The 288,358-nt window shown below is 39.5% G+C and overlaps 1 protein-coding gene across 4 annotated transcripts; it reads left to right on the forward strand.

Annotated features, from left to right (window-relative positions):
• Nucleotides 1-74,818: 74,818 nt before the first annotated feature.
• Nucleotides 74,819-205,976, forward strand: Adgrg6 (adhesion G protein-coupled receptor G6). Of its 4 annotated transcripts, XM_048424971.3 has the most exons (26): nt 74,820-75,034; nt 83,973-84,073; nt 142,875-143,216; nt 144,682-145,305; nt 154,396-154,464; nt 156,629-156,712; nt 162,024-162,109; nt 163,719-163,771; nt 164,918-164,980; nt 168,524-168,666; nt 171,272-171,386; nt 172,376-172,431; nt 172,992-173,202; nt 174,484-174,655; nt 175,989-176,129; nt 178,866-178,985; nt 180,502-180,547; nt 181,819-181,925; nt 185,276-185,403; nt 186,544-186,812; nt 187,914-188,010; nt 189,975-190,258; nt 199,199-199,300; nt 199,924-200,076; nt 200,823-200,868; nt 203,132-203,267. In XM_048424971.3, coding segments are annotated over exons 1-25 (3,582 nt in total). In that variant the 5' UTR covers nt 74,820-75,032; the 3' UTR covers nt 200,837-200,868; nt 203,132-203,267. The 4 variants fall into 4 exon arrangements, with proteins under 4 accessions (XP_048280929.3, XP_048280928.3, XP_048280926.3 ...); XM_048424972.3 differs by lacking the exons at nt 200,823-200,868; nt 203,132-203,267 and adding an exon at nt 200,981-201,193 and having other exon boundaries at nt 74,819-75,034; XM_048424969.3 differs by lacking the exon at nt 200,823-200,868 and having other exon boundaries at nt 203,132-205,976.
• Nucleotides 205,977-288,358: the final 82,382 nt, after the last annotated feature.

Consider the following 288,358-nt stretch of genomic DNA (forward strand, 5'->3'; position numbering starts at 1 on the left):
CAGGTTAACCTGAAAGCTTGCAGAGAAATAAGGAATAGACAAAGAGAAAGGCTGTGAATAGAGAAAAAGAGTGGGGAATTAATTATTTGGTGGTATTATGCAGAGGCCAGGAGCTGGAAATGTTGCAGGAATAGTAAAGTGTTAGGGTTCCACTTGCATCTCTTCAAAATTCATCATTGGAAGGCCTAACTCCCAGTATAACTATTTGGAGATATCGCTTTTAGGAGAATAATTGGCGTTGTCCAAGACCCTAATCCTGTGGAGTTGGTGTCCTCAGAAAAGGTACGACCAGCAGAGCCCACTCTGCACAAGGACAGAGCAGCTGTTTGAGGAAACAGTGCTACTCTTAGCTGCAGCAGTCGCCTGCCTGATTAGTAACTAGAGGAATTTTATTCAGGTCACAACCTTGCCATTTGTATAGGTATGAGGAACATTCACTGTCCCTTGAGAAAGAAAAGGACATTGACTTTCTCTCTTGCGCTGTGTGTGTATTGTTTTCTACATCCAGCAAGGATCCTTTAACAGTAACTTGGAAAAATTACTACGACTTCTTAGCTGCACAGAAACTGAACATTATTTATGTTTATCCTTATATCACATGACAAGCCTCTTAATGTTCCAAGCTGTTTTCACATGTGTGATCATTAGTAACCCACATGTAAACTGGTGCATGAGTATTTCAAGCATGAATGACTGAAAGAATTATACAGAAATCATCAAATAAAAATGAATTTTCTAAAGCCTATGCTCATTAGTATCACATTATGAGGCAAAATTATAGTGATAATTGCATCTTACATATGTACCTGGGCTGGATATGTTCAGTGTCAAAGCACTTTCTTAGCATGTACAAGGGTGTGGCTCTAATCCCCAGCTCTGGTGATATGGGATTCCCCTCTGTATGCTGTAAATACCATTGGTTAATAAAGAAACTGGCTTGGCCTGATAGGGTAGAACAGAGCTAGGTGGGGAAAACTAAACAGTGCTGGGAGGAAGAACGCAGGGTGAGGAGAAGCCATGTAGCCCCGAAGGAGACAGACACCAGAACTTTAGCTGGTAAGCCACAGCCACGTGGTATTCATAGCATACAGAGGGAAATCCCACATCAGAAACTAGGCCATCATTTAGGTTTTATTTGTATATCCATCTTTAAATGATCAGAAGCGTCTAATTGGAATCCTGTGTCTTATTCTTAACACATTATAACTTCTTAAACAAATCCTGGTGATCTGAAGTTGACTAAATAGCCATGACAACTCAAACATCATTCATCAGAAATGCCCTTACCTTTGCCAGTCACTTCTCTGGGCAGCATGACAAGAACACAGGAACAAAACATATATATCTGAAGCTCCTGGGCGACTGGTAAAGAGAAGTCCCCAGACTATCTTGATACAAAGTATACAGCTTCAATAAACAGAAGTAAGACTTACAACAGCTTACACCAGAATGTCAGGATGCAGGAGCCAGGCGAAAAGAGCTAGCGGAGCGCGCTTACTAGGTTTATGGGCAGGCTTTTGCCTGAGGGCGGCACGCCCCGAAAACAGAATATGATTGGCTGAACTCCCCTATCATATATCTCTGATTTTAGCAGATGGGAGTAAGAGAGCAAATAAATTGCTCATTGTTTTTCTATTGGATTACAGTGTTTTTCAACACATTATACTCTCATCTTTGTATTTATTTTCTGACATGCATAGTGACATATGCACTTATGGAAACATTAACAGGGCACTGATTTTCTACCTATAATAATATGATTTTTTCTCATAAATGATACCAGAAAATAATGAAAATTATATCAAAGCATAATGAAGAGTCTTGAAACTTGTTATAGTTACTTGCAATAAATTTCTCTTTCAAAGCAGCTAGATAGTTTTTCAGATATACTTAAAATCAGGGATGTTAATTAAAAACTACTTTGAGAGGGCTGAGAACTGTAAGCTCCACAAGTATATGTATGTGTTTGTAAATAACTTGACATATTATGTTTCAAGTTCATGGCTATTTACAATCTTTGCTCATGTAAAAATCTACAGCTAAGAGAAAAAAATCATCATACTATCAGATACAAAAGTCACATGAAAGAAGGGAGAAGCCCACTGTAAGCAACAAGCGATGGTTGGTTTTCTGTTTCCTAAGTATAGGGTACTACTACGGTAGATATTTTCTAATTGTCCTGCATCTATTGAAATGATTTTGAAAAAATCTCCCTCTCCTTGAACTTTTGAGCAGAGGTTGGGCATTTGTTATCTGAGATACTTGGGACCAAATATGCTTTCAGAATTTGGTATACCTACAGACTTCACTGGTCGAACATTTCTAACATGAAAAATTCAACCTAAACTACTCCAAAATATAAAACTTATTGAGGGTTATATAGGTAACCCGACCTAAACGTTTGACTTTAGGTATCCTGTCAACAGCGATGTTCAAGCTGAATAGTATTTGCTTTCCATATTTTGAAACTCTTGGAAAGAACAAAGGGATTATGTTCCTTTGATTAATTTGATTGATTAACCATGCAATCATTATGAATAAAATAACTATTTATCCCTGGTATTTATTTATTTATTCAGTTTTGGCTCTGGCAGAGAAGCCTCCCTGCCACACAAATAGCACATTTTTGACTGTTACTACTATGATTTCAATTTTCCTCAAGGGCATTTATTGACTGAATTCTTGGCATATTATCATTACAATGTTCAAGACTTTTTACTTACTCCCTAGAGCTGATGCCAGGATTTAGGTTTTCAGAACATGCTATGTTTCAGGTTACAATGAGACGTGGTTCAAGGGCCACAGCCTCATCTGAGTGTCGTCAGTTGAAGCCCAAGTATTTGCACTTGAATTTCAGATCTTCCAGCGGTGCTCTCCATCTGACTTGGCAAGAGCATTTTATATGTGGGAAAGCTAATGCGAAACTAGCATAGGAAGGTCAGAAGGGCAAATCTAAATCTTCCTGTGTTTTGATTCCTCCTGAATCTAAGCTGCATGTTTTAATGCTGTGTATCTTATAAAATGAGCAGGAATCCAATAAGGGAAGTTTGGTGGCTGTTAAAAGTTGGGCAGTGGTGTCACATGCCTTTAATCCCAGCATTTGGGAGGCAAAGGCAGGTGGATCTCTGTGAGGCAAGCCTGGTCTACAAGAGCAAATTCCACGACAGGCTCCAAAGCTACAGAGAAACCTTGTGTTGAAAAACCAAAACATGAAAAAAAGAATGTAAGAGGAAAATGAAATTATGAGAATTTGAACAGTAAACTGTTCATTCAGTCCTGAGGCAAAACTTCCTAGTAAAATAGGGTACAATGGGTCACACTGTTCCCAGTGAGGCAGGTGGCAAGCTAATCTCAGTGTCCTGCTTAGTTTATGGATCTGTTCAATATATCACTGAATAACTTTCTGAAGGAAAACCCCTTACATTCAGCATGGCTTACCCGTTCACCTACTGCCTTGACGTAGACTCTACAGGCTGACACATCAGAGTGATTAACTGCAGTAGGAATGGCAATAGCTCTGGATATGGGGAAGTCTAAGACCAAACAAGCAGCACATTCAGTGTCTCGTAAGGGCCCGTTCTCTTGCCGTATCTTCCCAAGGAAAGGAAGTAACAAACTTCATGGGGTCTGCTTGAAAAAAGCCCTAATCCTGAAGGCCCCTGTCTCAGTACCACTGCCCTAGGGATCCATTTAATGTACAACCTGGAGAAATATGGACTTTCAGACCATAACATGATTATAACATGCTTTCTCTACATAAATATGAATTCTTTGAAGATCAGGTAATACTGTGTCTGTCTCCATAGCTATAATTTCTCTTGTGTCAAGAAAAATGAATATTGCACTTAGGAATAGGTACACGGCAAAATGTTCTTATGGGAAGCCTCACCCTTTCTGAGGAGTGGATGGGGAGTGGGGGGTGGATGAACTGGGAGGAGGGGAGAGAACTGCGATTGGTCTGTAAGATTTCAATTTAATAATAATAAAAAAAGGAAAGACAAAAGAAAACAACATAAAATAACAAAATATATACATTCAGCTCTATCCATATTCCTCCCGGAGCTGAGCTGTTATTCCAATATCGTGCCGGCTCTGGCCTCCTTGTGACCTCCACCCTGCCTGGTTTATGTCTCCCCGTCATCTCAGCTGTCAAAGCGAGCACAGGGTTCCCCCGAAGGCAGGGCCTGTGAAGCAGACAGAAGAGTTTGGGAGAGGGAGAAAGGTGAAATACTTACGCAGGCAGGACTGTAGAGGACAAAAGGCAGTGTGCAGTTCAGGCTCCATGGTCTCCAAAAAAGGAAGTCCTGCTAAGAGTGTGTTGTTCAGTAAGGGTTTAGGGACCTAAAGTGCTGCAAAGTTCTTAAGAGAAGAAGTCCACGGCGTTCATTTCTTTAAAAATCGTGGGCTGGAGACATGGCTCGGTGGTTAAGAGCACTTGCTACTCTAGCAGTGAACCTGGGTTTCTTTCCCAGCACCCACATTGTAGCTCATAAGTCTGGATCAGGGGGATCTGACACCCTCTTCTGGCCTCAAGGACTAGGCACGCAAGCAGAGCACATACATATATTTAGGTTTTTTTTGTACTTATGTGTAGACACATAAAAAGAAATCTTCAAAAGAAATCCCAAGGACTTCCCCAAATCACCAAGCTTTTTACGTTGTTGGAATCAATGTAGACATAGAATATCATTCCAGATGAGGTTTTTGACAACAATAAATGTATATTTCATTATTTTTTCTGCCAGGTTGGTTGCTTGTTTATTTTTTGAGATAGAGTCTTGTTCTTTATCCCAAGCTGGTCTTGATCGTAGAATCTTCCTGTGAGCAACCACAGGCCTGTGCCACCAAAACTCAAACAAAGGGGATGAATCTTAACAGAGGTGTGTTTGATATAGTAACAAATAACCTCAGAAATTTCCTAGTGGTTAAGCACTTCCATTATTAAATTACTTGGAGTAGTTCAGTAATCCAGGAAAATTTACTTCAGTCCTAATGAAGTGTTACAGTGGTGTTGACACTGATTCACAAATGCTTCAGGATTGAGCGACTTTAGAAATTAATTGATTAAAGATTTGTTTAATAAGGAATGGAACTGATACAGTTACTAGCTGCATATCACAGAGCTGTTGAGGAGGGAGGGGGAGAGAGGATAAGGTCATACCCCTGACACATGAAACCACGACAAATGGTGGTACTTCGCTGTAATCCCAACACTATCTGGATATAGAGGCAACAGGGTTAGGAGTTCAAGGCCAGCATATCATTAATATGTAGTCTGAGACCAGCTTGGACTAAATGAGGCACTATTTAAAAAAAATGATAAGACAGTAAAGTCTTAAAATTTGCTGTAGTTACCAACATATGTATATAAACTCAATGAAGGTCTTTAATTGCTTAAGTTTTTAATCACTTCATGAATAGTTACTCTCTATCTTAAAGTGTCCTCAACTATGGGAAATATAAAGGGTATATCAAATATCACTACTGCTTTCAAATCTTCCGACCTTATTAGGAAAGGAAGAACTCACATAAACAGGTACCTCTCGTTCCCAGACAGTAGAATAAAAAGCAGAGCTTGAGGTCACTATCCTCCCTTACACATGCTCATGGTAGCAAAAACCAGGGCTTGGATGTAATTGGATTTTTCTGGGATAATGGAAATTCACTCACTTGCTGTCAGGAGGACATTGCTGTGGCATCTCTTGATGCAGCCTTTGAGCATAAGAGCAGAGCCCTATGTGGAAGTCTCAGGTATTAGATGAGGACAAACATTAATCATTAATGTTTTAAATCTTTACCAGAAGCAGAAATTCCTATAACTATCAATAATATCCAAGTGTTATCAGTCACATCTCTGTCATCATCAAATTGCCGTCTTATAGTCAACTTAGCAATTGCTACTATAGTCTGATTCTCCTGCCTCCACTCCCAACTGCAAGGATGAGAGCCTTGTTGGCTAAACATAAGCATTCTAAAAAGCAGAGAACTTTTCCCAGACTTGAGAAAAGTGGGCGATGTAAAAGGACTGATCTGCCTTTGTAGACTTTGAAGATGGAAAAGAAAACAGACAGCCAAGAAATATGGGTGGCCGCAGGAAGCTGGGAACCACAAGGAAACAGCGTCAATCATACATCTTCCAAGAAAAAAAAAAAAAAAAAAAAAAAAAAAAAAAAAAAAAAAAAAAAACCTTGCTGCGCTTTAGTATTAGTCCCCTGAGACTTCTAGCAGACTCTGGCCTCCAGAACTGTCAGGTAATAAATCTGGTCTGATTAATCCACTAAATCTTCAGGACCTTGTTTCAGCGGCAACAGAAAACTAGTATGCTATTCATTTTATTGTATTCTGAAGAACTTCAAAGTTGTTAAAGCAAACGTTATTTTAAAAAAATTTATTTGAAGCTACAGTTAAAAGTAAATTTGTACTAGTCTGATATTAACATAAGGGAATATACAGTGCTAGGTAAAAGTGTGTGTGGGTGTGTGTGTGTGTGTTTGTCTGTGTCTGTCTGTCGGTCTGTGTGTCTGTGTGTCTGTGTCTGTGTGTGTATTCACAATTATCCAAATGTTTTGGATAAAACTTCTGTAGTAAAATCTCAAGTATAATTTTCTTTCAAGTCTGACCTTCCACTCTACTTTCTCAATGATTCACATTTTTTTTGGCTTCCATCATTTCTGTATTTGGATTGCATTTACATGTGCAATTCATTCATATGGTATTGAGGGCCAAGGGAAGAATGATTGTAACTCTTTTAGTCGGCATTATCACTTTATTAGCTTCCAAAGGAGCCCCTCAGCGTTTACAGTACTATTCTGGGTAATTTCTGTAGGAGGATGGAAACCCAACGAAGACGATGTGTGTCAAGGGACGATGTATCCCAGTAGTGACAGGGCTGCTGGACATTTCCTGATTGGAATTCTTGGGACCATCCTTATCCTGTTCTACTCCTGTCAAAATAAACTTTTAAAATATTTCTGTACTTCTGTAAGTGTAAATAGCACCTTTTGAAGGATTTGGCTGATTAAAATTAGCAGCCATCCTTGAGTTCTTTAAATTTCCCAGGAATTATTTGGGTAATTTAATACAATGTTTTCCTTCTGAAGTTATTTTTTATTTTTAAACCGTTTTATTTCTGTTGAAGTTTAGATTTTGAATATATAAAACATGTTTATCTTTCTAATACAACAAAACATAACCCATTTTAAAAATGAGAATATAGATCAGTCATAAAGAGCTTGCTTGGAATGTGTAAGGCCATAGTTTTCCTTCCCAGTGCTAAAACAATAAAAGATAGAAAGAAAGAAAGAAAGAAAGAAAGAAAGAAAGAAAGAAAGAAAGAAAGAAAGAAAGAAAGAGGAAAAGGAAGGAAGGAAGGAAGGAAGGAAGGAAGGAAGGAAGGAAGGAAGGAAGGAAGGAAGGAACTTGAGTCGCCATTCCTCAAAGCAAGGAAAAGCTTATGGCAGATACTCATCATGGGAATCAAGTCTGGGAGTGGATTCTTGCAATCCAAAGGAAGTGTTTTTCCTTACAAAATCTACTACACAATAGTCATTCTCCCTGTCCGCTGTTAGGCCCTACCCAGAGCACCTGTTCTGGTAATCACCTTGTAGAAAGCAGGCACATGATCATTAGAAATCAAAAAAGACAAAATTAAAACTGGCAAGTCAAATACTGTAAATATAAAGACTATTGGTCAAGTTTCTTTTGAAACTTTGTGTAAGGGAATATAGTTTTTCTTTCCAAGAAGTCCTAAGGGAAGGCAAGCATGCTGCAGTTGTCTGTAGCCAAGTCAAGAATATGCAGCATAAGATAAAGTGTGATATCTGGCCCTTGTACCAAAGAGAATCCCAACAGGAATGTTGCCAGATTTCCACCAAGAAAAAAAATAATTAAGCAGAAAGGTCTCCTTTCCATACTTCAGGAAGCTAAATGTCTTAGCGGGCATTGAAAACTAATAGTTCTCATTACTTTGGTCATGATCACATTTTTTTTTTGTTAATTCATACATGAGATACTTTCAGAATGTCACACAGAAAGTTTTTTTTTAAAGATAAAAGTGGTGCTTATAATTCAGTTTGAAAATCTTCAAAGCATAAAGTTGTTTTTCATAGAGTTTTCAAATACTGTTTTGCCAAAGCAGTTGTCTACGCCAGTACCTAAGGGTGGAAATCTCATGCTTCGGCTATCACCCTCAATTAAAATGACCTGTTTGGTTTTGCTGGCTGTGGATCAGTTCAGATCCTGGAATACACTCAGCAAGTTTGCTGTCACCAGACTAGCTCTCCAACTTTTACTGTCTTTCATTTTAACTAAAATACTTGCTGCAAGTATGTGTACTACAGTGGTAAAAAAAATATTTTTAAAAAAGAGATTATATTTGTTGGTGACAGAAACAGTTTACAAAAGTACATGAGTTTTAATTCTCTGTAGACTAATAAAGAATATACAGACTATTAGAGAAAATCTTCAGGAGTTCATCTTTGCAAGGCTGGATTATGTTACTAGGGTGTACATACGTGCATCAGAATGCACACCAGCACAAAGGTATCATCAGGATTGTTTCCTCTGAATCTGAAGATCCAGAATAGCATATCTGTTTAGAAGGTATCTCTTTTATGAATGCAATGGTCAAAGCCAGGTTTTCTAGATTGCAGTTCTACCACCACCTGAAGGATTTTTATCATCTCCATGTGATTGGGAGAAGATGAAAGAGACTTCCAAAGGGCATCTACATATCCTTAAAGCTTTTGTCCAGTAGAGTTGATCGTGTCCCCTCAAGTCTCATTAAAATTATCACATGCTACAGTTAACTGCAAAGAACATGAGAAACATCACAGCCATTCTTATAAGCAACATATAAAGTTGAGTCATTTTTTAAGTCCATCTAGTCAGTCCATGACTGTCTCATGGGACCAAGAGTATGAAACAGGATCTCACTATATGACATTGGCTAGCCCGGAGTCCATGATCTTTTACATGGCATAACTGTAAGGCCTGGGATAAAAGGAATCATTTTTGAGTGAGTTCTAACTAGTATTGACATTATTTTTGGTTGATCTTCCTGGTTATAAGATATATATCTTATAAAAATAATTCACTCACAGTGAGAAGAAAAATATCTATAGCAAGCGGTTCTCAACCTGTGAGTTGTAACCCCTTTGGGGGTCGAACAAATAGCTTAAGACCCTCCTGCTGTTTGTATAATGATTCATAGTAGTACCCAAATTACAGTTACAAAGTAGCAAAATATGAGTTTTCCAATTTCTTCCTGACTTTTTCATAACCCATTATTTATACATGAGTAAGTAGTTTACTTTTCATGATTTTCAGTTTTGATTGTTTTTCTTATTGATTTCTAGTTTTATATTATTATGGTTAAGAAAGATACCTACTGTGTTGAAGGAGGCGGCTTGTTGGTTACCAGCTGCTGAGACCCGAAATAACCACACTGAAACTATATTATTTAAATTACTGCTTAGCCCATTAACCCTAGCTTCTCATTGACTAACTCTTACATCTTATTTTAACCCATCTCCATTAATCTGTGTATTGCCACGTGGCTGTGGCTTACCAGATAAAGTTCCGGCATTTATCTCCAGTAGGCCTACATGGGTTTTCTCTAACTCTGCCTTCCTTTCTCCCAGCATTCAGTATATTTTTCCCCGCCTAGCTCTGTTCTACCCTATCACAGGCCCCAAACAGCTTCTTTATTATCCAATGGTATTCATAGCCTACAGAGGGGAATCCCACATCACTAATGTGTTTTCAATTTTAATTTTAATTTGTTAAGGACTATTTCATGATCTATCATACAATCTATCCTAGAGAATGTTCCATGTTCAGGTGAGGAGAATGTGTATCCTGAAATCATTTGCTAAAATGTTTTGTAAATATTTGTAGACCCATTTGTTCTAGATCACAATTTAACTCTATTTCTTTGTCAGTTTTCTTCTAGATAACCTTCCCATTGCTAAAAGTAGAATATTAAATATCTTTAATTTTATTGTATTATAATCTATTTTTCCTCCCATTCTCCAGAAATATTTCATATATTAGGTATTAGGGATCCTACATATAAGTGTTATTTCTTCTTATTGATAGATCCTCCAATCATTATATAATGACTTCTATCTTGTTTTTCTATCCCTGTGATAAAACATCATGACCAAAAAAGAAAAAGTATTCATTTGGTTTACAGTTTAAAAGGGTTAGAGTCCATGATGTCTGCACAGAATGAATAGTTGAAAGCTAAAATCTTGACCCACAACCATGAGGGAGAGAGAGAAGTGAGCAGAGAAAGAGAGAAAGAGAGAGAGACAGAAAGAGAGAGAGAGAACATTGGAAATCAGACTAGTCTTTTGAAACCTCAAAGTTTGTCCCCACTGACACATGTCCTCCAACAATGTCACACTTCATAATCCTTCCCAAACAGTTCCACCAACTGTGGATCAAGTATTCAAATATGTGTGTTATAAGAGGTTCTTCTGTCTATTTGGTGCTTTCATTGGTTGAATAAAGAAACTGTCTTGGCCTTGGTATGGCAGCATTTAGGTAGTCAGGGAGACAGAACTGAATTCTGGGAGGAAGAAAGGAGAGTGAGTCAGAGAAAAAGCCGCCATGGTGCCACCAGGTCAGACACACTAAATCTTTCCTGGTAAACCAGGACCTCGTGGTGACATACAGATTATTAGAAATGGGTTAAATCAAGGTGTGAGAGTTAGCCAATAAGAGGCTAGAAACAATGGGCCAGGCAGTGTTTAAATGAATACATTTTCTGTGTGGTTATTTCAAGTGTAAGCTAGCTGGGTGGCTGGGAAGAACAAGCAGCCCACTCATTCCTACTACATATGTGAGCCTATGGGGCCCATTCTCATTCCAACCACTGCAATGACTTTTTTGTCTCTTTTTGTTGCTTTTGATGTAACACCTATTTTAGTTGAGAGTGGCTACTCCTATATTCTTACAGATTCCATTTTCATGGAGCATCTTTTTCCTTTATTTTTAGTCTCCATGTGGCCTTAGAGGTGCGATGAATTTCTTGTAAGCAATATGTATATGAATTATATTTTTTAAAAATTAATGCAGTTTCTCTCAGTCTTTTTTGTGGGGGCACAGGGTTGAAACTATGTAGCATACACAGGACCATAGTTCATGATCCTCCTTCTTAGTCTTCTGTTTGCTGGAATTACACATGTGCAGTGCTCTGCCTGGTCCACTACATATCTTTTGCTTGGAGAGTGAATCCACTGACATTCAAGGTATGTATTGATAGATAAAAATTTATATTAACCATTCTGTAACTTGTTTTCAGTTTTATCATGCTTCTTTTTTTCTTAGTCTCTCATAGCTTGACTTGTGGTTACTTAATGAACCCTAAGTGCATTTTTTAAAAAGATTTTTCTTGGTGGTTACCAGGAAGTTAAGATAATGATCTTCTGAAATAAGGACATTAAAATTCTCATAAGGGCAAGAAACAAAACCAAAAGGAAATAGAAAATATATTCATGAAATACTAATACTCACACTTCCTTTCCTCCTTGTCCCATTTAATTTTTCTATATTGTTTAACCACCAAACTACTCATATAGTCAGTATTATTTTAATTATTTGTATTTTTAGTCTTCATACAAAAGAAATGAATGGCTTCTATAGCATGTCCTCAACATGACACCATTCTGAATTCATCTGCATAGCTAGCTACTACCAATTGTCTTCTTATCCATTAACACCTCATTTTTTTTTCAACAGGAAGCACCCCTCTCACAGTGTTAGTATAAAATTTCTGTTGGACTTGATATACCATGATTTGTTGACTCCCATGGGAGGCCTTACCCCTTCTGAATGGAGACAAGAGGAGTGGATGGGGAGAAGAAGGGAGGTCAGGGGAGGGAACAGGAGGAGAGGATGGAAGGGAAACTGTGGTATGTATGTCCAATAAAAAAGGGGGGTTTTGATGAGAAATTCTTTGCTTTCCATATTCCAATCTTCCTTACTTTTAACCCTAGACATTGAAGTATTGCATTGCATACTAAATGTATTTTATTTAACCATACCTTGCAAATAGAAATCCTTTGATTTTAGTCTTGGAGTTATCTGAACAACTGCTAAAGAGATGTTTCAAGAGTATTTGTGATTTTTTTACCACCTGTTACAGTAAAATTAATACTGTATTATAAAATTAGGATTGACAGAGTATTTGTTTAGGAAGGCTTTCTTCTTTCAGTGATAAATTGATAAGGGCTGGTTTTGTCACTAGCAATGGCAAAGCAATACTGAGCAATGGTACCATCAGGAAGAAGTTTCAGGATTCTGCATGACATATCAGACATAGGAAACTATGATTGATGAACTAAAACTGACCTAGCCCCAATTTTCTTCAATAAAGCTTTGTTGAAATGCAACCATACATTTTCACCAATGTATAGTCTGTTGTCCTTTTAGACTACAATGTGAGCAGCTGTATAGTCAGGACAGTGACAGTATCATCTACAAGGGCTAAGGGAGATACTTTCTACCCCTATTAAGAAAATTATTTCTGATCCATATCATAAAATGGCAAAGACTTTAGCATAGAGAGGCCAATATTAGGCTGTCCCTGCAATCCTGAGAAACCTTCAGTATGGATTCTTTAGAATATCTGCTTTTAACTGCATTGTAGTCTGCATTCTGTCAGGGCTCATCTGCAGAATCTATGAAACTAAGAAAAGTGATTGATTTATCTGAAGGTGACTCTGAAGAACAATGAAGACTGATTTTTCTGAAGGTGACTCTGAAGAACAATACCTACCTCCATTGAGTTGATATACTGATACTTAGTTCAATAAATGGAGCCAAGTCATGAGGTTTCATTCATTCAGTCTGTCAGTTGGTCAGTTGCTCACTTTCTCATTTGGTAAATAAGTTGACATTGAGACAAAGTGAAAAGTTAATAGAATAACACTGTTGGCATACAGTTAGTAAACATATATCTAAAAATGTAGATTCCATTGTACACTAGCACTATTAGCCCACAACAGTCTAGACAAATTGTTTATTATGATACAAAACAATAAGGCTCTTTTTTTTCACTAGAATAAGTGAGTATATAGGTCTGAGAGTTCCTGGGCTTTCATTATGTGAAAAAAATCAGAGCATCAGATAGCAGTAGAACATAAAGAATAATAAACTGAAGCTTAAGTCACAGAGGAATCAAATTTTCTGTCCATAACTTCAACTTCAACTTCTCCTTCCCTTCTTCCCCCTTTTCCTCTTCCTCCTCCTCTTCTTTCTCCTTCTTCTTCTTTACTATTCATAACTTCTAAGCAGCTCACCTCTAAGGGGAATAAAACAGTAAGTATGCAGAATCCCAGTGTGTTTGTTAAAGAAAAACCCAATGAATGTAGCTTCTAGGAATATGCTCATACATCTTATGAATAATGTATTCACATAATGGAATGCTTGCTAGCTGCAGGAAGTATCCTAATAAAAGTCAACAATTTCATCTGCAAGATGAGCTGAGGGACCTGATAAATAAACGTAATATAGAACCCTATGTAGGACAGAAAAGGATGCCTGGTTAAAAATAAAGAAGCTGAGTGAGCAGTAGATCTTAGCAAGTAATAAGACATCAATACTGATTCATTTGTTGTGACAAGCATGCTGCACAAACCCAACAGGAACTTGCTGTGTTACATGACTCTTTTTCCTTCCACTTATTATTATTCTGATACTAATTTTTTTTAATCTGAATTTTCATTTTGGCTCCCAGCATTTTTCTTCTCTTTCCTTCCCTGTTTTTTTTTATGTAATTACAACAGGATATTGTCCTGGGTATGTATATTCACAAAGCACACAGATTTTAGTAAGTTACATTAAATGAATATTGAAATCCAATATCAGAGTTTAGCTGCAAGAACAAATAGTTAAAGGAAGGAGCTTCTGGGACCGTCACTATAAAGGATATGGAACAACCTAGGGATGTCCAAAGACATCCTCGAGCACTCTGACACGGAACCCTATAAATGTTATTTTCCTATACTTCAGTCGACCATGTCACGAAAATCAACCCAAAGAGTTTCTCATATTTCCACATGCCACCTTAAGGCTATCACAGTCTTCCCAATTCAAACACTGCACCACTTCCCTGGTTAAGAAACTACCTTTTGAATACCTGCTCATCCTTTTCATCTTCTCCTTCCCATTTCTTTTATTAGATGTAATCTGATGCCTCAAGTACATTATGTGCCCAGTCACATGGAGGGAAATTACAATATAGTCTGCCACCCTCCCTGCCTAAGGTGCATTTGATGTGGTCCAGGTTTGCCCACTGATCTCTAGTCCTGAGATGGGACTTGCATAGCTGGATGTATCCTGGTCCCTCAGCATCCACATATCCAGTGCTGATATCTTGGCAAGTCCCCTCACCCAGCTTCTGCATCTTGGTCTCTGACTTTTCCAGTTCTCTCACACTTCCACCGCATGTCCAGGAAGGATATGCAGAAAGATTTGGATTACTTGCACTGCATACCCAAGGACTAGAACTGAGGAATGCAATTTCAGACCACGTACCTTACTCCCTTTGTCGTTTTGGTAAAACGGTTAAGTTCCCTGCCATATTCCAAAGGGGCCTTTTTTTTTCCCAAGAATTATGCTGAGTGAAGTCTTCTTGGAAGGGAAAAAGAAACAAATCATTGGGCTTTGGTATTATTCTAAAGTGATTGGGGATTCTTACCCTTATGCCCATCACTAATCCCTTTCTCTTTTTTTTCACTTTTCGTGGGTGGCAATAGATTGTGAACTAGACTTTCAAATTGACTCAGTTCTTGATGTATTTAGTTTAATAGTGGTGACATACTCTCTTAATATTTCTTACCCTCATCCAATCTGGTTTGTATGTGTGCATGTGAGCACTTGCACAAATGCTGTATATGCATTTGTGGGCTGTGCTTTCCCATAATGCCACATGTAGAGACCACAGGACAATGTTGAATGCCTTCTTCAAATCACTCTTGACCTTATGTTTTGAGATGTGTCTCATGGAACCTGGAGCTTATTAATTCCCTAGACTGATTAGCCAGGAAACTCCAGGAATCCTCCTGTCTCCAACTTCGTGGTATTGGATTACAAGTACATGCCATCAGCACCCAGGTTTTTACGTGGGTGCCAGGAATCCAGAGTGAGATATTCATACTTGCATGGCAAGAATTTTAGCAACCAAGTTGTCTCTCCAGCCTCCTCCTCAATAACTTTCATTTCCTTTTTCTTCCTAGTGGAAACTTCTGCTGTCACTGTTTCTTCCTAGATCAATGTCAAAACTTTATTATGGCAATCTGTGTATGATTCAAGATTCAAAGCTGAGATTTGCAATTTTGATAAAACCTCTTTATAGCTCCCTTTAATCAAGTATCTTCCAAATTAAAAAAAACACTATTTCAGACTAGTAATATAACACAGACTCCAAGAATCCCTATTTTGAGATTTAAAGTAAAGCATTAATTTCTATCGTCTAGGTGATGTCTGCCCTCTGATGCCCTTGGGCAATATGATTAAGCTTAGTTCTAGGTTTTAAGGCAAAAGGACTCTAAGGACAAAATTCAGTCACTCATGGGGAAAAATACAATAAACCACACTTAAAGTATTAGCCCCAAGTATGTCTGTACCTCTGCTTGGCTCAGATTCCAAAAATGAAGCCATGGCCACTGGGGACTGTAGCATTCTTCGGACTTCTTTCTCTGCCTTCCCGTCAAAGAAATACCAAGTATGGCCAGTTCTCTCACTATGATACTTATACCGTATGTGCTTCCTTCCAACTCCCATTTATTCACCTCCCAACTCCCATTCATTTACCCTCCCAGCTCCCATTCGTTCACAATTCCAACAACTCCCACTCATTCACCCCTACACTCTACCTGGATTATTTCTGCAAACTCCCACCATGCTTCACTACGTGAAGCCTCTCCTCTCTGAGTTTCTATTCAACATATTTCTTTGCCTTGATTGAATACATGAACTTTGGGATGATGTAAACCTGAAACCCATGCAGAGTCTTTCCATGGGCTTTGACTGCTGCATTGGTTATTATTGTAATCGACAGTCTAAAATGTTTCACATAGCCCATGGTGACATATGGAATTCCAGGACAGCCTTGCCTCAGGTATGATGGTTAGCAATGACTGTCAACCTGTTGGGATCTAGACTCGCCGAAGAAACAATATTAGCTAGGTATGCTTGTGGGAGATTATTTCACCCAAGTGGGGAGACTCACTCTGAATATGGATGGCATTCCATGGGCTAAGATCTAGGACAGAATGAAAAGGAGAACCCAGTCCGAGCAAAAGCATCCATCACTCTTAGGTTCCTGCCTGCTGATACAAGGTTTCCAACTTTCTCAAACTCATTATCATTGTTTCCCCACTAGGTCGACTGTAAACCATGAGCTCAAATAAACCTTTCTTCTCTTAAGTTGCTTTTTCCAGGATATTTTATCATTGCAACAACAATAACAACAACAACAACAAAAACCGAAGCTAATGCAGTGGAAGAGCCCCAGAGCATGTGGCAGAGAAAATAAAATGATTTTAAGAACCTCTGTGGATACTGAAGCACAGAGATGCAAGTAATTAGAACAGGGCAGGGCTTCTAGAGAGATGGGGAGAGAAATCTTGGAGATATGGGTCACAGAAGGTCAGTGACTAAGTTCTGTGAATAAGAACATATATTTTTATTTCTTCCAGAAAGGTTGTGTATGAGAGGGAAAGTCATGTTTATTCAAACAGAAAACTAGACAGTTCCAAGAACGAAATGAATGGCAACACTAAACACATCTATATTTTCTGAGTGTTTCATTTTTAAGGTAAGTCCTTCTTTATGAATGAAGTTTAGTATCATAATCTTCCCCGCTCCATCTGTTGACCAAATATCTGTTGAATTTATACATAGGGACTCTCAAATATTTTGATATTTTTAAAACCTTACTTTTAACTTTATAGAAGGACTCTTCTGTATTTATTCTGTGCAAAGAACGAAAGAAATCAAGAGAGAAGTCCCCTGAGAACTGAGACAATAATAAAAACAATGCCAGTGGAATAAGATCTAGAAAAGCCCACTGGCAAAACTCAAAAGATATAGGTCACTGACAGATATGGACTTGAGCAAAATGGCAAGAAGCAAACTCATATACTAATTGGTCACTCTTCTCATCCCCAGTGCAAAATACCAGGCAGAAGCAGTCTAAGTGAGGAAGAGATAGGTTGACTTAGTTTCAGAGGTTCAGTCTGTCATGGTTGGGAGGGTATGACAGAACACAATTCTTCACTTCCCAGCAGCCAAGAGGCAGGGATCCTAGTGAGCCTTCTTGCCCATTCCACTCTGGCAGGCCCTTAGCAGATCGACTGGTGGTGTCACTCAAATTCAGAGCTTCTTCCTCATCCAGCTAATTAGTCCTCTCAGAAAATGCCATTGTAGATACACCCACAAGGATGCTTCATTAGATGACTCTAAATCAAGTTGGGCTGACTGACAGGGAGCACTAACCAACACATGTAAAACCTAGGACTGCCTCTCTTCAACAAAGAACCTGGAAAGAGAAGATGAAGATACTTGATTGCTGGGGGAGGCTGTTTCTTCATTTCCTGGCCACCCTGACTCAAAATAATCACACAGAAACTATATTATTTAAATCACTGCTTGGCCAATCACTTAAGTGTATTGCTAGCTAGTTCTTATATCTTAAATTAACACCTTTCTATTATTTTATATTTTACCATGAGGTTTGTTACTTACTGGAAAAGTTCCAGCTAGTGGCTCACATCTTTCTCCTCTGGTGGTTACATGGCCTCTCTGACTCCACCTACTCTCTCTATATATATCTCTTTCAGTCTGGCTTTACTCTGTTAAGCCATTGGCTGAAAGTAGCTTTTTTCATTAGCCAATAAAAGCAAAACATAGACAGAAGGACTTCCCACACCACTTGATTAGGCAAATAAGTCGACTGCATTTTATCTTTCGAAGCAAAAGGCTCCACGTAGACATACAACATTGACGAGCAGGTTGGGAAGAACTCCGGGCCCCAATCTTTAGGTATCCAGTTGCCAAGCGCTTAGCAGGAAGAAATTCAGCTTCACTTTCTTGATCAGTTTCAATTCATATGTAATTAACCCTTAATAAACTTTCTCAATTGACCCAGCCCAAATACCTGTGGGTTGGAAACTCTTGTTGCATAATTGAACTAACTTCTCAGTGGTCATCAAGTCTTCCCGGAGGCTAAATGATGTGTATCTGATACACCTGGTTGAGCCAAATTCTACAAAATTTTACATTCTGCGTGTAGAAATTTTATGGGCTTTTCCTACCATTATGAGCCTTCTGATCCATAAGACTTTTTTAAATATCAAGTATCTAACTGTTTCTAGTTCCCTGCTGGATTATTAGGACTTGTACAGAACGGTCCAGTACCCAGGTCACCAGGTTGTCTCAAACAACAAGAGTCATAAAGAATTCTGTTAATCGCTATTCTTTCTTAAAATACTTTTATGAAGTTGGGCATGCTGGCAAATGCTTTTAATCCTAGCAGTCCTAGGGCAAAGACAGGAGGATCTCTGTGATCCTCCTAGTCCAAAGCCAGCCTAGTCTACATATGAAATCCAAAACAGCCAGAGCTCCATTGAGAGTCCTTGCCTCAAGACTGAAAAAGATTATCAAGTGCTCGGAAGAGTCTTCCAAATTACTAGTGACAACATTAGTCATTTGAGAAAGGTGAAAGGGCAAGCATTCTGAATAGGTGAATTAATAAAGAGTAAAGCAAACAGTGCTTTATACCCAAACCCGTGTCTTTTAAGTCTTTCACAACCCATTTCAGTGTAAAAAAAAAAAAAAAACAAAAAACTAGAAACATAATTCCTAAGGGATGGATGAGCATTCTCTAAACCTTTATGCTACACTTGAATTACAGCTATTAATAGTGAGATCACGGAAGCGTGAGTAAGACATTCCAACTTGTTAATGTTCTCCCAGTTGGTGAATTCACAGCCTGAAGTTCCTGGATACACTATAACTTTCCATTAATAGCGAAGAAAAAGGTCCTTTAAAAAAAAATTTCTAGGAAGTAGGGTCTTGAAATACTTTAACCCTAACAGAGGTCAGTTCCGTTGTTACTAATTACCCTGCCTCTCTTCCCCTTTTCATCTCTGGTTCTCTGAGCAAGAAGTCAAATACTGTCCTCTATTTCTCCACATCTCTAGGGCCGGATGTGGCTTGGTGGAGATTATGCCAGGGATTCAAAAAGCATAAAAAAATGTAGAAGTCATTACTGCTTCTAATTTTTGTTTGTTTTTTTTTTAATTGTATCACTGACCACCATTTCTCATGCTAACTTTCTATTGAGAGTTAGTGGCTTCACCCTGTTCACAATTTCATTCCCTCTCTCCTTGCCCATTAATGAGTCATAGAAGTTCCCTTGAACTTAGTGGAAAGCAGAAAGGAAACAGTAAAAGGATAAGAGGAGTAGGGGCTGGAGAGATGGTTCAGCAGGTAAAAGGACTTGCTCCACAAACATGGGTACCTGACTTTAGATCCCCAGAAAGCACGTGCACATGCTCACACAAGTGTTTCATCACCTACCTGCACCAAGAACCTCAAGGTAGATATTTAGCTATTCCGTTACAAAGAAATTACTGATCACCTGAATCTTTATAAACCAAGTCTTCTAAAAGGCAGTCACAAACTTTTATTCAATTTTAAATCTGAAATTGTTTTCTCAACGAAAGAAGTGGTTTTAAAGATAATCTATGTTTAAACTTAAAAAATTATTCATCTGTTCATCCCATGAGGAATCTCTAGTTCAAACTTAAAAACAAAACAAAACAAAACAAAAACAAACAAACAAAAATGTATTTTTTCAGAGTTACATTGAGACTGGTACTGAGGTGAACTGAGACAGTGACAGACTAGAAGGCAGAACTTTCCCATTTCACTTGTGCTCCAGTTCCCAATGAATTGAGTCACAGTGCAACATGAAAGCGGGGGGCAAGCAGATTGGCCACTGTGGAGGCTAAAAGAATCCTACAAAGGAACAGAATGAAAAAGGCTAAACCCAACCTATGTGTCTTCCATAAGTTACTCACCATAACTCTTACATATACTCATATAAAACTTCAATGGGACCACCATAAACAATCCAATCACGAAAGTTTTCCAGTGGTAAGACATAATTTATTTATTAAAAATAAACCAAAAGAGGCATTTTTTTTCATGGTGGGAACATTGCAAGCAACTTGAAAGCTGGCAAGAATTAAAAGTGTATTCTGAGAACAGTAGACCAGAGTTGAAAACTACCTACAATGCATGATTTCCAAGGGAAATTTAAATTATTATGAGAAGGTAGACAAAAGACAAAGATGGCTTGAGTTCCAATGGTCAGGCTTTCTTGTCTCTCTATCGGATTTAGCTAAGAAAAAGAACTGCTCTGTAACATCGTATGCTTTACAGTAGTTAGAAAATTTACAAAATTTACAAGAGTTCCTCTATGAGGTAACAAAGAGTCTCATCCTTCTCCTCCTCCTCCTGCTCCTGCTCCTCCTCCTCCTCCTTCTTTTAATACACAGTCTCTCACTGACCTGGAACCTACCAAGTAGTCTAGGGTAACTGACTAACAAATTCTAGGGATCCTCTAATCTTCGTGACCTCAGTGCTAGGATTATAAATCCTTGGCACCATGCCCAGCTGCTTGCTTGTTTGTTTGTCTGTTTCATTTACAATCATTCCAATATTTATGCTTGCAGGAGAAGTGCTCTGCCAAATTACCAGTAAGTTATGCTCCCAGACCAGGAACCTTATTTAAAAAGGAAAGAGTTGCATATACTTCTTCCTCTTTTTCTATCTACCATGGTTGATATTTCTACATCTTGAAAACCACAGCAACGGGGTTTACAAGTGAAGCGAGGTGGTGGTAATAAATGCCAGTTCTTTAGGAGAAACAAGTATTCAAGTTGTTTAACTGATCTGATTGCATTCTAACGGCTCTGGAAGTTTCTATGTCAAACAAGAGCTTGTCCTTCTGATCAGTGAAGCTACTTGAGGAGAGATGGAAGAGACGTGGGGAACGTGCCATATCCTTTGTGCAGGAGGAGAAGTGTGCTGACTAGAGTTAGCTTGACACGAGATGGAGTCATTTAGAAAGAAGTCTCAATTGAGACAACGCTTCTTTAAGATCAAACTGTAGGCACGTCTGTACCGCACTTTCTTAGTGAATAGTGAGGGAAGACTCAGGCTATTGTGAATACATTGTGCTACTCCCGGGCTGGTCTTCCTGGTGCTATAAAAACGCAGGCTGAGCAAGCCAGTAAGCAGCACTCCTCCCTGTCCTTTTCCTCAATTCCTGACTTCAGATTCCTGCCTTTAGTGCTTATACTGACTTGTTTGGATGATAATAGACTTTGACTCAAGACACAGAAGATAAAGCAAACCCATTCATCCCCAAGTTCCTTTTGTTATTGGTATTTTATCAAAGCAATAGAAACCCCAACTATGCCAGGAGGTGGAGAGAAAAGTTTTGCATTGGTTACTTTTTAATTGCTGTGGTAAAATGCCATGACCAAAGAAACATAGAGAAGAAAAGTTCATTTGAGCTTATAGTTCTAGAGGAATAAGAACCCAGAAGGAGTGAAGCATGGCAACGGAAGCAGGAAGCATTGGGTTTACATCTGGAACCGTAAGCTCAAGGCAGAAAGGGCATGAGACTTTGAAATCTCAAAGCCAACCCCCCCAGCATTACACTTTCTCCAACAACATCATGATTTCATAATTCCTGGACTTCTCCAACCTGTGCCACCAGTGGAGAACCAAGTGCTCAAATGCCAGGGTCTATGAGGGACATTCTCATTCAAACCATCAAAAACTCCAGCGGAGAGTTCACTTCACTTATAATCTGGGATATCTGACCTGAAAATTGAAAAAAGAAAAACCATACCTCATAAACACTAAAAGGACGAAATGAACCATGATGAAAGACTTAAAAGTAAGATTCTAGGCAACTGTATCAATATACTTCTAAAATTAAGACTTTTAAGTATACTAAGAATCTCTACCAGGAATTTAAATATGTGAACCGATTCTCTCAGCAACGCTATAAAATGGATACTGTTATTTTTCTGTTTTGCAAATGAGAACATGGGACCAAAATACTAGTAATATGTACAAAGTTGCATAGTTAATTTTGAACCCAGACAATAGGCTATGAGCAGAGGATTAAATTTGAAGCTGATATAGCTTATATAAGGAGATCTCATTTCCACGAACTGTTCAAAGTCTTAAGTGGGACACTAATAATATCCTTACATGTTCAAGTGTTTTTGTAAAACCTGCAAAACAGTCTTAACCAAATGATTTAAGACTATTTTCCCTCCTTCTGATCCCTCATTTTCCAACTTCATTTCTCATTACCCAACTTCAAATCTCTCATATTTACATTGCCATTAGAGTTAGAGAAGTCTTGTCATTTCTAAAATATAGAAAAGAATAGGTTGAGTTGATGGTGTCCTTAGTTTGGGCTTATTGAGATCCAGCCCTGTGGTTTACAGTCAATCTCCTACTTGGCCTAGTAATTACCGAAGAGATTGTACAGGATCCTGGAGGTAGGGACTGGACCCAAACATTTGTCCACTTGTGATGCTACATTGCTTTTCATATACTTAGCTGTCCATAAACAAGTCATTAATTCCTTGATTTAAAACCTCTGAAAACAATTGATATGATTGTGTAAGTCCTACATTGTTCTTGTAAATCATTCTAGTTCTCACAGTCACTCCATCTCTTTCCATCCCCAGAGCTCTTTAGATGTGTGCCTTCTCCTTAAGTAACTGCTCAGCATTTAGGGAAATGCAAATCAAAACAACTCTGAGATACCATCTTATACCTGTCAGATATACTAACATAGAAAACACTAATTGCAGCTTATGTTGGAGAAGGTGTGGAGTAAGTTGAACACACTTCCATTGCTGGTGGGAATGAAAACTTTTGCAGTCACTTTGGAAATTAGTGTGTCGGTTTCTCAGACTCAACCCACCTCAAGGCCCAGCAATACCGCCCTTGGGTATATACCTGTTGATAGAAGTTTCTGTTTCACCTAGTCCCTCAGCCATTCAGTCCCAAAGAAACACACAGAAGTTTGCATTCGTTATAAACTGGTTGGCCTATTACCTCAGGCTTCTTATTAACTTTTATAACTTACAATAGTCCATAATTCTCATCTGTGTTAGCCATGTGGCTTGGTACCTTTTATCAGTGAGGCATTCTCACCTTGCTTCTTCTGTGTCTGGGTGAAGACTGTAGACTTTCCTCTTCCCAGAATTCTCCTGTTCTGGTTGCCCTGCCTATGCTGCCTGCCTGGCTACTGGCCAATCAGCATTCTATTAAACCAGTCAATTGACAAATCTTTACAGGGAACAAGACCATTGTTTCACAGAACCCCCCACCCACACACCTTTTTTTCCAAAACAAGAACTCTGAATCTAATCTTCTTTGTTTAGCTTTCTTTCTGACCATTGTCCATAATGACTTATAACCAACACTCTGAACTAAGAAAAATATCCATAATTCATTTTTTTGGAAATGTGGGTTTAGTTTTCCAGGCTGATTGGGGACACTGATAATCTTATGGGAACTTAAAGAAAATTTAGGATTATGGTCAAGTCCTGACTAGAATATTCTGTGAGGCTCGATCATTTCAGCCAGAAATCTTGAGGCTATTCTGGATATAGAACTCAGAGGAAACTCCAACAGAAATCCTCTAAAATGTTGGATCATCGATGCCATCCGTTCCCACTGGAGATTTTAAAGGGAGTCTTCCTTGATCAAACCTGATTTTTCTTAACCCAGAATAAATCCACAACCCCTCATTTCCTGTGGAAACAAAAGCAAAGCCTCTTCTCCAAAGTAGCATATCTTTTGACTTAAATTTTGAAGTCAAGACACTTTCAAAATATATATGTTGGATTAATCCATCAGTATTTATCATCAAATATCTTAATGTAGCTGTTGCTCTTTTCCTGAGCCATCAAACAATTCAAAGACAACACAATAATATACAGTGTCCAGATTCTCTGTGTATTTTTCATCTTTATATGGTTTCATTTAAAACTCTATTTCTTTTATTTTTATTTTTAATTTTTGTTTTTTTTTCTTTTGAGGCAGGGTTTCTCTGTGTATTTTTGGCTGTCCTGAAACTCACTCTGTAAACCAGGCTGTACTTGCACTCACAGAGCTCCACCTACCTCTGCCTCCCAAGTGCTGAGATTAAAGTTGTGTGCCACCACACCCAACTACTCTCTTTCTTTCTTTTTTTTTTAAGGACTTTCCCCAATCAGCAGGAAGTATCCTGGAAAACTACACCCACATTTCCAAAGAAATGGATTGTGGATATTTTTCTTTGTTTAGAGTATTGGTTATAAGTGGTTATGGATAATAGTTAGGAAGAAAGCTAAACAAAAAAGATTAGATTCAGAGTTCTTGTTTCAAAAATACAAAGTTGGGGGGGAGGAGTGCTGTAGAACAATGGTCTTGTTCCCTATAAAGATTTGTCAGTTGTACTGGTTTAATAAAATGCTGATTGGCCAGTAGCCAGGCAGGCAGCATAGGCAGGACAAGCAGAACAGGAGAATTCTGGGAGAAGGAAAGACTCAGTCTGCAGTCTTCACCCAGACACAGAGGAAGCAAGGTGAGAATGCCTCACTGATAAAAGGTACCAAGCCATGTGGCAAACATAGATAAGAATTATGGATTAATGTAAATATATAAGAGTTTATAAGAAACCTGAGGTAATAGGCCAACCAGTTTATAATGAATGTAAACCTCTGTGTGTTTCTTTGGGATTGAATGGCTGTAGGATTAGGCAGGACAGAAACCTCTGTCAACATATACCCAAGGGGTGCACACTTATCCTACATGGACATTTGTTCAACTATGTTGTAAGGAGGGTGCTTGTTCATTTTCTTGGCTACCCAGACTCCCAAAATAATCACCCAGAAACTATATTATTTAAATTGCTGCTTGGCCTATTAGCTCTAGCTTCTTATTGGCTTACACTTACACCTTAATTTAACCCATTCTAGTAATCTATGTATTGCCACATGGCTGTGAATCACCAGGTAAAGTTCCCAGCATCTGCCTCTGGTGGAAATGCATGGCTTCTCCTTAATTCTACCTACTTTCCCCAGCATTCAGTTTAGTTCTCCCCACCTATTTACCCTATCAGGGCAAGACAGTTTCCTTATTAACCAAAGGTACTTACAGCATACAGAAGGGAATCCCACATCACAACTATGCTCACAGCAGTATTATTCACAATTTTCAGAACCTGGAAAGAATGTAGATGCCTCTCAACCAAAGAATGAATAAAGAAAATGTGATATATTCACATAATGGAGTACTACACAGCAGAAGAAAAAAACAAAAAAACAAAAAGAGCGGCATCTAGAAATTTGCAGGCAAACAGATGGATCTAGAAAAAGAAAACATTCTAGGTGAGGTAACCCAGATACAGAAAGACAAACACCATATGGACTCACTCATAAGGGGATATCAGGTATAAAGCAAAGGATAATCAGCCTGTAGTTCACAACCCCAGAGAAGACAGGAAACAAAGAGAACACTAAAAGAGACATACATGAATCCCCTCAGGAAGGGGAAGTAGATAAGATCTCCTTAGTAAATTGTCAGTATCAGCATTGGGGGAGGAAGGAGGTTGGGAGGAATGTGAGGAGGAAAGAAGGGAAGGAAAGAGGAGAATGTGAGGGATTGGGAAGTTTGAGTTGGGTGAAGCAAGGAAAGAGATACCTTGAAAGAGGGAGCCATTATAGGGTTAGCAAGAAACCAGGCATTAGGGAAATTCCCAGAAATTCACAAGGATGATCCCAGCTAAGATTCTAAGCAGTAGTGGAGAGGGTACCTTAACTGCCCTTCCCCTGTAATCAGATTGATGATTACCTTAATTGTCATCATAGAATCTTCATCCAGATGGAAGCAGTTGCAAAGATACACAGTTTAGCACTGGACTGAATTCCTGAAGTTCAGTCATAGAAAGAGAGGCATTGTAGGAGTCCATTTGTTTGTTCCTAGCTACTCAGCCCTGAAATAATTACACAAAAGCTATATTATTTGCAATACTGTTTGGCTAATAGCTTAAGTGTATTTCTGGCTAACACATATCTTAAAATAACCCATCTCTATTAATTTGTGTATTGCCATGAGGCTGTGGCTTACCTGGTAAAAAGTTCCAGTGCCTGTCTCCGGTGGGGCTACATGGCTTCTCCTCCACTCTGCCTCCTTTTTTTCAGCATTCAGTTTAGTTTTACTTACCTAGCTAGCCCTGCTCTACTTTATCACAGGCCTAAGGCAGTTTCTTTATTAACCAATGGTATTCACAGCATATAGAGGGGAATTCCACATCAGAGAAGAGCAATATTATGAGCAAAGAACCCAAGACCATGATGGGTTAACCCACAGAAACAGCTGACCCAAACAAGCTCACTGACTTTGGACTGACAGTGGGAAAACATGCATAAGACCAAACTAGGCCCTCTGAATGTGGGTGACAGTTGTGTGGTTTGGGCAGTCTGTGGGACCACTAGCAATGGAACCAGCATTTGTCCCTAGTACATAAACTGGGTCTTTGGAATCCATTCCCTTTGGAGGTATACCTTGCTCAGCCTAGATGGGGGGGAGGGCTTGATCCTGCCTCAAGTGATGTGATAGACTCTGTTCATTCCCCATGGAAGGCCTTACACTCCCTGAGAAGTAGATGGGGGGTAAAGTGGGGAAAAGGTTGGGGGAGCAGGAGGATGGGAATGAGAGGGAACTAGGATTGGTATATAAAATAATACTGTTTTAAATATAAAAAAGAAAATAAATAAAAGTATATCATCTGGAAAAAAAAAGAAGTGTACCTTCCTGGGGTGATCAAACTAAGGATGATGGGAAGGAGAAGGTCAGAATCATGAGTTGCCAGCCAGATGCAGAGGGAGCGGGAGATGAACATGCCATGTGGCAGAGAGTAAATAAGGAACATGGGTTAACTAAGAGCTAGTTAATAATTAGTCTTGGCTATTGGCTGAGCATTTATAATTCATATTTTAAAAAGAAAAGCAGTGTGCCTTCCTTTACTGCGCCACACCCTTGGCTCATGCATAGGCTCTTATTAATTAATTGCTAAGTGGACACAGAAGTCTAACATGAGTTCAGGTAAGAAATTTCTAATAGACCTCCATGTGTATCAATTACAAACTGTTAGTGGGTTTTGGCAATTCAAGGATTATTTAAAATAACTACCTAGACAATAACACTTTTAATGCTGGGAACCCTAAAGATTATATGTTTTTAATAAGGAAATGATGGTTCCCTGGACCTTCCAAGAGTGCTAAAAATGCATAGGAAATGACCAAAAGTCTTGAAGCTGAAAGTTTCTAAATTGTCAATAAATAAGATTATCAGCTCATAATTTGAATCCACCCCGATGTGGAAAGCCTGAAACTTCTTTCCATTCTTGGTTTTATGAAATGCATCGTATATAAAAAGGGGGTAAACTGTACATAATAAGTTTTTATGATTTAACTATGGAATTTCTCCCTTGGGTTTATGTAGGAGGGCTCAGCTGCCATCTGATGGACTGTGGGAAAGGAACGGAAGCAAGAGCTCTGGGTTTATGGTCAGATTACCCCATTGATGGAATTAAAATCTGAGCTGACTCCTCAGAGATGGCTGACCTGCAGACAATGGAAATTTGTTAAAAGAACTGGATCCCTGGGGCTGTCCCTGAAGAATATATCTTACCTCTGCAATGTAGCCATTGTTATTCCTTTGTGGTGCCTTTAAGGACTAACCACAGCCACTCCCCCAGCCACTTCTGACCTCCCTGGTCGCCATCTTCCCTTCTCTCTCTTTGTTTTGTCTCTTGGTGTGTGTACATGTGTCTCTGTCTCTCTCTCTCTATGTCTGTCTCCATGTCTCTCTGTCTCCCTCTTTTTAAGTAATAAATGTCTCCCTCTTCTTTAAGTAATAAATATTCAGCTTCATGTATAGCCTTATGTCCATTTACTCTGTCGTCTACCGCATCCAGCCACCTGACTCTGCCGCTTACCTGGGGAACCTGCACTGCTCTGGCAGCAGCTTCTGCCTGGCTCGCAGGCTGCTCGGGGCATCCCATCATATCTTTTTAAAGAACAATATCCATGATGCCTTTTCTTGGCTGTTTCTCTGCCACTCGGTTGAGCAGTTCTCTCCTTCCCTCCATGATGTCTCTGCCTTGCCCTGGACCTGAAAGTAATGGATCAAACCTACTGTAGACTGGAAACCTCTGAAACCCTGACCTGGAACTGCTAATGGCTGTCTACACACGCCTAGAGGCTGTCTACTAAATCAACAAGCCTCTGATAAGAGTGGTCAGGAATAAACATTATGTTCAGGTCTCCTTCCAGGAATGTTTGCAGACCACGTGGGCGCAGAAATTCTTGGAATTGCAATGCCAGGAAAACCCGTCTTATCTGTCAGTACCAGAAAAATTAGGGACCGTTGCAGCTGATTGGCACAATTTAATTTTGACATGGGAAGGTTTTATCACTGCAGATAGTATTAGTTTGAAAATAAGACTATTAAATAAAGAAAAGATCAAATTAGAAAGCAGTAGTCAAGTTTCCAATAAAAAAGAAGAAAACATATATCCAGAATCCAAAAATATACTTTGGAGGACATGGGGTCTGCTAGCAGTTTTACTAAAACACAAGTGGAAATAGAAACGGTGTCTTCAACTATGAAGGAAATTTGTGACCTAGGAAATCACTGTGATTAGGAAGCAAATAAGCGATCCTTTTTGTCTCTCAGCATGTAGAGCTAGGGCATCTTGGAGATGACGACTTCATCCTCATCCATTTGTCCTTGTCCACTGGGCTGCTCGGATCTTCAGTGAACAGGGACAGCGAGGTGCTCCTGAAAAACATACCACTCAAAAGGGACACCAAGCCCTGAAACTCCCCACAATCCCTGGCCTCTGGCAGCCTCTGGACTCTGGAACATAGCCTTCTCCCCTGACCTTCAGATGGACAGTCCCCTGGGTATGTCCTGGTGCCGTTCTTCAGATCCAGAGTCTTTGATCTGGGACAGTCCCAGGGGCATTGTACTCCTGCCTGTCTGTGATTCGTCCCCTCAGAGTCATGGAATAAATGTAATTTGTAGAAAGACTGAGGGACATAATTTTTTTAAATTTGTGCAAACAGTCTAGAGATATGTGTGTGTGTGTGTGTGTGTGTGTGTGTGTGTGTGTGCATGCGTGTGTGTGAGTGGTGCTTTCCAGACAATCTTTTTAAGTGTTGAATCATAGCCCCACTCCTAAACTTAAACTTTTTAATGAGAAGTCAGCTTTCTATTTATGACTAATGCTTAAAATCCAATAAAATCAACTGTCCCTGTTTATGTGAGGAAGATGTGACAGGTCAGACTCAGCATTGTAGACTGCGTACATTCTATGGGCTGTGGATAATGTGACCATAAATAAACAATAGACATTAAACGTAACTACTATGAAAAGGGGCTCGATAATGTTAATGAGACATTTTTAAAAAATAGAGACAGCAGAATAATTTTATGTTTGGTAAATTTGAGCCTTTTAATAAAGTAAACAATTTTCTAGAAAAACATGGGCTGCTTTTATTAAATCAATGTTATATGTCTAAATCTTATTTTATTAACAAGGAAAATGTGACAAAATTTCACTTGGTAAATTATGAAAACCCTCTAGTTTGTGACTTTCTCTGGGAGGACAAGAACAAATGTTACTGATCTCAGGTAGGGCACTGGTGGTGAAGCAAGTAAAGGATCCACTCAATTCTTGGTTGGTGAAGCGATGAGATCTTTGGGGCTGCCAACAGGAGCAGGAGCATGGATGGATCAAAGGGAACTGATCACTGAAAAGCTATCTAGCATCAGTGAGAACTTAAGAAAATCAGCAAAGAACCATAAACAACCTGGAGGCAGCCCCGCCATAGTCTCTCTTAACCAACAATTGTTTACTTAGAAAACCATGGTGGAGTGAGGAAGTATTTCGTTCTTACAAGTTTCTTGAATCTTTTAAGATCTTTTAAAAAATTCTTCCTGAATACTAGAGTGAACATACCAATCTAGAGAAAACAGCCACAGAACCTTCCACCCTTTCCTCTTGATTCTTACTCCATTCCTTCTTCCATTCCTCTCTTCTTTCAAATTTTCTGAGTTTTTGAGGAGGTGATAAAGATATGTTATCATTTTCTTACATTTATGCCTGAGCATTGGGTCTGTATATCATCGCTACATCCTTTTATTCTCAGCAGACAATTGCCAGAATATGAGTCTCCATAGTAACCACTGCCTCCTGCCAAAACGAATTTTTCCATAACCCAGACTGACAGTTGCAATAATCTAAGGCATAAACACAACAGCTTTAGAAGGCAATTGTTTGATAGTCACATCACATTCATTTAACAGACAATAACAGTGACCTCCGCACTGATTAAATCCCAGTTATAGGTCTTTTCCCAGGCTTATCTTAGAAACATGAGTTCCCTCCTTGGGTTAAAGCTTTTCATTTATTCAGAAAGCAGTTGGTTACACCCACAACTATGCCACTACTTGGGTGGAATGTTTGTAATGTAGCACACATTATTCATAACTGAGCAGGGCTATTGGTGACAATTCTCCCATGGAGCTTACACAATGCCTGCTAGCACTACAAAAGCCATCCAGCTGGGAGGAACTTCTTGCTTAATCAGTCCAAACCTGATTTCTTCATGTCCTACTATCAAATTCAGTGTCTTTAGAAAGTACACTTCACCTTCTGGCTCTGGCATGCAAACAGCAGCATTGGCAAGATACCCTGTGGTTTGAGAACTCTTAAGAGGTCACCATGGCCAACAATTATTTAAAAAGCAACCTACTCCAAGCACTAGAATTTTCCAGAAACCATGTGGGTCTTGATACTGCCTTCTATACCCGTGCAGGGTGATTTCATTTAAAAGTTTGATTTTTGTTTTTATCATTCTTCCAGCTGTTATTCCATAGCTGTAAGACACCCTGTGGTTAGCACTGTGTAATGAAATCTTTTACAGGAGATGGGCACTGTCGCTGAATGTCTCACGGTTTTCCATTTCAACCAAATGCCAATTGACCTTAGATTTAGCTGCCAAGGGAATAATCCCTTTAAAATTACTAAGGTACAAAGTGGTGTAAAAATATTCTACCACTTGCATCAACTTCTTCATCAAAAGAGCAATGTTGGGTCCAGCTGTCTGAGTGAGGAATACTGTGCTCATGTATCCCTCCCTAATCCACAGTCATTTTCTGAGAGCCATCTGGTCTCTTCCTGCATCTGCAGCTACTGATATAGGGGCTGTTGAGTAGTTCTTCATTCCCAATAAATGCTACTAGGTGTGCTTGAGGCCCAAATGGGAGATGGGTTGTGTTCTCACCTAAAACATGCTCTATTTCAACCAGTTCTCAGGGTCTTGTATTCTACTTTAGGGTCATGGCCACCATCCTTTTGTCACCTATACCTGGCTATAGAGAAGACTCCAAGCTGGTTAAACATCAATCTCTTGTATATTTTCTTCCTGGGAGAAATATGTACAGCATATACTCTGGGTACATAACTGCTCACGTCAAAGACAAGCTTAATCTTTTCACCTGTACTACTCTGTCTCCCCCCTTTCTTTGGTTTTGTTCCCATGGTGAACTGCCATTCAGGTTTTAAGACTGACAACTTCCAGGCACCTGCTAGCTTCTAGAGCGACATTTGGCTTTCTTTTAAATGTATCCCACCCACCCACAACTCTAGATTGATGCAAACCTTGCCACATTTGCTTTTGAATGACCAGGACAGACCCTGTTATCTGTTTTCTCCATTTTCATCTCTCCCTTAATACTTTAGCTCTTCCCAAAACCAGTTTATATTCCAGTTTAATCATTCAAAACCACCAGAGCATCTTCTACCTCATAAAGACTGCATTCCTTGTGGGTCTCAGCAAAGCCTCTAAAGCCACATGCCAGTCCCCAAATATCTGCTGAATCAATATTTTCCTTTACTCTCTTGTAAACACAGTTCTAGTGGGCCCGATGAAGACCTTCTTTCATTTCCAATTCTCTCTGCAATGGTCGATTTTCTTCCAGTTTCTGATAGTCATGGAGACCTCATCCAGGGAACACCAAATGTCTCTAATGGCTCCATAAAGATCAGATTTCTCTTGTGTTGCCTCAGGTTATGGAGACTTTGAATTGAGGAGAAATTGCTCACCTTCTTGGTCTTCATACCAACCACACTGATCCCCACATAACCCTTACCACACAGCTTCTAAGACAGGCTATGGCAGAATCTTCATTTCTTATTTAAAAATCTTCTCTTGCCAGTCATGGTGGCACATGCCTTTAATCCAAGAAGATGGGAAGGAGAAGCAGGCAGATCTCTCTGAGTTCAAGGTCAGCTTTGTCTACCTAGCAACGTCCAGGACAGCCAGCATTATGCAGAGACCCTTTTTCAAAAATCAAACAAACAAAACCAGCCATGCAATTGAAACCACATGCTGTTACCCATTGCATCTAATACATGTGCTACTTACAGGGACTACAATATATTCTCTAGCTGATCATTCATTTGTGGGTCTCCATACCTATCGGGCAAACCCCATTTAGAAAGGAAGTGTGCCACCTCATTCTATTAGGAAATACACTCCCTAAGGCTTCCTTCCAAAGATCCAGTACTTTCAGACAGCTCAGCCTTGATCAAAAGTTATAGCCATAACAGGCAACATGGAACAACCACTATAGTGGTTGTACATCATACCAAACCACATAAGGAAAGTGTCTTGGCATTGTTTTATTGCTGTGTAGAGACACTAATGCCATGGAAACTCTTGTAAAGAACAGCATTTATTCTGGGGATTGCTTACAGCTTCAGAGAGTTAGTTCATTATCATCATGTCAGCGAGACAGGCAGGAGACAGGCAGGCTGGCAAGGTGCTGGAGAAGTAGCCAAGAACTATATTCTTATCCAGAGGAGAGAGAAATATAGTGAAACACTGGGCCTGGGGTGGGCTTTTGAAAGCCTCAAGGCCTACTCCTGGTAACCCCTTTCCTCTACCAAGCCTTCTAATCCTGAGTTCCACTTCTATATTCAAATACATGGGATCCATTCTTATTTAAACCACTACAGCAAGGCAGCCCTATCTGGACTGCCCCCATAGATATCCTGCCCTCAGATGTATTATATGTCTGTCACTTACAGCAGCACACATGCGATTGCTCCTCTCAAACTCATTTTTTTGTTCTATCTGTCCCCATTTAGGAGACAATTAGATTTTGTGTTTTTCCCTGAGAAGACACTAACAAACACATATTCACTTTGGGCAGGGTAGTAAGAACTGGCCAAATAAATGGGTCTATCCAAGTCTAGCTTGGTGAACCAACAAGTTCATCAGGGTTCTGTGCAGGAACATGGCTAGCTCAAAGGCCATGCCACTGAAGGGGCTGGAGCAGCATGGGCAGCCACACGGGAAAGTGGCGGTGCTGGTGATTGTCACATAACTAATAGGTAACTCCACTAAAGAAAACTCTGTTCCCACTAACTGCTTACTGCTTTTGTGACCTCGGAGTGTGGCCTTGTGGGCATGATAATATTCTCAGCTTCCTGTACCTTGTAAATTTCATTAGCTTCCTAAATCTTTTGAGTTTCCTTCCTTCCTTTAGCCGTGAATGCTTCCATCTAGAGGAAAGAGCTACACAGCATCCTCAAGTGACATGTAACATCTATATGACAAACAATTATTCCTAGCAATCAAAATATGCTAAAATTTGCCAACTGATAGAGTGCACAAGGTGGAAGTCGTGGGGAAGGAGTGGAAGAAGCCAAGCATTTCAATGCTTTCTTGGACATAGGAAGGAAAGTTAAGAAGAAAACGATAGTGTATTTTGATGTTCTTGTGATACTGGGATGGAAGAAACACCCAGGAAAAAAGAATGTGTTAGAAGTTAACATGACAGGAGACAATGGGCATGGTGAAAGGACTATTCTGGAAGGTGGGGACAAAGAAGACACACACGACATAAGACAGGGGGTTAAGAACAGATATGAGAGTCCAAGAGGGAACAGAGGGGTGGTGAAAGAGAACATGGATAAATTTTGTTTGAAAATGTCTTTATGAAGCCCATTACTGACTTTAAAGTCTGAAACTATATAAATATTCGAAAAATGAAGCTTCCCCCGAATTCAGTGGGCACTTGTTTGACTTAGTTGTGAATGATTATGTAAACAAAGAAACCTAAGTCAGCCACTGTAAAGTAAAAGCACAGTAGAAATCCCCAAACAGGTCTTTATAACATAAAATGAACAAAAACTTGATCAACCTGCATATGTAATAAGAGGTGGAAAAAGAAATTAAAATACCCTTAAAAATGGAAGGCATAAATTAAGTATGGCTGCCCCCTCACTAAAATAAATAGACTACATTCCACCCTTTAGTTAAAGAGGAAATCTCAAGTATTGGATTCTATGAAATCTAAAGACGTAGGAGAAAAATACAACTGTTTTAACACCAACTTTACTTTACTTTCAAAAATGTCTCCAATATGCCTCACAATATGGCAGGTACATTTTTCTAGCAAGCATCTAGATATAAAGCATTTTAGTTTTGAGTATGAATGTCTGCATTCTGGAAATACAAGAAAATTATGTACTTTTACAGTTTCAAAGTAACAACTGAAACCTATAGTTACACACAAAATTTCACACACACACAAATGTAAAAGGGAACAACATAAAGAGTGGGGATAATGATCTTAGTTCACACTGGAAGCTCAAATGTCTGACAATTTCAAAATTGAATGCTTTCCTACGACAAAATATTGTAAAGCTGAGAAGTAATAATGCTAGGAAATGTTTGCAGTGTGGATGGTGAAGCTTTAATACTGATGCCAAGCAGAGGGCTTTCCAAAACCTGAGAGCATTTCCAACACCAGAGTGTAGGAATAAATAAAATCATAGAGAACTTAGTCTGCATGGGAAAGAAGCGTTCGGAAGAAATGAGCATTTGAAGAAGTATGCCAAAACAGTCAAAGGTAGCACGTTGTATCCATCAGGCTAATAAAATTTAACAATGAGCTCTAACTCTTAGACAGTTGGCTGAATGAAAGGAAAGATTACTTTCAGTATTTTCAGTGGAAATGTGAGCAGAGGATTTCTTGGAAAACTGTCTGGCAAGATCCACCACACTTAGAAACAAACAGCTAATTCCACCCAGTTTTCTTCAAAAAGTCCACCCCAGCAGGGTAGAGGTGCTGCAGTGCCAACTCAAATGTGAGAATTGTTTGTTGTAAATATACCGCCTGGTTACACATTAGGATAAGCGGAATGTTGATAACCACAGCAAAGAGTGGCTGAAAGAACTATGTAAACTTTTTAAGGCTACTGTAGTAGTTCTATTTGGAAGCTTCCGAGGAACTTTGTAATGTTTTCACTGAATGTATTGTCGCGTCAGCACCAGAAATATACAGAGGTAGTGCTTCCTTTCCCTCCTCTTCAATATTGTACAAGCATTTTTAATAACAGCCATCCCAAGAACGTTGTTTCATTGTGATACATATTACTCTGATGATTTGTGGTGCTGATCATTTTTCAGATACATTTTCCATATGCATTTCATATGTATTTTCCATGTCCAGGACCTTGCACATACTAAACACACAGCAGTTTGCATCATTTTCAATGGGATGTTTGTTTTCTTAAGACTAAATCGCTGGAGTCAAGCTTTCAGATAGTAGCTATAAGCAGAAGTATTAGCTACAGATATTTTCTGCCATCCTATATCTTTTCTTTATGTTCCATTGACCATTTCCTTGGCTATGTAGGAAACTATAAGCATAATACAATCCTTATTTGTATATCCTTCCTTCTACTGTCTATACTGTGGGGAATCACATCTTAAACGAGAAAAAGGGAGTGGGGAGAGAAATTCTTCACACTGACGTCATGAAGGTTCCTCTGTGTTTTCTTCCAGTGACTTTAGAGCTTCAGTCTTACATTTATCACTGTGGTCTGTTTGAGTTGATTTTGCCTTGTGAGATAAGGGCCCAAATGAGTACCTCTGTGTACTACATGGAGTTTCCCAACTCCATTTTACTGCCCTGTCTCTTTGTTTTTCCTTTTGAATGTTTGACTGTCAACGTGTCAATTAATTTTTAGACTCTCTAATTATGTATTCAAACGCAATGGAATACTGTTAACCTTAACATAGAAAAATTCTGCATTTGTATGATATAGACAAACCTAGAGGACACTGCTGTAAGTAAAACAGGACCGGAATAGGAAGACAAACATGCATGATCACCCACATGGAACCCAAATATTTAAAACTCCGGAAAACAGAATAATAAAGTGTGTCATCAGTCAGGAGCTGGAAGGAATTGAGATGTTGGTCAAACAATGCATGAAGAGTAATTCTACACCTCTAATACCAACACAGTAATTACATTTAATAACAAAGTATTACACATTGTACTTTTGATTTGCTATGTAGATCTTATTTTTTTCACCATACACAGATAAACACGAGAACTGATGGATGTGTTAGTAGTGTCGTTATAGACATTATTTTGCAATGAATACACACATCAAGCCTTACATTATATACTGAATATATGTAATTTTTATTTGCCATTTCTTGCAGCTGGAAAACTTGCATGAAAGCATCCAACTTAGAGAGTGTGGTTACTTTAGAAAAACATGCTAGGGACTAAACAGAAAGAGGAAAATATTTGTTTAGAAATCTGAAACAAGTATAAACAAAATGTTAATGCTGGTTCCACCACTGACTACAAGTGCACTTAACTATTTCCTATTGTCTTCCTTCTTCCTTAGGAAATTAAATTAACTGAAAATGTATTTATTTTGAATGTCATAACACGCATGATGTACACTGAATGCCCAGTCCTAGTTTAAGTTATAGGATAGAAACTTACCAGTAGAATCAACTATTCTGATAATAGGCATTCCAGCAAAGTGGAAAAATAAAATTTGGGGTTATCTTCCCACCAGACAGAGAGGTGAACTGGCCATTTTTTCAAAATAATGCAGTTAAAGTATAGACATTCAAGTGACCATTGAATTAATTATTGATTAAATTCCTGAATCCTATTTTCATTCCAAATCCCTATCAGGATATATATCTCTATAGCAGTGTTTCTCAATCTTTGGGTCTCAACTTGCTTGGACAACCATTTCACAAGGATCACATATTAGATATCTTTCATATCAGATATTTACATTATAGTTCATAGCAGTAACCAAATTGCAGTTGTGAAGTAGCAACAAAATAATTTTATACTGGAGATCACCACAACATGAGGAACTGTATTAAAGGGTCACAGCATTGGGAAGTTCAAACCCAGCCCTTATGTACAGGCAGGTCGTCTCCTGTTGTTCTCTGCTAATTCAGACTGGAGGGTATCTTTGCTGAATGCCACCCTGTTCACCTTCTCTAGCAACTTATCATGTCTTATCCTATCTCCAAACACGAGTCCTTTCTGTCTTCCAAGGAAGCTATCAAGATCTGTCACATGCTAGTTCTTGGGTAACAGGAGCATGTCAGTTTTAGATCTCTGAGAAACAGATACTGAAAGAGGATTAGGCGCACAAGAGAGAATGGGAGAAATGTTTCACAGGATCAGTAGGGACAATGGAGAAGAAGCCCTCAGGCTGTAGGACAAGTCTGACTCTTGTGAAGTGAGCCTGGGTAGGGAAAGGCTCTGGGAAAAGCATACAGTTCTCTTAGTCTTTGAGACAAAGTTACCCTTCAAGGAAGCGTAGTCACTCTGGCTGTGGATCCTTCATGGTGTTCAGCCATGTGAAGAGTGACTTTGAAGGAACCTTGGGATGAACACAGAGGGGTGGGGTACGTGTAAAACCCAAAGGCCCTCCAACAGCAAGATTTGAGATCATTTTCATATCTGCCACGGGGAAAGAATTTATAAATGTTCCTTTAGTGTTCCTCAAGTGTTCTTTGGAAACGAGACTCTGCTCTTGTTTACCCTTGTGCCTCCCAGGCCTTTCCTTGTCTTGGCACACGTAAGAGATGATAGTATATCAGCAGTGTTCTGCAGTAATCAGGAGGGGCTGTTAATGACTCAGGACCCAAGCTACTAAGAGGAATGAGGATGAAAGCAGATGACTCAAGGCTCTTCACCCATTTCCAGCACTTGATAAAGTCGGGATCTAATGCATTTGTTACTCTAGAAGTACTTTATTGGTTTGTCTACAAAGTTATTTCATATCCAACTGAACATTAGAAGAATTTCCAAATTATTGCTTTGGCCCCCAGTCAGACAATTCAAATTTTTCACAGTGGACTTTCCATATTGGTATTGAGATTTGCATTAGTCAGGGTTCTCTAGTTCTATAGAATGAATCTCTATGTGTTAGTCAAAGTTCTCCAGAGTAGCAGGACTTATAGATCTCTCTTTATTTATAGAAAGGGGATTTATGTGAATGACTTACAGGCTGCTTTTCAGTCAGTCTCACAATGACTGCCTATGAATGGAAGGTCTGAGACTCTGGAAGCTGTTCAGTCCTTGAGACTGTATGTCTCAGCTGGACATCAGCTGGAATCCTAAAGAAGTGAGTTCTAGCACCAGTGAAGATATGGACTTGCTAGGAAGGGTGAGTTGAGGAAAAAGAGGCAAAGTGACAGAGAGAGAGAGAGAGAGAGAGAGAGAGAGAGAGAGAGAGAGAGAGAGAGAGAGGGAGGAAGAGAGAGAGAGAGAGAGAGAGAGAGAGAGAGAGAGAATTTCCTTCTTCCATGTCCTTTAAATAGGCTGCCAGCAGAAGGTGTGGTCCAGATCAAAGGTGGATCTTCCCACATCAAAAGACCTGGATTATAGGTTTATTTTCCCACCTCAAAGAAGATCCAGATTAGAAGTGGGTCTTCCCATTTCAAACGATTTATTTAAGAAAATATCCCTCACAGGTGTGCTCAGTCATTTGGGCTTTAGTGAGTTCCAGATACAGTCAAATTGAGAACTTAGAATCGTCATTACACTTCTTACGTGTCAAGTGGACAGTTAGTGTTCTGGTGTCCTCTATAATGGTAGGAAAATGGGAAAGGGCACATAGATAGGTCTTTAAAACTCATAACTTTCATCTCAGGTAGAAGTAGCCCTATCAAGGATGTTGTTATAATGATGGATACGAGGAGAGTCCTAGTCTTCACCATCCTTTCTTCCTATTTTGCCTGTTTTTATAGGCTGTGTATGGTGTATCCAGGCTTGGTTCCATAATGGGACCACTGCAGCTGACTTCTGCCTAGTATTTCAGTATGAGTTTATGTGGAATGATACAGAACCAGAGTGGTTAACAAATTTCTGAAAACATCTTGTAGTAGTATAAGTTTGCATTACACCTTGGAAATTGTCAAATAGTAAAAACTGTGCCTTTTAAAACCTCCTAATTTAATGAGCTTCCTATTCTGTCAATTTCTAAATTCAAATTCTAATTTCTAAATTCCTCCTACTTGCTTTCTTGTAGTTTTATTAATTTTACTATTATATTTACTTATTTACTAATCATTTTTGCTCTTTGAGAGTTTCATACAGAATACAATATATTCTGTTTAATCTCACTTCCACCTTCCCCTTAAAACCGTTTTTACATACAATATATTTGGAGATGTCTTCAATTCCTTCCGCATCTTCCCTACCTACCCAATTTTGTTTTCTTTTCTCCCCCTAAATGATACAAAAAACAAAGATCAAAACAAGCAAAAAACAAATAGGGCAAAAACAAAAATAAAGTTCACAATAAAGCATACAATATGTTTTGTGTTGGCAGCTACTCTTGAGCATGGGGAGTGATCTGGAATGTAACTGATTTACCCGGTGACTCCACTAACACAAACTGATTTTCTCTTTCTCAGAAGGGATCAATCATAAGTAGCTTCTTGATTAGCAGTGGGACTTAGTGTCTCCACTTCTCTGTGCTGCAATTTTGTGTGGTTTGAACTTGTGCAGGTCTCGACCCTATTTTCTATTATCTCCCTCCAACCCCTGTCAATTCTCCCCCTTCCCTGTGCACCCCTCTCCTACATTCATGTCTTTCTTATGTTCTTGAATCTGCAGTTTATTTGTGCCAAGTAGTTTTTTTTTGCCCATTATATTATAACATGGTGTGGTTTTAATAGTTATTTCCCATGAGGAGGAATTAAATTAGTGGCTCTCATTTTCTTTGTGATTTATCAATTCATTAAGGGTTCCTGATTCAATATTCCTTGTTAACAAGGCTGGGGCACTTCCATAAGAAAACATTACCGTTATCTACAGCGTGCTTTTTTAGGGGTACTGTCTTACAGAAAAGGGAAATGAGAGCTTAATTATTTCCTTCAATTAACAGTTCTCAACACAATCAGTTCTATAGCATCCTCCCTAATGGAACCAGGCTCAGTGGTGCCTTCACATTACTAGAGCTTGTGGACATGCGCATGTTCGGAAGTGTCTCCATCCACTGCAGCTATCTTTGTGGAATCCCCTTGACACAATTCTCGTCCTTGATAGGTTCATTGCCAACTCGAGGGTACACATTCCAAGTCCATCTTGTACATTGCTCCCCTTGGACCTTTCAATCACTCCAGGATACAATCCTTTTACTGAGAAGTATTATTTAAAACCCATAATCTGGGCTGTGAGGTATTAATTTACTTCTGTTTACTTTTAGGCATTTTCAGTGACTAGAGACACAGAATATAGATTAATTCTGATAAGTTCAGTGCAAATTCAGAACTGTATTATTCACAAATACTCAACTCCCTATGGTTACAGGGGTTTTCACTTTTCTCCACCACCAAGAGTTCTTCTTTCCCAAGACACTGTTGACACACTGTTAATATAAACATTAACTAATTATTCTTCTCATTTGGTCCACTTGTCTCACAGAACACTATTACATATAATTACTGTAAACAAACTAAAATACTTAATAGGCTCCTTTTGTCTCTCTGTGCTTACTAGAACTATATTAACCACTGTATTTCTAACTTATTCCAATATATTCTAGTTGATATTATCGTACCACCAATTGGTACATTTTAAAAACTACCTTTGACATAGAAAGTTTTAATTTTATTTTGTGATCATGTTGAATAACATACATATATAGTTCTAAAAGCCAACCCACAAATAGATAATATAATCAAAGAAATCTACCTCCTAACTCTGTCCTGTGTTTTCCAGTCCATTTAGTATTAAGGTTGTAAAGTAATTAATTAAGATTTATTATTCTATTTCCTCTTAAAAGTATTAAGCATGCCCTCATGATTATTCTATTTTCCTCTTAAAAATATTAGGCATGCCTTCATGGACGCATATTCTCTTATAATAAACAATAGCATTCTAGTATCCATTAGTCTACTTTGGTTTTTGCATGTAAGTCTGTAGATCATCCATAGGTTCGAAATACAATCCATTCCCTTTTGCATTTATGTAATAACTATATTGTGGTTTTTGGCACAGTCCTTTTGATATAACTCTAAGGTACTTCCAGTCTTCTCCTGGAAGAATGACTCTGAAAGAAACACATGTTTTTCTTGTACCATAGACAGTGTGATGCCATAATGCTGAGTCATAAAATTGCAAATTTCGAGGCTGTGGCATTGACAAATTCACTTACACACCAATTATTTCACTCACACCAAAGAATGGAAGACTAAATACTGATATGGCCATTCTAGACACCCAGGCAGATTGCTAGTGTGATTTCCAGTGTATCTCTGTACAACTTTAATATCCGCATCTCTTTTAAAGCATCTTGTTTCTCTTTTTATGTAAGAAAGAACCACATCTATCTTTCTCTTGTATGACCTGCGGTTTGACTAACCCAGTATTCTTCAGAGTCTCTCTTCCTTATTTTTCTATAAGGAGGATGTATTTTTAAACCTTTTTTTCTTGCATAAATGAAACACCATAGGTCAAAAAGATACAAGAAAATAAGATCCCGGTTATATGTTTGGCTAATGGTGATTAGTGATGCCCACAGTATCTTTACCAATGGCATTGTAGAGCTCCACCAGACCACCTTTTCAACATTAATGAAATAATACACACTTATTTCAATACAGTAGCATGTGAAGTTTGCTGAAGTCCTAGGGAAGAGAGATTCGTTGATGATTCTTCACTTAAGAGATCCGAGATGCAAAATTGCTATTCATACTCTTCAAATTTTCAGTATTACTGAAAGTTACACATTTGATCTCCTGAATACAGATATTTGCTAGCTGAGAATTATACCGTGAATGTGCCACTTTCAAACCGTTTTCCAAATCATGATGGAGGTAGAATATTATAACTTGAGTATAACATACTAACTAGGTATAAGTGATTTGGGTTCATTTATGTAGGATTGCTGATGTTACCGTTATATCAACATAAAAACATTGGAGATAAATGTGCCTTATACTTTGTGTTCATCTGTGAGATTAAAAATTTCAAATGGAAACTTAAGTTTTCTCTTGTGAATGTTACTGTTGAAGGTAAGTTTGAAACAGCATAATAGAATGCCAAACCTTCCCCAGAGATAACTTTGTCCATTTAGTGAAGTGACTCAGCTATTCAGAACTATTATAACCACATAGAAATTTCTACCTGAAATTAGGCAGAATAAGGCTTTCACTTCCATTGGTAACCATAATATGAAGTGTCCTATAATTTTTGGATATACTACTACGGAGACACCATTGGTGCTGCTGTAACAAATTGATCCAGCCAAGCTTCCTTGGGCAGTTAACATTGGCCTGCAGATATGAGCTCCACCAAAGGTTGAGTGTTGGCTTCTCTGAGATCAATTGCTGGAGACATTGTCTAGAGGGTAGATTGCAAAATTAGCTTCACTAGCTATGTTACCAAGAATCTGTGAGTGCTAGAAAGAAGTGCTGGAAGTGACTTATCACCCTTTCCCTTTCTGGGGTAGAAAATGACATCTTTGAACCCTATGCCACTAGCTGTGAGTTGAGAACATTGGTCAGAACAACTCATTAATGTCTCATGCTATGTTGATAGCTTAAGGGCACACTCTTGATAAGAGTTGTGTCCTGGGAATTAAATGCATTGAGGGAAGATTCAGTGGCTGTGATTAGCATCCCAGATGCCCAAAAAGCTGAAGTAAGACTACTGCTTAAACTTAGGAATATGAGAGCAGCTTGGTCAACATAGTAAGATGCCATTTCGGGATTTAGGCTTCAAGAGTAGATCGCCCATTCTTCCTTGGAGGAGGGCATTAATTTGACAAGGACTCAGAGCTCTCTTTGTTGCTTAAATGATAAATCCTTCACCACTCTCTTGACTTTGTTGTGTTTATTTTGGATCTGCACTAAGCAAGTTGTGAACCCGTTGCATTCAGTCACATAAAAACTAAAGAGGAATTACAAAAAACATGAGATGACCACATCTGAGTCAGTCTCTTTCACAAGAGAGGTGTAAGATCGTCCAGGATGCTACAGTGTCTGCAGAGGGAACTACGTGGAGTCACCCTTTAAATGTGTATAGAAAACTAGATGGCTCACATACATCCAAAACTTTAGATATTTATAGAAAACGTGAAATTTAATTTCTTGGGTCTTTAAGCAGGTCTAAAAAATAATGTAATGCCACCTCCCCCCTTCTTGGGGGTGTGGCTTATGTGCATTATGAGAGAGTTGGCAAGTAAGCAAACAGAGGAAAAGTAGTGAAGACCATGTGGAGTAACAGCAAGGGAATAGACTGAATCAAGTAAAAAGTGGAGTTCACAGAAGCATGTGGCTACAACTACAGGCCATCACTACAGAAACAGAAGTAAAAGCTTATAAATTTTTATTCAATTTCATAAAAATTGAACAAGTGTCTATTGTACTAGGACCCGTGATGCAGAACTAAGCAAAACTAAGCAAAATCCCTCCTATTCGTAATCCATGTCCTAGAATAGTGGTTCTTAAACTGTGGGTCATGACTTCTTTTGCAAACCTCATGTACATTACGATTCATAACAATAGTAGAATTACAGTTATGAAGTATCAATGAAAACAGTTTTATGGTTGGCAGTCACTGAAACATGATGAACTATATTAAAGTGTCACAGCCATTTGAAAGGTTAAGAACCACTGTTCTGGAAGAATCTATGTAGCTGTCAAAATTAGAGAGTAGTTACCTCATGACATGGTCAGAGAAAGCCTTATTATAGTCTTTTGAGTGGAATGAGACACATTTTATATTTTTTCTTTTTTAAAATTGTATTTATAATTAACAATATTTTTATTTATTGGTGGAGTAGAATATATTTTGTTATAGATGTACATTGTAGAAGAAATAAAACAAGCCTATTATAATATCAACTTTCCTTTTTATGAAGAGAGCACATAAAATCCACTCTCAGCAGATTTCAACTCTAGACTGTATTATTACTGACTATCATAACATGTGGTATAATAATGTCAATGACATATTTTCACTTGTATAACTAAACCTTTTTTTTGCCTTCCCTGCCACTACCTCCCCATCTCTGGTAACCATCACTCTGCTGTCTGTTTCTGTAAATTCGGTTTATTTTTGGATTGCACTTGTAAGAGGGACCATGCTGTATTCAGATTGTCATGCCCGGTTTATTTCACGTAGCATGTCATTCTGGCCCATCCTGCTGTTTGAAGTTACATGACTTCTTAGGGCCAAATGTATTCTGTTGTGTATATGTAACACAACTGTTCAACCACAGTGATGATTCAACCATCTTAGGCTGATTCCATGTTTTGTGAATCATGCTGTAAGCAGAGGGTTACAGACATCTTTTCAATTTAGTCAAGGTTTTCTGTGATGCTGAGAATTGAACTCAGGGCTCCATGCATTCTAGGCGCAAGCTTTACCACTCAGCTACATGCCTAGCATCCCATGCAAAGATTTCAGTTCATTCGACTATGTGCCCAGAAGTGTTATTACTACACCATAGAGCATCTGTGTTTAGCGTTTTGAGGCACCTCTATCATGATCAGACCAAGTCACATGTTTGGCAGCAGTGGACAAGGGTACCTTCCTCCCACACCCTCTGAGCACTTGTCAGCATCTTTGTTTATGATGATAATCATCCTATTAAGTGTGCGAGTGTACATTTTGTCTTTTGTCATTTCAATTTGCATTTCTAAGATGATGACTGTGAAGTGTGCTGAAGTTTTATTTTATTTCCAATCTTGAGAAATGTATGAAGAATGAACTAGCATCTGCCTATCCCAATTTAAAAATTCACAGTGATTTTTTTTTTTTTTTTATCCTGAGGATTGAACCCTGAGCCTTGCATATACAAGGCAAGGCACATGCTCTACTGCTGAGCTACCACTCAGCCCATGGTGATGTTGAAAAGCATAAAACAGAAAAAACTGCTTTATAAAGCAAAATTCACGTCTTCATTACTATTTTCCCCTCTCATTTTCAAGAGGCATTTTGTGAGTTCTGTGCTTTCATGGAGCCCATCCCCAATCCTAACATGTGGAATTTCTTCTTCAATTATAAAACTATACACAAATGGACAGGATGAATTTTGTCTCCCACTAATTCTTGAGAAACTTCCCCTGGGCTCTCCTAAGCCTCACTCATACCAAGGTGGGCTACACTGAAGGCTATGGCCTTGTTCAATAGTTAGTGGAGTAACAAGCTAGGGGTCTTGTTGGGTAACAATAACAAAGAGCTGTAGGAACTATGAAAGACAAGTCAGAAGTTTGTCCTGGAGGTCTTTCTTCTTCTAGGATTTCTTCTTCTAGGAAGCACCAGTTTCTGCCAGTTCCTAATATGCACAGAACTAGAGAGCACTTCGCTTTTCATCTATTCTTCATCAAAGAAAAACCACATGGGCCTGTGCAGTTGTTAGTTAACCTGGAGGAACTAATGTGCGATAGAGAAAGACCAGGAAACCCAAAGCCCATACAAATGAACCAAGTCATACCATGAACCTGTCCTCCTAGACACTCGGACCATAGTTAAAGGACTTCACAATTTCTATTATGGCTGTTGCTGCGGCTGTTGCAGCGGAATCAGAACCTAAGCACACCCCTCTCCCCCACACCTCCACGTTATCAGGCCCCATCCTCCAGATTCACAACCAGTGTCTCCATACTTCGCTGTAAAATGCAATGAGGGTCAACACGGATGCCACATAGCAACACTGATGACACATCCCCAAGCCTGTAGGGAAAAGAACAGGGCACTACAAAGTTATGCTGGCTGTTTTTAGCACGACCCTTGTGTTTAGTCCCACATTCAAATCAGAGAGAGACTGTAAGCTGCTGAGAGCTGCACAGCAACTGCTCAGGGAAGGAGAATAAAATAAGGGAATAAGTGCTACATGTTAGTTTGATTTTTCTCATTAATCTTAATAATGATGGTGTGTATCATTTTTTTATAAATAATAGTGTATAGAGGAGCAAATGAAAACTCAGAAACATGAGTTATGTCTCATTTGATAATAAGTGGGAAAGCAGAATCCACATCTAAGTGGACCTGGGGCCAAAGAATATGTATGTATGCTTCTTTTTCAGGGGCTTTTGTAACTTGTTTGTAAAAGTATGTGTTTGATGTTGGACAATGTGTTTTAAAAAAACTGGTTGCTCAGGCTGGTCAGATGGATCAGTGTATAAACATTTGCCCGGGAAGTGTGAGGACCTGAGTTCAAAGCCCCAGAAGCCACACACACACACACACACACACACACACACACACACACACCAAAACAAGCATGGGAACACACATCTGTAATCTTCGTGCTCCTTTGGTGAAATAGTAGGGGGGAAGGAGAAGCCCCAAGAGTTTGCAGGCCAGCAGGCCTAACTGAGCAAACCGGAAGTAGCAAACAAGGTAGGAGGCAAGATTGATATATGACTTCCACATGAACAGTCTCTCTCTCTCTCTCTCTCTCTCTCTCTCTCTCTCTCTCACACACACACACACACACACACACACACACACACACACGTACATGTATACAGTCTAAAATAACAACTTACTTCATTTATTTGTGGGATAGTACTAGAGTGTATTATTTTGTGAATCATCTTTTCATTTCACCCAGGGGGTCCTGGTCCTGGGCAATATGACTCAGGTCGGCAGCCTTGGCATCAAGCACCTTTACCCAGTGAATCACTTCTCTGGTCCCTGATTTTTTTTTAAAGCAGGCTTTGTCATTTTCCAGTAAGTGATTATAGAGTAAATATTCTCAGCTCTCCCATGGAGATAACAGGAACACCTACTCATGGGATCAGTGTTAGGATGAATAAAATACAATGCCTGCAAATCAGGGCACTGGGATCATCACAGCAGGGTGATTCTAGCTCAAACAGTGCATGCCTGGGGTGGGTGGGGGGCAAATCATTGCTATTTAACTTTTCATGGTCAAGCATACTCATTCTGATTTTTAAAATATGAGCCCATATTACTCCTCTGTTTGAAAGGTCACAATTTCCCTATGGATAATCCTTTCTCTTCTGAAAAACACAGTCTTCTTCATAAATAACAGAACCGCATAGACTCAGTTCTAATCTTAGCCATACCAAACAATGACACAAAATGCGCATTTGTCAATGGTGATGACAGCCCTTAAATCTCTCTATTCCATGGTGAGCTTGTTTGATCCGTTTCTTCTACAGTCAGGGTATCCAAAACAAAAGTTCTTAGCTAGGATATTTCTGGGCCAGAGAGATGACTTTTGGGGAGTTAAGAACACTCTCTGTTCCTGGGCTTAGTATTCAGCCTTCATGTCAGATGGCTCACAAACATCTGTAACTTCAATTCTTCAATTCTAGAATCTCTCTCTCTCTCTCTCTCTCTCTCTCTCTCTCTCTCTCTTTCCCTCTCGTGGCTTTTACACACATGTAGTGCATATACATATATCCAGCATACAAAACACACATGAAAAGTAATTAAATCTTTTAAAAATTTAAAATATATTTCTGAAAACAACAACAAAACATAATTCCATTCTGAAAGCTAAAGCATGTGAAGAACTCAATTTTAAAGCAGGATAGAACTTTCGACAAATTGTGAAGTAAGCTGCATTTTTTTTTCAGCATTTTGGTAAGCTTGAATGTATTTGCATGTACTTTCATTTAGCAAGGGCTTTCAATTACATTTCAAAGTTCATCACCTGAAAAGTCTTCCTTGGTGAGAAACCAAGGCACAGGCTTTGGTATTTCTATTAGATCTTCATAGTTATGGGGAAGTGTGAAGATTTACGAGACCTTTGGACATGGCAACATAACATTGTTTTCTAGAAAGTTCAGACTCAAGAATCATGCAATTGAGTTACAGAAAGAAAAATCTAAGTAATTGTGATTCTGTGTTAGGCTTTGTCCATAGCTATCTTGGGGTACACATGTCTGCAGCAATCACTAAGACTTACCTTCTGGGGATTTCCACTCCAGTCAAACTGAAATTATTCCGGAATTTCAAGATCCATTCTTTAAAAATCCAAGTTAATGCCTGCTGCCAAGTCAAATAGGTTTAGAATTTTGGATGAGAAAGCATGGGCATAAGAAATTAATAGGTGGGTAGGGGAGGTGGCTCAGAGGGTAAATTGCTTATTGTGCAAACATGGGAACTGATTGTGGACCCCCAGAACTTACAGAAAAGCTAGGTATAGCTTCATGAGTCTTCAGTCCCTATACTGGTGAGTACAGACAGGTAGGTCCCAGGATCTTTATGCTTGTGTAGTCTAACCCAAAACCATGAGTCCCAGATTCAGTGTGCAGTCTTATCTAAACGTAACAACAACAACAGTAATAAATAAGTTAAAGACTTGAGAGATGGCTCAGTGGTTACTAGCGTGTACTGCTCTTCCAAAGGCCCCACATTCTGCTCCCAGGACCCATGTCAGGAAACTCAAAACTGATGTGATTCCACTTCCATGTGGAACCTGCACTCACTTACACATACCCACACAGATGTACATGTGTACATAATTAAAAAGGAGAAAAGAAACAAATCCAAAACCACAGTAAAATTAGGGAGTGATTTAAACACCAGATCTCTGTTTTCTGTGTGAGTCTGCACGTACAAGTATAACTTCACATACAAATGTAGGCATGCATACACACACACATACACCATGCACACATACATACATGCACACCTGTATACACACCACACACACATACACACACACACACACACACACACACACACATAAACATACACACTTGGATGGGTGATTTATTCACATAGATCAGACCAGACCTGGGCTTTCACACCATTTTGCCTTAATATAATTAAGTGATTAGCTAAGATAACCCAAAAATTTAAAGGCAAATGATATTACATCACAGCAACACTGGAAAGGAAGACTAAGTAAGAGCATGGCCAAGGGTTGGTTTTTACTGTAACTCAGGATGTATCTGAGGTGACGTAACAAAATGAAGTAATAATCTAATCACGTGGAAAGATTAAAGCTTGAAATCTATTATTTATTTTATATATTGTACTTTCTAATGCACTAGAGAAAGTCAAAAGACCTCCCACAAACTGATTGCTTCTACTTGATCTAAACTTTCATTAGTTATCTCAATATATGTGAGATAATATAATACACTCTCCCTCCTTACTTCTTCTCCCATACTTTTTTGTGTGTATATAGTCATATACACATTTACATACACACATCCATATATAAATCATGCATGATACACATTTCACTTTTTAAAATATACTAGCCCGTGTTCTAGAAGACTCCAAAAAAAAAAAAAAAACCCTGATAGAGTAGTTAGAATCTTTCTTTGACAAGCAATGTAAACAGATTCTGAACCATGTATGGGGAAAGTGAGCTTTTTGTAGGTTTCTCATGACACCAGAGTTGAAGGGGAAGCCCTGGACCCTAGCAAAGAAAGTTTAGGAAGTTGTTAACTCTGGAGGTTTCTTTGCAACAAATGATTCCATTGACATCATCATAGAGTTATCAGGACTAAAGAGTATGAATTCTCACTGTCTTTTCCGACTTTAGAGTCGAGATCCCAGCAGAGAAAGCTGACTCGTGTGTCTTACCTTTGTACTCACCTCCTGACAGGCTGAGGGAAGGCAGCGTGCTCTTTGCTCTGTCAAGACTGCACTAAGGGAAGATGGAGACTGTCTTAGTTACTGTCCTATAGCTCTCCTAAGACACCATAGCAAAGACAATTTACAGAAGGATTTATGGGGTTGGGGGTGCTTACAGTTTCAGAGGGTTAGTCCATGACCATCGTGGTGGCGAAGATTATGGGCAGCAGGCCGGCAGGGATGGTGCAGAACCAGTAGCTGAGAGCTCCTTATGGTGGGAACCCATTTGACAAGTTTCTGAGGAAGGTTGGCTTTTATCAGTACCTTCCTTGTGGGATCTCAGAGGCAGGAAAATCACAATTCAGACCCTTTTAAAGTGGGGACATGGATCACGACTTTTCAGGTTTCTAATAGAAATATATTGTACCAGATATTTGTCCTTATTTTAAAAACACGTGTATTATTCTGCTTCCTTCAGGAATTCGCTGCTACAACTAAGCTGAGTGGTTTTCACCCTTTCTCCAGTCACTTTCTGCTGATGTGGTTCATAGTTCAACCAAACCAGAATGCTGTCTTAAGGTGCCATTAAAGGGCTCTCTTTGCTACATAGAAGCTCTCTGCCCAACCCAAGTCTTTTCATAATGTTATCTCCAGACATGCATGCTGTGCTTTCCACAGTGTTTTCTCAAGTTGCTCTGGTTCCTATTGTAACCACCGCGTTGCCCTGACCACCCACCAGTTCCTCTTTTTCAGGCAGAATCCATGTCTCAGCCCGCATTGCTGGTGAAACCTTCTACCTCCTGGGGAGGAAACTGGATATTTTTGCATTTTTAAACTGGCAATTATGCAAAGGCATTTCAATGGAAGCAGAGAAGCAAGGGCACCAATGAGGTCCAGGTGCCCAAAGACGAGTTTCCTGTAAACAGGGAAAAGGAGAACAAAACAACACCGGGTAAAACATCATCGACTGAGGGAGGGGTTTGCAGGGCATACGCTTATATCCTTAAGCACAGAGAGAGCACGGGAACATTTTAAAGAAATTCTGGGCATTCTCAAAATATTCTGCTCCCTGAACCAAAAAGCTGGAATAGAGGAATCTTCATCACATCTTGGCAATGACTTGTGTTATTTAGGGTTCCCAGTTTATAGTACTCAGCTCTCACAACAATTCGGACATCAAGGGATTGCAATTTACCATCTGAACACCTAGGAGATCCACAAATAAGGATTTTCTCTTGGTAGCGTTTCTTTGTGAGCAACGGTGTCCAGTCTTTCTAAATCCACACCCTCTAAGAGTTTTCTTTAGTTCTGTCCTGATATTGATATGTTGCACAGTAATTAGCTACTTTTATTTTGAACACCAATCTCCTGAAAGACCACATACCAGTGAATTTGAATTTGAATTTGGCCAGGGATTGGGGATAATATCACATCCACAGGCAGAACTAATTTTTCAGATGTTGCCAAGGGCCTTCCAAAAATCTCCTTCTAAAGTCGCCAAATTCCCTGGATATTTACCGATTTTTCTCTTCATGCCTCTTACTACAAATACCCAAAGAAGACAGCTGGAATCGTCCTAACTTTTACCTTAATGATTTAGTGGGCAACATCTTTTGATGGCAGGAGGGAGAAAAAGAGAAACACTAGGAAGAAGGCTGCCACTGTGGGGCTGGGGTAAACACATCCTACTAAGCAGAGAAGAGAGAAAAGGGGATGTCCTAACTAGGATTATTATTACTGTGATGAAACACTATGACCAAAAGCAAGTTGGGGAGGATTTATTTGGCTTATACTTCCACATCATTGAAGGAAAGTCAGGACAGGAATTCAAACAGGACAGGTACCTGGAGGCAGGAGCTGATGCAGAGGCCATGGAGGGGTGCTGCTTAGTTGCTTGCTCCTCGTGGCTTGCTCAGTTTGCTTTCTTATAGACCCAGTACCGCCAGCCTATGGATAGCATCACCTACAGTGATCTGACCCCTGGACCCATCAATCACTAATTAAAAAAATGCTCTACTGGCTTACCTATATCCCAGTCCTGTGGAGGCATTTTCTCAAGTGGGGTTCCCTTCTCTCAGATGACTCTGACCTGTGTCAAGCTGACATAAAGTTAGCCAGCTCAGGGCTGAAAGGGTTTAAGGTAGTTAGGTCTGATAAATTTAATTAATGAAAAAGAGGTCATGAGTTTGAAAGAGAACAAAGAGAGTATATGATGGGATTTGGAGGAAAGAAAGCAAAGAAGGAAAATGATAGAATTAATTATGATCTTGAAGGAAGGAGAAAGAGAGAGAGAAAGGAAGGAAGAAAGAAAGAAAGAAAGAAAGAAAGAAAGAAAGAAAGAAAGAAAGAAAGAAAGAACTAAAAATTAAAAAGAAAAAAGAACCAGATTAATTCCACTTTCTTCCTATAGTGTTTCAGTGTGGCCCAGTCAGCAGCAAGGACAATGTCTTCCTATTCTCCACCCTAGTAAGATTTCAAATTAACGTTAAAATAGTTCCAAATGCTACCTTGCTTATGGTAATTTTTTTAAAACAAACTTTTAGACTTTTGCTTTGTTTATAATTATGTTCTACATTTTTTTTCTGGTATTTTTATTTTCTCAATGTGAGGAAAGCCATTTATAGAGCAGTGGATTCTGGAACAAGGAGGTGAGATAGGAGAACAAAGTTCATTCTGAAAACAAATGATTCAAGCTTAGAGAACATATGAGCTGCCTTTGCTATAGGAAAAGAGTGCTGTAAACCAGAGAGTAGCCTCAACTAAGCAAATAATCCATGACCAGCACACGTGTGGTTTGAATAACAACAATAAGAATCATATTTGCATAGGAAAGGTCTTTATCCTCACTGCAAGCCAGGGATTCTGTGTTGATGTCAGGATTTGGTTAATCTCTAGTTCAAACACACACACTGTGTGCGCACGCACACACACAAACACACACACCACACCACACCTACACCATACCACTCCACACCACACCACACCACACCACACCACACCACACCACACCACACCACACCACACCACAGACTTTTCTCTTTCAAATACAGGCATGTTATCTAAAGCTAAAATTAGGGATAACAAAAACAAACAAACCAAAAACAACAGAAAAACAACCCAAGCCTTCCCTAAGGAACAGTTCTAGGGCATGCTGAGAATGTCAATCTCAGGAAGGGGCTGATTACTCACTACACTGCAATATAAAAAAGTAGAATAGAATAAAATGCCTTCCTGGTCCCTTTTAAGAAAAGAATGCCTGCAATGCCTTCAGCATCTCACGTGGTTCATCTAACTCCAAACCTGAGAAAATATATTTCCTGTTTCCGTCTCAGAATCCAAGTTCCCTGAATTTTACTTAGACAGCATCCAAAACATTCCTTTAGATTCAGGAGCTTGAGAAATGCAAAGCAAGTCAAAGCAGAAGAGGCACATCACAGACCTGCCTTCCAAGCCTTAGGCTATGTCCTTCCTGGTAACTCCCTCACCTTCGAGCTCCATCCCAGACAGGACAGTTTTCGACATTTAATTTGCACATGAACTGCTAAAACACATGGAACTGTCGTTATGAGGATTATTAATCTACAGTTTTGTTATCTGTAAAGTTTGTGGTTTGCTGTATGCTGATGATTGTACTAGGGTGAATTAGCTTCGTAAAGTGAGTTGGGAAATTATTTCCTGCCCCTGGTTTTCAGGTAGAATTTATGTAGGATTAACATTATTTTAAAATGTTTGACAGAACATACCCGTCAAAGCCACATAAGCCAAGGATTTTTCCTTTCAGAAAACATCTTGTTATAGCAACATCATTTTGAATTATTGTCAACTATTCAGATCTCCTGTTTCTTCAAAAATCACTTTTGCCACCCCCCTTTGACTTTATTTTAATTTTTATTTATTTTTCTTTTTTTTTTTTGCTTTTGTTTTGTTTGGGACAGGATATTACTATGTAGATTAGGTTAGTCTAGAATTCATTGAAAGAAGCCTGACTCTGCTTCCCAAATCCTGGGTTTAAAGGTATGTGTCACCACACAGGACTTCTGTAGTTGTTTTGCTTTGTTTGTTTGTTTGTTTATACCTTTGATGGTTTTAAAAACTGTGTCCATTTGTTCTGACAGTGGAAGGTCTTCTGTTACAGCCCCTTTTGATATATTCACTGATCTCTACCCTTTTGTTCCTTTTATTCTGTTTAGATGGGAATTAATTTTAGCTTTTTTATGACCTAAATTAGAACTAGACAAAGTCAATTCTGGCTTCTTGTAAGTGTTGAATGGTGGCGCACACCTTTAATCCCAGCACTTGAGAGGCAGAGGCTAGCAGATCTCTGTGAGTTCAAGGCCAGCCTGACTTACAAAACAAGTTCCAGGACAGACAAGACTGTTACATACAGAAATCCTACTTGGAATAATCAAGAAATAAATAAAAAAAATGATTAAATACCACAAGTTTTTCATGAACTACTTAATTTTGTTACAGAAATTTTCATATAAAATACGTTCATTATCAATCATCTCAAATATTTTAAAATGATTTTTTTTTGACTAACGAGTTAAAATCATGTTATTTAGCTTCCAAATACTTGGGTAATTTCCAGGTATGTTTCTGTTTTAAATTTAAGATTAATGGTTCTGTTGGGGACCACATTTTGTATGATTTCAATCCTTTTCTATTTCAATCACTGTTTTTAAAACCAGTGCTGTGGCCTGCCGTCTCTGTAGGTGTGCCCTCCACACAGGTCTGAAAAGATTGTTCCTGATACCACTCTGTAGCATCTTCAACACTTGCCAACTGACCAATAGTTTTCAAACTCTTCACACTTTTCATGATGTTATTTTCTCTATAAAATACTAAGAGGGATATAAAAAAAATTCTTAAATGACTTCAAGTGCTCCTATATCTCCTTTTAATTCTGTTAATTTGGGGAGTTTGTCATCAGGGAGATGTATATTTAAAATTGTTTTTGTATTAACTTATATATTGTTTTGAAATACTTTGTGTTTTTCTGTAGGATTTCCAATACTGATACCTTTTAATTTTTTAAAAATTACATTAATTTGATTTGGGGTGTGTGTGTGTTATAAATGCAAATATGTCTTGCTTTGTCTGATGCAATTTGACCCTTGCAGCTCTCTTGATCTCTAAAAACTGTTCCACCCTCTGTTGTGTCCCTGGGTTGAAACACTGATGTCATGTTTTCACATTGTCTCACCCAGCACTTCCTCCTCACGTAAGCTCACATGCTTCAGGACGATCCAGTCAACTCCAAGCTGGGGCTTCCAAACAACAACACACTGATTTCTGTATTTGGGCTCACTGTTTACTTTGAAGAACTCAGCATTTGGCCAGTATTGCCTGAGGACTCTGCATTCTCTTGCAGTGCTTGTGAGCACCCTGTACACGGGTACCTCTATTATGTCTCAACAATATAAACGTTTCGATGCTCCCATCAAATGGAGGATCTTTTCAGCCCTTCCATCTTAAAATCAGAAAAGAAATAAGCTGACCTTCTAAGGAAGAAAGTGAGAGGAAGAATTTGTAAAAAACAGTGGAATAAATTAATTCATTTGATAGCAGGCACTTATTGGTGATTATTTAAAAAGAATAAAAGACTACGGTGGAAATTAATTCTAGTCCTTTTATTAGCAGTAATGATCACTATAATTTCTTTACCATCTATCTCTACCAGACCGCATAGTTAGCAGGTGCTTTAGCTACATCAACACTTTCAATTACAGTTAAAAAGGAAATTTTGCTTAACTTTCCAAAAGCTGATTAGTAAATAAATAAATGTAGATAAAAGCAAGTAAGTAAATAAGTAAGTAAGTAAATAAAGCGAATGGCTTTAAATATGAGCACACAGACAAAACCAGTATTTCACTCACAGATTTTTCATGCTGTCTTAGATAAAACATCGCCAAATACCACTTACAAGTTCTGTATGCTTTAGAACTCAGGAAATTTTAGCTCGCTGATAACTATAAATTAAAATTCCCAATTTATCCCTCAATCTATCTCCGAAAGCTATACACAAAACAGCACAATTAAAAACATTTCTTATTCTTTACAGTGGTCCACTGAAAGAAAACGTCTCCTTGAAGAGACAATAACAGTATCATGTATATTGGAAGAGTAAATTTAGTCCTGCAATATGGCTTTGCGTTGTGTCAGCATGAGGAGACTGACCTCCTCATAAGGCCTACCAGCAGGGAACAATGGTCCCCTTGAGATCTCCTGGGATCAGTTCCTCATCCAGCAATGGCCTAGGTCTCGGTTATAACAGTAGAACTTTGTTGAGTGTAGCTGAAATGGGAAAGTGAAATCTGTGATTCATATTCACTTAGGGAAACTATAAAAACACAACTACATGTTCGCAGATATGACCATTATTAATCCTGGCAGCAGTTTTCACCTAACTCAATGACCAGATAAAAGGGAGAAAATACGAGAACAGTACAATTCCAAAAGCTGAAAAGGGTTTTTAGATGTTTACAGTCAACTTTAGTAGATTTCACACCATGGTCTGTGTGCATGCTAACAAAGTAAAACAAAAATTGATTTGCAATAAGAATATTTTCCTTGATGCTGATCATATTTTTAGAGAGTGATAAGAAATTGATAGCAATGCTTATTAATACAACATAATTTAATTCACAAAAGTCGGCATGGGCACAGTTTAATTTCATAGTAAATCATACCATTTTAATGATACACATTTCAAAAACCACTTCATTGGTTCGTTAGAAACAGTTGCTCATGTCTAAATCCATTAGCATTTTTCCATGTAAAAAATTTTGTTTCTGACATCATTAGTGCTTCCCATGTGAGACTCACAGGAAGATTGCTTTATTTGCTCAAAGGTTGTATATAAAATATATACATACATACACACACACACACACACACACACACATTTGACAGGGTTTATCTGTGTGGCTCTAGCTGTCCTTAATGTCCTGGAACTTTATCTGTAGACCAGACTGCTCTCAAACTCACAGAAATTCTCCTGACTCTCCCTCCCAAGTACTGGGATTAAAGGCTAAAGGAATGCCCCACGGCCACACGACAGATTAATGATATGTTATATCTTGAAACAAGTTTTAGTTATGGATTTAATGGCAGGCACCCCTTCTTGTCTTCTCTTACACTATGCACTTTAGAAACATAACTGTTCATTGTGTGTAATATTTAAGTACACTATAAAGCCAAAGCTTTCACTAGGAATAAGGTGTTGCTTCTAATTCTGTAGAATTCTGCCTTTCTTTTTTATTTACCAGGTAGTATTGCAATCACCCCAATAATTTTTCATTTTTGCTGAAATATTTAATGCTAGCAAATGAAAAAGCACAGTAAGGATAAGAGATGGAAATTTGTGTGTTTTCTGTGTTCATTTCATTAAGAATGTATGTTTATATGTGTGTAATAACCTTCAAAAGATGTTTCTCATAAATCTTTAAAGAGGATGAGAGTCTAGTAGAAGTTATAACACAGATGAACTAATAAAATAACCAGACATAAACAGCCAATCATTGTATAATTTCAGAATATGAGCTTCAGGAACAGATAAAGGAATGGGGATAGAATACAGAATACACATCACCAGGGGTTGGAAGAGAGAAAGCAGAGTTTATAGTTTTAGTTTGATTAATTAATAGGTTCAGGAGATGGATAATGGTGTTGGCTGATATCAATGTGAACACCATTAGAATTAACACTGAAGATGGTTAATATAAATAGCCTTATGCTATTTGTATTTTACTATAATAAAAAGGGGAGCAAAATGCTAATATATGACTTTAACTTATTTGAAAAGATATTTTGAAATGCTTCAATAAAAACAAAAAAACTATAAAATAACTGTGTGCTACATAGGCAGCTAATAGACAAAGAAAGCTGGAGAAATCATAAACAAGACTTGTATGATTTATCCTAAAATATGAAGGCAGTTTGTATAGAACCCAGAAAACACAGGTTATGAAGATGGAGGTAAGTTCAGATGTACAGAACACCCACTTCATCTAGCTCTGTGTTTGTTTGATGAATGTGGAAACTTGACCAACTAACTCTATTGTCTCCGTAGAGATTGCAGCACACATCCAAAATCCAAGTAGTATATCCTTATTTCAGTGTGGGTCGGCCAAACCATGAAAATTTGAGATGGTGAAATCTTTTATACCACAATTTTAGGAATGCAAACAACCAACCATTTCCGTGGTGAGGATATAAAGACCCAAAACAGAATCACAAAATTCAGCTATGACTTAGTAAGTAATTTTGCCTGTTTATACTGTTAATGAGCTTTTGCTTTCTTCACTCAGGGGATCTGAGGTATTTTTCTGTTTGTTTGTTTTTCTTCCTATAGAAAACCTGATTCATTTTGAAATTGCTAAAGATCATTCCTATTATTTTTAAACTTCTGTCTTGCCCCATATTTTACTAACATTAAAACACAACAATTAACAAGGCTGAGTAGCTTTTATTTCAGCCTACACATATGGAGCTAGACCAAGTAGGTAGAATCTTCACTTAGTGAATACCACAACTTGTGTTACATCTGTGTTCCTGTAACTCTCAAGTGATGCCTTCCTTATAGGGCTCTCAGTTCTACTGGAGCCCCAAATTCTTTACTCATTCTACTAGTTTTAGGTCTCAGAACCTCTTGGTTTCTTACTTTTTGACACATCTATTACATTTCATAAGCAGCTACTCTTTGTGAACCAATTCAAGCAAAATTGATTCCACATAGCTTTTACTAACCATTCTCATCTCTCATTTAATAGTCAAGTCTCATGTTTTCAATCACATTTCTTGGCCTGGGATTGTGCTTTCTGATTCCAATTGTTCTGTCCCTGGCAGGCAATTTAAACAATAAAATTAGCTTCTTCAAGACTAGCAGAGAGAAGATGTGATTAAAACCATTATTAAAGAAATGAAAATGATCAAATTCTGGCCACAGCATGATAAATGGTAAATGGATAATCAAAGATGTAGTTAGAAGTTAAGTATGCATGAACTTTTAGGAAAGAAATATTCAAAGATCTTTGACATATGAATCTTCAAAATTTTTCTAAATTTCCGTGATGTAATTTTTTTTTCTGAGAAAAAGAAAGAAAAGAGAAAAAAAGCGGGGATTTTGTCTTTCTTTTTAAATTTTTATGCTTATGTGTCTGTGTAAGGGTATGATTGTCCTTACCTTAGCCAGAGAGCAAGTCAGAATACCCTAGAGATGTGATTACATGTGGACTTCTTGAATAGAGTACAGGGAAATAAAACAGAGTCCTCTACACAAGCAGGAGTAATCTTTGCTTGAGCCATCCCTCAATTTTGTCATTTGTTTTTTTCTTTTTTTAAAAGCCAGCAAAGACTATGTAGACTCATGCTGTGGGATGTCCTTCTGTATGTGTGTTGTGTTTATTGGTTGATGAATAAAGCTGTTTCAGCCAATGGATTCGCAGAGTAAATCCAGGCAGGAATTCTGAACAGAGATATAAAGGAAGAGTCAAGGAGAGTTGAGGAGGTGTCATGTTCCAACTAGCTAGGAAAACATCAGAACTATTGGCCAAACAGTATTGCAATTAATATAGTTTCTGTGTGATTATTCAAGTCTGAATGGCTGGGAAATGAAAAAACAGTCTCCAGCTACAAAATCACACTTACATGGGCAACTACATCCACATAAAACCTGAGAGAGCTTGGGAAGAAATTCTAGATGCAAAAGAAGAGAGTTTGGCTTCTTGGTAGCAACATTTTCTCAGGTGGGCTCTGTTTGCTAGAGGTATGGCTCCTTTTAGAGAAGGCTTCCTGACTCAGCATTAACAGCAATAACTGTATAGCTTCTTTAAGAGACAGCTTTCTAGTTCATGCTGGCAACACTAACTCTGGCTATTTTGGGAGGTCCTGCACTTAAATGGGGTTTGTGAACAGCATGCTACTTGATGCATAGTGGCAACATAGACCTGCTGCAACCCTAGAGCTGGGGTGGTGAGCAGGGCTCACAGAGACACTGAACATACCTCCACCATGTTGGACTGGGTGGAGCAAATAGGCAGGGCTGTGGAATTGTTCTTAGCTATGCCCATTTAGTATTTTTTTTAAAAGCACTCCTGGTCAGAAAATGATTACAGATACACAATAAAGACAGATTCAGACAGAAATAAACCTTGGGACAGGTCATAGTATATTTTAAAAATGTTTGTAGCCTTGGGAGAGAGAAGAAAAAGAGTATAGAGAGTTATGAAAAGAAATAAACAGTTTTAAAAATAAAACAAAGTCTTTAAAGAGATAGTAAAAGTAATATAAAAGAGTATAGACAGTAATAGATTAAAGGAGTAAAGAAAAATAAGCCACATAAAGATGGAATATGCAGAGAGTCTGGATTATGTATATTATTGTGTTTTCTTTGAATTTTTGACTGCAAAGAGACATTTGATTTTGTGGGCTGCTAAAGTAAACCAACATAAAGGCATTTTGACTTCAAAATTTGACTCTAAGGATATGTTACTTTGGAAAAGAGGTTCTGCTTTTGTTTCCACAGAAGATGGGAACCTGTGGATTTCTTCCAAGCTAATGTGGTTTAATGGAACAAGACCCCCCACAAGTCTCCATAACCCCTAAAAATACTTCACCCAAAAAACATTAGAAAGCAGTTTGGAGAAAACTAGGCTCAAATTCCCAAAATGATTGTTTATAAATGTTTGTTTTTATTTAAAGGGGTATGTGATACAGAAATGAATACTTAGCATTGTTTTGCATCTTTTGATAAAATTTAAGGTCAATTTTGTTATATGTATATTTCTACTCTTGCTTAAAGTATTATGTTTATATAGCTCATTTAAAAATGTAATACATAATTAAAAATTGCAGATTAATAGTCATTTATAATAGTCAAACTTGTAGTCATATTATTCAAGTTTCTAGATATACAGAGATATATTTCAGTTAGATAGATAATCTTTAACACTTCAAAGGCCTACAGAACATAGTGTTTAAAAGGCTTGAAGAGCCAGGCAGTGGTGTCACATGCTTTTAATCCCAGTACTTGGGAGGCAGAGGCAAGCGGATCTCTGTGAGTTTGTGGACAGTCTGCTCTATAAAAGCTATTTCCAGGACAGGCCCTCAAGCTACAGAGGAACCCTGTCTCAAAATTAAGAGGTTTTAAGAACTTATATATATATATATTTGACAGTGAGAACTGTTTGCTTCTTGTAGCATCGATTACTTCAGAGAGGTTAATAGACATTGAAGAATCTCATTATAGGGTTTGCTTTCAATGCAACAAAGTTAGGCATTTGGCTAAGAAACTGGTCTTGCCTTGACTGCTTGATGGTGTGCTATATGAACTGGACATGCAGGACCCACAGAAAAGTGCCTGTTGAACTTTCCAAAAGACAGGATGGTCCTTCAGGGTTCCTGCTTCACAAGAGAAAGTGCCAGACATTCTTCAGGATACAGAAGAAAGAAACTGATGGATTTTGCCAGTGCAAGGGAAAAGAGATCTTCAGATTCATGCTTCATAAAAATGTCTGCCAGATACTATGGGCCTGTAGGCTGAAGATGGATGCTCCAAAGTTACAGCAGAACTTTGGATGACTGTCCAGGTAGTGAGATGTCTCTGTCAATTCTAGAGTTTTGGAAGTTGCTTATAATTCACTTCCTGTTTACTTAGGTAATATTATATCCTTCTGGAGTCTTTAATGGAATTGAAGAATAGATGGTTATAATTATAGCTTTCCTTAGTTATGACAAAAGATAAAATTGATATAAAACTTTGAACTTACAAAAATAGGATAGATGATAGAGTATTTTTCTTAATTTGCCAAACAGTAAATGGTCTAAATAATATAACTATAATTCTTGCTTGTTAATTGTTTTGTATATGTAATCTCACTATGTTAAAATTAAAATATTTCTTTTTATTTAGACAGAAAAGGAGAGAATATGTGGGATGTTCTTCTGTATATATATTGCTTTTATTGGTTAATGAATAAAATTGTTTTTTCCAAGGTTTAGCAGAATAAAGCCTGGCAGTAAATCTGAACACACACACACACACACACACACACACACACACACACACACACACACAGAGAGAGAGAGAGAGAGAGAGAGAGAGAGAGAGAATGAGAGTGAGAGAAAGAGTAGGCAGAGTCATGGAGATGCCATGTAGCTGACAAAGAAGACAGATACCAGAACCTTACCTAGTAAGCCACAGCCTAGTAAGATACACAAAATAAGAGAAATGGGTTAAATTAAGATTAAAGAGCTAGCTAGGAGTATGCCTGAGTCATTGGTTAAACAATGTTGTGATTAATATAATTTCTGTATGATTATTCAGGTCTGGATGTCCGGGAAACAAGGAAGCAGTCTCCACTTACAAACTCTGAACTTTGGTGAGTTTTTTCTCTAAATGCTAATAGAATTTTATAAACTATACACATTTTTGTGGTATTTGCAAGGTTTTTAGAAATAACAAGCAATTCAACAGCTTTGATTTGTCTTTATTTTATGTTTTATGACAGAAAACTTGGCACAACACCTGCTTATTTCAGGATCAGTTAACAGCATTGCAGTGAGATGTAAAAGAAGAGGGCTGTGGTGATGCTGCCCTGTAATGTCAACTCTCAGGAAGCTGCAGAGGAAGTCCAAACAAAGACAGGGATATCTCTTTGGGATATCTCCTTCATCCTGTCTTTTCACCCCAGAGTCTTGAAATCTTGTATCTTTCTTGGAAGAGCAAAATGTGTCTAATGTTTCATTGGTTGTTTTCCATGTTAGAACTAAGTTTGCTCTAAAAATTAATTATAGCAAATTTTCTATCTTCTTTCATGTACATTTGTCTTAATTGAAAAATAATAATTGTTTATATATGTGGGGTATAATGTAATATTTTTATGTCTATAACTACTGAAGGTCATTGCATCAAGAAAATTACAATATCCATCACCTTGTGAACTTCTTTTTCTTTTTTGGTAGGAACAAACTTTAAATTCCTTTTTCAATTTGTGTATTTGTTTATGTGCATGCAAGTGTTTGTGTATGAAGGCCATAGATCAATCTTAGTGGTATTCCTTAGGAGACCTCCACCTAATTTTTATGATGGAGTCTCTCATTGGCATCTGGAACTTGACAACTAGGGTAGTCTTGCTGGCTCACAAGTCCCAGAGACCCCTCCCGTCTCTGTCTCCCAAGAACTGAGTCCACAACTATTCGCCACTCTGCCTGCTTTTCACACAAACACTGGGTGCTGAAGCCTAGGTCCTCTGACTAGGATGCCTCCACAGCCATGCTCTGCTTTAAAATCACCTTGAAATAAGCAAATATTATTATTATAACTGTCACATTGTACAACAAACCTCAAAAACATAATAATAATCCTAACAGATTCTTCCTGATTATCTGAAACTCGTGAGTATTGATGGGTGTCTCCTCTCTTTACCACATCTGGCCCCACTTTATCTTGGGTGAGAGTTTTGTGGGTTTGACTGTTTATAACCTTTTTGTATATGTGGAATTATGTACTTTTCTAAAGGAAGAGAAAAGAATCTTAACAGCACTGAATTTGGAAGACACTGTGTAAAAGGATAGTATCCCAGCTCATTATCTCATGCGACTCTATCATGGTTTCTGGCTCCATCATGCCACTCTACTTCTGTTGGAGTTACTTGGGAGCTCTCCGTGTTCATATCTAAGGCCTTACCTAGAACTGCTATCAATGTCAAGTCCTTCTTCCTTCCTGACATGTCTTCTACAGTCTAACTCCTACTTTCCTATGACTTCACTAGGCCTTCCTTCTCAGTCTCCTGTGCCACCCCTTGGGAGCACTTTTTTTGTTCCATGACACAGCTTCAATGCCTTTATCTTCTTTATCTGTTCTTATAGATAGAGGGTGACTCATTCTTGGCCCATGAAATGTCACCTGTATGTTGATGACTCCGCTTAAACGCCAGACAGATGTGCCAATGGTCTCTGTGATTTCTTCAGACATCAAGCAACCTACTTTCGGCACATCCCCAGTCTTCCAAATTGCTCTTCCTGCTGTGTGAACATTCAGCTTATCTGTGGAGATGTTCTAATCTAGAACCCGAGTGTTCTTCTTGGTCCCTCTCTTTCCTTCAGGCTCCTGCATACAAATCATCATGAATCTGATCATCCTACCTTTGCAATGCATCCTGAATTACTATCCATCATTGCCATCCACCAACATTACAGTAGCACCTACCAAAGTGATCATTTTGTTTATTAGTCTGCGCTTTCCTGAGAAACAGGACTGATAAGATAGGGAGAGGGAAGAACGGGAAGGAGAGATCAAGAGTAAGGAGCAATAGCAAGAAAGTTGGGGTGGATATGGAGGAGTGGGTGGAAAGGAGATTAGAGGAGAGGGAATGGGGGAAAGAGAGAGTGAAAGAGTTAGAGTCTTTGTTTTGGTTCATGAGTCTTTGGAGTCTGTCTAGAAGGCTGGAGACACAGAAGAGCCATGTTTCAATTGGCCTCTGAAGGTGTCTGTCATAAATGTAGGGAGATCTGGTGTTGTAGATTCCTCTGTCAGTCATGGTACTCCACACAGCGACACATATACACCCACACACCCTGCATTCAGTTGATTAGAGGAAAAATCAGTTTAATAGAGGACAATCTGCTGTAAGTTCATTGATTTCAATGTTAATCTAACAAAAAAATACCTTATTAAAAACATCCAGAAAAAGTCTGGCCAAACAGTTGGGTCATCTGTGAATCTATTAAACTGACAGGTAAAATAAGCTGTCACATCATGTTTTGAATTATTGACCTTTTCTAATCTATCCTCAACTTAGTACTCAAAGGTCAAGTCCCTGATAAACCCCTTTGTAGCACACCACAGCAGTGTAAGTAAAATTTACAGTGCTTTCTGCCGTATGTATTTTCTGTAAGTAACAAGGAGGGCTTGACCCTAAGTTGAAGCCCAAAGGATTCTGCTTCATGCAGAGACCTAACCTCCTTTCCCACTCTGTTTTCTGTAGGCATGTCATTAAATTATCACCCTTCATTCTCAAAATGTATTTTTTCTCTTATTTTAAACACAAGCTACTTAGTTTAGTCTAACTAATTCTGCAAGTTCCAAATACATTCCTTTTTTAAGAAAAATAATAGAAAACGTGTGCCAATATTTCTAAACCTAAAGTTGGTTCATTCACATCTATAAATATAATGTAGCCTGCACTGTTCTAGATAAAATGTCACGGAATTCTTTGCATTAAAGAGTGCACCTATTCTTTTAAATTTTATTAATTTCTCCAGGTGGGGAAAAGTATCTCTGATATGAAATTCTCTACCAGGAAGTTTCAAGCAGAAGACATTTGCATTGGTTTCACAGTTGTAGATTCAACTCTGATATTGCCTGTCTCCTGTGGGAAATTTGATCTCTCCCTTCCTCTTTTTGTTGTTATTCTCCCCATTCACCTGACACATGCTTCCTATTTCCTGGGTTTCTTAAAAACTACTTCATTTTAATTAAAAAAAAAACTTGTATAAAATCAAATCAACAAAGCCAAACATAATATAAACTAGTATTCATGCCCATGCTTGTCCTTTGTTGAATATTATCATATTCCAGTGGTATCATATTCCAGTTGCTCAATACATCAGAAATAATAAAAGTGCCGTTTTCATATAAATTATAAAATAAATATTTTGAATTATTTTAATACCTTGGTAATCGATTATATGTTGCTTTATTCTTTTTTTACATTTTAGCTTAATTTATTCTCTACATCATAGTTCTTGCATGAGATAAAACAGTTTAATTATATCCTGATACCACGCAAGCCCAAATCATAGTGACAAATGGCATCCAATCATATGTGTGGCTTGTACAGTTTCCTCTGCCAGCTGGCTGGAGTACCTGCTACGTTTACCCTCCACTCTGGAATCCAGGCGGATGGTATCTTCGCCATTTACAGTAGTGCCATATTTTAAGACAGAAGCAAAAGAAGAGAATGAATTTCACTCTTCAAAGTTCTGGCCTACAATGATGTGTGATGATCACATTCTTTTTGCTAAAGCAACTAACTGTCATGTCGAAGGAGCCAAAGAAGAAGAAGAAAAAGAAGACAAATCCTGCCATTTGCAGAGAAGAGATAACAAACTCCAATCCTCCCCCGCCCGCCGCCCCGGGAAAATATCCCTTATAATTCTCACAGTTATAACATTTGAATAGGAAAGGTTTGTGTGCGATTCCATAAATGGATAGGAATCTGCTAACTCTACCTTGTTTACGTGATCTCAGGCGTAAAAGGTTCTCATACCTGCCCTACAGGGATAGACAAAAACCATGACTCCTCGAGCTCACCTTTCCTCCTCATACATCGCTGACCTCATAGTTTGTGATAGTTAATCTTCACTGTCAGCTTGACTGAATTTAGAATTTCCATGGAGACACAGCTCTGGGTGCGTCAATGACGCCGTTTCCAAAAGGCTGTTACCAAGGAGGGAAGCCCCACCCTGACCGTGGGTAACATGTGGACTCGGGCCCTTGTGAATTAGAAGGAGAAAGGCAAGCTGTACATCAGCATTCATTGTTCTTTGCTTCCTGCTGGCTGATGTAATCTGACCAACTGCCTCACGCTCCTGTTACCATGGCTTCTCTCCCATAACGTCCTGCATCCCTTCTTACATAGCGTGTTAACAAACACCTTCTTCCCTTATGTCACTTCTTGCCGCGTGTTTGCTCGGAGCCACAGGAACACTAACAGGCATTTCCAATGGCGTCCCATTATTATCGTCCTACCTACATTTCATAGCAGCTCTTTATCCCCTTCTTTTGCAAAGGTCTTCTCTAACACCATCCATCCTGATTAACCACTGTAACATTCCTTGACTATGTGGCTTTCTTAACTTAATAAAAGTCTAGATACAAATATCTGAACATAAGTATGCCTGGTTCAGTGATTACCATAGCATTAAGACAAACTTCTATCTTTAGGCTAAACAACTTCCACCTTCTAATACCATCAACCTCTGAAACCTCCATCTGCAGCCTGAGTATTTGCTAAGTTTCTGGGAAAATATTTTCCTATTTTTTATTTTCTCCTCCACTGTGGCTAAAGTTGTTTTAGTGTTCCTGATTTTTACTGTCAGTCTAAAAATCTTAGTTCACCATGAAAGTTCATTCTGTAAACAACCAGCCAGGAACTTGACGTTGATTTCAGACAAACCATTATAATGAAATGTTTGCTCAGTTAACAGTTACCTAAAGTTTAGGTAGTATGTAGTTGCATATGTTAAACTGATAGAGATCCTGAACTTAACAAGTTTATCTTGAGTTTTTAGGTTTTTTGCTAAATACATTCCTCACTAAATACTCCATATTTGCCAAGTTGCATGAATATAAACCACGAATTGCATTCCTTTCTTTATATTTGATATGTGATTTTGAGAAATGCCTTCAAAATACCCTGAATTAAACCACTTCCATTTCTACATCCCTGGTTAATTGCATCCATTGTTGTCTTTTATCTGGATTGCGCAATGGCCAGCTAAGACGCCTTCCTGCTCCCAATTTTTGAACTACTTTGTGTCTATCTCTCATAAATGTAGTATTGTTCTTGCCTATTTAAAATCACCCAAAGACTTCTACAGGGAGGAACAGCCAGCCGCTCCTTTTACAACAAATAAAACCTTCCATCTCCCTTATAAGTTCTGTGTCTCAGTTCCCTGCATTGGACTTTAATAATAAAGGTTAATGAAAACAACAATATATGCCTCAGGACTTATTTGTTCATGCATTGAGCACATGCGCAGAGGGATAACCCAAAGCTTAGAATTTGGAACTTATATACTATTTCACAAAGGGTGATACATTTGTTCAGATTTGAAGAGCAAAGGAAAAGATGTTTGCATTCTTAGACACAGTGAATTGTGGGAAGGCCAATGTCGGCAGGAAAACTGACGTAAAACTATTGTGGTGAAATTTGTGCAGGTGTGTGTCAAGATGCTTACTCTGTCTCCAGGGGAAAGAGCTGTTTCGCTCCTTCTGATATAAAGGAAGGAAGGGGGAAATGTGTGTAAAAAATTATGATCTGCCACTGGGTAAATAGATGGAGGACAAAGAATTATTTTTGTGTTTCTGCTTCCTAATTGTGTTTGCTTCAATGTAATCTTTTTGCAGGGTTGGCATTGGGGGGCAGCATATTCCCATCCTCTTTGCTAACTGCTTTTGCAATAAACCTGCTGACTGGTCTATTGGGCACAAGTTTGTTCCCTGGCTCTTTCCATTCTTAAATCTCATTTGCCCTTTCTCCCTCAGGCCAGTTTTTCACTTCATTCTCCTTGTTTGAAACATTATTACTCCACCTAATGATGTCTCTTCCCCACTAATTCAAGTGTCTTTGTTAATGACATCAACTGGAGAAATCGTTTCCCCAAACATTTCATTTCAACTGTCATTCTTAATTTTCTCCAACCCACATTTCTCACCTAATCATAAAGACTAGAATTGCAACATATGTTATGACAACCTTAACATAATATATAAGTTGTTCTTTTCTTTTTAATAGGAAAGAAGAATCATGGAAACAAAAACCAAAAAATAAAAATAAAGAATAAAAACACCATTCTGTTTTTGGAATATTTGAAGATTGAGAAATGAACGAGAATTATCAGGTATGCACAAAGAACAATGGACAATTCCTGATCCCAAGCTCATGTTCTGGCTGGATAAATAAAGGTTTATATAATAGATAAGGGATATAAAATAGAACCCTTTGGTTTATGTAATTGCCTGTGATAATTTGGGGCTTCATTTGTGAAGATGTAGGACAAAATAGATTAACAAGAGACTGAAGAAGTGTGGCCTCTAACATTGATTAACTACAGCTAATTTGTGATCAGCATCACCTAGAAGGCAGCTTCTCTTTGTTCCTCAATGGGACAACACTGTTACTTGACCGAAATAAAAAAAATAGCACCACTAAATTTTTATGTAATAAAGTAACTGCAAATGCTGCTATAGTTGATGGAGGAATCAATTTTCAAACTGATTGCTCCAAACTGATATGTTAGGTCAAATAAAGCAAAACAAAACAGGCTAGGCTCCTCATATAAGGATTCAGATAATTTACAGAATTCCCCGAGGTTTCTGACAGTTACATCAAAACACTTGGAGCTACAGTGATGAACGGACACAAAGTTAAAGTGTTATTAAAGTCATCCAGCACTTAGCCTACCTCCCTTCTGTGCTTCTACTAATTAGTTTTAAATGCATACCTGTTACAACTTAGAATCAACTAAGTAGAGAACCTGGTTTAATGGATTGCCTGTATCAGGTTAATCTATGGAAATTGTCTTGATTATTAATTGATATGAGAGGTTCCAGCCCATTGTGGGCAACACCATTCCTTATATAGGTGATCCTGAACTATACAAGAAAGCCAAAGGAGAAGAAATCTCATGCCCATGCATAAAACAGTCTTTTCCACAGAACTTCACTCATCCTTCATTCTGTACTTCTTTGGTTGTGAAGTAAGTTCCTTACTCAGGGACAATGCCATTTGTAACAGTAAGCTGTCTACAAGATTCTGCCTTGAGTTCCTTCACTGATGGACCATGGCCTGGAAATGTAAGTCACTGTCTATCCTAAGCTACTCTTGGCTAGAGTGGTCTACAACAACAAAAATGAAGGTGCAGCAGGTATATTGACCCATTTTTAACTTTAATTTTCTATTTTCAAATTGGGAGTACTAATTGCTTACAGAAAATTTGATTTTGTGAATTTATATTTTTTTCCTGAGAGATCAAGTCTCCTCACACATTTATTTTCTTTTCTTTTTCATCAGTCAGTATTATAGCTGGTGCATACTAAAAGGGAGAGAGGAAGGAAGGAAAGAGTAAAGGAGGAAGGAAGAATGAAGAAGGAAAGAAGGAAGGAGAAAAGATGGAAGGAAGAAAGAAGGAAGGAAATAAGAAGGAGGGAAGAAAGGAGAAAAGAAAGGAAAAAGGGAAGAAGGAAGAAAGGAAGGAAGAAATAAAAAAGGAAAGATGGAAGGAAAAAGGATAGAAGAAATGAAAGAAGAAAGGAAGGAAGAAGGAAGGAATAAAAAAAAAGTGGTTGGAGAGGCAATTTGTAAGATGTGAGATCTGAGTGGCTCCCAACAGTCTTGAACCTGCTTTCCTGCCTCAGAGAGAGACCCACTGATGAGTGAACGGTTTTGAGGGACTAGGCTGATGAAGACAGCCATGGACCATCAGGAAATTGAGAGAAAACTTAAAGAGTCTCACTGGCCATACTGGACCAATTACTAGGGACTGGTCAGGTTAATATCCATTGTTGTAAGATATTATTTTAAGATGTGTTACATTTATTTATGCTGTGGAATATTTGTTTAATGATGCAAGGACATATTGCATTCTTTTATGTTGCTTTCACTTAACTCTATGAAGCTGTGTTACATTGCCTGTCTAAAACACCTGATTGGTCTAATAATGAGCTGAATGACCAATAGCAAGGCAGGAAAGAAGATAGGCGGAGCTGGCAAGCAGAAAGAGTAAATAGGAGGAGAAATATGGGAGGAGAAGATCTAGGAGCAAGAGAAGGAGGAGGACTCCAGGGGCCAGCCACTCAGCTACACAGCAAGCCGTGGAGTAAGAAGTAATACGTATGATAAAGATAAAAGCTCAGATGCAAAAAGAAGATGGGCTAATTTAAGGTAAGAAAAGCTAACTAGAAACAAGCCAAGCTAAGGCTGGGCATTCATAAAAAGGAAAAAACCTCCATGTATGTGATCGATTTGACAGCTGGGTTACAGGCCTATGATGGCCAAAAGAGCAAAGAGCCAAAAAAGTAAAACAGAAAAAAAAAAAAAGCAACAAACAACAATCCACGGACAGAAGTTATTCGCTTTTTTCTCTCTTCTTTACGGAAGAAAGAAATAAAGTTGGTGAAAAGGAATGAGTTAATTGATTATAGAAGAATAGAAGATCCAGAAATTCCAGTTGGGTTTGAATATTTGCAAGTTATGATACATGTTTTGAAAATTTTAACTTAAAAATTAATTATAGATATAGATATAATGGCTATTTCTGCTACCTTTTTATATCTCTTCTCAAAAAGTCGACTGGATCTGAGATTTATATATAAGAGTTATACCCAGTACAGGGGAATATAAGAATTCCATAGTTATGGTGCATAAACCACTTTGACTACGTAGTACTGATGTTGGTTTACTTGGAGAAAGGGAAGAGAAAATCAGACATGTAGTTAAAAGCCAGGCATTAAATGGTTAAAATAAAAGCCAGTGCTATGAACCCTAAGTCAAGGAAGGCTGAATATGGAAATGATCACTGCCCTCAGATATCTGAAAGACTCATTGTGAAAGGCAGAATGTCCCGGCTGTGAATGGATGTTTAAGGCAGGAATGTTTAAGTCCGTCAATAGAAGAAGGAAGTTTTGCACAGGCAAGTGTTCATCAGCATGAAGGCTTTGCACAGATGCCCAAAATTCCTTTTGTCTGGAATGCCATCAGAAGATTCCTGAAGGCAGAGGAGTGTGCTCCTGGCACTTTCAGTTTGAGGATGATATGATATGTGGAGCAGGCAGCGCAAGTGATATCACCAAATTCCGGGAAATCCCTGAGTGTTCTGTGTCCTTAGCTTGTTGAATCTCACTGAAGCATGCTCACTAGTTACCCGTATTTTACAAATCAGGATAAACCACAGACGTTCACATTGATGGCAAACTGTACGGTCGAGTTTTAACTCAAGCCTACTGCATTAAGATTGTACTTTGCACCACACACTGTTTCCTTCACAGGCTCTTCCAACAATAAAGAACAAATTCTTTTTGTGAGAAAGGATTTCAAAATATACAGATAAACCTAACATACTGGCCAATGGCCAGGAAAGGCACACTGAAATATTTTAACCATGACTCACATTTTTTTTTTTCTGTAGAAACTTCAAGGCATGAATCATGTAGATCACACAATAGCCACTTATCTATTTCCTAGAATAATTTCACCTGGTTTTGTTTAGTGTGGTGATTAATTTTATCTGTTAGCTTGATTTGGTCAGGTGCTTAGATATTTGGTCAGATATTATTTTGGATGTGCCTTGAGGATGAGATTAACATTTAAATCAGTTTTCTTTGCATGACAGCATCTAGATTCATCTGCTTTCAAAATGGAAAAATTTCCTTATTTTACCTATTGTGTGTATGTGTGTATATGTGTGTATGTGTGTGTGTGTGTGTTACATTTTCCTTATTGTTGTGGTGTGAATGAAAATGGCCCCCATATGTCACATAGGGAGAGTCGCTATTGAGAGGCGTGGTTTTGTTGGGAGTAGGAGTAGCCTTGTTGGGGAAAGTGTGTCACAGGGGTGACCTTGGATTTTCAGAACATCAAGCCAGGGCCAGTATCTTTTCCTCTCTTCCAGCTGCCTGTGGATCAGGATATAGAACTTTTAGCTCATTCTCCAGCATCATGTTTGCCTGCATGCTACCATGTTTCCTGCCCTAACGATGATGGACTAAACCTCTGAATGTGTAAACAAGCCCCAATTAAATGATTTCTTTTATGAGTTTCCATGATCATGGTATCTCTTCACAGCAACAGAAACCCTAACTAAGCCAATAATCCATTTATCTTTTGAAGGACAAAGACAAATGGCATGTGGTTTAATTCCATGGAGAATATAATGAGGACACTCAAAGGAATAGAGAGTAGGATGCCGGTTGTCAAAGGTTAGGGATCAGTGCAAATGGGGAGCTGTCAATCAAAGGGAACAACATTTCAATCAGTAGGAATTCCTTCCCCTACCCATATGGAGGATCTGAGGCTGGCCTCAAACTCACTCCATCCTACAAGTGCCACGACTCCCATCAGAGCGTTGCTACCTCCATAGCAATAACGACACTATTGCATAAGTCAGCATATCCTGTCTGAAAGGCTGGGCTCCCATCAACAGGCATACATGGTTGGAGGAGGACTCAGGATGCACTACCACTAACTAACTCCAGAAACACGGCCTCTAATTGCTGATTTGATACTGGTCAGTTCAAGGATGGGGAGACAAGGTTTTTAATGGTGACTCCCCGAGGCTCCAATGGATAGTGTGAATCCAACAATCACGCAGATGGCAGTAGTGAAACTAAAGGGGTCACAGAACCAAACAAAAAGCCACGAATCTGGCGATGTAAAAAGGACCTGGGTCAATAGGAACGAGAAGGAGAAAAAAGAAGAGAAGAGAATAAGTGTTGTCAAAGAGTAAGCAAAATGGAACTGTATGAATGGAACACCTCCATGGAAGCGCTTCTCGGTGGCCCCTTTCCCTGTGAAGCTTCCAGGAAAAAATGCAGCTTTAATTCCTGTTTTGATTACAATCTCACGGTAGACACGAAGCGAAGCTGCACCCAGTTTCTAGACGCACAAAACTGTGAAATTAAGCTGTTTTGAAAAGTTCTGGGTGGAACATTAAACATATCCTTGGGACAAATCTGATGTCACAGAAGCGGATTTGAACTGAGAGTCTGTGCGCCTGACTCTATGAGTCTGGGTCATTTCTACATAGTTTATGCCGACTTTGCCTCCCTGGGTCTCATTGCCCTACCTGTCATACCAAAAGAGTCTCAGATTTTCTTAAAAGGAGCAGTTCAAGTCTCTATTAATTCTACTGCTTTTTTTTTCATTAAAATAAATACTGATAAAAATCACAAGAACACACACTGACCCAGAAGTAGTCTGACTTGCTGGCGGCCTTCCAGCTTCCTCTTTCTTTGCCTGTAACTGTCTGTCCTCAAATCCTGTTTTACCTCTTTTTCCCCTACGGACCCTTCTCTACCGCTAACCAATGAAGGTTAATCTGCTTTTATGGCATTCCCACACAACGCAAGAGGAACTATTCTCCTCTGAATGTGTATCCAAGTTTGGAAAGGCCATCTCTAGCATTTAGTGAATTTACTCTGGCGATGCACAGTGTGAAGGGATCCTCTGGTCTTCCGACTTGACATAACCTAGTGAGTAGAAGGATTTGCATTGGTAAATTAATTCTGCTCAAAAAGAAAAGAAAAAGTTAAAAAAAAAAAAAGCAAGCAAATCGCCCCTAGCATACCAAACCCTCCTCTGCACCCATCCCCCCTTCTTTACTTTTCTTTCTTTTCTTTTTCTTTTTCCCTTTTTCTTTCTTTTAAGGGAAGGAGACACGGAAGGGGGAAGGGAAAAGCTAAGAAGAGAAAAGTAAGGGGGCGGCCAGGGTGCTTGGCTGCAAGCAGAGCAGATGCCTGTTTATGCTCCTGTAATCTGAGCTCCTATTCTTCACCCAGGCTCTGAGGGGTTCGGTGCTCTCAGCAAACTGGTGACCTCGGGGTCATCTCGGTCCCCTCCACGGAGCTGCGGCTGGCCTTGCGCCAGTCTCCCAACCCTGCCGCCCGCGCCGGTCCCGCCCCGCGTGGCGACTTCTCCCTTTCCCTCGGGTGGCCGGCCCTGGGTGGGGCAAGTGAGTTTTCAGGACTGTCCTCTGCCTCGGACCGCCTAGAGCCAGGGCCACCGCTGGGAGGTTGCACGGAGCCGCACCTGAGCCCCGGGGTAAACCGAGGCTGACCAGCGCCTCGTCACAGGCTCTGGACCCTGCGGGTCGCACCGTTCCAGCCCCGCAGGCTTGAACCGCCATCCACCCGGCTCGACTCCGGCTCGACTCCTCGGAGCCCTTGGCCCCAAGTATTGGGAAAGTTGTGCGCCGGGCGGAACCTGCCGCCGTCGGCCGCGCCCCTACGCGCGGGACCCGCGCTCTTGAACTCCGCCGCGCGCGCCCGGGGTCCACCTTGCGCCGCCCCGCGCGCAGGCGAGGAGCAGCTGCCGGGAAACCCTATGAACTCTCCAGAAAGGGCGTGACGAAGGGTCCTGCGGGGCGCGGTCCCGGCCGTCCGGGTCCCCACTTCGGTGGAGCTCGCAGGCAGTAGAGAGCAGAGAGGTGAAGGAGGAGGATGAGCGTGTAGCCTCTGGGGACCTCTGCGCAGTAATGCCAGCATGTAAGTCGCTTCCCAGCTCGGACCCCTTCGCACCTCCGTCTATGTCCCCCTTCTACCCTCAGCTCAGCGGTTCCTTGAAAGGTTCCAACTGCGGGAACTGAAGCTTCAGGGTGCTCCTCCAGGCACCAGGGACCGGGTATTAGCAAACGCAGCTGAGGCGTGTGTGTGCGCGGTTTGCTTGGTTTCTCCCTTTCTCCCCTAAAGAGAGGTAAATTTTACTCTTCACTTGGAGGCCTTGTAAAGCAGCAGCAGAAGGGCAGAGCTTCAAGTATGGGGAGAACGTGGTTTTGATTCAAATTAAACAAGGACTAACCGACGGGGCAGCTGCTTGCACAGCCCTGGCTCTATGGAGCCAGCGCTCCCTGGATCAACACCTGGGGCCTGGGAAGGTACTGCTGAGCGGGGCAGATGTTGGCTTTGCGCTGTTACCTTTGCTTGTAGCGGTCGTTCTTAGATCTCTAAGATATTTAAATAACTTTTTCCTCATTGCAACCTCTCCAGCCCTATGTCTTTTTCTTTAGAAATCTCAGAAAAATTTTCTCAATGTACTTCGTAGATGAAAAAAAGTAATTAAAGAACGTGATAGGGGCTTCCTGTAGAATTACAATTAGAAGGCATGGGGGAGAGGGGGAGATGGTCAGAAAAAGCTATACAAGGTTTTTGCTTGGATGGAATTGCCACCCAAGCTGTGAAGTGCCCCGAGGCACCCGAGGAAAGAGCGGCCAAGCGCACTACCTGACCTTTCAAACTTGACAATGGGTCTCACAAGGGCCACACTTATCTTTGCGGCCAACTTAGCGGTTATTTTTTTCTCATGGTGTGTAATTTTACCCTCTGCCGTCTTATTTATTTTTGAGCAGACACCTGACAGACTTTTTACCCACTTCCACTAACTTGTTCAGGAGTTACAGAAATGGATACTTCCCTCGTTCCACTACTCCATCCTTACTTATTTCCACTTCTATTTCCTTTTCCAGGTTAGCATCCAGCCAGGGTCTTGGGTCTTTTTTCCCCCTCCGTTGCTCTGTCCCACTCAGCAACCCCAAACACATTAAAAGGTGGGCGATGCAACAGAGCAGGCCAGCTTCACCCTCCACGCTGCAGCTCTGATCTTGGCCCTGTGCCCTGTAATAAATACCACTTATTTGTGAAGAAATGCCACACCTGTGAGTTTTACAGTGTTGCTTATGGCAGTGGAAGAGGCAAATGGATACCTTGTAAGCATGTCTTTTGGGATACAGCCAACCATCTACCATAAGACTCGTTCCCCTACGCAGGCAACAGGTTTGGAACGACTGTTAAGTTGGTTTCCAGCTTCAGTTTTCCTGAAAACACACCCGTTCTTCACAGGAGATATTTAGGCAGTTTTCTTTCAGCCTCCTTGGATATCAAATGCCTCCCTGGATATCTAGAGTTCATGGAATTAAAAGCAACACACACACACACACACACACACACACACACACAGGGCCACGTAAGGAATGCACGCACATGCGCGTTAGCGTACACACGCGCGTGTGCTCTCTCTCTCTCTCTCTCTCTCTCTCTCTCTCACACACACACACACACACACACACACACACACACACACACGCATGCGCGCGACTGCACGCGAATGCGATTACCTAAAAGTTGTGAAACACATCAACAGGTAATGTAAATTTTTCTTGATAATGCAATTAAATTATTTAATCCATTTGAATTTGGTGTGATTAAATTTATGACTTCTCAGGGTAGAATCATGAATAAGCAGTTATCTAAGCTTTTAAGTTTGATTTAAATTTCTTTACCAAATTCATTTGATGGAATTTTTTCTGTGTCTTTCAAGAGCATTATACATATTTTCTAGGTAATGGTTTGAGATATTTTAACCCTTTTTGGCTGATGGGCAAGTTAGAAAACATGGAGATAGGGGCAATCTGCCCAAAGTAAATATTTCTGTTATTTTGTTGAAAATATTGAAATGGTAAACTAAACTATATTTTCAAATTGTAATTGCAGTAAATAAAAATACACAGGCTTCTTGAAAGTCTTGGTCACATCTTCCTTGTGGAGAACAAATTTATATATTGCTACGCTCAGATTTTGAAATTATAGACTTTATGAATACTTATAGGAGTTGCAACAACTGCATGTTTTGCATGCTCCGAGAAATTCAGTAGATTTTGCAAGGCTGGCTTTTCTTGATCTCACAGTGCATGAAGCTACTGTTCCATTTATGGCTTATATGTTACATGTCATTGTGCCTGTCCAATGTGAGTGGTGAATGAGGCTATTGTCTGCTTATGGGAAATATTAAAAGTTCATGGTTGTTACTGTCTGACTGAAGTGTCACTCTGATTTCTGGAAATAATGATTTGAGAGAAATTTCATTTATATATTAGAAAATAAACTGATGATAGTGTCTTCAGACACAGTCATGCTTCTAACTGTCCACATGTCATATAGAATTTACATTTCTGATGAAAGAAGCAGAAGTTTCTAGAGACTATCTAGGACTCAGACTAAATAGAAAGTGTGTGTAGTGTTTGTGACCAGACGTATATTTCCATGTTTATGCCTCCTTGGATGACATCATTACCTCATCCATGCTACTTGACATCATGAAGCACGCTGCTTGGTAAAAATGATAATGTTAAAAGGATGCATGAACTCAAATGAAGAATTCCAAGTTAACGAATGGGGCAACCTGGAATCATCTTACCTCCCTTTTACTCAGAGGGAAATTCTTAGGAATGTCTTTCTAGATTATTTAAAAGATGGCAGATATAATGAAAGCTTACATGTTTATGATAAAATTGGTTAAAAACACAATCAGAAAGAAAAATATTTATACTGTAATAGAAAAGTATGTATATGACTTAGTTCTGCCAATCCAAATAAAGGAAATCCAAGAGAGACACTTCTGTCAGCTGACAGAGATCAAAGCAATGCCACTCACCAGCAGGGGTGACAGCGCGAACTTGCCCCAGTGCATACTGGGAGTAATTTAAGTTTTTTTTAAAATAATTATAAGCCTACAAGAAGTTTCAAAGTATAAAACAGAAAATACAAAAGAGGCTGGAGAGATGGCCCAGCCCTAAGGAACCTTACTGCTATTGAGAGGTCAGGAGTTCAGTTCCTAGTCCTCAGTCAGATGAGCAGCTCATAATCACCTATAACTGCAGCTCTAGAGTCCAGCACCCTCTTCTGGCCTCCAAAGGCATCTACACACAGGTGCTTACACATAAACACATACATACACGTATATAAAATATAAAGTAAATCTTTAAAAATGCAAAGAGCAACTAAATATCCTTTTCCAAGAATCATATATTATAAACACTAGCTTTATTTGTTTGATCCTTCCCTATGGACCCCGCCCCTACAAGTCTGTCTTTCTAGAATCTTCTGAAACTTAGCCTGTATCAAGGCTTAGAGGTTCACTTTTCATTGAAAAATTTTAAGATAAATGCAGATTCAGCTACCATTGTAAACAATTTAATACAACAATATCACATATATCTTTTGACTAAGTTTTCATTAAGAACATTTTATACAACTATAGAGCAGAATAAAAATAGGATGTTGGTAAATTACAGTGCTCTCTCTCTCTCTCCCTCTCTCTCTCTCTGCCAGTTTATCTAGTGACTATTTGTGCATGCACTTGTGTTTGTGCCTGTATGTACCTCTCTCTCTCTCTCTCTCTCTCTCTCTCTCTGTGTGTGTGTGTGTGTGTGTGTGTGTGTGTGTAGGATACATTTGTCTAAGTTCTCAAGTTGGCTTAGGCTATGAGTCAGTCATGCATATTCTTGTTCAAATGAGACAAGCTTTGTGAAGACCTGAAGAGTAAGTGAGATTTTTGTAGAGGGGGAAGCCAACCTAATGAAAGGGTCTGAGTTCAGTAATAGAATAGCACACTTTTTTCTTTTTTCACATTGCTTAGTCTCGGGAATATGACCTTTCACTGAAAGAAGAAACGTTGTCATGAGCAGGCTCAAATATGCTAAATCACTGTTCATTTTATCCTGCTAGATCTCAAGGTGTTCTCTGCCACTTTCAAACCTTTTTAACTTTTTTATGAAAAGATTGCCATAGATACATAGTAGGAATACAGCCAACGAATTTAATTCTGACTATTGATATTAGTAGAACTAATATCCTTCTAATTTCACTATTAATTTCAAAATGTCTTCATTAGCTTCACATAAAATTGTGTCTTTGAGTGAACCACTGGAAATAGCAGTAAATGGTAGATTTTGAAAATCTTTTGCTCAGTTTAAAGTCATGTCTGTTAGTGCTTATGCATCTAGCTGAAATTATTCCTGTGAAATGTATCTGTTCTCGAAAACTTTCGGAAATGGGGCTCAAGCGTATTGTATTTTGTAGCCTGTTGTTTTGGTGTAGGGTTGCAGCAGAGGTAAACTGGTCCTCACTAGGAGAAGTGGAAGCCAGAGGACACAAAGGGTTTGGATCTTACTACTGATTCTGAAAGCTGGGCAGGTAGTTTAATCTCTAATTTTCTTACCTGAGGGATAACAGGTTTATCTGCAGAATGAAAAGGATTTTCTTCAAATTATACAAGACTATGACTCTATGTTCCTTTAAAACGTGTTTCTTGGGCTAGAGAGATGACTCCATGGTTAAGAGCACTTGCTGCTCTTCCAGAGAACCAGAGTCCAAGCCCATCATCCACATCATGTGGCTCACAGCCACCTGTAACCCCAGTTCCAAGGCATCCAACACATACCCTCTTCTGACCTCCATGGGTGCCCATGTGCACCTGGCATGTACACACAAAGACAGAGACACATAAATAAAAATAAAAGTAAATCTTGAAAAAAAAATGTTTCTGTTGTTGGTCAAACTCTGAGACCACAATAAAGCCTGTTCCGAGTTGAAGTTCCTGTTTAGAACCTTAGTAACCCTGCTTGGGATTTTCCATTCTTCTGAGAAAGTTGTTTAAATTTCAGGGATGTGTCTTTGCTAACTGATCCCCTGAGAAGAACCATAGTGCTTTCCTTTCCCTGTTCTAAATTTATTTGTTTCTGTTCTTCAGTAAACAGTAAAGTAGATGAAAGTTGGCTTGTCACATGGTTTATGTTATGTTACAAGTGTTTTCTCTGTCCTGGCTCCTTTCTGTATCTAAAGTGATGGAGCCTTGAGTCCTGGAATGTGTCAAGCGCTGGTCTTCATTTGCAGCTATTGCTTGATAGGATTGCAAGCAGCTTTGGTAAAAACAGCTCAAGGATCAGCTGTAGAGTCCCTACATGTGAGAGCCTTTTATAATAAAGGAGAATTTGCATGGAAAATCAACGGTGCTTGACATGTAGGCTAAGGAATGTGCTTCTATTTGAGAGAATGTATGAATTTAAGAGAGGGAACATTGCTCATGTATTGATGGAGGAGACTCTCCCTATGACACATAGAGTAAAAAGCTAAAAGGGTGACAGAACTCTTAGAAAGGCTGGTAGTCAGCTCTGTTTGTTCTTTTTCATTTTGTTGAACCTCAGCTTCTTCTGCGAAATTCATAAGTTAGACATCATCGTTTGGATGTAATTGTTCTTTTGTTTTAGAAGCACAGCCGATTCATCCCCAGTATGAATGGGAAACACCCCATTCTTGCAACGTCAATAGGAAACAGGCCCGTTCTTCAAAATAGGTACCCTTTCTCTGTGACAGACTACATAGTTTGTGGAAGCCCCTGCTGACTGAGCTAGAGGTAACAGTTCTTTCTGAGCTGTAGAAGCTCATTTACAGAAGAATGACAAGGCAAGGCAGTGTCCCCTGCAAAGTGTTCATCCCTCAAATCACACAGTCAGCAGAGGAACCTTCATAAGCCCCTGCCAATCCAGAGTCCATACCAATTAGTATTGGTGTGTTTACTTACTCCAACCTGTTCCTCTTAATTGGTAAAGACTTTTAGCTTCAAATATATTGGATGACAATATCTGAAAACATGTTTTGCATACCAACAAAATTCCTCTTCAGGTCTGATTCTTGTCTTAGTTTAGAAATTCCAAATGTACAGCTACCTATAGCTGGAACTTGTAGAATGTGGAGTAAGTACAAGATTGTGATGGGAACTTCAGGCACTACATAAAATGTTCTTTCATAGCAAGCATGAATAAGTATATTCAGGTGATCCTTGTGGTGTCTCTAGGGTCCCTTGATGGATGTTGGCATAGAAAAATGAGGCCTATTATCTGTTATTGTTTAAATGTCTTCCTTTTCTTATACACTGGGTAGAATAAACACTCACATTGGCATGCCTGGCTTGACAGTAATTATAATAACAGCTGGTATTTATGGAATGCTTGGGAGATATCAGGTTCTGACTTTTGAAGACATCGTCTTATTTTGAAGATATTCATCAGTGGGTCTATGGGCCAGGTGCCCTGCTGTTCTTTATAAATGACACTCAGATACAACAGGTCAAATACAATTTGGGGATTGCACAGGTCTTACACAGCAAACCCAGACCTCTTTTTACTGTTATCCTTGTTTTCTTTGATACAACTTACAAAAAAAAATGTTTCAAAATGTATTCTTAAGGCCGGTATGGGACTCTGTTCATGTATGTTCTCTCACCTGAGAGTTTTCTTGACTTCTCACTTAGTGTTGCACACTTGACCCACAAAAGCAGATTTTAGGGATTTAAAAAGTATCTTGTTGTCCTTCTAGAAGTAAAATTACTCTCTGGTAGTACTTGGAACTTTGGTGTCTCTTTGGGTATTTGAAGCCGTGGTGATTTATTCCCGTTGCTTTTGTGCCTGCCTGCCTACCTCCTCTCAGCATCAGTTCTTTTACGGACCCTTGAACAAATGGCTTTTATTCTTGCTGCATCTTCCACAAGCTTTCCCCTTTTAATGATGCTGACTCAGTAGAATCAGTTGTGAGCCATGATAGCATGGAACCTTTTTTTAGTAAATACATCTTTCAGTTTAGATATGACTGACTCTGCTGATCCATCAAGGCAGGCAGTCAGTTGCTGATCCAACCAGGTAAAGGCCTTTGACACTAAGTCTCGTGACCCAAGTGTTTGATCCCTAGAACCCACATGACAGAAGATAAAACTAGTTCCCTGAAGTTGCCCTCTGATCTCTGCTTGCGCATGTGTACAGGTACACACAAACACACAATAAATTGGTGTCATTTAAAGATGGAAAATGAAAACATTGATACACAAAGATGGCATGTTTTCACCTGCAGCTAACACTTCTTCACAGTTTCTGAACTACTCGGTGATTACTAATCATTTTAAAGCACTGAGAGATATTGTTACATATAATGGGTTCATTTTTTTTCCTGGAAAGTTAATACTATAGTGTTTCCTTTCAGGGAAAGAAGAGAAATTTAATTTTATTTTAAATATTACCCTTTGACAAGAAATGTTCTCACATGAAAATATTTTCTTAAGATCTAAACCAACAACCCCCCTACAAAAGATCTAAAACAATACAGGGAAGAATAATTATCTATTATATGTACATACATATCTGCTGATGTTACAGAAGTCAAAGTTGAAATAGTTTTATTTCTTAAAGAATTCTGCCTTAATTTTAGAATTATTTGAATATTTTCACATCTTCATTAAGAAATCACCTACAGTATATATTCTTGTAAGAAAGGTATAAACAAGTGTATGGTGACACTCTTTTCTGAATATATCTCTTACATTCCAAGAAACTGAAACTTCTGCTGGATCTTATAGCCAGGATTAATTACATACCTTGAGGTCACTCAAGATTTAGGACTGCTATCCTACTGTAAACTTGGCCTGTTTGTTTAACCTGCCTTAAGAGAACAATGTAAAACTAACCTTACTTGTCTTGGATTTCCCTTGTAATTAGCTTTCACAATCTAAGCAAATGCATAGCTAAAACCTTAAATTATATTCCTCCAAGCCCAGGCCCAGAACAATGCATGTACATCATTTGATGAAACCCACAAATTCCAGAACTTGAAAGCAGCTTCCTAAATCTAGCATAAAAGTTAAAAACCACTATGAATGGATATTGGTTGATAATGGTTTGTGTTGTCTCGGTCAGTTGGAGCCTATGACTTAATTCATTTTGAAACTCTGCTTAAGATTTCTATAAAGTATCCCATTCCTTCCCCATATGATGCTTCCTATGATGCTCAGTAGGGACATACACCAATCATACTTGGACACATCAAAATCACAGACACAACATTCACACACATACACACACACAGACACACATAGATAGATACAGACAGACATAGGGACAGGAAAACAGATTCATGAAGGGCAGCTTTTAGACAGGTGCAGATTCTGACTCTTGCAAGAGACAGACAGGAGACAGAATACACAGGTGTTGTTAAATAGAGAATTCAAATTTGGACCTGGACAAGTGTTCAGGTAACAGATAAAATGAATGAACTTATTATGTATGTATGTGTGCATAAGGGTATGTGTGTACTTGTTTATACATGTGTGTGCAGATGCCTGTGGAAGCCAGAGGTCAGCATCCTGTGTCCTCCATCACTATCCACCTTTACAGTGGATTATTATTACAGTTTGGATCTGTAACTGACCTTGAAGATCCCTCAGTGGGTCAGTCCTTCAGGTCAATGTCCTACTGTCTTTGTGTCTTCAACACTGGGGTTACAGGCACTGGTTGACTTTTTTATATGAGTGGTGGAGATCTGAACTCAGTTCCCTAGGCTTGCCTAGCAAGAACTTTACTAACTCCCCAGCCCCTGGATTTCTTTCTCTTTTGCTTGAAGGGGATAATTTGGTCTTCATTGTCATTCAAGTCTCTTCTGAGGGCACGGCCAAGACATTTGCTTCCCATTCCTGAGGCTCTGGGTTCTATCTCTTATATATTAAGTTCCTTATTAGAAAACAAGATTAAAAAGTTTTTCTTCATTCAATGCCTGCTTGGAACTGAAGGGTACCTGCCCTGACTGTGACTTTTGTCATTAATTGCAGGATGGTCGATGCACAGGGGATAAGGTGCTGCCGTTGGAGGTGGAAGCTGAGTACCCTTCTGCTCCCATTTGCTTTATGGGTTATGTGTGTCCCCTGTTCAGGTAAGACTCTCTTCAGAGCCAGATTAGCAATGATTTCATTCTCCTTTTTGGAAGGGTGCAGCTTATTGAAATGACCTTAACGTTCTTCCTTTCCATTCCCCTCCACCTCATTTCCGTGCTTCTGGGCTTTGCTTTGGTCTCTGGTCTCCATCTTATCCCTGCTCTCTGTGAACCCTATCACTGCCATCATTGTTTTTGTTTCCTGATGAGTTTATTTTTTTTTAATCTTAGCTGTCTTCCTTCTCCTTTTATTTGCTTATTTAGCCCACAGTGAGTGACGAGTTAACCACATAATGGACAGGGAGAAAACACTGGCTGTTTCTTCTGTTGAATAAATATACTTCACTTGCTTCCCCTTCCAAGTTTTCATATCGTCATTTAAGGAAAATGCAAACTTTGCCATTTTTACTAATCCTGAGTTGATTGGCTGCTTTCAATATGGACTTTGTAATTTTCAATAAGGGAATTTGCAATGATGCTTTTTAGCTCACAGTTTATTTAGGCTATATATTTATTTATTTATCTGATATGAAAAAATTGATTTTATTTGCAGTTTTTAAAAATAATTAAAATGTTTATTTTCTTATAATTGAACTTTTTCCTAATCTTTGAAATAGGATTCTCTGGTTGTTGAAATAATGATTTTCTACAAATCGTTGCATTAGTAAACCAACTAGACTACACCATGTGACTAATGTTTTAAAGGAAATTTTTACCTTGTTTTCTATTAAATTCACTCTGTTTAACTCTTTGTTTTCTCTTGTTATATTCACTGTAGTACATTTTCCATTAGAATGGAGCCAAACTGTCCACTAAGGAAGTAGCTATTTAATTTTATGTGAGTATGACTTACAAATTAATCAGGAGTTATCAGTTTTATGTTATTGTGTATACTGTTATAAATGATATATTTAAGGCACCTTTGAAGTAGATTATTCACCAAAATTGCTTACTCATGAACCAACACACTCAACTTCTTCTCAGTACATAAAGGCTGTTTTCCAAGTCACCAAGTGTTTTTAAGCCTTTTCATCTACTTGCTTGGAAAATCCCTGGCATTTTTTTTAAATTTTCAAAACAGAACTGATTTTTGGGTGCATTCTTGTGTGTGTTCGCTAGAATATCTGTGTAAAGTCAGTCTTTCTCTTTCTTAGTCATTGCCAAAAGAAAGCGCATTTAAAGGGATCTGAAAGTAAGACAGAGATGGAATTTCTGTGATGTATGGTGCTGAACTATTTCTTAACCTTCAAAGTGGTTTTTCAAGAACCAGTTGGATGATGTAAGATAAATTATGAGGTGAAAATTAGTTGAGGTCTGTTTACTTTCGTTTCTGTGAGGTCATGCGTTTGTAAACTTTCAACATTTCTGAAAACCAGCGTACCTCAAATTGGGCTTTTGTATTTTACATGTCATCGTTTTAACTGACGTATATACATTCCTGAAGCTTGGTCTCTTGAATAAGTGAAAGGAAACATATACTTTGAAGTAAATTGAAATAAATCAACCAGGCTGCGCTGGGCTGGGGTTGGAAAAGCCTAGAGGGTGCCGGCTGTTTGGAGGTACCCACATCTGAGACAAGCAATCTGAAGTTTATTCGAAGTTGTTCTAGGACCACAAGCATCCATTCTTTTATCAAGCATCTCTATTGACTTGTGCCCTGAGTGCATCAAATACAGTTTCTTTGCATGGAGGGTTTGTGTTTGCTTTTCTCTACCTCTCTCTCCCTTAATGTGCTACAACTTCACACACAAATGCCTGAACTCCCCATAGACTTTAGAGGTTATTAGAGACATTTGGATATGAAATTCCTGCCTTTTGTACTAACTCAGCAGTGGTGTTCCTTAAAAGGAATTCACAGACTTAAAATGATTCAGATTACAGCTTGAGAGAAACTTAGTTTTCAGTCTTGCCTTTCGCAGAAGTCAGCTTCCCACCGTATTTAAAGAGAACATCTAGTGCTTAACTCTAATGTTCCCTGTGTGCACATTCCAGCCTTTCCTGCCTTCGGTTATGACTAGATCATCTCAGGTTTGGGGTTGCTCTTAAGGGCAGCTTGATGCTAATGTTTCCTAAATCCTCATCTTCAGCCCTTGATCCTAGAGTCACTCGTGGGATTGCTGATGGCTTCTCCTTAGATTTAGAATACCTTTCAGATCTCACATATATGATTTACAGTCCCCCCACAAAGTTCCAGGTCTATTTTCTTGTCAGCCTCTACAAGGTACCACACTACCCTAAGTTCTCTCAATGTTCCCTGTTTCTGAGACACACATCTATTCTTTGACTTCACCTTTTTTCCTCAGTCCCCATGTTTTCTCTAAGAATATACATGCTTCTTTTTATGCTCTTGTCTGTGTAAATGCTCCTCTTTCACAATGGTTCTCAGCCTTCCTTGATGTGGGATTCCCCTCTGAATGCTGTGAATAATATTGATTAATAAGGAAGCTGTCTTGGGCCTGCACAGGCAGAATGGAGAGAACCAGGCCTGGGGGGTGGGGACTAAACTGAAGGCTTGGAGAAAGAAGGCAGAGTCAAGGAGATGCCATGTAGCCGCCACCAGGGACAGATGAGCCGGAACCTTACCAGTAAGCCAGAGCCATGTGGCAGTACATAGATTAATCGAAATGGGTTAAATTAATATATAAGAACTAGCCAATAAAAAAGCTAGAGCTAATAGACTGAGCAATGGTTTAATTAATACAATTTCTGTGTGGTTATTTTGAGCCGGGGCAGCCAGGAATGAACAAACAGGCTTCTACAATACTTCCTCATTCTCCAAAACTTTAATGTAGTTCCTCATGTTGTGGTTACCCCTAAACCATAAAATTATTTCATTGCTACTTTATAGCTGTAATTTTACTACTGTTAGGAACTGTAATGTAAATATCTGTATTTTCCAGTGGTCTTAGGTGATCCCTATGAAAGGGTCATTGGACCCACCAATGGGTTTGTGGTCCACAGGATGGGAGCCACTGCTCTATCAGATGATGCCTTCCCAAGTCAAAATTCAGAGGATCCCCATTATCATTCTTCTCTATTATTCTTAATAATAATATATTCCTCTTGGAATCTTTTCATTGCAAATAATTCGCTGGTTTGATTGTAATAGCAAGGGTGGATGATTGACAGATCTTTTTAGACTGTTAAAAGTGACAGTTCAGATGATTAATGTTAAACTTTTATAGTTTATTTCTCGTAACATCTATACTGTGTATAACAGAAAGACGATGTCAAGAGACCTAGTAGGTAGGTTAGTAATGTGTTTTCATGGAAAAAGTAATTACTGAAAGTAATATACGAAAAGCAACTCATTGTCTCTTGACTAGTGATGAATGTAACTTTGATAAGAACTGCGACATAACTGGTAGCACATAAATGAAAATTCAAACAATAAATGAATTTTTATATTCAAGATTATGAACATTTAAACTATTTGACAATATCCAGCAAAACTGAAGGTGTTGAGAAAACAACATCATTAGTACCCTTCCATAAAAGTGACTGAAAAATATGTTATAAAACTAAAGAAGGTACATGCTATCTTTGGATGCCATTTCTACATGCAGATGTCTGTCCTATAAAAAAATAAGAAACATATGTGAATATATGTGTTAATGTGCTAATGTAATAACATACAATTGGAAAATGCTAATTGTTAATCAGCAAGGTAATGGTTATATGAATAATTTTAACATTCATACTATGAAATACTGCATAGTTCTTTAAAACAATGAAGTAAAACTGTGCATATTTGCTTACAATGAGGGCTTGTCTAAGATCATAATGAGTAATTAGAAATCATATTATAGAGGAATATGAGATTATCCCACATTCTAATGGGTCCTATTATAGAATTGAAGCATTTTATATCTGTATGTTTGTATGACTTCATAAACATAATCAAACATGAAGCAAAGTACACCAAGCTTTCAACATGAGTACTCTCTTGGGGAAGGGAAAAGACAGTGATAATTTATATACTTGTGCATTAAAAGATAATTAAGCCTTTTTTGTATGTGGTAGGAGAAAGACAAATAGAAAGCAAAGGCTACCTTGTGAGAATCTGCCCTCTCCTTCCACTGTGTGGGTCTTGGGGGTAGAATGCCTGTTACTAGGCTTGACCAAGTGCCTTTACTCTGGAAGACATCTCACTGCCTCAGATTTGACTTTATAGTGAGCATGAATAATTATTCAGTTTGAAGAAAACTTAATGAATTTTGTTGTTTTACTTTTTTTTTAAAGAGCCACACAAAAATGGGTCAGAATGACAACTTAAGACCATGACTAATCTCCTGAGTCACTTAACTGTTATTCTTTCTTCACTTGAAGATTCTTAGAAATGCTCCAGATAATGACTTCTTTTTATGCATGACACTCTATGACTCTAAAGATAAATAATGATACAAGAGCAGGCAGAAATTATGGCTTCAAGTAGGGTACAGAACACACAGCCATAAGCCAACGAATTCCTAAGCAACCCAAAGCCAGTTTCCACACAGATAGACTCAGTCATGAGCACTGAGGATGGTCCCTCACTCCTCCCCTGAAAACCAGTGACATCAGCAGGTTGGTGTCTGACACCCAAGAAACCTCATATACAGAAAGGAGAAGTAATTATGAAAGTAAATTTGGCCCCAAATGCTGGGTACTTTCTGTCTAAGTGTAAAGCATAGTTCTATCAGGCAGATGATCAGGCAAATGGCAAAATGTGTGCTTTCTGTTATTGCTTGAGTGTTAACGTTTTCCTGATCACAGAATGAGCGAGTGCAATCTAGTATCTATTGCAGTGAAGTCTGCATTTATAGGAAACTGATACTGTACATATCTTAAGATTTGATCCAAAATGTGCAGAGAAATAATCTTTATGAATCTGTAAAAATCTAAGCCATTTAGTCTTAGTGTATACATAGAGTGACTAAATGCTTTTGCAGGCACTGATACATATGTTGAAGTGCACACATGTTTTAGCAAGGTGCTCTGATTTTCTCTTAGACCAAAGCACTAAGAGGACCATTTTCCCATCCCACACCTCAGGTGAAAAGAGCCAGTGTGATTGGACAAATAAAGCCTAGAAAGTGGAATCTGAAGAAATCGAAGAGAAAACCCTACAGAAGAGATTGCAAAGTCAGTTACTTCAAAAACTTCAAACTGCAATGGGTGTGATTTTTTTCTTACCATAGTGTCAGTTCCTAGTGGATAACCAGTATTATGGAGTCTCCAATGAGACCAACGCCAGATAGATGGTGTGGTGGAGAAAGGAATATTGACATAGAACCCCCCCCCTTCCCTGATAAGGCCAGGCCTACCTCATCACAGGTGCCATTCTTTAAAAAGAATTCATACCCAGAACTATCTCTACTAGAGAAGTCACGCCATGGTTGTCTTGTCAGACATTTAAGAAATATTTTATGGCTCTCTCTGCCTATAGTAAGCTCTGAGCCATATCTTGTGTGTGGCAGGGGGTGCAAATGCAAGTGGATGCCTTTCCTATCAGGAAAAAAATGTGTGTGTGTGTGTGTGTGTGTGTGTGTGTGTGTGTGTGTGTGTGTACACGCGCGCGCGTGCGTGCGTGTATCAATGCTGATTTATTTTTAAGCAAAAAGCTTATTGACTTAAAAGAAAATGAAGCATGAGGGGATGGCTTGTGGTCAAGTGTTTGCTGCAAGGGCAGGAAGACTTGAGTTTGGATTCCCAGCACTCAGGGAAAAGCTGACTATGGAGGTGCCTGTTCATAATCCCAGTGCTGGGGAGGCAGCAGAGGATGATTCCCCGGAGCCTTCTGGTTACTCTGTTGATCCACACTGGTGAGCTCCGGGTTTTGTTGGTGACACTTTGTCAAAAAGTATGATGGACAATAATTGAGCAAGACACTAGGCAACCTCTGGCTTCTACCAACATATGCACACGTGTGTATACATGCTTTCACACACACACACACACACACACACACACACACACACACACACACACCCCGAAATGTTGCTCTGGAATAGTAAAGTTGATAGGAATAAAAAAGGTGGTCTAGATATTGAAAAGTGGTCATTTGGAATGCTCAGGGTGGCATGGCTCTAGGTGAAATGTAGACACTTGGAAGACATTTATCCTTACGAGCAAATCTCAACCCAGACAGATGCTGCTACAAGTCGCATACAACTCTCTTAACAATTGGTTAGCAAGACAATAAAACAGTCTGTCAATCCCATTCCCTGTCATCACTTGGCACAGGAGGGAAACTCCCATTGGGAGGAGCTAGTGTTGGGAGTCTTGAGCACGACTTTGGCTCACTCACCAGCTATAAAGTATGTGAGTTAGGCAGATGGTGTTTTCTGTATGAAGATATATAATTGTTTTTATTTAAGAATTTTCTCTAATGTGTCCTTTTGTTCCATTTTACGGTATCATTTGTAAGGTGAATTAGTCCTAGAGATGGCCAGACAGGTACCTTTCTTGCACAAAATAAACTCGACAAACTCTAGACTTTGCTTTGACACTGCTCTCATTGAAGGCTGGAATATCATGGCTCTCAGGAAGTAAAGAATGTGGAAAAGAGCAAATGGAAAGGAACCACATGGAGAGAAAACACAGTCCAGGCTTAAAAAGCAAACAGAGTTTAACGGAAGAACGTTGGTGGTTAAGTGAGAAAATATACTCAACCCACGGTGGGCGATGAAGTCACATCCATACCCATTGCCCCCGTTGAACTATAGCAGTTCAATGCCTGGAAAGAAAACAAGGCTTTTACTTGCCACGTGGGTTTTCCCGTCAACAGCTCATGCTAGCTTTAACCTTCTTCTAAAGCACACAGTCCAGGAGCAATAAACTAGCACAAAAGGAGCTACGTAATGAGTGACTTTGTGGTTGAAGCTAATTTTCTTGCTTAAAAAAAAAATCAAAAGAATTCTAAAGCCATTTTCAATCACTTCCAGGATTTTTTTTCTTAAGAAGATGGTTCAACTTAATATGTGCATAATATTTACATCAAAATATCTTGATTTGCAGTCATTTTCAAATCAATTTCACCCAAGCTTGTGGTTTAGAAATTATCTGTTTTAAAAATAATTAAAATTTTTTCTACAAAAATTAAATTACTGTGAATCTAAAACAGTGCACCCTCTAACACAGTCTACTCCAAGACTCATGCCTCTGGTTTAGAAAAACAGAGGGCATTTGCTCTAGAAACTAATGAAGAGAAAGAGTCAGACATTTAAATAATCAGGCACTTTTTATTAACTGTGTGATTACACTAGACATTATTCTTGGTTTGAGACAAGGCAACGAATAGATAAAGGCTCATAATATATGCAGCTCCCCTTTTAGAAGATCGTTCTCCTGTCTAGAACTTTAAAGTCTACTGTTAATCTAAAACACAGACCCAGAAGAGGAAAAGGACTTCAAACAGGAACCTACGTTATCCCCTGCTATTGTGTGCATCTTCAGTTTCTTTTGTCCTTTCCTCTTATTTGCTTATCTCTTAACTGTGTGTCCATAAATTGTGTATATCATGCACCATTGATGCTGGCCTCTGCTGAGGATGAGTAATGGTTTTGATAAGTTGGGACCATACCAAACAAAATTAAAGATGGAAAACGAGGTTTCTCTGATCAAGGGAGTACCACTGGATAGGCCTTTAGAGACAATGTACCCATTGTACCTCCACTCCCTTGAATTCTCCTAGTCAGGTTGTGTATGCTCTCTGGCTGGCTCTACAGAAGTTTTAGCTTGCTACTCAGACTTCTAATCTCATCATTTCTTGACAATAGTGACTTGAAAATCTATTGGTTAGGAGAAGGTCATGACCACAAAATTTCTGTTTCAATATCAGTAAAGTCTTAACATTTCAACTAAAACTAGGTCATGGGATTTTTATCTAGTGGGCTCTTTGATTTTCATTTTTATAAGACCTGACATCACAGCTGGTGGGTAGTTAGATGCTCATTCCTTCTCATTTCCTGATGTGTATTATAATACTGGCATATTAGAGAAGGCCCCCTTCTTCTGGAGCAAGGTCTGAAGAAACGATGCTTTGGACATTAAGTCATTTCTTCTATTCTAAGTTGGTGTTCATATGCAAATGTAGCACTATGCAGATGCTTCAACCGCTGGGAATGTGCCCTGTAAACCTGTTCAAACGGAACTGAGTTGCTTTCCAAGCTGCTTTACTGAGATTTTTGGATTTCTCCTAGCAAGATAAAACTTAAAAGTTTTATCTAAAAGTTAGGTGTACTTTATCAGAGTCTCCTCCTTCCCTCATTCTTATTAAAGTTTTAGAGGTAATATTTACATTCATAAACTTTAAATTCTAGGGGCTGTGTCAAAATACCATCATATTTGAGATTACCTTCCTTACCTTCCCCCCTTCCTTCTTTCCCATCTTCTCCCCTTTTTTTTCTTCTTTCCAAGACTCTTTTTCTAGCTCTACAGAGCTAAATCATAACCTTTTAGAGAGACTGACAGGAGATATACTAGTAGGATGTAGGCTGACATTAGATTTACTAAAATTGTAAACATGACATCAGTTGATGACAGTAAACATCTCAGAAAAGTTTTCAGAGGGGGGTAATATAAAATGACCTTTCAGTACGGGCTATGGATGAAATATTTAAAATTTGTATACCTCCATCATTGAGCATTCTAACATATTTTTTTTCCCAATTAAAATGACCGACTGTCTGATGACTGACTAAAACTGCTGCCTGGGAGTGGGTTATATCTCCGAAGTGTCAAGTTGACCTTCACTGATGACAGAAAGGGTGAATCACAAGAATGGGTGTGGCAGTGGAGAAAGGTACATCCAGACGGGGGAATGGGCTAGAGCAAATGTAGATGACTTGAAAAGGGTTTTCTAGAAACAGAAGGAAGAGCCGCAGAAATAAGACTTTGTAGGTAAGCATAACTGATGATGTTGAAGAGAAAAATATGCCTTCAAGGAATACATGATTTTAAAGGTAAAACTGTTGGATAGTATGCCAGTGTGAACTACAGGTCAGGCATCAAGAAGTCTGCTGATGTATTCAAGCTGATGAGAGGAAATAATTGTTTCACACAAGTCTACCTAGACCCCGCTGAACTTGAGCAATCATAGGGTAAAACGCGGATTTTGACATGGGAATATGTAACAATGTTCTTTTCTAAACACAAAGGCCTTCTCAATGGACAGCAGCTTTGTTCCTTTTGAACTGCAGGCAGGAGAATATCGTTAATTAACATGATAAACAGTCTATGAGTTATTCTGCTCCTGGTGCTGACAAAATCAGACAGAGGTGGTTTCATAGTGGTGATATTGAGTAATTTCTGTTTTATTTTATGCTTTCTGGCTAGATATTCCAGATATCACAGGCTCAAAAGTTGACTTCACAACCCATCTCTGTAATACTAGCAGTCTTGAGAACCTAAAGCAGGATTACTAGATCTAGGTCAGTTTGGGCCAAAAAATACTCCTGCATAATTTTTTTTGTTTTGTTTTTTGGAAAGATTCCATTTTGGTTTATTTAGTAAATGAATATGATGTGTAGCTAATTGAAATTCTCCAGTAAGTTGAGAAAGAATTCTGTGAATTGATTTGCTGTGCTATATTCTGATCTTTTAAAAAATAATTAAAAGTATTTTTTGAGGTTGTTATATAATTACATCATTTCCTCCTTACTTTTCCTCCATGTAAACTTTTCTGTGTACCAGTCCTCTTGCTCTCTTTCAAATTCATGATCTCTTTTTCTTTAATATATACACATATATATTTATAACAGCCTTCTCCATCTGTTAATTGTGTATATATATACATTTTCAAAGTTGACCATTTGATATCTGATAACCAATTGCTGTACTCTACTCTGGAGAAGATTATTTCTCCTTCTCTCAGCATCCCGTAGTTGATTTTCATACTTTGTGTAGGGTTGAGGCCTCATAAGCCTTCCCCCATTCATGTTAGCCTATCTACTGGTATTCAGGTGATGTTTAGACAGGCAAACTAGTGAAGCTTCATGGCTATAGCCTCTGAAATACTATTCAGCTGTTACAACAATAAAGTCATGAAATTTGCAGGCAAATGGGGGGAACTAGAAAAGATCATATTGAGTGAGGTGACGCAGACCTAGAAAGACACATGATGCATGTGCTCTCTCATCTGAGGCTACTAGCTCTAAACCATCAATTGTGAGTACAGAGCCTGGAGTAACTACAGAAACTAGGAAAGTAAACCGGAATCATTGTGGGGCAGGGGGCAAGAGAGAGGAGAATACAAGCAATCTGAGGGCAAAATGGGGGAAATCAGAGGGGTTCTAATTAGGGAGGGGAAGGCTCCATATTGAATAAAGGACGAAGGGTAAAACTGCACTAACGATGTCTGAAAAAGTTGTAAATAATCCAGCTGTTAACTCTCTACCTAAATATACCTATAATTCATGGATGTTGGTGTGTGTTCATTTATGTTTTTAAATAAAAATTTCCCATAAGCCATAGCCCATCTAACAAAAATAAGCACCATGCCAAAAATTGTTTTTTTTTTTAAGTCAATGGTCAGAGTTGTCAAAGAGATTGCCAAAGGGTTATAGATGATTGCTTCTGCCCTTGTTTGCCCCCCAGAAGTGGAAGGTAAGTCCCTGTTGCTGAAGGCACCGTGAACGTTAGACACAGGGCTAAGAGAGGCCCACAAACTGGATATTTTGATCTTTCTATAAACATATGTATTGATGTTGTATCACATTTCCAAACAGTAAATTTCATGATATTTCGCAAGCTTTTTGAAAATGTTTGGAAGTAAGCTGCTAAGAATGACACCACATACGAGTTATCATCACAAAACTGGTTGTAATACCTTCCCACTGAGAAAATTGAAAAGGTTTTAATAATCGTATTTAATTTACACTTTAAAGATACAAATATCCCTATTCTTATCAACCATGATGCGAAAAAAGGTGATCTAAAACTATGAATTGTCTTATTTTCAAAACAATAGCCTGTTATAAATAATTGAATGAATAAGAAATGAAACAAGACAGCAATCCATGTTTTTAGAGATTCAACAATTTCTTTCTTTTAATACAGAACTATGTTTTCAATAGTAAATGTTAATTTCATAAAAAATGTAAAATCAGTGCAAATTTTTGTTCTTTCTTATTAATTGAGGCATGTAAAAGAGTAATGCTTGTTTTCACATATATGCATACAATGCATATTTACATTGCTTACCTAAGCAAATTCTATTAATTAGTATTTTGTGTAAGAAATTTGATTTGAATAGGGATAATCTTGCTTTAAAAGCTGGGAGTATTAATTTATTTTTGCAAGACTGACTAAGATTAAAAATACCAAAAGTTACTCTTGTTCATGAGGATGTGGGAGGAGTGCAACTTTGATATATTGCATGTGCAAATATGAAATAGTATGATCAAAGGAAAAGAATGGAATTGTTTCTTGCATGATAAACACACACACACATACACACACATACACACACACACACACACACACACACTATGGTATCTCTGATTAATTAGCTAAATGAACTCAAAACACTGTTCACAAAAGACAACTTTACAAGGATTTCATAACACCGTAGTTCATATTATGGTCCCAAGTTGAAAACTATTCAAATTCCCATCATCTTGTAAATGGATAAACAGATTTTATTATTCTCATAAACTCCAATGTTACTGAGCACGAGTGGAGTGACCTATGGAGACCTGTGGCCATGTGAGCTGTGAATCTTTCAGACATGGTGAAGAAAGGAAGGGACATAGAGTACAAACCCTGTGATTCCATGCCACAGAGTGCAGTGATAAAATCAGGAAATCACAGCCTGTACAGAGCAACCGATTGCAAAGGCTGAGTGGACAGAAAGCTCCAAATGGTGGTAACCGTCTAACAATACAGGAAAATAAATGTTGTTATTAGACAGTATACTTAAAATTTGTAATTCCACCACTGGTTATGCATATATATGTTATATATGTGTGATATGTATATATATGTATGTATGTATGTATTTGGAATTGGTTCAGTATATAGGAATTGCATTATTCTAAAAAGCTAAGAATTGCTTGTATTTTACTGGCTCAAACAGATTCTAAAACACTGGGGTTTTTTTTTTTCCTGTTTTTTTGAGACAGGGTTTCTCTCTAGCTTTGGAGCCTGTTCTGGAACTAGCTCTGTAGACCAGGCTGGCCTTGAACTCACAGAGATCCACTGCCTCTGCTTCCCGAGTGCTGGGATTAAAGGCATGTGTCACCACGGCCCGGCTAAAACACTGTTTCTTTGCTGTTTGATGGAGTGTATGCAGCATTACTGTGTTTGGGTTGGTGAGGTTCATCCACATATGCATTGAAAAAGAATAGCTATCGGGGTAGGGACCAGCAATGCCTACAAAGGCTGCTGACTCTCAGTGGAAGTCCAAGTGTCCACATCACTCTGTTTGGAGTCCCCTTCCTTCATAGTTTCCTCTTTTGATTTACCAAGATAATTTAATAATCAGCATATCTCTTGTATTAGTTATCTTTTCATTTTCATACAGTAGATTTTGCCTTTTAGTTTGCCTAATGTGAGGTTGACAGATATTTTCAGTTTGTCAAGTTTAATTAAAATCAAAGATTAAAAGGGAGTGGTCCAGGAACTCTCCCTCTACTTATTATTGTATATATTTTTTATCTTACTTTTGACCTGTTTTTTTTTCTATCATAAGTAGCTTTTCATTTGTTTACTATAAGTCACTAATCTTTATTTTTGAAAAACCATGATCTTTGCAAAACCTCCACAAATGTCATTGTAAAGAAGATTAATGACTCAACAAATATAAGGCATGGACCAGAATGTAAATTCCTGTCAAACACTTGAGATTTCTGCGTCTAGAGTGGACTCAGCACCTGGTGAGTGGTTACTGAGGGGTTGTTTGTTCTTCCGTGGTTACTGGCTAGAGCCATGACTTGCTAAGTAGAGAGTTGAAAGGATCAATCAAGATGGTCTACTTTCTGAAGAACACCTGCTATGCGCATCTCATTGCTAAAGGTCATTATTTTCATTATGATGAGTGTAATGAAAATGGAGCTATTGATGGAAGCCAGATAATATGACTCATGATCATCAGCTCTCAATATCTATGTCCCAAATGAGCCACAGATGGTTAAAGAAAAGACCAAGAACATGTGAACTTGAAAGGCATTGCATGAATGGTGCAAGGATATACTGTAACTAATGCAAGAAATCCCCAAAGTGAAAAGCCATTGACAGTGACACTGGGACTTGTTTCCTCTGCATATACTGGATTTTGCGGATCCAGTCTGTCTGGACACTCACCTTCCTGGACCTGGAGGGAGGGGGAAGGAACTTGAACTTCCCACAGGGCAGGAAACCCTGACTGCTCTTAGGGATGGAGAGGGAGGAGGAGAGGGAGTGGGGGGGAGTGGGAGGAGGGGCAGAAATGGAAACTTTTATAATTTAATAAAATTACTTTATATAAAAAAAAGAAATTCCCAAAGTGAAAACAGTATAATTTTGAATTCAAGAAGTATTTTTGAAAAGATGAAGCTCAACTTTTATATCTTATAGTTTGCTCTTATTTATGCGTTTCATACATGCTTAAAAGTAAGCTTACTCAGCCGATCGATATCTTGCTTTTAGGATCTGTGACAATAGCTTAGTTTCATTGACTGTCTACTGAGCAGGAAAATGATTGATCCTCATAGAACTGTATGCATGTTATGAGGTATGAACGATACAGTGGTACTTTCGAATCTAATCTATGTGATGAGAGAACAGGGAAATTGATGTGTCTTTCATGTTTCAAAACCACCCCTATTTATTTGTACTTTAACAGCATCTTGACAGAAAACTGGAGAAGACAGGGTGCTTAGCTTAGCCCATGGACTTATTTCCGCTCAAGAATCAGTTCTATTTGTTTTTCCTACCACTAAAAACAGTAAAAATGTCTTTTTTTTTTTTACTTTTATTGTTGCTCATGATACACAGGAAAAGATAATACTAATTACTTAACTATGGCTGAAATCAGGAGTGTTTGAACCTAAAATGCAAGCTTGCATTCAATTTCCAGCCATTTGTAGAGCCACGTCATTTTTCCTATGGATAGACAGACCTCAATAGACCTCAGGATTTCCTGTTGTTGTCTAAACCATATTCCTGAATCATCATTGGTAATTTTTAAATTTCAGCTCCATTTATGAAAAAGATGGACTCTAAAAATCTTTATTTCATGAGCCTTAGCATGAGTTATTAAAGGTCATATTATCAGCATTTAATTTAAATCTTCATCAATAAACTTCATCCTTATACTTTTCTTAGCCAGTAGCGTAATATTTCACAGAATTACATATTTCTTTCCTGTCATATTTCATGGCTCATCTTTACCTGATAGGTTTTGTTTCATAATATGGAGTACAACTAGTAAATGTTTGAAAACAGGTAAAAATCTATCAATCACACCATCCATATTCAGTACATTTTATAGAGAAAGGCGCGAGAAGATATCAACCAATCAACTGTGCACGGTGAGGAGTTACTGGAATCGCAATCTAAGCTCTTCAAATTAAACTTCCTCCTCACCTCGCAAGTCATTCATACCAAAGTCGTTTTCTTTTCACACAGAATCAACATTTCAGAGATTATCTCTGACACCTTCTTGGCAACAGCTGTGTGAAATCTAGCCTGCTGATGTGGCGGCTAACAACTTTTGTTTATCTTCTTTGTTTTTGTTGTTTCTTTCTTTTTTTCTTAGATGAACTTCATTGTAGTGCAGGCCCCGGTGCTGCCTGTCTTGCCTTTCATGAAGGCAGAAACTGATGACACTGGCAATCTAACAAGAAACCACTTTCATACAAGAATTTCTTAAAGTGTGATTTGCCTGGGAATAGAGACATTTTTAATTTCTGAATTAAGGAAGGCCTTCCTGACTAGCGCTCTGAGGTTCTTTTCTGCCATGGTTTATCAAGTAATATTTTCAAAAGCATTTTTATTGCTTATGTATAATCTAGGGCATGAAGGAATTGGGAAACATTTTCCCCTTTGGCATACCATATGTATTCCTGTTTTCATACTATGTTTTTCACTCTTTTCTGCTTTTTTTGTAACCTCATAAAATCCTTCTTTATTTTAAGACTTTTTTCAAATACATCCTTAGCAGATGATATGTAAAACAAGCCTAGACATGTAAGTAGAGGCTTTCTTCTTAATCTCTACCCAGCAACCCATACTATAGCATTTTAAAAATAGAAAAAGAGAAGTCACGTATTTTTACAAATCTCTATTCCCCTCCATATCACCTTTGGAATGTCATGCAATTTTGCACTTTTGAGTGTTTGTTGACAAATTATAGCTTATAATTATTAATATATTTATATTTTCTTCTATTTTTGTTACTGGGCCTAAAGGTAATGGGTGTGTCTTTATTTTTATGTTCTTCATAAAACAAAGAGAGTCCATCTTCTGTGCTAAGAAAGAATGTAGGCACAAGAGGGAAATGAAGGGAGGCATTTGTAAGTAGGGCTAGCGCTCTATCCATAGACTTGTGAGCAAGCACAGCAAGCTACAACCTGCATTTTGGTTATACTGGGAGCAGAATTGCCTGACTTATTCAGCAGGCTGGGAATTTTCGAGACGTACTACAATAAGTGATAATTAGTGTTTCACTCATTTTGTCTCCCTGTTTATTTATGCATTTGTCATGTATTATCCACATGAAATTGGTTTTCGAGTCCCAGTGGGTATCAATCTGTAGATGCTCCACTCTATTATATAAAATAATATAGTACTTGCACACAAATTAAAACCTTCCCATATCCGTTAGAGCACATCTAGGTTACCTATGATGCTTAATTGTGATGTTATGCTATGTAAGTAGTTATGGCATATTGTTTAGTGATTATTAAGGGACAGCAACACCTAAAATCTATTAACCTTAAGAAAAATTTCTCAAGCAGTGGATCATATCAGAGTGCTGGAGTTGGAGACATGTCTAAAAATGGTCATGAAGCTCACTTCCTGTGTTTTCCTGGCTGAGCCATCCCTGAGGCACTAAGTCCTTTGCTCCTGGCTCTAAGGCACCTCTCTTCCCTATTGCTAGGAGGTCAGAGGTACTGGGACCATTACCCAGCCCTATCTTTCACCTCCCAAGAGGCTGAACGTTTAGCAGAATCTTGAGTTGAACCTCCATGAGAGTAGTGCAGAGTTGGGACTTAGAATTGTTATTAAATTTTTAACTAGGTTATGAGTTGGCCTAGGGTTATAACTGAATTTTATATTATCTCCATGGGGAAAATGATTTTAAAATCCAAATAACAAACTTGAACCACATTTTTTGAAACATGATGAATTAATATATTTTAGCTGAGTTTTAAGCTTATCAAAGACCAGCTATATGAAAACTTCTTGGCTCATTCTTTAAATTAAGACTAAAATATCCTTTTCTTTATTTATGTCATCATTTAGACACACTATATGCTAATCTTTCAATTTTTATTTATTAGAAAGCTTCTGACTTAATCACTTTTAGATTTGAAATATCACTTATCTATCTTCTAGTTAATTAACTTTTTAGTTTTTATAGCTATAACTTCATAGACTATTCATAAATTCCATTAATACAGAAAAATTTTATGAACAGTGGGAAAATAACTACAAGTGTTACTGGGTGAGTTTGTGTGTTTACTTGATACAAGCTAGAGTCCTCGGAGAGGAAGAAGCCTCATTTGAGGAAATGTCTCCATGAGATCCAACTGTAAGGCATTTTCTCAATTAGCAATCTATGGGGGAGGGCCCAGCCCACGGTGGATGCAGCCATTCCTGGGCTGATAGTACTGGGTTCTAGAAGAAAGCAGGCTGATCAAGTCCTGTAAAGCAAGTCAGTAAGCAGTTCCCCTCCATGGTCTCTGCGTCAGCTCCTGCTTCCAAGATCCTCCCCTATTTGAGTTCCTGTCCTGACTTCCTTCAGTGATGAACCACACTGTGGAAGTGTAAGCCAAATAACTCCCCCCCCCCAACTTGCTTTTTGTTGTTTTGTTGCAGCAATAGAACAATTGTAAGGTAGACAAATTGTAAGGTAGAAACACACAGGGTTGCAATAAGATGTCAATACTAAATACTGGGTATGACATGTTTGCAAAATAGACATGTATCTAGGTGAAGGGAATGTGACATGCAGACATTAGAACAGAGACAAGGAAATTAACAATACTGGCTCTATTAGTTTTTCAAAATGTACTAATTAAACAACTCAACTCAAGTTTTCTGCAAGTTCCTTCTGAGCACTGATGTGGGACAGTTTGCAACAGCGTGTTCGGATGTGCAGGAGAGGAGCGATCAAAGGTGAAAACCCTGCATCATCATTAACAGCCTGAGAGAAGGTGGTTGGTAGAGGAAGACTGGAAGCACATCACCACCTGGGCTTCATGTGAGGCACAGAACGCTAGGGAGAACAACCCAGGATCTGCAAACAGGGCAGAGGAGTACGCTCTGCAACTGTCATGTTAAGGCTCAGCTGCCTCATGGGGCTGTCCCCTCTTGTCCTTGCAAATGCTTCCTTTCCTTAAATATTTCCATAACCCTCCCCACATTGTCACCCATTCTTTGCCCTTGCTCCCCGCAACCCACCCTGTCGTTCAGCTCATCTGGTGAACTGGGTGTTTTTGATTCTAACTCAAAAAGCCATGCATTTCTCTCTCAAGCTGCTGGGTTTTACAGCCTTGCGGGCCCCATTGTCTCTCAAACGCCAATAAAATAGTCATCTTGCTTCTTTCTGAACCACTTTTAAATTCCATTGTTAAGAATACTAAGAACCCACAAAAGGGAACACCAATACCCCGTCACAAGGGCCAACTAAAACCGTATTTATTTTCCTCTGCATCCTGCCTAGTAAGAAACGTTCTTACCCAGTGACTCCTGGTAGTTGTGTTTCCCTTTCTCATCTTTGTTGCAAGTTGTAAATTTTCAAGGCCGCATGGAAAAACAGATGGGCACTAAAACATAGTTCAAATTTTAGAAAGATAATCGCCATATCTCATCGTGCCTAATTATTTACAGTACCATAATTTCTGAGGCTTGGGACTGTTTTTGCCTTTGAATATGGTTCAAGATGGGTGTCACACTGAAAGCGCCTGCTCCCTCTGCACACAGAACAAAGTTGTTTTGTTCTTCTGCGCCCCCTGACTGTTAACTGAGCTTTTAAATTAATGGTGCAAGAACAAACTCATTCTATGAGACTGAGGTCATCTGTTATCAGAACTGTTATTAGGTGGAGACAGACCTCATGTCTGAAGTGATCACATCTGCAGAGGGGGCCATACAGTGGAGCTGGGAGGGGAGAACTCGGTATATGTGCACAGATGCAAGGAAGGGTGGCTCTGCTGGCTGGGGACCGTTTGTGAACTGGATTTGCACGTGTATTCACATACTCTTGACATGTAAGGTTTTTCATGTCAAGAATCTCCCAAAGACAAACTGACATACATCATTCTTTCAGAAACTGATAACATCCAGAAAAATCCTACTCCATCATTTAATGATTCAGGACCAAATCCTGAGTGTTGTGAAAGTTTTACTTCTCAGCTTGGTCTGATTATGAAAAGCAAGGATCCCGTCTTTAATATTTTCGGGGGGTTATTAACTTTGTTGTTCGCAGATGTAATGCATCTGTCAGGGGGACGTTACGACTTTTCTCAAAATACTTTATTGCTTAAAGCCTCATAAAAATAAAAGACAAAGCAAATGGCGTATGATTTCATGACAGGAAGAAATGAAAAAGAGGAATTCTTTAAAATAATGTTTTGAATTCTAGAAGGAACTGGAAATATGACAGCAGAAATGCTTTTGTGAACTAGAAAAATCCCCAGATTCAAATTTAGCAAAAGGAGATGACTTCCCACAGTAGGGAGTGCTGTTTCTGTCTGAAAACCAGGTTTCACTTATTGCTGACAATGTGTTAAATATCTGCAGCTGAGTTCTGTTTCTCAGTTCAGCTTGAATGTAAATTATTAGACACTTAAAGGGAACTTCATGAAGTTCTCTGTAATTGTCTCCTGCAACCTTGCATGGTGGTAAATGCAGACTTCTTTATATCCCCTCCCTGGTTTTCTCTGCAGTGGATTAAATAGCCCTGAATTCAAAAGTCTGTTTTCTGTAAAAGGTTAAGTTTTGATGACTAGTTCCTCACTGTCACTTTCATTTCTTCCTCTGACTATTCAGGGAATATTTGAGTTTAAATACCTCATGGTAATGATCCCTAAATAAAACTAATAGAGAACTTAATTATCTTCAAAGGAAAAAGTCCCTGTGTTTTAAGGTTGAATCAAACAAGAACAGTTCTAACAATGCTACTTTGTCTTACATATTATTTTTCAGTGTGTAGGAACAGGTTCATTTCCCCAACTGCTCAGCAGATTATTACAAACACCCACCACATAGAGAAGGCAATTAATTCTCTCTCTCTCTCTCTCTCTCTCTCTCTCTCTCTCTCTCTCTCTCTCTCTCTCTCTCTCTCCTTCTTCCTCTCCCTCTCCCTCTTCCCTTCCTTCCTTTCTTCCTTCCTTCCTTCCTTTGTCCCTCCCTCCTTCCCTTCTCGGTTTCATTTTTTTAATAAATGAGGATAGATTGAATTAAGAACAGTTGAGTGACAGACAGCTGTGTGCAGTAAAACCAGAATGCAGCTTTTCTGATTTCTAGACCTCTATCATCATTCCTTCATTTTTCTTTAGACACAGCTTCTCAGGAAATCTGCAGATATCAAGCCAAGGCTGTGAAATACCGCCTGACCTCACGTGATTATTATTTATTCCACTTGGATAACTAAAATGAGGGATGTGGTTTTTAAACTTAATTTTAACCCGGTAATTGTGCTCAATGCAATTACTTCACCATGCCTCACTTACAAGCATTTCCAAAGAAATATTCTATACTAGTGGTTCCATTCCCCCCTTTAATTGTTTTGGTTGTTGCTGTTGTTGTTATTGGTGGTGGTGGTGGCGTGTGTGCGCATACATGTGCTTTTACCCACTGAGCCATCTCCCCAACCCATGTAACAGAGGTTCTGAAAGTGTGATTTGATCTTGAGACTAATGGGACAGTACCATGGGAGAACATTGTAAAAATACAAATTTTGGAACTCCATCCTAGACCTACTAAATGGAAATTTAGAGGCTGACCCTCTTGGTCTGATTTTACCAGCCCTCTATGCAATCTTCATCTAAGCTAAAGGTCAGAGGGCCACTGTTTTCAAATCTTAGTCACTGCAATTAGAATTTGGGCGAATATGGCTTAATTTCCACCCTACCTTCAAGGAGTAATTAAGGAGTTAACCCAGCATTAAGACACCTCAGTTATTTATGTCTGCACCCACTCCTTGACGATGTGAAATAGTACCGTACATTGCTTAGGAGGTGGTCTCCATAGACTACCTGTGATTTGGAACACTGGTTTTATTACTTGTAGATTGCATGCACTTAGGAAAGTTACTGTTCTGAAATGAGAGCTCCAAACTTGTCAGATCACGGAGAACTAAATGAATCTACCCAATGTTTTTAGGGGAGTCTGATTCCAAAGGGAGCACCTATACCGCGTCATGACTGTTATCATCAGTCACCACAACGGTTAGCACAGTGAATAAGTAAATACTGTTTTGGAAAATGTTTTAAGTTTTAATCAAGGACTTTGAAAATGATCTCTTTGGAGAACAACCAGTTTAGAAGACTTTGCAGTTGGAGTATGTAATGGCTACGTCCCATTAACGGTCTCCATTCATTCTGAATGTTTATTTTGTGTTAAAAAATTATTGTTAATAACTAAAGGCAGGCATAGGGAGTGTGTTGTTCTGGGTAACTTCTTTGAAACTGACATTCACTTTTTCTCTAAAACTTTCACATATAAAAGTGAAGGAAATAGATTACTTAAGTATCCGATCATCTTCATAACTTTTTTCTTTACTCTTGTCAATCTACTGGCATATCACTATCCTTCCTGCCAAAAGAGAAATTCAGCAAGTGAGTTTAATATTCATCATCTAACACTGAATCCTCTCCTTGTAAAAAAAAAAAAGCCTCCATTGTTTGCCTGTGAGCAGCCCGAGGAGACATGTGGACGGGCAATCGCCTTTAGCACTAAGAGTTCTGTTCTCATTTAAGCACAAGTACTCTGGTACTGATCATTAGGCATCCCCAGCTACTCCTCAAGATTGCAGGCTCTTCAGGAGTTGGCCAGAGCGCAGGGGCACGGCAACAAGCGTGGATGCCACCTGTAGCAGGAGCTTCACTTGTATCCACATCTCAGAGCTCACAGAAGCGCGCTCCCTTTTGTCTGTGCCAGGCTCCGGCTAGGGAAAAGTGCCCTTCTGGAAGAGTCTCACTGTTTGCCCCTGCAATCCTTTGAAAAGCACAACAATGAGGAGGCTACAACTGAAACTGGGAAAACATTTCTTTCCCCACGATGGCATTCTTAGCCAAAAGGGCTTATGCAAGCTGGTGTGGGAGGGAGCATGGCAATGTCTTCCCTTACTCATGAAAACCATGTTTAGGAAAGGGCTTTCCCTAACCTTTTGGGTAACACGCCGGGTCACCAGATCCTTTCTATCTCCTCTTCAGTCATGAAACAGATGGTGTGATCAAGTGTTGCTACCTGGTCTTTCCCTCCACGTAAAGGAATAAAATATGGATATGAAGAGCTCAGTTTTAATTTATCAAAAACTCATAGCAGTGAGTGCATTTAAGGGCTTGCACACTTACAGTGTTTTATATGCCTTTTGATTGTGAATTTGATATACTGAGAAAAAGGAAGTTATAATAAATTCTTTTCTTTTTCAATCTGCAACTTTAAAGCATATTTCCAGCTTGAAAAGACATTTTCAATTTATTACACATGGGAGGAACTGAACCACACTCCAACCATTTTATTAGGGTGGAAAGTCCTTGCCCATGTAAAGGATGTTCGAACTTAGCTTTTAAAATGCTTCTTACGGGTCTATTTACAGAAGTAGATGCATTCAATGGTTTTGCTGTGTGAGCTCAAAAGCAGAACTTTTCTTTGCCTGGAATTTGGAGTAAAGGCAGATATAACTGTGAGTAACATATTCTGTTGAACATAGCAGAGTATTCATTAGAGAAGGGCAATAAAAATAAAACTATCAAACTAGTGTTTTCAGTTGTCTTGGTCTCCCCATCTAAGGTCAAACCTTTGCCATCCCTCTGCATCTACGTTGGAGGGACAGATATACTGGCTCGGCTTTTTCTTCCCTTCTACTCCTTCCCCTTCTTCCTTGAATCTTAGGGTCCCTTTAAAAGCATGTAGTTCAAAGACCAGCCCCAGTGAAAAGCACTGTGTCTTTGAGACCCAGTGAAACATGTCCTGCAGCATGTGGGGCATTGTGTGAGACTTTCTATGACCTCATCGTGCCGAGTCAGAAAGGAAAAGGGACCCTTCTGTTCTGTGTTTGCCTGAGTTGTGCAGTCAGCACCCTGTGTGAGCAGAAGGCAGTTGGACTCCAGCAATGACAGGCCCTCTGAGAAGCTGCAAAAAGTCTTTCGAGAAATGCTGTCAACTTGGCCACATGTTTGATCCTTTGAGGAAAATAAGGCCTGAAACTCAATCTTATTTACTGAATGTGGTTATAGATTTTAAAAAGAAAGAAAAAACTGAAAGTAACAGTATTGACTGTTTATTACCGGCAGAGTTAATGGAGCAGAATAATAGATGGAAGTAATTGCCCCTCCCCCCTGTTGGGTAAACTGCTTTTTTATTTTTAGTATACTTGTGACTAAGTAGAGAAATATGTATTACCACTTCTTTCCCTCCCCCTATTAACTAATCATCTTTATTCACAGCTTGTGGAATTTGGCACATTTTCTGGTTAACTTTTTTTTGTCTAATTGTTGCATCATATTTTTAATGAGATGTGAAAAAAAGGCTCCCTTCAAATAGCTAAGTTCATTTTTATAAATCAGCAGAACTGTGGCATTCAGAACCCCGTGAGAAGATAAATAAATATAATTTTTTAGGATAACATGTCACATCTAAAATGTAAATTATTGATATTTTAGGGAAAAAAGGGCATGAATAAATATGGGTAGTAACATACAATTCTTTTGAAAACAACTGGATCAGAATTAGGTATCAATGATTGTCTGTTAATGTCATGAAAATAGCCCTATCTATAACATATTTAGGTGTTGAGAAAGGTTCAAATAGCAAACTTCTACAGCAGAGGCTGTTCTGGCCAACATAGTCAGGAGTGCATAGACAGTAAAAGAAATATTAGTGACATTACAATTTACAGATATTTAATTACATATAATTATTAGATGCCATTACATGGGAACTGGTATGCTTTTATTTTTAATGAAAGGAAAAATTACAAACTATTGAGTTAGTGACCTTAATTGCCTCTCTGTTCTCCACTAAACCAGATCACTTTTGACCAGGATATGTGTTTGTGCTTTTGTGAAGGAAGCCTGGGTTCAGCAGGGTTGACATTCTGCTGGCTCACATAATGAACCACCTCATTCCAAGACTTTCTCTAGGAAACAACTTCCTTTCCTTATAAATCTTGCTGTGGCCCTTGGATGTTGTGTAGACAGAAAACATTATTATTTACTGAGAAACAGGAATGATTGCTTTTGCAAATGGCAGAAGATGGTTTTTGGATTATATTCCTTGATTTTTATCTTTGGGGCTCTAAATGAGGGCGAATATCCTTGAGCCTCTCTTCTCTGAGAGAAACCAGTAAAGGGCTGAAGCATCATGGCAGGGAGAGCAGCCCGGAGGAGCCTATAAGCCTCCTAGAGGATGATTTGGGTCCTGAGGCTTGGAGAGGTAAGCATGTGGCAGTGTCCAGGGTGTTGTGGAAGTATGTTTGAAGTCTTGCTACACTAGTCAACTGAGTGTAAATGAAGCATGGCATTTAGTTCCTGACTGACAGTGTTTCTGTATAACAAGCTAGAGAGCACAGATTGCACCAGTGTCTACCATGCTGTAGAAGACCATGATCCTGTCATGTCCTGTCAAATTTCAGAATAAAGAAAATACAAGACACAAGATGCTGTGGAATAGAATAATGCTTTAACTATGTAGAGGTGTATTACATTGCTGCATTTGTTTAGTTATGGAAAGATGTGTGTGTGTGTGTGTGTGTGTGTGTGTGTGTCCTGTCACAGCTCCATGTTCCCGATAATGTTACTGTCCCCTAGTTGTTACATGTCAGATGATGAGTCTGGCTGATCTTGGCTGTCAGCTACTTTGCCTTCTTACACTAGCATGCACTGGACTGATGAGGGTGTCATCGACAGATACATCTATCACTCACCTCTCCCACTGTTCTGCTACAATCTCTGGGACATGAGAAATATTAGTTAATTGTAATAGGAGGAACAGGCTGTTTGTTCCGGCCACCCAGCTAGCTTACACCCAAAATAATCACACAGGAACTGTATTAATTAAAACTCTGCTTGGTCATTAGCTTTAGCCTCCTATTGGCTAACTCTCAAATCCTGATTCAACCCATCCCCTTTAATCCATGTTCACCATGAGGTTGTGGCTTACCAGGAAAGATTCAACATGGCTGACCTAGCATCTCCATGGTGGCTTCTGTCTCTGACTCTTCTTCCCAGCATTCAGTTTTGTCTACTCCGCCTACCTAACTTCTGCCCTATCAAAAGGCCAAAGCAGTTTCTTTATTCAACCAATGAAAGCAACACATAGACAGAAGGAACTCCTACACCAGTTAATGACCCCCATTCTTTTTTTGAGAATGGTGCCAATAATATATCAGTTATACTGCAGAATATATGAAATAATATACTTGATGTTTAGGGACATTATCATTTGCCATTGTTGAGAGATGAGAAAATTGCCAGTTTGCCTGGCATGGGAAAATTGAAAAACTTGTTAAGTTGAAGAAACTGAGAAGTTCATTGGCTTGTCCATCATCCTATTAGAACTCAGTGTCAGAAAAGACCTTCACTGGAAGCCTTCTGTCCTGATTCTGTGTCTATCAGTTCACTCTGTCATTCCTCTGAGTTCATATGTACCTGGCGATTTTTAAATGGATCAAACACTGGCATTTATTAAAAGTGAACAGGTGTAATATATATCATTGTTTGTGGGAGATAAGTGTTTCTAATAACTGGTTCCAATGAGATCGTCAGTTTGTTCTGTAGAGATTTTAGACTGCTTCTGTGAACCATAATAACAGTTAAACATGAAATTTAAAAGTAGCAAGGCCACTAAAAAATAGCACCTCTATATAAAAATGAAATAATTTTGTTGGTGTTAGAAAAAGTAAAAGATGTTTCATGCTAAAAGCAGAAAAATCAAAACAGAACATTTAATGATAGGGACAAAATGATAAGTAAAAAAAATAGAGCCAGGTGCCGGTGGCACATGCCTTTAATCCTAACACTTGGGAGGCAGAGGCAGGCGGATCTCTGTGAGTTCAAGGCAAGCTTGGGCTACAGAGTGAGCTCCAGGACAGGCTCCAAAACTTCGGAGGAATGCTGTCTCGAAAAAACAAGAAGCAAAACAAACAAAAAACAGAATCAAAAGCCAAACGATTATTCAACATCCCCAGATATGGTAGCCGGACCATCCAGACCACCTACTCTATAGCTTCTGTGTGTCGAGCGCTATCATGGGTCTGAAACTTGACAAGGAGGAGAAGATCAGGTGTTTGTAGACCTGTGGCTGGGGGTAACAAGGCAAGGTTACAGGAAGTGTGTCTTGGCCCAGGGAAAGGCAAAGCTGCCAGCAATGGAATGTCCTGTTCTCCTAGCTGCCCTTCCCTAACCACAGCATCAGGTAGTGGCTCAAAACTCCTGTGGCTGGACTGTCACTGAGGGGCTCTAGCATGAGGTCACAGTTTGAATCAGAAGAATCTGAAGTTCCCCTGCCAAGATTCATGATTCTACTGTTGTTGTGGTTACACCTTATTCTTATTTTTCTTTCATACTGAAACTCCTACAGATTTTCATAAATATCCCTGAATACACACTGGGGAAGACTTGAGCTTTGCAAACTTGGTTAGCCATGGCAATCTTTGGGAAAAGGAAGGAGATGGAATTCAAGGTGACCTATTTTAGAAGGGAAAATGAAGTACGAGATTCTTCTGAATGTGTTGCTTTGAAAAGTGACGGCAACCATAAATCTCAGAAGAATGAATTCAAAGTTGGCAGTGGGCACAAGCACATGTAGGAATCTCTCTGCTGGAGTTAGTGTGATCTTAGCAGGTGAAAAAAGTTCATGTAGAATGCAGAATAAAAAAAAAACGCATGAATAAAGAAATAACGAAAGGCTAAGGCTGTGATTTTGCAGATAAAGTACTTACCCTGTAAATGTTACAAGTAAAGCGCAGAGCCCCAGAAACCACAATTTGAAAATGCTAGTGGGCTCGGCAACCTTCCTGTCATCCCACAGGAGGCAAAGGTCTTAATGGGGGAAGTAAATGAGATAAGGGACAGATTGGGAGGGACAAGAATAAAGCATCTAGATGAGAAAAAGTAAAACCTGCCTCGTGAGTCAGGCTGTACGGGAGGAGCCATAAGAAAAGTTTTAGAATTATAAAGAGAAAGACTCAACATATGAGAAGACAGAGTGGGCATCCAGGAAATGAGAAACAGGAGGAAGGAGAGTTTTGGAAACTTCAGCAGCAAGGAAGCCTGTCTCAACCGTTAGTGGCTCCCAATGCAGAATTGGAAAATGAGCCAGTTATCAGGCATCTGAGGCATGGATTCAGGAATTTTGTGGCAAATGGAACTGAAGTCAAGAAAATTGTTGAAGCTGCAAAGGCAAAGAGTATGGAGAAAAAGAAAAGAGACATCTGACCTGGAGGATGGGCAGCAGGTGAAGAGAGGGGTAAAGGAGGAAGAGGTAACTCAGAGACGGTGAGAAGAGACAGATGGATGAAGGAGAAACCAAGAGACAGGATTTCTGAGAAGCCAGTAAAGGTGGAAATAAGAAACAGAACAGTTGAAGTTAAGAATGTCCCAAGATGTCCATTTCTAAGAAGGATGCTAACCCAAGAGCTTCAAACACAGGTGAAAATACTATTTGGTAAACATGGAAGAAAATACCATTGCAAAAGAAGAAAATAGGAGACGTGTGCTATCCCAAGGGACTTTGTATGAGTCTTCAATTTCCCTGCTGGGTGATTGTGGTGTTTCTCTCTGCCCAGATGTAAACTGTTCCTCATGGCATGGGAGTTCATGCTTCTGTCAAGGATAGACTTTAGGGATCAATATGTGGTCTTGGGCCAAGCGTCATTACAGGAGAGAGAAGTGGATGATGGGCATTACGTGGACAGAACTCTCATTTGTGTCTGAAATGCTGTCTTGTGTAGAAGAGCCTTGTCTTCAATGTGACTTTGGAACTGTTTCTCAAATACACAAATAAGGTCCTGATTGATTAGTATGTAAATATTCGGTCCTTATTGTTTGCTGCCTGGGATTAAATCTAATCCTGAGTTTAAATGTATTTATGTTGAAGATGAATAAATAATCCCAGCAAAAACATTTTATATTTGATAATCATATGGAGATAAAAATGAAAATTTGAGTTTAATAATTTAAGGTTGTTTCTTAAACTATGTTCAGATTGTTTTCATTTTTAATTCAATATTGTCTTTTTTAAAATGAGAGGATTCACTATATTCCATAAATTTGACCACTTAAATCAAATACTTCATGGTTAAATAGTGTTTACTAGTCTGACATTATATATCATTAAATTTACTTTATTTTTAAGTTGTTTGTGTATATGTGCCTGTGTGTTGTATGTGTATGGCACATGTTCGCATGTGTGTGCAGGTATGCATGCCTATGTAAGGGTGTGGAGATCAGAGGAAAACATCAAGTGTCCTGCTATATAGTTGTGAGCCTTATTTCCTTAAGACAGGGTCTCTCACTGAATCTGGAGCTAGGCTTGCAGGATGCAACTCACAGCAATCCTCTTGTCTCAGCTCCTTCATAGTGTTGGAAGTGCAGGCATTCATGACTATACCATTTTTTTCACATAGATTTTAGGGATTTGAACTTAGATCCTAGATCCTCATTCTTGTGACATTCATGATCTTAGTCACTGAGGTACTTCCTCAGCATCAAATTCATTTAGATATAAAATTCTATGTCAAATTTTATTTTACCTGATTTTTAAATGCTGTGTAATCAATAAAATCTTAATGAAGTAATTACCACGTAGTAAGTAGTTATAAAGTCGTTTTATTAGTAACTCTTTTGTTCTTGTGACCAAATACCTCACAAGCAACTTAAGGGAGAAGAATTTAATTTCAGTTGGCAAGTTGAAGAGATATTTTCCATCATGTTGGGGAGTTAGGGTAACAGGGGGCCCAGGGGTGGCAAGAGCAAGAAGCAACTACCTGAGCTTTGAACAAATGAGGATGTAGAGACAGGATAAAAAAGGGCAGGCCATAAACCTCATGACCCCCAGTTAGGCCTTACACCCCCAAAGTTTCAAAAATTCCCAAAAAAGACCCACCAGCTGGAGACCAAGCATTCAGAACGCCTTAGTCTGTGGGAATACTTTACATCTGAACAGCAGCTGTAGGTAACATTGCTACATCCATGATTCAGACATCTGAGTCTGTGAGATACTTTACTTCCAACTCCAGCAGTATGTAACATTGTTGTACCCAAGATTTTGTTACCTTCTAAAAGAAATAAAGTATATTGTGATCTTTTTCCCTCTTTCTCCTATATAATGGAGTAATTTAAAGTTACTTTATCTATAGAAGCACACACTCATCTATCCATCTATTTTTTTCCGTTTTCTACCACCAGTCCTAAACCCCCACACATACTTGAAAACAATCAAAACATAAATCTAGTTTCCTTTCAGCAGTTAACAAATTGCTCTAACATTTACCACATTTCTTCATTTATCCCTACAATGTGTTCCACACTTTTCATGGTATAATTTATACTGTGCTAGTAATCTAAATTAATGGAAGAATTTTCTATTTTTATAGCCCTAAGTTATCCCCTCTGGGGTAGTCATTAATTCTTAATTTATATTATCCAGTCACAGTACAAATCCACATTTCAGCATATATGGTGCATATGTGTGTGTCTGTTTGTGTATACACACACATATGGATGTTTGTCTTTTGAAATTGGGTTTTGCTGTGTTGTTCAGGCTGTCCTTAAACTAATAACTACCTCCTGTCTCATCCTTCCCTGTTCTGGGGTTACAAGCATGCCCAATATGAGATATTAATTTTATTTACTATTTATATGAATTTTGAGTTTTTGTGGGGAGAATATAGCAGCTCAGGAGTTGGATGCTCTTACAAGCTTGAGTGTCTGGTTCCATTCCCAGCACTGTCAATTAATGATATTATTTACATTTTAAAATAAGGTTTGCTTTTAAGAACCCAGTGTCCTCCTATGCATAAGATCTTCTGATCATTTACCTTCTCATAAAAGACCACTGAAGCAGGTACACAGACAGAGATTTCCACTTAAATTACAGACCGCTCATTAGCTTTCGGAGCATGTCAACATTGAAAATGCCTCCAAAGAAACTGAAGACTTGAAGACAGTAAAAATGGCATGATGTGCACTGAAATTAGGATTTTGCTTAGGAATTGCCAAGAATCCTTCAATCAGGGCAGATGTTGTAGCTTTCCAGAAACAACATAAAAATTACAATCCCTCCTCTCCTTCCCGTTGCCAGAAATGAGAGCAGATATGAATCTGGCCATTTCTTGCTCTCTACTGTGTGAGCAACAGGATTTCTGCTGCGGATTGTTACTAACAACCCATGCTGTTAAAACGATCCACTCGTGGTAGCAAGGGCTAGACACACACAGTGCTCTTAGTTCTTGGCATGGGTAAGCAACTCTTTCCAGATTATCCGTATTTCTAGAATGCTCTTCCTTCAGAGATCATTTGTGTTCAGAAGAAAATCTAAAATGAAATGGATTGCATTAGGTATTATTTGCAATTTTCTACATTTAATACCAGGTGGCTGTGTCTGGATTTCATTTCATCAGGGAAACTTTAGAAACCATGTGATTTTTTTTATCCACTTCTGTTCTTGTGGATTGCTTTTCAACATGGTAGACTGAGTATTCCCTTCTTTGTTTGCTCGTTGCACATCTGTATTGCAGGTGTAGTTGACATTGGGAATTCAGGTTTCTGCTCCAAAAACACAAATGTCTTCAAATATGAGATGTAGATGGGTGTGCTTAATGAAGTTCTTCTTTTACCTTGCTAACAAAAAATACTGAATATTAACCAGAGCTTTTTCACACAATTGGATCAAGCTGTCTTCGATGTAAGTCACTCCACATCTGTGGAATGAAGAACATTAGAAGTGCGAGTTAGGTTAACAGGGCTGGTGTGCTGACGCACCAACAACTGTAAATTATTTTGCAGAGAAAACAATATGAAATACAGATGCATTCATAGGAAGAAGTCCGTTCACAGCAATTTATTTGTTGCCATATGTTTACTAAATACTAAATACAAATTTCCCTGATCATTAATACCTTGTATTTATTCAAGTACCAGTATTTACGTTTAATTTAACAGGCTTATTATAGTGATAAAGTGAGGAAGAATTCATGCAAATTTATACAGTTTCAGAACATATAATTGTGTGTGTCTGTACATATTGTGTAAACTCATCTTGATTACGTCCTTATTCCATAATTAAGATGAAATGTAAGGAAAGATGAAGCATGATTAATAAATGCTCAGAGTCAGAAATTGGGGTTCAACCTAAATATCTGAAAAGCAAAACAGTCAGCCACTGGCTCTTACCTCGACCTCAGTCTGAAATGGCGATCTTGCTTCCAGGAATCTCAGAATGAGACTGTGTGTTGAGAGTCGTTTCCTCCTGTTTTATAATCTTCTCTAGGGCTTGGATTAAAGGTGTGTACCTCCATGATTAAAGGCATGCACCACCCAGTTTCTATGGCAACTAGTATGGCTACTGGTATTAAAGGTGTGTGTCGTTATGGCTACTGGGATTAAAAGTGTGTGCTACCATGACCTGGTCTATAAGGCTGACCAGTGTTGGCAGAGGTTGCTTGTTTGTTCCCGGCTGCTCAGTCCCGAAATAATCATTCAGAAACCATATTATTTGCAATATTGTTTGGCCAATAGCTTATGAATATTTCTAGCTCACTCTTATCTCTTAAAGTAATCCATTTCTATTATTTTATATGGCAAGGTTCCAACTGGCAACTTGTGACTTTCTCTTCTGGCGGCTCTATGGCATCTCACTGACTTTGCCTTCTTTCTCCCAGCATTCTATTTAGTTTTCTCTGCCGAGCTCTACTCTGCTAAGCCACTGACCAAACAGCTTCTTTATTCATTAACCAATAAAAGCAACTCATATACAGAAGGACTTTCCATATGAGACCAGTGGGATTGTTTTAATCTCAGTTCTTCAGGCAGTCTTTATTTATTAAAAGACAATTGCAATGCCATTTCAGAGAGATCTCCATTTTCTTTATTCTGAAGCTCTAAAAGTGGTATACTTTTCTGCTTTATTTTTATTTCATTTCCCTTATTTTTGATATTATAATATATAGCATAATTTCCATCTTTTTTCCAACTCTACCTTATATTCCTCATTGCTCTCTTTCAAATTTGCAGCCTCTTCAAGTATAATAAAATAAATCTTTAATTCTTAATTAGTGAAGCTATTGGACTTCAGCAAGTAGGTAATTTCCGTTAACTTAGAGACTGTGTCTAACTCTGCAGTCTGGGGTTCTGTAATTAGCCAAGGTCTCTGAGGACAGACTCATAGTGAATTAGAACACTGCTTACTACATCATTTCCACTGGCTACCTTGGGCTTTAAGACACTATAGGATTGCTTAGATTATGACATTTTAATATGTATGGGGAATGATAGTCTCAGTGTATGTAGAAATTTGCCAGGAAAGCACATCTTTAAAAATTAAAAAGAAGCTGGTGTGGGGATGGCTTATTCATTTAACCCCAGTACTCAGGAGACAGAGGCTGATAGATTTCTGTTAGTCCTAAGCCAGCATGGTCTATGTTGAAAGTCCAGTAAAGCCAGAGGTACATAATAATGTCTCAAAAAAAAATTAAGAGAGAGCTGATGTAAAGTCAAGTGTTTGCTGCAGAAACCAGAATACCTGAGCTTGATCCTCAAGACACATCTAATGAAGAAGGAGATGACAAACCCTACAAGTTTTATTCTGCTTCCACATAGATGAAGTATGTATGTGTGTGTGCACATGTGCGCATACACACATGCACATGTATGTATGTGCACTGCACACACACACACACACACACTAAAATGAGCTGCAAATATTAAAAGGTAATGTAATAAAATAGTAACCCTCTTGTTATAGACCATTGAGTAAAAACAACTCTCTAGAGGGCAAAGGACAGCCTTGATTTAACTTCAGTTGTCTAAGATTGTGGTGGTGGTGTTTCCATAGCAATGGGGACGCAACACTGTGTCAGACAGAAGTATCAAGAACTAGACTCATGACATCTGAATTCTTGTTCCACTTCTTCTGAATTGTGACGTGGAAATTACTTAATTCTTCCATACTTTGGATTTATTAATCCAAATACGGCTGTTTAGTAGGGTTGCTATGCACTTTGATTGGAAATCATAGTATTGATTTGCAGCTTGTTTAGAAATATTTTCCTGAAGATTTCTGGATTAAGCAGGATCCCCATTGTGGTTGTGCTACTGAATGAGCATGTAACCTTTTGCAGGTTGGACCTCCCCTTCCAGTGCCTGCTAAATTAAACACAAAGATGGCTGTCTATATGCTTTCTAGTTCTATTCCAATGAGAATTCTGTGACTCTATGAGCATTTTAGCAAATGAATAAGAAATTATAGAAATTGACCAATAGAAAACCTGGCTTGTTGAAATTTGCCCTCCTCCCCCCCCCCCCAAACACTGCACAGGCACACTTGGTTTTATAAATGGAAAAATAAGAATTTGGAATTCTTTTTCCGTGTTCCAAGGTCACTATGTAAAATTAGTCTAGGAAATACTTTTTTTCTGTAGTCATTTCTTGAAATGCACATAGTTCTAGATTCTAAGAAAGAGCTTGCATGCAGAGGAGGAATGGAGGGAGTGGAATGTGAGCAGGGGAGGGGAGTGTCAGGGCTATGTGGCCCATGGAGAGAGACGGCCTAACCAAGTGGAAAATCTCTCCAGGAGGCTGGAGAACAGAGTGGAGAGGAAGATGAGGAGAAGCCAAGTTTATCTCAGGGATGCATTCCAAGGAGGTCCGTTTGCACGATGCTCTTCTAGACCACACTTTCTGTGTGGCACAGCTGGGATCTTTCCTCGAATGGAGAATTTTAATGGCCCACACTAACAAGGAAATGCAGATTACTTTTATTGTGTTTTTGTTCCTTCAAATAAAGTGTGTGTGAATTGTGTGTGTATGTGTGTACAAATGTATATATATATGTATGTGTGCTGTATATGTATTTTAATATATATATATATATATTATTTTTAAATGATTTTAGGATGTGTTTACCATTAACTTAAACATTTATTTGTGAGGCCGTGAATTTGCTTAGCCTTTCTGATATATTGCCACCTAATAAAATTATGAATGGTAGCCGTGACGCTGTTTGACTCAGCTCGATATTCAGAAGCCACATGCTGATAACCCTGTTCTTTCCAGTGCAATCTTGCAATAATCTCTTTGCGACTTTGCAAATCCTTTAAAAAAAAGTTTAAAATGATCCGAACTCTATAACAAAGTCAATCACACAATTGAAAGGTAAATGAAAATATGCACATCTGACATAAATTATTATCTTTTAAAGTTGTTTTAAGGGATTAAGTAATGGAATTTTGTTTATTTCAAAAACACACTTGGGTAGGTAAAGTTTCTGCTGCTAATACAGCTGACATTCTTCACACTGCATTAATTTTATATATATTGCAATATAAGCTGAGGTACATATATTACATTATTTATTTTAAACTGTATAAAATATTGGTTTAGCTCTATAAAACATAAGATATCTCTATATGATATACTGTCTATTTCTGACAAAAATATTCATTTTTCACTTATTCTATTTTTTTACTCTGTCATCTAAATGAGTGTCTTTGCATTTTCATTGTCATCAAGAACCTAATAAAAATCACTTGGATACCTTAGCAAAATAAGCACACGGAAGGAAGAAATTATCATATGTTTAAGGACTATTATCAGAGGATATAAACCAGCTAGCAGCTGATAAATAATAAATTTTATATCATTAGCGTGACATCCAGAAAAACAAATTACATAAATTTGTTTTAATAAAAATGTGACTTGATATCAATATTTCCACATAAAGACTTATACTTATTTTTTTGTTAGATTGGTTTTCAGATGAAAGATGGAAATATTCACAGCATTTGGAGATGCAAATTTTGCTATATGCTTCTAAGTTCAATTTCCTTCTGAGATTATGAGTTTACAAATCTTTTAAATTGTAGATTTCAAAATTAGAATAATAGGAAAACATTATTAATATTACAGTTAACATTGGAAAAGAGAAATAATCAAGTAATTTTAAAGTACATTTAGTTTTAAGCCTAATAACATTAGTGCTCCCACAGTTCTTTCGTGGACAAATCTAAAGCCATGGGAATGTGTAGTTCACTTGTTTCAGTAATGTACTGAAAGTCAAAACTTAAGAAAAATGGTCTAATGAAAGGAAACAAAATTTAAAAGCGGGACGTTCTCATTATATATGCCTCAGCACCGAAAGACCAAGATCCATGGTAGCCTGCAGTGTTTAGTTTGGTGCAGTCCATCAATTTCTGACATTCACAACACGGGATTTCTGTTCCCAGAGCTTGTCCAAATGCCTCATGAAATGTAGGAGAGAAAATGCTGCTGAATGATAGTTACAGTTCCTACTGGATTTTCTTTTGGCTGAAAGACTGAACCAGTGCTCAGAGAGACGTAGGAGAGATCCAGCTCACATGCTTTATATAATTTATTATGTTAGATTTATTGCTCTGTGAAATGTGAATAAAAGTTACCCAGTAAGAGGTGTCACTGGTTGTTTTGTTCCCAAAGTATCTGTGATAAGAAATATTATGTGAGCCTTAAATTGTAAACGGAGTAAATTCTTGGGAAACCCCGCTTAATGGGTGTTAGGATGCACGTAGGATTTTCTTCTCACTATAATTTTGTAGTAGTCAGAAAAAAAATTCACTCATTTAGTCTGCACATGTTACTGTTTTAGCAAACTTACCATGGAGCTCTGAATTATGCCTATTCTGTTTTCAATCTACCTAAGCAAAATCTTAAATAATTTTGATGTCACTGGTTCTTTGAATGCATTCAAAATGATTAATAACTGGATTTTTAAAAAATACATTTTAAAAATAAAAAGGTACCAAAGAATAATTATAACACTCTGAATGTGGCTGGATCAGCAGTTAAGAGCACTTACAAAAGACCTAGGTTTGGTTCCCAGCACCCTCAAATCATCCATAACTCCAGTTACAGAGGACCTGATGCACTTTTCTGGGCGCTTCAAGTGCTAAGCATGCACATGATGCATGTGCATTCAGGCAAAACAGCCAGACATATGAGATGGGGGGAGAGAGAGAGAGAGAGAGAGAGAGAGAGAGAGAGAGAGAGAGAGAGAAGAAGAAGAAGAAGAAGAAGAAGAAGAAGAAGAAGAAGAAGAAGAAGAAGAAGAAGAAGAAGAAGAAGAAGAAAAATAAAGTGGTCTGGTTGTTAAGACTTAGGAAATTTAAACATTTTTTATTTTTATTTTTTATTATGATGGTTTCTTTAGATGTCTAATACTATGTGACATAGTAGCATGTACTTCAGCCTTCAAGTGATCTATTTAAGTAATTTAATACCTTAAACAGTAAAGAATAACCCCTGCTTCCATTATGTTTGAAGAAATAATTCATAGGATGAGAGTTTATAGGAAAGAGACTTAGAGTACTTGTACAGTAACCATGTTTTAAACAGTGATGTTCAAGGTGCATCTGATTGTAGTTATGAGTTGACTTTGCAACAGATTCAGTGATGATTTTGAGTATGTTTAAAAGTCTTCTTATCTGTAGGAATGTCAGGAAATGAGCTGATTCTACCCATTCTTCCACTAATTGCAAACCCTGAAAGCTAGAACATGGAAAGGATAGAGTGTGGATGTAAAGAACTGATAATCCAGTCTGTCCAAAAAAGTTCAAAATTATGGGTCATTCAATAATAGATATTTAAAGTAGCATTGATTATTAAGGTCATGGAATATGGGGAATATTTATTTTGTATTTTTAAAGTTTCACACCACAAAAGTTTTCAACACAGTAGCAAAGGAATAAGATATGTACCAGAGACACACTGAGAAGTCAATATTTTTAATATCAAAATGTAACTGCCAGGCTTAGCCAGATGACTCAGGCTGTAAAATCAGAGGGCTGACTCTTGCAAGTGAGTTTAGCAGGATGCCATGTAAGACCCATTCTTGTTCTTGTTCTTGTTCTTGTTCTTGTTCTTGTTCTTGTTCTTCTTGTTCTTCTTCTTCTTCTTGTTCTTCTTCTTCTTCTTCTTCTTCTTCTTCTTCTTCTTCTTCTTCTTCTTCTTCTTCTTCTTCTTCTTCTTCTTCTTCTTCCTCTTCTCCTCCTCCTCCTCCTCCTCCTCCTTCTTCTTCTTCTTCTTGTTCTTCTTCTTGTTCTTCTTCTTCTTCCTCTCCTCCTCCTCCTCCTCCTCCTCCTCCTCCTCCTCCTTCTTCTTCTTCTTCTTCTTGTTCTTCTTCTTGTTCTTCTTCTTCCTCCTCTCCTCCTCCTTCTCCTCCTCCTCCTCCTCTTCTTCTTCCTCTTCTCCTCCTCCTCTCCTCCTCCTCCTTCTTTTCCTTCTTCTTTTTCCTCTCTCTCTCTCTCTCTCTCTCTCTCTCTCTCTCTTTCCCTTTCCCTCTCCCTCCTCTCTCTCTCTCCCTTCTCTTTCTCTCCATCCCTCTTTCTTTCTCAGTCACTTACACACAGACATACACACACATACAAAAACAACTGTCTTCTATCTTTAATTATCTTTATTTTCAGTTAGGAAATAACTTAGTGGAAAGCATGAGAAAGTTGAAAATAGCATCTTAATATCTTTGGCAGGCCAAGAAAAGTCTGCTCTATCCACACTTACTGCTTGATGACTATAAACATTGTATACAAAATGGAAACACTGGAAAAATGTTTAGTTTGCAAATATAAAATTAAACACTATATTAAGGAACTAGCCTTTTGGTTGAGAAGTGTTATTCACAACACGATCAGCTATGAGCTCAAAAATAGGCCTTTTGGTTTACATGTCAGATAAATGCATCAGTATTTAGTGGGTGTTTCTGACATGCACAAAGAACGGAAACAGAATATCATAAACATTCGTTCTTCCATCTTCCAACAGTATTTTCTGGATGATGCTCTGAGATAGTTTATTTTGTGCAATGTAAATTTATGATCAAGTCATTTCATCAACTAAAAATATATTTCCTGACTGCAGCAAGGGTGAGGCTAAAATACAACAAATTAAAAAAGAAAAAAGTTTCCCCTGCTACATAGGTAATGTTGACTATTTCAACAATTAAACATGTAAGTACTATCCAGACTTTAATTGACAGCAAAATGGCTTATTACATTAATCTATTAAATTAGTTAGATTTAGACTTAAAGGAAGTTGTGTTTAGAAAAAGACATTAGTCAATGACTTTGATGAGGGGCTTTGAGTCCTAAAGGTTATTCTGGGTCTATTTTCCTTCTGGTTTGTAGTCAAATGAAAGGCTGTATGATCTTGGGACAACTGCCCGTGTCTGAGTGGAGCAGCATAATGTAGAGATGCTGAGTCTCTTGCTCCAGAGACTTGTTGTAGACCTCCCTTCTGTGAAATTACAAGGTGCTGAGAGTGACATCATTCAATAAATGTAGATTCAGCTAGACTAAGCTTCATGCATGACATTATGTATGTATCTGATTATGAATTCTCAGGGTGAAGCATTTTACCCATCATTTTCCTTGAAGAAACAATCATAAAGGAAGCGTAATCCCTGTGCTCACAGACCCACGTTTGAGGAGAGCAATGGTGAACAAGTAAACATTTAGTTACAGTTCAAGGAAAGTCCAGAACCTTGTGGATAGATCCGATACGCAGTCTTACTAGTGGTCTCTCCTCCATGTCAGCATCTACTCTGGTTAATCAAGAGCCTTGTCCATGCTCTTTCTGGTTGCTAAGTATATTTGCTGTTACTTGTGTTTCCAGCACTATAATGAGGCTTCCATCTCTACTCAGGAAACCAAGTTTTAATGGGCCAGCTGACACTAAGTAATGAATTACAATAACACTATAGGGAACCAGGAGTAATAGACCATCCCATTTATGCAGGAAACTGAATGGCAGTCAAGACGAACCAATCTTTAATACTGACAAACCAAGTGAGCTTTCAGAATCCACTGGGTGAAAGGCTTGATCTTTTCAGTGGTCCATAAAATCTGGATCATTGCTTGCTGCTGCTTCACAGATCATGGGTGGAAATGACTGGTAAATTCACTGAGTCTTGACTTTTGCTGGGCCCAGTGGGCTTCTCCACGTTCTATCTGGAAACGGTCAAGTCTCAGCCTTCCCAGGAAGATTTTCTTCTAAGACAGCTGTCTGCTGGTGTCAGTGCAGATTAGTTAACTTGTAGTAATCAAAGCACAATGCGATACTTCTGTTCCTGGGGAAGTCTTCATCATGGCTCCCTGGTGCTGACAAATCTCTATTTGAATAAAGTAGCTAAATATTCTCCTGAATCCTATGTTAGCTTTTTATACTCTGGCCCAAACTGCCATGTTTTTTCTGGCCAACATATTTAAAATATAAACATAAAGGTTTATTTTTCATAAATATATTTTGAATTTGACCTTCAAGGGGAACATTTTAAGTGTTGTAATCAATGAGGTTTCAGGTACCTCTTTACAGAGGACTACTGTGATTATGTTTTTTGTGGTTGGGTTTTTCTGAACCCATTAGCTACATGGTAATGGAGTGGTGGAATTAAGGTTTTGAGAATCATCACAGTACCCGCTTACCAGAAATTCAATAAAAAACAAACATGAGTGATAGATTGATGCTCTAGGCACAGTATATTTTTAAAATGGGATTTGGTAAACCCTTCAGAGGATACATCAAAAGAACATGCAAATTCAACTTTGATCAGTTGAGCCTTCTTATAATTGAACTGGACATAACATGTTAGAAGATCTGATATGCAAGTCAATATTTCCACACAAGCATGAGATAAGTTACTCTTTGCAGGGTTGGGGGTTGATGCTATTTATGTTTAGATTAGTCTAAAAAGGAAGGCAAGCAAGCAGCATTTTCTAGTTCCCATACATTATTAAACCAGACCCTCATTTATATATAGCACCATTGGAAGAGTATCTGCTTCCTCGTTATGAATACAAAGCATAGTTCAGTAACTATCTCCTTGTATATGTTTTAAAATATGTATTTGTGGATCATGATCAAAATGATATTTGAATATGAAATATTTTGTTGATATACTTTTCAGAAAAATAATGGTACCCTAAAATTTAGTCTTGATAAAATTCAGTCTTATTAAAGATGTAGGAAACTTTATTTCTTTGTAAGTAATATTTGCATTGCTTATTTATGTAACAAATACATGAGTGAAGTAATTTAAGGAAGGAATGGTTTGCTTTGGCTCATAGTCCTAGAGTATAGTCCGTGGTGGGAAAATCATGGACGCAGGAAGTCCAGAAAACTGGTCATATGATATATACAGCCAAGAAGCAGAGGGAGATGAATGCATGTATTCAGCTCACTCTCCCTTTCATTCACCCATTCAGTGTGGAACCTTAGTTCATGGAATGGTGCCAGCCACACTTAAGGTGGATCTTCCTACCTCAGTTAAGTGACTCTAGATAGTCCTTCTTAGGCATAGTCAGAGCTTTGCCTCTTGGATGGTTCTAAATCCCATAAAGTTGACACTGAGTGTCAATTATCACAGTATTCTACAATTAATTAATGAGTTTAATAATTAATTATTAATTATATTAATTTATTAGTTCATTAATGATTAAATTAATATATAAAGTCTATGTTCCACATTATTGAGCAAACATCCTGAATTTTTTGTTGTAAGCATGGATTAAGGTTTGTTAAAAATATAGCTGTTGATACGTTTTTAAATAGGCAAATTTCTTAGTCGAAGGAAAACCATTGGGCATACAGAGAGTTTTAAAATGAAGAGGGCTAAACTTTGCGTCAAAGTTATAAGACTATAATATTCTAAAACCTTTTTAAAGATGTGAGCCAGGCTATAAGTAATGACTGAAATCAGAGCTCACAACTCTGGTTCTCAAGTTGCTCTCTCCTCTCCACTACTGTAGTTTGAGCAGAATTCTTCCATGATCATCCCCGGGGTCTCCTGTTTCAGTTAAATATAAGACCCAAATAATGAGAGATTACAAGTTAGAATTTCAGGAATGCCACAATCCAAGATGGAGGTTTGCCAGCTAAGAATTTTGAACCAACTCCTTAAGCAAGGGAACTGGGCCTTGAACTTCCTGCTTTGTTCAGTCCCTGGGTGGAATGTGTTCCAAGGAGGAAACATTCTTTAAGGGTGGTGGTTCTTATGTTGTTGGCCATCTTCCAAAGGATACTCAACTGTGAGCTATCAGTCTCAGAAGATCTGGAATCCTGATCTGGCCTATGCTCCTGTGTGCCCACTGCCTGGATTAATGGAATGTGTAGTCTATGCCCAGAGCTGACCAATTCACTGTGTGAAGGGCATCACTAGCTCATATAGCAACCACAGCAAAAGCCATGATCTTGCCCCTGCTCTAAGAGGAGGCAGATTTAGACTTGCAGAAAATCATACTATAAGTCCAAGGCTCATGATGGTCTTTCTAGAGGCTGTTTTTGGAATAAGAGATGGAGTGATGAATGATCTCAGCTCTAAGGGTCTTGGAATCATTTAATTGCATAGAAAGTTTGAATATTGAAGTGTTATCATTGTTAATGCTGTGACCACCAACATTACCACCTCCAGAGAATGATTTAGTGCTTAATACTGACTAAACCACATGAGATGTCATCCCTGACTTTAGGGTACGGACTAGAGTAGGGAAGCAAAATAACTCATTGCAAATCCCATTTTCTCATTAACACCTCCCATTGTATATGGAGGCTATAATAATTTAATTTACTCTGGCAAGATTACTTATGAGACACTCTAAGGTCTATTTTTTTCTGTTTAAACTCAGTACAAATAGGAATATTAGACCTTACAATGACCTTCCTCAGAACACAGTAACTTTATTTGTGATTTTATTTCCATTAGTACTTTTCCCTTAGGCAGGTCAGTAGATTATCTCTGGATCTTAACCTTCTTACCTGTGAAGTTGAGATGACAGGTCCATGAAGCAGTTCATACCCCAACAATAACAGACAAGTGTTAGGTAGGCTATGGTTCTTAGGGAAGAATTATCAACCCAAATGATGTAATTTCATTTAAACTGTGTGTGTGTGGGGGGGGGGTGTGTGAGAATGTGTGTATACTTACATGTATTATATGTGACGTTAGATAAATATAAAATGATATGATTTCCTAGGTCCTTTTCAAACGTATTTACTGTTATTCATTCACCTCTCCCTCTTTCCCTTTTTATTGTCCTAACCCCCTCCCTATGTAAAGCCTGTACCCTTTTTATATTTCTTTCTTCCTATTACTCCTGTTCATCTTTTTGTACAAGGCATGAGAAACTTCCTTTTTTGTGGTTGGTTAGGGCAATCCAAAACAATATAGGTTATTTCTGCTGCCTTTGGTTGTCTGCCAGAGTCAGAAGACAAGTCACTATTGATGAAGACATCGTGTACTTTGGATGTAGCCCTCAGAGAATTCAATCTGGCTCTGATCTGAGAGCCTCCTTTCTAGGAACTAGCTCTCATAGGACCAGAAGGTGCTGTGTAGACTGCCAAAGCAGTCAATTGAGAAAAACAATCAATAGTCTTACCTGTGATGCCTGTGGACTTCAATAATGACCAACATGGCCAGGTACTGAGAAAAAGTAATAGTGGCACTCTTATATTGGTTGTAACCAGCGACTGTCTGATTGGACTTAAGGCCCACTCAATAGAAGGGAATTCATGCCTGATACTGTAAAGTTTACAGTGTAAAGCTAGCCAACCCTCTGTGGTTAATGGGTCTGTGGCTAGTGAGGTCATGGATCCCGAAGAACAATCTACTACTTTCCTAAACAAATATAATTCCTAACGAAATTATAAACATTTATTCCGATACCAGAGAAGTGTATCTCTCATCCCGCATCAAAAAGTCTTATTTTTGCAACAGACAGAGACCGTTACATAAAGTCACTACTGGTCAAAAAGCAGAGGAACACTGAATATGGGGTGCCCAGGCCCAAAATATCCACAACACAACTCCTATGCATAAGATTCAGGGAACATCACAGAAGAGTAGAAGAAAGATTCTTAGAGCAAAGTCTACAGCAACATTTTGTGTTCTAGATTTGCCAGGGATGCTACACCAACACAATCTCAACAATTTGGCTACCCAAGTAAAACCTGAACAATGACAATATCAGTTGACATGCCAATGTGGATGAGGGAAATCTCAGAGACCTCACACCTAGATGAGCTCTAGACAGTCACAACTGAGAGAGTGGAAATTGCCCTTCTCCAGGGATGAGCCCCATAGTTGGTTAATCAATACCAACTGGTCATCCATGAAAATATATACATATAAGGAAAATTAAAAGGACTTTGTGTGTTGTATATGTAGCAATAATAATTAAAGAAAAAGAAACTATTAATTTGAGAATGGTTGGCAAGGGCTATGGGAAAAGTTAAACAGAGGACAGAAAAGAGTGAAATGATATAATATTTTAAATAAAAATAAAATAAACAAACTAGTTGTTGCTGATGGTAAAGGTCTTAGTGGTTCAAGATAAAACAAAGTTAGTAGCCAGTCTTAAATTAGGGGCCCTTCTCTGCTGGAGAGGTTCACAGCATTACACCCATGGCTTCCTGTCTTTCCCACAGTAAATCCTTCTTCTCCTTGATATTTATAACTCTGCTCCACCCGGTCATACATAATACGTTCTGAGAATGCGTGAGTTACTATAATGGGATAGGTGCACATTACATAAGAGCAAATATAGTGTCCACTGTGGATGGAATTCAACTTAACTATTATGTCCAGCAGAAGGAGGATATTATCAATTTCATTATTTCTTCTATCAAATACAGAATCCCAACTTATCTCAAAGACATCTTTCAATATATACCTATCAACTGTAGAAACATGTGGATGAAATGTACATTTTGATAATTTTCCTCAGTTTCTACACATTTGAAAGTCAGGTAGAATGCCAAGCACTGGATGTTTAGAAATTAACCAAGTGTTCATGGCATACGAATTCCTTTAAAAGAATTCTTTTAAAACCTGACTTCTTTCTGTGAGGTTTTGGTCTTCAATCAGGGAATAAAATAACCCAGAAAGAAATCTTAGGTGAAACATGCCAAGGAAAGCTGTGCTAAATTTCAGAGAGAGTGTGGCACCGTGCTCAGATAATCTCTATTTTCCTTTTCCCTCCTCCCTCATCCAAGAAACCTCCAGGTTTTCCCTGTGGGACAAGGAAATCGGAAACTGTCCTGGCACCGTCCAATGTCACAGTGTGAACTCGGGATAACACCACTGCTATCTCTTAGCTAGCTGCTTGCTGTTTATTCTTTCCCCTCTACTTCTGTTTTGATTGGCCGAAAGCCAGAGAAGCAAAAGGAAAGTAGACAGCAAAGGGTTCCCACCTAATCTATGCCCAAGATTTATTTTTTTAATCTTCTGTGTTCTTACTGTCAATGACTAAAGAAGATCACAAGTAAAATGCGATGTTGTACTCAACCATAATGCAAGTCTACTGATATATAACAAAATTAATTCATCTTACAATGATTGAATAATGATTTACATAAAAAATCTTAATGGAAAAGGTTTCCCAGCTTTCCCCTAAAATTCTATGTCAGCTCCCCTGATATTTGTGATCATCTTTAACTTATTATTTTTAACTTCTATCCTCTTTTAACCTACCAATGATCAGTCTATGAGTATTTCCTGGATATAGTACCTATCAGAGTAAGATTTGTTAGGTTCTTCTATTAAGATATTATTAACGTTAAAATTTGCCTTTATTAATAGTCTTGTTTCAAGAGAATGATAGAGTTTAAGATATTCTTTCAAGCAAAGAGTGACCCACAGGAGAGAATGTGCACTTTTTATTTGGCTTTTACCATCACTAGAACTTGTACAAAAATCCGTGCTTTGAATTGAAAGAGAGTACCTAAAACTGACCCCACTCACGGAGCCCATGGGCAGAGGGAGATAGGGCATAGTGCTGCCTTTGTCTGCAGCTCCAGCAGCCCGAATCTAATGGTTGAATAATGTGTTTTGGAGGACAGTGGTGTCTTTCACTGAAACACTGAGCTGGAAGTTCCAGGCCGGCAGTGGGCTCTTTCCACTCAAGTGGCAGAGACGTCCCATGCTGGAAGCAGCTGTGGAGACGTTGGAGCTGGGTCTACACAGAAGCAGTTCAGAGACAAGTTTAGACTGGTGGATGTGAGCTACAGGTGTTTAATATGTAGCTCTCCTCTGAGCAGATGTTTAAATATAGAAGATTGAAATGATGAGGGGAGATGCCCCCAAAGTTGGTGCCCTGCGTAGTCTCCTATACAAAGGGACTTTTGTGTACCTGAAATATGATTGATCAAATACAAAGAACAAATGAAATCCTAGCATGTTAAAGGCCTCAGGTTCGATATCTAGGCACACACACACACACACACACACACACACACACACACACATGACAAGGAGGGGGTGGAAAGAAATGAGAAAAATCATTGATTTCCTTAGGTAGAGAGTGAACTTATTATTTTGACACATAACTTTCAGAAAGACCTGTCATGGTAATACATATTTATTTTCATTATTAGTGGAGAACCCATGCCTCAGGTTCCTTATCTTTGCTTGTGAAGATCTGATGGCTGTGTATCCTTGCAATCAAAGATGTTATAAGCCTCCCCCCGCCAAGGAAACAATATATGTGCCTCAAGTTTGTCACTACATGGAAAACTAAATTGCCTTTGCTTAAAATTTCCTTTCACACATACTCTAAGACAGAGCTCCCTACATAATGCATAAACATCTCAAGTATATAATTATGATGTGTAATTCCAGGAAACAGTGGGGCCCATTCTCATTGCTTACCATCGTGGAGAATGGGAAGACTGGATTGTGTTACAGTCTGTCCCGACCCAGAAGCTCCTACCAGCCTACTTGATGTTCCAAGAGGACCATGAAAGGAATCTATTAATATTTTTCTTTCTGCAAACACCCCCACAAACCTAAATGGTAATCCAGAGCACAGAGGTGATTTGGCTGAAATTGTAAATTCAACTCCTCCGGCAGAAAGGGAAACAGATGCCTGTAGCTTAGCCCTCCTACACTCGCTCCTAGCAACGACGAGGTTTGCTTCCACCTGGACGGCCCAGGCTCTGATGAGCTTCTGCTTTTAGGCCTGGGCCTCAATTGGAAACACGCTAGGCTGTTTGCTGGGTAGACCACCCAGCCCACCCACTTTTGGTGGTTTGGCTTCTGTCCTGTTTGCCTGCAGGTGTGACCTTACCCATCTAGAATGAGTCTCCCGACCATTTTCCTGAAGTTTAAAAATACAACTGGCTCAGAGAAGACAGTAAGCAAGTCGATTTTTTTATACCCTCCTGGAAACTTACAATTATAAACGTCCGTGACCTGTATGAACTTCTTCAAGCGTGTTTTTGCTGCGGACCTGGCATTGATGTGGGGGAACCTGGGGCACAGGGAAAGCAGGCAAGTTTAGTGGGTTGCCTCCGAGTCTGTGACCTGCCAGGAGCTGGGTTAACACCTCCATCACCTGGCCCCCAACCTGTAATTAGATAACCATTTCAGCCGTGGTGTGGCAGACCCAAGTCCAGCCTGCTTCTTAATAGGCATGTCAACCCCATGAAAGTCATAAACCATTTTCTTTGTAAAGGGAACGGGTTGGCATGGAGAACACACTAACTTAGCTATATTAAGTAGAAAGGAGCTGATTTTTTTCCTAATGTAACCACACTTTAAATCTTCGTGATCTGTCATGGCTTGTTCTATAATTCCAAGCCAGCAATATTCAAAATAGCACAATAAGTACTGTTAGCAAGATGTGGAAAATTTCTTGAGCAGCAGCGATGTACCCCAGCAGCCGGGATGTTTGTTCGCCTTTAGCTTCGCTTGTATTCAACCTGTATTGGCTGTCCCTTCGGGACTTGGACTTAGGGTTTCAAAGTAGACAGACGAACATAAATAGGCTGGGTCTCGTGAACCCTCAAAAAGACCCTCTTGCCTCCTGACCTTCTAAACTGTGTGTCATGATTCTGTTCCTTAGGGAAATGCCAGATATCCTTGTAATTCTTCTGCAATGTCCTTTCCTGCAACAAAACAGCTGGGGTTCTGCTGTGCACGAAGACTGAACCTATAACCCATACCAAGGTTTTAAAACTCTTTTTTTGAGGTTTGGAAGCCAAGTCTTCTGTGGCTACTTACTGTTAGAAGAGGGGTTAATGGAAAAGCCAAAATCAGAGGTTCTATGATATGCTGGTAATATGGCTGACTCCCACAGTCCGCATAGATGGTTTCAAGTTGACTCAGTCTGCCTTCGCTCATCTGAAGGACAGTAGTCGTTTACTAAATGCTGTTTATTGTCATTTGAATTTCTCTGCCTCTCTTGTGTTGTGTCTCATGACAGTATGGTAGGGAATTCCATGACTGTGGTCTGATTTTAAAGACTGAGCCTTCAAAGGGGTATGTTCTATCCAGAGAAAAGCTGGGGAGTTTCCAGTTCAGTTTCCTGACTGCATTTGTCCTCCACACTATGATTTTCCACAGTGATGGAAAATATTTAGTATCAGCTAGGCCCTGTGATATAGTTAGAATAAAGTCCGAAGAAACTTTCAGAAATCCAATTTGAGACTTTGCAGGAAGTTTTTAAATCGTCTTTTTCGCTCTTTTGTCTTTCATAATAACCTTTGTACATATGTATATATGTGTGTCTGTGTGATGTGGGAAGTCCTTCTGTATATGTTTTGCTTTTATTGGTTAATGAATAAAGAAACTGCTTTGGATCTATAGCAGGCAGAACAAAGCTAGGCAGAGAAAACTAAACTAAATGCTGGCGAGAAAGAAGGCCGAGTCAGGAGACGTCATGTAGCTGCCAGAGGGGAAACAAGCAGGCCACCAGCCGGAACCTTGTTGGTAGGCCACGAGTCTCATGGTAAAATATAAAATAATAGAAATGGGTTAATTTAAGATATAAGAGTGAGCTAGAAATATGCATAAGCTAATAGGCTAAGCAGTGTTGTATTTAATACAGCTTCTGTGTGATTATTTCAGTTCTGGGCAGCCTTCATATGTATATATGAAAAATTAATATTCAATATTTTTAAAGTAATTGATTCTGGCAATGCACAAAAGTAAATGGATAGCATACTTAAACAAGAATTCCTTGTGTATAGAATGGTTATATTGAACAAAAATCCTACTTAAGGGTCCGTATTGTAGAATTTTTACACCAGATTTCCCTACTGCTAAGAAGTTTGAAAAAAAAATATTCCATAATGAGACAAATCATTTCAATTGTGCCTGCAGTTTGCTTTCCTCTAAACCTTCACTGTTTAAAGTGATTCCATTTATGTGCACAAACTGGAGTGGCTTTTTTTATGGCCTCAAATTAAAGGCTCAAGTGGAAAACTTGAGCTAACCTCCAGCCCTGTCCTACCAACTCCCGTCTTCACATAGGCCCTCCCACCTTATTGGGAAGGTAAATTTGCAAACCCAAATTTGCCCTAGCTGTTAATTTCAGGTTCATCACCTGCACCACATTACATGGAACAAATAGGAAGTAATAACAGTCACCAGCTCTTAAAGTTTGTGTTGCCCACACCTCCCCTCTGACCACACTCTGTTGACCACATGCGAATGTCTAAAAGAAGACTGACCATCATGAAATCAGGCACCCAGAAAACTGAATGAATGGATGGATGGGTGGGTGAATACTAGAAATGACGATAGCTAACAAATTGTGCTCTAAAATGACAACCACAATGGAAGGAACTCTAAAATGCCAAATTTGACCATCCATTGTAGGCCAAGAGTAGTTCCAATGCGGACAACTCATAAGCTCACGAGTTAGTAATGGGCTGTGTAGCCAATAATGATATCATTGACTTCCTGGTTTAAGAGCGGCAATTAACTTTTATGAAACGAGGAGTGCAGCTTACGGTGGTGCGATTTGGCAGTGTTTGGTGGTGCGATTTGGCGGTGTTTTTTCAGATAAGCCAGTTTGGCCCTGCAGTGCTGCCCAGATAATGCATATGGAAAGCTTCTCTCTGTGACGAAGTCAGGTGAAATGAACATTAGGTGAATGTCTCCCATCATTTCTCCAGTCTCTCTTTGTGGGTAACAAAACACACAGGCGTCAAGTACAGCAGACCTTTGATGAACACTTAAGTGTCACTTGACTGTCCCTTAGTGGCAAGGTTTTGCTTTGGTGAGTTGAGTCCTTGTGAAACTAGTGTGCCCTGCCACTGAAACCACCATCTCCTTCTTAAAGCAGATTTTCAGGGTAGTTGACTTTTTGTCCTCTGTCAAGTCCTCAGAATAAGGTGGCAGTGACTATCAAAGGCATTTAGCTCCCTGGGAGCATTGTGTTCATATAACTACGTGAAAATTTAAAACAATTGTTGCTAAACAAAATTCTGAGGATTTTACTGTCCCATAATCAAACCCTTATTTTATTGTATTTTTTACTGATTTTTTGGGGGAAGACAGGGCTTGTCAAAGCCTTACAAACTCCACCTCTATTTTTTTTCTTGCTGTTGTTGTCTATGACCACTGTTTCTCCCCACTTTACACATTGTATCCAGCTGAACCTTTTCTGTTCCTGGAGCAATCCAACTTCCTTACACACAGACGGTTATCCTTGCTAACCAAACTGACCAGAACTTTTCTGCTTCTCCTGCCTCCTCTATACTTGGTCCACTTCCAAAAATACATATTTATGTCTCAGGTTTTTGTTCATCCATTAGCTATATTTCCTTCCATCCCTTAATTCTTTCCTCTCTTTCCTCCTTTTCCTCTAGTTCCTCTTTCTCCTTTTTACTCATCTTTTTTTTGTCTTTACTGCAATACTGGGGATCAAATCTAGGGTCTTACAAGTGCCAGTGAAATGGTCTGCCCCTGGTCCACATCACAAGCCCCGTGACACCATTTCTTTCTTGTTAAATTGCATTATTTTATGTGTACAGGTGTTTGCCTATATGCTGTTCGTGTACCATGTGTTCACCACCATAACCAGGTCCTCCGTGTGGTATGGGAATTGAACCCAGCTCCTCTGAGCGAGAGGCCAGTACTTATAACTGCCGAGCCATCTCACCAGCCCTCCTGATTATGGCACTGCCTCTACAAAGTTTAAACATAGGCTATTGCTCTCAGTGACTTGTTCAGTTAAAATAATAGCACGATCTAGTATCAATATATTCCAATAATTTGTATATCCCACGTAGTCAGGAATGCTATCTTATATGTTATTATACCTTTAGAACCTGGGACTTTGCAGACACAGAGAGGTTTCAGGAGTATTCATTGAATGAGTAGATGTAGGGGATGGAAGTATGACCTTGGAGAAATGAAGTGCTGGGTATGTTATTTACTTGTTGAACCCAAGCATGTCAGAGCAAGAGCTGAAAAACTCTCAAATTTATATTTTCATTTTGATAGGTCTTTCTGGTGGTCATATGGATGGTGAGTTCAATGTGGCAAGAGTACTGAGTAACCCTGAGACTAGCTACAGAGACTAATCCCAGAGAGAAAAGATAAGAAGCTTAAACTGCATGGTAATAGAAGGAAATTAGATGAAGGGGGTGGATTTGCTAACCAAAGATAAAAGAAATGATGACATGTGTGGAATGTTGGGAAAGGAAGAGAGAAGGGATACGCTGAGTCCTAGCCTGGATGTCTGTCATGCTACTGACAGTATCACAAATTATCTGTGGAATGGTGTTTGGATTGTTGAACCTGTGAGATATCTAAGTAAAGATATCCAGCAGACACTTGCAAGCAGGGGCAAGGGTAAGGATGTATGCTGCTGGTGCCTGAACACCGTGGAAGTCTTTGCCCGTGTATGATCATGCACGGAGAATGAGTAGAGAGAAAGAGCTGGGTGGAGAGGGGTGCTTGATATGATGGGGACTACAAGCACATTTGGCTGCAATGGCATTGACTGTCTGCAGTTAAAGAGTGTCAGCCTCTCGGGTCTACATCACTGTCACCTGTGTGCTCTATGTCCACCCCCTCATCCCCACCCCACTGCCCTTTCTTGGCCAGCCGGTTGGCTTCATTCTCTGACAAAATAAATGACCTGTCTCTCTATCTCCCACTTCTCAGAAAGAAAATCTCACTGAGGAAGTCTGGGATTTGGTTCCCATCAGGTCCGGGTCCACCCCGGGGGCAAGCTGTGCAAATATGGTAATATGGACTGCAGAGGAAACAGACACTTTCAGGAGCAACCTTGTGCCTGGAGATTGTCAATAATCTGGTCCAGTGAGCAGAGCCCTGCCCCAAAGGAAGGAGCCGAGCCACGGACCTAGCTGATCAGTTAGAGTCCCTCTTTCCAGAATTTGAAGCTAGAGACGTAGCTCATTTATTCATGAGTGTGATGAGATGACAACGTCCTTGTCCACGTGAACAAAGGAGGAGTTAGTTGCGGACACTCCCAATTAATGAGAGGAGCTGTTCTGTCGTCTCGGATGAAGCCTTGTTATGTCTACTTTCACCTCCTTTGTTTGATCCAGCTTTAGGGATATCTTTTGTTGTTTCCTTTTTCCTTTCCAGTTTTATTTTTGAGAGTATAAGTATGTTTCTTTCTTTCCATTCCTTCCTCCAAACCCTCCCATACTCATGCCCCTACTCTCCTTCAAATTTATAGCCTCTTTTTAATTAATTTATATATATTTATTTTTATATATTATATATAAACAATTTATATATATATATATATATATATATATATATATATATATATATATTGTGTGTGTGTGTGTGTGCTAAGTATACCTGTTCAGTCCATATAATGTTACTTGCATGTATGTTTCCTGATCTGACCATCTGCCTCTGGAGAACCAGGTAGTGTGTTCTTCCCTGGGGAAGTTACCGCTCCCACTCCCAGCTTGCATCAGTTGCCTGTAGTTCTTTGTGTAGCATTGAGGGCTCATGGGCTTTTCTCCATCCTGTTTGTCATGTCCATTGGTGTCATCCTTGTTCAGCTCACAGTCACGTTGGTGAGACTTTATGGGTGCATTTTCTGACATTACTAAGAGACTATCTTGCAGCAAATTCCCTGATACCCTGGCTCATACAATCTTTCTGCAACAAAAAATCAACATCTCTTCTGCAGTGTTCCCTGAACCTTAGTTGTGAAAGTGTTTTGTAGATTTCTGTTGTTTTCAGAGCAAGTATGTCTCGTGTTATTCTTTAAAGGAACATGTTGTAGAATTGCTTGGAAATCTTTTTGTTTGGGCAGTTCTTAGTGTCAGAGATGATGCTACTGCTGATGGTCTGAGGGCTATACTCTCAATAACAAGGGCAGTAAGAAGAAACATAGTAAAGGAAGGCGGTAGGGCTGAAAAGGTAGGAGGAAATAGTAGGTGAAGAGACTCAGGAGAGACACAAGACTGGAAGCTTCAATATGAATAATCATCATGAATCTAAGCAGTAGATTCTCTTCGGCAGTACTTTAGAAGCTTGTTAATTATCTGGTAGAAGGTTTTTGACTTGATTAATCCAGAATTATGTGTTTGTAGGCTATGAATATGAATGGGGAAGGGATGCACATGAACATGCCAGTCAAGAAATAGATTACGTAATGTAACACTCAGTTCATGTTGCTTCAAGTTATCTGTTTAATGAGAGACAGGGCAGACTCAGCCACTGCTTGAGGGAGAAGAGATATCCCTGAAAGTAAATGTGAGTGTGGGTGTATATATGTATACTCACTTTGTTTGTGTGTGTCTTCCTCTTTAAGGCGTCTCCGGTGTATATACAGAACAAGATGACTCTAGTAGGATTTATAACAGTTCACTTGCTTAATGAAATATTGCCTTTTGCTGTTGAGTATGGAATGTTCTTTGACAAGGGGATTAACGAGAGACAAGTTTGGAAGCTGAAACATGAACAATGTTACAGAAGACCAAGATGTGTTTGAGGGTGGGGTGCATGGGAGTATATTTAACAACTGAAAACATTATCAAGCTGAAGGCTGTCCCATCCTAGAACTTTCAGTTCCACGTCTTGTTAGGTTTCTCCTTGTGTCAAACCTAACTGAACCTATCCAAGTAAATGATTTCCTCTTGAACTCATGCTTGAATCATTGTGATAACTTCCTATGAATGCTGCTTTGGAGGTTGAATAATCACAAGAGGAAATGAGACAATCATCTGGTTAGCGTTGGGGGGACCAGTGTCATCAGGGTGTTGGAGGGAAGCAGTGTCGTCACATGGGAAGCTCCAGTAGAATATGAGAATGGCCAGTGTCAGCCTGGTGAGCCACAGACACCCCCCAATATGGGAATGCTCTCTCCGAAAGCAGAACTTCAGGAGAGTGGTGAGGTCGAGCTGCGTTCCTTGCCAAGTCCGTCACATTAACACAATCCCAGATGTCACAGCCAGATTGCCTTCAGGTTCCTTCCCATCCTGAAAATGTGCCTAGTCGTCAGAAATGAATTAAATGGTTGCTCTGATAAAGCTGTCCACTCTGAACGTTATCAACATGCAGACCATGTCAGCATCTAGAATGTTATTTACATGTAATTGATGGGACTTCCATCTGGCAGCTGTTGACTTGAACTGGGAGAGATCTGTGACTCTCCTAACCCTTCAAGGATTAAACTGGCACTAGAATTCTCAACTGGTGGCTTTAAGGGTTGATCTTTCGAAGCAGCCAGAGCTACTGGATATTTTAAACTTACAAAACAACAAATGAGTTCTGATTTTCTTACAGCTTGATAATATCACCACAGATACTGCAAACAGTGACTGAAAGTTATGAGTGAAGCAGGCAACTGAAGTTGCATTTTGCTGGACATGATTTTTATGAGCCACCTGATCAGATGAATAGCTCCAGCTATCCGAGAATTCAAATAAAAGCATCTAAGTGTATTCATTTTGTTTACTTTCTTGTTGTTTTGCTTTTGAAATAGGGTCTCATGGAGCAAAAGATGTTCTGGACATTTCTACATAGCCAAGGCTGGGCTTGAACTCTGGACTCTTCTGCCTCTGCCTCTCAAATGCTGGGATCACAGGTGTTTCTGACACCTGGGTTCTGTTTACTATTTAGTACAGTATAGAAAAAATAGATCTTAACAATCAACTACAGATATTTTCTAATTTGATTTATTTAACAATTGGGATCAGAAGTTCCCCTGAGGAAAGATTTAAGAAACATGTGCTTTGGATTTCACAGAGAGAAAGAATAAAAATCTCTGAAATTCAAAAAAGAAACTATTAAGATACTGTTCATTGGGACTGGAGAGATGGCTTGGTGTTAAGAACAATTGATGCTCTTGTAGAGTGCCAGAATTTAACTCTCAGCACCAATACAGATTCAACAACCATCTATAACTGCAGTTCCAGGGGCTCCAGTACCCTCTTCTGTCTTCCACAGGCACAAGACACATACACGGTGCACATATGTACATGTAAGCAAAGCATTCACACAGAGAATAAAATGAATAAATTTAATGAAAATTGGTGATTTAGTCAGTAAGTCTTTCCTCAAATGCTATTTGAGGAGAGTTTTGGCACACAGTTTTCCTGAAGATGATTAAGACTAACTGAAGAATAAGCTTTCATAAGGTACTGACCAGTTAGTGCTAGGCATTTATTTTGGCACACAGACACACAGACACAGACACATACACACAAGCTAAGTGTGGGCTTTGGTTTGTTATTGTTAACATTACCTGAAAACATTTTTCTTTTATTAACCTGAGTGGAGAACACATTACTATATATATCTTTGAGAACACAGTAAGTTGGAGACTTTTACTTGGGTAGATTTTTTAAGGAGACATTTTAACCGTGGTTTTACCAAAAACCCTCTTAGTGGCTAGTTTAGTAGTCAGCTTGTTAGGAAGACTTTTCTATAAGAGAATATATTAATTTTGTGTATATACATATGTGTGGATGGTGTGTGTACATGTGTGTGTGTGTGTGAGAGAGAGACAGAGAGAGACAGAGAGAGACAGAGAGAGACAGAGAGAGACAGAGAGAGACAGAGAGAGATGGATGTATGCTTGTGGATGCATATGTATATAAGAATACACTCATTGGTGCATATATTTAGGACAGAAGTTGATGCTAGGAGTTTTCCACTATTACATTCCAAACTTAGAACATCTTTCACTGAAAATGAATCTTGTCATTTCAGGAAGACTCACCAGCCAATGTTCCTCCATGACCTATTTGTCTCTAGAGTTCTAGTTTATGAAGGTATAGATACATGTGACTGTACCCAGATTTGACATGAATGCTGAGGATCTGAACTAACATCTTTATGTTTGCAAAGCAAGTACTTTACACATTGAGCTCTCTCTCCAGTCATAAATTAATTCCTTAATGGAATAACTCAAAGCATAGGAATCAACATTTGATTATTCCATGGTCAAATCCAAAGCAATATATTTTAAAATTTCTAACATTTCAAGTTTATACTCATTTTATGCAATGGCACTACTTGTTGGAACTTTCCCATCAATAATGTCTGTCTCCCCTTTCCACTTTCCCCTGTATGTTTTCATTGTGCCCATCTGTTTTCCACAAAAATCCTCTAAGCTCGTAATTAGAATAACTGGTTTGAATTTTGATTGTCCTGAGTATTAGAGCTGTAACTTTGAAAATGTTTCATAATCCCTGTAAGTGGTATTTGTTTCAACCAAAGGTGGAGGTGGGAATAGCTTCCATGGCTGTTATGATGTTGAATGAGAAAATATATAGCAAAAACCATTCATAGTGAAGTGATCTGTGACTTTGATGATCATATTGCTGTTGTTACTGATGGGCCATTCTGGCCATTGAGATAATGGCTTCGCAATAGCATTATCTGGGGATGCTGTCTGGCCACTGGAGATGGGTCACGTGGAAGGACGGTTTAAAGTAATTTTAATTTTCTTTACTGCTATGTCATTTGTCTTTTTTTCCAAATGACTTCCTGAGTGCTAAAGAGAGTCTACCAACGGGGATGCTATTTTAGCTGTTGCAAATTATGCAGAGATCTTGAGTTGTAGTAATGAGTTATGATTCTCAACACTTAAATGTTAGTACCACATGCCTTACACAAGTTCCAAGATGTTTGACTATTAACCCATGTCACCCTCCGGACAACTTTGGGAGTGGTATTAGTTCTTTATTACCTGTGGTGCAAAAGAGGAGAAACTGAGGCACAAACTTGGGTCAAGGGCTACAGCGTGTGGTTCAGTGGACAAAAATGCTTGTTATGCAAACCAGTACCAGAGTTCAATTCCCAGATCCCACAGGGGAAGGAAAGTGGAAGCTGTCCTATGTCCTTTTTGGGCTTATTGTGACATGCACACATAGACACACACATACACACAGACATACACACATGTACAAACACACACCACAAATATTTCTTAAAACTAAATCAAGATATGTAGATAGTTTTAAAAGTCAAACGTTAATTGTTGCTAATTATTCATACTTTCCAATCAGCTTTTAGGGAAGAATTTGATGAGTGAATGTGTGGCATCTAACTTGGGTCTTAGATATAAGGAAATGTATCTCATCTTGGGTAAGTAATGCCCCCTGTCTGAATGCTCTAGTAGAATAGAAAGTTGGTAGGGTTTTCTGTTTTTACTTGCTTGTTAAATTCTTAAATTCTTCTTCTTCTTCTTCTTCTTCTTCTTCTTCTTCTTCTTCTTCTTCTTCTTCTTCTTCTTCTTCTTCTTCTTCTTCTTCTTCTTCTTCCTCCTCCTCCTCCTCCTCCTCTTCTCTTCCTTCTCCTCCTCCTCCTCCCCCTCCTCTCCCTCCCCCTTCTTCTTCTTTTTACTTTCCTTTTTTAAAACTCTGATGTTTATTACTGTGTATAAATTATAGGTTAGGATGACTTCTTTCTTTTCTGAGCCCAGGATTCAGTATAAGAAATTCAACTTGTCTGAGAGGCCCAGTCATCTCAGTCAATGGTTATGCATGAATTAATTACAAGAAAGAGTCCCAAACCCTATCCGGAGACGTGCCACAGCCCATGTTCTTCACCCGTTTTTCAAGCATGCATTTCCTTTGACTTGGGTTTATACACTGTGTAGTCATTCTTTAATTTGGACATATTTCTGTTCATTTAAACTGTTCTTTCATGTCTTTACAAACTTGACCACTGATGTCTCATGTGTCAGGAACACCCTGGAGTATTTCCAAAAGCCTGGCTAACTTACCAAGTAAGTAGCCTTTGTTTGTTGAGTTTATAAACTTATGGGAGAAGACAGACAGTGGGCAAATAATCCCACAAGTAAAGTAACTCGACCTCCCCTGGTAGTGCTAGAAAGACAGCCATGGAACATGATGCTCTCGGGAGAGATAAGAGAAGGTTCGGACAGACACTTGACAATTGTAGTTTGTTTTCTCTTTTCTGCCTTGGACCATGCCCAAGCTGTCAGAGACTCAGAAAGAATAGAGGAAGGGATAGACCGACCGGATGGGTAACAGAGTTTACAAAGCTGCACAACACAAGCTAACCCCTGGGAATAGCAGCAGGGAAAACCTGACTTGGGCAAGCTAACACCTCTCAGGCTTTGAGTGCATCACTGAATCATAGAAGAATAAATGACACGTGTAATAGCTACCCCTGGAGAAAAGCTGTTGCGGAGTCACTCTGCTCCACCCGGTCAAAGAGGGAGGGAAGCGGTTTACATGATAGAATTAAAGTGTTATTATTTAAAGCTCCGTGTGTTGATTTTCTAGTGATTTATTTAGAATGTTGTGTAGGCAAGATTGTTAGCCTTATTTCTACAAATATTTTTAAAGCATGAATATTAACTAAAGAAATATTTGTAGATGAGGACTCGGGAGACTTTGTTTTCTCATTCCAGCTGATAGCCAGGCTATAGTTCAGAATACCAGAAAAGATCTTCAATATTACAGACTCTCTTACGTGCATACATTCACTCAAGTAACACTGACTGTTATCTCCCCTGGCACATTGAGAAAATAGTGGTGTGCAAAGGAGGCCTTGCCTTTGGCCTGTGGAACTGACAGTTCAATGTCAGACTAAAGATTCATTGACAATGGTCCTTCTTTTTGCTGTGTCCTTTGGCTGAATTGCTTGTTTCGTAGAGTGTGTATAGCAAGTGCCCTAACTTCAGTGGGATTTCTGTTGGAATGCCTCCTTAGGAGGCATAATGTCTCCTTTATCACATCTTTTCTTTGTTTTACTCTTCCTCCCACCTTTTGTCTCCGTTGTGTTTCCTTTGCCTCTGGTGAAATACCCTGACCAAAAGCTACTTGGGGAGAATGGGTTTATGTTGCTAACAGTTCCAGGCTACAGTCCGTCATTGCAGGGATGTCATAGTAGCAAGGTCTTGAGACAACTGATCACATTGCATCCAGAGTGAAGATGTGGAGAGGCATGGATTAATGGACGCAAGCTTGTCCTTAGCTTCTTCTATTCTTCCATATAGTTCAGTGCGTCCTGTCTAAGGAATAAAGCCACCCATATTGGATAGTCCTTCTATCTCAATTTACTTAATAAGACAATCTCCCAAGCAAGCCCACAGACTCTCCTGATCTAGACAGGCCTGCGTTGGAAGTGTCTTCCCAGGTGATTCTGGGTTGTGTCAATCTGAAAACTAAAACAATTGCACCACTTTTCAATATTGTTTAGATCTAACCCTGAAATGTTAACCTTTCATGTAAAGATTATCAGTCTTGATTCTTGGTATTTTGTATAGAACAATTTTTAGCATGTAATAGGCAATAAATATTTGCTGAATGTATGAGTAAATGAGATGATCACATAAGTGATAGTTACCAACGAACAGGGATAAGTTTTTTGATTTTGAAAAGTAAACTACTAAAAGATAACCTGTCTAACTTTTTATGCTTTTTTGTTCTACTTTATATGTCAACATTTATTTCCCAAGAGTTTCTCTTTATATATTTCCATATATTATATATATATTCTCTTTATATATATATTTATAAATATAAGATATATATTTATTTATAATATTGAGTACTACCTGTGTGGTTTCATACCCCTTATCCCCAGAAATGCCTGGGGATAATAGCTACCTCAGAGATATCCTCAGAATAGCTCTGAGGTAGCTATTCTTAGCATATCTGGCAAACTTGAGTGAGATCTCCCGAAGCCTCCTTAGTCTTCATATACTCTTTGAAATCATCTGCCATGTGTGGTACCTGCAGAGCCCCTTGCAAGAGAGAATTCCCCTACCCTTCGCTGCGTTCTCAGAACCTCAAACTTTGCTCTCTAAAATTTTGTATTTGTCTTTATTTTTTAGAATACTCTCGGCATTTCTTTTCCTCCCTGAGATGCTTTCACTTCCTCTTGATTTTCATGATTTTTTTTTAATGTTTACTGTTTGATTTCCCCCAGCAAATAGGTATCCTTGTTTTATTATTCATAATCTGATTCCAGCCCTTCTCTCTCTCTTGTTTCTAACCAACAGTGTGGGGATGTAGCAACTGCAGGATTGTTCTATCCCATCCTTCCGGAACCTTTACTTCTCCATGCTACCCTAACGACTACCCTAACACCCAGTCTTGCTCCTGGACCCTCCGAGCCCCTACTGGCTACATCATTCAGATAACGTTTAATGACTTCGACATTGAAGAAGCTCCCAATTGCATCTATGACTCACTATCCCTTGATAATGGAGAGAGCCAGACAAAATTTTGTGGAGCAACTGCCAAAGGCTTGTCATTTAACTCAACTGTGAATGAGATGCATGTGTCTTTTTCAAGCGACTTTAGCATCCAGAAGAAAGGTTTCAACGCCAGCTACGTCAGAGGTATGTAAACCACAGATGGTGCCAAGCTTCTGCTTCCATTTAACATGTGCTGCAGTAAAGACCAGGCTGGAGGACAGAATTATACTCTCATATGAATGTGAATGGTCAGGGTCACAATTTAAGGGTGAGAACCTATTAATAGGCTCTGAGAATCCTCATCAGCAAATTAGAATTACTAGATCCAAATGCTGGTTTCAGAAGACCTGAATTCTGGATCATCTGTCTGCAGAACATTTTTCTTTTCTTTTCTTTTCTTTTCTTTTTTCCTTCCTTCCTTCCTTCCTTCCTTTCTTTCTTTTTTTTTTTTTTTTTTTTGGTTTTTCAGGGTTTCTCTATAGATTTGGAGCCTGTCCTGGAACTAGCTCTTGAAGACCAAGTTGACCTTGAACTCATAGAGACCCTCCTGCCTATGCCTCTCGAGTGCTGGGATTAAAGACATGAACCACCACTGCCCCTGGCTTCATTTTTTTTTAAAGTCAGTTCTTACTTTATAACCATGTCTGACCTGGAACTTGCTAAAGAGAGCAGGCTGGCTTCAAACTCACAGAGACATGTTACCTTTTTCCTTTCAAACATGACACATGCCCAGCACAGCGTAAAATAAAAATAAAATAAAATAAACGTGGGTTTCACAGTAATAATGAAAATCTGTAATTCTAACACATCACCACTGGAAGTCTTGAACATCCCCATTTAGAAATGATTTTAGTTTGGACATATAAGATGCTTCCCTTAAAATAATTTTACTAGAGGACAAACAGAAAACTAGTGCATAAGGGAAAGAGGAAGGCACAGACATTCTGACGGGATGAGATTTGTCTGGAAATGTTTGAGAGAGTGACAGGCAACTGTTAGTACAAACAGAGCTAGGTTGTGTTCATAACGTATTGTAAAACATAGTGTACTTCAAATACCTTACTCAGTCTAGATATAGTAGAGGGTGCCTGGGACCTCCTCCAAAGCAATGTACCTTACTCTCTCTGAGGAGTGGATAGGGTGTGGTGTGGAGGGGATGGGAGGAGGGGAGGGAGTGGGAACTGGAATTGGTATGTAAAATGAAAAGGATAGTTTGTTTTCTTTTTTAAAAACGAAAATTTTTAGAAAACCCATAATATTCAAACAAAATCATCTTGAAGCTAGGTTTTTCTAATTCAGGAGTTTTGTTTTTTAATTATTAATGTTTTGGGCAGAGTTAAAAAATACAAACAGGGCTATCACTGATTTCATTGTGAAATGAAATCATAATTAAGGATGAACTGGGTGGGATTGCTTATTGTTGTTTTTGATGTAGGAGCATTGGTGAAAGGTTGTTGATAGAGGACAGGCAGAGAGGAGGATGAAAAAGACTCACAGAGTAACTGAAAAGTTAATTAGAAGGAAGTGGCATAGAACCGAGAGATACTAGACGTTTTGCACCTTGGCTCACATTCTGGAATTATGCTATGACTTTATGTTTCTTTCCTAGTTGCTGTGTCCTTACGGAATCAAAAGGTCATTTTGCCCCAGACATTAGATGCTTACCAGGTATCAGTGGCGAAAAGTGTCTCCATTCCCGAGCTCAGTGCTTTCACGCTCTGCTTTGAAGCTTCCAAAGTTGGCAGCGACGATGATGACTGGATAGCTTTCTCCTACTCCGACGAGTCACTCACACAGCTTCTCAGTTTCAAGAAGGCCAACAATGGTTACTACCTGTCCATTTCTGACTCAAGATGCTTGCTGAACAGTGCATTGCCCGTGAAGGAACATGAAGACATCTTCACAGAAAACTTCGAGCAGCTCTGTATTGTGTGGAATAATACTTGGGGCTCAGTGGGTATAAATTTCAAGAAGAGCTATGAAACAGTTCCATGTGATTCCACCATGAGTGCAGTTATACCTGGGGATGGGGCATTGCTGCTGGGCTCCGACAGAGATGAAATTGCCTCTCTAAAGGGCAGCATCTATAACTTTCGACTCTGGAATTTCACAATGGATGCAAAGGTCCTCACCAACCTCAGCTGTAGTGTGCCCGGGAATGTCGTAGACTGGCACAATGACTTTTGGAGTATCTCAACTCAGGCTCTCAAAGCCGAGAACAACCTGAGCTGTGGTAAGTCTATGCACACTTAACCTGCTTCACGTCTTTAGCGTTGTTCGCTGAATCTGTTCGTCATGAAGAAATGATGCTTACATATGCGTACATAGAACCGCCACTAAGATCTCTTAGCTTTAACCCGTGACCAGTTCAGCCATTCACAGGGTGTATTTGATAATGAACCATGTTTACTCAGTGAAAGTGGGCTTGCCCTGGTGTAACATGAAGGGCCGACTTGTTGGGGTTTCTGTCCTGCCCAATTCCCCACAGCCGGCAAGCCCCAAAGAAAATCACACAGAGATCTCCATAAGTTATAAAACTGATTGGCCCATTAGCTCAGGCTACTTATTAGCTCTTATAACATATGTTAGCCCATTATTTTTATCTATGTTAGCCACACGACTCAGTACCTTTCACAGCTGGGCATGTTACATCTTGCTTCTCAGTGGTCTGGGCAGGAACGGGAAGAATGGGCTTCCTTCTTCCTAGACTACTCCTGTTCTCGTCACTCCACCTCTACTTTCTGTCTGGTTGACCAACCTAAACTTCCTGCCTGGCCAATCAGGGTTTATTTAAAACATGATTGACAGAATACAGACAATTCTCCTGTACCACCCTGGGTCACAAAACATCATATTATTAGTTTATCATTAGCAAAATGTTCAAAATGATTGGCCCACACGTGAAAACTTCAACACTAGATTTGAATCCCAAGAAATTCACAACTTGTAAATTTTACTCACCAAAATGTTCCCATAATGCACTGGCCTTTTCCTTTCTGGAGCAGAATTTCTATGGTATTACTTAAATACACAGTCACTTATTCAGCCAGAGCCAAATATCCAGCTGTCCTTGTATGGTAATTTTTGATTAATCTAGAATTACTGCATTTTTAAAAACTCATCCATATTTGTTTGACAGCAAACATTTGTGGTTCATTTCCAATACTCTTTCCTTCTAGGTTGTGTATTAGGAGGCTGTAATTGTGACATCACTGGAAATAGCTGAATTCAAGTTATTATGGAAAATGTTTATGCGTAACAAAAAGTGTATTGAAATAGACTTCTATTCAGTTTTCCTTATAACATAGAAGTTAATTCTAGAAGTCATGTTTTATTATAGAACTAATTTAAACACCTACAGAAAACGGTTCTGTTATTGATTTAAATGTCATAGTATGAATTCTCAGGTGCTGGTTTCACACATTTTAGTTAAAGAGAGAGCTATTATTCAAAAGAATTCATATGTGACATTAGAAAATAATCCTTTAGACTAAGGTTTGGCAAAGTGGGAGGACTCATTGCAGACACCTTGCTAGATAAATAACATTTTATAGCAACACAGCTATGTCCACAGAGTTATATACTTTAAGTCACTGTGATTAAGCTAACAGGGCCAATTTGTTCGATACTGACAGATATGGCATGGCCCACCATCTTAAAATATTTGCTGTCAATTCCTTTAAGTCCAATCATCCTAAAATATTCCCCGTTGATTTTCATGAGCAAGTTTACTGAGCCAGAAACTAGCCCAAAGATTCACAAAGAGTTGTTGAGACTCGCACTGTGAGCAGCAGCGGGAAAGACATCCAGCTGTAGGAAAGCAAGTCCCTGTGCGCCCTTACACTTGGGAGGGGCAGACAGATTGATATGTGCCTCTTTGCCTGCATTCGTTCCACGTTGTGAGTTTTGGTGGTGACATTATTTCTAACATCAAAAGATTAGATTTGCCATAAAATAAGTGATTTGATTCTTTGGGCAACCACAAATACCTGGTTGGTATCTCTGCATGGATGACACCGCCAGAGATGAGCTGTGGCGACTCCTGTTGAAGAGGCTTAGAGTTCACCTCAGCCTTCACCAACTTTATATCCTCTCTCTCTGGTTTGTTTCTTCCTCTTCAGGCTTACGTTCTCACCCTGGCTGCCATTTAAGTGTGCGGATCCCAATTTAGACCGCTCCTTTTGCTCTAAATAGGAAGGAAAATGAAGGGTAGAAAAACACATTAGCTACTGAGGTAGCTAATTTACTAACACACCCATCATTAATTCATACCTAGCAACCTCTCCTTTTAAAAAATATTTAATTAATTAGTACTTTTTTTTGGTTTTTCAAGACAGGGTTTCACAGTAGCTATGGAGACAGACCTGGAACTTGCTCTATAAACCAGGCTGGCCTCAAGCTCACAGTGATCTGCCTGCCCCTGCCTCCCGAGTGCTGGGATTAAAGGCATGTGCCGCCACTGCCCAGCAATTAATACTGTTTTTAATTGACAACGTTGTTATGTATTCATGTTGCATGATGTTGGCTATATGCATTGTGAAGTGGCTAGTTCAACTTAGAGCATCACACTTTGTCATTTCGTCATAGTGAAAAGATTTTAAGTCTTCACCAACTCCCTTTTAGTGTTTTTCATCCAAGGAAAGGAACTCAGAGACTGGTTATACTATCAGCACGTTCTAAGCAAGTTTAAACACACATTACATCACTTTCAACTACAACCCTCGTGCATAATAGTAGATCCTTCCGCTGGTAAAGGCCAGGTGGCCACTTCTGCCCTCCAGGCCCTGTGAATCACCATTCTACTCTGTTTCTATGATTTCAACCTCTTGGGATTCCACACATAAGCCAAATCATGCATTCCTTCTATTTTCTTAAACACCACCTTTGAGGTTCTCTTCTTAAGATTACCAGAATGTATCAAATGCATGCTCACATATCAGCAAGTCATCTGTAAGTCTGCAAATGATTCCATCATAAGAGCAGCGCAGTCTTACAGACTCGATGTATTTGAGTCTCGTTAACTTTATAGCTGTCTTTTTAACGTCGCAGGGTGACCCATTCCCTGCCCCTCCTCCCCTGACCATATGTGCCCAGATGTCTTGCCGTGCATGTCAGTTGGATTGGTGGGAGAAGGAATTTCCTGCTACTTAATCATCAGCCTGGGGCTCAAGAATACAAGTCACTTATGAACGGACAGGAAATACTTGTACAAAGATTGTATCTCGGCCACATTGGTTGAACAAAACTTCAATAACCAAGAAAAATAAAGTGTATCCTATTAACATTTTAACCTCCTCCCTCCCCCAGAAAATATTGTGGCTTGCTGTTTATGGTCATCATAATTCCACACGTTTTCAGTGAGTACAGTAACCAATGGGAAAGTGCAGGCTCATTCCTTGCATTCCAGTAGACTGGCAATGTCTGCCAAGTATTGACCATTCTAGTATCCACTTGTGTGGATTTTCCATCTGTGTGTTGCTGGAGAAATTATATAAAGGAAAAGTAAGGGGGTTAGACAGAACAGATTACATTTAATATATAAGTATGCTGTCTCTTATCTCACGTATTAAATATAAAACCAATGTCATTAGTAACTGTTTCTGTAATTTTATAATCACACTGCTTTGTTTTCCTATATTTTTCTAAGTGTTTGGAGATTACCTCTGAATTAAGAAATTTTTTTTCGGCTAGTTCATCTTTTTAAAATCAAGTCAGTCTGGTCTGTTCTTTACCAATACAAATGCAGTAGCATTGATAGTGTTTTTTTTTTTAAAAAAAAACATTATAACATCTTTCTTTTTCCTAGAACAAATTTCAAACATATCCAGTTTTATGACCCTCAGGAACATGTCATTTCCTTTGCTGACCCTTTAATTATAGGCACAAGTATTTGCCTGGGTTGTGATTACATTTAAGACATTGGCTGATGCCCATCAATTTTCACAAAGAACGGACAGTACTTTCTCTCTGGTTTTATTTACTTAACTGATTGCTACTCTTTCCTGAGGAGTGGTGCAGTGTAAGTCAATGAACAGCGAAGTTCGAGCAAGTTACATTTATTTATCTTGCGTTTCTAAAGCACTTTCATCTCTCAGTCATTGTGGATGAAGAAGATAGAGATAAGACACAAGTTCCAAAGTCCCCAACTTGGTTGTTACTCTTTTCTAAAGATTTATGAATTTTTCTCTGGACTTTAGGACTCTCTAAAATTTTACTCCTGATCACTAAGGTCCCATTACTCTCTAAATACCATCCTTTTTATAATTAGCTACTTAATAAACTGCAGTCCTGGCCTTCACAGCTCGGAAATTCAATTGCTGGTCCTTCGTTTCATGCACAACAAATGACTGAGTTCATCATTGTTAGATTATTAGATCATTTTTAATTGAAAATATAATCACTTTATCATAACATCCCATTATTCGTAGAGGGTGCTCAAACTCATTATGAGCATAGGTGATCTTCAGAAATAATTTTAAATACAAAATAATGATAAATGTCATTAAAAAACTGAAATAGTGACTCAGAGGACCTGAGTTTGGACTTTGGCACAAAGTCAAAAAGCCTATAATCCCAGCAGTAAAGGGGCAGGGACAGGAGGGTCTCTGGGTCACACTAACCAAGTAGTGTAGGGGAATCAGTGAGACCCAGGTTGAATGAGGACTCTGCATCAAATGATAAGAGAGAAAGCGGTCCAGGAAGATACCGGGCGCCAACTAAGTGGCCTTCATACACATGTGCACATAGTTGTGCAAACCTGCATATACGTGAACATACACAACACAGTACAAAAGGAGGGAAATGTTTAAAAAAAACATAAAATAAGTTTATAATACATTTACTTATGGAAAATTATGAAATTCATCTTAGTAACAACAACAAAGAGAAACTTGGGGAGGATTATATTTTTCTCAATTGTTTTCAACTTGCTGTACTATTTTGATAAGTATTAATTAGGCTGTGAGATACGCTGCTGGCTACACGTCAATGAGTGCTAACATGACTGGGCAAATGGAGTGACTCCTGTCAGGATCCTTCCTGGCTGGGAGAAGAACAGTGGAACGAGGAGCCTGAACCCCTTTGGTGTTTTGTTTTGTTTTCAGCTGTCCTTTTTCCTTTTTTGAGACAAGATCCCTAACTGATTTGTTCTGAAGGTCCCTATGGATCCCTTTGATGGGTTCTATCTCTCTATCTCCCGGGATGCATGCTACCGTACCAGCTTCATGCAATGGGACTGGAAGTCAAGGCTTCATGGGTTGGGTCTTGTCTAGTAGTCTCCTGATTGAGCTGTAAACCCAGTTTTGATGATTCATTTGTAAGATTTTTTTTTAAAAAAGAAAATAAAACGTGACTCTAAATTTTGCTGTTAGGTAATAAGCTTTAAATACCCTTAGGGGACTCAAAAGCCAGACCCAAGCAGAGGTCTCTTAAGCACCACTGATGACTTGATGGCAAGAAACCAGTTTGCCTCTGTCACAGTCTCCCAGCTGTAAATCTGTAAACCTATAACACTGGGCAACAAAAATGCAAATGAGTATAAGTGTTATGTTTGTGTATGTTTTGGGTAATGTTTGTGTAAGTGTATGTTGTGTGTGTGTGTGTTGTGTAATGTTTGTGTAAGTGTATGTTTGTAATGTTTGTGTATGTTTGGGGTATTTATTCAGTTACTTGAGATGGTGTTTTGCTATGTTCACCAGACTAGCCTTGAACTCCCGGGCTCAAGTCATCCTCCTGCCTCAACCTCCTGAGTACATAAACCTACAATGACATTTCCCCATACTCAGCACTATTTACTTTTTGTATTTCATGTATTTGTTTACATAGTACAAGGTATTTGTAATATGAGATTTCCTTTACCATTGTTATTTCCTTCTAATTAAATCATGGTACTTGCTTTTATGCCATTTGCACATAAAAATATTTCAGATGTAATGTCTTTTGCTCTCAAGATCATAATGCAATGGTATCTATCTATTCAGTATTTATACAACACTAGTAATTTGATAAACTTGACCTTCCCCTAGAAGAAACAACTTATTAAAATATTCAGAAGCAAGTGTTTATAATTTCTTCTGAAAGGAAGTCACAGATTGAAATGTATACAATGACTCTGATAAAAACGGTCAAGATCTTGCTCTAAATCATGGTCCCTCAGCCGATGTTTCCCCATATTCCCACCTCTGAGTTCCTAGATACACTAGGGTGGAAATGTAGTTAGCCTAGAAACTTCTTTCCCACAACATTGTCCCTTATCTCTCTTTGTCTTGGAGAGATACCATATCAGTTTCTGAAGCCTCTAAGGAGCCCTGGACTGCCAGCATTGTGTGTAATCTGAGAACTACGGGAACCTCATCCAAGGGACTCCACTGTGCCCTGTTACAATGGCTGAGATTTCTCCAGTCACATGAGTCTGATAGGCTTGTTAGTTTTCAGAAGTCCTTGCTAAAAGTGACTGTAGAAGTGGGGGGTCTGAAAAAAAATGGACTTGCACAAGGGGCACCAAACTCTGAAGATAAGTTCCCCCTCTATCTCTGCCCTCCCTCAACTTTGCCACATCACGTGCCTTTCCCAGGGCACACGCTTGCTTAGGTTTTCAGTTCAAAACTCCCCCTTCCTATCTCTGCTTCCTTGCAGAACCAGGCTTCCTCCTGCCACATTCACTCTCCAAAAGCTGCAGTCTGACTTTCATTGTTCCCACGAGACCGACACTGATTCCTGTACAGAGGAGTTCAGAGCTTTTCAGACTTTATCTCTTCAACCTTTCGGGTCCACTCACTGTCGCCACCCCCTCCATACAACTTTTGTTACTTAAATTCTGTGAAGCCACCTTGACCAAGGGCTGCTTTTATCCCCTCAAATCTCTGCATTGGAAGCTTAAATATAGCAATAGCTAAAGTTTAATCTGTTCTCTCCTTGAACCCACACTCGGGTGAACACAATCTCATTGGTACCATTTGTTGACTGGTCCCCCTTACAGAAAGACAGCTTCTCACATGTGAATTATAGATGCCCTACAGGCAAATGGCATCCCTTGCCAGACATAGCAGAAGACAATCCACGGTCTTTCTGTTTTCTTTCTCTATTTGCGATGTCACCATGCCTAGTTTCTCAAACTGGAAACCAGCAAAGTGTTCTCCCTCCTTCCCTTTCTCTTCCTCGTTCCAATTAGTCACTGAATCTTTCACAATCTCTCTTCATATTCTTTGTGTCCATCTCTCTCTTTCAGTCTATCTTCTCGAGACATGTGAAATCAAACCTGAATATTTAATATTACTTTACCTTCTTGCATCTTCCCACATCAAAATTGCTATTTTCAAACCACAGTCTGTAGTCTTACCAAGCAAACTATGTTTATTCCAATTGCTTTTTAAAAAAAGAGTTTAGGCTAAATTTAGCTGCCATTCATACTGGGATTAATTCATTCATAATTTCCTTAATGAAGCTTGAGCATGCATCTACTGTGTATGGGATTCGGCATTAACGGCCTCAGTGTTCCAGCTGTTTGTATTCTAGAAGGTCTTGCACATGCTGTGCTGGCATCTATCTGATCATTCCCACACTTTTGTAATTACTCTAATATAGTAGTGCAAGAGTGTGCACTCCCAGATCTCTCCAGTACCACACAGGCATATGTCTTAGAAATCCTGTGGCCTCAGAGCTCTTGCCACCTCAGTACCTGTGTGCTGTATTTCCTGTTCATTCTTCTCACCAAGCTGATGTCACAGCTTCCTGTTGGCCACTACCATGGTTGACACTCTTCCCTAGGTACCTTGGCGTATGTTGCAGTGAGGCTAGCGTCTCTTGGTGTCTCTGTGAAAGTCGACCTGGTGGCAGGAGTTTTTCCTCCACATGGCATCAACTGTAGGTAAAGTGTCCATCTTTGTTGCAGGAATCCACGAGGTAGTTCTTGCCAGCAAATATCACATCATAGACCTGCCTGAAGGGCTGGTCCTTTCTAATGTACTAGAATTCTTTCCATGAGCCAGGAGCTTGCGGCATCTCAAAAGGAGGAAACCATACATCTCTAGATGCCGTTAAACTAGATGCTTTCTGTTTGTGTCTATCACTTACCTAATTAAACATACTTTGTGAGCTCATGCACCTGTTCTGACTTCACATATTTTTTCCCATGGAAAAACTAGACAAATGTTTAAACATTTGAATGAATTCACTACTACATAAATGTTTTTCAAAATTAGATATATAGTATATATGTATGATGTATGTACAATGTATATCTTTGAATTAATTATATCTTTAACCAAATGCCCTATTATTTGCAATAAGTTAAGCCCATAGTTATCCCAGGAAGATTCAGAGCAACACAGAGCATCATTAGATGCTCTCATTAGTTATGCTAGAAAGAAATCAGATTATTGTCTCTTTCTTGTTGAGGAGGAATCGGGGTCAAAAGAAATAGGACTGACTTGAAATCACAGAAAGATGTCAGAGGCTGCTTGTTTCCTGGTCGCCCAGACTCCATAAATAATCACACAGTCACACAGAAATCTGTATTAATTGCAATACTGTTTGGCCAATCACTTAAGAGCATTTCTAGTTAGCTCTTGCATCTTAAATTAACTCATTTATATTAGACTATGTATCACCAAGTGGCTGCCCCTTACTGGGTAAAGTTCCATCTATCTCCAGAGGGACTACATGGCTTCTCACTGACTCTTCCTTCTCTCTCTCTCTCTCTCTCTCTCTCTCTCTCTCTCTCTGTGTGTGTGTGTGTGTGTGTGTGTGTGTGTGTGTGTGTGTGTGTGTGTCTTTCTCTCTCTATTTCTTTCTTTTTCCAGCCTGGCTATATTCTGTTAAGTCATTGGCCAAAAGCAACTTTATTTTTTTAACCAATAAAAGCAACACATATACAGAAGGACTTCCCACACCAGAAAGGTATTTCTGAAATTGCAGAGTTTAGACATGAACCAAACTTTGCATTTTATGAGTAATTAATATTATCCATGTACCCTGAGTATTCTATTATTTTATTAATATGAATTGCTACCTGAGTTTCATAGTTTGTTATTCAAAAAGGCCCCAAAAGTTTTTACACAAACTTAAAGGGACAGTTGTGCTTCTTTCCTTTCATGTGTCAATGACTGAAAATTAGAGCTCAAGATTTTGAGAGCAATGCTAATTCTTCAGTTGTGTATTTGAAGAAATTAAGGTAACCTTACAAGACCTTTCATGTTGGAACACTGTTGGTTGACTCTCTGAGGACTGTTTCTGTCTTACCAATTACATGATTCATAATATTGACTCTTTGGATAATATCAGCAAATCACAAGTTAAATTTGGATATGTTTCTGTGTTGACCTAGGTTCCTACCTGGTCCCTCTGCCCGCAGCTGAGCTGACGAACTGTTCAGATCTGGGGACTCTCTGTCAAGGTAGGAAGTCGATGTCTCTTTCTGAACCTTTTTTGTGTTCTTATGCTTGCCATTTAGGGATGATGATGTTGTCAGTGCTTTAGTTTGTATCTTAATTTTCACCTGGAAACACAGAAACAGCAAAACAGAATATCTGGGTGTTTTTTGCTATGCGAGTGCACACTACCGGTGTGCACAAATAATGTTGTCAGGACATAATGGCCACATTGGCCGTATTTCCATAAAATGCATTTTTCTAAATGTGAATGGTTATATATTGTTTGAATGGATTGGTTTCATTTCTCCACATCTTTCTTTTCAAGATTATTGCAAGTGTCTTGGATATGCAGTTGTGCAGTATCTTGAAGAAGTGCTCATATCCATAAATTGATAGAAAAGCTTATATTGAATATTTAGATAAGATTTGAAGATAAGACCAATGGGGTAATCTGTGTTATATTGTATAACTTGAATCTTTAGATCAAAATGGTTAAAGTAATCTAGTGTTAATATTACTATGTTATTTTGATTGATTAATGATTATATATTAGATATAATTGTTTTATGTACTAAGTAGTTGTATGCTAATAATATAGTTACATATGTATGCAATATATAACAAAAATATGTTGCTTAAACTTATCATTGCTCTTTCTAATTTTTGTGAGCAGTTTTTATCCATTGTCATGCTAATTTCCTCTATAAAAGTAGCATTTTCTATGTCCCACATTAGAATCATGGGTATGCCTTCCCATAGAAGGTGGCTTTGTTAAAAGGATCATGGCACAAAGGCGAAAAATTGAAAGCAAGGTCATGCAAGTAGAATTTAGGCTCATTGCAGTCTGAGGGCAGCCAGGCAGGGCAAGGAGGAAATGCACTATTTTTGGATTTCCCTTCTAAGATAACATGAATATTATTACCAATCAATTCCTCAAGAAAATGACATTGTTTTTTCCCATTAACTCCATGAAGTTATGAAATAGTTTTGTAAAAACATACCAGAAGACCTTTGATCTAAAGGTTTTGAAAATTCATTAATTTTTTATTATTTTAATAGAAGTATCTAAAGAACTCATTCTGTGGACCAAAGGACCAGAAACTCAGCATTCTCCTCATGTAATCCCCATTTTTTCCTTAATGAGCATAAATATTTTCATGATGCATTTGCATTAGGGTGAGAACAATTATTCCCAGTTTTGATTTACAGAAAGGAAAACTGTTCCCATTCTTAAGTTTTTATATTATTCTAGAATGGAAAATCATTGTCACTGCACACATTTTTGCATCAAGGGGTTCAGTATTTTCTCTGGTGCCTCTGGAAGGCGATTCTTTGGATCACCTCTTCACTGTTTTATACTTAAGTAACAACTAAAAAGATGTAACAGATAGTCATTGTACACATGATTATGCTCCAACACAAATACATCCATAAGATAAACTGAAGGACAGCTGTGTGCTTGGTTCATTTTCTTCTTACAGAGGCGTACAATCTCCAAGAAAGAAACTGTCAAAGCAATGCAAAAGGATTTCTTGTTTGTGCATTTTCAAGTATCAGACAAACAGCTTAGCCACAGGACTTATTAAATGCCTCCCTTTAAGGGTTGTCCTTATGAAATATTTCTCAAACACTACTACTGTTTGTGAAGCTTCTAGGGCCTCCAAATGATTGGATTAGTCCACGCATATCATCACCTTGTTTTTCATTTATCTTTTCAAGGAGAGATACATTTTATTTTGCCATTTTATTTCTCTTGTCTGTGTATCAGTCCAGACTGACTTAGTTTAGATAACTTCTAAGATGTAAATTTATGCAGATTGCCTGCTTTTAACTTTTTTCAGTGGTCTCTAGGAACTGGTTTCTGGAAAGAGTTAGTAATTTCCCATGTGATTACCAGCCTCTCAATTACAGATGTAGGTACAGAATCCACTGTGTTTTCTCCAGTCCCTCTGTGTCAGATCTGGGCCTTTGTGCAATGTAGCACCAAAGCCATGCAAACTGATTCTTAATGTACCATAGAAAGCCTTGCTTCATTTTATGCATTATAAGCTTTTAGTCTACTGTGTTAGTAGCATGACATGGTTTGAACTCTTTTGTGCATTTTCATATAGTAGCTGTAGATTGCTTGTCTGTATTAACTGTTTTATGCTCCTTTTAAAATTGCATCTTTCTCATCTTTATTGCCAGCTACTGTAAACCCTCCTAGTACTACACCACCCACTGTCACCACTAATATCCCTGTTACTAACAGAACCCATAAACCAAAGAATGGTAAGACTCATTTGGTAAGATCCTGTGTGTGGTGTGTCTACAGTGTGTAAAATTGTATTCTGAGAATGGAAATACAGGTTGTTCCAGCAAAGTTCTGTGATTGGCAACACGTGGTTTATTAGCACATCCAAAGACTAGTAAAACAAACATCACCGTGTATTGAGTCCCCGTTGAACCAATAGAGCCGAGTACTTCTTTTCTTCACTCTGAGCTATTTTCTTTCAGAGATTTTAAGGAAAAGATATTTAATCAAAAAGAATTAATCTTCACTATAATACATTCGAGAGGAGAAAAGGGGTGCTTTGCTTTTTATAGTGTTTTGTCAAATTAGGACACCTGAGGAACTTTCTGTTTGTTTGAGAACTTGGATTTCTCAGTGCACTCCAAAGGGCAGCAGACTAGAGAGTACAAGAGTTCCGCCTGGGGAAACAGGTTTCTATAGGATGCTATGATACAAGAAACCCGGTTCTTGGCATTTAAGTTTTCATAGACGTCAGCTCTGTGCTTACACACTTGTGAGATTTGTATCGGTGGTCATGGCAACAGTTTGCACCTTTTTCTCACTTCTTGAAGAACACTGGTCAGGATGGGTTATCGATCAAGTTACCAATCAGTTTGGGGGTGCTTTTGCTGTACTGGGACTTAAATGTGTTCCACACATCAAGCAAGTGCCCTAACTCTGAGTTCCACTTAGAGCCCCAATTTTTGAATGATAAAATTTCAAGTAATTCCAGCATTTCCTGCCATCTTTTTCTTTTATGATTTTCTATTAGTAGTAACCAAAATGCTCAACTGTGGTAGCTCTATCTTGTAAGAAGCCAGTAGAGGGAAGCCAGGTGGACCAATTCTTTCTTTAATTCTGTCTCATATATGGATTAACATGTCTAGCTGTTTGCTGTTTGAAGTTAGTGGTTTCAGTTTCTTATAATATGGACACATTCTAATCAAGTGATTGCCCCATTGCCTTCAACAAAGTAATATTCTCAAATATGAGATACTAGAAGCAAAGGGATTTTATAAAATCCAGTCCTGTAGCTTGTAAGGTTAAAACATTTGTAATGTATCACCAGAAACCCAAAACCCAGGGGAAAATAAACCCATATAGTTTACTTTTATTCTTATATCTTTAGAGATTACATGAACTTTCTTTATAAGGACATTCACATTGGAAGTATGGAATATTTTACATGAAACATGGATATACATTTTGTTATGGTTATAAGGACATCAATTCAAGGAAATGCTTCTGGTTATTCTGCTCATTACACCACAGATATTTATGATTCTGGCACCTCCCCCTCCCCCACAGCAAGCAGCAGCAGTGTTGGGTTCCAGTGCATACTTGACATGGACTCCTGCCATCAGATGGGAATATTACAATTCTAACTAAGTATTTCCCTCTTTGTCTGAGCACACAAAGAGCCTCTGTCGTGCTCTCCCTTCAGAACTGGCACATCCTCTGCTGCCCAAGAACATTGACATGGGTGCTTCAGAGCCCGTAACTTGGTGGACTGGAGCTGTATTCGCTGATTCATGCGGGGTCTAACACTCTTGAAGGGAGCCTTGTTCAGACCATCCATCTCTGCGTCATAACCTTCATTGGAGTTCAACAAAGCAGGCAAATATTACAGTCCATTAAAATGGTTTATCTCAACCACACTAATAAAGAAGAAGCTAATTCAGATGACTGTTTTGATTAACATATAATTTTAGCCATTAAATATTAGGTCACCGTGTGGTGAAAATCATCTCAAACTTTTGTGCTCCAATTATTTTTTATCCCCCTAGCAATTGTTTACCATGGTCTCTAGCCATGTGCTTTTCCAATGACTGACTCATTCTTTATCTGTACTTACATGGGATTTCACTATTATATAATGAAACCATAACTACAGAAATAAAAACTTGAAATAAATGCAGTGCCACAGTGTTCCACAATTATCTCTTATATTCTACTGGTTTGCTGAGGCCTCACCGTCTGAGCCTTTCATTATCTTTTCTAAAAAGTAAGTAGCAAAGTACTGCAAACAAAAAATTCAAATAAGGTTTTCCCCTCTGTCCAAATTTAAAACGACTGAGATTTTTTCCACTATAATAAAATCACAGTTATGTCATGTCGCGGAGTCTCCAATGCCAGTCACATGGTACCAACAACTTCTTACTCTTTGAGAAGCTGGTACAGTAAACATGCTCAGGCCAGCACCTGATGTATTAGTAAATCCTATTTCTCCATTGTCTGGAAGATTGGGAGAACTGTCAAGTCTATTATCTGTCTTATCCAGTTCCCTTAACTCTCGGCTATCAGAATTTTACTGAGTTTATCAATAATAATCTACCAAATATTAAGAGAAAGAGCTAGATCGTTTGACGATCAGATTTTCTGACTTGTTTTAGCAACCAAATTGGTTCTGATTGTTGTGCCATGATCTTATTTTTCTTTGCAAATCTCACATTACATTCCTCACATTACATACCACGAGAGTCATCTTTTAGGCAACTTCTCGCAGGTGTTTCAGGATGTCATGGACTTCTAGATGTCCCCACAAATAATGAATCTTTGCCCAATCTCCTTGGCCTTCCCCCAAGTGCTCCTGGAATAATGATTATTTTCATTCCTAGTGATATTATCTGTGCTTGCATCAACACCAACCTTACTAACTGGTGAACTTCTATGATCTAGGCACATGCAGCCCAACTTAGTATTAGCTTTGTTGGTCCTCATTATTGTGGAAATCCTGTTCACAAGTTCAAGTTGCAATGTTCCTTCCAATTTCTCATGTGTTTAGCTAGTCAGATAACAAATTCGCTTGCGGGACCTTTGTGTGGGTCCAGCAGTCATTGTAGGTTTATATGCCAGATGTCTTAAAGAAATGGGACACGCAAAGGCAGGCAGGTTGCCATTCATAGTATAAATGCAGCTGACCTGACTGCCTTTTTGTCAATTTGGAAGAATAATGTGAAATCTAAACAACATTTTGGATTTTAATTTGTCTTTTAACCAAAAACATTCAATTTCATCACCTCTATCCTAGGTTTCATTAACTTTGGAGATAATTTTTGTATTCCTCAAGGAACTTAGATAGTTGACGGGAGACCTACAGTATGAAATACTGCTTAATACCATATCTGCAATAGCTCTTTGAAGTTTTATAGGACTGGAAGAGGTATTTGACAGGAAATTAAATATATACATACCTATTTCGTCAGCTTCCTCCTCCTCCTGGTTAAGTCTATCAGAGGGTCTTCTGGTCTATATGAAGTTGTTGGAACAACATCTTGAGTTATTCCATGATGATGCATGAGGATGCATGAATATTTGTGGATGACTATGATACAATAATATCATTTTCTATCTATAGATGACCTGCTGCTCTGATAACATGGGGGAGCCTAGACATTTCCCCAGTAACAATGTTTAAGCAAATTAATTTAGCAATTAAAAATCCCTGTCACCAGCCCACCAGTAGACATTCATGGGTATTTTATTCCTTTGGCTCCTTTCCTGTGTATCACATAATTACCCATTGAATACATAGTAACAAGCAGGGCCCACTAAATTTTAACTAAGTTGGTAATTCTGTGGTTTCTGAAAAGAGACTAATTCCCCATAACCCAAAAGCACCTGTAGTATGAGACACTAGTGAGACACTAGTTTATTTGATATATTAATCTAGTTCCAACTTTCATAAACAGTGCTAAAATGTATTAAGGTCATCTGATGCTGAATGTCTCACTTTCTGAAAGCAATGAACTGAAGAAAAAAAGTGGGGCAGGCAATCTTTAAAATTGAAAGAAACTGGGCTAAATATTTGGATGTTTCCATAAAATTTCAGAAATGTCAGTAGTTAAAATATTTACATTTTTACCATTTTGTAGTATGTTCAAGCTAAGAAAAAATGACTTATATTTAGTGCTCCATCTAGTGGTAGCTTTTAGAAACACTCCAAGCCTGCCTGACTGTTCAGGGCCCAGGATACTGGGACATTGCAACTTAAATTTCCTCTAAGCACTCACAGCAGGTCCGTGATTTCATGTGAGAAATCCTGTTGCGTAGGATTTTTTAAAAAATAGAGTTATTGTCATCTCTTTTACATGTGTCTAAATAGTTTCCACTCAGAACATGTTTTGAAGAAATAGAAAATTCAAGATTATTAAAACAATAGGAGTTTTAGACACTGAAATGACTTGTCTGTATAAACTAAGTCTTTGAACTTATTTTTGCATATTTGCATATATGATAAAGATAGAAATTCCTACTATTTCACATGGGATTTACAGAACTAGGATTTGCATTTTTGGTATAGCTGGGACTATCCAGAGACATGCTTTTTTATATAGTTTAGCACTGCCTCCCCAAAATTTGCATTGACTGTACTCCTTAGCATTGTTTAATTATATATTTCTAAATATTTCATTTTTTTACTTAAGGTTTACCAAAAAGTATGTGTAAATATGCCTGACACTAATAGATTTCTGTTTTCCCCACCACTTTAACTTCAATTTTAAAAGGGTGTTTTTGTTGTTGTTGGTTACTTTGAGTCATGTCCCATGTGACACACAGTTAACTCCTGTGTAGCACCCAGTTACTCATACAAAACCTTTCTGGTGAATTCATTCATGAGAACAAAAAGAATCAACTACTTTAAAGAGCCACTAAGACGAAAAACAGAACCTTCTTTTCGAATATGGCTTTCTCTATAAAGCCCATTAAACCACTTAAAATTCTGCCTGTAAATATTAGACTTCCTCCTCTCTATTTTGGTAAAGGGGCTATACTTAGAAACTTAAACGAGAAAAGTTTGGTCAGATTTTACCCAATACTTCAGGAAGTGAGTGCTTCTCTGCGGAGAAGCAAAGCAAGGAGGGGGAAAGGAACACTGAAGAGGAGGCATGGGTGTGCCTGTTTCAATCTTGCTGAGAGATTCAAATCACTTAGTGTTTCACATTCCCGAACTACCATTTTTAACCACAAACAAAAAGTGTATTTTCTTTGAACTAAAACCAAACTTCATATGGAAAACTCACTTTATCATCTTTAGGTACCAGGAATCTATAGAATTAAAAACTAGCTTGCAAGTATTACAATGGTCATAGCCAAGGGATGATTTAGAAGCAATGAAAATATCTTTGAGTAAACTAATCAATAGCTCCTTCTAAGGAGTTGTAAGTGTAATTTTAACATCAAAATTATCCCCAAACACCCTGTGCCTGTGTGTTTAAACGTATGCAAAATGATGTGGTTATGAATTTGCATTGTTTGTTCCAAGGGTAAAAAAAATAATTAAATTTTAATCCTATTTCCAATGTGCAGACGGAATAATGTATAGAATATCTGTTGTGATTCACAACGACCTTAATCATCCTGAAGTAAAAGTACAGAGCAAGGTAGCAGAGTGGGTAAGTGAACTAATTCCCTTGATTTTGGCTTTAAAACTTCAGCTTCTTTATAGATGGTAAAGATAAAGAATGAAACCATAGACTCTATTATTGCACAAATAATGCTCATTATAACTATATGAATAGGATGCCATAGAAGCGGTCCAGTGGCTAACAGTGAGTATTGCTCTTGAAGACCATGCAGCTTCAGTTCTCAGCATCCACATCTGGTGGCTCACAACTACCTGCAACTCCAACTTTTATTTTAAAAATAAAATTAAAAAGTATATGGCTAGACAGAAACAAGGCTTTCTGTTTATGTACATGAAGAGAGAGTCTCCTTGGATTGAAACAGGAATTATGTGCTCAGTGATGAGAAAGGAAGAAAGCTGTGGAGAAAGGATGCCTTTCTGCAACCCATTTTCTTTCCACACTGTTTTATTGTTTTTATGAGCACAATGATTTATAAATATGAAATTATTTCTTTGCATTCTCAAGCCATGGCTGGTATTACTAATCATGAAATGAGCACTAACTGGTGGGCTTGCATTAGATAGGGTGCATTTTACATTTACATCTTGTCCTGTGCAATTTTTCTCCCAACGTCATTGTCATCAGAGGCTAAAATTCATTAGCTCCTTTTCATTTGTGAGGCAGGTTCCCAAAGAGGATGTTTGAAAACATCACGACCCAACGCCCGTTACTGGGATCATCTGACCGGAAAACTCAAAATCTGACAGATCTCTTGAGTATTTGAGTTAGGGATGATAAACTCGGAAGTCCATGCAAATATTCCAAATCTGGGAAAATAATCAGAAATCTGAAATACTTTGGCTCCAAGTACCAAACTTAGAGAAAGCATACACAACCTAAGAACACAGAAAATGGTTGTCATTATTTTGCCATTTTTTTAAAAATTTGTATTGCATTTTCGTAATGTTTACAACAAGACTAAAGATGTATATAAAATATGGCTAAATAAGCCTTGGGAGATGCTTAAAGGTAGCAGGATTTCTTGTGGTTACACATAGAAATTTGCTGTTCATACTGTGATAACTTTTAACCACTTTGGCATACTCCAAAGATGTATTTTTAAAGATGTATTTTTCTACTTATACTTTTTCTTATCACTGATGTTCTTATAAGATGGCAATTGCAACAAAATATGTCCAGTTGCATCTCAGTACTTATTAAGTGTATCCTAAAGAAAGTGTTTATTGGGGGATTGGTAGACTGTTAGCTAGAGAGGAAATGACAGTGTTTCACACCACAGCACCTTGGGTTCCAGTGTGAGATCTGCTGGTGACTAACAGATGGTCCTGAAAAAGATACTTCATCTCTCCAGACTCTAGTTCTTCATAAATAAGAGCGTGGAGTTTGTGTGGAAATGTAGTATCTTCTGCAGTGACTAATGTACTGATGAAAAGATGTGGCATTCATTACTTCCTTGGCTTCTCTGGCCCAACAACCAACCCTTCCTTTATCTTTCACCCTTGCGGTTCTACAGCATTTTCCCAGGGTCTTTTCTTTCCCAATGACAGCTCATGTTTTGGAAGGGAGACAACCTTGACTCAGAAAAGAATGTTTTTAAGCATTACTGAAACTCATCCTTTCCCGTTGTGTCTTCCAGCTCAATTCAACCCTCCAGAACTGGAACTACACTGTTTATGTTGTTAATATAAGGTAACTGCAATGATTATCTGAGAAATAGAAATGTTTAATTTACTGCTCCTTCTTGGATTGTATCTGAGCCCCTGTGTGATTGAGTCTATGTGCATAACTGAATCAATATAATATGTGTTCTAATGTAAAAAAATTACAAGAAGGTAATCATAGTCAGAAATTGTTTGGCTTTCCTTAAAAGATCACAGTAAGGGTGCTTTAGGTATGTCACCATGATGTGGGATTCCCCTCTGTATACTGTGAATATGTTTTATTACCATTGGTTAATAAACAAGCTACTTTGGCCTACGGCAGAGCAGAATATAGGTTGTTTGAAAAACTAAACTGGATGCAGGGAGAAAGAAGGCAGAGTCAAGCAGATGCCATGTAGCCGCCCAAGAAGCAAGATATGCGGTAACAAGCTACAAGCCTCATGGTCAATTATAAAATAATAGAGATGGAATAATTTAAGATGTAAGAACTATCTAGAAATATACCTGAGTCATTGGTCAAACTGTGGTAATTAATATAGTTTTGTGTGATTATTTGGGTCTGGTTGCCCAGAAAATGAACGCACAGTCTCTGTTTCTATCGTCACATTTTAGAGATCACTTTCTCTACAAAACAAAATATCAACAGTCTTTTTGCAACCTTTTTTTTCAAAATTAGCTTTTATTACTTTTTTAACTTAAAATTTTTACTAAATAATGCCCACACAGGCTCCTGAGATCATGCTTTTGTAATTTCATACTTAAATATCAGAGATGTAATGGTCCAAGAAAGACATCAAGTTATCATAAGTCCAGGAGGTAACTCACTTAACAAACACAATCAGGTTCCTTTTCAGAGTGTCTTAGGGTTTGTGGTCTACTAATATGCACTGTGGATCTTCGCAAGAGCACAGATGCAGTCATCCAGTTCTGCTGACTGGGAACCGCAGAACACAGAGTTGGGAAGATGGTCTTAGAATATCCATTCTGACTGCTTCTTTCACCTTCCCCAGTTTTGCTATAGAGGACTGGACATAACGGATGAGAAACTGATCATGGATACATGTGTATGTCTGTGACTGGACACAATGAATGGGATTGAGAGTTGATACATATGTCTGTCTTTGACCTGATGCACTGGATGAGCTTCATAACAAACACGTGTCTGTCTTTACAGTATTCAAAACACAGGCGAGGACAGGATTAAAGTCAAGCGAGATACCCTGGATGATGACAAAAGGTAACCCAGAGGAGACCTGGAAAGTGTAGTGTTTTTTTCTCCTGCTCATTGATTTGGCTGTCTGGAAAAAAGGTGAAGCATGGTCAGAGAAAAGTCTTTGAGTTGCCTAGGACGTTCACATTATTTCTTCAGCATGAATGCACATCACATTTTTCTCATATCTGAAACAGAGAGAGAGAGAGTAAGTGCGGTTGAAATGTAAGTCTAAGAAAAGTCCTTGAGAAGCAGAGCACTTGAGAGGGGTGGGTGAGCAGGGCTAGATTTCTGTGACTTCAAAATCCATCATCCCTTATTCAAAATCCGAAAAAGACCTCCAAAGGGAAGAGTTTAGAGCAAGCGGTAAAGCGCAGTGGAGTATTGATAGCACGTGCCTAGGATGTGCTAGGTCCTGGGTTCCAGCCACAAAACTGCCTTCCACCCAGCCCTGTTGTGAGTAAGGTCATAATTGCATGTTATAGCATATAAAAATATAAAGAATATGAGCCAAATATTTTTAGTATATACAATTATATCTAGTTTTTTAAAGTCTCCATTTTTAAATTTGTATCAGGATCATGACTTGACTCATAGGTGATTAGTGACTATGTCCAGCATGCACAGCCAGTTGGCATATAAGGATCAGATTTTCAAAATGCTACAAAATGAAAAACCATTAAATCCTTGAGTGAAAAACAAATACTTGTTTTAGGATTGTATGTTGTATCCCCATAGAATTATAACAAATCACTGGCAAGGATAATAGTCTTAGAAACCTTGCTAGGCTTTAATTTACTGACTTGATATTATGAAAATGTAGCCACTGGGCAATGAAATGGTCCAGTGAGCAAAGGTATTTGCTGCCAAGTCTGCTGACCTGAGTTTGATCCCCAGTACCTACATGGTGGAAAGAGAAAACTGAATGGGACAGCTTGTCCTCTGACTTCCACAGGTGCTCTATGGAACACACAACACAACACATGTACACCACATACACACACACACACACACACACACACACACACAAGCACACTCCAAAATATAATTAAAGATTTTTTTTTATAAAACTGAAAGCACAGTCTTGATGTATTGCTACTATGAGAAGATACACATAAAATTGTATTTGAGAGTTGACCCGAGATCTTTATTAATTTCCCTTTCTATTTAATATTGGAAATAAAGAAAACAAATGTTTTGAACTATCAACTTGTCATTTCTACAGAAACTCAATAAATGGGATCACACTGTTTGGTTAGGGGAGGTTTTTATTCTGGCATCATTTATTTCCCTTTAAGATCTGAAAACAGAGAAACATATTTTAGGATAGCAAATGACAAGGCTGTTCTCATGCTAAGAAAATATCCCTTTCCCACATCTACTACTACATTCTGTTGAGACTGCAATAGTGGATCCAGCAGCGGCTAGAATCCTCTGCGGGTACTTTTCATAGCATTTGGGACAAGAATGGCTTGAAGTGAGAACAGTAGTGCCCGTGGGACTTGAGCATCCCAGCAGCTTACTCAGGAGGCTATTCTATTACTGATGGCACTAAAATCAGGCACAGTTGGCATATGCCAGTCTCTCAGACCTCTTGTTTGAAAGACATTTAAATAAATAAAATCTCAGTTTCCTGGTCTGTCAAACCAGTGAATAATGTCACTGAAAAATATAGGGAGAATAAACCAATCTAGCTCGTGGGAAAATCCACTTTCTTCGTTTTCCTTTGTTATAAATTCTCAGCATTGTCCTTTTTTTTTTTATAGCTTCCCTCACTTTTGAAAAACCTATTCTGTCTACTCTTATGTTTACTGGCAAGGTTTTGTAGCCTCTCTTGTAGTTTTCCCTCACACCACAATCTACTAGTTTCTCATTCATTCTCTCCCCCCCCCCCCCCCGCCCCGAACTCTCCATTTCAATTCAGACTTGCAGCTTAAGCAGCTGATAATGCTGCTGTACTTCGCTGCCTAGACAGGCAGGGAACCTGAAACCACAGAGGGACTGACTTCAACAAATGATGAATGGCCGACGGCCACAAGAGATAGACCTTGGCCAATGTGGAACCATAGAGTAGTTTCTGTCTTCAGATGGGAAAGAAAAATAACAATGATAAGGCTTGTGAAAATGCAGACTCCTTGAATGGTTGAGTCTGTGTATTGACTACACCCACAGAACATTGTGATGATGCTGTCCTGGACACGGCTAGGGATGTTCAGGAACCATGCTGGCTCTGCTTTTCTCCCAACGGTCACTGAATCAGAGGACATCTCATCATATGCCGTTTAGAAAAATGGTCCAAGGGTCCACCACATGTTGGGATCTATACTTGCCTCATCTGAAAATATGGCTGATGTACGGGTGCGGATCACTTTAGATGTAAAATGTTTCCAGAGTCAAAGAGGAGAAGAGTACACTTTGTCCTTGAGTTGACTTACCAGCTAAGTAGGCAAAATCCAGCTATGTAACCTAACCTTAAGTAAAAAATATTTAACCTGTTCCTTGTTTGTTATGACCAGAAATGTGCTATGTCTGTATTTACTTCCATTATTTATTTATTTATTTATTTATTAAAAAATTTCACCTCCTCCCCTCCTCCCATTTTCCTCCCACTCCTCCCTCCCCTTCCCCCTCCCTCTAAGAACAGTCAGGGTTCCCTGCCCTGTGGGTAGTCCAAGGTCCTCCCCACTCCATCCAGGTCTTACTTCTCTTCTTACTGACTAAATTTTATCAATAGAGTGTGCTGTCCTCTAGACATTGAGGGTACATGCCTCCTCTTTTGCACGTGACTATCAACCCATCTGGATAATACTGTGATGTCTGCTGTACTCTTCACTCCTCCTCAGAATAAAGAGGAAAAACGCATGCAACACTCTCATACAAAGGAGCAAAAAAAAAAAAATCTCCTTTACCTGACAAAATGGCAGTATGTCCTTCTGCCTTCAGATTTTACCATGGATAAGAGCTGCGAGCATGGCTTAGCTGTATGTTTGGACAGTGGTCTTAAAATCTGTGCTTCCCATAAAGAAATTTTCAAGGCTACACTTTCTAAAACCATTTTATTAGCCAAACTGGGTACATTTTGAGTATTTATTTTACAAATTTTCACCATACAAAGAACTTGGAAAAACTCCATCTGCGAGACATACACCATATTTGTAAACAATGACACACCCCTGGTTCAAGAGTCCAATATGCAATTCAACAATTTTCTTTGACATTTTAAGTTTTGCCTATAAGTAAACAAAATAGAATTAACTATACTATGTCCCCTTTTGGTGGATGTTAAAAGTATTATTATATGGCATATGAACTGTTGATACTACTTAAATATTTTTGAAAAATGTGGTGTGTTATGAAAAAATTCTAAAGAATTGTGTTGTAAAAAATCTATTCCAGATGAGGCAGACTGAACATTATAATCTGTACCACAGAGAAAGAAAGGCCAAGATTTCTTAGTTCATCTTTTCAGTCTTAATAGCTCCTGGCATCCAGGTTCTGTTTCTCCCAGGCAAAAACGAGCAGTCAGAAAGCAACCCCGGGAACAATAGTTCTCTCTGACATCTTTTCTAGGCTGGTGCTGTGGGCTCTTCTAGTCTACAATGCTACCAATAATCCCAACCTGGATGAAGCAAAGATCGAAGAGAAGATTAAATCCAACAATGCATCGCTAGGTGAAGGCCTGTGGCTCCATGAAGTCAATGTGAATAAGCTGGGTACGTGAGTTCAGTATGTGTGATTCACACATTCAGAGTTAAGCATGCAACAGCCCAAACAGTCTTGTTTGTTTACTTGTCTGTGATGGAATTTTAGTGATGGAATTAGTTTTATCAGAGATTGTTAAAAAAAATATGTAACATTGAATAAAAATCAGCTCAACACCTCTAAATCTAAGGGATGAAGGAGGAAGGCAGTTTGTATTTATCCTTTCTCATCCCAAAAGGAGCAAAGTTCTGGAATAACCTTGACCATCATTGGCTTCCACTTACAGGATTTAAAAAAATGCATATATCTATCTACAAGAACTCTCATGAAATAACTCATGAGAGAAGATCTTTATTATAAAGCATCTCTTCCTATTGTACTCTTTGCCCGTTAATGATGCCATTGCCTTCACAGCAATAAGCCAGGGATCTTGAAGTGATAATCAGTTCTCAGCAACACACCTTTCATGTCCTAAGCTCTCAGGAGATGTATGGCACAGCTTGTACTTTCCCAAGCTCCTATACTCTTTCATAGCTAGATAGTGTGCACACCGTCTACTATATCTGCCCACTCACCTTCACCTACATATCTTTAATGATAGCCACACAGCCACCTCTTCTTTAAGGGCTTTTCTGACATCATCATACATAATACACATCTCCATTGTTGAGCCTCTGCTTCACGTTGCTCAGATACCTTGTAATTCATATATCTTGGAAGACTGTCATCTTTCTGTGGAGTTGTTTGCACTCCTGTGTGAGTTTTCTTTAAGTATCTCGATCTTTAGCATGAGATGGCATCTTATTTTTTTTAATGCTTAGCCTCCCGCACTCAAATACTTGTTGAATGAATCAATGAATGCATGAATCTTAATGGAGATATTTGAAGCATGGTTAATAAAAACTCAGAGAAAGAAACTGGGGTTTAACCTGGAGATCTGAAAAGCAAAGTGGTGAGCCACTGACTTACCTCAACCTCATGGTCAGGGGCCTGTTTTACTCTCAGATTTTCAGGAAAGCTTTATTAAAATACAACCGAAATGCCACTACAGGTATTTTTACAAGCAAATGTCTAAAACTCCATACAAATGAAAGTATTTGCTCTGGTGCTATTTTTCGGTATAAAGTTAGAGTCTGAGTAGGGACTTCAGCAGGAATTGGGACAAAAGATTTTTCTGTTTTGCCTCCACTACATTAAAGAAGCTGAAGTGGGAATGTGGGTGCTCTTCGCCCGCTAGAGCATGCAAACAAACAAGACCACATCCAAATGTGGTGAACCCCCACTTCTGTGAGCGCCTGCTCATCTCTGTCTACTGTGTCACCTTGCAGAGCTAGAGAGACCCTCAGAGGGGTGGATAAGCATTGAGAAGCCACATTGGTGCCGATCCCTACTAAACTGTATCTGGGGCTTTGCAACAGTATTCGCTTCCTCACAAACAGGGCTTCTACAGAGGGGAGCAGGAGCTCTCCTTTCATAGACAAGCAGTCGCTACAAAGAAGCAGGGACAAGTGGCGATCATGATCTCACCACACAACCCTGAAGGACCAACCCCATGTGCCCTAAAAGGCTAGAAAGTCTTAGGACAGCCATCTGGGCAAACATGGATACTTAATTTATACCAGTTATTTGCTACTGTTTTATGTTGTTTCTCTAGAAGTGACTCTGTGAAGAAAGGGTCGTGGCACTTGGAAACGAAAACTTAGAACCTCCTAGATTCAAAGGGGAGATTGGAAAAGTCATTGGAATTTTCACCCGGGGCCTACGGGTCCTCAGAAGGACCATATTTTTCAGTGCTTTCGCTGCTCTTTCACAGTCAGAAAGTTTTAGGTCGGTGTTGCTGTGTTGCTATGGCTTTGACATTTTCAAGCAGCAAAATCTGAATCGTTTTTGTCATTCCAATCAACTAGCTAGAGTGTTTTCACATGAAAAGTGGAGCGGTTTGAGAGTGAGAGCAGAAAACAAGACAGCTAAGGCTGGCGAGGGGAACCTCCCTGCTTCCCTTTTCTAGTAAGCTTGTGGAGACCATGGGAACCATGGGAACAGCTAGGCTGGGCGGTGGTGGCGCACGCCTCTAACCCCAGCGCTCGGGAGGAAGAGGCAGGTGGATCTCTGTGAGTTCGAAGCCAGCCTGGTCTACAAGAGCTAGTTCTAGGACAGGCTCCAAAGCTACAGAGAAACCTTGTGTCGGGGGAGGGGAGGGAAGAACCGCTAGAAAATATTCCATAAAATGTGCTTACAACTCAGCAGTGAAGCTATTCATTCATGGGCCCCCTCCCCTGTTTTAGACATATTTTGAAATTTTCAGGTGTTTTCTCAGTTCCCATCGTGTTTCCTCTCTGAATAAAACTCATTTACTGATACCTTAACGGTTTACGTGAATGAGCACATATATTTCCTTATTACATTTCGTCCTTTTATCATAAGATGGCTTTGTAAGATGTAATAATTTTTATCTGAAATATATGTTTACTTTTCCTAATTTTAAAAAATTCTAAATATAAAACACTGGCATTTTAGTAGTATCTGTAATAGTCACTGGATTCCCAGGGCTGTCATTGGTTTTCATCCTATACTTTTAACTTCAGAAAATTAATACTGACTCTTACTTTTTCCTAGGTATGTGTAGTGCCGAGGAGGATCCAGAGGGCTTTAGCTGGCCAACCATCTCTTCACTCTCTTCCTTCCAACAACCATGCCCGAACAAGCCTGGCTCTTACATAACACGGACATGGTAATTTTGTCATTGACTTGCCAGCTCCATGCCCAAGCTTTCTCTGTCTGTCAAAGTGGTACTCATTCCCCGAGCTGATTTAAGAAGTTGGGCAGCAGTCACACACTCATAGGTGGATAGAGATGAGGAAAGAACAACCCATGTGGCTGTTTTCCTCTGAGCTGTGAGCTAATTGAACTCTCTCCAAGAAAAGACCGAGGAAGTTGGAAACCAAACTACGGCTCCAGAGCAGAGGAGATTGTGGCCACCTTGGTCTCAGAACAGGCACCTGACCCCCAGAACTTTTTGCTAATGTGGGGAAGAGAGAATTGGCAAAGGGGAATAAGGACAGAACCAGGTTGGGCAGCCTGTTGACATAGACTGCCAAGACACAGGATTTCCCTACATATCTAATAAGCCATCGATGAGAGACAGTTGGAGGGGTCCGCCAAGGCTCCCTGCATGTCTAGTTCTCCACCCGCTGCCTTGGGCCCAGCTAGTTCTTTGGGAAGGAATTCAGGAACAGAAAGTGCCTAAGTGTGAGTCCTCCACATCAAGGGCTGTCTTTGACACTTGGTGGGGAGGCGAGACAAGTGCTGGAAGATTTATGAACTCAAGTTTGAAATGTGGCCCTACCTCTTCCTGGCTCAAGTTCTTGGGAAAATTCCTTGGCTTCTCTAAAATGCACTTCCTCCTTCAAAAACGTGGATTGAAATCTGCTTTCCAGAGTTATGTGAAATTGAAATGTGAGTTTTCCAGTAAAGTCCTTAAGGCAGCACTTGACAGTGTGCGCGAGGTCAGGACGCAGGATGTAGGCGGGGCTTCCCTTCAAGGGTGCAAGTTCTGACTGATCCAATGGGGATTTCTATCCTCATTTTTAGTATTCTTTTAAAAGGGAATATAGCTAGATATCGAGGCAAATCCCGAAACTTATGAACTGCTTTTGTTAATTGTAGTTTCATTGGTGCCATATACTTAAATGTTATTTTGTTGTCCGGGAATTATTACAGCCTTTCTAATGCAACATCAACCTTCTGGAGCCCCATTGACGCCTCCAATTGCTCAAGTGAGTGCCATTTGTCCTCCATTTCCCAAAACAAAGTGTAATGACCTCATCACCATCATCAAGGTTTTCATTCTCTGTAGGCATGATGTTCTGCTATGTGATATTACTATAATTTTCAAACTCAGGCAAATGAATCTTTTACATATTTTAGGTAGAAAGTATACTTTTCCGCATTTTAAATTTCGGTCATTTTCATAAACTATGGAAATAAAAATGGTAAGGAAATTATTCAGATGATGAAAAGTAGTATGCAAGTTGCTACTTCTATCCATAGTTTTCATATTTCTGTATTTTTATGTCAAATTTTCATATTTCTGCATTATTTTTAAGTAGGAAACATGTACTTAGTGGTTTTCAAGAGAACACCAAACCCTTTGAATTATTTGTATCATATTTAAAAAATCTGTCACACTATGTAAGGAAACATTGCCTTACAAAGATGGGGGTGGGGTGGGGAATCATACTTGTTATAGTTGTATAATAGATACTCACACTGTCTGTTCCCAGAAATGTCTAAAACACCCAGGCAAACTTTGTGTTATTTCTTTCCCTCCTTTTAGGACAACCAAATCAAAAGGCCAAGGCTATTTTAGATTTAACTGGTGATGGGCAGAACCTATCCTCAGCCAATATTAGCAACATTGTAGAAGAGGTCAAAAGAATAGTGAGTGAAGAAGAAAATATTGATATAACGCTCGGCTCCACTCTAATGAATATATTTTCTAATATCCTAAGCAGTTCGGATAGTGATTTGCTTGAGTCGTCTTCTGAGTAAGTATAACTAAGAGTTAAGCTCCATCCGTGTGTCTTGAGAGCATTGCTCCCTCTCTGAATGCTTTGTGCCCAGACTCCATGATTCACAACTCGAGAAGATGCATGGGTATTTCCCAAGGTCATTTACAAAGTAAACTTTAAAGTTGTCTAATTATTTCAAAAACATAGTTTACAAAGCTATTAGAGTTTTCATCCGGCTGCATATAAAATAACTCGGCCACTTGTGAATCGACACAAAGTTCTACACATTGTCACAGCTATTTGAGCTTCTAAAATGAACACATCCAGCTGGGTGTGAAGGTGAAAGCTTTTAATCCCAGCACTCGGAGGCAGAGGCAGGCAGAACTCTGAGATGGAGCCAATTAGGTCTACAAAGCGAGTACTAGGATAGCCAGGGTACTGTGTACAGAGAAACTCTGCCTTGAAAAATAAAAGAAAACAAAACAAAACAAAAATGCCTAGGGTATTTAGGAGTACATTACTTTATATTTTATTATTCCACTTGACAGTAGAGTCTTTAATTTCTTATATTTCCTTGTTTGATTTTTAAAAATTAAATCATGCTTTTTTATTTCTATATTGTCTTTATTGAGCTCTATATTTTTTCTCCGCTTCCCTTGTTCCTTTCTTTAAATAATATTTCTTTGATAAAATATGTTTGTTAAACACATTCTCTAGGTTATTTTTATCTCTATCACATTATCTACAAACACCTTTTGAAGCATAAATCTAATTAATCTTAGCAATTAAAACCATGAGTCAGGTATCAGGGTTCAAACCTGAAGTATCAGAGAAGCAGGGGAGCAGCCACCAGTTGCCTTCCACCTCTTCAGCTTCTCGGTCCAAAAGGGCTGAGATCCTGTCTCTGCTCCACCTTATCACATCCTGTCTCCTCTCTGGACACATCTCCAGACCTCTCTGGTTAACTAGTGGCTGGGTCCGCCCTCTGACTCCAAGCAAACTTTATTTGTTAGAACACAGACAAAATACCACACAACAACCTTTACAGTATCTTCTGTTTTCTCAAACAATGTTAGTGGCAAACAAAACCTCTGACGACTTCGCTGCTGATTTGCTTAAGAGCGTGCAGTTTCTGAAGATACATCAGTTACTTTGATTCTGTGTTCCAGCTGAGAGTCCTGGGGTTTGGGGGATGGTGTTGTGGCCATATGTGCTAAGATCAGAGGACTTAAAGATAATTTTTATTAGTATTTTGTCATGGGGAAAGTACCTAAAACACAGTGTAATTTAACAATGATGCCATTTTCATTTCTTTAGAGCTTTAAAAACAATTGATGAGCTAGCCTTCAAAATCGACCTGAATAGCACACCACACGTGAATATCGCAACACAGAATTTGGCTCTTGGAGTATCATCCCTGATGCCAGGGACGGATACACCTTCAAATTTTAGCATCGGTCTTCCAAGCAATAATGAATCCTATTTCCAGGTAATAAACCCATGTTTATTTTCCTTTTGCCTAACTAAAGACACAGAGAACAGCCTTACTGGTTCTTTTATATTAGATTCCTCAAGGAAGTCTTGATCCAAGAGATGGTAGACAGACCTGAACACTGACATCAGCATTTACGGAAAGAGCAGAAGTACAGAGGGCATAGGATCGATAGCCCATAGAATGGATGGTGCCTTCTAAAAGAGGGGAGGTAGAGCGAAATGTTAGCTCATGGGTAGAGATCACCATATCGGAAGATAAGTCTTACTAAAGGACTTTGGTTTTGAAGAGATGAGGGAGAAGCTGTCTCCTTGCCACTGCTTGTACAAATGAACTTTAGTGCCGCAGGGAAGATGTGCTAAGAGCAATTCTGGGCCTTGCCTTCAGAGCCTCTAAGATGATGTTCTGTGTAGGGCCCTGACATGTCCAGCTTAATCAAGGGCTCAGTTGTTACTGACACTGCTGATCTATGGATCATGTAATGCAGCTCCACAATGCAGAGAGTTGGCAATGGCAGGTGACAGACAAGGCTGAACAAGTCATCTGGGACTCTACTAACCGTCTGGGATATGTTACAGTCACAGTTCATCCAGTAATTTGCAAGTTTCTACTGTTCAGGCACTGTTAGCAAGCAGAGCAAACACAATGACTACAGTACCATCCTTGACCTGGGTGGGGGGCATTAAGGAATTTTTTATATTTAAACAGTGTAAGCTCCATTAGTCCCTGGTTCGTACTAAGTACAGGAAGTATTTATAGCGTGAGTTACAGTTTCAAGAAAAACAGTATATAACAGTATTCATGGTACTGGCTCTTTTTCAGTCTGTAGCCCATAAAGCAATGAGTGGGGTGGTCAATCAAGGCTGAGATGCGCTGTATAATTCTTCCATTCAAAGTGTGTCACTCTGCTTGTCTCATTTCAAATGAAGGCTACAATGTCAAAACAAAACCCAAACAACTCTCCCCCCTTTGCAGAGGTAACTAACCACTGCGGTTAAAAAAGTTAGCCTATGCCCATAATCATTGCTTTATGGTGTGTGAGATGAACGAAGAAAAGATCAAAATTTGACTCCTTTATATCCCACCCTCATAGATGAAGATATTATTTGTCTCTAGAATTGCCAATGTGCTTTATGATCAAGGTATTCTTGCGTGAACCCCTAATGCGATCTCTGCCTAGTGGCAAGGGATTTATCCAGGATTCCAGACTTCGGCAGAGGTCAAGGGCAGCCCTGGTTCTGGCCGAGGTGCCCTTTCAGACGTCTCATCCAACACAGTCTGACCATTGCCCTCCTGATGACTTTTCCCCTGGTGCCTTTGTGTGTGGCAGATGGACTTTGAGAATGGACAAACAGATTCATTGGCATCTGTGATTTTACCTTCGAACTTGCTGGAGAATTTAAGTCAAGAAGATTCCTTATTAGTCAGAAGAGCACAGTTTACTTTCTTCAACAAAACTGGACTTTTCCAGGTGAGGACCCATTAATCTTTTCCCCAATTTCTAATGAAGTATCTGTGCTCAAAGGCTTAAATGTTCAGATTCTTTTGAAATACGCCAGTAGGTACAGAAAAATGAATCTGCTACATTTTCAAGATTAAAAAATAATGTAAATGTTCAAATATTTTATTTCAAATAATGTCCCTTTTAACAGTGTTTACTTACTTGAGTTTTAAAAACAAATTATCAGGCTAAGATGTGTGTTATATAATGGGGAATTGAGTTAGTTATGACACCACTATTTATTATTTGTTAATCCTTTTGTTCTCCAGTTCCCTTCCCCCGCCCAGGCCTCTAGAGTTAAAGCGTTTATGCACCAAAGGAAAGGATTTTTTTTTAACTCAGCAGGAAGCACCTTTTACATAATGAGCAGCATTCTTGGCTTTAATCATTTTTCCCATTAGTATTTCAAATGACCTTTGGCATTCTCATATCCGCAGAGTAGGGTGGCATTGTGCTGAGCACATATTATCATTTTTATTGGCATCGGCTCAGATAGTACATGATCCACTGCCAGAAAACACTCGTCACCCTTGGTGGCCTTGAGGAGGACAGTCCCATCAAGAGCATTTTGCTGGACCCTTTCCTCAGAAGAAGAGTAACCAGCTAAATTCAAGACAACAGTGTTTGTCTAGCTGTGTGCCCTGTGCAGGAGAGCATTTTGAGTCTCAGGCCCATGGGAGTTTTTCTTATATGGCCACCCTATAAATCACTCAGCTATAGGAGAAGAAAATTACTAGAACTGCTAGAACTGTTACCACACTTCTTTAATCCCAGCACTTGGGAGACAGGCAAAAAGAAAAGCAGGAAAGAGATTTTAAAAAATAGATAGATAGATAGATAGATAGATAGATAGATAGATAGATAGATAGATAGATGGCAAAGAGTTCCCAGTTAAATTCAAGACAGCAGTGTTTGTCTAGCTGTGTGCCCTGTTGTGCAGGAGAGCATTTTGAGCTTCAGACCCATGGGAGTTTTTCTTATATGGCAACCCTATAAATCACTCAGTTATAATAGAAAATTACTGGACCTATTGACAGAATTCTGTAATCCCAGCACTTGGGAGACAGGCAAAAAGAAGAGAGGAAGAGGGTTAAAAAGACATTGAGATATAATTAGATAGAAGATAGATAGATAGATAGATAGATAGATAGATAGATAGATAGATAGATGATTGATAGATAGATGATAGATAGATAGATGATAGATAGATAGATAGATAGATAGATAGATAGATAGATAGATAGATGATTGATAGATAGATGATAGATAGATGACTGATGATAGATAGATAGATAGATAGATAGATAGATAGATAGATGATTGATAGATAGATGATAGATAGATAGATAGATAGATAGATAGATAGATAGATAGATAGATAGACAGACAATAGATAGACAGACAGACAGATAGATAGATGAACAGGGGTGAATATGGTGAACTATAGTTTCAAAACTTAAAAAAACATAATTTACAAATGTTTTAGGATCAGCCTTTATAAAATATTCACATATAATACAAATGAAATTTAGACTTTTGTACAAGCTTTGAGTTAGGGACCAGTTTGACTTCTCCATGCTTGATGAGATAGGTGTTGTCTTCAGCAGTAGGGCCTTGCCCACAGTTTTTGGAGAGCAATCAATAGACTTGACTATAGCCTGTGATGTTTGGAGTTTCCATAGGGCCACTTTGGCTAAAGACTCAGTTCCTGGCACTGAAAGTGTTTACTTGGTAGCATAAAATGTGTAATTGGTGTTTGTTCTTCCCTATTATTTTGTGATTCCATTCATATTTGTATATATTTTGAGTGTTTATGGTAGTATATTTTTTGGATTTCTAAAAGTAAACTTACAGAAAAGTAAAAAAATAAAATAAAATAAAAGGTAAAGATTCTGTTGTATTCTCCCCATAACATTTTCAATAAGTAATGGTTATCTCCAATGCAAGTAAAATGTGTTGTTGGTAACAAACATACAAAATTAGTCAAAAACTATATTTTAGAATTATATTCGAAATGTAAGAGATTTTTATAATAATTTTAGTACAACTGATGTATAAATTGTGGTATAGAGCAAGAAACCCAGATGGGAGAGAAGTCTAGAGAACTTACTAGATAGACAGGCTAGTGTTCCATGTCATTGGCAAGCACAGATTTGGGGACCCCTCTAGCCACCTAATTTCTGTGCAAAATCTGCATCTGCTGTTAAGTCCACAAGAACAAAAGGCAGGAGTTCTGAGTGGGACTTCAAGTCAATAGAATTACATTAGGTATAAGCTGGGAAACATGTCAGGTTGTTGGCATAGGTGTGAATGATGAATTGCTTCTTAATTTTTACACTGTAAATAACTTTATCTGTTTTCTAGAGTCAGGAAATGATGTAATTGTATCACAGCTTTTTATGAGTTTGCGTGATTTACGAGTTCGTGTTGTTTCAGTTGTCAATTGGCTGACATCAATCCCAGTGATGGAGAATGGTGTATGGACATTCCCTTACAACACTAGTTCATGCTGTCCCTGCGATGTATTTATTATAATAAAGGAAATAGCATAGACCCTTCAGGAAAGCCAGGGAATGGAAGTTATAAACAGGATGTTCTAGAGTTGAAGATCTTAAGTGTAAAAGTTGCTGACGGGTTGCTTATTTTGGAGCGCCAAAGTGTGTACTTATGACTAATGCACGCGATTTGTTCATTTTTTTAAAAAAGGATGTTGGTTCTCAAAGAAAAATCCTAGTGAGTTATGTGATGGCGTGCAGCATTGGAAACATTACTATCCAGAATCTGAAAGATCCAGTTCAAATCAAAATCAAACACACCAGAACTCAGGTAAGAAGATGCCATAGATAGTAGTAGTTGGAGAGGGCACAGTGTCTCAGAGAACTGTACAAAATGAAGAGCAACACAACACACTTTATGAGGAGCAATATCCGTCCTCTAGAAAGGAGATGTACTGATCAGGCTAGAGACAGTACTCAGTAATCAGTATCATGATTGACAGCAGCAACCAGTGAGTTGGTCTTACCTGGTACCCAAGAATCAGAAGTGGCCCACAGGGATACTGCTCTTAAGATGGGGCTGGATCATCTTCAAATACAGGGATGCAGGCACAAGTTTTGATCAGGAATTGTGATTGTCTCTTTGTGATTTTAAAGTCAAAGATAACGAGCTGGGAAAGCTGGGGGGAGGGGGTAACAATGCGCAGACTTGTCCTTTGGGAGATGAGCAGTGGCTTCAGATGTGCCAAGTGTTAGCACTCTTACCTTAGGGCCCTCTCTACCATTCGTTATGTGCTGCAAGGAGACGGGAGTTCATACTGTCCCCTGCAGCTAACAAACAAGCCTTCCCACTTCTGTAGACCTTCCAGGGTATGGTCTCATAACAGTCAGGCAGGAAGTGAGCAGGCTGCTAAAGACGGAGGACTGGAGTTGAAACATTAAAGATTCACTACTATCGTGATGAACCTTCGGAAACCTCCTTGCTCATCTTTGGCCTTAAAGGAGGACTTTGGTTTATGGCTTCTGGTGAAACACAATTAGCAGAACTTACCATTTTTAGGGATGTAGTTCAATTGCATTTTTTTATCAATAGATATACCATCCATCTCCACTCGTTTTTTTCTTAATCTTTCCCAATTGAAACTCTGCCCCAATTAAACATCAACTCCCTGTTCTTACCTTCCAGAAATCTCTTGCAATCTCTTTTCATCCCACTCCCCTGCAATACTAATTTTATTCCAACAATCACCTCAGAGCACCGGACAGTAATTGTCCTTCATAAGTGACTGACATTGTTTTAGCATAAAGCCTCCAGGGTCCATCTGTGTTGTAGCAAATGCCTAGCATGCCTAACTTAAAGACCGGTTGATATTCCATGATGGGAACATAACAGATTTTCTTTATTCATCCACCGATGCTCATTTGGGTTGCTTCTATTTTTTGACCACTTTTTGTGAATAACATAATCTGGCTGTGGGCATACAACTGCCTCTGGAAGCCTTGATTTCAGGCACACAGGAGAGTTTTGAAGACTGAACATTAAGTTATAAAAATTTTTGCTCAGCAGGAAGACTGATAGGAGATTCAGTGTTGTGAGTGGAACAGAGAGTAGGTGCCCTGCAGAAAAGTGAGTGTAAGTCTTCCTGGGGTCCTAGTTGAGTTTCATATGACATCTCCAGGAGAGAAGGTCTGCCCAGGCTGCCAACCTCCTCAGGTGGTGCTGGCACGTCTGGTTGGTCGGTAACTTTGTGAAGCCCTTGACATTCTCATTTTTTCATCGCATTTCAGTTGTGGCTTTTCACCAGTTTAAAATACAGTTGTGCATGTTTATTCTTATGTTGATACAGGAAGTGTATCGTCCCATCTGCGCCTTCTGGGATCTGAACAAAAACAGTAAGTTGTAAAATACAGCCGGGACTTAATATAGATTAATAGAATTTCAAGTGTGGCCAAGCAGTCCCAGTGCCCCCATGCCCATTTTACCCCAAACTACAACTTATTAAGGCAACTGAGCTTTAAACTATAGTTTAGATAGCTTGGGAAATCAGTTCGCCTTTTTTAAAGTAACTTTTGTCACTGCAAAAAAGAAATGTATTTGACTCACAGTTTGAAAGAATCGACCACTTTCATTTCAGGTAAAAGTACGTTGTGGCATCTCTTTGTATTACAGTCACTTTCAGTTGAACATAGGCTCAAGCTCATTCTATTACATATTTGGTAAGATGAGTTGACAATCATAAGGCATAAAAATTAAGAGGTGGGTAAAAGAGCGCCTACTGAGAGAGGATAAGCATAGGAAGGGTTATAAAGAACACAGCTTACTCAAGGGCCAATGACCTCCAAAATTATATTGAGCAATCAAGACAAGAAGGACCATGTAAGGAATCGACAAATCACCAGGAGGAGAGTGTGGAAATGAATAAGGGATGTGCTGAAGGAAACTTCATGTGGTCATCCCTAAGGGTGCTCTTCCCTCTAGATCCCTAATGCCACATTGTTACCAAGTCCACTATGATGCCATACCCATACCGGCTACTTTGCCTATGAGAAATGCCCACCAGTGGTCTCCTAAATTTCTTTGTCAGTTCTTATTACAGACAGATAGTTCAGTTGTTGTGCTGTGGCTGCACCCTTTTTGAGATCCTCATTGACTGTATACTTGCTTAAACATATTATCCCATGCCTAAACTTATATTTAAATAAATGGACAAATATTATGCCGCAAAGTAAGGTAAGGTATGTTCAAGCCACTTGCCCTTGCCTTCATAATGACGACACTGTGTATATCACAGAATAGTTTAAGAAAGCCGGTCTCAGATATCTTCCCAAAAAGTCTGATCCCAGGGAGGAAAAGGGTTTTGGTCTTCAGAGAGCTCATTAGCATATAACATTTGAAAAGGAATTTTAGTTTTGATAGATGTTGATTTCAAATTTTGGTAAAAATTCAGCGTGAGCATCCCCAGAAACCCCAGGGTATTTTCATGGAACAGAGTTTGAAACTCCTGCTTAACAATCCTGAGATGACATTCAAGGATTCCAGGAATGTAAATCATTCTACACCTTGGTGGCTTCAAGAATGACGCCTGTATTAATGATCAGCTCTCTGAGGCAAAAGAAGGGCTCACCCCTCACAGAGGACACTGAGCTGTTGTTTCTTCCCCCAGAAAGTTTTGGAGGCTGGAACACCTCAGGATGTGTTGCAAGCTCGGATTCGAATGCTGGCGAGACCATCTGCCTGTGTAACCACTTCACTCACTTCGGAGTCCTGATGGTGAGGGGACTTTCTCAGCTCATTTTGACACATTATAATTTTAGAAGACATACCTCTTCTGTGAAAATCTACTTTCTAAAGATTATATATCTTGCAAATTGTTTCCCAATCATACCCATGTGTACCCTAGATCTTATTTTCCTTGTCACATTAGTAGTGCTGAGAAGTAATTCCAGAAACCAACGAATCCTCATGAACCCCTTTAGTTAAGGGAGAAAAGGTTGGTGAGATAGAGACAAAAAGGAAGAACGATGGGAAAAAGAAAGTGTTGGGTGTTGCTACCATAAAACCAAACTATGAATAGTCAGATCAAGAGTTTTCTTCCTTATGTGCTATTCAATATGCTTGCTTGCCAGTTGATGTGTCTTGTGCCGACTGATTTCTCCCCTGAAGACAATTATCTGTTTGGACAGCTAGTAGTTTGAGTCAGTAACTTCAGTCCTGCAAGAAAAATGATCACTTGAGATCTCTCTCACTTTGGGGATTTCATATAACTTTTTCTAGTCCTTCTTGCTCTTGTCCTTAAAAAAAAAAATCTGCAGGCCAGTATACTCAACAGTTTGAACAAAAATCTAGAGCAAATTTGTTTTATCCCCTTCAATTTTCAAGACTCGTCTTACTGCCAAGGGTGTGTTGGAACTCACCCACGAGTCAGTACCCTTCATCTGGTATGCTTGTGTTGTGTAAGAACCTATCCAGTATGCAGAACATCAAGACTGTACCACAGTCATTGTTTTGACGAGGGTTCTATGAAGGCATCTACCACACCCACTCTTTCATAGAAGATTGGGGAAATGGGAATTGAAGTGATACAGGTTTTCCAGTTGGAATCCCAGACATGAGGTTGTATTTATCTCCTCCCTTAAGTCTTATGGCCTTCTTCCTGTGGGGTCTGGGAGGAAACAGTGAGCAACCATGGGCTGCAGTATTTGGCTGATAAACTACTTGGCCTATGCAAATGGCCATTGTCATACAAATTTACAACCCTGCAAGTTGTAAATTTCCTGACAACTTAGGATAAAAAAGCTCTGGGCATGAAGAACAAGTCATTGGCTAACGTGATGAATTACAGAATGTAACTTTTTATTGTTCTCAAAATACGTTTTTTTCTTCAGGGAATTAAAAAAAAAAACAACTGAACTATAGTGTGTTCAAAAATTCATGTGTCCTCTCATCTTCTCTTTTCTTTAATAGTGACTGCAGGTGTTCTTCAGAAAATGCTTGTCTTGCATAATAATTAGTCATTCAGATATATTAGCTTAATTCGCTTAAATATTTTAACAGCGTGCATGTACGTTTGAAAATGATTGTGAGTTTGATTTCTAATAGGTAAATAGATGCTAGTAAGAATATTGACTTCTCAAAGGTGATTTATATGCAGCCAGATTTTACCTGCACATTACTCTGATGGCCAGTTTCACTGTTGTTTAAGTTTTTGTTGTGGATTTCTAAATGCACATTGTGTTTTCCATTGCTGTCTGAGTAAAAGTTTAACTTTAACTGTGTGGGGATTTGCATATTAATGAATGTCTCTACTTTCCTTTTTGGCCTCTTTATAAACTGTTGGAAGAAACACTTTCATCCTTTCTGGCAATGTGTCTGCATCCTCTCGGCCCTTCCAAACCACCAACACTTGAGTCATAGCTTCTTCTTCTAGATTTACAAACTCTTTGTTCACTTGTAGAAGATAGTCTAAATCTTTCCATGGCACATAAACTTACAATTAGATCTTTTAATCTATAAATGTGAAAAATGTTTAATGTCCTTTCCTACATTTCTCTGTAATAAAAGTGACTTTCTTATTATTTTGCATTCTCCTATCTTCACGTTGACGGACTTAGAATGATAAATTTGTCATGTGGTCATTCTCAGAAAGCACCACAGGATATAAGAATTGAGTGAGAATTGCTATCAGTGTATAAAATTACTTATATTTTTCTTAAATTCTTTATTTAGTCACCAACCATTTGTTCATTTGTCTTAACTGGGTGGAAACAGTACTTTGAAGAGTTTATCACCTTTGGTGATCCTTCAGAGCCCCTAATTTCTCTACTCTAGCTGATCCTGCAGTGAGTGTGCCAGATAGGATCCTCAAAAGCCTAGTGGCACTGACTCAAACTCTATCCCATGTGCCATGGGCACATGTCTTTCTTGTATTTTGAGGGGCTCCTGGGCTTTTGAGAAAGGGGGAGGCTTTTCCTGGCCCAGAGCCTCCAAATCTGCTGGTTTCTGCCACTGTGCATTTGCCAATGTCTCAAGCTACTGTCCATGCTTACTGCCTTAGCTGTACCCAGAACTGACTCCTGTTTGTTCATTTTGCATATGAACAAACACACACACACACACACACACACACACACACACACACACAGAGAGAGAGAGAGAGAGAGAGAGAGAGAGAGAGAGAGAGAGAGAAACTGCTTCTGTAGGAATGTGGGAAAGTAGCCATTTTTATGACATTTGATAAAAATTAAAAGAAGTTGACATACAGAAAGAAAACCTTACTTTTGCTATAAGATCAAAATATTTAAACTGTATATTCAGTAAATCTCTTCCTTCATGTATGTCGGAAGTGAATTTCATCCTGCGCCAGGACAGGTTAGTGGTGTTGCCTCAAGTTTTTTTTCCAACCTAATCCTCCAGTTAGGAGGTGAAGGAAGGTTTTCCTGTGCAGTCCAGAGTTTTCAAGTTCACTACAACATATGGACTTAATGCTTCATGTTTGTCCACGCTGGCATCTTCCCCTTCTACCCAACTCCCGATGCTCCAAATTAAATCCTTCTAAATCTATAAAGACTGAAAATGCTTCACTCTTAAAAATAGCTTCATAAATCAACCCAACCCTCTCCATGTCAGGCTTTGAGATGGCCATAGAAACCTCAATACCACCTATAGCAGCCTCTGACTGTTCCTGGCTGGGCATCTCTCACCTAGCAAACAATCTAGGGCCCTAGGAGTTGTCCATGTTTGCATAGTGGCCTCCATTTATACCCATGCCTGTATCCTTGCCGAAGCAGGTGTGATCGTTAACTTATCATACAAGACAACTGTACCCTTCATCATTTCTGTTGGGGCCTCTGGTGGTTTCACTCTGACTTTCATTGGGTTACCAGGAGCTTAGACAAGGAGGTACTGATTTAAAACAGGGTGCACTTACTTCCTCAATAATGCTTCATTTTTCTTTCTTGGATTGGTCCACAAGAGTGCAGCAAGTGTCCATATCAATCAGTGTTGGCGGGCATTGCTGTTTCTAGGCCCTGAGATTGTTAACTGTGAAGTTTCTAATGACATCAAGCATCACTGTCATGGAAGAGGAATGAGACTTACAGCTGTGTCCCATGTTTTGTTAGGATCTCCCAAGGAGTGCCTCACAAATAGATGGAAGGAACACAAAGGTCCTCACCTTCATCACCTACATTGGATGCGGAATATCTGCTATTTTCTCAGCAGCAACTCTCCTGACGTATATTGCTTTTGAGTAAGTATATTTCCATCTGCCATGCCCGGTGCTAACAATTGCAAATGAGAGCCTGAAAATTGCCTCAGCTTTAAAAAGAACTCTACAGTTTATGATAAATTGTGTTGGTGTCTCGCTTTGAATCCTCATGTTTCCCATAAGATCATACACCGAGAATTTTCCAGGTATAGAATTTTAGTTTATAAGTACTGTATCTCTATTTGTGAAAATGGATCCAAGTCTGTTCAAGATTGTTAACATTTAGGTAAATTAAAATGACATGAAATACTTGCTACATTGTAAAAGGTAAAGATATTTGCTTCATGAATTGTATCAAAGCAGTCTTGAAACAGGAAACTTTTTGAAAGGGATCTCTGACTCATTAAACATCAAGAAACGTCAAACAATTCTAGGGAAATTACATTTTAAATAAAAGTGTCAGGCTAGAGGAATGGCTCAGCAGTTTAGATCGCTGGCTCCTATGGCAGAAGGACCTGAGTTCAGATTCTGCCACTCTCTTCAGACCGCTCATGACCATCTGTAACTATAGTTCCAGGGTCTTTAATGCACTTCTCTGGATTTTGCGGGCATTCCCATGAAGGTGCACACACACACACACACACACACACACACACACACACAGAGACATACACACATGAACAAACACATAAATTAGTTGATTCAATAGGTACTTCTTGTCAGTACCTATTCCTAAGAATTCTTAGGAATTCTGGAAAAATTCCTAAGTTAAAAAAATAAAAGTTGTGAATGTGATAGCTCATGACTTTAATACCAGCACTCAAAAGGCTCAAACAGAAGGTTTACCATGAGGTAGAGGACAGCCTGGGCTACATGGTGAATTGCAAGGCATCTGAGCTGCAGTAGAAGACCCTGTCTCCAAAAATAGATGAATAAATAAGTATAAACTCTGTATAAACAAGTTGAGAATTTTGAAAACAGTTTTGAAAGGAAAATCACATTGAAGAAGTCTTTGTAGTCTGGCAAATACTCATAAAATTTTCACTCCACCACACGGTGGGGCCATGTCTTGTATATGGACTTACCAATACCGAGAATGGTAGGAAACAGGAATTGCCTCCTGTTTTTAAGCATTGGTGTTCAATGTTGCTCCTTGCAAACATTTCTCTTCTCCACCCTTAGGAAACTACGCAGGGATTATCCCTCCAAAATCCTGATGAACCTGAGTTCGGCCCTGCTCTTCCTGAATCTCATCTTCCTCCTGGACGGCTGGATCACTTCCTTTGATGTGGCTGGCCTCTGTACGGCTGTGGCTGCCCTGTTGCACTTCTTCCTCCTGGCCACCTTCACCTGGATGGGGCTAGAAGCCATCCACATGTACATTGCTCTTGTGAAAGTGTTTAACACTTACATCCACCGGTATATTCTAAAATTCTGCATCATTGGCTGGGGTAAGCCTCCCCCAGAGCATTGTACTATAAGTCCTCATGCATTGTACTATAAGACCCATAGAAAAGCTGTGATTACAGATAAGAAAACCCCGAAGAAAAGACAGAGGGACATCCTCGGTGCCCCAGCACTGTATGTTTCTGAAACCCTCACCAGTACTCACTAAATTCAGGAGTAAAAGGAAAAGCCTTGGCTCCTGGGTGACCACAAACTCATTTCCTGAGCCCAGCGCCAGCACACCCAGGGCTAAAGAAGCAACTGACAGCCCATTATGCTTCCAAATATAGTTGCCAGCTAAACGTCTAGCTCTACTCATCCCTGTTGGGGAGCCAGAAAAAGAGCGTTATTTTCATGTGTGCAACCAAGACATTTAAAAAAGCACTGCCTTTAGTGTTTTAGCATGGATCTTGGTCAGATATCCAAAGGCCATCCATATTAGCCAGTTTCAGAATCATTCCTTCTCTGGGATTTTTGACATCAAGCTAGGCACTGTAAGGCTCAATCATGTATCTTTTTCAGATAGCAATATTCAAGGCTAAGCCATTCCTTAGTTTTCCACATCCTGCTTTGAGAAAAACCAAAGGATCTCTTGGGGAATTAGGAGACATGAATTGACTCAATGAAGTCGATATGGGAGTAGCACTACTGGTTCCCTGAAGAGACAAGATATCATACAGTTGCTGTTGACCCCCACTTTTCCTAAAGTGTTTATTTGATATCTAAAAAGGATAAAAGCAGCTGTATTCACCTTATCTTGCTTAGCACTGGTGGCCCAATGTAGCATCATTTAAACAACCATACTGGCCAAAGCTGCATCCCATAGAATCAGGGTCTCAATCTCCTCTATCACTAGACCCAAAAGCAGGTTTAAGCATCTTATCATTCAAGAGTAGGTTTTTAACTATTACCATTTAGCATCATATGTCACACATTGAGGAGAGAATTTTGCTGTTGGTTTTAATCAAGCAACTTGGCCATTCTAAGAAAACCGAGTCTCTCTTATATAGGGTTTTCTTTTTCTCACTTACTTAACAGTAACAGTCCCACGAGGCAGTCCCAGAGTCTTCAGGAACTCTCTCAATGCCATGATCTTTTTATAACAGGTCTGCCAGCCTTGGTGGTGTCAATTATTCTAGCGAGCAGAAAACAAGACGAAGTATATGGAAAAGAAAGTTATGGCAAAGAGCAGGATGATGAATTGTGAGTAAAACCTGTTTGGGGGGAGATTGTGATGGAATATGCACTTTGTTTCCTGAGGTTTAGTACAAGTTAGCATGGTGACAATAATGCTACAATGGTGACGGTAATGCCCCAATTGTGAAGGCTTTAGTTCACTTGTGAGATTCTGTCAAATGTCCTTCTACCAGATTAGCATTTCCATGAGCAGAGCTGTCTTTCTTTATTTTAATAACACTGTACTACATGGTCTGGAGAGTGCAGATACCTGAGAAACTCTCTTCTTCACTCATCCGATTTGAAGAGATTCTGTATTATTCTTGCCTTCTTCAACCCAGACATATCGATTGTAGAAGAAGTGCCCCAATGCCAATATGAGCGTTTTACAGAAAACAGGGAGATCTGTGAGTTGCTGGGGAAAAACTTTCCTTTATAAGTGGAGGTGATTGAAATTAAGATCATTATATTGTTTAAGCAAGTAACTCTCAAGTGCCTCATTAAGCATATTGTGGGCCACCAACATGTATGGATTTGAAGAATTACTGATTGCTTTATGAACATTTTTTATTATGTGAGACTCCAATACATCATGTCTGTGTGAACTTCAGGGATAGCTATGCTTCTATACCTAACCAGTTCTCTTCCCTCATGCCCCCCCCCGCTTCTTTGTGTTCTGAAGCAACACAATGGACCCCTAACAAGTTGGACCTGTAACAAGAATTCCAGGATCTTTGTGACACATTCAGGTTTAAAGAAAAACTTAGTGCCACAGACATGCCGTGTTATTTAGGGGACCCTTGTAAGAAATGCTAAATTTTGAACTACATCAGTTTTAAAAGACTGACTGGAAAATCTACCTTCCTCAGGTGTCATAGGATTTTGAGGCTCTGTTTAAAGTTGTGCCATCACAAAATCTCATTTAGTAAACATTGATTGTATGCTAGAAATCATGTTGAGCTCTAGGGTCCGAGAATGTTCCAGAAAGCATTCACTTCAGTAGCCAGAATGTGAATAATACATTTTAAGATGAATTTAATTTCCTGAAATCATTGAATTGTTAGGTTCTTAAATTTTTCCCCAGTTTAAAGAAACACTAGGACATTTACAACTGGATCGCTTCTCAACTTTACCCCAGTTAGACTTTGCAACCCAGAGTAGTTAGAATTTTTCTTCCATCTATTATTGGGTATATTTCTGAAAATGAGGTATATCCTTTTAATGAAGAGGTGTTATAATCTACATATGCCTTACAGTTATGTGCAAGAAATATCTCTTCATGAATCTTTTAATTCCATAATATCTTGCTGCAACCAAAACAGTAATATAAATAATAATCGCTTTGTATCCCGAATACTCAATTCAATGTGACAAAGAAGTATAAATTTGCTAATCATGGAAGACAAGGAACTAGGAATATAGGCGACCACTAGCATTGATATTATGGCTAAAATCCACCAGGGCCAACTTCTCAACAACTCTCCTGGCTTCTCTCACATGGGCATAAGTAGACAGCTGTAATACCATGGCTCTCTTAAAAATCTCTTAGAGACTTCTGCTTCCATGTTATTTTTTTTTTTAAGAATGGTGTCAACACAGCCACCCCTTGACAGGAAAGGACAGCAAAACTGAGTGCTGAAAATCCCCATTGTTAGACTAAGGACACACAAGAGAAAGAGGGTCATTGTGCTTAGGACCAGCCAAACAAGCATACATTCATACCAATCAGAATTCAACAAGCAACCTCATTTGCTTTTTAATGTTGACTTAAATAAGGAGATTAAGACAGCAGTGATCCAAAACTACCCGACCAAAAAACCACCTTTGAAAGGATCAAAGCAGAAACTGGAGTCGACGGAAGTGAGCGGAGTTTTCATAGGTGTTTCAGAAAGAACTCTGCAAGCTGTGTAAACCAGGTCAAGGAAAGTCACGAGTAAACAGGGCGTGGTGGCCAAACTCTTTTATCATGTTCTTGTTTCTTTTCCTTTCAGCTGCTGGATTCAGGATCCCGTGGTATTTTATGTGAGCTGTGCCGGGTACTTTGGAGTCATGTTCTTCCTGAATGTTGCCATGTTCATTGTGGTCATGGTACAGATCTGTGGGAGGAACGGAAAGAGAAGCAACCGGACCCTGAGAGAAGAGGTTTTAAGGAACCTGCGTAGTGTGGTCAGCCTGACCTTCCTGCTGGGCATGACGTGGGGTTTTGCTTTCTTTGCTTGGGGACCCTTAAATATCCCTTTCATGTACCTCTTCTCCATCTTCAATTCTTTACAAGGTAAGACGAATGGTACCCAAGCAGTAGCTGCTTTCTTACTTTATCATATTTGCACACAGTTTCCCTTTTGACAGAGCAGGTCAATTTTCTATCACTATTGTAGATGTGGAGCACAGTTTCAGGCACAAATGCACATTCATTCCAAAGCTTTGAATAGTGCAGGTACATTAGAACAGTGTCCAGTAGATTGTAGGTGTTCAATAAACATAGCATCGTGCAAACGAGTATGGAGCAGCATGAAGGGTTAGCTGAGGGCCTAACCAGAGGTTTAAGGGCTCACAGTCAACTTTTGTCTTCTTTCTGGTTCAGGCTGATGCTGCTGTCTTTGTGCAAACTGTGTAGGTTTTCCATTCATGGGTACAGCAATTCACCTTACCTCCTAAGGTCGCCAGGTTTAAAAATGAAATCCAACTCTAATTCAGAAACTTGTCTTTTTATGAGATACAGACATTAATTTATCCTATCAAACATACAAATGTTCTGCTTTAGAGAAATTTAAGGTATATATATATATATATACACACACACATATATATGTATACATATACATACATACATACACACACCAATGAGAGAGAGAATGACAGAGAAAAATGGTCTCACTATGTAGTCATAGCAAGTCTAGAACTTGCCATATAAACCAGTGGCCTCTAGCTCACAGAGATCCACCTGCCTCTGCCTACTGCACCAACACACCTGGCCACACAATCATAGTTTTGATTCCATGACACACTGCCTGGTCTCCTCTAAATGGACTTCTGTCAGTTTTTCAGTTGCATCTTGAAAAGTTAATAGCTTTTTTTCCTTTGTGGTGCTGACGATTAAGCCCAGGGCTTCACACCTGTCCACTTCTGAACTACTCTCTGAGTCTTTCAGTAACGTTTTTGAAGATACCACACATTCTCCATTCTTATGGCAAAACTCTTTTGCATACTGAAGCACCACGAGGACAACACGTCATAAGAAATTAAGTGGCACAGGCTGAAATGTTCACCCCTCGTGTGTGTGTGTGTGTGTGTATGTGTGTGTGTGTGTGTGTGTGTGTGTGTGTTTCACTGTGTAGTCCCAGCTGGCCTCAAACTCAAAGCCCTACTTTAGCCACCTGAGTACTAGGATTATAGACCTCCAGCATCCCTACCTTCAGAGCCAGGGCTATTTCCAGTGAGAACATTATCAGTTTTGCTGACGCTACTCCACTGCTCCTACAGCTATGGATGTGCAGAAGAATACCTAAATAAATACAAACAAATCTGAGCTGGGGTAGAAAGCAGTGTTGTACTCCTCAAAATTCCATCACCTCACTGGCTATTCCCTCTTGCCGTATCTAAGATGTCTGCGCTTACCTGAAGGAAAGTGTGACTCATCGCCCTGAAATTTCTGCTGGTTTTTGAACTGAAACAATTGTCACCAAGTAGACGTGTAGCAACTGTTAAATAAATGACTTGCTGGATGAGGGAAAGGAGAGGCCTCAGGCATGGCCTAGATCCAACCTTAGATGCCTCTGGCAGAAATACTTATTAATTAATTCAGCAAAGATATTCAGGCTCATAACAGGCAAAATATGCAGGCTTGTTATCATGAATATATAGAAGAATAAGTCTCAGGAGTATATCCTTAAGTTGGAAGCTAAATTAATTGTGCATGAATATGTCTAAACAGCAATCCAGCCCAGCAAAGGCAATATCCCTACATTTAATCTCTTTTATGATACACTACATAAAAGTGCCCAAGTAAATATTGACAGGAGTGTCCAGTCACATTAGGAATTCCATGGTTTTATATTTCAGGACTGTACATGAAAGGCGCAGTCATCTGCCAGCCCAACCTTGGTTCACCATTAGAATTTCCTGGCGTAAACTTCAACGGCTACAGTTGTCTGTTCAGGCCATTTCTATTCATGAGAATTGGGATGCTTTGATTTTCCTAGCATGGGTCTCCTGATGAGAGGGGGAAAATGTCAGCCATCATCAAGTCAGTGTTCTTCGTAAATCACTGACTTTAAGACTGATTTTAAAATCATACACATTCAGAACAACTTTATCCTTGTCCAAGGATATTGAAAACATAACCTAAACAAAATTTAAATGCAGAGACCTCGATACTGAAGACTTGACTCTATGGACAATTATTTCACCAGCCAGGCCAAATGAAAACTTCCTGGTACAGTATATACATTTTTAATAGCTTTTATTGGTGAGCTAGTTTTTACCTTTGACATAAGGCTTTTTTGTAAGAACTTTATGCTTTATTTGAAACATGTAGAGTCTTGTAGGGTGGTAATCCCAGAGCTCAGGAGGCAGGAACAGAAAGATTCTGACTTCTGGGTCATTCTGAGTTATATAAAGAGGCTCTATTTTTAAAGGGGCAATGGAGTAAGCTTCATGAGGCAATGAAACTGAGAAAATTCTCTTTTTTCTGAAATGAAGAACATCAGAAAGAAAGGACGATTGGATTCAACTACTGTGATTCAACTACTGTCTAAATTCTGTATGATCCCATCCCCTTTTATACTTCTCCAACATACGGAGAATGTTGACTTTCTTAACAAGTTCAACAAGTTAAAAAGTTTCATGCCTGAAATTTGATCCTCCATTTTCTATTTTCAGAACTAGACAACAGTATCTATTAGCAGCCAAGTAGAACCAGGCCCTCTCATGTACACAAATGTGTGAGCACAATACATGCATTCCATAGTTCTGCAATCAGAAACTGCTATGGAGAATACACACAAAAAAAGGATTATCACTCTGCTCACAGATGTCTGCCACTGCTCACATGCTAACATTCAGATACCTGGAGCAATAGAAATCATGTGTAGTGCATGAGAGTTAATGAAATACTTCCATTTAACATGCGTGCTTTACTATCAGGCTCAACAGTCTAAAAAGCAGGAACTTCAGAAAAAGGATATAGTTTTTAATGGGTAAACTTTTGGTAAGAAAAGTCAATGACATTCCCAAGATCAGTTTGCATCTGACGATGAAATATTAATAAATAATAAATAAATAATAAAGAGTGCATTAATAGGTGACAGAGTATAAAATGTATAGTTTTCAGTAGAAAAAGAAGTAAAGCAAATTCCTTAATTGCCCCTTAGTTCATGTCAATCTTTTCATTTAGGAAGGGAATATTTACCTCCATTTATTAAAAAAGCTAGCAAATACATTTTTAATAACTTAATGGAAATTTAATTTGTTATTCAACTGGAACTGTCATTAGTTTCAATCCTATGGGCAGACTGAGACATTAAGTTAGATTTTGAGATGCACTAAATTAAATGCCAGCTGAATTTCCCTTGCCCAGTTGGAGCCTCATGCAAGTTAAGCTATGACACAGCCACACACACAATGCACATGTGTAATTGCTGCCAAGGTAAAGATGGCCCGCCTTTCAACTCCAGACACCCGAAACGACACCGAGTGGGATGCAATGGGACACACTGCAAGGAAATATATTGCTCATCCTTTCACCAGGCATTTCGTGCCCCAGAGAAATAATTTTGTAAAGAGAGTCTTTGTAGTATGAAAAGAAGATCCAAAACACATTTCCCAAACCAGCCAGAAACCCAAGTTAACAATAGCTGGCTTTGTTTGAGTGACAAGCACACCTGAGAGGTGGTCAGTCTCGTGTTTAGAGTCACTCCAGAGCTTAGAAACCATCCAGGCTGTTCCACCAATGGTCAAGGATGTAGTGCACACTGCTTCTTCCTTCCCAATAGCTGACTTGATAAATTACTGACTGATTTTTTTCTAGCAAAAGTCTAAAATTTACAGTTATGATCTAAGACCCAGTCACCCACAGCTGCTCACCCGACCCTCTCTCAAACCCTTGAAGTTGTTTATATGATGATATGTTAAAGGTCCAAATTTATTGTTTACTTTCTTGGAAAGGTTTTGGGTTTTTTTGTTTTTTTGTTTGTTTGTCTGTTTTTTGGCCTTTAGATGCTAAAGCACTCTCAGAGATGAGCAGTCAAAACTATTATTTCCCCTCCATCTGGACTTGCATGAGGCCTTTTGGAACAGTGACAGGTGGCCACTTAACTGACTTCGACTTTACCCCATTATATCTCTGGCATTTCTTTTTAAGTTTTTTTTTTTGATAATTAGACTCAACATCAGAAATAGCTACTCATGTTACATGGACTCATGAAAGCCACGTTTCTGCCTGAGTCAAGCAAAGGGAATGAATTCTACATGGGAGTCAAATTTCTAATGAAAATATATTTTCCCCAAAATAGATAAATAGCTCCATAAGGATCAAGATTAAAGGCAAGTCATATAATCCACAATGAGTATGATGCCAGAATTTAAAAGCTGGGTTTTATTTCTTTTCTAAGGGGCTAAGATTCTGGATTTGATGACAGGATTAGGAACAAGAAACAAAACCTACTACTTCAGAAGATTGTTTAGACTGTTTTCTTTCCCCAGAATCAGAGCGCTCACCATCTTTCTGCACTGTGTTTGCATAGCTAGCTCAGCTTCCAAAAGGTCGTGATAAGGTAGAATTTGTTACATTCTCTACCTTCAGGATCCCCATAGAGAGCCCTGCTTTTCCACATGCATTACAGTATTTGTCCTTCTTCAGCCCAGCTGGAAATATTATTAATTGAAAGTGGAAAACATTGTTATGTTTACTAGGAATTAAGAAACTTTGAGTTCTTGCATCATAGTGGTGTGTTGGTGTGAAGTGAGTATCTCGTGGACGATGGATGCTAACGAAGGCGTGGACGATGGATGCTAAGATGGATGCTAACGAAGGCGTGGACGATGGATGCTAAGATGGATGCTAATGAAGGCATGGACGGTGGATGCTAAGATGGATGCTAACGAAGGCGTGGATGATGGATGCTAAGATGGATGCTAACGAAGGCGTTGAGTGATGGCAGTGAGAGGGAAAGGAGTGGCTTGAACCCTGTTGTGCTCATCTAGCATGGAGTGGTTTCAAGGAGGGGAATTAGATAAGTAAGGTAGTTTACCAGGTGAAGCAACTGTTGCTAAGGAATCCTGGCTTAAATTCCTTTGAGTGGTAGTCTCTCAGGCTAGGCTTAAATTCACCCAAAATGGACAGTGGGCAACTGTAGCTCCTTGGTTTTGGTTGTTGTTCGTTTGGTTGGTTTATTATTTGTTTGTTTGCTTTCTAACAGAAAGGACTCATGAACTTAGCACTTACCAATCAAGTTGAAGCAAAGCTTTAATTTTGAATTCAATCTTTTGGCTGTACAGGCTTCCAAACCTCACTGAGATCTCTCTTAGTCCTCAGTAAAGCTGAAAGGGACCAAGAGGAGTAAAACTTTCTCATTACTACTCCAGCCACACGATGAAGCTCGTAGCAGAAAACTGGGGACCATACGTTTCCTAGGTGTAATAAATAGCCTCAAAGGCAGAAACATGTGGATAGACGATGGAGGTTGGGTGGGAAATGGAATGGATTCCTTAGAATGAAATGGAAACCCGATTAAGATTGTGTAGCTAACTTCTGGTGCCATTTATGCACAGTTGCACCAGTGGTTATAGCTTATTATGCCAGGCATTATTTGATTTCACAGGGTTCATAGCTCAGTAAGGCTGCTGATTCTTCTTCTTTCCCAGTAGCATGCTTACAACCTATTAGCTGTGTGAGAGCTCTCCAGTACAGGTGAAACTTCTGATTCAGGACAAACTTGATTTAGAACTTCTTTAACCTCTCTGATAGAACATTTCAAACAAAAAAATGCACTCATAATCACCAACAAAAAAGTAATACATGATATTATATTGAGACAACATATATATGTAATAAGATATGTATATACCTATTTTTATATATAACACACAAAAATATATAACTTAGTTATATATATATATATATATATATATATATATACACACATACACACACACATATATACACACACCAAAGTCTAAAGTTATATGATGGTATGATAATACTATTTACCTGATGTCTTATGGATACCTTTTTTAAAACCTCTCAAAGCTAAAGGTATTCGGGACTAGTGAGATAGATCATCAGGTAAAGACCTTTAACAAAGCTTCATAACTTGACTTCATTCCTGGAACTCATAGGATGGAAGGAGAGAAGAGACTCCTACAAGTTGTCCTCTGACCTCCACACATGTGCCCACGCATGTATACACATAAAAATACATACTAAATAAGTGTAATAAAAATTTTAAAATAAATATGTTTGAATTTAGCATGAATTTTTAGTAGGATAATCCCCTGCTTAGAACCAGTGACAAAGAGATAATCAATTTATCTCATATTACCATATCTCCACAGGTCAGAATAAGCAATAGGACATATTAGCAGGAATTTCCAGCCATGTCCTTACTTTAGGCATTGTGTTTGGGGCTGTCTGATGGTCATAGGGTAGCTAAGCACAGAGGAAGACAGCCAAGGCTAGAACAGAATTCCAAAGGGCTTTAACCCTGTTTTCATTTATTCTAAAATATAATCAGAATCATGTGACATTAAGATAGTAACTACTATATATGCCATATTTTGCAAAGTTAACTATACATGTCAGACTGTCAAACCTTTCTTATGCTATCTTTTGAAACTTTATCTTATTTATTATAGGTGTATGTGTGTATGCTTAAGGGGCACAGATATTGAATAGCACACATGTGGAGGTCTGTTGCAAGGGAGTGAGCCACTTGTTCTTCCTGACCACCTGGCTAGCTTGCACTCAAAATAATCACACAGAAACTATATTAATTAAATCACTGCTTGGTCCATTAGCTCTAGCATCTTATTGGCTAAATTTTACATCTTAATTTAACCCATCTAGTAATCTGTGTATTACCACATGGCAGTGGCTTACTGGGTAAAATTCCCAGCATCTGTCTCTGGTGGCTCCATGCCGTTCCTCTCACTCTTCCCTTCTTCCTCCCAGAATTCAGCTCCATCTTCCCTGCCTACCTAATTTCTGCCCTATCAACTGGCAAAGGCAGCTTCTTTATTCATTAATGAAAATCACTGCACACAGAGGGGACTCTCACAGAGGTCAGAGAATAGCTTTACGGAATTGGTGCTCTCCTTGCACCTTTACATGAATTCTGAGGATCAAACTCAGGTCTCCAGCCTTGAGTGTCAAGCACTTTACTCACTGAGCAATCTCTCTTGCCTGCCCACACTTTTTAAATTATGCAGCTAGAGTATAGTTAAGTTGTCTTAAGGAATACTCCATATTCAAAAGCAACCAATAAGCTTAATTGTCCCTTAACAATACTATAATAATTTTACTTTTATGACACTCTACAAGATTCTTAGATCCATGAAATTAAATATCAACCTTATTCTTCCTGAAAATTCCAAATGTCAAATTTAGTGCTTTGAAGATAGTCACTGCACAAATTAACCTTCTGGAACTTTCCTTTACCTCCCTTCCATTCTAATCATTTTAAAGACTCCATTCCAGCATGCATCTTCTGCAAGGCCCTTCCTCATGTAGACATGCTATCACTGTCACTAGCATAGCATAAAACGAGGGTTTTGCCTCAAATTTCACTGGTGTATTTTTTAGAAACTTTTGCCTTAAAAGCATTGTCATTATCATCCTATATTCTTTAATTTGCATGGAACTCAGTCTGTTATATTTTTATTTGTTTTGCTCCAGAACAAGGTATCCCAATGTAGCCCAGGCTAGCCTTGAACTTGCCCTCTTGATTCAGTCTTCAACGTTTTGGGTGTACCCCTACTGCACCATTGTCAGCTAGTATGCATGCATGGCCTTTATGTTCAGGTGTGGGTGTGTATGGGTGTGCATGTGCACATGCATGTGTACATATGCGCACACACATTTGTGCATCTGTGTAAGCCCACAATTGACACTGGAAATATTACTTGATTTCTACTTTATTCATCGAGGCAGGGTCTCTCCTTTGAAGCTAAAGATAATCAGAATAGCTAATCTGGTGACCCAGCTTGCTCTGGGGATCCCATGGTTTCATCACCCTGTCCACTTAGCATATATGGAGGATCTAGGGATCTGAACTCCTGTCTTCATGGTTTTAAAGCAGGTACTTTGCCCACTCAGCAATCTCCCCAGACCATACATAGATCTCATTTTTAACTCCCTACTTCTAATCACATATCATCCCTTAAAATGAGCACATATTCACGTATTGAACACAGGATGAATTCATCTCATTAACCTGGTTGCTATTATTCACTTGTTAAGGAAAAATTATGCTATACGATTCCTAGCATCATTCCAGAAACAGCTAGAGCACAGACCAACAGGTGACCAACTCTCTTTGGAGCTTTGTTGCCCACTGGTAACAGATAATCATAAAAACAAATGGCCGCACAAGAAATACAAAAGCACCATGTATTGATCAGTGTGCACAAAAGAGGAAGAGTAGGGGACTAAATTAAGAATGAATTACAACTTCAGACAGTGGCCTCTCTAGGGAGTTAATGGATAGTCTGAGGCAGAAGACTATTACTAAAATATCTGAAGAAAGAGTGGTCAGGATGGTGTTTGGTGAGAACAAGCCTTATTTATACATTGAGAAGCAGAAGAGTGTTCACGTGGTTGGGGGTCATCGTCATGACTTCTGTCAATATCTGAAGCTTGAGATGTCTCAGCAAGACATCCTAGAAGCTGTGTGGGTTGAAATCTTTTGTTGGGGAGAGATGGGAATGAAGTCAATGATGCAAAGCATTGTTGAATCTTAGGAGTGGATAGTTAGGTCATAAGGGATGCTGAACAGACAAAGACAGAGCCAGGTCCATGGACTCATTCTGAATTTACACAAGTCTCTGTGTTCTCCTGTTGAAGACTGAACTGCCTACTGCATGCACTAAGATTCCATTTCTTAAGATCTTTGTCCCTCAGTGACTTTGTTCTAAAATAAGAAGAGAATTCCACAGACTTAATATTTATCCTTTAAAATGTGCCATTTGTCTTAAGTATTCACATGTTCTCTCATTGTAGGGTTATTTATATTTATCTTCCACTGCGCCATGAAGGAGAATGTTCAAAAACAGTGGAGGCGCCATCTCTGCTGTGGCAGGTTTCGGCTAGCAGACAATTCAGGTAAGGGCATGGAGTTAAGTGGGTTTGGAGAAGCATGGGGTTGAAAGAAGTGGGGTTGAAACCATGAGCATCCCGCCTTACACGGTCAGAGCAGCAAAGCCCACTCCCCTCCCAAAGAGGGCTGCAACACAGGGTATGTGTGGATGCTGAGTTGGAATCTTTGAACGTTCTGTATTGGGCCCCATCTTTGAACGTTGTAGAAATCCTGAACAGGTTTAAACATTGCTCAAGTTTTGACATCTGATTTGACAATTTGTCTGCAGGTTCCACTACAGTCGACTCACCTTGCCAGGTATTAGACTCTTGGTTGACTTTTAGATGAAGAGACTGTTTTCAGGGTGCATAAAATTTGAAGGAAAATGCCACTAACTTTTTAAACACCTGCAAATATTTCTCAGCTATAGATATTGAAGTGGGATACGAACTACCCTGTGCACGGCGTCGGAACAAGATAGTTCTCTGTCCCCAGGCTCTTACAATTTCCATGTCAATATCTCTTAAATTGCTGAGTGTACTAGGAAACTGGCTGTTCTTGATAGATTAAACGACACAGTGAGGGATTTCTGGGACAGCCTGTATTCTCTATAAGCCAACTAATAAAGTCTTCTCCTTCGTTCTTTCAGATTGGAGCAAGACAGCTACCAATATCATCAAGAAGAGCTCTGATAATCTGGGGAAATCGTTATCTTCAAGTTCCATTGGTTCCAACTCAACATACCTCACGTCCAAATCAAAATCCAGCTCCACCACCTATTTCAAAAGAAACAGTCACTCATGTGAGTCATTCTTGGCCATATAAAGCTTCCCCCTGGTTCTTTCCCATCGAGTCATTTTCATCACAAAACTGACTTATGCTGACTGGTGCATCCCTGCTAGAGGGTGGCTGTAGATTTCCATGAACGGAACAATCCATCTAAAGACTTTATTCATCGTCATTGTAAATTTTAAATTTCAAATAAGGACTGTCAGAAATGTCGCTTTGGTTTGTGTCCCACTTGTTCAGTGTGGCTACTGCGGCTGCATGTTCTGACCTTAGCATATACACAAAACATCCTGATGAAATAAAGAACGTTTTGCCGTACTTGAGGTTGATGGTGAAATGTGTGACAGCTTTAAACTTGTAACTTCAAAGAGAAATGATAGGATTTCTAGTTCTCGATACTAATGGAGCCCTTGACAGACAGCTGTAGCGTCTTGGCACACGCTGCATTCCTAAAGAAATACGTTTAAAATGTTTACTCCACTTAGTTATTACAGATGAGCAGAGGTGTGTGGCACTGAACAGACTAGTATTTGACATTTTTCTAAAGAAGGAGTAAGCTATGTGAAGTGTCTACACTTGCCCATGTTGCAAACACTCGAGTTAGAGTTTATTTGCAAGTCTAATCCCTGCCAGTTGTTAGTGGGACGGCTGCCTACTAAGGACAGCTTGGGGTGTGCAGAAAGAGGCCAAATAACCTCAGGAATACATAGTTGCTTTATTTCTTGGAATTGATCTAGTTATTCGTTGTTTATGGTGTAGATAATTTCTCCTAAGAGAATTCCTTCAACAAAAGTGGAATATTCAGGTAATTTATACTGCTCCTCTTGGATGCATGAATTTGGACAAGGTAATGAGAATGTCTGCATGGACTCAGCTAAGGGTCTTGCTGCACCAGCGACATGGCTTTCTCTTTACAGTCCTTCGCAGCTAGCACAGTGGTACTCCTGCACTGAGCTGGAATCTGACATTTCCGTAGTGGGCTGTGCCAGCTCTTCTCTGCATGGGGTGTGCAAGCCGTGCCTTCTAAGCAATGTACCATCTGCCCCATGCTCCAGAAGAATGGGTCACATATCATGTGATATAACAACAGAAAACAAGAAGTACATAATAAACTTTTTGTTATGATATGACTTATTTTCTTTTTGTTTTTACTTTTCAATATCTTTTGGATTGCTGGGTGTACCATGGTACATTCGTAGAAGTCCTGAATGAGAAATTTGTCGATTGCAAGCTGCTTTGTGGTGATTATTTTGATCCGCTTGAGCCTTCAGTAGATGTCAAATAATGGTTCATATCTCTAGCCCCTGATTTTCAGATATGCAATCTAAATCTTTGCTACTCATAATGTAATATTTAGCCAGAAGCCATGGGACACTGTGTATGAATATGATGTATTGGATACATAAACACAGAGTTCTGCTCTATTAGAGTATGGAGAGCCATCCAGTGTGATCGTGTATTTGGAATGAGGCCAGTTACAGTCTCTAAAAATACGTGCCCTTGGAAACTGTCCAGGAAGAATGGTTGTATCCTCAACATTTCTCTAAGGACCTGTGGTTTGATAAAAAAAAGTCAAGCACAGATTATTTCTTATTTATATTTAAGAAAAAAAATCCTCAACAGAAAACCAGTGGCTAGAGAATCTGGGAACCCAAAGGAAGCACAAAATTAGCCAGCTTGCTGAGAGCTTCATGGGCAGGACCTTATCTGCGGCCCCTCCAGGCTTTTTCTAATCAGTGCTAGGACATGCTTCAGTCATTCTGTCATTCCATCTGCCCATCTTCCCATGAATCATCTCCCCTTCCCCCTGGCTTCCTTTAGTAGGGGAAGACACCACCCATTTCCTGTTCTAGGCTACTTTTGACTTGGTGTTTGCCCAAGACAGAACAGGAGTAGAGCAGCAGATACCATGAAGATGACTTTGACTTTGGTCACTTCCTGATTGTTTTACAGATCATTTTACATATGGGGGTCCATTTTACTCAAAACACAAAAGGCTTGCCATAAATACTGCAATTTTGGAGGAAGCTCTGACTACTGACATCAGTGTTTGGGAGCAGCATTTTCTTGCCTCGCTCACAGAAGTATAGAGGAGATATGACTATAATGGAGCCATGTTTTTCTTGATCATCACTCTGAAGTCTGTACTTTGGTTAATCAGAGGGTAAAACTTTTCCCAAAGTGTACCGGGGGGGAAGACAAACACTTATTATATTCATAGAAACACAAAATTTACATAGATAATAAGAGTGGTATGAATTTCAACTTTCAGAGCATTACCTGAACCAATTTTAGAGTTTATGAATCTGGAGAAAACAAGTTTATACTTATTTAAGACAGAAAAATTCTAAACATTTATTGAGTGGTCCTCAATTGCTAGTGATATCTCTGATAGTATTGCTTCTGGAATATTTCCAGTGAAGAGAATTTTGATTTTATAACAGGAATGCTTCTGTTCTCTTCCATTCATCTCACAACTAGCAATCACGAGGAAATGCACTCAGTAGTCTTTCACGTTTACTTAAATTCACATTTATCCTCCAAAAACACTTAAACTAAATTTTGTCAAAAAGTTTTATGGCAGTGTCAAATTTACTTATCAAGTAGAATGCAGGGAGTCTCCTTGCAAGTGTGCACTCAGAGGTAGCTATATTTTCATTCTTCCCTACTCCATATTATTTGTAAAACATATCTCAGATATCACATCTTTTTTCATGAGTATTTCAGCATATTTTAATTCAATTTTTAAATCATTTCTGACTTTGGGCCATTTGGTGCATATATTTTTGGGGAAAAAAAGGTTCAACTCTTTTATTCATTAAATCTGAAAAACAGCACTTGGGGAAATATTTTGTTGTAACAAGCCATGACAGAAATTACTTGAAAGTAAGTTGACATTCAATAATATTAAAAGTGCATTTGAAGAGGGATTGTATTTGAGGGCTGCCTATTCCCTAACCTGTCAGGAAGCCCAGGGCACCCACTCCGTGGTGTTCTCATTAAATGTCATGGCTCAGCCTTGTCACTTGCTCATCCTGCAACTGAATCTCTTGTATCATTTCTTACAGACAGCACTTCCATGGACAAGTCCTTGTCAAAACTGACCCATACTGGTGGAGAGCAGACGTCAATCATCCCTGTCCATCAGGTTATTGATAAGGTCAAAGGCTACTGTAATGCTCATTCAGATAACTTCTATAAAAATATTATTCTGTCAGATACATTCAGCCACAGTACAAAGTTTTAATGTATTGGGTGGGGGGAAGAGAATCTGTCTGGAGAAGTGTAAACCTTTTCAAGCAGCGAAAGCTATGCCCAGCAGAAGGCAGTGTGCTGTTCCCTAGGTAACTACCAAGCCTTGAGGACTGGATCTTGTTAGAGAAACTCTTGTGGGAACCAGAATTCATCTTTTCAGAATATTTCTTCTGTGGACAAGCTTCAGTCATCACACTGCAGAACTGAAAACACGCTGAACATTGCAAGGAGACAGGACTTCTTAGAATGAGTAACTGCATCCAACTCACCAGAATTTGAGGGAAAAGGCATTAAAATCAGAAGATGCAAGAGGAAGAAACCCAAGAGTGAATTCTAGTTTAGATCTCATCTGTCCCATCTCACCTGAATGTAAGATGCTTGAATGTGGCCTGACTTTTATAAAGACTAAGTAGAAAAAACACTAATTAATGTTTGTAGTGATTTTGGATGCTCACGGGTTCTGTTCCAATGCTATTTTCTATGAATATAGCAGCATCTCTTTCTTTTTTTTTCAGTGAAACTTCAACCATAGGTAGAAAAGATGTTTAATATTTGACCCATATAATAGTAAATGTGATTTTTCCCATTATGTCAAATATTTAATTTTCATGAACATAACTTGCTAAGAGAGTATTTCAGAAATTTGATCTCATTAATATGCTGTATAAATTTCTAATCTCTCAAGTCATACATCTTAAGCATCACCATCGTCCCACACACATGAATCCAGCTGAATGTGCACTTGGCATAAAGTGGGGCTCCTGGAAGTTAAGAACAAATAGGTGTACCCTTCCCCACCCCATCCCGTGTCTCCCCTTTACTCTTCATTGGGCCCACAGGCTCAAGAGAAGAATGAGAATTCCAATTAAGCACCCTCTATACCATGACCTCTCACCACTAAGAGAACACACTTTTGAGACTATGTGAAACTATGCCTGCTTGAATGATTTTAAGATGTTTCAGATCCCATAAACTCAGAGACCTCTGACTTCCCCCAGTGATAATTTTCTTATAAAGAACATACAGTGAGATATGCAGCTGTCTCGGTTCATCAAAATAACTTAGAAATATGTAGACCTACAATTGCTAGTCTAAAAACTATTTGCACTGAGCCCTCCAATCAGAGTGTATAAGAGCCTCAAGAGGGCTGGCGAGATAGACTACTCTATGGTGTAATATTTATGGATCGGATTGCAGCATGCAAGTCATGCAAAGCCTTCAGCAGCTCGCCTAACTCCAAAAGGACCCTAAGCAATGTGTACTTGCTAAGGAGGGTATAGGTTGTTCTCCAGTGATGGAATCCTCTCCGCTGGCCTCAGTACATGCTGGTGTTAGCCTTGCTCAGGGCTCTCTGCCATGTTCCGGGTTTGGCAGGACAGTTTCACAGCGATGACAAAGGGGGAGAGTCTCGCAGAGTTAGGCGGAGGGCAGAGGCCAGACCTGAACCTCTGTGCAGAAAGCAGATCATCCTCGGCTAAGATATATAGGACCCTGCAGACTCTGCAACAGCTGAAGGGTCCTCTCCTCTCACCAAGTGTCAATCATGAAGCTATTTGCCAGGCTGCAAAAGATGATAGAATGCGGTGGTGGGTTGTTGTTGCTGTCCCATTTTCTAACAGCCTGGACTGGCATCTTGGTGGATGTGAATGTTGTTAGGCCTGGTTTTCACAGAGGAGGAGGCCATTTAGGAGACGTGGATGGTAAATCTTAAGGTCACTAAGATTCACTGCACTAGAGCCAGTCCTTTTCTTGTGGTTTATATCAACAGGCTGCTCATTGGGCCAGTGGATACATACACCGGTGAAATCTAAGTTCGCTAGTCACGAAATATTCACCTTCTCCCCCAAACCTAGGTGTTCACGCTAGATTTCCATTAGCTTTCTACTGTGAGACTTCTGCACAAAGTGCATGTTTAGTTAATAAAAATTATGACATAGTTTCAAAAATGGCTTTGCTTTTGATTTTCACTGACAAGTATTCAGATCGCAGAGAAACCTTTTTTGTTTCTTCATATTTGGCGAGAATGTCAGCTTCACTTTAAAAATTATTTGATGGCAAGATAAGAAGAAGAAACACCAGACTAGGAATAGGTGCAAGTGGATTTCAAAGCCTGATCTAAATTCTACCTTTATGTGGCGTCATGTGCATTTGGCTCCTCAGAAGACTGGGGCAGGAATTCCACTGGAGGGCCAGACTCCGGCCTCCACCCGCCTGTAAGACAGTACCAGTTCATACTCTGGTTCCTCACTCCCCACCCTCTCTCTTCCCTGCGCTGCATTCGAGCTTTGGTCTAGGGTCCTGAGACAACTTCGTTCTTGTCACTGGTTCCTGCGGTGTAAAGATTTTCTTTGTCATTGGCAATGTCTCTCCTGTACATATTTATTTATTTGTGTTCATGTCAGTTTTGTTCAATACCTTAGCTTCCTGTTGCCCGGTTTTATTGTTGTAATGAACTTTCTGTTAGAGAGACTGTATTTTTTTTCTAGAAAGGTTGTGAAACAGTTTTCTGTAGCAGTATCTTTGAATATTCTGGAAAGAAGCAACTGTGAGGGCAAACTAGAATTAGCAGTGAGAAACTGCTAATGCTGATTTGCCATTTTAACTGAAATGGAAAATGATTTTTCAAATAAATACTTATGTTGTTCATGTTCCAAATTATTCACTTCCCTTATGAGTGAATGTTTCTATTTCTGACTCTTAAATAGGGAAAAAAAGTTATTTGACAACTGGAAAATAACCTTGCCACCAATAAATCCAATGACATGGGGTGATTTAGCCAAAACACTAGGAATGAATATGTGACGAAGATCCAGATTCTGGGCTTAATGCACTCTGACGTTAGAATTTTTCAGGATAACTGATACACAGCCAGGCTGTATGGCAGCTTAAACATAATTTAGGCATGATTATTTTGAAGGAAAGACTAAAGCATAAAATGAAAATGAAAATAAAGAATGGAAAGGAACATCATAGTGTTATGCAGAATTTGGGGCTTGAGGTATACGTCTCCCATTTACAGTACCTGTTTTCCTCATGGGAGACATGGAAACTGGTCCGTTTTAGTTAACTTTACTTGCATGATCAGAACGAAGGCACCCCACTTCCTTTTCCCTCTGGTAACTTAGAATCATTCGTTTCTGCAGAGCCAAGGCCAATTTGGCTCACGGTGTTCCTCAGCGAAGTGTGTGCCCAGCACTAAGTTGTGAGGCTCTTTGGCAGGTCACTGCAAAACCAGACCTCCTGAGCCAAGGTTTACAACTCCGCGCCAAGTCATGTTAAGAAAACAGGCCCATCTGCAGACCTGGGTGATCAGGTCACTCACTTCTGAAGGCATGGGTGAGCAACAGTGGGGCACTCACAGGAAACTCCTGTTTGATTTCCATGCTATTCCATGTTTATAGCAGTTCTGAAGTCTGTATGAGTTGGGCTTTGTAAACGCAGCGCCTTGGCCAGGCTTCAGTGTTCTCAGTTAAATAACATGCCGCTCTTTCAGACCCAGCCTAATCTCCCTCCCTCTCCTGACTAATCTTTCCCACCCAGACTCCATACTTGTCTCTTTTCGCTTCATCTCCCACCTTTATGTATTCCCTCCTTCCTTCATTTCCAGGAACAATGATTTGTGTGATTTTCCTTCCTTCTTCTGTCTTCCTTGAGAAAAAGTAAGAATAAAAGTGAAATTTTCAAATATTCTCATTTATAGTCTACTTTCTGAGAGGCTATAAAGGAAAAGGGAAGATTTTAAAGTTTTCTTCCCACAGGCAGACTCTCACCTGCTGAAAAAACATGTTGGCAACTTCCAAATTTGGGCAGCTGTGAAAAGAGCTGCTGTAATTATCTAATGTCCAAGTTTTTGTGCTGACATATCCTTCATATTCTTGGGTAAAACATGAAACCACGAAGGTGGATCATATGACAAGAGAATGTTTGACTTATTTAGATTCTGCCACCGGCCTTGCAAAGTTGTGATTGGAGAGAGGCTTAAGATATTTAAAAAGTGTGTGTGTGTGTGTGTGTGTGTGTGTGTGTGTGTGTGTATGTAATGCCCCGATGTGCAGGTGCCCATAGAAGTCAGAAGAAGCAGCTATATTTACAGGCATTTGTGAACCAAACTCAGGTTCTCTGCAAGAACAAATACTCTTAATTTCTAAGCCATCCTGCTCCCTGGAGGGTTTGCACTAATTTTTGTTTCTCCACATTGGCAACAGACCATAGCCCTACCTACAGCCTTTGGTTTCTGTTCTGTCAGAGGGGTGTGTGTGTGTGTGTGTGTGTGTGTGTGTGTGTGTATCCATAGGGTACGGTTACACTCACGTGGAGCTCAGAGGACAGCCTCTGGTGGAAGTCCTCAGGCACTATCTTAGTTACTTTTCTCTTTGCTATGATAAAATACCTCAGCAAAAGCAACTTGAAAGAGAATGGGCTTATGTTGGTTTACCATTCCAGAAGGACAGAGTCCATCTGGCAGGGAAGATGTGTCAGTCAACAGAAAACTCATGGTGGCAAGATCAGGCACCTTGCTTTTCATACTGCAATACTGCATCCACACTCAAAGTTAGAACAGGAAGTGGGGCCAAACTATAAAGCATCAAGGCCTGTTGTTAGATATTTTACTCTTATTACTCTTTTGGCTTTTGGGGGGACACCACACAGCTCCCAAATAAATCATACATGGAGGCTTATTTTGAGTTATGAATGTCAGCCTTAGCTTGCCTTGCTTCTTGCCAGTTTTTCTTAACTTAGATTATCCCATCTATCTTTGGACTTGGGGCTTTTATCTTTCTCTATTCCTGTATACCTTTTCTTTCCTTCTTATTCTATGTAGCTGGGTGGCTGGATGGCTGGCCCCTGAAGTACTCCTCCTCCTCTCATTCCCAGATTGCCCTTCTCCCAGATTTCTCCCCATATTTCTCCTCTCTTCCTGCCAGCCTATTTCTCTTTCCTGCCTTGCTATTGGTCATTCAGCGCTTTAATAGACCATCAGGTGTTTTAGACAGGCACAGTAACACGGCTTCACGGAGTTAAACCAATGCAAAATAAACAAATGCAACACACCTTAAAATAATATTCCCCCACAAAGGTCTGCCACCGATAGCCTCAAGGTTCCAGCTTTTGAAGATCCCACAACCTTCCCAAAGAGCACTACAGATAGCATGATCAACCTACTATCTGTAGATGCTTCATCAGTCATAGGAGGTCTGGGGAACATACTACAATGAAACCATGACAGGCGCCTTCCACCTTTCTGTTTGAGATAAGATCTCTCATTGGCCTGGAATATCATCATATAGGCCAAGAGAGTTCCCAATGACCCGCCTGACTCCACCTCCCATCTCGTCTTTGCTAGGATTACAGACATGTGCCACCATACCCAGCAGTTCACATTGGTTCCGGGGTCCAGACCCAGGTCTTCACACTCCCAAAGCAAGCCCTTTAATAACTGAACCATCTCCACATCTCATAGCTACATTTCTGTGAAGTCTGAGTCATGTTGTCAAGTTTGTCTTGGATCCTAACCATGATTTTTTAGGTCTGGTTCTCAATACCATATAATGATGGTTTGAAGATCTCTAAATTTAAATTCTTGAGAATTTGGTGGTTTGTTTGTTTAGAGAACAATGGTTATTGGAGAACAAAAAAATACAGTAGTTCTTAGACTTCTGTTAAATCTATGTATTTAAATATACATATATTACTTAAATAATATAAGTATAATGAAATGTAAATTTATATATTAGATAGATGGTTGCAATTAAATCTCAGTTAGGTCTCAGCCTAATGTTTGTTTTGGTTCTCTTAATATCTGTCTAGAAGTTTCTGTGCCTGAGAAAGCCACATTACAGCCTTCAGGGAAGCTGGTAAGTCTCAATAGGGTTAACCAATTAAATGAGAGGAACTTGAGATAGCAATGAATATGAGGGTGATGAGGTTCAGAAAGGCAAAGTGATCCCACATTCTGCTAAAGCCAATAGCACCTTTACTATTAAAAGGGTCACACAGTGCAGAACAAATGTCACAGAATCATTTTGTACAAAACACTTACTCTGTTAGTGAATGTTCTTTAGTGTGGATGTCTGTATCTCTTACCTGCCATGCATCTCAGTTTACCTATAAAGCAAAGAAGGTGATAACAACATAGGTATGTCCAGCACCAGAAGCCCGTGACGATGTGTAATTTCATTAGATGTTTAAATCCTCACAGTTCCCCTCGAAACACAAAATACAACGACTGAAAGCCTAATACCCAATAAGGCGTCTTAATTTTATTTAATGTGGATTTTCCCAGGAATACATCTATTCTCTACCTCTTCATGTCTAAAGTACGTGTCTTCTTTGCGCACACAATTTAGTTCCTTAGGCATATTTGCTGTTTTCTAAAGAACGAGTTTGTCGGAAGACTCACTCCCAGAGGCAAAGAAGACGATGGTCTAGGAAGCTGCCACTGCCGAGTGAGCGCCAGAGACAAAACCTCATTTCTTCCCACCGGCTGTGGATTACAGCAAGGTTCAAAGTCCACAAGGAAAAGCATAGAACAGCAAGAGGAAAGGCAAAGATAATAGGCCAGGTAGTCACTGTGGAAGAGGGACACCCCTGGGACAGTGAGAATGCAGCATCCATGGATACCATTTGGCAAGTGCACAGCTTGGGTCTCACCGCAGGGAGAACTGCTCTTACTTCTTCCTCTGAAGAACTTTAAGCTAGGGACAGCTGTGTGTAAGTTCTGGGGCATTGATTTCCATAGAACTGCTTGCCAGAGATCCAAGGAGCGCTTCAGTGGCCAATGCTGTATGCCACTGCGTTTTCAGGACTCAGAACATCTCCTTGTACGTTGTTTCAAATACAAAATTACAGACATCATGACCACAGGGCCTGATCTATGGTTGTGCAAGTGTGTGGAGTGGGATGGGAAAGATGTATAAACAACAGGAAATCAGCACATTCAATGGCTTAATATTTAGGGGAAAATTATGCCCTGTGGAACAAATGGTTGGCACCTTGACAAGCCCATCTCCAGTTAGTATTTCCATCTGAAAGTAAGTCATTTATTCAAAAGTTTTGGTTCATAATACTAAATGTGTTTACACAACACAGAGAGAATCTTGAGAATAGTACTTAGAATCTTTTTATATATTTTTCTTGAAAATAAAGGGTTTTAAAATATAACATATTCTGATCACTATTTCCCCTCCCTTATCTCTTCCTAGATAGTCCCTACCCCTGACCCTTCCAACTCCAAGTTGTTTTTCTCCTTTAAGAAAACAAACAGCCAATAAAAAGACAAATAAACAAGACTAAAACAAGATGAACAAGCAAAAACAAACAAAGGGCACTAGAAATACATACACATGCACACACACACACACACATGACACACACACCTTCACAGGGACACACACATGGACACACACAGACACACACATAAACACACACACATGACACACACACACATCTTCACAGGGACACACACATGCACACACACAGAGATACACATGATAGACACACACGCATCTTCATAGGGACATACATATGGACACACACAGACACACACATACACACACCTTCACAGGGACAGACACAAAGCCTATAAAAATGCAAAATCAGAAACTACAATATACAAGTAAAAGACCAGTAAGGTAAGCAATGCCCCCTAAAAACAATGTGAGACTACAAAAGAAAAATTTTCAAAAATAGCTTTGGGTACTCTGACACTTAAAATGACACTCTCCTTTCCAGAATATCCCCAAGCAAGTATCACAAACATGTAAATTAAGAAGACCTTTTACTAAACCTTTGCCACAGTAATGGAGAAGTCAGTAGCAGACCTGAAGCAGGTTTGAGTCTTCTTCTCTAACCCACAAAGCCTCTTAAGGGATGGCTAACATAAATGTGGCTTTTATTTTCCGAATCACTGGTAAATACTTTTGTCTCCACAGATCTTTCCTCTGTCGTTTCCTCTATGCATCGACTCAGGCTGTATTTATTCAACAAAAGCTCTTATAGTTCGAAATGCCTTGCTGTTTGCTTCCCCTCCTCAGTTACATCTTCCCTCACTTGATGAAGCACATTCTGGGCTGATGTGGCCTCATGTGCCAGGACTCATAAGTAAAAGACAGATCTTCCTTCTTCTTCTGCTCAGACAACTCTAGTTTGGGTCACGTTGACAAAAATCCTACCAAGGACAGAGTCCAAGAAACATGGCCTCTTTTTAGCAACTGCTGCATACTACGACAATGGTCCTAGGACAATGGTCCGCTACAGCCTGGGTACCCAGCAGAGGACAGTTGCCTGTCCCTCATGGATAGTGAAGCAGGGCTGAGACCCAAAGGAGATTTCTGCCTTCACTGAGTACACCAGGGTGCAGCTGGCATCGCCTGGAAATGATCATTTGTCCCCTTAATCTAATTTAATATCCCCTAATCTAAGCCAACCTTGGCATCATGTGAAGACCACAGACTTGTTCATTTCACTTGTTGAAGTAAATATGTAAATGTGTGTGTGAGTGTGTGTATGTGTGTAAGTGTATGTGTGATTGAATGACTGTGAATGACAGAGTGTATGTATGTATGTGTGTGTCTATGTGAGTGTATGTAAGAGTGAGTGTGTGTATTATGAGTATGTGTATTAGAGTGTGAGAGTATTACAGGTGTGAGGGGTATATAAGTATGGCTGAGTGTATGAGTTCAACTGTGTGTAAAAGTATTTGTGTGAGTCTATGTATGGGTGGAACTGTGTGAGTGTGTGTCCACATATTTATTATATTAGATAATATAATGCTTAACTGGTTTTGGCTTCAAATAGGATGTGCATATATAAGTGTGTTTATATAACTATGTGTGTATGTGACTTTGTGAAGATTGATCAGTAGATAGATGATGGATGGGTGACTTGGTGGATGGATGGATGAATGGATGGATGAATGGATAGATGGATGGATGGTAGGTGGCTTGGTGGATGGATATATGATGGATGGATGGATGGATGGATGGATGGGTAGATGGATGGGTAGATGGCTGGGTTGGTGGATAGATGGATGGGTGGGTAGCTTGGTGGATGGATATATGATAGATGGATGATGGATAAATGAGTGGATGGGTGGGTCGATGGATGGTTGGATGGATAGAAATACAGATAAATACATGATAAATATAAGCCACAATCTCTCTCAATAAAAGGAAAGGAAGATGGCTGTCTTGTAAGAGGTAATATGAATATATATATATATATATATATATATATATAATCTTAAAGATAGATGATACCTCTTTCTCAGTAAGCTCAGAAGTCATCTTACACAGTGTGATGGTTTGCATCTGGAATGATACACAAATGTCCATGTGACAGTTTGATCCTCAGCTGTGGTTCCATAGGACGATGATAGAAGTTTCAGGAGGCAGGGCTTTATTGGAAGAGGTGGATCACTGATGCATACTTTTGGAGACTACTGCTTCCTTGCCACCAAGAGGAAAGCTCTGCCACAAACTTTTACCAGAATGTACTCTCACTAAAGGTATAAAAGGCACCAGGCTAAACTATCATGAACCAAAACCCATGAAACTGAGCCCCAGATTATCTATTCATCCTTTGTGTTCCCGTCCTCGAGTATTTCACCACAGTTATTAATAGTGATCAATGATGCTGGAGAATTGTCTGTATTCTGTCAATCATATTTTAATAAAACGCTGATTGGCCAGGCAGGCAGTATAGGCAGGAAAACCAAACAGGAAGTAGAGGTGATGCAATGAGAACAGGAGAATTCTGGGAAGCAGGGAGGTTCCTCTGCCATTCCTGCGCAGACCACTGAAGAGACAACATATAAGCTGACAGCTGAAAAAGGTACCAAGCTATATGACTAACATAGATCAGAATAATGGGTTAAGATAAGTCATAAGAACTAATAAGTAGCCTGACCTAATGGGCCAATCAGCTTTATAACTTATAGAGATCTCTGTGTGATTGATTTTCTCTTTGGGGCATGCCGGTTGTGGGGTACCGGGCGGGACAGAAACCCCAACAAGCCGGCCCCTCATGTTACATATGGTGCCCAACCCCAATAAGCTGGCCCGTCATACTACAGATCAATACATGAAAAGACAGTGCCTTTTCTTCTTGGTGCCCAGCACTCTATTCTCCTCAGTTTTCTAGAGGAGCCAGTTGGCCTGGGCTTTCCTTTGGGAACTTACTTATGACCCTTTGCAAGCTTTCTCTTACAATATACATGCTCAAGTATAAACGAGAATAAAACACTCCAGAACTTATTCACCTGATTCCAAACAGGGCAGGAAACCCTTGCAGCATTTAGTGATCAAAGATGAAAGCTAATAAAATGGATTTTCACGGATCACAGCATGATATTGTGGGAAAAATAAAATCAGTAAGTTAAAATTTCTTCTGAGAAAGGGAGTCATTAAAATCCTGCATGAAAAACACACACAACTTTTGATCACTCTGTCTTTTTTCTTCCCTTTCTTGCCAGACCCCATGATTCCTTGAATCTTTTCATGACAAATGAGGGAGAATGGACAAATCCAAGGGTCAAAAATATGCTCAGATTTTATAGACCTTTAACCCATCCCTATCAAATGCAAAGAAAAGTTATGGTTAGACTGACTTTGCCCCACTCTCAGGTGTTAGCGCTCTCAGTCAGCCTTTCATAGATGAGAGTAGCCAATGTCCAGGTAGATCCTCTACCTGACCTGATGAAACCTGTGTCTGTTGCCAAGCTGAGTGCATGGCAGCAGCTGAAGGAAGCCCCTCCCACCACCATTACAGGGCATTCACATGCACAATACATTGGGTCCATGGCTTCATTTGGACACTTGAATAACACTTGAATAAAAGTGTTTATGGACATACTTATTCTTAAACAAAAGAATAAATATGCTAGAGAATTCAACACAATCCCATAGGGTCCCTAAACAAAAACAAGGTTGTTTCAGGGAAAAACCATGCCTGGTACCTACCCTCCTTGGCCCACAGGAGGCAGAAGCAGGGAAATTGCCACACAGTCAAAGCCAGCCTGAGCGATACAGTAAGACCCTGTATCAAACAAACCAACAAGCCAACCAAATAACCAAACAAACAAAAACCCTTCAGAATGGGATTTTAAATGCTTCAAGTGTTATCCTCTTGAGCTAACCTTTTAACAAAAGAAAGACATTTGCGGAGGAGTAGCAGAACTCGCAAGGGAAACTTTTCATAAGTCTTACCAATATTCCTTTTCTTTCTTATACAAATTTCAAGACAAGGAACCAAGCAATAGGAGATTCAGGCTTTCATAAAGAATTTTTCAGATGTACCATGTGTGGTCTTTATTATTTTTGTTCAACTTTGCACATTAGGCTTCTAAGATGTCCACTCTATCCTCCTGGCAGTCTAGTGTTCCTGACACTGGAGTGACCTTTCTTCCCCACACCTGCTTAAGTCACTCCAGAGGTCAGTGTGCCCTCCCCACTGCCTTCATGTCTGCCTGCTTCCCTGGCCATTCCCATACCATGACCTCTGTTTTCTCCACACTGTCAAGAGCGCTATCTCAAATTGCTAAAGATTTTTTCAGTTACCTGTGTGCACTCTCTACCCTATCATTCTATAGATAGTACATGACTCGATAGCCCATTTTAGGATAATTTTTTTTTAAATCTCTGGGCAGTGAAGAGTTATAAAAAGACCAGCTCAAAATAACTTCTGGAACTTGGAATGTGACTCTGTGGTAGAGCAGCTGTTGAGGATGTGTAAGACCCTGGATTCCATCTGAGTGCTGCGAACAAGCAAAAATCCTTCCCTTCATGCCAAGTGTTTACTTTAGTGTCATCGTTCAGTGGTTCTCAACCTGTGGGTCATGACCCCTTGGGGATCGAATAACCCTTTCACAGGGGTTGCCTAAGACCATCGGAAAGCACAGAAGTTTACATGACAACCCATAACAGTAGTTAAATTAGTTATAAAAAAGCAATGAAAATAATTTTATAGTTGAGGGTCACCACAACATGAAGAACAGTATTAAATGGTTGCAGGCATTAGTCATAGGTGGTTTTAAAAAACTTACTTTTTTTTCTAACTGTGTTTCAGGCACAGGGATTGGCAACATATCTTCAGGGTCTGGGAAATTCTTTTAGTGTGTTCTTCCTTTAACTGTGTTTATTGAGAAAAAAAGACAAGTAACTTCCATAGTGATTCTGATGACATTTCTGGACTTACAGACTCAGTATGATGATAGCATTTTTGTTTAAAACTTAGGCCATGGAAGAAATGTCAAGAAATGGGTGGCAGAGTTGACTAAAAGTGTTCCTGTTGGCAGCCTGATCTGCACTTAGCTGGGCATTTAAGACTCGTTCATGTATACACACAGGCACTGGGCTTCCTACCCAGCCATAGAAGCAGCTGACCCCAGGGAAGAGACTACATCTCAGACTGAGGAGACAGGTGGACTCCACTAGAAAACCCATTTTTAAGACAAATACAACGATGGATGACAGAGCCTGAATCCATATTTACATGTCTTATACAGAGCACTGAGATAACCAACACACTTGGAATTCCTTTCCTCTAAAGTGATCTAGATAGCGTTCCCATCTTTCTCTGGGTCTTCTATTTTTATATGACAAAACAGAATTCATAGTAAGTTCCAGAGGCAGTTTCAATTGAAATTCTAGTAGGTAAATTGGCTACAATTTATGTAAACGATGCTTCTGATGTTTGGACAATTCTATGGCACCTGGGATAATGCAGAAATTGGAAGTAGACATCTTCAGATAAAGCTCATAGCACCATTTCCTTTCCTCTCCTGTCACCACAATCCCTTATACTAACAGCCCTTAGCCTGAAAAAAAAAATTCTAAACAGCACTACACACTACAACATCATGGCACCGAGTACACACAATACAGACACAAGACTTCCCTTCATCCAAGGCCTGGAACTTGTTTAACCAGCAATAAACTTCCTATACAAAGGAAAATCCTGAATGGTTATCTCCTTGTAAAAGAAACTAACGTATGGGTAATGGAGAATAGCTGTGGTACAAACTCATCAGAAGTGGAGAACAGCATGGTGTGTACTTATCAGAACCGGAAGTGGAGAATAACTGAGGCATGAACTTACCAGAAGTGGAGAATAGCTGTGTCTCTAGGACACTAAAGTTTCAGTGTCTCTAAAAACTCGCAAATATTTTAGAACAAAATTATTTATGCCACTCTAATATACATGAAGTGGTATGTCTGCCATTATTGTTTTGCCCGATAATTAATGTGCTTTTTTGTTTGTTTCTTTGGTAATTTGATCATCATTTTGGAGAAGTGTCTATTGACACTTCTTATCCATTTGCAATTGGAATTTTTGGCTGTTTTATCTATTTCTGTTGTTGATGTGTTTTCTATCTATATTTTCTCACTATTAGGACATTATTTGATATTAAGTTTGCAAATATTTTCTCTATTCTATAGGTTTCCTCTTCACTCTCTTGATCAAAATTGTTTTGGTGATGACAAAGTGTATCAGGATTTCCTTTAGTTTTTTGTATAAATATACAATAGTAAATAATGTTATTTCTAAAACTCAAAAAAAAAAATTTCTACTCTGATGTCTTGGGCTCTGTTTCAGTGGTAGGGTACAGTTCTTGCCCACCATAAGCCAGGCTCATGAAAACTACCATTGAAGTGCTACAGCACTGAGTCTGCTTGTTCTTATCACACACACACACACACGCACACACACACGCACGCACACACACACACACAGGCACACACACACACACATGCATGTGCGTGCATGCTTTCTGTTTGAATTCAGACACTGTAAGGAATCCGCTTCTAGACAGATGGACCCCTCACCTTGACAAGCTCAAGGACTAGGGGGAAAAGCAGATATCTTAAATTGGTGGTGACATCAACAGATGAGCAGAGCTATAAAATCAAGGAAATTTGAATATAATATCTGCTGGCAACGAGAAATTCATAATCTCGTGACAGCATACCAGTTATGTAAAAACCTTGATTTATTGAAGCTACGCAATCGTCATTCCTTCCATTGCTGAAACAAATCACCGCACACTCAGTGATTTAAAACAACAAAAGCTTATTCTCTGGAAGTTAGGGATCAGACACCTAAAGTGGATCTTCTGAGAATAAAATCAAAACATAGGCTGCCAAGGTGGATTTAGTCTTTGCCTCTAGTAGTACAGGTTGCTAAGGCCTGGGTAGGGTTGGCCATCTGCTCCCAGCCTCCTATTCCACCCTCACAGTCAACATCTCTGATATTTCTTTCTATTCCCTGTTCTCAAGGACACTCGCGATTACAGTGACCACCACCTGTTCAATTAAGGACAGCTGTTTCTCAACCAATGGGTCACCTAAGACCGTCAAAATACCAGACACTTACAGTACAATTCATGATAGCAGCAAAATTACACATATGAAGTAGCAACAAAAATAATTTTATCACCTCAGCCTCAGGAACTGTATTAAAGAGTGTCAGCAAGAGGAAGGGTGAGAACCACTGCTCTGGGATGAGCCTCCATGTCAAACTGCTTGAATTAACCGCACTGGCACAAGTCCTTTGTTAAGCCAGGACCCTCCTTCACAGATGCTGCGCCCTAAACAGGACGGGACTGGGAAATTTCAACACTTCTGGAGTGAGAAAAAAAGAAGCACTTGTTGTAATTAATGTTTGTCAGCGCTCCTGCTACCTTCGATGGTTTTTCTAGGTTCATCTATGTCTGAATAAAATCCAATGGATGAATCCAGAGAAATCTCGTTTGTCGGCAGTCTGTCTTAAAACCCTTACGCTATACTTAATGGAGCAAAAACTGGCTGGGAAACAAGTAGCGGGGAAGATATCGCTTCTAAAGATATGGCAGTCTAGATAGACAGGGACACTTGGGCTTATTTGTTTCTCAAAAGGTTTGGAGATCTGGAAAACACAGACTGCGCCCTTCCATTCTTGCTGAGGCTGTATGAGTCCACTGGGTGGCGCCCCGCTACCTCCTTCTGCTTCAGTTTCTCCTGGCAAACCATCTGAACACTGAGGCACATTCTCTCTGGCTGGTTGGGCTCTCTCTGGTGAGGGCACAGGCCCCGTCATTTTTCACAGGAAATTAAGAGGATCCCTTTTATAAGACAACGAAATTATACTATCCCGTCCCTCGCTCCTCGAAACGCTGTTAAAGCAATATTAAAAACAAAGAGGATCCATCCATCACCTCAAGGATTATCCATTTCAGATAGCTAACTGTAAATACTGACATGGCCAGCAGATGGCACTGCACCACTAGCAATGGGCTAACATCCCTGCAACACCGTGGTCCTTCCATCCTGGGAGGTTAGTAAAGGTAGCCACTGCACAATGTCAGCCTGGCAGTCTTGAATCAAACAGATGAAAAATATGCTCCGTGCTCCCGGTGCACACGCATGGGCAATGAAGAAAAGAGAAATTTTCAGACTTTGTCTTCAAATTTCATCTTGCCCTTCCCTACTTGATGAAAATCACATTTCTGAGAGAAAAAGGTTGTACTGAAAGGAAGGGAAACAAAACACAATCAAAGCACATTTCTTTTTTTTCTTTTTAAATTGAAAATAGATTGTACTCTCATACAATACATTACAACCAAACCCCAGTTTCCTCTCCATCTACTCCTCCCAGGCCCTTGCCCTCCCACTCACCTGCCCTGAATCTACTCCAGCTCTGTCTTGTTTCAGAAAAGAGCAGGCCTCCCAGAGACAGCAACCAAACAGGACAAAAAAATGCATAAGGCAAGGCAAAATCCCTCCCACCAAGACTGAACACGACAACTGAATAAGAGGAAAACAATCCCAACAGCAGGCAGAGTTAAAGACACACTTGTTCCACGTTCTGAGTCCCACAGAAATACCAAGCTCACTGGCACATGATATATGCAGAGGACCTAGCACAGGCCCATGCAGATGTCCAGCTTGCTGCTTCCAACTCTAGGAGCCCATCCGAGCCTTGCTTAGTTGATTCTGTGAGCCATGTTCCCCTTATGTCCTCCGTCCTCTCTGACTCCAACATTCTTTCCTGCATTTTTTTTTTCTTGCTCCTCTTCTGAGAGATTCCCTGAGCTCTGAGAGGAGAGACCCAATGGAGACTTCCAATTTAGATTCTCTCCACATAATATCTGGCTGTGAGTTTCTGCATCTGCTCCCATCTGCTGACAGAGGAAGTCTCTCTAATGCCATCAACACCTCTCTGATGCTGGACAAGGCACCAATCATTTCATTGATTTTTTTTTTCTTTTTAGACCAGTCATGTTTAGTTCTACCTTAGGTCTCTGAGCTATCCAGTCTCAGGAAATGTTGGGCATAGGCCTCTTGGGGCATGGGCTTCAAGTTAAATAAAAACATTGGTTGGCTACTCGCACAAGTTCTGCACCACCGTTGCCCCAGCACATCTTGCAAACAGAACTGATTATAGGTCAAAGGTTCTATGGCTGGGTTGGTGTCTACATTTCTCTTTGGGTAGCCTGCAGAGTACCTTCTTACACCCAAAAGACCAGAATGTAGGGGTGAAGTCACCATGGAGGTAGCAGCTTGGCCTCTTTGCCTTCAGTAAACTGTGTGGATGTTGTATTCTGTAATGGGACCCTGTTGTTAATCTGCAGAAAGCAATCTTCTGTCCTAGCATCAGCGTGGGTTGTTTAAGGATCTCTATAAGACCTCCTTGGCCAATAACTCAATCAAATGCAATCCATGCTGACACTGAGAGCCTTCTCTGGCTACAAGAGCTGGCCAGTTCAGACGAGGTCGTCTAGAACTCCCCATTACTAGGAGTCCTCACTAGGACCACACCCATAGATTCCAGGAAGTCTCCACTGCACTAGATTTCCACACTACCCAATGTTCCCCAGTTCCAGCTGTGCTGTGGGATAATGCTCTTGTACACTGTACAGATTTGTCACTTGTATTTGCTTAATAAAATGCCGATTGACCAGTAACCAGGCAGAAACTATAGGCAGGGCAATAAGACTAGCAGAATTCTGGGAAAAAGAAAGGCAGAGACACAGTGACCAAACAGATTCAGAGAAAGCAAGATGGGAATGCCTTACTGAGAAAAGGTACCAAGCCATGTGGCTAGACATAGAAAAAAATTATGGGTAAATTTAAGTTACAAGAGATAGTTAGTAATAAGTCTGAGCAATAGGTCAAACAGTTGATAATCAATATAAGCCTGTGTCTGTTTATTTGGGACTGAACATCTGTGGGACCAGGCGGGACAGAAACTTCCATCTACACAGCTGTCTCTCCCTCCACTCTCTCCCTCCACCCCACCCCACCTGATCCCTCTGACTCTTTTCTCCATCTAATCCAGTCAAACAGCAAAATATATTCTATTTCTCCTTCTTTGGGAGAGCCATGCAAACCCCACTGAGCCACCTTCTTTACCTAACCTCCATGGGTCTGCATGTAGATTGTAGCTTTGTTATCATTTACTTACAAACTAACATCCACTTATAAGTGAATATATGTGATATTTGTCATTATGGGTCTGAGTTACCTCACTTAGGATGATTTTTCTCTGGTTTCATCCATTTGCCTGAAAATTTTATAATGTCATTTTTTAAAATCAGCTGAGTAATACTCCACTGTGTAAATGTGTCACATTTTTTTTAATCCATCCTTTGGTTGAGAGACATGTAGGTTGCTTCTAGTTTCTGGCTATTATCAATAAAGCTGCAGTTAGCATAGTTGAGCAAGTGCCTTTGTGGTAGGATGGAGCATCCTTTGGGTATATAGCCAAGAGTGGTATAACTGGTCTTGGAGTAGATTGATTCCCAATATGGAACCCCATATCGATTTCCATGGTGGCTGTACAAGTTTGCACTCCCATCAGCAATGTAGGAGTGTTCCCTTTGCTCTACATCCATGCCAGCATGAGCTGTCGCTTGGAGCTAAAACCCATTTCTAAGTAGGGAGTCTTCCGAAGGCAAAATGGCCAGCTCAACTGCTCATCTAGGGAGGGCTGAATCAGTCATCAGTCAAATGACCTGGCACATGGTACCAAAGGTTTACTTTCTAGTCCTCAACCTCACACTGACTCTGCAGACTCTTTGGCATATTGTCTGATCTTTCTAGGTCTTTATTTATTTTTATGTAAATATTAAGGCATCAGAATAGGTAAATAGGGTAAATTTTCCTTCCTTTTAAAAACATATTCAGATGCTCAGCACAGTTGAAGAAAATCCTCTCCCCTCCTTTTCCCTTCTCTTGGTTCCTCCTCCCTTCCCTCCACTCCCTTCTTCCTACCTCTTCATCCGATCTCCATCCCCTCAACTTTGTGCTCGCTCTCTCTCTCTCTCTCTCTCTCTCTCTCTCTCTCTCTCTCTCTCTCTCCTTCATCTCCCTGCTTATCTTCCTCTCTCTGTCTCCTAGGGGCTTAGGCTTCCTCAGGCTCTGTTGGAAGCTGACTCGTCCTTTGACCAGTATAGGGAGTTCTAAGTAGCTGGTGAAGCGTCTGTCTGGCACACCATGTCAGGAATGAGAAAACTGCTGATGCCACCACTAGGTCTTCTGCATTAGACACCCAACACGAGCTTTCAGCAACAAAAACCACAAAGCCGAAGGTGATGCTGCAAACTGTTCAACCACACAGCTGTCAACAGTGGTGGGAAAAGCAACCCACACCAAAAATTGCAGGCAGTGGCTCAGGCTTTGGAATTCAACTTTCTGACTAGACTTCCTCCCTTGGTCACTTTGGACAGACAGGTTTCTTTCCTGCATCTTAATTTTGAGAAGCTGCAACTATGTTGCATGAACGATAAGCTCTCACAGGGTGAATAAAATCAGCATATAGACACCAACTAAATGTCGGTGGCCTCCCAGGATTCAAGCAAGGATATCCTGGGTCCTTGGTTTCCTTGTCTCTTTCCAGTCCATTCTCTGCCACAGACTGGAATCTTTTAATACATATGCTAGACTCCACTTTCAAACCCTTCCATAATTCCCTTTTGCACTTGAAAGAAAACCCACATTCCTAACACTGGTCTTCAAACCCTACAGATATTCCTTGCTTTCTGTTTCTCTTTAATCGAAACTGGTTGGTCACGCTCTAGCCAACCCTTTCCACCTGGCAGGCCTTGAAACAGCCAGAACCCCTGTGCTTGCTCCTTCTTTTCTCAGAACAAGCTAGCCTGTCTGAAAGTCTCTGCTGGAGCACTGTTTCCAGATGGGTCTTCTCTGCTGATTCAACAGCAAGTATCAAGAATACATTATGCTTCATTTTGTAGCGCCAAGGTTGGACAGTTTTGACCAGGTCCAAACTTTTGTAAATTCGTAGCATGCATGAGAACACAACCGGTTTTCTTCCTTTGCCTACCGTCAATGCAGTAGTTAAACAGTACAAAACCGAAAACATTTGCTGAGAGGTTTATTGATCCCTGGGGTAGCAAATAGTCACGTTTATTTGTTTTATAAAATTAATCACCTCAGCAGGGATTTGCCTACCTGTTTCTGTGTCTATTGACTCTCTGCTCTTTTTCTCTTTCCTCAGGCTAAGGACTGTTTGTGGCCCCTTCTATTTTCTATTGTGCCTTGTGCAGTTTCTAAGTCTGTTCACATTGTGAATTGCATTAGTGAAGACAGAATACATAGTGGAGAGAAACAGTAGAGTCCAAGTAACAGAATGCGACCATTGACGTGGGAGGGGAGCCATGAAATGCTGGGCCTGAAGGTCAGTTCGGGAGTATGTTTTCCCTCAAGTGCAAGAGAGAGTTATTGCCGGCTTTCAAAGTGAAGCAATTCCATCAGGTATATATCTTGGAGACCAACACTTATTAAAAAGTAAGTATTCAAATTATTATTAAAAATAACAAATTTTGTTTCCTGTACTTGGATACTTTAGTTTTTACATTCCTCCATTCACCATGGTTGTGCCCAGCGTTTACAGAGGCCGTAACAGGGTGTGTGATGTCCCGGAACTGGGGTTTCAAATGGTTGTGAAGCACCCTGTGGGTACTTGGAGTTGAACCCAGGTCCTCTAGAAGCAGCCAGTGATCTTAACATCGGAGCCATCTTTCCAGCCCCAAGAAAAGCAACACTATTTAAATTGAGGTCCATTATGTAAAAACACATGGAGGCGGGGGCAGGTGTTGCATACATACTAGCTTTGAAGTCTCTCTGAGAGGCATGAGGGGACAATCCTATTTTATGCACACAGGCTTGAAGTAGATCCTAGGTCCAAATGGCCTGTGAATCAAAGGGCAAAATGCAACTTGAAGGGAAGTGGAAGTCGAGGAAGCAGCATGTTTGTGGCGGTATTATGTCCTTCCACAGCCCACACGCGTGCTGAGCCTGCTTCCCATGGGAAGGACGTGCTCTATGGAATGTTTGAAAGTGCACACTTGTGTCAGTTCTAGTCTCAAGTCAGGCATCTGGCTCTTTTCTCAGCTTTACTGAACCCACACCTCAGGTGTTATGCAAGCTCAGCCAGGTATATTGGGGTGCTTCGGTGTGCTTTTTTAATATTCTATTTTTTAAAAAAGGTTTTAACTTTCAGTAGTTAACCAGCATATAATGAACCCCACAGCTGTTTTCTTTCACTGATGTTTTGTCTGCTTTTATTTGGTTACAGTTTGAAGGGCTTCTTTGAGAGTTTTTGTTGGTTGGTATGATTCTTTTTTTTTTTCCTGTTTGGGTGTTGTTTTGTTTCCTTGTTTTATGGGGATTTTGCTTTTGTGTTGTTTTTTTGGTTTTGATTTCGGTGTTTTTTTATTTTTTGAGATAGAACTTAGAGTTGGGTAGGTAGAGGGGAAGAGGATCTCAAAAGACTTGGGGCATGGGAGAAAAATGATCAAAATATAGTTGAATTTAAAAATTATTTTAAATAACAAAATATATAATAAACAAGAAAAATATGTTTTTGGTGATGTGAAGATAGAGCATAAGGGCTCCACAGATACCAGGCAAGCACCCCTCAACTACAAAATCTCCTTTTAATCTTTACTTGGGGCAAGGTCACCAAGAGTTATTCAGACTGATTTCAAAGTCACTATAGAGCACGGTTGGCCTCTAACTTGCAGTTCTGTTTCCTCAGTCTCCCATGTAGCTGGAATTACAGGTGTGTGCCACCATCCCTAGCTTGGGTTTTAATGATTATATTGTAACTATATATGAGAACTTTTAGGAAACACACACTGAAGTATTCATGAGTAAATTAGCGGTACGTCCGCAGCTTACAGCCTACTCTCAAATGACGGGGGGAAATGTGTGCCTCTAAGACACTGTCACATAATTAAATGTGTGTGTGTGTGTGTGTGTGTGTGTGTGTGTGTGTGTGTGTGTGTGTGTATGAGGAGAGAAGTCAGAAAAATAGAAAATAAGAGGAAGACAAGGGAAGAGAAGGTTCTGGGGAGAGGGCAAGGAGGAGAGAGAGAGAGGGAGGAAATCTATGGGGTTCTACAGTGGCACCTGATGTACACTGTGGCCTGGAGACCTGTCATATTCCATCTGTCTCAAAGATAATGTCGCTTTTCCACTTTCCACAGTTTCCTGTTTAAGGGTCACTGACATCTAGGGTGGAGCTAATCTCAAGTTCCGTTTATCCCACTACATGAGAACAACCATGGCTCCAAGGACCCAACGCAGTATGACACACCTCCACACAACCAGGATGATGTCCCTGCCAAAAGGAGCACAGCGCAGTGGTGGAAAGGTCAGGAATGAATTCATACGGGTTGCTAGACAGGTAACAAGTGAGTCTGTGCAGATCTCCATAGTGGTTTCTGCCAAGTGAATGGTATTAATACAATACCCAGAGTACCACAGGCCTCATAGTTTCCTGGCCTAGGGAGATTTTCTCTGCTGAAAAGCACTGAGGAGTTGGAATAAAGCCTTTTCTCCATTATCCTCTCTTCCTGGAACTTAGTCAAAGGCACAAGAAGAAGTTTCTTCCGCCACGCCTTGTCTTTAACTCCTGTAGATAGATTTACACCCCACACCTGGTGCTGCTAAATACATTAATGTGCTTTGTGTTGCCATTAACAAAACCCACGTGTGCATGGGGGAGTCGATGTGGGCGAGGGAACTTTATTTGATTTAATTACTTAGTAGAAAGAGAAAGCTCCAAGTACCTGGTCTTAAGGGATCTTTATAGTGTATGGTTAAGAAATGTCTGGACGCACTCAGTGCTGAGCTCTCCGAGTGCTGCCCCTCCGTGACACCTGCTTGGAAGATGTTTTATAGCCTGCGTAGGTGGGTGAAGGAGATCACTGCAGAGCCGCTTTCATTTCACGAACTCATTTGTTGGCTCTTTGGAGTCATGGTTTCAAGAGCACATGCCTCATAAAAATTATTTTTGCTGTCATGGCTCACAAGCAAAGTCAGGATCCAACACCTCTTTAGTGTCAGTGCGGCCAAGAACTTAGGGGAAATAACAATTTACCCTTGAGTTAATTAACTGTATCTGGAAATACTCCATTTTAAAAAACCAAATCTACAGCAAACCTGGATTATCTTCAGTGTTTCTGAGACAGACCTTAGGGTGTTGGAGAAACTGCAGGGCTTTGGGTTCCCTTCGCCCCTCACTCTAACTGCAGCTCAACTCATAGTCACTATGTGGTTCAGAGCATATTCCTCACCCCTGAAAGTCTCCTCTTAACATCTGTGAGATAAGATTAATACCAACTACATTCTAGAGTGAATTAAAAAAAAGACTAGGAATAGAAACAGTGCACAGTGCAAGTAGGTACTTAACAATGGCGTTATTACCTCATGTGAATATGACTTGCCCTTTTCTAAATCTGAGAAGGGTTTTTAATACAATTTCAATCCAATAGAGGAAAATAATATAAGGAACAAAAGGAAGGAAGGAAGAATGCTAGAGTGGCGAGATAAAGAGAGAAAGTAGAGAGAAAGAATATTCCCAAGAGGAGACAGAAAGAACAGAGACAGAAGGAGAGAGAAAGAAGGAGAGAATATTCCCTAGAGGAGACAGAGAGAACAGAGACAGAAGGAGAGAGAAAGAAGGAGAGAATATTCCCTAGAGGTCAAGAAAGCTAGTGGTGCAGACACATGCCAGTCTCAAAGGAGAAAGTTAATGGTGTGTGTCCCTATGTCACTCTGAAGGCCCCAAGTTCCAGAATGATGGTCTACAGACAGGGAAGTATACCCATTCCTCTGCCATTGTGTTCTCTGCAGACCTCAGCAGCTTGGGTCCTGCTAAGTCTTCACATTCAAATATTGGCTTCTTCCAGAAACATCTATATATACATCCGTAAAACACTTTCTCAGCTATCTGTAAATTCCTTATCCCAGTGACTCACATAACTAACCACTGGACACTGAGAAATTCCACCCCACATTCTCCTCAGAAACCCTTGCCTGCTGCCTCTGAGTAAAAGCAATCCCCAGAGGGACCCTGATATTTTACATTTTTTTTAAAAACAATGTGAGGCAGTTTGGTGCTATTGGGATTTGATTTCAGCTTACAGCTCTGTATTTTGTCTTCTTCCCTGGAAAACATAGAGATTATTTTTCTATTTTTCTAATTTTAAATAATTTGACTGCACAGCAAATTACGAGGAACTGACATGCCTCAGACGTGGTAGGACTTGTTCTCCATGCTCACCAGTTCAGGCTACAGTCCACCATGGAGCGAGAGTCAAAACAGCAAAAAGGAAGAGTCGCTAGTCAGCACATCCACCATCAATAGCAAAGAGAAATGAATTTGAATTCATGTTCACTCACTCACTTGCTTGCACTTGCCTCAATGACCCCATATGTAAGTTCACAATCCAGCTCATGCAATGGTGCTGCCCACATTCAGGATGACCCTTTCCACCTGAATTAGCCCAACTAAAAATAACCGAACACAGGCATTCACATGGGCCAATTCAACCAAGACAGTTCCACACTGAGACTCTCTTGTCATTGATTCTAGGTTGTGTGAAGATAACAAAGCTACCATTCATAGTCACCTCCTGAAAGGGTTGTCAACTACTGTAAAGAGCAATAAAACAAGAAAGCTACTTTTTCTAACATGTAACAACTCAGCAAATGCCAGTATAGAATGCCAATTGAGAATATGGGATCAGGGACAAATAGTTGAGTCCCAGCACTGCTAATTACAAGATATGCATCTTTGAAATAACACTTCGCTATGGGTTGTTAAATATATAAGTGTGTAGACATTTAAAAAGCATTTATAATAGTGCCTCACACGTAGAAAGTGCTGTATTCAAATATTGGTTAGAACACACTTTACTTTCTTAATATTGTGACTAAATACCTGTCAAGAAGCAACATAAGGGAGAAAGAACTTATTTTGGCTCATAGTTAGAAGGAACACAGTTCTTTCTGATAGCAAAGTAGCAGTAGGTGGCTGGTCACATTTTTTTTATTTATTTTATTTTATTTTTTTTTTTTAGCAGAAGCTAAAAGAGCATCCCGGCACAGGCCAGGCTTTCTCACTTTCTCCATTTTTCCACACTTAGTTTCCAGCCATTGGGATGATGCTTCCCATGTTCAGAATGAGCCCAGAAGTGTGTCTCTGAGCTAACAGTAAGTCCAGTAAAGTAGAAAATTATTAATGAGCACAAGCCCATCACTTGTCAATTTGACACAGAAACATACCCCTTTTTAAGTCATAACATTCCATCACTGGTCCTCCAAATCTCATGGCCATTTTATAATGCAACAATGCACTCAGTTAATTACCTATAGTCTTAACAATTCCAAAAACACTCAAAAGTATAACAAAGTATTCTCCGAGATTCAAGGTAATATCCTAACTGTGAGATCCTGTGGATTTTTATTTTGGACTTACATATATCTAGCATTCAGTGGGACAGATTAAACAATCACATTTCAAAAGAAAATGGAGGCAAAGGAAAAAAATAGTGCCAGACTAGAATTAAATCCAGAAGGGCAAATGTCAAATCTTGTAGCTCCACATCTGGCATTTGGGTTTTCATAACATCATGTGGACTCTAATGACCTTGGGAAACCCCAACAATTCGGTTATGTTGTTTATAAGGCGTATGGCCTCTCTCTTAGACAAGCTCTATTCCATAGATATAGCTTTCCTTGACAAATGCCCCAGATTTTTGTATCTCAAATATCCTGGACTCTTCATTGAAATATAAGTATTACCTTCAAAACTCACAGCCCTGGACTCTGATACTCTCGTTCAAGTAACCTGACCCTTACACATATTGCTTTGCCTCAGAGGCCTTCTGAGAAACTACGACCCAAACCTCCATGAACCCATCACTTGTGTTTTGCATGGCTGAGAAATCAGCAACATGTGGATACCATCATGAGTTGCCAAGTCAAGATGCAACCTGGCCTCATCAGCCAAACCTCTAGTGAACTTTGTGTGCCTTTTCTGGTAAGTCTTGTGAAATATCTCCACAGTTATAAGTTTTACATCAGGATATGCTGAAAACTATCTTTTCTGGAACTTTCCTTTTACATAAATTTTCATGGTTATAGTCTTAGAGTTCTTGTTAAGGTCTTGCCCTCAAAGTGATTTTACTATTCTCCCAAAGCAAAGTCCATGTCTTCCATTTAATGGTACTATCTTTTAATAATTATAGTTCATTTGCATGCATTTGAAAGCAGTGTTAAACTCTCACTATCCTTTCGTTATCATAATGCCAATCTTTCAAATCTTTCTGTTTTACTTGCCACCCTCACACACACACACACATGCACACATACATGCACAGTAAGCCTGGCTAACAGGACCAAGCAGTAACCATGCCACAGCCTGAATTACATGGTGCCTTAAAATTTCCTCTGCCAAACAAATTAGTCTACTACTTTTGAATTCAACCACACCTGAGTTTTTCAAGATAGAGGTAGTTTATTTGCCCAAATGCAATGTAAGTAGACTTTAACAAAGTTTTTGGCAGAGTCCTTGTTTCTCTTTAAAAATTTATGAGTATAATGTTTCTGTATGTGACTCTATCAGGATTCTGGCTTCTCAACTCCCACCAGAATGTTCCCCTAAGATCTTGTTTTTAGTACTCTAGGACTTTGCTCTAAACCTTTCCATATTCCTCTTGGCAACCAATTTTCAAAGCATGGCCAAGACTATTTCAGCCAATGGTCTCTTCTCTGTTTTTCTAAATTAGTTACTATTCTGACTTCTGTACCAAATACTTGACAAGAAACAATGAAGTGAAGCTAGGTTTGCTTTAAGCCCACAGGATAAGGAGATGGAATCTATTATGCCCAGAAAGTCATGGTAGCAAGTGATGCTGGAGGGAACTGCCCCTTCCTTGAAATTCTGTTCTCATTAATAGAACAAATTAGGAATGGATTCAAACAGAAGTTTGGGCACAGTGTTTGTTAGAGTTTCAGGGCAGGCAGGCTGTTAATCTCAGCAGTTGCATTGAGTGGAGACTGGAGAGGAAGCCACATATTTTAGCTAAGCGTGGAGGTTAGATATAGCAGAGAAACAGCCCTGCACCAGGCAGGGAAGCGATAGGTAATGAATAAAGAAGCATACGGTGCCAGGGAGAGCATACTTAGGCTCTGGACAGCATCTGGAGGAAACAGAAAAGAGGAGAAAAGAGGTTAAGCTTGAGTGAGGACTCCAAACTTTGGGCAGATCAGTGAAAACCTCATGACAGATTGCAGAGACTGTTCTGAGGACAGGAATTCTTGGAAAGAAAGATACATTTCCTCATTTAAAAAAGTCTAATAATTTCTCTTACCTCTTTAGCATAGTTTAAACTGAACCTACCTTCCTGGTAGGGATCCCTTATCCATGTATTCCTAAAATCCTTCACAGGGTATTAGGTAAGGAGCATCTACCCCTTCCCCTAAAATCCTAACAACAAACTGAGGTATGATTCCATCAAAGTTCACTCTGGAGAACTAATGATCTTATCATACTTTCTTGTAGAGCATGAGTGAAGGAAAATCACAGGGGTGTGGGTACTCTTCCCCACCCTAGTTGGCCACACCTGGGAATCTTTTACCCAGCAAGGATCGGGGATTTTCTGGAGTTGCATAGTTGGATCCCAAGATCTAGTCCTTTGCATCCTCCAAACACTTTAGTTCCTTACCTAGGCCACGTGCAATTAAGACAGGGTTGTATGCCCCCAGGTAGTGGGGATCCGCGGGTACACATGCTGCCCTCTGTCCTTCTATGTATAATTCTAAGCTGTCTAAAAGCCCAGCTCAGATGACCTTTTGCATGAAGGTACAGCTGTATGCCCCAAGACAATGGCTGCTTGGCTTAGGTGACAGTCATTCACTACAACTGGTCATTGGCTTGACCAACTGGAACATTGCAGCTCTAATCAGGCCAGGTTTCTCATTCTCTTGATTAGAAGGAAATAGTTTTCCCTTAATGAGGGAAGCAAAGGAAGCCTGGAGTGAATTTGTAGGGATGGATGAAGTCATGAGTGAATGTGTATTATCATCACGGTCTTACCAAACGTCCAATACACTAGACCCATGGGAATCGAAAAGACTTCCCTGTACAGGTCAGGCTCAAAATGCTAAACCCTTCCTCCGGTCTGCATATGAGTATTTACAAGCAATTGGCCAGTCTATGACAAAACTTGCAACTGCAGCTTCCCACCCCCAGGATGTTTCCAGCCTGAGACTGCTCACCTACAGACACCATCTCCATAGACTTTTTAATTCCATCTCTTTGAATGGTGAAAGGATGCAGCCCTTTAATGGTTCTTCAGTGCTCATCTAACCCAGGGATAGAAGGTAGACGGTGGCACATTGTGTCAACCATCAGAAGGCACAGAGACAGGAATGTTGTTAATTTCCAGGCTTTCCATCTCTATTTTTTTTCCTTTTTATTTAGTCTGGGTTCCTAGCCCATGAGATAGTGTCCCCTGTATTTAGGGTATCTTCTCTCCTAGTTAGGTTCTCTTTGGAAATGCCCTCATTCCAATGTTATCCATGGAAAGGTATGTCTCTTAGATGTTTCTATATCTACAGTCAAATCGAACATTATAATGAATTATCAAAGTTAGGTAAAAGCCACTATCCCTCATACGTATAATTGGAGCAGAATATGTGTGTGTACCTAATAAGTTTCTGATACCACAAATGAAAACAACTGGAGATCATTGTTCATCTTCTAAATCCATATTCTCCATCTCTGTCTCTCTATCACTCTCTCCCTCTGTCCCTCCCTCTCTCTACTGCATGTGTGCACATGCGTGTGTATGTGTTCACAATTTTTTCATATCCTATAGTTGTCCACACGTTATCCATGCTTGGTTGGGACTGTCACCAGTGGCACAAGAGACCCACAGACATTAAGTGACAGTTCAGGGAACAATTATTGGGATTCACAGACATTGCAGTAATACCCCAAGCCTCACTTTACTCTCTCATTCCCCCAAGATCCACATAACACCTAAAGCAGATGTTTAAATTTTCTATCATAAGGAAGGTTCTGGAGGAATTGCCAGATGGTTTTGAAAAACAAATGATCCATAACAGAAAATAGCACCAAAAGTCCCAAGTGGTTTACTACTTCTATGTTTATGAGAACTTCTCCTTTTCCCTGTTTTTAAATTTTTCTTTTATAAACTTATTACTTCCTCATAAAACTATACATTTATCTTTTATAGAAGCAATAGTCGATAAAACTCTTTTTGCGTTCTATATTTAGACTGCCATCTGAGCAAACTGCTTCACATCTAAGGAAAAAGTCTGCAGACTTTCTTCAAACATGAGAACTCAAGAATCTGGGCTTTGGATAGGGGTGGTGAAGCAAGAACTTGACACTTATTCTTACATGTGAATTTTTTCTAATTCAATATCCTACTTTATTTTTCCCTACTCGGTCATCATTGTAGAGACTTTCAAGATTATAGAAATTGCCAAAAACACTCTAAAAGCACAATGAATGAGCCTCATGGACAGTCCAGATGTCTTCCAGACACAAGGGTTTGGGCACTACAAACATGAATTATGTAACCGAATGGCTAACATAGCTGCCTTCAGTGGCTCATACACCCAACTTTGAGCCTGTTTGCATAATAATGGATGGACATTAACCAAAAATTTTGGCTTGTCAGTCTTTTCTTAACTTTCTCGTTCTTTGGACTCTGCTACTCAGTGAGTTGCAGTGGTTCCAGCTGACTTCCACTTGAAAGCGAAGAAAGATGTCTACTTTTTGGACATGTGTACCCATACCTCTGAATTAGGCAGCTCATGCAAACAGGAAGGCAGACATGAGAATTTCTTCAGTCAAGGAGCAGCTGAAACACCAGGCACTGATAAGAAGAGTTGCTGAGAGCGGGGATGTCTGGGTTGGGACCAGCACCAAGTGTTCAGTAGTACTGTCAGGTAGATTCTGGGGTATGATCGCCAAAGAACATTTTTAAGATAAGCACATATCAAAAGCCTGAGCATATGCATGGACAGACACTTATCACCATCAGCCTTATTGTGTAACATTGTTTCAAGAGTTTTCGGCGTTAAGGTGGGTTGGTGAGAGGCAAAGCAATGAAAAAAAAAGAGAGAGACGGTAACTGACTTCTGCTTTTGAAAGATTAATATAAGTGCAGGCAGATGCGTCCCAGAATAAGGTCTGTAGGCAAAAATATAGCAACATCTGCTCTCTGCCCCCAGTAGAACTTGTATTGTTTGGCTCATGAAGAAATAAATATTATAGGTCCCCACCGGCTAATTAAGAGCATGCACAATACAAGCATTGAACAAACACAGATCAAAGACAGAGCATCTGGCTTTTTGGCAATAGGAGGATATGCAGTCAAAGTCTGTGGGAAATGATTCAGAGAACTACAGAGGAATCAAGCAGGATTGCTCTTTTCCAAGGAAGCAAAGGAAGGAGCTAGCAAGGTCATGATATCATAAGATAGATAGATGATAGATAGATAGATAGATAGATAGATAGATAGATAGATAGATAGATGGATGGATGGATGGATGGATGGATGGATGGATGGATGGATGGATGGATAGATAGATAGATAGATAGATAGATAGATAGATAGATAGATAGATAGATAGATAGATAGATATAAAACAAATGTGTGCTAAAATCAGTCACTGCAATTTCAATGATTTCGATTTCTATCATGTACCAGATCATATATGAAATGCCATGGTCTCAGCAAGGCATGTATGTTCTTTGCCATCTAGCTTCACCTCTAGAAGAAGAAATTTGTTCTATTTTCTGTAGACATAGGTACTTGAATTTCACATGGATGCAAAGATATGTATGTGCCATTTTGCATATGGCTTCTGCTGTTCATGGTAAAGTCTCTGAGGTACACCATGCATTGATTACTTTGTTGTTGTTACTGTCGCACTTTGTCGTATCCCATGAGATGAAGTCATAGCAGTTCACTTTTTCCTTCCTCCAACTGATTGACAATTCAATGTTTCCGGTTCAGTGTTGTATTTTACAAATGGCAGAGTTTTTAATCAATATTTACTCCTTTCTCTTGGATATGAAAGGAGTACCGAGATAGGGCATGTTCAGATTTACTACAAGTGGCCATATGATTCTCCAAACACCTGTGCATTTTATTTCTAACATAGTTACATTTCTGTCACTGTGAGAAAATACTCTGGAAAGAGCAACTTATGAATGAAAGGGTTTATTTTGAATCACAGTTCCAGAGGGACACAGCACATGATGGGGAGTAGGGTTAACAAGAACAGGAAACTGGCTGATCACATTTACAGTCAGAAAACATGGCTGAACCATAACACCCCAAAGTCTTCCACCAGTGACCCCCATCCTTCAGTGTGGCTCTCCCTTCTTCAAGGATCCACACACTTCCAGAACAGTGTTACCAGCTGGGGACCAGGTGTGCAAATACATGAGCCTGGGGTGGAGGGTGACCACTCCACACTGAAACCTTCACAACCCATTGTCAGTGTGGAGGAGCTATGATCTCCCATATCCTTGTCAAACTCTTAACACCTCTTGACTTTTCAAGATGCGAATAGGTTGGGGATTAGGGAATACAATTTAATTTCCCTGTACATTGTACTGGAATGAATCTTATTTGGTGAAGTGATTGTAATGGTTTCCTGTTAATAGATTAGGTTTGTTCTCACCTATAAAATACTGGTAATATTGCCTCGTAATTGCTATGGGAATACAAAAATATCATGCATTCAAAATTATGATTTCCAACATCTAAGGTACTGGCTAGTTTTATGTAAACTTAACACAAGGTAGAGTCATCAGAGAGGAAGGAGCTTTAACTGAGAAAATATTTCCTTGAGATCCAACTGTAAGGCATTTCTTAGTGATCAACAGGGAGGGCACACCCCACTATGGGTGATGTCATCCCTGGGTTAGTGGTCCTGGGTTCTATAGAAAGCAGGCTGAGCAAGCCAATAAGCAGCATCCTCCCGTGACCTTTCGGTCACTTCTGCCCTCAGGTTCCTGCCCTCTTTAAGTTCCTGTCCTGACTTCCTTTGATAATAAAGGGTAGTATGGAAGTATAATTCAAATAAACCCTTTCCTCTCCAACTTGCTTTTTGGTCATGGTCTTTCATTGCTCCAATAAAGACCCTGACTAAGACACCTAGCAAATACAACGATTAAAAAATTATATCATTTCTTTCCTAACATTATTATTTTATATATCCAGGTAACAGGACAGCTGCAAGTAAACATGGTTCTGGACTTTTGTAGTTTGTAGATGGGCAGGAATTGGAGGCACATGTCACCTAGAAACAGACATCCAGATAGATAGGGAGCACTGTCAAGCAGAGATAGTGACAAAAGCCACTGGCTGTGCAATGTTTGCAATTTGCTAAGTACATCTTATGTGCCATTTTCATTTCAACGTAACATGGAGGGTAAAGGTACTTGACTCTCTTTTCCTATGTCTGCTTCATGAATTATTAAAGGCAAAGCCAACTGTAAAGAAGCTGTAGCTAAGTTTAAAAGACCTTTGGACCATCAGCCCTGAAGGAAAGGGACTGTCATAGCAGATGACACACAGTTTGACTTCACACCACTCAATGAACTCAGTCGTAAAAGCAACACATTTTCAACAAGAGCCAAGGGTGAAGAGCAACAAAGTTTCTAGCAGTCTGTGGAAGAACAGGAGAATGCAGGCTAACTGCAATTTACTACAAATAATCCATGGATGTGTCCACCTACATGTAACTGCCCATCTTTGAAGGCAAAAACCACCCACCTGTGAACTAATGCACACATTTCATCATCTGTTGGAGGTATAATTTGAGGTATAATTAGCAACCAATTAAACTCACATATTCAAAATATGTAATTAAAAATTATTGTGAAATATATGCAAATTTAAAGTTTAGAGATGGGTGCCCAGCTGTGAGCTCATTGCCACAAGCAATATAGTGAACATGTCCCTCCTCATTAAAGTTCTTTTCACTGTCCAAGGCTTTTAAATCTCCAAATTTGTTCTCTATTTTCCTTCCCAAGTAACTGCTGAATTGTTCTTAGTTGTTCTGAATTAGATTACACCTGCTCTAATTTTCTGTAATGGTGGCCTTCCCTACAGACCTTGGGTCTGGTTTGTTTCCCTCCACACAATGATTATGTGATTTCTCCGTGATGGTCAATACTTCATCCCTGTTTATTGCTGCATAGTTTTCTATTTTAAGGAAGAAATCAAAGAATATTTATCGAACTATTCTTAAGCATTTGAGTTATTTCTAATTATTAGATATTATAAACAGGACTGCCCCCAGTACTTATGTATATCCCTTTGTATGAGTGCATACATTCTTTACTTATATTTAAATAGCTAAAGGGGATAGCCAGGTCATGTGATGTAAGTTTTGGAGAAACAGGCAAACTTTTTCAAAAAAATCACACTTCTCGCATTATCAACAGGGAATGTGAATCCCAGACCCCCATTGAAATCATTGAAAATGCTGGGTAGATATTTTTATTGTAAACATTCCACTATGTGTCTAGAAGTATCCAATTATATTTATGTTTGTGTTTCCCTAGTGACAAAAGAGAGCTTTCTCAAGTGCTTATTTGTAATCCAAGCATATTTGTTGATGAGATGTCTGTTCAATTATTTTGTCAATTTTTTAGATGTTCGGTTTTTAGTAAAATATTGAGCTATGAGTGACTCAATACATAATAGATAAAGTCTTTTATCTTTAATAACTTCTAAATTTTTCTTTAGTTTTTCATTTCAGTCTCTTAATAGAGTGATTCTATGTATCTGCATGTGTCTAAATGCACACAGCTGTGCTCATGTGTGTGGAGGTAGGAAAGAGGTCAACAGAGTTCAACCAGGAATGCCTTTTCTACTCAGGTGACATCAGTTTCCTCTCTCCAACCCTTTCTCCCTTCCTCCCTCCTTCCTTCTTTGCTTCCTTCCTCCCTTCCTGCCTTTCTTTCTTAAGACAAAGTCTGTTGCTAGGACCTGGGGCTCATGCAATAGACTATGCTGACTAGCCAGAAAGCCCCAGGAATATGCCTATCTCTTTCTTGCCAATGCTGGGATTATAAAGAGGAACTGCCATGCTTGGCTTTTCACATGGCTGCTAAGGACTGAACTCAGATTCTTACATTTGGGTGTCAAGCAAATGATGATAAAGATTACTGATAAAATTATATCCCTAGGCCCTCTTAATTACATCTTTTAAATATGCAATATTTCTTTTCTTTTTAATATGTTTTATTGATTATTTGGAAATTTCATATAATGCACCACAATTACATTCGCTTCCTAGTCTTCCTAGGTCTACCTACAACCCTTGTGACCTCCCCAAAACAAAAGAAGAAAAACAACAACAAAAAATTACCAAGTCCAAATTGTGTTGCCCATGTACTCACTGGAGCATGATCAAACTCACAGATTGCCACTTAAAGAATATCAAGTCCTCCTCCACCCCCACTCCAGCCAGAAACTATCAGCTATGAAGAGCTACTCGTCAACATCCTTATCACAATTTTTAAGAATTGCCTTAAATGGAATCCTATCTATACTGTTTATACCTCTCACATTATCAACTGTGAGTCTATAATCAATACCACTGCCAAAGAAGCTTCTTTACCCTTGAAAGTCATCAGCACCATGGACAATGGACATCCACATGGCTTCAGGTGGCAGCAGAGACCACAGGCATTCCCATGGCTTTTGTTGACAACATGGACCATGGACATCAACACGGCCCTTGGTCTCAGCACAGACCATAAACACCATCATAGTCCTCGGTAGAAGCACTGGCCACAGGTGTCAACGCTGCCATGGGTAACCTCCCCCCCCAAGTCTAAGCCGGAACTTTAGACCCCAAGTCTAAGCCGGAACATTGAGACCTACATGGTCCACAGCAGCAACACAGACCATGACCATCAACATGACTCCACAGACCACCAACAGCCCCAAGGCCTTGAGAGGTAATAATAACACTGGCTATAGACATCAATATGGCTCCCAGCCACAGCAAGGTCATTGACACCAACAAGGCCCTCAGTGGCCACATGAACCCTGGACATCAACATGGCCACTGGTGACAATTCAGACCGTAGACATCCCCACAATTGTCAGTAGTAACACTGGTCATGGACATCAGCTTGTCCTTCAACGGGAGCATAGACCACGGTCATATGACCTCTGATTGCAACACAGATATCAACATGACCTTCAACCACCTCTTGGACCACTGACACTGTTATGTCCCTCAGTGGCAGCAAAGGCTGTGGACATCAACATAGTCTCTGGCAGCAACACGGACTGTAGACATCAACATGGCCTTCAGTGGCAACATAAATACGTAAATTTTCTATGTTGATAAAAGTCAGTCACACTATCTTCTTCATGTTTAGATCTTTAGGACACAATTTGATGTATCTGTGGGAGTGTGAATGTAACTGGACCCCATAATCTCATAGGGAGAGGCACTTTTAGGAGGTGTAGCTTTTTTGGAGTGGGTATGTCCTTTTTGGAAGAAGTATGTCACTGTGGGAGCAGGCTTTGAGGTTTCCTATACTCAGGTACCAGTGACCCAGTGTCTCAGTTGACTTCCTCCAAGATGGAGGACTCTCAGCTACTTCTCCAGCACCATGTCTGCCTGCATGCTGCCGTGCTTCCCACCATGATGATAATGGACTGAACCTCTGAAACTGTAAGTGATTCACTCCGTTAAATGTTTTCCTTATAAGAATTGCTGTGGTCATGGTGTCTCTTCACCGCAATAAAAACCCTAACCATGGGCTGGAAAGATGACTTGGCAGTTAAGAGACCTAGATGCTCCTCCAGAGGTCTTGAGTTCAATTCCCAGCAACTACATGGTGGCTCACAACCATTTATAATGAGATCTGATGTCCTCTTCTGGCCAGAAGATAGAACACTGTATACATAATAAATAAAATCTAAAAGAAAGAACAAAAGGAAGGAAGGAAGGAAGGAAGGAAGGAAGGAAGGAAGGAAGGAAGGAAGGAAGGAAGAAACCCTAGCCAAGATAGTATCTTTGCCTAATATATCATAACTATTTTCTCTTGTCTATATTTTCTTCAGAAAGTTTTATAATTTCAGGTTTCTAACTTAGGTCTCTGATCCTGTTTGACCTATTTTTGCCTATGGTTGTACTGCTCAAAGGCCATACCAAGAAAAAGAGTGTAGGAGTGTCCAATTGCTCTAGCATCATTTGATGTATTTTTTTCCTCCCTGAACTACCTGTATAACTGCATCAGAGAGCCATTGTCTAGAATGAATGGTCCATTTATCAGCATTATCTGGTTCATTTATATATTTAGCCTTTTTCCTTTGGTTCTCTGAGATATGATATTGTTTTGTATCCCAGGTTGGCCTCGAATCCATGAAAATCATCCTGGTTCCATTTCTCATGTGCTACAATCATCAGCATGTGACATCATACATCACTCTATTTGACCATTTTCATGACAGTGCTGTGTTGATTATTATCACCTTATAGTAACTCCTGAGATAGCTACAGCAGAGACATCAGTTTCTTATTCGTCCTCATATTAGCGTTAGATCTGCTTTCTTGCTTGCATTTGAATGAGTGTAGAATCCAATTGCAGACATGTGCCCAATAACCTACTAGAATTCTGCTTGGCATTGACTGGAATCTGAAGATCTATTTTGAGAAGAATTGCTATCTTCTCAATATTGAAAACTAACTCACCAACATGGTTTATCCTTATATGTACTTAAAATTTTGTTATTTAATTCAGGACTTTTTACAGTTCTTACAATTCAAGTCTTGGCGCACTTTTACCTGGTTTATCACCAAACTGTTGCTTTAAAATGAGTTTAAAATTTTCATCTTCTGCTTGTTCATTCATCTTGTGTATTGGCTTTATAATCTACAATCTTGTATGATTCAAGAATAAGACTTACAGTACTCTTTTTGGTTGTTTGTTAAATTCAAGAATAAGACTTACAGTACTCTTTTTGGTTGTTTGTTAAATAACTTGCTCATTCTGGTAAAAATCTAATAACTATTAAAATAATCTTGAAACTAATAACAACTCCAAACAAATAAAGTATAAAGAGCAACAGGTCTGTGTAGAATGAAAATACAACATCCAAGGAATAGGCTTGTACTGATGCTAAGATCAGTGCATAGCTAGGCATGGCAGTGCATGCCCGTAATCCCAGTACTTGAGAGGAAGAGACAGGAGGGTTGTTCTCACCTCCACACTATGTTTGATGCCAGCCTGGGATAACATGATACCCTGTCTCAAAGAAATTAAAAATAAAATAAAACAATCAGCATCTGATGGAGAGGGCATGACTGTGACTCAGCACAGGTAGGAAAGTCACTGTGGAACTGCACAAAGGGAACTTTCTGGAATTTCACCTCTTGGTTGCCAGGAAAGCTTCTGGAGAAGATATTCTTAGCCTAGAGACGTTCCACTAGGAAATGGCCAGTGGGTTTTTCCAGGAGCTGTCAATGAACTGGGTGTTGCTGGCCAGGATACATTGTTGGAGAAGACTGTGGCAGAAGTAGCCATGCCTGAGGAGACTGGGCTGAAAAAGCCACCAAGCTCTTGTTTACACAGCTACCACATTTCTCTTTCACATTTGAGCCCATGGTACACAGTTACGATGGTTACCATGCCCTAACCTACTGATTCGAACATTTTTTGATGTATTTTTCTCCTCAGTATGGACCTTGCTTCCTTGCATGCTCGATGTCTTTCGGTAAATGAGAGATACTAAGTTTCACACTGCTGTGTAAGGAATAATTGATATGCTCATAAAAATTCTTGAGCTTTATTCCAGAATATGGCTTAATTACTTTGCATTTGGCAAAGATTTTCATGAATGCTGTGCTTTCTCAGTCTGACTGGTGGCTTCGGACACTCACTGTTCATGGCCCCATGTGAACAGGGGAGACCAGTTCTTTTGAAGCTCTCCCATGAGCCCATCCTCATGGCTTCTGGTGATTTCCTTTCATGCATTTGATCAGCATGGTTCTCATCTGGACTCTTAAGCCTTCAAATTCATACCCTGTGCTGTATGCTCTTCCAACTGACACTTTTCTCTGAGAACTAGATGCCCTCCACTTCTAGGTTCCATCTCCCAGTCTCCTAGGTTCTTCTGCTCTTTTGAGGTTCTTCTCTCCTATACTACAGCCTGGAAAAAACTTTATCTTCATATATTTGAGATTCTATATCCAAATTTCAGGAACTGAGCAACTTAAAAGTAATGCAAATTGCACTGGAGAGATGACTCAGTAGTGGCTCTGCCAGACAACTGAAGTTCAATGTGCATCACCTATGTGGAGTAGCTCACAACTGCCCATAACGCAAATTCCAGTGGTCCAATGGCCTCTTTGGGCTTCTATGTGCAACACACACACACACACACACACACACACACACACACACACAGAGAGAGAGAGAGAGAGAGAGAGAGAGAGACAGAGAGACAGAGACAGAGAGAGAGAGAGAGAGAGAGAGAGAGAGAGAGAGAGAGGGAGGGAGGGAGGGAAGGAGGGAGGGAAAAAGAGAGGGAAGGACAGAAAGAGACGAGGGAGGGTGAAGGGCAGGGGAGAGAGAGAGAGAAAAATCAGAAAGAAAAGGGACAGTATGGAAGGACATGCATGTGTGTGTACACACATACACATATAAATATAAACAAAATATTTGTAATTTATGCAAATTTATATTTTATAATTCTAAGATTATTAGATAAAATATCAGGTGTCAGAGGATTTGGAGTCCTGTGAGGGATTTTGCTCTACTTCAGATATCATCTTGTTCCTTCTTGTCTGATTTCCTTGGTCTTTTTCATAAGGGCAAAGATTCCATTCAAGAAGACAGAGTTTTCTTGCCCTAATCGTCTTCTTTAGGTGACGTAGGTGGGTCTTCTGTATTTCTGTTGCTTTCATTGGTTAACTAATAAAGAAACTGCTTGACCTGATAGGTCAGAATATAGGTGGGTGGAGTAGACGGAACAGAATGCTGGGAAGAAGGCAATGAGGCAGACGCCATGGCTCTCCTCTCCGAGATGGAGGTGGGTTAGAATCTTTCCGGTAAGCCACAACCTCGTGGTGATATTCAGATTATTAGAAATGGATTAATTAATATATGAGAATTAGCCAGTAAGGGGCTATATACAATGGGCCAGGCAGTGTTTAAAAGAATACAGTTTCTGTGTAATTATTTCAGGTAAAGCTTGCCTGGGCGGGCCACCATTCCTTCTACATTTAGGTCTCTCCTATCGATATTATTACTTTGGAGATTAAGTTTTAGTATTCGAATTTTGGGGAGATATCATTATTAGACCGTAGGTAGTATCCCACTAGACCACAGGCCAAGGTAGTCATAAAAATTATTTATTCTTGTGTCTCAGGAATTACTCTCTTGGTTGGCTTTTGCCAAGAGATTTAAGAAACAAAAACAAAAACAAAACCTGTGCTTTCTGTATCTTTCCTAATTTTGTTCTTATTTTTCCAGTGGGTAGATAAGTTAAATCCCTGTTACTCCAATCTTGGAATATGGATTCTTCCATGTGGATGTTTTCATCTGAAAATTAAGACTTGAACAGAACACTTTAGACAAAGCTGTTAGTCTCAAACATTTTCCCAGACTAGTGGAAAAGCTAAAATTTCCTATATTTTTAGAAGAGGACATCTTTTACCAACAAATAGCAATTTTATTAAATGAATGAACATAACTTTGAAATATTTCAATGCATCTTTAGATATTTCAGTTTACCTAACCCACTGGGATTTGGAGAGAATTTGGTGTAAATGAATAAGTGCTAGTCATTTGAAATCATGTGTTCTAATCCCAGTTGTGACACTTATTATCAGTGCAAACAACAAATACACTCATCATCTCTCCTTAGGTTGGCATCTCTGGCAATTTTCTATTACTGTAATACTAGGTTTAATATAGTAACACCCAACGTTCCAATGGTGGGCCATGGAGGATCAGGCTGAGTGCGGCACCACCACTCCCCAGCTGCATGTATTTAAGAGAAATTGGACTTCATGAATTTTTACATTCCTCATGAAAAGTGAGAGAAGATACTAATTACCTAATCAAATAGATTGATGTCTGGGCCACTGGGATCATTGACTTAACAAGAAGGATTCCAGGCTCTTGACCTCTTATCCCAAGAAACAAAGAAGTGCACACAGATAGCAAAGCAGCAAGGGATTTTATTTTAAAGCCAAGGCTAAAATACAGAGGACACTGCAGGCTGCAGTGTATCTGAGCAAGATTTGCCTAAGCACCCTGAGTTATTGCTCAGGGCTTCCCTTTTCCGGATCCAGGAAGTGGAGAAATTGATAATCAGGGGGTGCAATGGTTTTCTGTTTTGATTGATAGACATGGGTCATATAAGCCATTCACAGTTCATGTCCTTTCCCATGATGCATTAGATTTTAATCATTCCCATGCCCAATCCTTTCCATGTGTAAGATAGAAAAACTTTCCCTAAAGTTTCACTCAGAAGACAAAGCTGAACTCACTGTGCATGCACCCCAAGTCAGGTCAGGATAGACTGAGTAGCTGCCTCTATTTCCAGGATATGTTCCAGACTGTTTTGTTGCAAAGGGGAATCGTTAGGGAGCTATTGGTAGCTATTAGGGCAAAGAGACTGGTGGACCTGTTTTGTGAGAGGTGGTGGTGGGGGTGTTGTTTGCCGCAGGTGGGAGTCCTGGCTTACAAAGTTGTCCCTTATTCTTGCCAGATGCAAAGGGATCAAGTGATGCTGCTTATGAACATATCTTCTCAGCAGAAAATGCAGTGGTTTGTATTTATTCATTTTTATTTTTATGCATATTGGTGTTTTGTCATGGGTATCAGGTCCCCTGGAACTGGAATTACAAATAATTATGAGCTGCTATGTGGGTGCTGGTAATTGAACCTGGGTCTTCTGGAAGAGCAGTCAGGGTTATTAACCCCCGAGCCATCTCTCTAGCCCCAAGGTTAATGTTCTTTGATAAGACATAAAAAATATAACACTACATCTAGGATTGAAGACATAACTTACTTAGATGCTGTAACTATGGAAACAAGATGTAGCTATAAGTAACAGAAAAGAAATTAAGATTGTACAGAATGAAATGTGATGTACCTTTAAAGATGACTCTTGTCCAGGTCCCCTTCAGCTGACTTAATGTGTTTATAAGGGTTGTTGGGTCAAGCTACACACAACAGCAGAGTGGAAAATAGCTGTAACATTTATTGTTAAAAATAACTGTAAAATTGCTGTAACAAGGCAATTTTGTATTTTGTAAAAATTTTGGTGGGCACAGAATTGTTCAGACTTCTTCACCCCCAATTTGTGTGTCTGGACATTGTTGTTTCCAATCAAGTATCCTTTCGTTCTACATGAGAATGGGAGCGCCATGCCCAGTGTGAGATGTAGATAGGGACAAGACAGGAAAGAGAGCCATTAATAAACTATTGGGGAAAACAGCCATAAAGTGCTCATATGTCTAAATCCATGAAGGCAATATCACGACACTGTGGAAAATAACCACAATTTCTAAGTATGTGTGCAAAACAAGAAAGGTTTTTAGTATTCTTACATATCATTAAAAAGAAATGAAAGTTTGTGGGGGGAAGGCTGAAACAGATGATCAGATAAACAGTTTTCTAAAGGTTATTGGGATTTCTACATCCATAACTACAGGACCCTGGGTGCTGTCTAATTTGTGCTGTAGTATTGGGGGCTCATCTTTAACTAGCATCTATCAGATGTTTTCCAAGTAAAGAAGAGAGTGGTAAACATTTGTACACACTGACGTGTGCATCGCTCATACGGCAGGAGGTAGGGTTTCCATATTCTGCCTCTGAGATACTTAAGTCAGCATGGTGGTGCATGATTTTAATTCAAGCACTCAGAATCAGATGTAGGGTGTGTGATTTTGAGGCCAACCTGATCAATAAAGTGAGTACCAAAAGCACTCCAGGGTTACATAGTAAAAGCCTGTCACAAAAAGCAGGGTGGGGGAGGGAGGATTTCTTTCTGTTCTAGTCCAAAGGTACATTCTTACCTATCTGCAAAACAGGAATATACACAAAATAATAAAAATACCCTATGAAAAACATCTTCTCACTGACTTTTTGAAGATTGGCAGGTACTATTTTCATGATCGACCATCCTCTTTCCTTTAGTTTTCAACAACCTCTCTCATCCTTATTTTTCAACTGGTGCTCTGACCTCCTGTTTCATAAAGCATAGAAACAACCATATGGGAACTCTTCTCACTTCCTATCATTAGATCTATACACTGGCCTGGATCTTTCTTCATGTTCTTTTCCGGTTACAGCAGATAACCATCACTTAGGGCTAGTCCAACATTGCAGACTGGATGTCTTAGGAAATAAATTTAATTTTTCTTCCCCAATACCTGTGTCTAGAAGTCCAAGGATCAGTTGTTAGCAGGTCTGATGTCTTCTGAAGAGCATCTTCTTGGCTTGTAAACAACAGTCTCCCGTTGTATCTGTATGACTGTTGCCCTCTCTCTGTGCATTTGTAGTTGGATCTCTCTTTTAAAAAAATAAAGATTTATTTATTTTATATGTAGATGTGAGTGCCTGCATATGTCTACAGGTACCACATGCATAGTTGGTGCCCACAGAAGCCAAGACAGGATATTGGTTCCTTTGAACTGCAGTTGTAAGTGGTTGTGAGTCACCATGTGGGAACTGAACCCAGGTTCTCTACAAAAGCAGTGCGAGTCGGTACTCTTAATCCCCAACGCTGGCAATATTTTCTTATGATATCATCAGTTACATTGAATTGATGTCTCTCGCCCTCACATGGCATCATTTATCGCCGCTTTGAAGAGCCCCATTTTCTAATAGTCACATTCTGAAGTGTTCCTGGTTAAGCCATCAACAGAAGAATCAGGAAATCCTGATACAACTCTGCTGGCACCACAGTATTGAGAATACCATTGTTTTTGTAGAAAGACAACCCCTCCACAAATACTCAATCCTGTTTTCTCTTCCCCTTGAGAACTTGGTTAACCAGAATGGTCTCCTGTTCTCCATCACTGGCACTGTGTCCTCTTACAGAACAATCCAATCCCTCTCAGAGATCAAGCCCATATGTGCATCGTCGTGTTCAACAGAGACCTTGTCGCAGTACATGGTACCCTTACTAACTCAAGATGTTGATATATTTTCCCTTTCTTTAGTTCCTTATCTTACCCCATCTAACACTCAAGAAGTTTTGAGATATTACATTCTATCCCCTTTGCTTTCTGCTGCTACTGATATCACCATAGATGGAGACACTTTCAGTGAAGGACGACAGCGAAGTTCTCCTGGTTCTTCTACAGCTGCTCCTCTCTTAGACTCCCCACCTAACAGCCCAGCAAAAGTCTATTTACCTTTTTTTTGAGGGGAATTAATAACAAACTCAGAGAAAAATGGAAATACCTTGGTAAATCCTATTTAATTTTACCTAAGTTATCAATTACTAATATTTTATCACATTTATTTTTTCAGCGATAGAGATCAAACCCATGCCTATTAGGCAGGCTCGATACCCCTGACTTATATCCCTACCTTCATGTTTATGTTCTCTCATGCCTTTCTATGAATACTTCATTTTCAGTTTGCTAAGAACATTGATATCTTTAAAAATAATTCCTGCATATAATGATCAAACTTAGAACTTTAATATATAACAATACTGCATCTACATTTCCTTTTAATTGTCAGTTTCTCAACAACGTCCTTTATAACAACTCTATATCTCTTAATATAGAGTCCGTTCTCCAAATTATACATTGCCTTTCATTGAAGTTATTTTGACTTTTTGTATCTAGAATAATTCCTTAGACTCTCCTTATCTTTTTTGATGTTGAGATTTTAAAAGATCAAATATCACTTGTTTTTGAAGAATTTTGATTAGTCTTTTCTCATAATTAGATCCAGGTTGTGTATTATGAACAGAAACATATTCTGAATCATATATGTATACTTATCATCACAATATGCTACCATACAAATACATCATATACGTTACACACACACACACACACACACACACACACACAAACACGTCTGTGTGTCTGTCTGTCACATTATTTGGTCTGTTTTCCTCACCACAGTCAAATTCATTCTGTCCCAACTGGTCTACTCTTCCTGACTTCTACTCTTCCTGACTTTGAGGCCCGGGTAATGGGCTTTCTCATTTGAAACTTCCACAACCCTGTTTGAATATTCTCTCAGAGCAGCTTATATTAATCCCGTTATCAATACCACATCCAAAGATTGCTTTCTCTGACATCACAGCTTCCTAGTTTTCACTGTGATGCTGCAGATGTTTGAAATGAAATAAAATTATATTCATGCATCCAGTAAGTTCTCCATGACCTATTTTTCTAGATAGGAAACTTCTTGAGGGAGAGTACTCTTTTTGGTTTTATTCACTTCTGAATTTTTAGCATGTGTAATATAGGAAGAAAAATCCTAGTTATGATACTGTATCTCTTCTACTACATGGTTAGCATTTTAATTTCAAATCTGAAACAAGGCTGGACAATACATCGCTAAAGTATGCATGAGCATGTGAGAAGATTCTTCAGCTATTAGCGTGACCATGCCTGTAGGTCGTCCATGTGAAGTTTTCTTTTCCCAAAGTCCCTGAGTTAAACAAATGACTCAGACCTCCTTTCAGTACCAGATGGACACTTGGCCATGCTATAAGGTGCACATTTTCTTAACTAATACCAGTTTCATTACATACAAATGATATTTAATATCTTAATTTCTGCAATCCCATTAATTACCTTAGTCATCTGAGGTGAAAAATAAAGGAATGTTTTCCTTTTAGGGTAAATAATCTAAGCCCACAGCCAGATTTGAAAAACCTTCCAAAACCCGTCAAACCCTGACCTTGAAATCCCAACAATGCGTGGACTTGCCCCAAGCTCAGAGTTTAAAATCTCCCCAGTTCTCACCCTGGAAATCTTCACCCTGGAAAACTCCTCCCCCAAGAAACCCAATATTAGCCTGTCCCCTGCTCAGTTCCCTGCTGCTTCTCACCTGAGCACATCCACTTGTGTGCTCTCAATAAAGCTCTTGTGTGAGTTTTGTTGTGCTGAGTGACTTTGTGGCTATCCGACTGCCAGGATAGCTTTCCCTTGAGCTGTAATACCTGCACCGGGGAAGCCTCTCCCCTCAGAGTTGCCATACTTGTACTGGGGAAAACTTTTTCTTCGGAGTTGTAACACTTACAATAACTGTAAGCTTGTGTACAAAACTTAAAATTAAAGACTGGAACCCCACCTCTTATGTTCAGCATTGAAACTGAGCCTTCAAGTAACTTCTTAGCCAAAATGGCATCCCTGGAGACTCAAGTTTAGAAAAGAGATGAGCAACCTCTGTTCATGAGAAAAGATACAATTGAGATAATCCTTGAAATAATTACTTCATGTAATGCTGCTACTCCCAGACCTTAGAAAATGTCAGGTTTAAAATGTATGGAAATACAATAATTTAAAAATGTAAATAATTTTACTAAGTTCATAGAAAAAATTTCAATGGCTACATTGAAATATTCATTTGGAGAAAGAGAAATTGAAGGGAAACTCATTTAAAATAGCTGTCAAAACAGATGCATTTAATAAAGGCGGTGGTGTAGCTCAGCAGTAGAGAGCTTGCTTAAGTCACATAAAGCCTTGAGTTTGCCCTTCAGTACTCCCTCCCCCCCTCACTGCACTTTAATTAAGATGATTTCCTAATCTTTCACTTATTTGCCAAAATTGACATCTAACCTCAACAATGCTCTGGGGTGCTGTCTCGTTCTTAAGAACACTTCTCATTTGTAATTGTTATAAATTGCTACCTTTGAAAGGAACCAAGCATTACCTAAGAATTCTAGGCGCAGCTCTGCAATTCCATATTCTCATTTGGAGGGAAAAAGACGGTGTGATATCAATTTTTAAAAGGCAAGTACGAGATGCTAAGTACTCATTTAAAAGCTGTAAACATGTTTTCTCTGTGTGTGTGTGTGTACGCGCACAAGTGCATGTGTTCATGTATAAGTGCATGTGTGTTCATGTTCATATAGAGGACAAAGGAAAACCTTGCCCTTTGTTCTTAAGCTACTATCCATATTGCATTTTTGACACAGGGTTTCTTACTAACCTGGAACTTTCACCTGACCTCAGGGAGCCTCCTGACTCCACCTTCCCAGTGGTGGAATCACAGCAGGCTTTTTTTTTATTATTATTATTCCTTTTGCGTAGCAAACTCAGGACCTCCTTCTGTCAGTGTTGTCTGACCAACTTTCCCTGGGAGCAGACAGCACACATGTCTACTCATTCCAGTTAGAACCTTGACAGACTAAAGGATGGAGAAAAAACGAAGTCCGGCTTGGTGAACCAGTGAATTGCATTGTGCTAATTTATGAAAACACGGCTGAGGGGTTACTTACAGGAGCAGAAATGACTCAAGGACAGCTGCATCATCACCAAAGCCCACCCCAGCATGGGTGACAGCTCACAAAAGCTGGAAAACCTGGAGCAAAGCACACAGTCTTCAGGCAGCTCAACAGGTTGGAGGGCATCTCTTCCAGGTGCTTCAAGTTGGTCTAAGTTTCTCCCCTCAGAGTCTTCTTCGCAGGTCAGCTTGTTTGAGTCTGGACCCCTCAGCTCCTCTGGGAGCCTTCTGGACTGCTAGGCTTGACTTCTTTGAGAGGGACACTCCCACTGCTTCTATTGTTTCCTCGGGGAGGGAGGGGTCCTGTGAAGCTGATCAGTTTCATGGACTTCCAGAGCTATTTTAAGTTGTTTACATTTCTGCTTAAACAGTGTCCCTTCAAGGTGGGATTTTTCAACCTGTTTACACAACATACAACCAGCAGTTTATTAACTGAGCTGTCTGCAGCGTTAGACATGAAGGGACTCTAGCCAACCTGAGCAGAGCAAGCATGGCTCTGGCAGGCCTTGTCCTTCTCTTCCCTTCCCTTTGCCTTGCTAAAAACTGTTGAATTACATTCCTAAAGCTAACCACCAAGCTCTATTCCCTTATTTGGCAATTTCCTCCTCCCAGGGCTGACCACTAAGGGCAGCTATCAAAATTTTGAAGTCCAGCGATCCAAAGCCCCCTTTCGCTGCCTTAATTAACATGCCTAATTAACATGCCTAATTCACATGCCTAATTCACATGCCTAATTAAAACTGCATACCATATTCTAACACAAGATTTTACCTTTTACCTTTTGGAACTGCCATTTACCTATGGGTTGCATCTGTCTCCCCTCCCACCCCAAACACCCTGGAATAATTACCCCAACCCCTCCCCCTCTCCTTGTTTCCCTCCCCTTCCTCTTCTGTCTCCTGTCTTTGTCTCTTAGTCCCTGCCCTTTATCCCTCTGAGGAAAATAAATCTCCTTTCTGCTGAACATTTGGTCTGGGGGGTCCTGAGCCAATACTTATCCTTTCAAGATTATGTGTGTGTGTGTGTGTGTGTGTGTGTGTGTGTGTGTGTGTGAGAGAGAGAGAGAGAGAGAGAGAGAGAGAGAGAGAGAGAGAGAGAGAGAGAGAGAGAGAGGGAGAGGGAGGGAGAGGGAGAGGGAGAGGGAGAGAGAGAGAGAGAGAGAGAGAGAGATTTTTCTTTACCTCCACTGGCAAAAGAAGTGCAGATTTTTTTCTTGGTTTCTTGCCAAATCATACAATCATCATTTGTCCAGTTTTCATATATTATACTATAATGATATTCATCCTGAAATGCTAAACTTTGAAATTTAGAAAACAGCTCAGGCCTGCACATAGCCCAAGAAACACTACGATAGAGCTGTGTGTAAAAGAAAATACCTTGGAATGACTGAGGCTGGAAAGTGGGAAGCCATCATAGAAAAATGGCCATTGAAGTTGAGATCCAGTGAACATGTACAAATTACTCAGGTAGGAAGATGAGTGACAGTTTGGGCTGAACTCGTGAGATCAGGGATGTAAGAAAGGAGAGAATTAAAAGACTGAAAAACATGATAAGTCAGATATTATCCAAGCAGTTACTTAATGCCCCCTAGTAATTCCAGATCATATCTGAGACACCTGGAGAGTGTGGCATAAAGCAGTTAGTTCCTGCTTCAATCCTAATCGATCATGTTAGATACAAATAATGGTACAAGATAATCACAGACACTGTGGGGTGGAGAAAAATAGGCACCTCACTGACGGACCAGTTGGTGTACAACCTCTTCACTACTCCTTCCTACTGGCAGGACAGATATCTGTGTGTGCATGCGTATCTACTTTTCTGTCTGTTGTTACTCAACAGCTTGATGCTGAAGGCTTAGTTCCTGCTCGACCGTTATGAGGAGGTAAAACCTCAGTGAAGTGGGAACTAGTGAAAGAAAGGCAAGTTGCTGAGGGTGTACGCTCTCATGAGACATTTCAGTTCTTCCACTTGGACCATTTGGTTACTTTTATATAGGCATTGAACTCTGCCCCAGTCAAGTTAAAGCCATAAATCCATCATCTTCTATTCACGGTCACTGTTATGGTTCGACAATGAAATTGTTTCCAGAGGGTTGTATGTTGAATGCTGGTCCTTACCTGCTGGTGCCATTTTTGGACACTGTGAGAATATTGGAAGATGAAGCATAGCTAAAGGAAGTGGGGCCTATGGAGCATGACTTTGGAGGTTATACCTGATTCCCAATGGTTTCCTTATTTTATGCTTCCTGGGCCCCCATAAAGTAGAAAGCCTCCTCCCGACATGCTCCTCTTTGCCATCCTGTTCTGCATCTTCTGTCTATGAGTGGGTGATAGCAAGCAATCAGGAACTGAAAGCACATAAACCAGGAGCTAGAATAAATCTCTTTTTTCCTACATTTTTCTCTCAGGCGTTTTGTCATAACAATCCATATGTAACTGATATGGTCACCAATATATACCTAAACTAAAAGTAATAACTAATATTTCATAGGCTTTCCTATTTAAATAAATTGATGGTTGCTAAATTTAAACAAATTACTCAAAAATAAATCCCTAAATAAGAAGAATTAATCTTCCAAACAAAACTGTTGGGCATAAGAATCTAAGTCAAGATTCCATGTGTCTCCCATTGCCACCCTATGTCCAATTAGTCATTCTGCCCTGTGTCTAGGTCTCAAATTTATAGAGTAAAGCAAAACATCTACTATGACTCTCTGATTTGAATAGAAAATGCTGTCCACAGACTCCTGTCTGCTGCTTGATCCCTGTGTGGTGCTATATGGGGAAGTTCTGGAAACTTCAAAAAAAAAAAAACTGGCATAGTTGGAAGAAGTCTGATCACAGAGGATGTGACTTTGAATGTTCCAGTTGCTATCAGTCCCTTCCTTACTCTCTGCTACTGTCTAACTGTGGTAAAGTTTTTTTTTTTTCCTCTGCGCAATGCTAGTAAGATGATGTTCTGCCCAAGGATGTGAGGCCAGACAACCAGGGATCAAACCCATTAGAAACTCAGTAAGTCATTCTCCCCTGTAAGTTGCCTACATCATGTATTTTGTTCTGCACACGTAAATAACACAGAAAACTGCTATCGGAAAAGGGGCCACTGTTGTAACTGAGAACGAAAACCTCTTTCTTAACCCTTTAAACAGGTTTGTTGGAAGAAATGGTAAAAGTTTGAAGATGTGGAAGATGTGAACTAGAGAAAAACCTAAAACACTTTAAATAGAGAGGAATGCATAATTCTGGTGGGTGTTATGGATACCAGAAAACTTCAGCATGATTCAGGAAGCCCTGTTCACAAGAATTTGGGGGGGGGGATTAAAGCTTGATTGACAGCTTGGACTGCATGACATTTGTGCTATATTTTCACAAATACCTTGTCTACTTTTATCCCTGACCTGAGACCTTGTAGAAGTCTGAGCTTGAAGGCAGTAGACTAATTAACCTGGTGAGGAAAATTGACGAAATCCCAGAATTTGGGCTGAAAACACAGTATTTCTGTTATGTTGATAAGAAGGACTGGGAGGGAGAAAAATCAGAGCAGAAAGACTTTTACATTTTTCATTTTGCTTTGAAAGGCTGGGGGAAAAGTTGGGCCTAAAGAAACCATGACTTCTGGAGAGATTATTGGTTTTAAAAAGAATCCAAGCTCTTTGTATTTGGACAATAGAAAAAAAAAATGCTTTGAAGGCATCTCAGGGAGTGGCCATGCCCTGCCAATTGCGGGTCCGGATCATGATAGAGGAACTTCATTAGAAGGAATTTCCTGTGAGTAGCTTTCAAGTTACCCTGTGTACCAGAGATGCCAAGGAGATTGCTTCTCTGTTATTCTTTTTACCATGGTCAAGCTAAGCTAACCAGTGGCTGCTTCAGTCATAGTCCAAAGCAAGAAGCTACTGGGCAAGCTGGCAGCAGGCCTTGGCATGGTCCATGCGAAGCCTGTGTAGACATGCAGAGTTACAAGGCCACGGAGACTTCTACCCACATTTCAACAGCAAGCCTGGAAGGCCAGGCAGCATGTAATGGGATTGGAGTCCTTGGAGACAGATCTTGAGAAGGCAATGTGTGAAGCAGTGAAGATGAAGCCTACGCTGCAGTGGAGGTGCCAGGACCTTGGAAGGGCTGCCAAGAAAAGCTGCAGACCAGACAATGAGTGGAGACACTCCAGGATGAGGACATGTGGCGAGCAAATGGCACGGTTGAAGGGTGGGGCTGGCCAAGCTCATTGTTGCTCATGTCATGACACTGCCAGCCCAGCTGCAGGACATGTAGGCACAGGACTGAATGCTTGTCTCCCTGCATCTCAGGCTTAGTATGATGCAATCCTTCCTTACTATTGCCCTGTTCCTTCTTGGAACCGGAATATTTGCTGTGTGCCACTGAACATTGAATGTAATTTGTCATTGATTTTTTTTTAGAGGATCTCACAGCAAAGAGTCTCAGGGGAGCCTAGACTTAGACTTTTGAGCAATGTTAGAGCCATTAATATTTGGAGACTCCTGGAGACGAACTAAATGCATTTCACATCACAAAGTGGCCTTGAGCCTGCCTTTTGGGTGTAATGCTATATTTTGAAAATGAAACATCCTTCCCAGCTTTGTGTGGTAGAGAATCAGTGCATAGTTGGAGATGACATTGGGGAGATTGTGGAAACTCCAGGAGTTAGGGCCTCATTGGAGGAACCAGGTCACTAGGGACTTTGAAGGTTATATAAATTTCCCAGTGCCTTCTTCACCCTGATTCTTGCCCTCCCCCATGAAGTAAGCAGCTTTCTCTCCCATGTGCCCCTGCTATTAGGATGTCGTACCTCACCACTGCCGAGACTTAGGCAAGCAGAGGATGGGGTGTAAGAAAATCCTCTCCCCAGTCAAATGCAAAACTTTATCTTTTCTCTTTCATCTTGTTCTTTCCTATTTTTAGCCTCAGCGACAATAAACTAAAACAAATATATTTATGTTTTCAAAGCAGTTAACACCCATCATGATGCCTCAACTCATCTGTGCATTATATGGATTGTCCAACATATTTACTTATAAAGAATTATGTCCAATTTATTTAGAGAGAAGAATGCCGACAGTGACATTTGTTAAAATACTTTCCAAGCTATATTTTCCAAAGTCAAAACAAACAGAGATACTCAGGGAAAGCTACATTTAAGGCTCTGCTATGCTCACAAGTTTGATTTGGTGACCATTTGCCATAGATCTAGCATTGTAATGTACACTTTCAGACATTACATTCCACAGTGATGAATGCTACCATGCCCATTTCACACACACACACACACACACACACACACACACACAAACCCCAAAACCAAAGACTCAGGCTGGAGCAGAGGCACAGGGAAGCACCAGCATCCCGCATATGGTAGAGTGAGAAGATCACCCTGAGAAGCTCCTTCCAAGCCTTTCTTAAATCCCAAAGCTGTGTTTCTTCCTGTTTCTTCTGCTGGCTTCAATATGACATTCCCCCTTCTAAGGGTATAAAAATGTGCTGTATCTGAACATTGAGTCTGCATGAGGTCCCGCAGCTCTTTTGCCTTCTGTTTTTAATGTTCTATCACGGGAGCCCTCTGTAGAGCTTTCCTTTTTACCTACAGCTCTCTGGCTACATCTGCCGAAGGAGCCAGTCACCCAACACAGAACATGGCTTATCTGATAAAATTGTTCCCTCTGTCTTTTTCCGTGTTTGTGTTTATATTTATAGTTAGTGTTAACAGTTCTGCTGCCCCTACCAATGCGCCACTTCTTCCCATCTCTTACTCTACTTTTTAAAATTGGTTCTCGACTCATGTCTTCCTCGTTGCAAAACTCTGCATCACAGACTTGGTTTTATCCTCAAGCCCATAGCAATGACAACATATGGAGGAAATGAATTGAGAACATCATCCCCAACAGCTGGATTCTGGAAAAGTCCACACAGTTAACCAAATTCCATTCTAGAGCTGTAGGAACCATGACCATATGAAGTATTAATAGGTAGAAACCTGCCAACTACACATCTGTAGCAATTTGACATTTTCCCAGTGGAATTTGAATTACTCATAGCATGCTCTTCACAGGGAAGAATTTTACTATATTCTCTCCTCTCTGATTATGACCAAGAAAATTAGGAAAGGGAAGAAAGTTGCTATTTTGATGGTGGTGGAGGCTATATTTGGAGAGGAAGCTTGTGTTCTATTGGAGGCTAATTTTGGAGATGATTGCAGTGGAAATGCAGGATAGCTAAGTTGGAGGGCATTAAGCACATGAAGTTGAAAATGGTTACTTTTACCTGTAGGTAGTCAAACTGGGAAACACTAACTCCAATCATGGGATATTCCTAAGTGGCCTTTCAAAGATGCTGTAGATGCTTTATTAAGACAGAGTAGAGGCAGGGAGGCAAGCAGAGAAAATGTAGAACTCAATAAAAAAATTTTAAAAAAGGAAAAAAAGACAGGGTACATTCGTCAGCTTTATCTTCTCTCAGTTAGAAGACTGAGCCTTCTTTTTAATGCTATTTTTGCTTTGAAGAAGATGAAATTTTACGAGCAAATAAATGCCAGTGGCTTACTGCTGGAAGGAGCAGCCACTTGACCGTTGAGGACTTTCAATGTGGGCAGGACATAGATCACAGCACATCCATTTCCTGATCTGCACTGGAAAATAACAAATGCTTGTCACACTCTGATGTGACTTCCAGATGAGGACTCGCACTGTAGGGACAAAATTTTGCTTCAGAGAAGATTAACACTGACGTCGTGTTTTGTGTGTGAGAGATGGAGGGTAAGCTCTCTGCTGGGGTGGGTGATGGAGGACTTGGGCCATGTTGGCATCATGTTGGCTGTGGGAGTTTATCAAGTAGAGAGAAAACCTTTCCCACTCCGTGAACAACACCTAAAAAAGTAATGAATTTTCATTGTAGAAATGTAGAGAATGTATATAAACATAGAAATTAATATATAAACATAATATATAAAATTAATATATAAACATAAAATATAACTATAAAATTAAAAATTTATAGAAAGTTAAAAAGGTGGAAAAATTTTAAAAAGCACTCATGATTCTGTGTGTCTGGGAAATGGGGAAACTTTGCGACATAAGCCTCCAGGAGCGTTTTAATGCATTGATGCATTTAGTAACTATTGAACACATGGTTGGTCGACTTTATTTTTTCCTGGCTCTAAGAACTGAGCCCAAGGACCTCATTCATCTGGGCAAGCCCTTGATCACTGGACTATATCCCCTGCCATGGTAAATAATTTATTTAAAAGAATGTTGTATTTACTTTAATTATATGTATATGGGTGATTTTCCTGGATGCATATCTATGTACCATGTGTGTACCCAGTGCCCACAGAGGCAAGAAGAGAGCATCAGATCCCCTGGGACTGGAGTTATAAATGGTTGTGTGTTGTAATGGAGGCCGCTTGTTTGTCCCCGACTGCTCAACCCTGAAATAATCACATAGAAACTGTATTGTTTAAATCACTATTTGGCCCATCAGCTCTAGCTTCTTATTTGCTAATTCTTACATCTTAATTTAACCCATTTCCACTAATCTGTGTATCACCACGAGGTCATGGCCTACCAGCAAAGTTTCAGAGCATCTGTCTCTGGAGGCAGCTCCATGGCTTCTCTCCGCCTCTGCCTCCTTTCTCCCAGTATTCAGTTTAGTTTTCTCTGCTACCTAGGTTCTGCCCTATCAACAGGCCAAGACAGTTTCTTTATTCACCATTGGTATTCACAGCATACAGAGGGGAACCACACATCAGTTGTGAGCCACATGAGGGTGCCCTGTAAGAGCAGCCAGGACTCTTAACAGCTCTCTCTCTTGCCCGAGGATATAACTTCTTTAACTTACACATATACCATAGACAAGTTTTCAAGTAATTAAATATATACCATTACTTATTAATTCTGATGAACATACAGTATCTAATATATATTTTAACATAATTTCTTCTTACAAGTTACTTCATTTCTAGTTTCATTTTATTACCAATATTATGATGGAAATATTACAATTAAATTCTTCAGGTTTGAATGCTATATTATTAAAGGAACCACTCACAGCAAGCATTCAAGCCATCAGAGTTTGAGGGGTTCTCCATATAACAAGAAATGTTTGAAACAAACAAAATAAGGCATGTAATCCTTTTATGAAAAATTATAAAATTCTTTAAAATTGCTTAAAACTCAAATCACAAAGAAATGCAGAAGTAAAATTTTCATTTAGAGTATTTCTTTTTATTCATTATTATTCTTTAATTGTCAAAAGGATTTACATAATTATAAAGTATATATTTTGAAATATATGTACTGAGCAATAGCTAAATCAAGCTGATTAATGCATGTATCACTTCACATACAAGCCGACTTTGCTGTGACAGCAGGTATAATCTCTTTCTATAGTAAGTTCAAGTGCATAATACATTGCTATTATAGATAATCACTATGACATTCAATAGAGCCCAACAACATTTTCCTCTTATATAAACAAAATTTCACATCCCTCTGGTCTTCCCTTCACAAACCATCAACAACACTGCTTCTATGGGTTTGGTGTTTGTAAATTTCACAAGGAAGTGACATCATATAATGGTTTTCTTTCTGTTTCTGCCTCATTTTACTTTTTTAAATGTCCTAGAGAATATTTCAAGTTATTATAAATACCAGGCTTCCTTCTTTCTCTTAACTAAATTCAGGGGTGATAGGGAGCATGCACATGTGCACACATGTGCATTTCAGCTTCTGTGGTGGTTTGAAAAAGAAATGTTCACCATAAACTCATAAATTTGAATTCTTGGTCCCAGTTAGTGATGTTGTTTGGGAAACTTCCAGAACCTAATATGAATCCTTGCTGGAGGAAGTGCATCACTAGGAGCATGGTTAGAGGGTTTAAAGTCTCATTTCACTTCCTCTTCTCTCTCCCTTGCTTTCATGTGCGGGTGAAAACGTGACCACCCAGCTTCTTCCTCCCATCTTCATTCCCTTACTGTCTTTTCCATGCCTTCCTTTCCATAATGAATTCTATCCTTCTGGGACCATAAACCAAAGTTTACTCTTCTTTCCTTCAGTTGCTTTTGCTCAACATTTTTTCAAAGCAACAAAGTTATTTTATGTATGATAGATATCAGATACTTGCATGTATGGATATATTTTACATCTCTGTTCAGCAAGCTCTAGGTAACCTCCGTCTCTGCCTCCCCACTGCTGGGATGACAGGCTTTCATTCATTGTCCTGCTTTTGATGACAAGGCTGGGGATCCAGATTCAGGTTCTAATACTGAGCCAGCCTTGAGTTCTGAGCTTAGTTGTCTTTTGTGCTAGATGCATTTCTAGATTAATGTGTTAATGATTAATCAGTTTTTATACACTTGTCCATCGGGAGAAGTGGCTAGTGATTTTCCTTCCTGTAATTGCTATTGCTTGGCCCCGTATGTCTCTCCGCCCCAGTTCTCTTCCTTTAGCTTGTCTCTCTTTCACCATTCATTCTTCGAAGACAGATCAGCTGCTGTGAAGTCCTAGTGGAGGGCCACTTTTCCAGGTTTTCGCAGGGAAAGAAGACAGAAGATCGTCAGCCATAGGCAGAAGCTAACTGGGTAAATGGCTGGAGCATTCCCCTCAGGACCTGGGAAGGAACAAACATTCCTGAAGCATCAGATTTCAGACCCCTCACCTCTGAACTGTGACAGAATAAGTTCCAGTGATTTATGCTATTTGCTTTGGGATGACACCCTAAAGCAGAGTACACCCTGGGGGACCTGTGGCCTCCTGGCATGACACCCATACTCACATTTCTATTTTTAGAGCTGTGTTCCAGCCCTGAAGCCCCTTAATACTGGATTACATTCCTGCTGCTCTGATGTTGAGCTCCCACTGCAACCCTGGGACTGTAGGGTCTTCTTTCTCCTGAGATACACGTTTTTACATTATTACAATTTTCAGTATTTTAAAATCGTACCCAAGTATAACTAAGGGGAAAACACATGTATGAAGTCTATATCCCCATTTCAGGCACAGAACATGGAGTTGCCTTTACAGACACAGTAAGGGAAAACAACATATCACTTTGGTTGTAGACCAAAGTGTCTAGAAAAATACACACCTATTCTGAAAGTTCTTCATGATTGTGGGAGCTGGAATCTTGCAGGTCCACATCCAGATTTAGTCTGTTTACTATCCATCCATTGCCCACCTCCGTGTCTTGGTGTCTTGCCTAACATCCTTCTATCAGGCAAAGCCTTTTGGAATGTGCTATTGTCAAACTGCCAGCTTCAGTGAACTCCTAAACAAAGAATGAGTAACATTTGCGATAACATCAACAGATAACATCTAGAGCAGAGTTAACCCATTTATCCATGATCCAATATCATTGTCTTAGTCATTGTTCATTGCAGTAAAGAGACACCATGACCATGACCATGGCAATGCTTACAAGTAAGAACATTAAATTGAGCCTGACTTACAGGTTCAGAGGTTTAGTCCATTATTATCATGGTAAGAAGCATGGCAGCACACAGAAGGAGCTGAGAGTTCTAGGTCTGGATTGGAAAAAGAAGAAAAAGCAGGAAAAGAGAGAGACCGGGACTGGCTTGAATTTCTGAAAGCTCAAAACCCATCCCCTTTTCGACATTTCCTCCAACACAGCTTCTTCAACAAAGTTACAACTTTTAATAATGCCACTCCTTATGGTCCTATGGGAACATTTTCATTCAAACCGCCATGATCCCTACTAATGTATCTGAAATATGCCTTGATTCATAGACTTCTTTTTTTTCTGTAAGAACTTCATGAAACTGTTTCTGCACAGTAATATGCAATGTGAGGCTACTGAATCCATGTTTCTGGACTAGGATTACTCATGGATGCTTCGAGAATAATCTAAGTCTTATTCTCTTTGAGAAGAAAGCTATGTTGTACACACAGTTGAAATCCAAGCCCCCCCCCATCCAGTCCTAAGAAGCTTTGCATCCAAAAAGATAAATAGACTAGGATCCCAAAAAACCAGTACATGCAGTAGAAACAAGTCCCAGCGCCTTTATCAATGGCTTCTCTGTCAGCTCCCATTTTCAGCCACATTAAGAGAGTCTGGTTTGATCACATGCTCATTCAGTCCCGGTCCAGCTGGATTTGGTGAGCTATCATTAGAACAGGCACACTGTCTCAGTGGGGGGACCAACCCTTTGCAGTCCAGACTTCCTTGTTCATCTTCTCCCTCCTTCTGCTCTTCAACTGGACATTGAGGGCTCAGTCCATTGCTCTGATGAGGGACTTTGTCTCTATCTCCATCTGTTGCCGGACAAAGACTCTATGGTGATATTCGAGATAATCATCAGTGTGATAACTCTTTCTGGATCTATGTGAAAAGCTGAAAGATTTCAAATGCACTTTGTGCACTAGAAATGATGACTTGGTGGTTAGGAACACTCGCTGTTCTTCCTAAGGACAGAAGTTTGGTTCCCAGCATCCACATTATGTAACTCACATGTACCTGAAATTCCACCTTCTGGAAATCCAAGAATTTAGTGCTCTCTACTGGTCTTTGTGGGTACCTGCACTGATTTTACACACATTCGTGCACACACACAGACACACACACAAAACTAATAAGGAATTCATAATTTTTCCACTACAGTAGCTATTCCAAAAATGGTACATTCTAAGGTTCATTTTTCTGAAACCCCCAAGGTCATCAGTACCCACTGGCAGGAGCTGAGCATGCAGATCTCATTTTTAGCCTTTCCCTGATCATGAAAGGATTGAAGGGTGAAGGGACATCATTCATGCCAAAGAGCTGCACTTCCTCATCCCCATCGAAAGCAAATCCCATCTCAAAAAAAAAAAAAAAAAAAAAAAAGCAAAATCACGAGCCTGAGCCAGCTACCAAACACCTTGTCCCCATCAACACTTCTGGCGAAATCAGCTGCTTTCTGATTTCAATTAACTCTTTCCAAAAAGAAATTATATGTCGGCAAAAGTGGGAGAAATAAGGGACGCATGTTTATTTGGCAACCAGGAGACTTTCCGTCAGCCAAATAAGATGTGAATGAAATAAGCGTTTAAGAGCTTACAGTTTCTTTGTCAATAGAAGCCTAATAAATGAAACTTGGGAATGTTTCCTGCTCTCCCCACAGGAGCCCATCAATCACCTATTTGCTTCATCTCTCCCCACCCATCTGAAAGAAAGGAGGACAGCTGGCAAGCTCTGGGGGCTTTGTTAAAGCAAGCCGTATTATTTGTGAAGAGACAGACTTCTTGCTACAGGAAATTGGAAGTGCTAGCTTAGGTCTGAAAATGTGCAAAAGGAAAGGAATATTTTTCGAAGGAAGAAAGAAACTTGGTAAAAACAGGAAACCTCTGCCATCTTCAAAGTTGGTGTTTGCTGGCATCATACCCAAGGCTTAGAACAAAAGCCCTAAGACATGGAAATGAGAGAGCTGAATTAAATACCATCCTCCTGCCGCACTCTATGATTTGAGGGGCATGTAGTGCCACTTAGGTAGAGCAAAGGGTGCTCTCTGAGGAGAAAAATCAAAAATCTCTGGCTAGGTGAAGCTCGTAGCAAATCGCAAAACTGTTTTCCACAGACATAGAATAGCTCTTTAAACTAAAGAGAAAAACATATCGTAACACCAGAGTGGCTCCCTAGGATGCTAGAATCCAGCGTCCACAGTTGCTAGTTTGACTCCTCAGGCAACACTGTGGAGCTGACTATGGGATACAGATGGTAACTGGCTGTGCATTGTTACATGGTTATTATTCATGGAAGGAGTACAGTCATGGAGAAGATGGGAGTCAGTTCACGTTCGGATTCTTCTTGCATCTGAGGAGCATGTCACTTTATTTTCTTCTTTCATAAGACAGGGGAAATCGACTACACCCATTTTGCTCTGACTTCCATATCAAATTGTCCACCTCTGGACAATGTCTTCCACACTTCCTTTGTGTGTGTTTGTGTGTGTGTGTGTGTGTGTGTGTGTGTGTGTGTGTGTGTGACTTGCTTATCTGCCACTTGACCCTAATTTGGGCCTTTACCTTCTTTGGTGGTCTCTCTGTGCGCATACCTGTGCTCACAATTTTTTGTTGTAAGGACATCAGGGACATCAGCTATACTGACTGACAAACCTACTGTTTTTCAAATATGACCTCATCCTTACTACTTATATCAGCAATAACCCTATCTTCAAATAAGTCAACACTTCAAGCTACTGAGAGTACATATTCCAGGGTGTGAATTTTGGAGGGACACAATCAAACCATACCCAAACAACCAGCCCCTGGAGGTTGCTATAAGAATAAAATGGAGTCTGATACTGGGGGGAAAAAAGGAAAAAAAACCAAGTGAGACATATAACAAGCATTGTTTATATGATCCTTCAATTCCACATGGCTCTCCAGATGGATCCTTAATTGTGAAATATAGTTAGAACCTTATACTCTACCATTTCAAGCCTATCTTCTACCTAGCCATCAGAGTGTGTTTCTAAAGTTCTAACACATTCATGCTTTTGGGCTGCTGACAGTCTCTCCATGGCTACCCATCCGTGCTGTAGAAAACCTAGTCTTCCCTTTGTAGGTTTCACTTTTACCTTAGTCTCCAGGCTGACCCCTCTTCAGAGCCTCCACTCTGGCCCAGCTGAGTCAGGCAGGGTTTTCTCCTTTCTTCTCTACTCCCTGGTGATCTACCACACTTGCCTTTTAGAGTCTGGAATGCAGTTTGTTCAAGGTCCACCTGTGATAGGCCCTCCTCTTTTATGGATAAATTCAAAACATCCTTGGTGACGTCATCTTTGACATCATCCTGCAAAGTTGGCTGTTGTCCTTTTGTGTGCTTCACTGGGTCAATTACGTCATGATTCTTGTGGGCTGGCTGTGCTGTGTGCCCTTATTTCAGTTAGCTCAAGGAAGCTTCCCCCTTTTTTTTCAGGAATTTGTCCTGCAGACGGTGAATTATTTCATCATTTTATCTCTTCAGAGTTTTTCTCAGCATAACCCTTGACTCCCCTTCATGTAAATCAGCGTATTTCTAGAGTAAGCTCTTGTGAAAATAAGGACATTGTTATTTTACTTCTTTATACTTACGTCCTAGTCCTAGCATGCTGTGGGAGTACCTTCCACTCCGTCAGCCAATAGCCGCTGAAGCACCAGCCCACTGGGTCATGGTATATTTCTCTTTAAAAAAAGAGCAGCAAGCCTCGGCTCGGTCTCTTGGTTCCAGCACTTGGTTCCGGCTCCTACTCCAGCAACTAGGCTCCTTTCCTGACGGTTTATGTGTATGTAAGTTTTACCCCCCAAAATAAATACCCCTTTAAAACCTAACTGGTGTGGGAATGAATTTCCATTATTTGGCGCCCAGCATTTGGTTTAAGAACCACCCCACACCCCCAGCCCTCGGCTCAGCTGCCGGCCTCGGGCTTGGCTGCCTGCCTCCAGCTCGACTTGGCCAGCTCGCCTTGGCACGAGCCCTCCCTCAGCCATAACCTCCACACCTCCCAGGATACACAGGTTCGGACAGTCTCTGCTGGCCTACTTTGCTCTGTTCTGCATGGATTTTTAAATTTTTCCTTGCAACCTGAGTCAAAGAACTCACAGCGCAAGCTCCCTTTGAAGTTCCAGCAAGCTTATTGAAACCCCCGCCATCCGCCATAACTAATTGGGAGCGCTGCAAGCAGCTTGACTCTTAATCCCAGCACAGGGACACAGGGCCCAAAGCACTAGGCCTCTTTAGCAACAGCGCAGTGGCTGTGTCACGACCCTCTGCATCGGGTTGAACAGAGCAGCAAGGCAGGAGAGCCTGGCCGGGGTAGGCCAGGCTGCCTTGTTTATTGGCCACTAGAAGCTCTCTGACCTTTTGTGCTCTGTGCCTGGCCTCTGGATTTTCTCTCTGTGTATATCTGACCTCTCAATTGACTCATTTTCCCCAGTTTTTAAACAAATAACAGAGCAGATTTTAAAACAGGATTTGTCGTGAGGCCTACAGTGGTTCCAGTCGCGACTCGGAGACATCCCCATCTGGTGGCAACAGGTAAAATGGCAGGTTTCTTTTTTAACGAGACTCTAGCTGCAGCTTTTGCTGCCACTTTGGTAGAAATCACAAGTGGCCTATATGCCTATGGAGGTACCTCAATTTACTGGTTATTAGGTTTTAGTTTCCTTCTTAATGTTATATCATTGTGGAAATATGTGGCATTAATTGATAGGATTAATACTATGATAGACAAAATTGACTCCTTATCTAAGGGTACTAGGAAATTACCTGAAAGAATCTAAGCTGTTGAATTTGACTTTGAAAAGTTATCACAGAGTGTTGATAAGGTAACAGACAGAATATACCTCCAGGATGGCAATTTACATGATATCCAGTGGCAGTTCAAGGAGGAGATGTTATCTTTGAAAGAAACCATTAAGACCTTGGAATCACAAGTGCAGAATGGGGACCAAAAAACTGATACATTAGTGAAATCACTAGAAACACATGCAGGTCAAGAGATTCAGGATTTAAGAGAGATGATGATACAAAGATTTGAAATGATTGAAAAAATTATTGGAACTGATGATCCAGGTGAGAAGACACAAGGGCAGGATACAATGCCACCACCACCTGTTAGAACTGGATTACCCAGGGTTTTAGAGACATACTCTGTAATTTATTCTGACAAAGCATCAACTTCGAAAGGCTCAAAGTGAGCCAAAGAATCTAGATGGATGCCAGTAGGAATGAATGACCTAAAGGAAATTAAGTAAGCTGTTGTTAATTATGGCTTTGCACTCTACATTTGTTAAGGAAATCATAAGGACTTGGGCTTCTAATGTCAGGGCTATTCCCCAAGATTTCTCACAGTTAGCTTCAGCGGTCCTCGAAGATGGACTTTCCTTGATGTTTGGAGTTTATTTCAAGGAAGAATCCAAACATATGGAACAGCAAGGAAGAGCAAAAGGTGTGGAGGTTTCACAGGATCAAATTATTGGCATAGGAGCTTACGCTGATCCACAGGTCCAAGCTCTTTATAATGATGAAGTATTGTCTCTGTGCCACAAGGCAGCTTTAAATGCCTGGGGTAGATTACCAGAGCCAGGAAGAAAGGTAGAGTCATATACTAGGGTTAGGCAGGGACAGGGAGAACCCTATACTGACTTTTTGCAAAGATTAATTAAGGCTCTGAAGAAAGAAATAACAGACCCAGAAGCTAGACGACTAATTCTTGAATCACTGGCTTTTGAAAATGCAAACTTAGACTTCAAAAATATAATTGGGCCTTTAAGGTCTAGATCAGCACATATGGATGAATGGATCCAGCATTCCATGAATTTTCAGACCTTTAATTACAATGACGAATCTTGGGTAGGAGAAGCGATTTCCAAAGCGATGAGGGGACATCAACCTGCCAAATGTTTTAATTGTCATAAACTTGGACATCTAAAAAGGGATTGCAGGCAAGGTATTTCTAGGAATAATACTTCATCTGGGAATGGCAGGAATAGGAAACCTCGGCCTTCAGGTATATGTAGGAGGTGTGGTAAAGGAAGACATTGGATGAATGAATGCAGATCAACAACAGACAGACAAGGCAACCCGATACCATTGGGAAACTCCCTGAGGGGCCTCTCGCAGGCCCCCAAGGCAAAAGTGGCCCAGTCATTCCCAGTAACCATGGAGGACATGTCACACCAGGAAAATTAAAAACTCGAGAAGCTTCTGTACACGATCATAAGGTTCTAAATGATGCAAATTTGGAGGATAAGTCAGAAATTCAATTAGGAAATAATAAACATGTATTTTGGCAAACTTCTATAAATGATCAGAGACCAAAGCTGAGAGTACGTATAAATGAAATTGTGATTGTTGGCTTGATAGACGCAGAAGCACATGTGAGTATCATCACTCCAGAATCTTGGCATCCAAATTGGCCTCTTCAAGAGGCAGATGTTCAATTACTAGGAATTGGAACCATACCTCGAGTTAAACAAAACACGAGATGGGTTCACTGTATTGGGCCAGAGGGTCAAAGAGGAAAGTTAAGGCCATATGTAGCTGATATTGCAATAAATTTATGGGGCTGTGACCTGCTATAACAATGGGATACCTAGATTAACATTCCTGCAGTCTCAGGAAGTCATGATTCTGGGAAGGATGTAATAAAGTACTATGCACAAAGGTCACCAGCCATTCACGATGTACAAGAACATAAAACAACTAACAAACCTTTAGAGGTACCTACAGCCCTACCTTTAAAATGGCTAACTGAAAAGTCAATATGGGTTAAACAATGGCCTTTAGCTGAAGATAAATTGCAGGCTTTAGAACAATTGGTACAGGAGCAATTAGATGCTCAACATATTGAGGAGTCCACTAGCCCTTGGAATTCTCCTGTGTTTGTTGTAAAAAAGAAACCTGGCAAATGGAGAATGGTGACAGATCTAAGGGCTGTCAACAAGGTAATTCAACCTATGGGCCCTCTACAGTCTGGACTTTCTCTGCCTTCTCTGTTACCCAAAGGATGGCCTCTTATAATTATTGACTTGAAGGATTGCTTCTTTAACATACCATTACAAGAAAAGGATAGAGAAAAATTTGCCTTCACAGTGCCTACTTATAATAACTCCCAGCCTACTAGGAGATACCAGTGGATTGTCCTCCCACAGGGAATGCTCAATAGCCCCAGCCTGTGTCAATACTTTGTAAGTTAGCCATTGGAAATACGTAAGCAATTCCCTAAATCTATAATATACCATTACGTGGATGACATTTTGCTATCCGATTCAAACATAGATACTTTAGAAAGAATGTTTGAGGAAGTAAAGATAATTTTGTCTAATTGGGGATTACAAATTGCTCCTGAAAAGATTCAAAGAGGAGATTCTGTTAATTACCTAGGTTACAGAATAGGTTTACAGAAAATTAGGAAACAAAAGGCACAAATTAGGAAAGACCAGTTACAGACTCTTAATGATTTTCAGAGATTGTTAGGAGACATTTCCAGTCTACGACAGGCTGTTGGGATAACACCTAATCTAATAATTCATTTAAACAAAACCTTAGATGGTGACAAAGATTTGAATAGTCCCAGAGAATTAACAGTTGAAGCAGAAAAGGAACTGACCATGGTTGAGGAAAAATTACAGGAGGCACATGCAGATAGGGTGGATCCAAATCTTAGTTGCGTTCTAGTCATATTGCCTTTCAGAATTTCTCCTACGGGAATTTTAATGCAGAGGGAAGATACTATTTTAGAATGGATCTTTTAACCACACAAACCAAGTAAAAAATTGAAAACTTATATAGAAAAGGTCTCTGAATTAATTATAAAAAGTAAACTGAGACTTCGTCAACTAGCAGGTATAGACCCAGCAGAAATTATAGTGCCTTTCACTACTGATGAAATAAAAAAGTTGTGAGAGGACAATGAACCATGGCAAAGGGCTTGTGCTAATTTTTTGGGAGAAATTTATAGCAACTATCCAAACAGCGGTAGACTTAACTTTATACAGAGGACTTCTTGGATTCTTCCTCTAATTGTACGTGATGCTACAATAACTGGAGCCCATACATTTTATACTGATGCTAGCAAATCAGGGAAGGCTGGTTACAAATCAATTGAATTGAGTAAGGTGGAACAAAGCCCTTATACTTCTGTCCAGAAGGCAGAATTATATGCCATTCTTATGGTGCTAAGGGATCTTAAAGAACCTCTTAATATTGTCACAGATTCACAATATGCAGAAAGAGTTATCTTGCATATTGAAACTGCTGAATTTATACCAGATGATACAGAGTTGACTTCATTGTTTATCCAGGTACAAGACATAATCAGGAATAGGCTTTGCCTGATGTACATAACACACATCCGGTCCCACATGGGTCTGCCAGGTCCTCTAGCACAAGGTAATGCAGAAATTGATCAATTATTGATTGGAAGTGTGTTGCAGACCTCAGAATTTCATAAAAAAACATCACATCAATAGCAAAGGTTTAAAGAAAGAGTTTTCCATTACCTGGCAACAAGCTAAGGAGATTGTAAAGAGATGCCATACTTGCTCTTAATATAACCAAACACCACTACCTGCAGAGACTAACCCGAAGGGTACTCAAAGGAATGAAATCTGGCAAATGGATGTCTTCTGTCCCACGCTTATCTGCGAAACCGGTACAGGGTGCGCTTCCCATACCTAACCACGAGTCTGGATCAATATCCTAGAAGTTGGAAACAGACACATGACACACAAAGAGACCAGATCATTTGCCCAAAGGGTAAATGTCAACTTTATTCAGCACATGTAGGCTTATATACTTGGAGACAAGAGGATGAGAGCCCCCCTCCCACCTGGAAGTGAGATCATAGTGTTGACTGCCTGGCACCAAGTGGCAGAACAGCCAAGCAGGGGGTATTGAGCTGGGAACCCTGACAGACAGATGGGAGGAGATTTAGAGCACCTGTGAGGACCTTCCTTAGCAGGTGAAATTATCACAGCAATGACAGAAACAAGACTTTGAACTAATTCCCTCTGGCTGGCAGAATGAGCAGGGGAAGCTAAGCTGGTTAGCGCAAACATTTCTTGCATCCTGTGCTTTGGCCTCGAGGAACAGGGAAGACAGGGCCCTACAGTCTTCCACTTTGCAGAATTTGGAAAATTAAAATATGTACTTCACACCATTGACACTTATTCAGGCTTTTCAGTGGGCAACTGCTTTAAGCTCAGAAAAAGCTGACTCAGTAATCACACATTTATTAGAAGTTATGGCCATTATGGGTATACCTGCACAAATAAAAACAGATAATGGTCCAGCTTATGTCTCTAGGAAAATGAAATGTTTTTTTGCTTATTATAATATTAAGCGTGTTAGAGGTATGCCATACAATCCTACAGGTCAAGCAGTCATAGAAAGATCAAATCGAACTATAAAGGATATGTTAAACAAACAGAAAGGGGTAGAAAATGCCCCCAGAAATAGATTACATAATGCCTTATTAATCTTGTATTTTCTTAACGCTAATGAGAAGGGAACAACAGCGGCAGAAAGACATTGGATAATGGAAAAGTCTGCTGAACTAAATCAACCGGTTTATATCAAGGATGTGCTGACCTCTTAATGGAAGCCACGAGATGTCCTATGTTGGGGAAGGGGTTTTGCTCTTGTTTTCACAGGAGAAGAAAAATTGTGAATACCATCAAAATTAATAAAGGTTAGATTTAAAGAGAAGAAACCTCTTGGAAAGGAGAAATGACAGCATCTACAATGATGATGACCATACAGGTGGTAAGAAAAACTTAGAATGGGGGCAGGGTTCTGTTCTTGTCTCCACAGCAAAACACTTGTCTTTGAAAAATTCAATGTCCCCTGTATGTTTGAACACTGACAGATGGAAAAATAACTACCCAATATGGATTATCAAGAAAACTGAATAGGTTCTGTGAGTATGAAGCTCTGGAATATACTAAATCATATTTCTGAATTTATAGAGCTGGTTTTGGAGTTGGACTCTTGGCCCGGTCCCTCTCTAAGTCCAAGCTTGTTGTTAAGAGAAAAACCCAGAGTTTCTGGAGTTTCTGTCTTATGTCAAGAGCCATGATATGAGACAGAAAGAAATATGAGTTTAGAAAACATCTTTGGTTTTCTTCATATCTATCATACTTTTCATTGAATATGTCTATCATACCTTTCATTGAATATATGTTTGTGTATGTCTATACAATTAATGTTTAAGTTTTCCACAATGAACAATGAGTTTTTTCTGCACTGACATTTGAAGTTTCCAGGAAGAAGATGGGACCCCCATAGCAACAACTCCACTCGGTTGATATGACGTCATGATACTGATGGTGCTACTACAAGTCCTGTTTCGGGTATCAGCTGCACAGGTGATTCCAACTTGGTTAACTGAAATGGTGCACATCTTGTACAACATTCTGGCCAGACCTCCACAAAATACTCAGAGACTGTTTGCAATTTTAAAAGTCATTGATCTTGAAATTTAACCATCATTTTACTTTCACAGGATCCTCCAGAAAGAACCTCACCCCCATGACAGCTGGAAGTAATGCTAGAGGACGATGTCCCCTCTCTCAGCAAAGTTTGTCCTCAGGTTTAGGAACAATATTTAGGGATTGATTATAATTAGTATACAGTTGAGAGTTGGGAAAGGAATTTCATAAGCTCAGGGATCTTTTTGAAAAAAAAAGGAAAAATTGGATCGATAATAATGGTATTTGTGAGTTATTGTTTATAGATAATTACATTGGCATAGATTTTTGTATATGGATACAAAGTTAAATTATATTGAATATTGTATGTATGCATGCTTCTACCTGTTTAAAACATTTTTATGTATTGATATATATATTGTATTGATATATGTATACCATATTACATTGTACATTTCTACTTCTGATTAAGATACTCATATATTGTTTATGTATTGATATTTGTTGTTTACATTTGGAGGTCATTGTCCTCATTTATTGCACAGTTGTTTATTCTCTTAGTCTTTAAGTTAGATACATGTTAAGAATTGTAGATCAATAGTCATCTATGTCTACCATATTTATGGTTAGACTAATCAGGTTCTTTACATACATAGAGATTATATTCTGTATAAATAATCTTCAACATCTTCAAAGAGCTGTAGAAAATGGCATTTAATTTAATCTTAGAGATCTGTGTAGTGAGACACAATCGCTCCTGACAACACTGACCTATTCCCGAGAGATTGTTGAGCACCAAAGACACTCCACTTGGAGCTTGTCTTCTTGACAAAACTGGCCTCTGGGCAAGGAACTGCCCATACCTCAACTACTGACAAATGCATGGTATCAGGAAATGGATAAACAGAACTGTTAAATCTTGCCAAGACAGGGTAAGATGGTTTTGAAAAATCTCTTGCCTGTTAAAAATATTCTGTCAGTTATTCTAGGCCTTAGTCAAAGTTGGTTGCTTCAACACTGTAAACAGGTCTTTGGTGATTGCCCAGGTAGCCAGTTGTCTCTGTGATTTGTTGCATGTTTTAGAAGTTCTTTGATTGCACTTCCTAATTACTCAGGTAACATTTCCCTTCTCGGATCTTCTATGGGATTGAAGACTAGATAAAGGTAGCTATTTTCCTCTCATGACTTGGCCAAATTATTTATTATATAAGACTTTAGCTAGCTAGAATAGGATATTTGTACTTATTGTATATAATATTGTAGGTTTGTACTTACTGTATATAATTTCGTAGTAGGCTTAGAGTTCTCTTACTTAAACAAAAGGGGGAGGTGCTGCAGGAGTACCTTCCTCTCCTTCAGCCAATAGTCGCTGAAGTACGAGCCCACAGTGCTGCGGGAGCACCTTCCGCTCCATCAGCCAATAGCCACAGAAATACCAGCCCACTGGGGCGTGGTATATTATTCTTTAAAAAAACAGCGCAAGCCTCGGTTCAGTCCGGCACTTGGTTTGGCTCCTGCTCCAGCGACTAGGCTCCTTTCCTGACGATTTATGTGTATGTAAGTTTTACCCCCCAAAATAAATACCCCTTTAAAACCTAACTGGTGTGGGATTGATTCACCATTACTAGCACACTTTAGTAAAAGTAACACAAATTTTAGTAATGACTAATAATAAATATTTATTAAATAAAGTACCCTTTGACTTTTCTATTAAACTAACCATGTAATTAAATACAAAACACAACAATACAATCACAATCACCAATCCATATTGAATTTCTTTTATATATTAATTTTCCCTTTATAAAAGCTGGCCATGAAAACACAGACTAGCAAAAAGATTTTTTAAAAAAGGCAAAATCACATTCACTGTTTTTCCAGATGAGTCTGTGCCCTCATTACCATGCCTTTATTATACTAAGCTGAATGTATATTTTTCACTTATTAACAAAGATGGTGGGAGTTCAAGATACTTTCAAGTAAGACATTAGGCATATTCCCTGTGTTTCATTGTATATAACCAGTTCCAGTGCTGATGACCTTCAGAAGACAATAGTCTTTTACCTACTGGTTTCTCAACATGAAGAGCCTGATGCTTCCAAATAGTAGCTTTAGCCTTGTCTTGAAACGGATGTCTGTTGTATTCCCTGACAGAAGACTATCCCACAAGGGATGAGGACCTCAACCCCTCCAGAGTCTAAGCTAGACTCAAATTCCATAAACTCATTTATCAATTGGTGCTAATAGAGGTTACTATTGCTTCCCTGCTTTGGTTCTCATATAGTTTACCTATTGGGGATATACAGAACCACATAATGGCTATTTATTAGTGTATGTCTTCCATACATCTGGAGGGTTAATGTCCCATTCTTGTTAGGCTATGTCACCCAGCTTTCCTCAACTATGCCTTCTCCAAGGTTTCTGTCACATTATTGGTCTGACGGACTTTGATTCTGTAAAATACAGTAAGAACACTCACTTACCTACTTTCTGCTGTACAGCTGACCATGTCGTTATGGGTAATGACATGCTAATGTATCAGTCACTCTCTAGTTGTCAGATAGTGACATTCTGCTGGCAAGAATGGTAAGCCTGCATAAGAAATGTGGATTAATTCCTTCCAAGATCTTCACAGAATAGAAGATGGATCTTCACAGAGTAGAAGATATTAATACACTCAGCGTCATACCAAGTGAGTGGTGGTATTAAATGTTAATGCTATTACTGAATGAAGGTGGAAGGTCAAACCACCAGAGATTTGTCTCTGTCCCTGGTTGGCTGGATTCTTGTCAGAGTGGCTAGAACAATGATGTGAAGTAGGATAACGTATTGATGGCTCCATGCATGAACGTCATTCTGCATTCCAGAAATCCAAGCACTATTGTTTGAATGCTGGCCTCTAATTAGCATAGACAATGTCAACTGCCCTATTCTGTCCTACCTGCTTGGGTTGTTTCTATAGAGAGGGTTCTCTTCAGAGACTACTTAGAATAAATACAAGGATCTTCAACTTCCTTAGATTTCCATATATCCATCCCCAGTTCCGTAACCAGGGTCTTCTTAATCCTGATTCTCTGATCATTCCAAAACTAAGCCTTTTATTATCTATGATTCTTTATGTCTTCTCATTTGTCGAGGATGAAGGGACTACGTGTGGAAGGAATAACTTATGAAGGAGTGAGAGAGGGCGTTTGAAACATTGATCTTTTTAAGAGACCACTTGAAAAATCAGAATGCCTGGCAGATTAAGAACTGCATATTCCTGCATAATTCATCTTTTAAAAGACTCAAAAGATGATTTCATCTTCTTTTTAGCACTTAATTTCACACTTTAAATATTCAGCAAACACACAACGCTGATACTAGTTCCTTCAAACATGAATTGTTTGACAACCTATAAATCTTTTCCAAAAATCTCAGCAAATTAAAGACATGCAGATAAGAAACGGTTTTCAGAGTGAGGTAGATAGCTCCAAGCAGACGTGAAGGAATTCTAGAAAGAACGGATGCTTTGTTCTCTGTGAGGTGCTTAGTCAGAGAGGAGATGGGCAAGAACAGTCCACAGATGAGCCAGCCTTTCAGTAATGTAGGATACATATTTTCCCTCCCTATCTGGCTCACATTTTACAAGAAGTAGGACACAGTATCTTGCCACATCCTTCCCCAATACAAGCATCCTGAGCAGCAGAGAATTTTCTCGAGGATGGTTCTCCTGGCATTTTTCAGCCTTCTTTGCCAGTGCAAATCAGAGATACACCTCATAAACCAGTGTTTAAAAGCAACTACTCAATCCAGCAGGAATAAACATTTAATTCCCTCTTGGTCATTTATTACTAAACATTCATAATAACTTTTGGTTGAAGGTGTCACAAAAGACAGCACAAGTATGAATCTAAATATAATAGTATACTTACACTAATATAAGAAGTACTAATGAAATTAAAGTAGCAAACATCAGGGACACTTGTCCCAGCATGGGCGGAGAGTGAAAATGGACCCACAGAGCTGACATTCAAGCTGATGTTGAATGTCATGACCTTTCTGATACTGAGATAAATAAAATAGCATGACCAAAAGCGATTTAAGAAGAACTTGCTTTAGCTTGCATTTATGGGCAAAAATTTCATAATGGAAGCTATTTTTCTTCACAGACAGGAAGCATAAAGAAAGAACAGGAAGCAGGGTGAGGCTCTAGCCCCCCCTAGAGCCTGTTCGCAGTGACACTTCATTCAGTGAGGCTCTGCCTCTTAAGGGTCCCACAAACTTCCCCAATCCACCAACTAGACACAAAGTGCTCAAATAGAGTCTATGGGGGGACATTTCTCATGCAATCCTACAGCTACATAGGAATAAAGTCATTTCCAGAAATGATATAATTCTAGTTTGAAATACTGCCTTTTCTTTCTTGGATTCCTGAAGGGTTGTAAGGAGTTGCTTGCTGTTTTCCAGCTTCCCAGGCCCAAAATAATCACACAGAAACTATATTAATTAAATCACTGCTTGGCCCATTAGCTCTAACTTCTTATCAGCTAGCTCTTACATTTTAATTTAACCCAATTCTAGTAATCTGTGTATCACTGTGTGTCTGTGGCTTACCAGGTAAAGTTCCATCTGGCTCTGGCAGGGCTACAAGGCTTCTCTCTGACTCTGCCTCCTTTCTCCCAGCATTCAGTTTAGTTTTCCCTGCCTACCTCTATTCCCTGCACAGGCCCAAGACAGTTTCTTTTTTAACCAATGGTATTCACAGCATACAGAGAGGAATCCCATATCACTGAAGAAGCTCCCCAGTGTGTCTTCTTGCCTTCATCTTGCTCTCCAACAGTAAACAATGAAACAAGCAACAACAACAAAAACAACATGGTTGCACCTGTCATAGAAAAATCCCATTCCTGGTACTAACTTCTATATCTGTCCTTTCTTCTATTACTGTCATCAAACATATTGACCGAGGCAACTTGTAGAGAAAAGAGTTTATTTGGGCTTATTGTTCCAGAGAGTTAACATACATGATAGTGGAGCAAGGCACGGTGACTGGAAAAGGAACTTGAAGGCTCACATCTTCAACTACAAGCAAAAAGCTGAGAGACAGATAGTGTGGGTCAATGGTCTGTATTCTGTCAATTATATTTTAAATAAATGCTGATTGGCCAGTAGCCAGGCAGGAAGTATGGGCGGGACAACCAGACAGGAAGTAGAGGCAGGCCAAATGAGAACAGGAGAATTCTGGGAAGAAGAAAGTCCTGTTCTTCAATCCTGTCCCAGCCACAGAAGAAGCAAAGTGTGACTGCCCCACCGAATAAGGTACTAAGCCATGTGGCTAACACATATAAGAATAGTGGCCTAATATAAGTTATAAGAGTTAATAAAAAAAACCTGAACTAATGAGTCAATCAGTTTATAACTAATGTAGACCTCTGTGTGATTTCTTTGGGACTTAATGATTGCAGGAATCTGGTAGGACAAAAACCCCGACAACAAACAGAGATGGAGACATACACACACACACACACACACACACACACAGAGAGAGAGAGAGAGAGAGAGAGAGAGAGAGAGAGAGAGAGAGAGAACTGGTAATGGTATAAGGTTTCAAAACTTTAAAGCCATCTCCAGTGACATACTTCTTCCAGCAAGGCCACATGTCCTAAACCTCATACCCCACTTTATAGGGCTGATAAAAGAATATTTGTTAGGTTGTTCAAGGGGACAATAACTTGTGACTCTTGCTATAGAAAAGGCTCACTGAGACATGCCAGCCCCACACATCTATCATCAGAGGGCATGTCACTATCCATTGAGAGAGCTACAGAATGTCTACCAAGTACAGATGCACATTACATATAGAAAACACAATGTGAAACTCCAGCTTGGTGTGTAGACCTTCCCCGGCCTGAGCCTTAGAAGCAGCCAGTGCTGCTGCTGCTGCTACTATTGAATTCAACCAACCACGCCATGGATACAAGATAACTCTAGAAAGGGTTCCTCTTCTTCCTGCTCTTCATACAAATCCAGGCCATTTTTCTCATGCACACAGCAGTTAGGGATGAATGTGTTAGGTTTCAGGATATTCTATTCTAGGCCCCTGTTTTTATTTTAAAATGACATATTTATTCAAGTGTTAAGTATTGAAGGTACTTTAGGGAAATCTTTGATATGTTTATTGAACTTTGTACAAATTCTCAGAGCATACTTAGAGTGAGTTTATCTCTTGTGTATCCCTAACAGCCAGGATCTGTTGAGAAGTGTGTAGTAACTGTCACATTGGCCTTGTCAGGGGGTCACTTGTGAAGCCAGTGCTGAGACGGCAGTTCAAGGTGTGTGTGTGTGTGTGTGTGCGCGCGCGCGCATGTGTGCGTGCATGCACCCGGGGTGATTTAAGGATAGTAGTTTCCTTTCAGTCTGTAATCTCCCTGCTAAATTCAAAGCATATGCTTAAATTCTAATTTTTTAATATCCACTCTATGTTTGCTGAGCACGAAGTTTGACTCTGCTCAACTTTCCCCAAGTGCAAACTCTCTCAGTTGAGCCATCAGTGAAAAACAGACTAAGACATAGATTGCAAATGAGTGCTTGGCACCCTTTTCAGAAAGGAGGTAAAGAGAACACCGCACCCTGGGCTTGTGTTTGCAAGACTTGCCGTCATCAACATGATCCGTATTCCTCAGCATTTATTTAATAGCGCTGAAAGTATGCTGGACTGTGAAATGTGGCCAAGCCCACACCATGGACATCTCAGGGTCACATCCTTTCCTGGAATATAGTTACTCTTTTTTTTGCAAATAAATTACCTACACAGCTATAGATTAAATGTACCTTCCAGAAGAAAATCCCACATCATTACTGAATTGCAATTTCATATTCCCAAGTCTGAAATTTCCATTCTGTCAGAATCACTCAAGTTACCCACAGTTTCAAAAGACCAAAATCATTTTACTGTAACTCTGGGTTTTTTTTTTCAATACTAGGCCAAGGATAAATGTGGTTACATTGATTTCTCACAAACGAACCTGAAACTCTTTATTTGAAATGAGAAAACCATTGTGTGCAATTATTTTCAGTCCGAGGAATGTTTAATTGGATCTCTCTCTCTCTCTCTCTCTCTCTCTCTCTCTCTCTCTCTCTCTCTCTGTGTGTGTGTGTGTGTGTGTGTGTGTGTGTCTGTCTGTCTGTCTGTAGTGTGTAGTATATGAACAAAGTGGGTGCTCTATGACTCCCTAACTTTATTTTTGGAGACATGGTTTCTCAGTCTGGAGCTCAATATTTTGTCTGCCCAGCAAGCCCCACGGATCCACCTTTCTCCCTCAACCCCAGTTCTGTGGTTAGAGAAGGGTGCTATTTCACCAGGATTTTTGTTTTCATTTATAACATAGATAGATGCTAGGGATCTAAACTCAAGTCGTCCCTCTACAGGCAACTTACCTTTGGGTCATATCCCCAGCCCAGTTTAATTGACTTTAAGGAAATATTTTCAGCTCATTTGTGAGAAATCAGACTAGAAATAACTCTTTCATTTCCAATACTATAAAGAGATAGAAGTTTGAGTGGGAAGAACTCCTTCCTTCTTTACCAATTCCTTGTTAGTCTTCCTTCTGAGCCCTCTACCTAAGGACCCAGGGCAATCAGTGGATAAGCAGGTTAGACTGACTAGACTGGCGGTAACCCAAACTTCAGGTTCAATGACAGCAGTGTCTGCTCCTCAGAAGGCAGTGTGTTATCAGCCACAGGATTCTACCCTGAAGAGCTTTTGGCTTAGAACATAATTGTCACACATTTGTCAACAGATACAGTGAAGACATCATAAAGAGACAAATGTACCTGTGCCCCTTGCAGCATTCACAAGCTCTGAGTGCTGGCGGCTGTCTGCACTCCTTCCCAGCTCTCCTACCTCTCCAAGGGCCCCCAGAGCCTGATCACCAGATTTACATTCCAAACCCCTTGCCACCCTTGCTGCTTGGGTCAACCACGTGAAGACTGACAGGAGCCTATGGGGAGCAAGAGAAGTGTGGGTTTTCCTGGTCCTGATCTGTTGGCACCACACTGAAGCAAGGTTGTTTGAGTTCCTCTTTCACCTCCCAGTTTTGTCTGTTTCCAGAGGCAGCAGCTCCTGTCAGACAGCTCTCATTTACACCTCCTCCTCCTTCTGAACTTTTCCCCTTCTCTGCATTGTAGGTGAGATCGCGCCAGGGGCCTTTATGTCTTGTTTCTTCAGTCTCAAAAATCCTGTTATGACATTGAGTTCAGTCCAACTGGGACCAGCACTGGTCCACTCTCCTCAACAAAGTCCCCCTCCTTTTCCTACGCCTCCCCAGAATACAGTGCTGTACCACTCCCTGGAAGCTAACAAGAGGTTAGGCGCTTATAGATACAGAAGCTAGCAAGAACTCCCTCCGGTGTACGAAAACAGTAAGTCAACCACAGTAGGCAGGCAATTCATTAATTGCCAAAGCAACCCAAGGTAACACTATACTACCTTAATACTATTTACTAGTTTTAACCATAGACATGAAAGATTAAGTTCATTTGTCTGTCTATACCAACATTTCTTGGAGCGATATATGATTCTTATTTTTAATTATTAGTTTAAGAAACGTACACATCATTGAGTTTAAAGTTACAAACTGGAGAGAGTATGAATGTTCTGATTTAAGTGCATATGGCAGGGAAGTATTGAACATCCCGAGTTTCTGCTCTGAAAGATAATCAGAGAACAGTGTAGAGGAAGATTCATAGTGATCTTCCAGAGGGAGTCAAAGGATCAGGCAGGGTGAGGGTGGGACACAAAGTTTGAAATTGATGTTTGAGACCCAGAAACTCTGAGTACAGATCTGACTCATAATAGCTATGCCACTTTGGGTAAATTAAGATCAGCGAGAGGCTTCTATGAGGTAATGCTGCTGTCTTATGTCTGAATGTGAATTTCTCACCTCCGTTCAACCACTGGTTCAAAACTTTTGGGATTCCCAATTCTGCATCCAAATTACTGCAACACAAGTTCTATATCTTGGAATAGATAAATGAATAATAGACTTTTACTTTTCTATAATACACTAAATTCCAGTTTCCTTGATTTTTTTATTTATTGAATAGGCTGAAATTGCCTCAAAGTATAGTCCCCAAACTCACCTAAGCATAAAAGATATAAATTTGTAAATTCAACATTTACTTTCAATAAGCCTACATATAGACTTCTCATATTGATTTACAATGCAGTATTTCCCTCTACACCAGTCAAAAATACCTTCTAGTCTTCATGTTTCTGGTGTCTGATTTTCTTTGAAAATAACTAAAGCATAATGGGGGTTGATGAAGTATTTTAACCTAGACATAAAGAAGAGGGTTGGGAGATGGAGATACACCTAGGAAAAAGGCAAGGCACCTATGAGGATGGGCAGAGATTTCTCTAGAAAGACATACAGAAACTAAGGCATACACCAAGAGTGGATATGGGCTCCCCAGGGGGGAGTTTTCTGAAGACACTCTATACAATCCAGCAGTCCTTGCAGCTCTAGAGAGAGGTCCTTGGGAAAGAGCACTTGCTGATCTTTTAGAGCAGCCAAGTTGATTTCCCAGACCCCACATCAGGCAGCTCACAACCACCTATAACTCCAGAACATGTGACATTGTCCTCTGGCCTCTGCAGAAACCTTCACCTTTGTGTGTGCCTACCCACAGTTAGTTGTACAATACAAAACTCAATCTTAAAAAAGTAAAATGAAACTATCTTTGTTAGTCTTTCTTGGTGGAAATGCAGAACCCAAAATTTCTCTGTATGTCTAAATAGCACTGTGCCAAAATTCCAAAATGCTCCAAGATTGTTGGCTATGACCTGGTCCAGGTCTTTGGTGTCTTGCATTAATGACAGCTCCAATAAAGATCCTAAGGGAAGACCTTGGAACATGTCTCTGTTGACTATGCCTTGCCTTGACAAGATAAACTTGACCCGTGAAAATACTCACGAATGAAGGGGTTTAATGTCTTAAATATTTTATTGAGTCAATATGAAATACAGTAGGGCATAATTTTAGCAGGGAAAGTTTAATATTTCCCATTTTATGCCAGGTCAGTCCCTACTGAATCCAGATTAGTAGGTAGATTACTCCATAGAAAACTACTGCGGGTTCACTTGGGTAGTAATAGAGAAACTGGGAGCAAGTATGCTTGCTAGTGGCAATTATATGAGTAGAGTGAGGGACTTAGTCCATACTTTTAATATGGTGTACTCATTTACAAACAAAAACTGAGTAAATACAGATATATATAGTGCTGTCCTATTTGCAGTCTTATGAAATTTGTCACTCAAGTAAATAATGCTCACAACTTACTCTGAAATTATGATACATGGAAGGAGAGGTCATACTTGGGTCAGTAGCTCACAGATCAAGAATTGTCTCTGCCCTGATCATGTTCCTAGGTACTTATGCTTAGTCTAAAATCACTGCTAACTCTTTAGGTAAGAGACCAGATCCAGTCTCAACAGAAAAAAAAAATCTCTCTGTAATTTCCTGAATTCTTATAGAACTCTCCATTGTCCTCATCCTACAAAATGTGTCCCATTTTTATGTCTCTCCCTGTCTCTCATTATGTGATCAGTTACTTGCCCTGTATTCTAATTGGTGAAATGTTCTTTAAAATATGTATCATCTTTTTGCAGTTTAAAATTATGCTCTAAGAAGACTGTTCCATTGTTAAGAGGCAATAATTTAGAACAACATTCTGAGAACTGTGAAGAATGACATTCCAGAATGTTCAAGAATACACACCAGCTGCCAGCATGATTATAATGAATGTAACACACTGATAAAATGAAATTATTTAAAGTTAATATTTATTAAGGTTTTGTATATTCTTATATCCTCTGACTTTTTTGTGTTTTGTTTTTGTTTTCTGAAACAAGGGGTTTTTTTTGTAGCTTTGGAGCATGTCCTGGAACTCTGTAGACCAGGCTAACCTTGAACTCATGGAGATCTGCCTGTCTCTGCCTCCTGAATGCTGGGATTAATGGTGTGCACCACCACCACTGGGCTTAATTTTAATTTTTTTTCTTATGGATATGAGTATTTTGCTTGCATGTATGTAGCAAGAGGGCCGGCTTTCTTGTTGGGGTATCTGTCCCACCCGGTACCCCACAACCGGCAAGCCCCAAAGAAAAATCACACAGAGGACTCCATAATATTATAAACTGATTGACACATTAACTCAAGCTACTTATTAGCTCTTATAACTTATGTTAGCCCATTATTTTTATCTATGTTAGCCACACGGCTCAGTACCTTTCTCAGTGGGGCAGCTTACATCTTACCTCTCTGGTGGTCTGGGCAGAACTGCGGAGGAGCTTCCTGCTTCCTAGAATACTCCTGTACTCATCACCCCACCTCTACTTCCTGTCTGGTTGACCCACCTATACTTCCTGCCTGGCCAATCAGTGTTTATTTAAAATATGATTGACAGAATACAGACAATTCTCCCGCACCACATGTATGTATGTATGCTAAGTGTGTGCCTGATGCCCTCAGAGCCTAGAAAGTGCCTCTGCTTTCCTGGAACTCTAGTTACAGAAGGATGTGAGCCATCATGTGGGTGCTGGAAATAGACAGGGCCTTCTAGAAATGCAGTCAGTGCTCTTAACTGCTGAGACATCCCTCCAGCCCATCTTCTGACATTTTTGACAATGGTTCCTCCCAAGGAATTCTTCAACTCCATCTCATTTCTTTTACCTCTATTATTTGAGGTTCTCTCATTGTCTCAGGATTGTTCCTTTATGTCCCCGTTCCATCCATGCCTTCATTCCTCTTATTCTACTGATTAAATCCCCCCCGCTTTGAAGTCCCAGGAAAGACTGGGAGAACTCCCAGATAGAGTCGTATACCCGCACTGTTTCTGGCCAGCCTCTTTTGGCTTCGGCCTGCTATTGCTCTCCCAGCTCCATCTGAGCATCCCTGCTTCCACCTTCTAACACTTCCCTACACTTCTTGGTTTCTTCCTGACAGGGCTGTGTGATTTCACACCTCGCTTAACACCCTTCCACAGAACTGGTGCGTGTGTAAATGCTCATCTCTTCAAGTAGATTAATAAAAGACTGTGAGAAAAGTTATTTGTTTTTAATATATCTCTGTGTGAAATTAAACTTGCATTAACATATGTTGCTGTAAAAGTTACTCTGAACTTTTTCAAAGATGCTACATCATTCACCGTCACTGGAAACTGATCCTCGGAGGCATGGGAAGCATTAGACTTCCCAGGGCAGTGATTACACATGAGACACAGAACCTCAGAGCTGGGGTCTGCTCTGGGACGAGAAGCTGACATTTCAGAGGAGCTGTTTTCATCTCGGAGGTGGTTTTCACCCTGTGGATTTTGACTCCTTTGGAGTCAAGTGACTATTTCACTACCCGTTCCCAAGAGTTACCTAAGACCATCAGAAAACACAGATGTTTGCATACAATTCCTAACAGCAGCAGCCTGAAGTGACTTTATGGGTGGGGTCACCACAGCATGAGCAATTGTATTAAAGGGTCACAGCAGTGGAAGGCTGAAAAAAACCACTGCTCTAGGAGGAAGGTTTTTAAGATCCCAGGAAAAAACCACCGGGAACCTCACAACACAAAAAGTAAGCAACCCAAGATGGTTGCTTTGTAGTTTTTTTTAAGAGTCTTTAATCATTTTGGGTTGAAGATTTTGAGAACTATCTAACAACTAGTGGTAGAGAAAGAATTAAATCTAATTTAAGTCATTCCATATCTTAGAAACAGATTTTTATATAGCAAGCAAGGAATGTATTGTGTGTATTGGGAGTGAAGACCCTGCAGTGAAAACTGAGAGAAAATAGACATGGAAAAAGGGAGGCGCTGTAAGGGGATAGTGACAGAAGAGGGCAGCAGGCAGGGAGGCCGAGGGCCAGCAGGAAGAACTCTTAACAGTTACTCATGAGGATGGAGATAAGAGTAAACACAGAGCTTCTTAAAAGTCTGGAAGGGGCAGGCAAGATGCTGGCTCAAGGTTTAAAGCAGGTGTCTGTGCACTGTTTAATGGACCTCAAGGGTAGGGCTGAACGTTGTAACCAGAAGACTAATCTCCAACCATGGATCAATGGCCCCACGGTGTTTGGTCCAGAAGGATGTGTAACCCTGTGAGCAATGAGGAAGGGGACCCGTTTGGGAACAGGGAGGTTGCGAGATGATGGCCACGTCCTTTGAGCTGTCATCTTAGAACATTTAAATGTGTGAGATGTATAAAGGGTGCTAAGTAAGTTAGTTTGCAATTATTTGAAGATTGTTTTCTTTCTCTTGCTAGATGTAAGAAAACCTGGAATTTCTAGAGAGGCTTAATTATTGGACACCAAACTGTCTTCCTCTCCTTTCCTAATAAATTTTTATGCCAACTTGAAGGGGCCTTGGAATGTGAACCCAACAGAAATTCTAGGTATGTTTGGGGTAGCATTTCCCAGAAAGACAAACATTGCTAAGCATTTAAACTGGTAAACTGGGAAAGACAGTGTGGGGATGGGGATTCTCACTGCGCCTCATCCTATCAGCTGAAGGCCTGAACAGAGTTCAAAGAGAGAGGCCGTATGAATGTGCACTCTGCCCGGTGATAGAGTTAGAATAGAGGTCTTCCTTCGGTTTTCAGGACTTTAACTCAGATAAGAACTCTGTCCTTGGTTCTCAGACCTCCCAGTCATACCACCAGTTACACTGAGTCTCCAGCTTGTGGATGAGAGATTATGGGACTTCTTAGCCTCCACCATCATGCAGGCTAATATCTTATGATAAATATACACATATGTATGTATATAATGCATTCTATTACACATACATGCATACATACATTCTAGTATGGCATGTATGAATGATGCCTGTATCCTATTTGTTCTCTTTTTCTCAAAGCACATCTTCTGTGTTGTGTTTTCCTTGCAAAGACACAGCAATACTTACCTTGGGAACGGTGAACAGAAACAGAAGGGATCATCAGAAAACGTAGGATGCCCTAGGAAGCTTGGACTGGGCCTTTGACACACTAGTCAAGTCCCAGAGACCCTTCTTTACACTGTATCTCGATCCTTCCCTTCTCTATTACCAGACTAAGCACATGTCTGGTACTCAGTGAACAGTGGGGGGCAAATCGTTCCCACAAATGATAAAGTCATTCTTATTTGCAAAGCTTGCATGTGGGAACCCATTCACTGAATATAAGATGTGTGCCTGGGTTGCAAGAATTTAAATGTTACCAACTTCTTCGGAAGGTATAGGTTCTCCTTTAAGTCTGCATGCATTATACATCAGCTTTAATTCTGTCGTGTTGACCTAGAATTTCATGGCCCAGCCATGCTGCTGCATACCAAGCGTCTTCGAGGAATAAAGGCCTGTCTGAAACTTCAAATAACACAGAGCCGTCTCTATCTCTATTTCCTGGTGGATTATGTGACGACACATCATAAGCCTTCCATAAAGTCAGCTACCCTCCAGTGGAGGAGATTCATCTGCCGGCGCTACTCTGAGCAAAGAGCACATTCCTTCCCTAGAAATGTGTGCTTAAATATTTAATAAAAACATGAATTGAAGAGCTTCAGTTAGCAGTAGAGAAAGAATCTGATGAGCAGGTAAAAACAAACTTCATTTGAGAAGATCAGAAGAACTAAAAAAAAATGGCTACAGTGATGTCTGTAACTCTATAGGAAACAAACACTTGAAACTCTCTGCCCCCCTGGAAAAAAAAACCCAACTCACATGGAATGCCTGTCCCATGCAAGAAAGTGAACACAGTGTGGAATATTCAGGAGGTTCCAGTCTGAAGTAAAATCCAAGCTAGGGCAGTGCCAACCACTGTCTGTAGCCTCGCCTTATAAATCAGCCCTGCCCCTGGGGAAGACAGATGGCTTAGTAGCTAACACAGACATAACCGCAACCGAGCAGACTGAGGCCTGCCAGAAGCCAAGGAACAAGGGCGCCTCAGAGAAAAGATAAATTGAACTCTCTTTAAAATCCACTGAAACTGTGCCTCTGGCAACTCCAGGTACAGCAGGGGGCACCGGCATCTTCCAGCACACAGGCTACCAGCTGTACAACCTTGGCAAGGCAGCCCGTAACCACAGCCATGTGATGGTGTGTCATTAACTCGAGCCTTCAAGCCCCAGGGCCCTCCAGACTGGTCGCAGGCATGGCTGGAGCTGCCCTTTGAAGGTGGAGAGCATCTACATTCCAGTGCTGTGTCGGAGAAGGGGCTGTTAGTCAGCTTCCCTCAGCACAGAAAGTACCAGACGTCTTCCTGGCCGACTTATAAATAAATGATGTAGGTGGGGCGCACAGGGTCACTGCTGCCCAGGCTAAAGGCAGCACACACTCTTCTGTTTCCAGGAAAGTCAGAATGAAATAACAGAGCCCCGAGAGAGCCCAGAGTTCCTCAAGGCCAGGAAGAACCTGTGGAGTCAGAGAAGCCCAGAGGACTAATCTCAGTGGTCACTTAAAGCGACCCTCTCATGGACAAGACATTCCTTCTTGTGTGGCTCGTTTTGATTAACATGTCCTGCACATGTGTGACATGTTGTACACCAAGAAAATCTATGTTAGGATGGGTTCTGTAGGGGTATTCTTAAAGTTCTGCACTTTTAGGGACAGTTTAGATCTCAGATAAGACTAAACAATGACTTAAAATAAATGGTAGATTATCAAATAGTCCTTCCAAAGACTATTATTAGGAAGCAAATCACGTCCAGGTGAGAGCAGACAGACACATTCTGATATTGCCATTCCTGGATCCAGATTTTAAACTTGTTAGTTTAGTCTTCATCCTATAACAGTCTAAGTTTCGTGGCTTAGGTAGGGAGCTACTCACAATGATGAGCATGTTTCTCTAAGATGCAGCGGGGAGGAGCTTAACCCTGCCTTAACTTGATACGCGTGTTTTGTTGATTCCCATGGGAGACCTTACCCCATTTGAATGGAGAGAGCGAGGAGAAGGAGTGGATGGGGTGGGGAAGGAAAGAGAGGAGAGAGGGGAAACTGTGGTTGGTATGTAAAATAAAATAAAGAAGCTTCAAGTTCTCTACAAATGACTTAATGAAGTGAGTATTAATACCGGAAAGCTTGTAGATAGTGAGCAGCCTGTAACTACTGAAGCATGTCAGCTTATCAGTGTGGTGACATGATACATAGAATCCAACAGAGTGCGTCAAATCTCACGTCCATTACTATCTGATAGTTTATTGGATACTTGCACAGTACTTTGGATTAAAAGGTATATGAGATATGGTCAGCAGTTTGCACTCTGAAGACAACTTCCACATGATACAGGAAGACACAACTTCCATGTGATACACGAAGACACAGCTGCCACATGCTACATGAAGACACAGCTGCCACGTGATGCATGAAGGACAATTATAAAATGAAGAGCATGCTCCTTGAGAAAGGCCTAAAGGGAAGATTGTTAGGAGGAAGCAGCTCCATCGTTTTCTTGAAGGACATCATGTTAGACACTGTGGTCTGTGTGTGTGCCCTCCCTAAGTTCTAGCCCTCTAATGATGTCATTAGAAGGGGGTTCTTAGGAGAGTTCTGAGGAGCCCCACAAATGAGGTCAGCATCTTTATAAAGAGCTCTGGGGCAGCACATTTGTTGCTACTGTGTAAGAACACTGGAAAAGTGGAAGTCAAAAACCCCCAAGAAGGCCTACGCTAGAGCCATCCATTCTGGCACTTTGCCCTTGAACTTCCCAAGCCCACAGAACTATGGAGAATAATTTTCTATTGTGCAGAATCTGAACTTCTCCTAGGAACATTCCTGAGCAATACTCTTCTGGAAGGTGTGGTTTGCATCTACCCCTCATAACCACGATAAACAACCCTGAAGACTGCTGTCCTGGGAACAACTCTTGACAAAGCTCTGTGGCCTCCTCTCCTCAAGACTCTCTCTGAGGTCAATTTGGTTTATTCTCTGGACTCACCCTAGGGTTTATCTTTTGGAGATAATTAAACAGAAAATGTCCAGCTAAATTCTATTAGCCTGAAAACAAGGAGCCTGTGATTTAGTAATATCCAGTATATGTTTTGGGTCCAATTCCCTGCTTCCCTGAGGTCTCCTTGTGTCTTCAGGGTCAATAAAACTACAAAAACTCAGAACAATAATGACACTTAGGAGTTTGGAGACTATTTATGTTCATTCATTAATTTGGGGGACATATGAAATATGATATAGGTTTGAATAGTTTTTCAGCAGATACACGCAGGGTTCAATATGTTCAGATGCTCGCTAGCTTAATATGAAGTTCACTCTTGACAAACCCACAATAGGTTGAAAATATCCTAAGCTGAAATGCATTTAATATATTATAATATTTCATAACCTAGCAAGCATCTTTACTTTGCAAGACAGCACCCCAAAGCACATCAAGTGTGCACCCCTCATGGTCTGGTGGTTGAGTGGGAACTACAGTTAACTTTTCCCCAGCATCTTCAGAAAGCAGGTCCCATTGTATGCTGCAGAAAATAAAAACGCAAGCTACATTATCACGGCAAAGCTGAGAACTCTTAAGTCAAACCACTGGAAGTGGAATACCATCGATGATTTGGATCAGTGTTTCTCAAATATGGTCAAAGTACAAAGCTATGAGTGGGCCAAGGCATACTGTAAATGGCAGGCAGGTAAAAATCAGGAGCTGGGTCTTTATTCATTTTTTCAGAGTGCCATCTTCTCAGTGTGCGTGAATTGGAAAACAAACAAACGTGAAGCTCCAATCAAGCGTGTAACAGATTTGACCATTCTGTCCTCGACTTCACATGGTGTTGGACCCACCATGGCCAAGCACCAGGCAACTCTTATGATCTAATATCTCCTAGCAACGCAGAAACGAACATTGAAGTGACTGATTCTGACCATGTGCAAACCCTGGGTCTTAGTTTACATTGTTGTTGCTGTGATACAATAGGGGACAAAAGCAACTGAAGAGAGAAGTGACAGTCTCACAGTTCCAGCAGAGTCCCTCGTGGCAAAGTCGTCATGGTGGCAGTGGCTTCAGAGAACTGGTCGTATTTCATCTCCGGTTAATAATAAAAATAGCGAGTGAATGGCTTGCATGTGAGTATTCAGGTGGCTCTCTCCATTTGGGGCAGTGCAGACTCTCCGACCCAACCAATGTCCTTGCCCATGATTAAAAGAGTCTTTTTTCCACACCAGTTAAGATAAGCAAGACAACCCCTAACAGGTGTGCCCAAAAGCTTGCCTCTTAGGTGTGGCATTGACAGTCAGTGTTAATCATTCCAACCCTACCCACTGTCAACTTGAATTCTAAACATAACTCTTTTAACCCATACCCTCCACCCTTGTCCCCACAA

This window comes from Myodes glareolus, chromosome 1 (genome assembly GCF_982192425.1).
Source record: "Myodes glareolus chromosome 1, mMyoGla1.1, whole genome shotgun sequence".
Classification (NCBI taxonomy): Eukaryota; Metazoa; Chordata; class Mammalia; order Rodentia; family Cricetidae; genus Myodes; species Myodes glareolus.

Bases quoted from the DNA above. Each gene is read 5' to 3' on its own strand.
- Adgrg6 (XM_048424969.3), top strand. The intron at 173,203-174,483 runs GTAAGTATAACT...TCATTTCTTTAG, and splicing joins TTGCTTGAGTCGTCTTCTGA to AGCTTTAAAAACAATTGATG. The intron at 186,813-187,913 runs GTAAGCCTCCCC...TTTTTATAACAG, and splicing joins ATTCTGCATCATTGGCTGGG to GTCTGCCAGCCTTGGTGGTG.